At 34.3% G+C, this 261,763-nt stretch overlaps 1 protein-coding gene and 2 pseudogenes across 1 annotated transcript; 1 reads left to right on the plus strand and 2 right to left on the minus strand.

The window, feature by feature from the left end:
- Window positions 1-480: 480 nt before the first annotated feature.
- Window positions 481-1,368, minus strand: LOC149559588 (short-chain dehydrogenase/reductase 2 pseudogene; annotated as a pseudogene).
- Window positions 1,369-6,008: 4,640 nt separating this feature from the next.
- LOC149559589 (beta-galactosidase-like) lies at window positions 6,009-33,972 on the minus strand (annotated as a pseudogene).
- Window positions 33,973-36,209: 2,237 nt separating this feature from the next.
- Window positions 36,210-183,525, plus strand: LOC149559590 (putative 12-oxophytodienoate reductase 11). The gene is made up of 4 exons (XM_089831522.1): window positions 36,210-36,219; window positions 36,932-37,111; window positions 37,194-37,647; window positions 183,444-183,525. Exons 1-4 carry the CDS (start codon window positions 36,210-36,212, stop codon window positions 183,523-183,525), a joined length of 726 nt encoding a protein of 241 aa, XP_089687648.1.
- The last annotated feature ends 78,238 nt before the right edge of the window (window positions 183,526-261,763 follow it).

The raw sequence follows: 261,763 nt of genomic DNA on the forward strand, positions 1-261,763 counted from the left end.
AGATAATCCAAATATCAAAATAATAACAAAGTAATCATAAAACATATGATGCTAACTTGTAAGACATCACATTATCCAACAGTTGCATAAATTTGATGTGACTTCCTAACAACAAAGGGAAAATGAAACTAAATATATTTATTGTAGAAATGTGCATGTATTTTGTCAAACTAATGCTTTAATTCAACTGCCCATAGCCTACATCAACTCCATAAACAAAAGATGCACCATGCTGAAGCAAGAAATTTGTGAAGCCACCTATGGAAACACCAGAGTCTAATGCAACTTTTCTAGCAACATCAATATTTAATTGCTCGAGTGCTCCCTCCAACTTGTATCCTGCACTGCCAATGGTTTTCTTGTTACAAGGGTGTTTGATGTGAAGAGAAAATCCCATGGCATATACAATGAAAATATGTTGTCAGCTACTACTAAAGTCAAGAGTATTAAGGATAATCACCTACATACATATTTTGGAACTTAAATAGTGATATCAATGGAAGCCTTCTCTGAAACAGACATCCCAGCCTTGCCTGCCACTTGCCCGTCAACTAAAACCTTTCCTACAAAAGACATAATATTACAAAGTTTAAGAAGACAATATATTAGGTTACCAGTTCATGTTAATGGAGGCTACTATAATATATCAAATCTATTAAGTATTAATTCCAGCATGGAGAGTTATTCATATTAATAGAACTAAAGAGGAGATAATATTAAGTTGTAGATATTGATTTCATCAAATCCTAATAGATATTTGATTTCAAGGTGGAAGAAAACTTATGCAAAAGAAAATTACATATTATAACTTTACCTCTCCTTACCCACTAAGTATAGATTTCAGATAAAAGAAAATGTATTCTTACAAAGTTAAAAATTACCATCAAATCATGTTGCATTTGTGAAACTGATCCATCTTGAATTGCAACTTCCTTATCAATAGTGGTACCGAAGATGCCAACATTGTTCACCTACAATAAATCATTTTAGAAGGTCAACTAAAAGTCCTATATTCCTAAATGAAGTGGGCATATTGTCTGCTGAAAAGTAGAAACACAAGTTTGGTGTAATTTGAGGTTCTAAATGACTAAATAGAGAAGATAATGAGAGTTATTTAAGGCAGAATAATACCAAGATGTCTAGACCACCATAATTATCCTTGAGCCATATTGAAAATTCTGAAATACTTTGCAAGCTCTCTATATCCAGCTCATGGAATACAACGTTGTTGAGACCCTCATCATGAAGGGTTTTGGTGGCTCTCAATCCTCTGCTAAGATCTCTTGAAGTGAGAACAACCGTCAAACCATTTTTTGCCAACTGACGTATAATTTCAAAACCTATTCCTTTGTTTTCCCTTGTGACCATAGCTATAGTATCCTTAGTCCACTATCTGCATTCAACATTTATCATCCCAAATAATTCTTTCAGCTTCCAAAACAATGTTTGTAGAACATAATGAAATGTGACTACTTTTTCAAAACCATTTTGTAACATCTAAAAAATTTTAGAGAATGTAATGAAACATTATTTCCCATATCATTCTTTTGACATCTAAAAATGTTTGCAGAGTATAATGTTTCTTTTAACATTACCATTACATTTCATATCATTCTTTTAACACATTAGAAAAAATAATGAAGTGCAAGTTTTCTATCCATATCATTGTGCCAACATTCTAAAAGTTTTAAGAACATAATAAAACAACTTTTATTATTTTCATATCATTCTTTTGACAATTAAAAACGTACTGCATAAACATAACTATTTTTTTCAATATCAATTTTTTGAACTCAACTATTCTTTTCCAAATCAATTTTCTAAAACACCTAGAAAGTTTTCAGAAGATAATGAAACACAAATAGTTTTTTACATCACATTTCCTTAACACCCTACAAAAAAATTAGGGAACATAATGAAACTTAAATATTCTATTCCCTGTGAACACCCACAACATCCAGAGCATCTGGCCTATGGTATCATGATCATCAGTAACTGCATCAAGATATGTTGCGAAGGAATTCAAGTGTAGAGATTCTAAATATTTTAGGAAAAATCAAGGAAACCCTTACACCATGTTTAGGAATACAAAAAGCCATGTTTTAATTTTTGTTAACTTCATCAAAAGTTTATTGTCCCTATCTATTGTTTTGTTGCTAAGTTATGTTGTGTGTGGCCTGTGGTCAAATGAGTTCTTTCTACCATTTCCTTTTGTAATTGTTCTATATTGAAACATCTTTGGAAGTATTTTCTTCCATCTCTGATGGCATGCTTCAACAAGACTACTATGTAATGGTGGGATATTGTGTTTGGATCTATTAATTCTGATGATAAACTTGTTTTTGCCCAAACTACAGTTAATTCTCTCCACTGAAATCTTATTGTTTATTTGAATGGAAAGGATTAAATATGTGTTATAGGACAAAAAATATTACTGGGTGACTTCTCCAAAGAAGTTATCATCTCCATTATGTATTTTTAGGTAAAAAGATGCCATGAAGATGCGAAGAAGTTTGTTAAAGTGGGAGCCTTCCATTCCAAATCTCATTCCTAAAGTGTGGGGCAATGTTGAGGAGTTGATTCTTAGAACATAAGCCATGAATCAGATGGATGGCCAATGCATGAAGTAGATTTTGAAGATAAAAGCACTTCCAATAGTTTTACTCTAGCATATGTGGATGCAGTTTGTTTAAGAGAAAAACAAGAAGGCTCCTGGTGACATGGGTATTCTGGATGCAGCTAAGTTTCAGCAGACTTTAGTAGACAGCTCCTCCGACAATGGAAACATGGATGATGCATCTACTCTATTTCCAGATGTTATTGTTAGCAGTTAGTACCTATCCTAAGAGGTTTTTTAGGAAGTGTAGAGAGTTCAGAACCAAATTTCTAGAGAAATGCTAAAGTTACTCAAACCTATTAATAAGAAGGCAATGAAAAATAGAAGGGGGAATAATTCTTGTAGTTACTACTTTTGTTGTTCTTCTGTGTTGTATCTTGGTTCATAGTTTCTTACCGTTTTGTGTAAATCTACTAGATATGTGTACTCAATATTTTTTAAGCTCTCTAGGACCTGGTCTTACTGGTCTCTCTACTATTATTTGAACTTATGCTTCGTGGGAGATAATTTTGGTTATATTTTTTATGAGTTGCTTGCAATAGCTATATTTGTGCACTTCACTCCAATATTTTGAAAAATATATAAGTTCTATTTGATACCAAAATGCCAAAAAAATTGATTTAGAAAGAGAAGATACCATGAACTTTTTTGTTTGGACTTTGACACAGTATTTTGTCTGCAAAATATTCTGAACTCCAGATTTACCTTTTTGAATTCCATTTTATAAAACACCTTTTATATAAGTGCACAAATGAATGTATTTTTGCATCCATGCATGTGTCTTTAGAAATTAATATAGATGTAAATGATCATAGGTAAAGGAAGGCATGTTCTTTTACCTTAATGCCTTTCTTGGCCTTTGGCTCCTTGTCGCTTTCTTCTGAGCTCTCATCCTCCTTAGAGTTGCTCCCCTCAACTTTTTTTGTCGGTTGCTACATTTTGATAAGAAAGGCCCTCAGTAAACTAACATGCATCCTTGGAGGGATAAATCAGGCCCTAATTCAATTAAATTTCAAGAAATTCAGATCTTAGTTGAATGAGTGCTTTAATCGGGACCCATGGCCCTAAATCTGAGTTTGCATTAAACTTATAGCTGCTTCTATCAACCATATGGACCTAAATCAGGCCTTAATTTAGATGAGGCATGACATAAATCTGCCCTCTAATTGAACACACAGTTCCAATTTCAAATGCAAGGGCCTGATAACCAAATGTGTGGCCCATTGTTCAATGATTGGCCCCAATATCCAAACGTGTGGGCCTCTAATTGGGCCTAGATCTAAATGCATTAGGCCTTACCATGAAATGTGTGAGCTAGAGTTTGTAAATTGGACTAGAAAGAAATGCATTAGGCCCCAAATTGTCTAACGTGTAGACCCGAGGCCTTAGATTTGGCCCCTTGCTCAAGAAAATAGGCCTAATGAGGCCCAAAACTCAAAAAAATAGACCTTAAGAGAGAAAGAAAGAAATGAGCAAGCAACTATAGGAAAGGGAGTTAGAAATGATGAAATTGCTGAGGCATGAAGGTTGGCACAGTTGAAAGCTGATACACAAGAAATGACACATCAATCCAACTTCACCTCTACATGGGAGAAAATTGGAGACACCAATCTTGGGCCATTTGACATGAAATTTTATAAGGGATAGAATGTATGGAGTTAACCAATCCAAGGTGATCAAGATGATCATTATGAGTGGCATCGCACAAGCAACGATCTTCCCTCCTATACATTGGTGGATAAAGTTAGTTTTAGAGATGGCAAAAAACTACGCTCTAACCACAAAACAAGTCCTCACACCGAAGGTAAATGTTGCAACTCCACTCACAGTGGATACCATAAGAGATTGATTTTAGTAAAGATGAAGGAGATCTCATTTTGATGCATGGTCACCTGGGCATGTCCAGGGGCTGTTCGGAGGAAGAAGAGATTCTTGACATATGTTCTCAATGGACTCCAAAAACCACCATGCATGGTGTAGGGCACCCTGGCAAGAGCATGAGAGGAGAGTCATTTAGAATCATGAAGATCAAAGTGATCTTGAAAGATTAAGAGTTAAATGTAATCAGATCTATGATCCATCTTTGTATTTTATGTTTTGATGTTATGAAGCCTGAAACTATAAAGGCAATGTAATAGAGGTAAATGATATTGAAATATTAAAATGCACCTAAGGGGTTATTAAGGGTCATTTTGTGGATCCTAGCCTAGTTATGGGATTTAAAGACCTATATGGTATAGGACCAATGTAATATGGTCTCTAAAAGCCATTAAATATTGTAAAAGCACTAAAAGTGCTCAAAAGTTGTACTTTTAGATGTTGGCAATTTAGGTCTAGTAAGGCTTGTAAGGGGTTTAGGTGTCTTTGGAAGGGTTAGTGAAGTTATAAAACCTTTTAAAAGGTTAGTGAAATTTATTAAAGGCATATATGATTGTAAGTTGTCAAAGTTGACACTTTGTGTCAACTTAGACAACAAATTTCAGTTTATAACTGACTGTTACTATTATGGTTAGATAGCAGTGGGTATTGGCTTTGTTTGGCTATTTAGTGGAAGGTGGCCAAGTTTTAAAGGAAATGGAGAGTTGGTGTTTGGAATAATAAGACATGTAATAGACTTTGAAAGTAATAAAAACAAGTTTTTTCTCTATTAACTAGCCACTATTTCGGTATAGTCATAACCAATACCTCTGAAATGATAGTTGAGTTTGGCTCTCGATTGATCATGATGTAGGAGTCTTAAGGAAGTTGTGTCCTATTCTTTTCACGCATTTTCTTCCTTATATCATAGTTTTTAGGTTTAAATAATCAGGCTGGTGTTTGTAAGGCAGTGATTGGCAAAGCACAGTTGGGTTTAGATTCGAAGTTTTCTACAATGTGGCAACTCTTACACCCTTTGTGATCTATGTGATTGGTGGAATATTTCCACAACATTGTACATACTTGTATATTATTATTTTTCTACATGAGAATAGAGAATCTTGGTGGAGAAGCAGTGTTGAGTGTTTATTTGTTGATTGTGAAAGAGCCTGTGTGAGCACCAGTCAACATGAATGAGCTTTCCTTCAAGGATAATGATATTTGGTGAAGGAATATGTATGGGGAGGACATTTATGAAGTGTTGGTGTAGTCCTTTTGTTTTGGTGATGTTGTTAGAGGTCTCATTGAATAGGCCCTAGTTTAGTGACCCTAGAACCAAGGGTTTGGTGACAAATGAATTGGATGGCTAATAGAACCTGAAAAACAAAATTTATTATCTATCAACTACATATTCCTCTTAGTAGCTCTCTATTTATTTTTAAAGCTCTTAAATTCAAATTTTACCACAAAATTTGTAGTATCATCCATAAATTGACATCAAGTAGAAAGTTGAACATAAAAAATATAAGAAATCTCACCAGCGTTGAGATAGCTGGCCACAATTTTTAGTACATTTCTTTGGATGAAAAGTTCCTTAATAGTTGTATCCATCTGAGAAGACACCATTGACATGATAAGAAGGCCAGTATCGTCCAATATTCTGACCATTTACCCATGCTTGGCCTTTACCCATTGTGCTCAAATCTAATCCTACTGGATCTTCACTAGCTAGTGCATCAAATGTTGCCTATACAGTAATAATTTAAATTTTAATGAAAAATGTTAAACAAAGTACACAAATTGTAACTGTGCAAACCTTTTCATGGTTCTCGTGGTTGTTGACACAATTGTAGATTTAACATTTAACATCAGGAGCATACCTTGTACCATGTTAGTGGCTGTCTCTGAAGGACAACTACTCCTTTCATCCATTCAACAAAGGAATGCCCATCTATTGTATGGAGATCCATTGATTCACCTTTCAAACCAACCTGCATGCACAAAAAATTAGATATGCATATACATAGAAAAATATTACAAAATGAGCTGGAGCTGTATTATCAATTATAATAAATCACAAGATTCCAAATAAGCATTTCTCCCAGAAATCTGTACCACACATTTGTAATCCATTCAATACCATTCACCCTTTTACATTTGAACTCCAAGAAACATCCTTTATGTCAAAAACTAATGCTCATATTCTTGAATATTAAGGAAGAAACTTAAGTTGTTCTAGAATCTAAAGAGAAAAAAATTAAAAGACACCTAGGTCCATTGGTCATAGGTAAAATGTGTAGAGTCATCATGTTATTATAATTTGCGAAGACATATATAGAAAAAATATGGTGTTGTCGGGATGTTTGGAAAGAAAAATAATTAATTTTAGTTCAAATTGTGATATATTAAGCAAAGTACAAATATCATCAACTTAGCAGGAAGACACAAAATGACATATTTAATCCAAAATTGATGACTTCAACTATGGTTTACTACTTATCCATTTGTGCTCTCAAAAACATGTATCATATCTAAATAATTTAATCAATAATTAAAAATTTAAATGTATATAAACTATTCTTTTCTACTCCAAATTATAGTATACTATTTAAGAAAACAAAATAACAAATTCGCATTAACATGGTTCATACCTAGTAAGACCACTTTTGTATCAACAAGTCTCATGTTCCCTCCTTAAAGCCACTAAGGGTAAGTGGACCAAGAATCCCTATATTCCAAGATTCAAAATGGGGTCCAATATTCTGTAACATAAACAGATAAATCAGGAATTAGTATCTAATGTGGAAAAGCATTATACTATTATAGTGACAACCAGTAATATTATATCTGATTTCATTTCACATAAACAACTAGTGACTAAATTCTTATACATGAAATTAGACATAAAACAAGATACTGGCATCGCTACACCTACTATTTTAACTTCTGCATCTGCCAAATAAGACAAAAATATAGAAGCAACTGCATATATGTGGTTTGAAGCAAACCTGTAAACCAATTGTCATACTCAAGAGTGCAATTATGTTTGTTCCAACCCTAAGCTTCACACCGGATGGATATCTCACTTTAGGGTTTTCCTTGCTTCCAAATTGAGAGCCTGTCAAAAGCATAAATCCAACATGAAAAGTCCTCCCAATTCTTAATTTCTATGTCTCAACATCCAAAAACCAAAAACAAAAACACAGACCAAACTAGCAATTATTAGTCCACTCTAATTGTCTAACTCAATAGCACTAAATTAGAAAACACACTCTGAATTCAGGGATGTTGGATGATCTTATACCTGCAAATTCTCCATTGATGAAAACATGCAATGCATCACATACTGAATCTATAGAAAGAACTAAAAGACCACCATTCTTTATAAAAGGCTCATCCTCACCAACTTCAACACTATACCATACATGATACAACAAACATATTAATATGTGAAACTGCTAATTTGTGCCCAACAAAAGAAAACTCTTAGGTTTGAATTAATTCAAGATTCTTGTTTAACAAACTAGATTCGTTTTCAACAAACAAAGTTACAAACTAACCATATGACTATTCATCAAGTAGTCTTCCTATCCACAATTCAACATTAAACATTTAGAATCTAGTGGAAGCATTAAATAATAGATCTACTTGGAAGAAAAAGGAAAATAATTGTTTATGATTTCCTTAAATATTCCTCTATTATCATAAGTAACATGTTAATATTTAATGGAGTCAAAAACTTAAATTGTTAAAATAGAAGAGCATTCAGAGCTTAGATACAATCAATATGGATACCATAAAACAAGTCAAATGTGAAGCGTAAATAAGAAGCAAGGAACAACAAGAAAAATATTTCCAAAAATGGAAAAGTTATGAATGCAAGAAACTGAATTAAGTTATTTCACAAAAAGCATAAGCATGCAAGAGATCAACTAAAGTTATCTTGTGATCTATGGATTAGAACGGAATTAATTTTCTAACATTTCTAAGATACAGTTACAAATCTCAACAATGTGAAAATCAGAACCAACAAAAAACAATCATTCTAATTGGTAAGAATGTTTGATAAAATATTCACCTCGATAACCATTTAGAAAACTATAACATTAAACAAAGATGTGGAAAAGGTATATCTCACCTCGTACTGTACCACAAGTAGTCGGTATTATCTCTTGTAGTGTTTATCTGCTCCAGCAAACCTATTGTAGTGAGAGAGCTATCCGCATTGGAGGTAACATATTCCTAGAATGATTCCCAAGAAAATCCCTTAACAAATGTCATTTTCATTTGAGTTGTTTGGACAACAACCTGTCATAGAGCATGTGAATTTATTAGTGCCATAAATTCTGCAACTCATGTGCAACTAAAGTAATTCAAATACATTCTATCCATGTATAGAAGAAATATAATGCACTCTAGAAGAGAGCATATTTTAATAAATAAATTTTCACTGTGAAGATGAAAAAATGCAGAAAATCCTTCCACATTGCTCCTTTCAGATAAGCATTGAGATTAAACAGTAACAAAAGTTTCATAGGCAAGTGTGAACATTTCTTTTAAACAAGATACTAGCACCCCTACACTTATTATATTATTGAGAGAGGTTCCAGTTTAACAAAGAAGCATGACATGAATCAATAAACAAAAAAGTACAGAGAAATCCTACACATTGCTCCTTTTAGATAAGTATCAAGATTAGCAAGGATAATTGCAATAAGAGTAGCAAGGATAATTGCAAAATATTCATACTTAACAATGAAACCCTCATCTTGTTAGGACTTGATCAAATAAGAACATGTAGATCGCAGTTCAAAAATGAAGGGCGTAGATAGTCTTAATTTGTAAGCATTTTGGCATTTTAAAGAAATTAACTATCACCTTGGCAATATTGAACACTAATTTTCTGCAGTTAGGGAGAATGCTAATAGACCAAGCAGGGATGTGATAGTGTCGATTGTTAAAAAAGACTATTGCATCAGAGTTTGCATCAAAATTTGCAAGGAAAGCAACACAACTTCCACGCCCTGTAGAATACACATAAGACTGAAATGATAATGTTGTCAGCTCATTGTGTTTATAATAGCATTATCAACTTCTTAATTTTTTTTCCCCTTTTTCGAATGAGACTTTAAAGTTTAATCTAAAAATAGTCTATAAAGTAGCAAACCAATCAACATGCTCAACTTACTTGCTAATAAGTGCCAAGAGAGTTAACTTGAGGATCACCACTAACTAAAGCAGCCTCACAAAGCTTTATAGCCTTGTGTAATTCCTTAAGATGTCCCCACTTTGGTTTCCTAAGAAGCCCTACAAAGAAAGGAAAATAAAAATAGTTCATGTTCTAATTCCTGAAGACTTTATAGTATTTTTGAGATACAATAAAAATACCAAGCTCAAAACAATTTACATGTTTAAAAATACTAAAGATCCAACTGATTTAATTTGACCCTAAGGTAGCAAGGAACTTAAAGCGAGATATAAACCAAACTGGAAAGCCCCTAAAAATTGATCAATAGCATTAATATCCACATTTAATAAACCATGTTGGGTGTTTGAAAGAAGAGAACCTCACATGTAATATAGATCAGTTACAAAAAATTATACCCAAAATTCCATTCGGCACAGACATAAGGACCAATTTGAAGGCTGACATATAATCCTTCTTGTTGCACTGTCTTCACAAACTTTACCAAATCAAATCTCCCCTCAAAATAGTACTGCAAAAGCAATAAAGCAATACAGAGTCAAAAATAACTTCAGTAGCTTTGGAACCTACAACATACTGTGAATCTAAATGCAACACTATACAACATGATGTCTTCCTCTCATCAATTGTAGTTTACCCCTACCATTTCATATATAAGAGCTCCACTTATCTTCATTATCTTTAGACCTACATGATGTCTTCAACTCGTTACTACAACATGTGAGTACCTAAGCCAAGTTATGCAAATCTAGTAACTACTACTTAAGGAAATAGTTATCGTTTATCCTCATAGGATGATTTAAATATCAAAAGAAGTAGGTATGTGGTTAACAAGTTTCCAATCACTTCTTGGCTATCCAATGAGAAAGCAACAGACTTTAAAATATACAAGCTCACAGCTATGATTTTAATAACCCATTCATGAGGCTTCCATGGACCTATACACTTAGCAGAAGTGTGCCAAATAACAAAGAGGTAGCATGCAACAAAAAATAGATTGTGCACAAACATAATGAAATATTTGTTGCCTTACGAATTCAAATTCAATTGTTGAATGACACTGAGAACTTTGTGCACATGTTATAGAAAAACTTGAATGGTGCATAGGCTTGTGCAATAGACAGAGGTTTGCACAAAGAATTGAACAATGATCAAAAACCATTCACCCTATGTAATAGTGCTAACAAATTGTACAGATCATGCAAAAGCTTTATCATTAACACACAAACTAAATTGTTTGTCTGAGCTAACACAAGGTACATAGAAAATTCTAATTGAAAGCAGAACAAAAGGGCAATAGATACAAGCCTTGAATTTGTTTGATGTGTATCTATTGAAAAATGTTCTAGAAATTTGCTAAAAGATAGATCAAGCCATACACAAAGGAGAAGCCTTTCCTTGCTCCATTTCTTCACAAGAAGAGCAATAGATACAAAAATCCTTGCCTTGCTCTATTTCTCCATTTCTAATCGAAAGTAGAATAGAAGGGCAATAGATACAAGCCTTGAATTTGTTTGATGTGTATCTATTGAAAAATGTTCTAGAAATTTGCTAAAAGATCAATCAAACCATACACAAAGGAGAAGCCTTGCCTTGCTCTATTTCTTCACAAGATGCCCTTGGAACTAGATAAATCTAATTTGGGCTCTTGAAAGTAGAGCCTTATTTTGAGCTACATCATGTAACATGCACATGGATATAATACTTGATATGTTAAAAAAATTCAAAGGATAAACTTTGTTGAGGTAAAATATATCAAATTGGAGATTAAATTTCGAGATAAAAAGGAATTCTAGAACTTTTTATTTTGGGTTCATGAATCTTAGAGCTCAAATGAAACCATATGGCTTTTACACTAATCTAGATTAATACAAAGATTAAATGGATATTCACATAGGTCTCCCACCCTAGCTCATAATATCTTGCAAGAGGAAACATGCCCATTAATAGCAAGCAAAATGGAGCACACCAAATTTCATGACTGTTCCAATCTCCAAAAATATATATGCCTACCAATTTACATTGGTTTTATGGTCACAATTTGCAACTTATAGCTGATGAATCCTCTAAGCATGTGACAAAATGACCCCTTGAACCTACCTAACACAAAGAGCTTATGTATGCGAAGGGAATACCTTAGCTAGGAGGGGGGTTTTCTACAAGCACAAAGGTTGCATCTAACCTTCAATGCAAGCAATAACTATCCAGTTGCCTATATAAGCTTTGATGGCCTCCTTGCCAATTAAGCAACTAAGGAAAACCATTTCATGAAGATCCACTTCATTGATGAACAACAATCCAAATATCCAACATCTCAGGAAAAATATGGAATTGAAATGAGAAATGGATATCCTGGTGGCCAACTGAAAGTAAGGTGAGTGAGAAATCATATACATTAGGTTAAAGTTTTGGTTATCTCTTGAAATGTTGAAATATGGTCAACTTCTAATCCATAAACATTGAAACTTGTTTTTGCTGTTTACATTTGAATTTGCTAGTTAAACTCATTTTATCATCATCATCAATATACTATGCTATTGTAGAAGCAAATTGAGATGTATCTGGGAATAATGATATTAAAATACAAGTTGGTTTATGGAGATGCCAACATGTAGCACATGTCCCTTATGTTAGTTTTATTGGTCACGTGTGAACTTGTACCTAACTGTTTGGGTGTATGCCAGCTTTGAAATTTTAATAGTTTGAAATTAAAAGCACTTTTCTCACACATAGTAGTTGGATGTTTACATCTTGTGGAGCTCAGGTAAGAAAAAGATATAGGAACTGATTGTATGCATTTGAGATCTCATGTTGCAAATATAAGTGGAATGCCCTCTTCCAATAAGGAGAGCATTATGTGGTATTTCCCTATCTCTAGGGCTTATCCTATTAATGAGTACATTTCCATTACAATTTGGAGTATTTCTATCATCCTTAGCTAGTTCTATGACATCTAATTTTAGAGTTCTGATTTGAGAAAATTGGAACATTTTTTTTTGTTGATTTTTTCCCAAACAGCTCATATTGTTGAAGAAGGCTACACACTCAGATAGGCCTTTAGTCAAAGAGATCTTAGATTCATTTGGAAGATAATTTCACAAGCTTCTTAAAAGATGGTTATGGTAAATATTTGTAGCAGCACAAAGGAAGTAATGGTCATCTAAAGTTGGCCTTGTGATCCTATTCTTCATTTACTATTTGAACACAAAATTAGTGCAAATTATATATATGTTTCTTCCTGCATCCGCATCCAAAAAAAAATCCCTGCTTTTGGAATCCGCATCTGAATCAATAACTTAGCAATAAAGGATGAAGTTGAGTTTGTTTCCCAAACCACAATGGTGGAATGGATACCCCTCCTATCCTTCACTCACAAAATCCCTCCAACGATCCATGCTTGCCAAGTGTGAAGTTCTAAACTACAATAAGGGATGAAGTTGAGTTGTGCTCCACATCACAATGGTGGAATGGATTCAATAAGAGATTCTATTGATTTTGTGTCCCACATCACAATGGTAGAATGGATAACCTTCCTGAGTAGATTGCATTACATCCCATTTTTCCATTATGGTCTTTTTTGGGGATTCAAGAACATGAATGTTGAATGATTAAGACATTGGTTAATCATTATATTAGGAGGATAAATTATGTCAAATGATAAAATTATACCTTTGATGATCTTGTTAATAACAAGCATTATATTTTACAAAAAATGTGTTGATATATGTATACACGTTATGTTATTCGACTACCATATACCGGGTTAATGCAGTGGATGTAGGAGAAGTGCTTTCCCTGAGTGAGAGAGAGAGAGAGAGAGAGAGAGAGAGAGAGAGAGAGAGAGAGAGAGAGAGAGAGAGAGAGAGAGAGAGAGAGAGAGAGAGAGAGAGAGAGAGAGAGAGAGAGAGTATCTCTAGGGAAAGGGAAGTAAATCCTACAGAAAATCCATGATCATCAAGAATATGAAATCACACATACTCACACACTGGCAATTGTTTTCAATGGAATTAATATGGTTAACTATTAATTTGCAAACTATAATCGGTTTTTTGACTTCTTATCAAGGTTTGAACTACTCTCCAAACTCTTGCAACAACATAGAATAAAATTTTGACTGTGTGATTTTCTTTGGTACTAAGTGATCCTCCCTGTATTACATCTATATCTTCTTAAGAAAAAATAATGTGTAGTTATAACATTTTTTAAATCTGAAAGGATGCTTTTATGTTTATTAATCCAAGAAACAAAATCATGCATACTTGTTTACGCATATATATTTGTCTTCAAGATTCGAGTAATATATAAATAATGGAAAATCAAATACAATGAACAATCCATTATCTAACATAAACAAAATCAGCCCTTTTAGAGTGAAACAAAGATATCTATAAAAGAATAGAAACTCACTGATTTTAGATCGCCTTTACGTGCTCCAATATGAAGAGGAGTCCAACTCCTGTCATCTATTTCATGGGGGTTGGGCATAGACCACCTGCAGGTCAACCTTCAAAATGAAAACTGCCTTTCTTGAGCCATAATACACCCAACTCAAATTCAATTCAGAAAAGTGTTCAATTAGATCTCTCATCTTATCGTCTGGAAATGGAAGATATCTACTAAAACTCCTGAAACTCTTATTTGTGACTTTTCATTTTTGCCTGATTTAAAAGATGAAGGAATGTTTCTAGTGATACGCACACCACTGCATCAAAAGCAAGAAAAAGGGAGAAGTTGGGGAGCACAAGTGACAAATGCAGAAGAAAACAATGTGAATCAAATGCCAAATTAAGAAAGCTCTCACACCATCCTCATGCTTCAGCTCCACCTCCTTCGTGCACGCTCTGTGAAACAATCAAATTGAAAATGATTTTTCATTTCAAAGTTAATCCTGTGTTGGTCAAAATTTTGACCAACACGGGTTTAGATTTTTTAAAAATGAAAATTTTCCTTTACAATCTAACCAATCTAAACCTTTTTTATTGATGGTCGAAATGGTTGGTCGAAAAATGAGGTCAAATGTAGTAGTGACTAAAACTACTGCTCCTTAAACAAAGTGGCTAAGAGGGGACACAAGGGACTGAGATAATAAGCCCATAACATATTGACTTGGATCTTCCACTTCCCACTTTGCTGCACTTGATGTTGATGATGACTATGGGAAAAATTTTGGGCATTGGAGTGCTAGTGCCAATGCCAATGCTAGTGGAGCCCTATTTGTGGTTCTTCTAATTTACCACTACCTATATCATCTAATATAGATGGTGATGATATTTTGTAAGTCCCATATTATTATTTTTTAAATGATGACTCACTATTGACAATTGACATTATTATTATTTAATTTTAATATATATTATAACATTTGAGTTTCACTAATATATCATTAGTATTTTGAACTGAAATACTGCTGCAAATATGCATATTTTATATTTTAAATGTTTTTGTATTGACGAACTCAACACTAGATTCTTTTTGATAAACTCCTCAAACTAGACTTATGAACCTGAACCCAAACCACTACGAAGGCCAGTAACTTAGATTTTAAGTAAACAATCTTTGAGAAATTATTTCTTTATGTTATGGCCCCATCTTGAGCATTGTTTTCTCTTGTAGGTTTATGCATACATTGTAGGAGTATCTTGCCTTTGTTTGACTTGTTATAGAAAATTATCTCCTACTCATTAATTGATGAGCTTAAGAAACTTTCTAATGAATGGTTCATAAGGTACAATATTTTGTGAAGATTTTGCAAATGGGGTTGCAAGCAAAGTGGGTTTAACTAGAGGAAACTTCGTAGTTAAGCGTGCTTGAGCTGCAGTAGTAGTGGGATAGGTGACCTCCTGAGAAGTCTTAGTGCTTCACCTCTATGAGCATCACCTAGATTTAATGAGTGCTAAGTGTTCCATTTATTCTCATGAGATATGGGTTTGGTGAACCACTACTCATCAAATATGGGTCAATGAGTTTGACTCAAAACTCACACAGTTAAATCCTGATAGTGATATCACAATTTGACTTCTTGTGGAAAAATATCTCCTACTTATCAATTGATGAGCTTAAGGGGCTTTCTAATGAATAGTTCATGAGGCGCAACACTTGGTGAAGGTTTTGCAAATGGGGTCGCAAGCAGAGTGGGTCTAACCATGGAGGAAACTCCATAGCTAAGTGCGCTAGAGCTGGAGTAATACTAGGATGGGTGACCTCCTAGGAAGTCTTAGTGCTTCAACTCTGTGAGCATCACCTAGATCTACTGAGTGCTAAGTGTTCCATTCATTCTCATGAGATATGGGTTCAGTGAACCACTACTCATGAAATATGGGTCAATGAGTTTGACTCAAAGACACAGTTAGATCCTGATAGCAATATCACAATTTGACTTGTGGAAAAATATCTCCTACTTATCAATTGATGAGCTTAAGGGGATTTCTAATGAATGGTTCATAAGTCACGACACTTGATGAAGGTTTTACAAATAGGGTTCCAAGTAGAGTGGGTTTAACCATAGAGTAAAGTCAGTAGTTAAGGTGCTCAAGCTAGAGTAGTACTGGGATGGGTGACTTTCGGGGAAGTCCCAGTGCTTCACCTCTATGAGCATCACCTAGATCCAATGAGTGTTAAGTGTTCCATTCATTCTCATGAGAGATGGGAACCACTACTCATGAAATATGGGTCAATGAGTTTGACTCAAAAATCACACAGTTAAATCCTGATAGCAATATCACAATTTGACTTGTGCAAAAATAACTCTTACTTATCAATTGATATGCTTAAGGGGCTTTCTAACGAATGGTTCATAAGGCATAACACTTGGTGAAGGTTTTGAAAATGGGGTTGCAATTAGAGTGGTTTTAACCATGGATGAAACTCCATAGTTAAGCGCACTCAAGCTGGAGTAGTACTGGGATGGGTAACCTCCCAAGAAGTCCCGGTGCTTCACCTTTGTGAGCACCACCTAGATCCAATGAGTGCTAAGTGTTCTGTTCATTCTCATGAGAGATGGTTTTGGTGAACCACTAGTCATGAAATATGGGTCAATGAGTTTGACTCAAAAATCACACAATTAAACCTTGATAGCAATATCACAATTTGACTTGCTGTGGAAAAATACCTCCTACTTATCGATTGTATCTTATCAATCATTGTTTTGAACATATATTATACATTTTATTAATGCTACCTGTTTATGCATAGGCAATTATGGATTGGAGTGGCAGTTGCAAGAAAGCAGTCTTGGTTCATTTCATTATAAAAATAGTTCTTCTTTGGTTGGGTCATAATATTCAACTAGCAACCTATGATCATTTTTTCCCATCGACATTCTCAACAATAGAAAATTGTGCAGAATCTTTTTGTAAGTCACTTGACTTGATTTGAATGAAGTTCTTATGTAGTTGATCAGATTATCATGTGTTGTTTTTCAATTGATTCTAAGTCTTTCTTATCTATTTTCAATAGTAGTAGTTACATAGAGGGGATGCAGGGATATGCTGATAAACTTAAAAACATTTGGAAAATGCTTCTGTATAGTGAGTAGCTACCTTTGCTCTTTGAAGAGCTATCCTTGAGTTTTCTTTTGTGTTTCTGATGTCATAGACACACCTACACAACCATTTGTGGAGCTTTCGCACAAGAAAATTTATCATATGCAAGGCTTCCTTAAATGTAGCACAACACAAGATAGAATGCAGATATGAAAATGCTTCTTATTCTAAAATGGCTGCACAGAGTGTTGGATTTGAGTAGCCCATCTACAATTTCATTTTTTTCACATGGGTTGTAGCAAATACGATTAAAAATTTGGGATAAAGTTCTAGATGCTTGTTGGAGACACAGTTCAATTTAGATAATAGGAAAAGAAGATAACGAGTTCCAATCTTAAAGTCAATATATCAGATCAAAAGATCAAAGCTTGTTGTATAGAGAATGATTCTTTTCCTATGTCTATGTATATACATGAGAAAAGATGGGCAAAATTTATAGGAAAGTACCGTGAATTTTTCAAATTCTTTTCAGTGGTATCTCCTTTGGGTACTTTGCTTTGAGGGGTCTGCTGCAGGTTTTGTATTTTTCCTCATGGTATTGATTCTATTTGTTGACACATAAGGCAGTAATCTACAGTATAGTAGATAAAAGTATTTACCAACTACACTTAATGCATTAAGAGAAGATTCATTGCAATTCAAGCGCATGCAATAATTTTTATGAGTTGTTTGATTTGAAGGGACATTTGACATTAGATATTTAGGTACTATCTTCCATCCTGCCATATATCTTTGGTCTTGGCCTAAAAATAAAAGAAGATCCAAACTACTTACCTGGATTCTGCTTCCAACGACCAGCCAGAGAAACCAAAGATTTGATGAAGATCCACACTTATCAAATGCGTAGCTTATTTCCTCCAAACAGAGCTTTGTTTCCTCATCTTGTGAGCAATTCTTTGTTGCTTCGTGACCACAATCTTTGAAGTGAAAAAGAACTTGTTTGACATAGAGAGGATGCTTACCATCATGACAAGTGCTTTCACACAGGTGACCACATTGGAGAAGAGCCCTACAAGGCCATATGTAGAACAAAGGATTGAAAGAAGATGCATATTTAATGCGTAGAACAAAAGGAGGGTCACAAGGATATCTTGGATAACAAAAATATATTTTCTCGCTCAAACAATGCCATTCTTTGAAATCTAACAACAAGTTGTGGTTGCCACAAAAATATAGTGCTCCTCTTGCTCGCAATATAGAAACACACAACCTATTTTGCTTTGCCAGATCAAGCTAATTGTTAAACCATATACATTTCATTTATGATAACAATCAATTTTGAAAAGACCATATTATGAATTATTTTATATATATATATATATATATATATATATATATAATTATAACTTTTTGTAAAATAGTTTTCAATATGGATGGAGGGAGAAGAAATCCAAGAAAGATGCAATTGAGAAGGAGGAGCAACAATGGATGAGAAGGAAAAAATAGATATACCCCATCAATCAACTTATTAATAATTTTTTTAAAACTTGTCAACATTGAACTCCTAGTTTTACATATTTTTGCTTCACATGTTTTTTAAGCTTTTGATTATGTTGTGAATCTTCTTCTTTTTTTTAAGGATGACTTTGTTTGCAAATATACCAAATCCTATTTCATGTTCTTGTACTTGCCATAGGCTAGTACTATTGCATTCACCTTGCATGTTTACTCAATTAGGTTAACGTCAACCTACCAATCACAAATAATGATTTTTGAATTATTAAAATATTTATAAAGTTTTGTTATTGATTTATAAGTTTTATATTTTATAAAATTATATGATTGGTTGATTTGGTTTTGCATTATAGGAGCCCTTTTTTCGAAGGTTCTCATATTGCAATATTTTCAGCTAAAATTTATGGCATAGAATATGATTAATACAAATTGTGAAGTTATTTTGAACAAAATCAATTAGGATATTGAATTAATATGACTATTAGTTTTACACCACATTTAGCCTTTACCAAATACTAAATCATATACATTTCATTTATGATAACAATCAATTTTCAAAAGACCATATTATGAATTATAATATGTATGTATGTGTATATATATATATATATATATATATATATATATATATATATATAATTATAACTTTCTATAAAATAGTTTTCAATATGGATGGAGGGAGAAGAAATCCAAGAAAGATGCAATTGAGAAGGAGGAGCAACAATGGATGAGAAGGAAAAAATAGATATACCCCATCAATCAACTTATTAATTTTTTTTTTTAAACTTGTCAACATTGAACTCCTAGTTTTACATATTTTTTCTTCACATGTTTTTTAAGCTTTTGATTATGTTGTGAATCTTTTTTTTTTTTTTAAAGGATGACTTTCTTTGCAAAAATACCAAATCCTATTTCATGTTATTGTACTTGCCACAGGCTAGTACTATTGCATTCATCTTGCATGTTTACTCAATTAGGTTAACATCAACCTACCAATCACAAATAATGATATTTGAATTATTAAAATATTTATAAAGTTTTTTTATTGATTTATAAGTTTTATATTTTATAAAATTATATGATTGGTTGATTTGGTTTTGCATTATAGGAGCCCTATCTCATATTGCAATATTTTCAACTAAAATTTATGACATAAAATATGATTAATACAAATTGTGAAGTTATTTTGAACAAAATCAATTAGGATATTGAATTAATATGACTATTAGTTTTACACCACATTTAGCCTTTACCAAATACTAAATTCTAAATGCTATATCATATTTCAAACAAAACTCAAATGCAAAACCTCATCAACCTTGTTTGCTAAACAATTTTCACTTCCAAAGTTGATAAAGGGCCACACCACCCTTACTCACTCACAATCAAGAAAGCAACAATATGGAGACCAATTAAAAAAAATGCTTCATAAGAAATTTTATTATACTTGAAGATCCTTACAATACCCACAAGATGATATCAAGTTTCTCCTTGAGCTTCCACTCCTCGAGCTTCTCCTTGAGCTTCTTCTCCTCAAGCTTCCCCCTTGAGCTTGATTACAAATGATAATAAGCCTTGCTTAAATAGGCACTTCTAACCCAAGACATTACAAACACAACCAATGTGGGATAAAAGGTAAATACAACTACCTTTAAATAAATATTAAATTCTCACCCAAATACAACTAAGCACCCAACAATTATTAAATACATGATTTATCCAAAACCTTCTAGAATTTCCACCTACACCTCGATTAATGGAATGACAACTATTTTTCTTATTTTTCTATTTTATGCCACCTATGCACCTCGAAAATAGAAATACTCTTTTCCTTTCTTTTCACTTTTTTATTTTTTATTATTCCTCCTCTAATTTTCGTCACTTTTCTCTCTCCTCCACAATTTTTTTTTTTTTTCCTTTTTCTATTTTTTTTTTTTTTTCAATAATTTTCCAATGCAAGATGCTCCTGCATCAAAAGTTAAGTATGTTATGGATTTGAAGTTTTTTAACTATTCAAATACTTTATATGACTAATTAGCTTAATATATTAAATTACCTAACATGATTGTAATTGGAGGGACTATATTATTTGTTTTTTACTAAGTTTCTGAATCATATCATAAAAGTTGATGCAAAATAATTCTTTTGAACTTTTCCAAAACTTAATATCAAAATCACAACCAAGATGAAGGTTGAGGAGGTTAAAAAATATTAAATAAAAAATCCTAAAAAGAGATATTGGAATGATGTCAATTGATCAAATGCTTTATTTTTCAGAGATGTTATTCACATATTGAAATACTCAGAAGAAAACTCCATTGAAGTGCTGGTTAAACAAAGTTAAATGCATTGTATGTATAAAGACTCGTTTATTCTATTTTAGGGTGGGAATGTTTTACTTACTTTTAATTCAATGCTTATTTATACAAACTATTATTATGTATGCTATGAATAAAAGAAATTGTGAACTATCTATACAAAAATTTAATATAATCAGTCAAGTTGATGTAACATATTTGATATCATGTTCAATTTCTAAAATATTTTTCAAAATAAAATGTATCCTAGACTATGTATCAAACTGGTTTTTGCAACAATCATCTCTATTGAAAGGGATTTTTAACAAAATACTCGATACATTTTTTCTCAAATACGCACACCCCAAATTAAGAAAACTTAATTTGTAAATTCAACTTGTGTGTTTTTATCTTGATTAAACTTACAATAATATCTCATGGCAAGTAAAAAAATGAACCCTATATATACGCAACATTGGCTACTCCCTCCCACACACCTACATACTTTCACTACAAGTTATATGTGAGAAATTTATTGTCCGTCATTTTCATGGCCTATTGAAACTCTATGATGGATTTCTTTTAGTTTTAGTTAAAAACAAAAAATCATTTCTCAATAATAGTTAGTGTTCATGATTATGATGCACAATAGTTTTGCTAATCTTCTAATATTGCACAGGATTATCAAAATGAGTATTAATGTATATATTTTTTCACATAAGATCAAAAATTGAGATGAAAAATGATTGTTAAATGTGTTGTTTTATTTATGTATTCCACTCACAAAAATTATTATAAAATCTATTACGGCAAGTTGATAAATGACTAAAGCCTAGATTAATTATTCTTATTTATTGTAATTAATTATTTTTATATGTTAAATGAATTCGAACCCTAGACCTCCCACATGAGAGGCTCACAAGTTACCATTGTGTTGTAGGCTCTTGCCTTCCTCAGTTCTATTTTCACCTCTTTTTTCTTTTATTCTTATTTCTACACTATTTATTTTTCTAATTAGTTCTTTATATATTTTTTAAGTGATTTTTTCATTTTCTATTAAAGAAATTTAAAAGTTTATTGTGTGACAATGAAAATATTTTAAACTTGGATGTTTTTAGCCAATCTTCAACTAAGATTAAACCATATAAATTTATTGTGATAAATTTTCTATTTAACTAAATACTGACAAAATTTTATATTTGTAGTATTGATAGTGATAATTGTCATATGCCAAAAAAACTATTAATACAACCAAATTCTTTACACTATCATATAACTTTATACTTTGAAATTTATTAAGAAATTTATATATTGTAGAAGTGAATAAATTAATATATTATATATTGGTAATTAGCTTAAAATTTATTATTTTTATATAAAATGAACACTATCAGTTATTAAAGTGGCCATTTTAAAATAATTCAAAATATAGTCTTATAGTAGATCTTAGTATCTAGAATATCATTTCATAATAAAATTATTATAATGTCAATTTAATCCTAGAAGAAGATTATGATTAAAAATAAAAAATGGTAGTTTTGATAGTATTGATACTGCAAACACTAAAAATTTAAAAAAATGGAAAATTTAAACTATAAGTCTTAAGTGGTTGATATTGTACTATAACATTTTATTTTTCTAATTGTAATTTAGAACTTCATGTGTTCATTTGATTAATGTGTAGGTGTATATCAATGGATTTATTTCATCTTTCACCTTTACATAAAATTCATTCCACACACACACACACACTTCATGTATTCATATGATTAATGTGTAAGTGTATATCAATGGATTTATTTCACCTTTAGATAAAATGCATTCCATTTATGAACATGCGCATTCCATTTATGCACATGCATGTGTGCATGCACACATGCACACAAACACACCCATATTCATACAATAGGGAAAACTTGTCATTCAAATTTTTGTTGGTTTTCTATGTTCTAAATATAAGATTCATTAAATCTTTATTCTTTAAATATAGTTTGTGTCTTATTGTATGTCCAATAATTAAATTCTAAAATATTTTAGTGTTGTATCACACTCTTGTTCTATAATATTGTTAGAAAATTTTATTAGTTCCTGCCACTAGCAGGAAACTATAGCATCCAGGAGATGCCCATTTGTTTTTGTAGAAGCACCTATTAGAGCAAAGAATTTATTTTGAGAGCTATAGACTTTTATTGTTTTCATGTTGAAAAATAATTTTACACTTTAAGACATTTATAATTTCCAAATTTTTCATTTGTGTGTACAATGAACAGGCATCATTTCATACAAATTGAAATTCTTTTATATAGTGTTATGAAATTGTGTAAGGTTAAAGGTGATTTCTTGAAATACTTATGCAATAAACACTATCATCCCATCTTATCAAAGTTGTGCAGAGTTTATAATCCCTTTTATTGCATACAAGACACTCCACCTTTTGTTTAACTTACTGATGAGTTAGACAATAATGTCAGAAGATGACATTTTTGTCTGAATTTAATGTTTAGAGAGAAATTTGCAGTAGTTACATGTTGTATATGTCAAACATTCATTTCATGGTTAACTAAGAATAGATAAAAAAATTAATAATGTTATCTTATTACACTAAAAAATCCAGAAATTAGCACTACAAGCATCTAGAACCATCTTTTCCCTTTGAATGCCAGTTTTGAGAGGAGTTTGAAATTCATAAAAAAACCCTACACCATTTGCTTATTCAACTTTATGGATTTTAGTTCCTCGGTGCTATTCCATTTTTACATTTTTGCAATGTTTATTGTTGATATCTAGGCAACTCTCTTTTACTTAGTTAAGCAAAGTTTTTTGGGAAGAATTTTTCTATGTTGTATTTTGTTTATTTTCTTATATGAATAATGTATTCCTTCATTTCATATTGATATTTGAAATTGAATCTTAGTAAAGAATTCCTACTCAATGAGGACCTTTTTATTATTATTTTTGTGATTTTTTTAAAGAAATGTTGTTTTCATTTAAGAATTGATGAACTCTAAGATTATTTTGTGTTGTTGACAAACATTTTTTCATAGTTTGGATTTTTTTAGGGAAATTAGGTTTCCTATTATCATATTCATATTTTGCATTCCTTGAGGGTTTTGGTCTTTAACTAATTTTATCTTGTGATAAGGTAAATGTTCTTTTCTGTGTCCTTTAATGGATCTCTAGGCATTTTCTTTAAATGTTCACATCTTTTAAAGGTTCTTTCTTATCATTTCTCTAGGGTTTACCTATCTTTCTATCACTAAGTTTTCTTTTCTAAAATCATGTTGAACAAGAATTTGATATTTTTAAATATATATCTTTGTGCATCTCTCATCCATTCAATGATGTTCTTGGGCTTTACACCACACATTTGGATCTTTTTCTTTCAACTTCATGGACAGTAATGCATTATTGATGTAGCCCAATAATAACTTAGAAAAAAATCACACAACACAGAAATTACAGAATGCCAGATTGTTCATTAATTTTTCCCAACTCTACTTTGCCTCTATAATGAATGAAAATGCCTACTTATTACAATTTTGAAAATTACCATATTTGGAATTTTTTTGGGAAAATAAGATTTTTCCATTTTTGGTAATTTTCAAAACCCATCCTACAAATTCTAATTTTTCCCAAGAAAAGCCCCCAACTAAGGCAAGATGAATTTCCAACTAATCTATGAAATCAAGAATATGATTTTAGATTTATTAAAAAAACAACTTTCTAAAAAATTGGAAAAAAACACAAAAAAATCCAAATTCAAATGTCAAGATGAAATTTTAGGCTCCCAGAAAAATGTTGTGATGCCCACCTATCGAGCTAAGCTCATCAACAATCCAAATAACTCCTCCTCATGCAACTGCCTATAAAATTTCAGCCAAATCCCACATTCGAGTCAAAATTTATGACCCCTGGATGCTCTTGCATCATTCTCCCCTGCTTGAAAAGAACATAGCTCTTGCAAGTTTTGGTTACCTCCATTTAGGCTCATCCAGCTTTTGCAAATCCTATTCTATAATCCAAGCACTATCTATCAATACCAACCCTTTCCATTGCACAAGAAATCTTTTGTACTTACCTTGGTGAGTTTGAATAGTCTTCATATTGAGAATCTGTGCAACCTTTTCCCTTTTCTTGATGGGGATGGTCTGTGCCTATTCGACCAAATCCTCCTTTTCAGTAGGGACATCATCACCATGGAAAGTATATAAACCAAAAATATTAAACACAGGGGATATGTCAAGACCATTGGGAGCTCTACCTCATAAGCATTATCATTTATCTTCTTCAGAATCTTGCAGGGACCAATTTTCTTATATTTTAATTTATGATATAGGTCCTGGTAGGAAACTTTTCCTTTCTGAGATAAACCATCACTAGATCACGTACAGTAAAAACCTGATACCTTCAAGTAGCATTTGTGGAAGCTTTGTACTAATCATTAATGTCTTGCCTTTTGTCTCACATCTTCCTACAACTAGTAGAGCTACTCTGCAAAGTCTTCTCCATCATCACTGACTCTGTCACCCAAGGGAAGTTGCACCAAATTGAGAACACCTTGAGGATTATGACCATAAATAACTTGAAATGGTGACTTACCTGCTGACCTATTCACTGAGTTGTTATACACAAATTCTTCTTGGGGCAATGCCAAATCCCATTGTTTGGGATTCTCTCCAACAATACATCACAACAAATTACCCAAACTGCTATGGAAAACTTTTATTTTTCCATTAGTTTGTGGATGATAAACACTATTGAACTATAACTTTTTCACCATCTTCTTCCATAAGGTCCTCTAGAAATGACTTAAGAACTTAGTAATTTGATTGGAGGTGATCATTTTTGGAACCCCGTGCAATCTGAATATTTCAAAAAAAAAAAACTCAACCACCCTAGTGGCATCACTAGTTTTCTTACAAGCAATGAAATGAGCCATTTTTGAGAATTTGTGCACAACTACAAAGATAGAGTCATTACCTCATTGTGTATGTGGTAGTCCCAATACAAAGTCCATACTAAAGTTTTTCCATGGTCTAACTGGTATTGGTAATGGCATGTACAATCTAGTGTTTTGGGAGTCCCCTTTGGCTACTTGATAAATTTGACACCTTTCCACAAACTTGGTGATATCTCGCTTCATCTTTGGCTAGTAGTACTTATCTGCTACCAACGCTATTATTTTATCCTTCCCAAAATGCCCAACCATACCACTACTATAAAATTCTCTAATAATATTTTCTAGCATTGAGCCTATAGGAACACACAACTACTTCCCCTTGAATAAATAAGCATCTTGCATAAGATACCTTGAATAGTGTTCATGTGCCTAAGTATTGGATTCTTCAAGTGATCAACAATTTCCCAGAAGTCACTATTAGATTCATACAAATTTTTTATTACATCAAATTCAACAACTTGTGTTTCCATGATGGTCAAAAGAATAACTCGCCTACTCAAAGCATCTGCAACTTGATTTTGGTTCCCTAATTTATGCTTTAAAACAAAAGTAAACCCCTGTAGGAAAGAGACCCATTTTACATGTGTAGTGTTCAATTTCTTTTGTGTGTTCAATTATTTTAGAGTAATATGGTCTATAAACAACACAAATTCTTTGGGTACTGGATAATTCTTTCAGTGTCTCAAAGCTTGCACAATTGCACAAAATTCTATATGATGCGTAGAATATTTCTTTCGCGCGTTATTCAATTTTTCACTAAAAAATGCAATGGGCCTACCTTCTTGACTGAGTATAGCACCAATTCCCACATTTGAGGTATCACAGTCCACTTCAAACACTTTATCAAAATCTAGTAGGGCTAGTATTGGAGCTTTAGTGACCTTCTTCTTTAGGTATTGGAAATTCTCTTCGGCCTATTTGGTCCATGAAAACTCCTAACCCTTAGCATAGTATGTCATAGGTGCTACAATGCTGCTAAAATTATGAATGAACTTTCTATAGAATGTAGCCAAGCAATGAAAATTTATCACCTAGGTGATACTATGTGGACTATGCCATTCAAGAATGGCTCGAACATTCTCTAGATCCATCTTGACACCATATGCAAAAATGATAAACCCCAAAAAAACTAAGCTTGCTTGAATGAACCTACACTTATTCAAATTAGCATAGAGTTTCTCTCTTCTCAATACCCCCAATATGATCCTTAGGTGTTGTAGATGTTCTTCCCTTCCCTTACTAAAAATTAATATATCATCAAAATAGACTACTACAAACTTACCAATGTAGGAACACAACATAATGTTCATGAGTCTCGTAAAATTACTAGGTGCATTGGATAAACCAAGAGGCATAACCTTCCATTCATACAAACCATCCCTAGTTTTGGAAGAAATTTTCCACTCATCCACCTTTTGGATGGGAATCTAGTGATACCCACTTCGTAGATCAATCCTAGAGAAATGTGTTGCTCTAGCAAGAACATCCATCATGTCATCAAAATGTGGGATAGGAAAATGATACCTGATGGTTATCCTATTGATGGCTTGACTATCTATGCACATCCTCCACATTCCATATTTCTTTGGGGTTAACAATGCTGGGGCGACACATGGGCTCATGCTTTCTTGTACTAAACCCTTTTGTATGAGATTGGTCACCTATTTGTCTAATTCTACATGTTGTGTTAGACTTATTTTATGTCCCTTGATTGGGAAGACTTGCTCTTGGAATAAGATCAATATGATGTTAGATATCTCATTTTGGGGGAAGTCCATCAGGTAGCTTCTCTAGAATAACATTTGAATATTCTTCCAACACCATAGCTGCTTCTAGTGGTATAGTCAAGTCTTCCTCTTTCCCCTTTTGTACTACCAATGCATAACAACACCCTATTACTTTCATCTCCTTGACAAGTTCTTTTTCAGATAGCATACTTTCAATTTTTCCATCACCCCTGAGAGGTAATAAGATTACCTTAGATCCATCCTTCCAGAAGGTTTAAGTATTATTTTCCCCATTATGAATAACCTTTTTTTCATACTACCAGGGGTGACCCAAGAGGACATGGCATGCACCGATTAGAATCACATCACACCACAGCTCATCCTTGTAGACCTTTCCTATGGAAAATTTAACAAGGCACCTCTTATCTACTGTGACTTCACTTCCCTTTTTAAAGCATGCAATCTAATAAGGATGAGGGTGCTTTTCTCATTGGAGATTTAGTTTCTCCACCATTTTTTTAGAAACCATATTCTCATAACTATCTCCATCAATAATTACTTGACATCCCTTCCTCCTAAGGTACACCTTGTCCAAAATACATTGGTTTTGAGCCATGAATTATCAATGCCCTTCTCCTCTACATCCTCCTTGGCTGAAATAATCATTTTCATTTTCATCATGAGACTTTCTCTGATATTAGGAGACACTTCTTTTTCGGATCCTCCATTGCCAGCTTGGGATAGGTTCACTCTCGATGGCCCTCCTTGATTTCTATCTTGCATGTTAATTTTGGAACACTTGAAGGCCTTGTGTCCTTTTTCTCCACACCTAAAACAAGTGAGAGGCCTTCTCTAGTTTTCCTAGCCTCTTTCGCTTCCATAGCCTCAACCTCTCTGAAATCCCCTTCCTCTTTCTTGATTTGGAGGATCTTACCTAGTGTCTATATATTTTTTTAGATCCTTGAAAAGACTATCCCTGACCATTATTAGAACCTCCCCTTAATGGAGTTGAGGTACCCCTTCAACCACCTATATTCCTCTGGATATATTTCCTAATCTACTTGTCTTCAGCCTTTAGAGCTAATTGGTAGGCTTCCTACATACTATCAACATGATGCATGCTCAGTTCATCTTGGATAGAGAATTTTAGCCATTCATATATCTAGTAGCCATCTGCTCATTATTTTCTTGATGCTCTATGTGCATGGATAGCTTGTAGAATTCATTTGTATTGTCTTGCACTAAAGACAAGTTTTGCTTCAAATTTTGGAATCTATGAAAGAGGGTCTGTGAATAATCCATGGGTAAGAATTTTTCTTTTAGCTTTTTCTCCATCTTGCTCCATGTCTTAATCTTTTCCTTTTCCTTTCAAGTTTGTTCCTTTTGGAGATGATCCCACCATATCATTGCATGCCCTTTTGATTTTGTGCATGCAAACTTCATCTTCTTTTCTTCTTTTATAGGCTTCCATTCAAAAAAATTCACCATCTCATTTAGCCAGTCTAATAGTTCTTATAGCTTAAGACTACTAGCATAGTCTAAAATATCAATCTTTATTGCTTCACTTCTTCCTTCTAAAGCCCTAAGAACACTATCTTCATAGCTCATTTCTTACAACCTTTCACCTATATTTCCTTCATTTTTATCAACATCTCTTCAGTTTTCATCTTCATCATATTCATTCCCTCTTGGTATTCCTTGATTATCTAGTGACTCATTGAGTTGTTCAATCTCACTCTACATATCCAACACTAATCTTTGCATCGGCATGACACCTCTCCTTCCTCTTCCTCTTCCTCTCCTAGCCATCTTCCCACTCTGATACCAAATGATGTAGCCCAACAATAACTTAGAGAAAAATCACACAACATGGAAATTACAGAATGCCAAATGGTTCATTAATTTTTCCCTACTCTACTATGCCTCTACAATGAAAGAAACCACCTACTTATTACAATTTCTAAAACTACCATATTTGGCAAATTTTTTGGAAAAATGGATTTTTCCATTTTTGGTCATTTTCAAAACCCATATTACGAATCCTGATTTTTCCAAGAAAAGCTCCCAACTAAGGCAAGATGAATTGCCAAATAATCTACAAAATCAAGAATTTGATTTTAGATTTATTTTAAAAATAACTCTAAAAAATTGGAAAAAAACACAAAAATCCAAATTTGGAGGTCAAGATGAAATCTCAAGCTCCTGAAAAAATGTCGAAATTGCCACCTATAGAGCTGAGCTTGCTAGACAATCCAAATAACTCCTCCTCATGTAGTTGCCTCTAAAATTTCAGTCAAAACCCACATCCAAGTCAAAAGTTATGACCCCAAGATGCTCCTACATCAATTATATTTATAGATTTTTTGAAAGTCAAATTCTTTTTAAAATAAAAAAATTTATTGTGTAAATGGTGTATGCTACTACTTTTGTGGGTTATTAAATTTGATTGTGTATGAAAGCAAGTTTTTTTTTCCTCTAAATCAACCAGTAATAAGTGTTGGTTGGCAAGCGTCAGATCTAATTTTTCAACCAATAATAAGCATTGGTTGGCTGGTATCAGGTCTATTTTTTCTAGTTCTAGAGGTTTTGCGCATTATGCACAAGAGAAGGATAAGTATATTTACATATCGCTCCTATTTTATTTTCGCAAACACATTATTATATCCCCAAAACAATTAAACCTTAACTATTTTTTATCATTTTTAAATTACCCATATATTGTAAAATTTGAAAAAACCAAAGCAGATCTATGTTAGGTGTATTTATAGAATGTGTTGGTAAACATGCTTGGATTTATTAAAAAATAATAATAAGTGTTACTAGTTAGTGTGAGATAAACATAATATCTTGCTTGATGTTTGGGGTTGTTTCGATCCCTTACTTCCAAAATTTACACTTGAATGTTTTATTTTGATCAAAATTTTGTGTCCTTCTTTGGTCTTGATAGATGTTTCTCTACTACTACATCTCAAATGTGAATGAAATGCTTTGGGTAATTCAATATTACTTGAAAAAATGGAGTTAAAATGTGTTTACTATTAGGCCTTTTTTTAAGCATGTATAAATCAATTTCTAAGGTTTTCTTTTCAGAAATGGTCAAACTTACAGAATTTGTCCTTTTCAATTTTTTGCAGTAGGATATATAGCAATAGAGCTGCACAACACTACACTGAGCATCTCATCTCATGGAATTACTATGGCACTTATGCTTTAGACCTAGCCACTAATGCTTTAAACAATATTAGTAACTTTCCAAATAGAGACATCAATGTGTTAATTATAGAAACATGTGTGTGTGTGTGTGTGTGTGTGTGTGTGTGTGTGTGTGTGTAGCATTACTTGTTAATCTGGATTTTACCATCCATTTCTACTGACTATATGTTGTGGTTCACTTTTTAAATTTAAAAATACTCTTTAGTTAGCTTATAATTTCTCATTAAGTGATTTCATTTTTTCAAAAGATACAATGTGGTTAGTTTGAACAGAAAGTCTGCAAATTTCAAAATTTGTGGCTTTATAAGACTTTCTATTTTTTAAGTGTTATTTTCTTTCACAAAATTCCTATTGTACATCTATATTAGAATTTTTTAATATCATGGTGCAATATGTTAACTATATGTTTGTCTCTATACAAAGCAATAAATTAAACTAATTTACATGTACATCAGTTGAAAACTTAATGATAATGCATATTCCATTTTTTCCATAATTTTTATAAATATTAAACTACCTTGTCCATCACAACTACATGTCCCCTTCCAAGTACTATGTATATTTTTTTCTCTTCCCCATATCATACTAGCTTTCCCATTTCATCAAATATTTCACCATAATCATTTTGATTTTTTTTGTCCTTCTAAACTTGGTGACTAAAGAGTAAGTTTCACAAGAAGACCATGTTGCCTCAATAATAATATTATCATATGTATTTGAAAAAAAAATTACCAATCAGGATAGCTAACACTTGAACAATCCAAAAAGTGTCTTTAGCACATTTGCATATTTCTAATAGTCATTCAGTTCTTGAAAGAAGTTTTATTCCTTTTAAAGAAAGACAAAGACACTTTGTATACCATTAATTGTCAATATAGATTTTCTTCCACGATTTAAAAAACTAGATAAAAAACAAAATTGAAAAGAATATGAAATGATGTTGAGATGCTAAAAGATTACTTGTGAATATCAATGTAAAAAGTATGCAATGGCTGTATTAAAATTAGAGTGACATAAATGTCATGGTAATGATAACATTTTAACATTTAAATTACAGTTAATTTTTTTACAACAAATTTGATCCAAGTAGCTTATGAATTATCATGACATTTGATTTTATTAGAAATATTTTACTGCCTATGTACCTTGTTTCAAATATGACAACTTCACTTGTTTCTTCCTAATTAAGTGTTGTCTATGGATTTATTTGTCATTTTAAAATAATTTATCAATGTTTTTGATAAGATAAACAGGCTTTGAAGGGACCCTAAAACCCTTTACAAATCAAGATTTTTCAATGAAGCCCAAACCAAACAAACTACAGTCCTAAGGAATAACGGGTCACAAAACAAAAGTGACTAGAGTGGCATCACAAATAAAATAGTACACCTTAGCCACACAACTAGGTTTTGAAGGGTGCCTGAAACCTTATATGAAGCAACAAAGGAGAAAAAATTCACCAAACAAAAGGTGACCAAAGTGGCAAAACATAAAACAAGACAATAATAGCCACAAAAATAGGTTTTTATTGAGCTCCTAAAACCCCAAAATGAAACACACTTCCAAGAGCAAAAGGCCACAAGAGCCAGGGAACAACTGGCCAAAAGCCAGGTGAGTCAGACTTTCCCTTTTGAGCCTTTCTTGGTGGACCTCAGTGCCATGTCAAAAGAGGGAGTGGGTAGCTTTTCCTTTTTTGCCTTTACTGTAGTTCATCCTTCCTCCACCAAACTAGTAGCCTTCTGCCACCAAAAATCAGCACCATCACAGCCAGAACCCAAAACCCCAGATGCCAAGGAAAAGGATGAAGAAGAGGAAGTGACAGCAGAAACCTGAGACAAAATAGTGGCACCTAGCAAAGGTATCACAAGAGGAACTGCCTTGGAAACACTAGAAGAAAGACCAGCTACCATGCCTAAGGGAACCAAAGGTGGATCCAATGACAAGAATTCATGAGAGGGCAGATCAATAGAGACAAGAGCAGAGTGCAATCTAGAAACTGGGTCTAGAGACGGACCTGTTGTCACCACTGAAGGAACCAGAGGAGGGGATAGAAAAGAAACATAAGCATAATCCACCCCAGAGATAGGGACAATAGCAGGAAAACTAGGAGTAGGAACATAAACCAAAGACTAGCTAGTAGTCACCATGAAAGGGGTAGAAGGAGGAACCTTCTTCAAGATGCCAGGAGAAGAAGGAATCTGAGAAGAGTTCTCAGTAGCCTTCTCATATGTGTAGTGGGCATCTGAGACCCCATTCCACCAAGAAGGGGATAATTTTTGTCTAGATTTACCTGAAGAGCACCTGTTAGCCAAGTGACTAGTCTAGAAGAATATTCCAAGAACCAAGAGGAGAATCCATTGAAATCATATCTGGAAGTCCCTTAGAAATGTCGATCTCAACAAGAATGCAAGCAAAAGTTGATCGATACAAGCCGACAGAATCTGAATCAAATTTCATGAAGTCTCCAAGCACATTCCCCACCTCCTCCCAAAAAGGATCCAACCAAAGAGGAAAGGGAAGGTTCAGCAGCCTTACCCACATAGGGATCTTATTAAAAGTTTCAATCGAAGGGTTGAAATCCTTGTGCCAATTTTTTTCCATCAAGGGAAACTTCCCATCCCAAGAGAAATTATTGCTGAGGATGGCATTTCTATCATCTACAGAATCAAATTTCACAACAAAAAAACCCCTTGCCACAGGGTAAATCTGGGCACTCTTCAAAATGAATGGTTCCCAAACACGGGATATCCATGCATGCAAATTTGAAAGATAGGGCCAAAAACCCTTAAAGTGAAAGATAGCAACAGAAGCCATGAAATCCTTCAAATTAATAAAAATCTTATCAACTATAGAAGAATTTAGATGAAGCCTTTTTGGGTTACATACCACAACTAGCATAACAGCACAGAACCTCGAAAGCATGGTATCACAAAACCCAAGCTACACCGTTTGACCACCAATACCAGCCTCACATGCAACCACATCAGCATAGGAAATGGCTGAACCACCCACAACTCTAGGTGCAACCCTTGCTCGATCAATAGAAGAAAAAGCGACTGTAGCAAAGCCAGACACAAGAGAAGAAGCCGAAGCAGCCATCAGAAAGAAACTAGATGCAGGAGATAGAATAGGATGGGCTGGGTGAAAAGCCAGACAGGAAGTCGAATCTAGACACAAGAGCAGAACTCAGGCCCAACCTGAGCCCAGGCGTAGAGGTTGAGTTTGAACCTAAAACCAGTGGTAGGATCTAGGTGCAGTAGACAAAAAGAAGCCAGGGGCCGAAGTCAAAACTGAAGCCAGATGCAGGGAGCCAGGCGGGGAAAAAAAACAAAAAAATAGCTTAAAACAAGTGAAAAGCTAAACGTAGAGACCAGAGTGAAGCCAGGGGTAGAAGCTGAAGATGAAGCTAGGTGCAGGAGCTTGATCGGAGCCAGGGGCCGAAGCCGAAGCTGAAGCCAGGCACAGGGAGCCAAGCGGGAAGAAAAATTAATTTCTTAAAAAAATAATTTATCAATGTTGTTTATGGGGTTTGTAAGTAATTACTTATGTTTGACTACAATCTTCAATACAAAAACACCACAACAGGAACTAGACGCTTTGCATCCCTGTTCAATTTAGACAAAAGAATCCAATCCAAATCCAAATTCATTTGAATCTTTTTTTTTCAATTGCAATATTCAAAAGACATACTTTCATCAATTATTTGATGTTTACATAGCTTTTATATTATTATAATAATGAATTTGTATTATTCATATAATAACTTGTTAAGAAAATTTCTTATTCAAATGTATATTTATGTATTATATTATGAATAATGCAAATATAAAACTATTAAATTTTATATAAATTACTATTTCAAATAAATATTTTAAAACTGATTAATTTTTGATTCATTAGAATTATTAGTTTTTAATCAAACTTTATATGTGTGTGTGTGTGTGTCAAATCATATTATTGTATTTGTCATAGGTTATACTATTGCAATCAGTTGTACTTAACTAGTTATTAATTTGTTCTATCTCAACCAATTAGATGTAAGTATTTTTCATTTTATTTTTAACTTTTAATTGTTGTAATGTTTATTTATGAGATGTTGAAGAAGCACTACCCAATATTTTAGAATGAAAATATAAATCATATTAACTTTAATAATATGAAAGAGGGCTATTAACTATATACATAAATATATGAAATTGTAAAAATATTGTTTTATGTAAAACTATTAAATGAATAATATATTATACAATTATTTTAATAATATATTTTTCTTTTATAATATCATGTGATTATATTTTATCAAAAATATTTTATATAATATATTTTTAGTTTAAATAAAATATTAATACTTTTAAGATGCAACTTATTTAATTATAATAGTACGATGGCATTTATATTTAATTAGATTTTTTAATTATAAATTTTTTTTCAAATATTTAACTATTCAAAGTAAAATAATAAATTTTTAATCATTCTAATTTTTTTTTTTAAAGTTTTTTAATGTAAAAGTATAGTTAATATTTTTAAAATATTAATAAAATTATATTAAATTTTATCAAAATTTTAACTTTAATACTCTATCTAATTAAGCTATTACAAAGTATGACAAATACATGCCACTATGTGGCACTTATTATTAGTATTTGTGGTAGACTATATACTATTGCAATCAAGTTTTGTTGACTAATTATTATTCTTGATAACGTTTTTGAAAAAAAAAATTAAAGATGTAAAAAATTTAAATCCTAAACTAGTCAAAATTATTTTTATGCATGGTGATTGGCTAATCAATCTGAGACTGCTTGTCTGAATTTTCAATTTGATATATTATAGTGTTTATCTATATATATATATAGATAAACACTATATATAGATATATATATATATATATATATATATATATATATATATATATATATATATATATATATATATATATGTATATATATATATATACATATATGTATATATATATATATACATATATGTATATATATATATATACATATATGTATATATATATATATACATATATATATATATATATATATATATATATATATATATATATATATATCGATTTTTTTCCTTAAAAAACATACCTCACAATAACTATATTCTTATCTATGTCTAATTTTCATTGACTTAGTAAAGTTTAAAAACTTAGTAATTATAACTATTTTATAATATTTACTTTTTCAATATAAAATTTTAGTTGATTTACATTAAATTTTTAGTCTAAATTATGTTTTTATATACAAATTATATAAACATATTGATCCTTTAATTTTTAAATATGCTTTTTTTTTAAAGAAAAGTTGTAAATAATGTGTACTATGAATATTTGTAAGTTATAAATATAAATAATATATGTAATTACGCCGAGAGGCGTTCTATACAATGGCAGCACAAATGCCCAGCACAGGAATATGCCAAGATTCCTTGTCAATAAAAAAGATTTGGGAGTAGTTACAAACTTTCAAATTAAATATTAAAAAAGAATTCCCGAAATAATAGCTGGCCAAAATAATAGGAAGCCAAATGGAGGCCGAAATAATAGGCCCGAAAAAGTAGGGCCCAAAAAAATAGGGGCGAAATAATTTCAATATGATTTTTTTTTTTGTTAAATATAATTTTGCATGCACATTCATGCTTATTTTTTGCAGGGAGTGGGGGAATTTGAAACAAATTCGTGGAATGTGAAGAGACGTCTGTTGGGGGATATGAGGAGCCTCTCAGAAGTTATAAAACCAAGGCTCCTCATTTCATTTTCATTTTATGTTTTTGCAGGAAGGAAGAGGTGGAGGTTATTGGAGGATTAGATTGGAGTTTTTGAATAGGATTAAATTGAAGTTTTGGAGTAAAAATTTTGCAGGTGAGATTTCTATTTTTTATTTACATTTTCATTTAGATTTAGATGTAGATGTAAATTGAAATTCAAAATTAGTTATAATATTCTACTTTGATTTAGATTTCAATTTTAATTAATTTCAATTTGGTTGGCTCTCCTCCACAACAAACAGTGTATTGTGTATTTAATGGGTGCATTGGAATGCAGATTATCAGCCTAATGGCCAATCTCTAGTTTCCTCCACAAGCAAACCAATCTCTAGAAAGATCCCTCTTCCGAACCGAAAGGATGTGGCAGATTTCTCTCCTCCCTGGCCTCTGAAAACAGAGGAAATTCCCAATATAGTTGCTGATTTTCGAAATGCTACCATGAATGCAATAGATGCAGGTATGTTTTTTTATTCTGATCTATCTTGGTTTGAAGAAGAGAATGTTCCTTTTGGTGACATAATCAGTCCTTTTACGAACAGGGTTTGACGGTGTTGAGATCCATGGGGCGCATGGGTACCTTGTGGACCAGTTCATGAAGGACATCGTGAATGATCGAACAGATGGCTATGGCAGAATATTGGAGAATCGTTGCAGATTTGCACTTGAAGTTGTGGAAGCAGTGGTGGAGGAAATCGGAGCAGAGCATGTGGGAATTTGGCTTTCTCCATTTTCGGATCATGCAAAAGCGTATGACTCAAATCCAGAGGCACTGGGACTTCACATGGCAGAGGCTCTGAATAAATATAAGATATTCTACGCTCATTTCTTTGAGCCTAGGATTGATAATTCGCAAACGACGATAGCGAGTGAAAAGAGCCTGATTCCCATAAGAACAGCATTCAAGGGAACATTTTTGGCTACAGGGGGTTATGATCGGGATGATGGTAACAAAGCTATTTCCAGTGGCAAGGCAGATTTGATTGCTTATGGCCGGCTGTTCTTGGTAACTGATATTTCTATTGTATATTCCCGTGCCCAGCACGGGAAGTTTTAATCTATACAGTTTATTTTGTGCATTTAGTCAACAAAATAAAGAATGCAAATGCAATCAATTTTTTTATCAATCTTTATGATAGCTTTTTTTTTTAAATAGAAAATAAAAAATAGAAACTAGAAATTATTCTTTTATGTATGTAGAAAAAAATTAGAAAGATTTTATGTATGTAAAAAATTAAAAGAATTCTATATACATCTAGATTTTTTGAAAAGAATTCTATTTACATCTAGATATTTTGATTGAAATAACCATAATGTAAAAACAAAATATAAAATAGAAATGTTAATATATGTATGTAGAAAAAATTAGAAAGATTGCATGCATCTAAAAAAATTCTATTTACATCTAGATTTTTTTAGAATGGAAAAAAATGGATAATAGAAATATCAGTTGCATGTTTGTAGAAATAAATTAGAAAAACATGTATATAGAAATTAAAAAGATTCTATATGTGTCTAATTTTTAGATTTTACTTTATTCTAAACTATTTATTGATGGATATATATTTTAAAAATATTTATGTAGTTTAAAGTTTAGATTTTAATTAATTTGTATGCAAATAGGAAAATGAATAAATATTTTATATATATGTAGATTAATTTCTATTTTTAAAATTTACAAGTAAATGAGTACTTTATTCATTTAAAGTAAACAAGTTTTTAAGTAATATATTTTTATAATATTAAAATATAAATATAAATATGATCATTAACAATTAAGCTAAATTCAATTCAAAACAATAATATTATTTAAATTTAAATAAAATAAGCCATGTTTACTTTGAAACATCAAACAACTAATTAACTAATACAATAATTAAAATAAATGAATCTATTATGACATAGAAAAATATTTTCGAAGTATAATTTCTTTGTTTTTGAATCAATATGAGTTTTTTTTTCTACTTGAAAAGATAAACCATCCTAATTGTCATCCTTAGTTAACCCTAACAACAACACCTACCTTAGCCCTAGCCCCAACAATGATGTGCAATATAACTATAATCCAACATTAAACTATAATTATAGCACTAAAACATATCCCTATTGATATAACAAAAATCTCAGTCCAAACCATAATCTAAACCAAAAACCTACACACTAATATTGGTTATAGTCCTAACCCTAAAATCTAACCCTTAACCATAATGTAAAAAAAAACTCCAAAATATTGATCAAAATCCTAAACCTACCTATATGGATAACCATGATATTAAACTCTAAATCCAGTCCCAAGGTCCTAACCATGGTGTAAACCTACAACCGAACTCTTAAAAAATTTACTAATCCCTGATCCTAATCACATTCCCAACTTTAAACTTGAACCATAAACCATAGTTGTAACCATAATTATAAACTTAAACAAAACCCTAACCCTAAAGGTACAATCATAAAATTAATCATAGCTTAGACCCTAATCCTAGCACAAACCACAATCATGACCAAATATAAATCTTCACCTTACCCCTAATCATAATTCCAATGTTAACCCTAACATTAGTTTCAATCCTTCCATGATATGAACCCTAATATAGACTTCACCTTGATCCTCACCCTAATCTTAAGTCTAATTAAACCCTGACTAAAACCTAATCTAAATGATATATCTAACTATAATCCTAACTGTAATTATCATACAACCCAATGCTAACCCTCATGTATATTTAATCCCTAATCTTAACTCTAAATATTCTATAAACTCTAGAATTGACCTTGATTCTAACCATAACCCTAAAATCTAAATTGTAACCATAGCACAAAAGGTGGGGACCCCTGCTACATGGCACAATTCTAGGTCTTGGAGCCTCGCGAAAGCACTACAAAGTGAGGAAATGTCAGAAAGGTGACATGTAGTAGCATGACGCAATTTTGGGCTTTAGAGCATTACAGAAACAATGCAGCGTAAGGAGGAGCTAGAATGGAGACTCATGGAAAGAAGAGGAAAGACATTCATGTCGCTGGCAAAAAACTATGAAAAGAGATAACATGATGTCTTAACCTCCCACAAAAAATGCAAGGTTGATCCCAAGGGGGAATTTGGTTTCCCCAAAAATGAATGATGGTCATCGATGAAGGTCTTCCTCTCGAAATAGACGGCATAGATGCATCGTGAATCCTCACCAATGAAGGATTAAGTCACAACCGTCAATGTAGATTCTCCCCTCAAAAAGGATGATTGAGATGCAATGATGAAACTCCTCCCAATGAAGGATTAAGTCACATTCGTCGATCAAGATTGGCTTTATTTCCAATGGATGACTAAGATGTAGTGAAGAGATTCCTCCCAACAAACGAAGCAGATAGCACAAAAGGTGTGAACCCCCTCCATGTGGCACAATTTTGGGTCTCAAAGACTCATGAAAGCATTGTGGAGTGAGGAAATGTTGGAAAGGAAATGCGTGGTAGCATGATGCAATTTTGGGCTTCAGAGAATTGAAGAAACAATGTAGCATGACGATGCATCAAAATGGAGATGCATGGCAGCATCTTGTGCAATTCTAGGCTTTAGAGTGTTTCGAAGACACTAGCATATAAAGAAATGTTAGAATGGGAATGCATGGCAACATCTTGCACTTTTGGGAAGATGGTAAGATAGCTCGCGAAGAAATAAGAATGAATCTCGCAGCATGAATCAACCCGACCAAGAAAAAATGATCCAGTGTGGTCAATGAAGAAACTGAGCCAACACAAAATGTTAGCCGCCAACTTTAGCGATGTTAACCCTCTGCAAAGAACCTATCCCATTTAAGGTCTCTCAGATCAGACATCAGTGATGGGTTGAATAGGGGGGAAAAATAGCAAACAATGCCCTCCTAAATGAAATTCTAAATGTAACACTAATAACCATGGTCCTACTTCTTTCCCTAACCTTATCCATGAGCATGGGAATATACATATTATTATATAGGGCACCTTATATAATAATAAATATAATCTAAAATCCCAACCCTTACTCCCCTCCTAACTATAACTGTGACCATAAGAAAACTTCTAAATATAACCCTTCCTCTAACTCTAACCCTAACCCTAACCCTAACTATAATTGTAACCCTATCCCTACCACTAACTGTAACCCTGAATCTAACTCTACCATAATTGGATTAACCCTAACTATAACTGTAACCCTAAACCTAACTCTAACCTTAACCGTAACCATAACCGTAACCCAAAACCTAACCCTAATCGTAGATAGGATTCTAATACTCTGTCTACCCCTAACTCAAACTATAGCCCTAACTATAACTCTAACTTTAACCCTAACTCATATTCTAACCCTAAACCTAACCCTAACCTTGACCCTAACCCTAAGCCTAAGCCTAACCCTTTGTCCACCCCTATCTCTAACCCTAACCCTAACCCTAACCCTAACCCTACCCCTAACTCTAACCCTAAATCTAACTCTAACCCTAAATCTAACTCTTTCTGTAAATCTAACTCTACCATAATTAGACTCTAACCCTAACCCTAACTTTAATCCTGACTGAAACCCTAACCCTAACCCTAACTCTAACCTTAACCCTGACTCAATCCCCTTACCCTAACCTTAACATTGATATAACTCTCTCTATATATAACCCTAACTCTAAATATAAACCTAACCCTAACCCTAAATCTAACTCTAACCCTAACTGTAAGCGTAACCCTACCCCTACCCATAACTCTAACTGTAAATCTAACTCTACCATAATTGGATTTTAATTTTAACCCTAACCCTAACTCTAACCCTAACCTTGACTCAAAACTCTAACCCTAACCCTAACTCTAGCATTAACCCAACTGTAAAATTAACTCTATTGGTAACTCAAACCCTAAACCTAACCCTAATTCTAACCCTAACTCTAACTCTAGCTCTAGCTCTAACCCTAACTCTAACCATAACTCAAACTCAAACCCTAAACCTAACCCTAATCCTAACCCAAATTATAATGTTCTGTCTACCCCTAACTCAAACTATAACCCTAACCCTAACTGAAACTCTAACCCTAACTCATACTCTAACCCTAAACCTGACCCTAGCCCTAACCCTAACCGAGAACCTTACCCTAACCCTAACCCTAACCCTATCTATAACCCTAATCCTAACCCTAACTCTAATCCTAATCTTAACCCTAATTCTAATCCTAACACTAACCTTAACCCTACCCCTAACTCTAACCATAAATCTAACTCTACCATAATTAGAATCTAACCCTAACCCTAACCTTAACCCTAGCTCAAACCCTTACCCTAACTTTGTCCCTAACCATATATCTACGTATGACTATAACATTTTACATTACAATATCCCAAAAATAAAATATATATTTTTATCTAAATTAAACTCCTTATATTAAATTTAAAATAATATTTGACTCAAACCTTAACCGTAACCCTAACCTTAATCATGAGCATTACTCTAACCCTAACCTTAACCATAAACATAACTCTACACCTAACTCTAACCCTAATTCTAACTCTACCATAATTGGACTCTAATCCTATCCCTAACCCTAACTATAAGCATAACTCTAACCCTAGCCTTAACCATGAGCATAACTCTAACTCTAGATCTGACTCTACCATAATTGGACACTAACCCTAACCCTAACCTTAATTTTGATCCTAACTCAAACCCTAACCCTAACTCTAACCTTAACCTTGATTCAAACCTTAACCCTAACCCTAACCCTAGCCTTACTATAACCCTAACCCTAATCATAACCATAACCATAACTCTAACCCTAACCTTAACCATGACCATAACTCTAATCCTAACCTTAACCATAAACATAACTCTAATCTAAACCTTAACCATAACTCTAATGATAACCATAACCATAATTCTATCCTTGACCTTAACCATAGCTCAAACCCTAACCCTAACTCCAACCCTAACCCTAATGCTAACCCTAACCGTAATTCTATCCCTAAGGTTAACATTAACTGTAATGTTAACTTTGTCCCTAACCATATATCTACGTATGACTATAACATTTTACATTACAATATCCCAAAAAAAAAAAAATTTATCTAAATTAAATTCCTTATATTAAATTAAAAGATATATTTGACTCAAACCCTAACCCTAACCCTATTCCCACTATAACCCTAACCATAACCATAATGATGACTCTAACCCTAACCTTAACCATGAGCATTACTCTAAACCTAACATTAACCATAAGCATAACTCTACCCCTAACTCTAACCCTAATTCTAACTCTACCATAATCGGATTCTAACCCTATCCCTAACCCTAACTATAAGCATAAGTCTAACCCTAGCCTTAACCATGAGCATAACTCTAACTTTGGATTTGACTCTACCATAATTGGACTCTAACCTTAACCCTAACCTTAATTTTGATCCTAACTCAAACCCTAACCCTTTAAACTCTAACCTTAACCTTGACTCAAACCTTAACCCTAACCCTAACGTTAGCCTTACTATAACCCTAACACTAACCCTAATCATAACCATAACCATAACTCTAACCCTAACCTTAACCATGACCATAACATTAACCCTAACTTTAACCATAAACATAACTCTAATCTAAACCATAAGCATAACTCTAACAATAACCATAACCATAACTCTATCCCTAACCTTAACCATAGCTCAAACCCTAACCCTAACTCCAACCCTAACTCTAATGCTAACCCTAACCCTAATTCTATCCCTAAGGTTAACATTAACTATAATGGTAACTTTGTCCCTAACCATATATCTATGTATGACTATAACATTTTACATTACAATATCCCAAAAATAAAAAATATATTTTTAATCTATATTACACTCCTTATATTAAATTTTTAAAAATATTTTGAAGCATAATTTTATACTAACTTCATACAACTCTAATTAAAAATTAATTAACAATTTTATAGTAACCTTATCAAAATAAAAAATAAAAAGTAAATATTTTTCCTATTGCGCCGCGACTGCCACTAGCTATATATACCTCTATATATATTACGCCGAGAGTAATCGTTCTCGAGGCGCCTATTTTTATTTTCATTAATCCCAACTTCGATTAAAATAACTTTGGGATTAAATAAAAATAGGCGCCTCGAGAACGATTACTCTCAGTGTAATATATATAGAGGTATATATAGCTAGTTACGCCGAGAGGCGTTCTATACAATGGCAGCACAAATGCCCAGCACGGGAATATGCCAAGATTCCTTGTCAATAAAAAAGAATTGGGAGCAGTTACAAACTTCCAAATTAAATATTAAAAAAGAATTCTTGAAATAATAGCTGGCCGAAATAATAGGAAGCCAAATGGAGGCTAAAATAATAGGCCCAAAAAAGTAGGGCCCGAAAAAGTAGGACCCAAAAAAATTGGGGCAAAAAAATTTCAATATGATTTTTTTTTTGTTAAATATAATTTTGTATGCACATTCATGCTTTTTTTTTTTGTGGGGAATGGGGGAATTTGAAACAAATTCGTGGAATGTGAAGAGACGTATGTTGGGGGATATGAGGAGCCTCTCAAAAGTTATAAAACCAAGGCTCCTCATTTCATTTTCATTTTATGTTTTTGCAGGAAGGAAGAGGTGGAGGTTATTAGAAGATTAGATTGGAGTTTTTGAATAGGAGTAAATTAAAGTTTTGGAGTAATATTTTTGCAGGTGAGATTTCTATTTTTTATTTATATTTTCATTTAGATTTAGATTTAGATGTAAATTGAAATTCAAAATTAGTTATAACATTCTACTTTGATTTAGATTTCAATTTTATTAATGTAAAAGTATAGTTAATATTTTTAAAATATTAATAAAATTATATTAAATTTTATCAAAATTTTAACTTTAATACTCTATCTAATTAAGCTATTACAAAGTACGACAAATACATGCCACTATGTGGCACTTATTATTAGTATTTGTGGTAGACTATATACTATTGCAATCAAGTTTTGTTGACTAATTATTATTCTTGATAACGTTTTTGAAAAAAAAAATTAAAGATGTAAAAAATTTAAATTCTAAACTAGTCAAAATTATTTTTATGCATGGTGATTGGCTAATCAATCTGAGACTGCTTGTCTGAATTTTCAATTTGATATATTATAGTGTTTATATATATATATATATATCGATTTTTTTCCTTAAAAAACATACCTCACAATAACTATATTCTTATCTATTTCTAATTTTCATTAACTTAGTAAAGTTTAAAAACTTAGTAATTATAACTATTTTATAATATTTACTTTTTCAATATAAAATTTTAGTTGATTTACATTAAATTTTTAGTCTAAATTATGTTTTTATATACAAATTATATAAACATATTGATCCTTTAATTTTTAAATATGCTTTTTTTTTAAAGAAAAGTTGTAAATAATATGTGTACTATGAATATTTGTAAGTTATAAATATAAATAATATATGTAATTATGCCGAGAGGCGTTCTATACAATGGCAACACAAATGCCCAGCACGGGAATATGCCAAGATTCCTTGTCAATAAAAAATAATTGGGAGCAGTTACAAACTTCCAAATTAAATATTAAAAAAGAATTCCTGAAATAATATCTGGCCGAAATAATAGGAAGCCAAATGGAGGCTAAAATAATAGGCCCAAAAAAGTAGGGCCCAAAAAAGTAGGACCCGAAAAAATAGGGGCAAAATAATTTCAATATGATTTTTTTTTTGTTAAATATAATTTTGTATGCACATTCATGCTTTTTCTTTGTGGGGAGTGGGGGAATTTGAAACAAATTCGTGGAATGTGAAGAGACGTCTGTTGGGGGATATGAGGAGCCTCTCAAAAGTTATAAAACTAAGGCTCCTCATTTCATTTTCATTTTATGTTTTTGCAGGAAGGAAGAGGTGGAGGTTATTAGAAGATTAGATTGGAGTTTTTGAATAGGAGTAAATTGAAGTTTTGGAGTAATATTTTTGCAGGTGAGATTTCTATTTTTTATTTACATTTTCATTTAGATTTAGATTTAGATGTAAATTGAAATTCAAAATTAGTTATAATATTCTACTTTGATTTAGATTTCAATTTTAATTAATTTTTAATTCTTCTAAAGATTATCTCTGAAGAACAAACGGGTTTTGTTCTAGAAAAATCTATTTTGGATGGAATTCTAATCATTCAAGAGATGATTCACTCGGCCCAAAAGAACAAAGAAACAAAGAGGCTTGTATGTTATTTTAATCACAGTTGGGATTTATGAAAATGAAAATAGGCGCCTCGAGAATGATTACTCTCGGCGTAATATATATAGAGGTATATATAAGCTAGTTATATATGTTATAGTATAAAATATTTTAATATTGACAAATCATAATTAATTTTTGTAATAATTAAAATTATATAGAAGTGTTTATTAAAATCATATGATTACTCTTTGCATTACGAATAAACTTTTAAAAGAATAATTTTTAAAAATTATATACTAAAACTACATGATTATTCTTTGCATTAAATAACTTTTTCAAATAATAAACATCTCTTAACTACACATACCAAGCATGAAAGACTTAAGAATTTGATTTTGGTTGACAAATTTTTACAAGAGCAAAATTTAAAATCTATATAAATAATCTTCTACCAAATGGGTTTTATAAAATGATTGTTCAAAAATTGCTTCATTACAAAAGAAATCTAATATAAATAAGCTTCAATAAAAATGAGTTTTGTAAAATGATTGTTTATAAAATTCTTCATTCCCAATAGAAATCTCGGCTAATAATGTACATAACTACTATTTTTAAAAGAAAAAGTATAAAAATTTGATACATTTTGGATTTCATTCTCTCAATACTATTTATTATATTAAATACACCCTTTTAAAATTTATCAAAATTTCCTTAAATGTGTTGAAGTTTTGGCTAGACAAACTAGGTTCTTCATCCTATAATTTGTCCTCTAATTTATCATCTAACTCTAATAGGTAAAAACATATTGAGAATCAAAGATATTTCATTAAAAAAAAGTAAGAATGCAATTATTGTTGATCTATCATGAGATTAATGATTGAGACATAATAAATTGTAAAGTCTATTTTTTCTTTTGTATTTTAATTGTATCAATTTTTAGAATAATTAAATTTAATGATTATTATAGAAAAATAATATTAAGTATTATATTGTTGTTTATTTAATTTATTATAATAATAATTAATTAATAATCATTTTGATTCATATTTTCAAATTATATGTTATTTTTTTCTATTAACTATAATATAAAGTCATTGACATGTCAAATACCACATAATAGAGGACTATATGAGGAAAGCACTATTCAATTGATTTGTGGTCTATACAAATCTACAATTAAACAGACCATTTCAACAAAAAACAATGGTCAATGTAGAAAAAAAGAACTTAAAATCATCCTCAATCATATGAGGTTAGATCTCCATCCAGGTTGTCCAAGGTAGAGGCCCATCAAACCACCTAAGCCTCATGTCTTCATCTCTAATCACAGTGTTTGAATCCTTAATAAGTTTTTTCCATGGAAGTGTAGGTGCATGGAGGATAGCATTGATCATAATGCATGGTGTTCTCCCTTCATTGAACTCCTCCTTGTTTTCAGTAATCATAATTACACTTTTAGCATCACATGTCTTAGCCAATATGTTAACCATTTTGCCCAACTTGGTGTTGTTTGTCCTGGGACTACTCACAGTGGCACTAGTGCTTGCTTCACCTCCTTCATCCACTTGTCTGTTAAGGTCCTCAATCTCTTTCCTCAGCTTGATTTTCTCTAGCATATCCTTAAGAGTACCCTCAAATGAACCCAATTCAATGATCCCAACCCTCACCTCAAACTAGACACCTTCATCCTTTAACACCTTTGAGCATGTAGTGGTTATCCTTATTGCTTGTTTCTCTTTTATTTTGTGATTGATGGTAACCTTCATATAGATTTTATGCATAATCAGTCTCCTTAGAGACTCTGTAAGGATTCTACTCCTATCTTTAAATACATCATCATTCATAATTAACCAAATAGACCAAAGCAAATAAGAAGAAAAAACAGCCCAAAATTTATTAAGATGCTTGGGGAGGCCAGGGATGTAACCAGTGATAGAAAAGAATGTAAGAAGTTTAGATTCAATCTTGACACCAAACTAGTTCCTGACCCCTTTGGAAAATTCACATTCAGAGAACAAGTGGGACATGGTTTTAGGCATGTAGCAAAAAGAACAAGTGAAGAGGTAACCATAAACATTGTTTAGTTGGAGTCTATGCAGTAAGACTTGCCATATAAAGAATTGAACCTTAGGTTCTACTTTCTGATGCCAAAAAACTTATAGATGCTTGGTCCAGTCTTTGGGTTCTAAAATGCAAGCCCACTTAGTGTTAAGGTACTCAAGTACTTCATTATTGTTAGAGAGAAAATTGTATAAGTATTTAGCTTTAGTGGAGTAGATCTTGGAGCCATATGGCTAGCTAAGGAGGGGAAGTCTATCAATATCATTACCATAACTCTGGGGAAGCTTGAATTTTGGCCAAGCATCTTTAACCATATCAAAGGTTCTCTTTGACACTAGGTAAGCTTGAACTTTGAGGCCATGTTCTGCCAATTGGAAAGGTTACCATCTATAATGAGGTCACTGAAAGAATGAATTCCAATTTTGCCCCAAGCTTTAGTTGAGAAACCTTGTAGAAGAGCAAGAGGTTTTCCTTTTCTATCTAGGTTCCACCAAGGGGATTTCTCCCTACACATTTTGGCTTGGCTATCAATAATTTCAGCGTCTTCCACCCAGTGTCTCACTTTTTCTCATGCTTTCTAAATGACTTTAAAGGCCACCAATCCTTCCATCTTGATATTCCATCTACCTAAGAGTAAGTCATGAATGTGCATTGCTTTCCATGGTTTTTCTATACATGGAACTCCTCTTGCAATGTTATGTCTAATCAACACCTTTCAAGGTTCACTTCCTTTTGTGGATATGGCAATCCATTTGGCTACAAGAGCAATTCTTTACAACCTTAAATCTTTAAGACCCATTCCACCTACTTCCTTCCTCATAGTGCACTAACTCCATTTTACTACATGTCTATACTAGTTACCTTTTCCATTAGACCACAAGAAATTCCTAATAATTTTTTGAATGTAGTTGCTCTGACTTTGATTAAAGAGCTATATAGAGGAGTAGTATATAGTATATGCTAATAGTATTTTCTGGCAGACTTGAACTCTACTAGCAAGAGACAAGTAATTATTGTTCCATCTATTGAGCTTGTTTATAATATTCTCCTTAACCCATTCCCACATTGAGTTCAAGTTGGGTAAGACTAAGAAGGGTATCCCTAGATACCTAAGTATATGAGAAGGTCCCCCCTAGGAGAATCCAAATTTACAATACCATGAGGGAGATTGTTCTTCCCATCCCAGCATAATGGATTTGACAATAGACACTTTGCTTCTTGGGGCTCTACAAAATATATTCAATTTAGTTGTGAGATTGTTTATATTGGCCTCTAACAGTTCAATGAGTAGAGAGGTGTCATCTAAAAATTGTACATTGCTGATTTCTTCCTTGTTAAGCAACACAATTCCTCTAACTTTTGATGAAAGAGAGTTTCTTTGATAATGTAGTGCAGACTATCAGTCGCAATGACAAACAATTAGGGAGCAAGTGGGCATCCTTGTCTTATAGATCTTGAGAGATGGAATGAGTCAGATCTTAGACCATTAACTTCTACAGTAGCATGAGATTTTTCCATTAGGGTAATTATTTTGGGAATCTCGTACATTCTAGCATCAAATCTATGAATTTCCATTCTATTCTATCATATGCCTTCTCATAGTCAATTAGGAACATTCTTGCTTGTTGCCCAGATTCCTTAGCCCACTCCATAGTTTCCTAGTAGGTAATTAGATTCTCCAAAATATACATTCCTTTGACAAATCTAGTTTCTATATGATTAATAACATTATGCTAGGACCTCTTTGAGATGAAGAGCCAATATTTTTTCTAGTATTTTGTAGTAGACAATAAGGAGTGCAATGGGCCTCCAATTTTTATCAACGTCTTATCTCCTTCCTTGGGTATGGATGCTAGGATTAAACCATAGACATAAATAATAATTACATGCAAATATAAACAATATCAGAAAATAATAGATCACACAAAAAAGATCACAAAACACTAAGATTTAACATGGTTCACCCAATCCCTGGGCTATGTCCACCAAACAACAAGTCTGATATTATTATTATCTAGTGACTACAACTTGATTACAATCTGTAATCCCTTATAGCTCAATACCACTACAAGAACCAATTTTCACATCACAACAATGAAATAATCCCAACAAAAAAACAATTTTCACATCTCAAATATCTAAGAATCTATTTGACTACATCCCAATGCTCAATTCCTAGATGACTCATATACCTGCTAACGAATCCCACTACATGTGCAATATCTGGTCTTATACATACCATAGCATACATCAAGCTTCCTATGGCTGAATCATAGGGTACCTCGGACATCTTATCTTCTTCTTGTGTCTTGGGACACATCTCCTTAGTCAATTTCAAATGACCAAGTAAAGGTGTTCTGATAGTTTTAGCATTCTCCATAAACAAATGTTGCAACACCTTCTCAACATAATCAGCTTGAGTTAGTGTCAATTTCCTATTCTTCCTATCTCTACAAATCTTCATACCAAGAATTTATTTTTCTGCCCCCAAATCCTTCATATCAAATACATGTGCTAATTGTTGTTTTAGCCCCTTAATCTGATCCATGTTAGATCCAACTACAAGCATATCATCAACATATAAACATAAAATAATATAGCTATCATCATCTAACCTCTTAAATTAAACATAATGATTTGAATGACACCATGATATCCATGCTCATGCATAAAACTATCAATTTCAAATACCATTACCAAGGTGCTTACTTCAAGCCATATAAACTTTTTCTTCAATTTGCACACTGAGTTATCCTTACCTTTGACCTAAAATCCCTGTGGCTAAGCCATATATGTCTCTTTATCCAAATCACCATTGAGGAAGGCTATTTTAACATCAAGATACTCTAAATGCAAATCTTCAGTAGCAACAATACTTAAAACAATACAAATAGAAGTCATCTTAACAACAGAGAAAATATCTCATCAAAATCAATGCCCTTTTTTTGTGCAAATCATTTTACCACTAACCTAGCTTTAAATATTTTCTTACCTCCATCCTCTTCTTTCAACCTGTAAACCCACTTATTCTGTAAAGCCCTTTTACTTGTAGACAACTTGCATAAAGCTCATGTCTTATTTTTTAGCAACGAGTCCATTTTATCTTTCACTGTAGACTCCCACTAAATCTTAGTATCCACCTACATAGCTTCATCATAACATTCAAGTTCACCAACATTTGTAAGTAAAATAGAATATAAAGAGGGAGAAAATCTTTTTGGAGGTCTAATTAACCTTGTTCACCACCTAACATTTGTTGGTGTGTGTGATATTTGTTGTTGCAGTTGTTGCACATCATGAGGAATTTCTAAAACATCATCTTTTGGAATATTATCTTGCACTACATAATCATCTTCTTTTTTCTCATGTTGTTGCAAAAGATCTTTGTACAACACTTTCTCATTAACTATGACATCTCTGCTTCTTACAATTTTATGATTTTCAAAGTCCCAAAGCCTATAACCAAATTCATTAATTCCATGTCCAAAAAATACACATTTCTTTGAGTTAGCTTCCAGCTTGGTTCTATTTTCATAATCAATATGAGAAAATGCTTCACAACTAAAGTTTTTGAGAAAAGAATAACTCACTTTCTTATCAGTCCATGCTTCATCTGGAATACCACAACTCAAAGGAGTAGAGGGGCCTCTATTAATTAAATATATAGCAGTATTGATGGCCTCCACCTACATGTGCAAGGGAAACCTAGCATACAATCCCATGCTCCTTGCACACTTATAGTCCTATTCATGTGTTCAACCACTCCATTTTTTTGTGGAGTCCTTGGAATAGTTTTTTGTCTATGAATTCCATTAGTGGAGCAATAATCTTCAAATTCATGACTATAATACTCACCGGCATTATTAGATCTGAGACATTTTAGTTTCTTACTAGTCTCATTTTTAACCAAGCATTTCCATTTTTTAAAAGTTTGAAATACATAATATTTTTGTCTAAGGAAATGAACCCATACTTTTCTAGTTGCATCATTAACGAATGTAACATAATAATGAGAGCCACCAAGTGAAGATACCTAAGTTGGTCCCCATACATCTATACGCACAAGCTCTAATTTCTCCTTTTTATTTTCCTTTCCAGTCTTCACAAAACTCACTCTCTCTTTTTTTCCATACACACAAATTTCACAAAAATCCATATTAACACATTTTAGACCTAGTAAAACTTTCTTTGAATGAAATACTTTCATACCTTTCTCACTCATGTGCCCAAGTCTATTATGTCACAATGCTATATTAGAATCTATTTGTTCTCCCTACTCAATTGTAGCAACTATTCTCGAACATTCATTTTTCTCTGAAATAATTAAAGTAGAAGGAACAATAAGACCTATACAAAGATATAAGGTGCCTACTTTTACACCTTTTGCTACAAACTAAAAAAAATTCATAAACTTCAAGATAGACTAAGATGAACTCTCAATTGAGAATATGAGCCATTAATGGACTCTCTCAATGAGAAGCTCTCTTGTTGAGTGGCTTTGTCTAAATAGATAGGATGTATGCTCAAGCTTATGCTTCAAAAAGGGCTTCAAATGGAGTTAGAATTTGGGTGTGAGTGTATGGTAAAACCAAGAATCAGGGATCTATGTCAAATGATGACTAGGATCTTTTAGATAGAAAAGCACTTGGAAGTATTCAATTATGGCTAGCACCATCAATGGCATTTAATATTACAAAAGTGAAGATGACAAAATAATTTATGCAAACCCTAGAAAAACTATATGAAAATCATACACACTTATTTTTAGTGCTTAAAATGAACCCCTAAATCATATTTAAATCCATTAAAAACTAAAAATTTGCAAAAAAAAAAAAAAAGCCTTTTAACAAGTGAAACTAAACCAATTCAATCATTTGCATCCTTGCAACATCAAGGTTTTAGATTCATTCATGCAAAGTTAGGAACACTTCATTTTTGGAAATTTAAAAAGAACTTCAAGTTTCCATTTCAAAAGGTTCAAAATCAACACTAAGTGCACACTAAAATCTAAATCAAACTCAAAGCATCAATCAAGGATAAAATGAACCTCATTTGCAAATATTTTAAAGTTCTTTTAAAAATCTCATGAAAACTAAGAGTCCTAAATGGTTGCCAAAAATTTTCCTAAAAGCTTTGTTATTTGTTCCAAACAAATGTCTTGTTGCAAAATCTTGAATGTTTATTAGGTTTTTCATGCATCAAAACAATCTAGGAATATCATTTTTGGGCTTAAAATATGCAAACTAGAACACAAAATCTTGAATGAAAACCAAAGTCCAAAGAGTCATTTTCACTTTTGAGTCCAAAACAATCTTGAATGATCTAAGGTTAAAACAAAGCACTTCAAAGTTCTTAAAACAACACACAATATCTCAATCTTGAATGCTCAAAGGAAAAAAATTGAATATTTAATCACTTGTCTTTGAATGCATGTTGCTAAACACACTCTTGAATGCCATGGATTAAAATCAAATTTTCCTTGAATGCATGACTAAAACAACAAATCCAATCTTGGATGCCAAGGATCAATTAACCATTGCAATATCAAACACTTCATTTGGAGCTTCTAAAATTGAACAAAACAAATTTCTTTTCCACATGCAATTTAGGTAAAGTTTGATTTTTGGACATTTAAGAAACTTTGTTAAGTTAAATACAAATTTTCAAAAATCAATTTGAGTAGTTCCTTGGACTCACCTCTTTTCTAATCACCCATCACTTCAACCATTGGTTGCAATCTCAGCACCATTTATGGGGATGGGTCTACTTGAAAAAGGTGTTAAATGTTCCAAAATCTAACTCTCTCACTTGGTCTTTGAACGTTTTCTTTAACTTTATCAAAAAATTTAAATGACCAAAACTCTAGATTAAATCAATCACACTTCAAGTTTGGGCACTAAAATTGAACAACTATTGACATGGAGGGCCTCCGGGCGTGTGCTTGACAAATCGAGTCTCACACATCTTTGCTTTGGGCTTAAAACAAAATCACACCAACTCTTGAATGCTTTAAAGGAAATTAATCGATACTTGACGTGGAGGGCCTCCGGGCGCGCGAGTTTGCTTTTTTTGACCCTAACTCTTCTTCTTGTTTGCATTCTTCGATCGATTTAGTTTTATTGGTGCTTCAAGTTGGAATTGAACATTGTCTCTTAAACATGAGTGCTTGCAAATTCTAGATTAGCACACATAAGAGTCAGTTGGTAAAAGAACAAGCGTATTTTTTTTTTAGCCCAAGGTCATCCAAGTCTTCTCTCCCCTTGTCGTCTTTCGAGGCCATCTTGGGTGCATAAGATTAGGATCCAAAGCCTTGTTTATTTTTAGGAGGCCTGCTTGGGGATTTCATCACCCTTTGGATGACCTCAACTCCAGCATTCTAGCAAAGTATAAGAATCGGGAGGTGAATCGAAAGACACCTCTCTTGGAATCAATATTTTTGTCACTCAAGCTAAGCCTCAAGGAACTTTATACCCTTGAGAAGTGAAAGAGGAGAAGTGGGTTACCACTCCTCTCAGCTATGTGACATCTTGTTGGTTTCATCTACGAATTTGGGGCTCACGTACCTTTGGGTATATCAAGGACTCCCTAGCTAAACCAACTGTTAGCCTTGTAGACAACCATCTAGAGTGTTAATGTGTTTGAAGTGATTGATTGAAATGTTTGTAAAACATACACACTACTCAGCACAAGTATCACATTCTGACAATCAAAAACTTCTATCTGGTTGTTCCTATCTATTGCTTGCTTTTTAATTTGTTGAATGAATGTTTGCCAAACTTGGTCAATCCTAGCTTAGGGTACACTTAGTGTAGTCACTGCCTATTCCAGAAGTTGAACAAGTTGAAGCAAAATAACCAAGGTCTCTCAAAGCCAAGCAGATTCAAGAATTGATGTAAGAGCAACCCAAACCCAAACAAAAGTTCCACAAAGTTAAACTCAAACCATCTCAGGCATACCAAGAACTTTCAGCCAAGAGAAAGGAACTAACACCAAGTCCTCGAATTGCCAAACTCTACAAAGTAGAGGATAAAACTGCCAACGAAGCACTTCAAGAGGCCTGGTTAGAGCGCACCATCAAATTTAGCCAACATTCAGGAGTTAATCCTGCTTATGCCTCGGCATGATTTCTATGATTAGACACCCTTGTTTCTCCACACCTTCTTGGATAAGCTTCACCTTAGAGTCATCTTTGTAGAAAAGTCAGCCATCTTAGGTTATCCCCTTAAGCATTATTAGCTCATCCATCTCATTTAGGACCAAACCATCTAGCCAGCAATCCAAAATCTTCACATCCAAGCCTTCAAAAATTATTGTCACCTTGCTAAAAGTTTGTCATTCCTAAAATCTTTCAAAACCACCAATCTCACCAAGGTTATCCCTTTGACAAAGCTTTGTCTAGGGTAATCTAGCTTTTCCACTTGTTATCCCTCATCACCTTGAGCTAAAGGTTGGGATCCACAAGTGGTCAATCTCGTGTTCTTCCTAAAGGATCATCAGTCTATCCTTAAGTTGACACAATCACCACAAAGCTTGCACATAGGAAAGCAGACCTTTTGTGCTTTGGCAACATATCTTTGAAGTTAGAATCCCCAAACCAATCCTCCTTAGGTTTTTTCATATAGCTTTGCCTCAACCTAGGAAATCATTTGCATAGAAAAGCCTTCCTCCCTTTTGCATCTACTAGCATTTGTTGCATCTCATCCCTAGGAGCATTTTTCATGCCACCCGTCACTCGCTTAGCCAAGAAGAAAGAAACAATGGAGCCCTATCATTTGGATCGAACAGCCTCACCCCCCTTGACCACTCAGCCATCCTTCAACCCAGAGAAAGCTATGCCATCATCTACTGACATTGAAGCTTTCATGAACCAACCAGGAAATGCAGTATTGGTAAACACCATTATAGACAAGAACAAAGAGACAATCATGGCTAATTTTTGTAGGGACAATGTAGGAACCTTTGACTTTGGAAGACCCCCTCCATTATCAAATCCATCTCACCCAATGTTTGGGCAGCTGCCACCACCCATATTCTCTTATGATCCAAATTATCCTCAATATATGCCAAAAGAAGAGCCTCTAGCCAATCCATATGATCCAATAGACCCAAACATACCATCATCCACCCAAGTTGAAATCTCCATGCTACAAGCCAACCCAGCCACCACCACTTCATCCTTGGTTCATACCTCTCTGCTCCAAACCCCCTTTACCCAAAACACCTCACCATTCATGCCCTTCACTATTGCTGTTGCTGCTCCTCAACCCAGCCTTCTAAATCCACCCATCTCCCAAATTAGTGCTAGCATCTTTGGCCAACCTCAACAATATACAATAGGGATGTCGCCCATGGGACCAAGTAATCAACCTTTCATCACCCCCAGCTTGTTCACCATAGCCCAAAGCACAATCCCATAATTTCCATTAGGTCTTGGGAGCTCAGTGCCATCAGCCACAAATCCACAAGCTACTACCCTCACTCCAAAAAGCTATCAAACCCCACAAGCTACTACCAATGTTCTGCCCAACTCTCAAGTGACCCAAGCTCCCGCCACCACTCTACCAAGCTTTCAAATCCAACCACAAAGCTATCAAACCCCATCAATTCCATTTCCTAGCTTTCAATTCCCACCACCTCCACCACCAACTAATCCATTACCTCCTATTACCAACTACTTTTAAATGCCACTTCTAGGAGGTAACTCACCAATTCAGCCAACCACCAATTATTTGCAGGTACCATCCCAAATGGGGATGCAACCCACATACCTTGGTCAAACCCCACAAGCCCCCAGATCCTTTCCCCAAGCTTCACAACCATCTTATACCTTACCTCCACAAAGCAATTCATTTATCCCACAGCCAGCTTATGTTCATTAATCCCAACCTCAAATCCCATATCAACAACAAGCGTCGCAACACATGCAGCACTATGTGCCACCTCCCCCTCAGCAAACCGTCATCCACCATGCAGCTGCCCAAACAATGTACAATCCCTATTAGCAAATCCCTTACAGCCATCCATATTCAGTGGCCCCATCTAGTGCATACCTACCTCAAGGCACTCCTACATTGGGGGCACCCCATCCATCACCCATTAATTCAGAATGGGAAGCCATGAAAATAGCTTTGAAGAACATCCAAGAGGGAAATGATCCAAAAACTTTCAAGTTTGAGAATGTGTTCCCTTACCCATTTGATAGAGTTATTACCATGACACCATTCCCCAAGCATTTTGAGACACCCAAATTTGACAAATTTAGAGGAAAAGGAGACCCTGTCACACATATCAAAGAATTTTACATGCACTGCCAAGAAGTGGCATATGATGACGTCTTCCTCTTGCGTCTCTTTCCCAAAAGCTTGGCCGGACTAGCTCTTGAATGGTTTTATAGAATCCCCTATGGCACAATTAAAAATTTTGCTGAATTATCTGAGGCATTTGTAGCTCAATATGCCCATCTTGTTGAAACAGAGCTATCAATAGTTGATCTTGTCCACACCAAGCAAAAAGGTGGAGAAAGCCTTCCTGAATATCTGCAAAGATGGCAAACCCTTACCACCTGCATATCTTGCACCTTGCCAGAGTACCATTTGGTGAAAATGTTTATTGATAATGCCCATCCTAGCTTGGCTCACCACATGACCATGAACTGTTTGCAGAACTACAAAGATATCAAAGAGAAAGGAATGATCCTTGAGCAAGGACTCATTAAATATGGTGTGGTCAAGATTTACAAGAAAGCCAACCAAAATCAATCACATTCCAATGACAAGTCTAGGTATTGGAACAAAAACAAGCATGTTGCAACAGATGGCGTCACTGACACCAGACATGTGAATATTGTTGGTCCTTCTCACAACCATTCCAACCCACCCTATCAACCAAACAATCAGCAAGCTATCAATTACCAATAGCAAAATAACCATAGCTATGAAAACCACAATCCAAGACCAAACTTTCAAGGTCTAGCAATCAAGCTAATGCCATCAATGTAGCTGTAGGACAAAAGCCGAGATTCCAACCTACACCTAGAAAATATACACCCCTTGGTGAGCCATTGGATGTCATTTTTGAGAAATTAGTCAAGGAAAACCTCATCAAATTTCCTCCTACCTAGCAAATTGACCCAAGCCCATCCAAATCTACATGGTACAAAGACAATGAGTACTGCAAATTTCATAGGGTAAAAGGTCACACTACCCTCAGATGCATGAAACTGAAAGACTATGTGCAGGACCTCATTGATCAGAAGAAAATCACTGTTGGTGCCCAAATCTCTCCCAATGCAGGCTTACAGATCTATCAAAATGCTTTTCCTCCTCACAACAATCAAAATCCTGGAAAAGCACCTATCCAAACCAACAACAACAACACCAACAACCGTCATCCAAACCAACAGCATGGGAAGAATAATGACCACACTTCATCCTATATAGACTATGGTAGCCTTATAGGTTGTATATCCAAGAAAGAGCCTTTTGTCAATGTTATCAATATCCAAGGACCAAACAATGAGTGTGCAGTCACCACTCGAAGAGCCCGATTTAACATCATAGGCCCAGCCGTTTCACTAGCACCATCAGCTCCATCAAAAAGCCAGTACAATATCTTGGAACACCTTGGGAACATGCCAACCCAAATCTCCATTTTAGACCTTCTTCGCACTAGTCCTATGTACAAGAACATCCTTGAAAGTTCTCTCATAGAATCCTGTGTCCCTTTTGATATCAATGCTACTGATTTTCATAATCTTGTTGGACACCTTTCATCCTCATGTGCCCTATCGTTCAAACCCACCGACATACTTGTGGTCGAGCCAGATCACACCCTTCTGCGTTGCATAGCCATCATGGTATCCAATTTTGCTGTGAAAAGAGTAATGATAGATAATGGATCAGCCTTGAATATTTGCACCCTAAAATTCATAAAACAAGTTGGGTAGACTGAGGCGGATATCATCAGTGAGCTTATCACCATCAAAGCTTATGACAACTTGGAAAGAACCACAGAAGGAACTATTTTGCTACCAATCAAGGTTGGGTCAGTTATCCAAGAAACACTCTGCCATGTTATTGATCTAAACCTACCATTCAAAATCTTCCTCGGTCGCCCATGGATTCATGCCATGAAAGCCGTTCCATCCACTTACCATCAATGCATCAAATTTCCACATCAAGGCACTGAGGTAACCATCCATGCCGATCCAGAACCCTTTGCTTACTGCAATGCGGTTGAAGCTTCATATACAAACCATTTCCCTAGAATTGACATCGCCACATCCATCGCCAGCTCATCCCACACTTGTAATGACCCAAAAACCATCCTCGCCTCTACCCTGTCTATCGTGAAGATCAATAATAAGGGCTATGGAGAGTATAGTCTGTCGGATGCATTTGTTGTTGGGGCACTCCCACTTGATCCACATGCCCATGGATGACCGACATATCAAAAAGCTAAGGAGATTCCACCTCCTCGATACAAACAGTTTGGCCCAACAACCTTTGTATCCTCGAAAATCCCTCTTCATGAGGAGCTCACTCGAGATATCAACAATTGGTTACATAAGGATGCACCTCAAAGGAATCAGGCACGCCTTGATCACTTTAGCTAGAAGTATCCCCAAGAACATAAGCTCATCACTGACAAATGGAACTATCAAGGTGGTGGTCTAGGATCAGAAGAAAGAGGCATGTAGTGCCCCATCGATGCACACAAGTGGGAATCAAAGTCAGGTGTTGGCTTTGGCATACCCATAATTGAGGGCACCAATACGAACGGTAACACTTTTTTGAACATTCACCATGACCTTGTCAAAATTGAAGACATTCCTGAGGAAGTTGAAAAGAGAGCCTACGACGATATCCTAGACCAAACCTCCCTTGGAGACTCTGTTCTCCAAGAACTATCCATCCACCTCATTGACCTACCACTTGCCCATCCACAACTCATAGATTGGGACCAACCAAGCATCATACACATTGATGAGTTCACATCAGAGGAAGTGCTTCTAAGATTCATGGGGGCTGAAACACCTCACAAGAAAACAAAGCTAGATTTTTCCTATATCTACAAGCTAGATCCCAAGGGGTATTTTGGAGAAAATTCCTAACCTAGTTCTGATACACCCAAAATTGGAACTAAGGTGAATCTGAGACTAGCTAAGGCAGTGAAGAGAACCCCTCAGCAAGAACATCCAGAGCCACAAGCAGAACATGAGGATTTAGCATTACCTCCTCAAGATAATCAACCAGAGATATCTTCTATTCTAATTGAGGATACTAGGGAAGTCAACATCGGTTCTTCAGAGATCCCTAGGCTTGTTCACATTGATGCATCCCTATCACAAGACCAAGCTAATATCCTCTTTGAGGTCTTAAGAGAGAACATTGGATGATTTGCATGGTCATATCAGGACATGCCAGGGCTTGATCCAAAGCTTGTAATCCATCATCTTGCAGTCAATCCACAGATCAAGCCCGTCAGACAAAAGCTTAGAAAAATGCACCCCAAGGTGGCATTACTGGTCAAAGCTAAGTTAGAAAGAATGTTAGCTACTAAGGTTATCTGACCTATCAACTATTCAGAGTGGATCTCCAACATGGTCCTCATCACTAAGCCTTCTGGTGACATCAAAATCTGCACTGATTTCAAAGATCTTAACAAAGCTTGTCCAAAAGATGATTTTCCCTTGCCCAACATAGATATGATTGTAGCTCTTACAGCTGGACATTAAATTTTTTCCTTCATGGATGGATTTTCTAGGTATAATCAAATCAAGATTGCAGAAGAGGATCAGCATAAGATAGCATTCACTACCCCTTGGGGAACCTTTTGCTACAACATGATGCGTTTTGGCCTAAAGAATGCTGGGGCTACCTATCAAAGAGCTATGACAGCCATCTTTCATGATCTCATCCATAGCATTTTGGAGGATTATGTGGATGATATCTTGGTCAAATCTCATACCTTCATGGATCATCTTGCTGACCTGGAGAAATTCTTTGATAGGTTAGCCAAATATCATCTCATGTTGAATCCCAAGAAGTGTGTCTTTGGGGTCACATCTGGCAAGCTTCTAGGCTTTATAGTGTCTAAACGAGGTATAGAGATCGACCCCAAGAAGGTCAAGGCTATCTTAGACATACCTCCTCCCCAGACACTGCGACAGCTTTTCTCTCTTCAGGGAAAGCTTCAATTGGTCTGGCGCTTCATCTCCCATCTTGCAGATAAGTGTACACCATTTTCACATTTACTAAAGAAGGATGAGAACTTCAAGTGGGATCCTTTATGTCAACGCAACTTCAATTAGCTCAAGCAATATCTCACCAATCCCCCTATCTTGGTTCCACCAGTTCCTGGTCGTCCCCTAATTTTGTACATATCAGCAACACCTACTGCTCTAGGGGCACTTCTAGCACAGCTCAATGACTACAGCAGAGAAAGAGCCATCTACTACATTAGTAGAACCCTAGTTGGTTATGAACTCAATTACACTCCTATGGAAAAAGCTTGTTTGGAAGTTGTTTTCTCAACTCAAAAGCTTCGCCATTACATGCTAAGTCATACCATCCAACTAGTCTCCAAGATTGACCCTCTCAAGTATATGCGCTCTAGAACAGCACTTACAGGCTATTTGGCGAAATGGGTTATGCTCCTTAGAAAATTTGACATCCAGTATGTGGACAGAAAGGCAATCAAAGGGCAAGCTATAGCAAATCACCTTGCTGATGCACCTCTAATAGATGCTTATCTGTTGATCACAAAATTTCCAGATGAGCATATCTGTCTAATTGAAGAACAACCCCCATGGAAACTTTATTTTGATGGCTCATACACATCTCATGGATCAGGGGCAAGAATATTGTTGGTCACACCTCAAGGAGATTACATTCCAAAAGCCTTCAAGCTACAATTCCCTAGCACCAACAATATAGCTGAATATGAGGCCCTCATAGCAGGATTAAAGATAGCTGCAGAATGGAACATTGCTGAGCTACAAATCTTTGGCAATTCTCAGTTCATCATCAAGCAAGCCCTAAATGAATATCAAACCAAAGATGAAAAGCTATTACCCTACAAAGAGCTAGTTGATCAGCTAACCCAGCATTTTACAAGGCTTCAATTTACACAAGTGCCTCGAATATAGAACAAAGAAGCAGATGTTATGGCTACTATAGGCTTGCTCTTGGAAATTCCCCAAGCAGCTACACAGTATGGGTTTTTAGTGGAGCAGCTCCTCACACCCGCCTATGCGAATGAGGATTCAAACCATGTTTGTATCTTGGTTGGTCCCCAATCCCCTTGGTACCATGAGATTCATGCTTACCTTAACGATGGTATCATATCCCCTCACCTCACACATACCCAATGCCAGAACCTCATCCAAAAATCATCTCGCTATGTTATCATAGCCAATACCCTATATCATTGGGGTTATCACGATACTCTCTCTCGATGTTTAGACCAAAACGAGGCCGCGATGGTGTTAAAGGAAGTACACTCTGGACTTTGCGGTGCCCACACGAGTGGTATTGTCCTAGTGCCACAAATCCTTAGAGAAGGCTACTATTGGCCTACCATTGAAGAAGACTCCTGACTTTGTCAAAAAGTGTCTCCCATGTCAGCAGCATGCAAATCTTGTGCATGCTCTAGCATAGGATCTACAGCCTATTGCACCACCTTGGCCTTTTGCTTGTTGGGGCCTTGATCTAGTTGGAACTATCACACCCCTCTCATCTAATGGAAATAAATGGATAATAAAAGCTACGGACTATTTCACTAAATGGGTGGAAGCAATTCCCCTAGTCTCAGCTACAGGAGTTCAGGTCTCCAAGTTCATCTTGTACCACATTGTGTGCCGCTTCAGCATCCCATCCACCATCTTCACCGACCACGGAGGTAACTTTGAAAATCTCAACATGGAAGAATTATGCACTTCCCTCTCCATCCATCACTTCTTTTCTAGCCCATATTTCCCACAAGGTAACGGCCAGGCAGAGGCAACTAGCAAAACCCTCCTCAAAATCCTAAAGAAAGTTGTCAATGATTCTGACCATGATTGGCACCTACAAATAAATCCAGCCCTATGGGCCTATTGAACTTCCTTCCATACATCCACAGGCAGAACTCCATACTCCCTAGTCTATGGTGCCGAAGTGGTACTACCTATAGAGGTTGAACTTCCCTCCTTGCGCATATCTTTGCAAGGGAAAATATCAGATGAAGAATACAGAGTAGCTCATCTCACCCAGCTAGATCTCTTAGACGAGAAGTGACAACAAGCCTATGATCATCTCACAGTCTATCAAACTCGTCTCAAAAGAAATTTCAACAAGAAGGTGCTTCCACGACACTATCAGCTAGGTGACATGGTCCTCAAAGAAAACATGAAACTCCAAGTGGATCGAGAAAAGAAAGGCAAGTTTGAACCTACATGGCTTGGTCCTTATGTTGTCACTGCTTCCTTTGGCTCCAGAGCCTATTAGCTATCTACACTGGAAGGAGAACTCTTGAATGATCCTACTAACATCATTCATCTCAAGAAGTTCTATGCTTGAAGATCCTTGGTATACCAAGCTTTTGAAAAATACAAAAAAAAATAGTAAAGAGAAATAAGCGTCCAATGGTGAAAACTTGGCAATTCAAGCGCCTTGGATAGGTACCTTGGTGAAAACTTGGTAATTCAGGCGCCTTGTGTACTAAGACTAATCCATTATCTATCACTATCCTATACCTCATCCATTCACCCACCATCCCATAAAACACCTGCTTGTTCCCTTGGTGTTCCAACCAAATATCCAAAATCTAATGGAGCTTGTAAATACCTCCTATACAGCTTGTAAAATCTTGTACCTCAGCTTGTAAAATCTTGTACCAAAGCTTGTATTATACCTTGTAAATCTTGTACCATACCTTGTATATCCAAATCTTGTCCAAAGTTTGTACCATATTTCAGCCTGTAAATAATCTTGTATCCTAGCTTGTATACTATCACGTGCACACACAAAACCCCATTTTCACTTAAGCTTTTCGCAAACCATCTACCTATCCACCTATCACCTATTATAGACATCCCATCCTTCACAAATATTTCCATCTCACAAAAAAAAAAACATGAACAAACTTGTACATTTGTAACATATCTTGGTCCATCAGCTTGTACATCCTCTTTAGCTTAGTACCATTGTATCTATCCAGTGTTTGTGTCAGTTCGTCCTTGATCAGCATCTTGCACCCATCACACATCTTGGTTAGCTATTCCAATGCATCCTTTAGCTAGATTTCCTATCACCAAAGTGTTATCTTTCTTAGTTTAGCTTGCTAGACGCATCACTCATCCAAATCCACCAGCTTAGGTGCTCTCCGATAGGTCCTTGCAGGATATAGCTTTCCTCATGTCTGATCTTGGTCCGTTAGTACCTCGTCCTACCCATCTCGTTGGCAAATAGTTCTCTTTTGGATTTTTTCTTTCTTTTGATTTTGACTCTTCCCTGTTGGGTCTTGAAATACTTTTTCCAAGCAATCTCCTTGTTCCCTCCTCAAGGTTGCCACGATCTTCCATATCATGGTATACTACGGAATGGGGCAATCAGAGCTTAAGGTCTTGATCATGTCTTTTTCTTGTTTTCTTTTCTGCTTGTGGGTTACCCAGTGTCATTTCCACACTGCTTCCTCTAGGATTCATGTGTGATACTGGGGCAATCCTTGCGTGTTTGTTTTGAGTCAGTTTGTTAGTCCTCTAGACAGTTGGTGAAAAGGCCTTGATGTTCTTGGTAACCTTGGCAATTAACCAACAATCCTATAGCAAATCTAGTGCTCAACTACATGGTGGTACTTCTCTTTGAAGTATCCCCCCGCTCAAAAAGCTTCAATGGTTTTCCTTCATCTCCATTATCCCCCATCCATATCATCCATCTCTCCTACCCTAGCTTATGCATCAGTATCTCTTTGAATCACTCCTCACCTTTAGCTTTAGGGATCCACAATCCTAGTCTTAGGGATCCACCAATCCAAATCAATCCACCAAGCCTCATCTTTCGAGATCCACAATCCTAGTCCTAGGGATCTTCAAAACCCATCTTCCACCAATCTGACTCTTTGAAATTCTATTGCATCAGCTTTTATAATCCCCTCATCCATCTCCCTATCCTGGATTCCTTTTTATAGCGCTCTGCTCCTTCATCCTCCACCTTCCCTAAAGTCTTAAGCTTGCTTCCTCTTGTGCATCTGATTCTCCTTTATCATTCTCCCATAGTGAGAGTTTGAGCTAATTCAGCCCCTTCTCTTTGCCAATCCGAGTTTCCTTTCTCATCTGAGATTCTTGTACTTTTCAAGAAGCCATCAAGCCTCGCTTTCTCTCCCCGCCACCTTCTTGAGGGGGCATCTCACAGTCCATTCTCTCCTCTTCTGCTCTAGCCTTGGGCATCTTATTTTCTTATCTTTGATGCCATGCCACTTGCGGCATCACATCAAAGAGGGGCAAAATGTAGACACCTAAAAACTTTTAGAAAATAAAGTATTTTTATTTTCTGAAAAATTCTTGATGACATCATCATTTATTAATTTATTTATTTATTTATTTTTATGCCATTAAATCCCTTTATCTTAATTAAAAATATTTGATTAAGGAATCCCTCATAAAAATGTTTAAATCTTATTTAAACATTATTTCCTTATTTATTAATTATTTAATTAATAAATTGACCAAAAAACTCAAAATAAATAAAAAATTTATTTTTTGCCCAAAACTTGGCCAATTTTTTTAAGACCACTAACCTCTTCCAAAATCTTCTAATCCTTCTTTAATTTTGATTAAAGGCTAATCCCATCATTTCCTACCCCTAATCCCAACTCAAAATATTTAATTAAGATTAAATATTAATCCTCATGTTTATTAAAAAAAATTTAATAAATATCTCCTCAACCCAAACCCTTGAAATAAATAAAACTTTATTTATTTCCTAAAAATCTAATTTATCCTCATCCTAAGAAGTTCTAGACTCTTCTAGAAAGTCTTCATCCTCATCCTAGGAAGTTCTAGACTATTCTAGAAATTCTTTATCCTCATCCAAAGTCTAGACTCTTCTAGAATATGTCTTTAAACATAATCTTAATCCCCTCCTAACCTTGTCACATTCCCTAAAAATGGGTTAAGACTTACTAACCCAAGCCAAAGTTAACAAATATCGCCTCCTTCACCCACCCTCATTAAATGCCATCCACTTGCCTATCCCTAAGCTAATCCTAATCCATCCTCTAATCATTTGAACAATCCTAAGCAAGCTTAAAACCCTCCTAATCAAGCCCAAGTCGAAATTGCTCTCATCTCCCTCAAAATATCTCAACCATAAAACTTTATGAAGCCCACAAGGTCATAAATGACTCTTCCAAGCCCTTTTATTGCTCTTACAAGCCATTATGAGGGTCTTTATGAATATTTTATCCCTTGAGCCTCCTTTGTTGACTCATCCTTCCCCTTTCCTCCATCCTCTCACCCTGTGACATGTGTCACTCCCTGATTGGCTGTAAGGAAGCACAATCCATGTGCTCTCTTCTCATGCAATCTGAGCCCTCCATGAGCTTTTTCCCATCCTTGCATCTTAACCCTCAATCCCTCAAGCCTCTTGCCTATAAATTGGATCCTTCCCCTTTGCAAAATAACACAATCCATGAAGTAAAGTCATAATGCCATTTTAAAAAGCCATTTTACATCAAAACCATACACTCACACCCAAATTCCAACTCCATTTGAAGCCCTTTTTGAAGCATAAGCTTGAGAATACATCCTATCTATTTAGACAAAGCCACTCAACGAGAGAGCTTCTCATTGAGAGAGTCCATTAATGGCTCATATTCTCAATTGAGAGTTCATCTTAGTCTATCTTGAAGTTTATGAATTTTGTTTAGTTTGTAGAAGCTTTATTTAAATTTGGTTTCTATTAGCATACTAACATTGCTCATATACAATACTTACTTAAAAATTATATCAATCTTATTCATGAGTTTCTCATAAAAGATTATAACAATATAATTAGAAAATCATGAATAAATTCTAAATAATATATATGCATACCTTCATTAAAAAAATTTCTAACACTTAATTTACCTCAAGGTTGGTGGTGGTTTATTATTTTGACCTACTCATTATTACACATACTTAGCACTTAGGACATAGTTGCCTCTTGTGCTCCACCTAATGATGTGATGTCATGATTCGTGGCTTGTACATTGACATCTTTTAATTAACTTGTGCTCGACTTTCCACACTAGCAGCAAGCTGAATGGGCAAGGAATCTTGCAACTACAAGTTGACAATAGTGGTGCCATGATATATATAGTCAATCATATATAGTAGGCAGTCAAAAATCTCCATTCACTACTCAAAGTGTCAAATGTGGTATTCACATAGAGATCCATGATATTAATTGGTTCTGATTTTTTTTTTTGCTAGGTAATACAATGATAATCTTATATCCTAGATGATCAAATAATATCTTGATTTATGTATTAAGGGTGAACCATGTATTCATCATTTGCATCCTAATTTAAATACTACTTGTTCAATGGGGTCAACATGCATTATATATTTAGAAAAAATTTATCTTTGTCACCTCTAATATAGTGCCAAATATATAAGGTTCTATGTCTTCACAGGTTTTGTTTGTTCCTTGCTGGTGCAGTCTTGTTGAGAATGTCTAAACCACTGTTCATGACTATCTTGTCCACTTTGTTTATTTTCCATGCCAATGGCTTTTACATTCGGTAGGGAAGACTTGTACATCTGCAGGGGGAGACTTTGTTGTTTTGCTCGATGCTTAGTGTGCATTCCTTTTATGATATTCAACTCTTCCATTGATGTCTGCCCTAATCAAATCGCTTCACTCCTATTTCAATGTTAGCTTCAATTTGCACTACACACAACTGCGCAAAACTAATGAGAGCTTACGATTTTGATAGAAAATGCACAGGTGTTGAGAGAAACACACATCACAACCCTTCTTTATTTTCACAATTAAATCTCTCTAAAAGATCCCTAAGACCAATCTACTCTAATACCATGTTGATGTTTCTCGAATCTACTGCAAATGTAATGGCATTGCCTGTAATAAAGTATATATTTTCCATATGCAACATCCTCTCATATTTATATTGTGCATAGGTTATTGAATAGAAATTTCTATTCAATTATTAAATAATTAGTTAATATAAACTTTATTATTGTTAGTTTTATATATATATATATATATATATATATATATATATATATATATATTCACATAGAATTATGTCTCATATATAATTACATGTATATCCATAGATTTATCCGATAGAAGCTACCAAACATCAACACTTCCAAATACATTAATTTTAGGGCTATGTCTAGCTGAAAACTAGTTGCCTTGATTTCTTGAAGCATTAGAATTAGTGTCCTTTTGTGATCTAAGTAGCCTCTTTATAAAATATTTCCTTTCTATAGTTTCTAATCCCTACACACTCCAATAAATGTATTTGGCCATTATAATTGGGGTGGAAGGGCCAGTTTACCTTTGGAAGACCTAAATTTCTTAAAACACTTAAGCAAATCATCCTTTTGTATCTTAGAAGGCTTGGCATGGGAATTAGACATTGAGGGTCTACCCCTCTTTTTATTTACAACTTGTTCCCCTTATTTTTGTATCCCAACCACTTCCTCTAGTTTGGCCTCTACTTTCTTCTTAGGCTTCCATCCTTTCTTTTTGGCATTAAATATAAAGCTTTCAATTTTCATTCCCATGTCCATCTCAAGGGTTTCAACTTTGTCTCCATTAAACTCTTCCATATATTAGTCCTCATTCTCATCCTCAATTAGAATTATAATCTCAGGCCAATTTTCTCCTATTATCTCCAAGGGTCGAGGTTGTAACAAGGTTTGAACCAGTTGGGATTACTACCAAGTCAAAACCATTGAATTTCTCATCTGCTTCATAAGAATCTATAATAGCAACAAGTTCATCACTCCTAAGAATCTCTTAGGACTACATTTTTTGATGACTTCATTTGGGGTTGGAGTTTTTCTTTTAGGTTCATGGACTTTAAGTGGAACTTCTACTTCATCTAGAGGAGGTAATACTAGGAAATAATTAGATTCTTTTCTAAATTTTTGTCTTGAATGCTTCTTGATTTTATCCAAGACAATCTGTTGAGCATTCATAGTCCTATGTTTAGGTCTCTCTTGGACCAACCCTATGGACTCTAGGGATGGAGTGGGTTTTTATAGGTTGAAAGGTTATTGGGAAAATACTAAAGGGACTTTCTTTGTCAAGGATCTGAAGGTAGCTTAAAGGGCATCCAGTTTCATATAGAGGTCCTCTAAAACCTTTTTGGTTCCAAAATTTAATGCAAGAAATTCCTTGGGGGGTTCCTTCCTATTTTTGACAAAATAGATATTCTTTCCTTTCATTTTCTTAATGTCGAACTAGTTACCAGAATTAGTAGAGGGCTTGGAATTATGTATAAGAGGATAATTCTTCCTGACATGTCCATATTTTCTTCAAAGTAAACAAGAGTTGATGCCTCCTTGGGAAGTAAAATAGACAAAAATATCTACCATCCTAGATAAGAAAGGAAATATATTTGGGAAGGTCCTTACTTGAGTCAATGGCTATCAAGACCCTAGCATCCATGTGTGCAAGAAGCATGGAGGACTTGTCAATCTTGATGACTTTTACAATGGGGTTTAGTGCCTGAGGAATTAGGTTCCAAATAAACAATGGGACATTTCCAACTGTAACCAAACATGTGATTTCTTCATTTACTATGTTAGGAGACCAAGGTATGGCCTAAAATGTGGAGTTTCCAATTCTCCATAACTACCTTTCAACAATATTTCTTTGGGATTTAGGGTCTTCAAAGTAGATAAGAAAATGGCCACTTTGAATCATCCTACAGAATGAAAACTTGAACCCTAGTTCTTTTGACCAATGGTTGTGTAACCAATCATTTAAGTATGATCTAGCAGGCAGTTTCTTAATGTCTTTGATTTCTAGGAAAATAGCGGTGTCTTTGAGCCTAACAATTTAATTCTATATTGCTTTGTTCATCTGAGAATTAGGAAGAAGTATATAAGAAAGAGAGGAGGAATCCTTACCTGAATCTCCTCAACTAATTTCACCATCTCCTTGCCCCACTCATTCAAATTTTTCTCCATTTGGAAACTCTAGTTCATTCCTCAACACCTGGGCAAATGATTTTGACAGAGCTGAGAGTTGGGAGAAGTTTTATTGTTTTGTGAGTGGTATTAATTATATTTAATTACTGCAAATATTCATCATTATGTGGCACTTGTTTAAAAATGAAATCTTTATACTTCAATTCCAATTAATATTACTACACATAAGTAAGTATTCATATGCCACTTAAACAATTGAATTTTTTACTAGAAGAAAAAAAAATGTCAAATGTCTCAACAAATGTTAAATATTGCCATCAAATATGGGCATATGACATAGGCATGGCAATGGCAATGGCATTTTAGTTCGGTGCTATTTTGAATTACATATAGCCAAAGGTATATTTTATTTAATGCACATACCTCATCAATATGAAAGCTTTCATTATTTAATTAATATTATAAAATTTATTTTATTTATTAAACTATTATTGTTAAGTTTTAAATTAAAAGCTTAATATATTTTAAATTTAAATTATATAATATAGAATGTTTTTATTTTTGGAAAATACTTTTTTCTTTACATAAGGATTTTCTTATAAAAAATTATTAATTAATGAATTTATATTAATCATATGAAATTCTAAATATTTATTGGTAATGGCTATGTTTTTTATATTATGGTAATGCTTACGTTGTGATCAACATGTCAATTTTTTAAGGTAGAATAAATATTTAAAAATGACATTTATTTTAACTTATCAAATTAATTGTTTAATAACTTAATTGACACTTCATTATTTTTTTCTAATTTTTCAAATGTCTCATTTCAATATGTCAAGAAGTAATTTATTTAAGCATAAAATTTGTAATTTATAAATATTCGTTCATACATCTTTATATTTATATATTTTATAAGGTTTTATATTTTAAGTTTATGTAGATCACCAAACTACATAGAAGTATTTTATTTTTTTATCTATAGAAACTTATAACAAATTTTTATATACACATCTCACTCTTCTTTACATAATTTTTTTTTTTTTTTGGCGAAAGTAGACGAGCCACTGAATATATATATATATATATATATATATATATATATATATATATATATATATATATATATATATATATATATATATATATATATATATATATATATATATATATATATATATATATATATATATATATACTGGTTCAAGAGCTCAACTGGAAAAGAACTAGAAAGAAAACCTAGCATCGTCACAATATGTACAAGTGAAAATTATTGATATTTACAATTGTATTGATGAGCAATCCAAAATTACAAAAAGTAGGAGTATTCCCACCAAAAATCAAAATTCATCGAGTTTTTACATTTTCAGAGCCAAGTCGAATAGCAAGCATGGAGGACTCAAAGATCAACCAAAAATACCAACATTTTCAAAACATGCCTGATGTTGGAAAAATTATTACACAGAAAGTAAGGTAGCCTTTATACTAACTTTCTTCCATATCCTCACAAGAAGCACCCTCAGTGGAAATAGAAGGCATACTAGGATGTAGAGGATAACCCCAACCAAAATTTGAACATGGTAAAGGAGCAACCTCCTAGCTTGAACCTGAACCTTCAGCGATGACAATAGATTTACCAATGGAAGAAGGCACACTTTAAATTGTAGCAACTAGGGTAGACCAAACACCTGCTTCATAGACAAACTGGTTTGTGGAGGCCAAAGGCTTCATCATGTGAGAAAAAAATATATGCGTGTCAGATATTGGTAAGCCCAAAATATCGAGCAATGTAAATCTAGTTTTCTTCACACCCTCAACCAGCTGATGACCCAACACTCATGTCATGACTTGCAAAGTCTGTGTCAAGAACTGTGGGTTATGGTTTTCAAAGGACTTTTGCAATGCCTTGAATTTCACCATAATTTCATGTTTCTACATGAGTAGGGTTCTTTGAAATAATCCACCCACCAAGGCATTTCTAGCCCACAAATCATAGCTCTACATGACCATTTCAACTTATTCTCAACCCAAAATTCTGATCAAACCACCTTGATTGCACAATAATATTAGTTATAATTTTTTCAGTTATATTTTTAAGTACACAATTTTTTTTATTCAAATTATGCTTAATTATTTTTATGAGAATCCTAACAATATAATAGATACTCAATTAAATCATAATTTAATATATTCTAGTGTATCAATGTCAATAGTTACTTCATGCATGTAGAATCATCTACTTCAGGTCTATGGATATGCTTATTTTGTCATTGGTGCGGGTTTGTGCTTCTATAAGTAGTGCTCCAACAAGTTCAAGGTGTTGGTATTTTAAAACTACCAAGTTGCAAAATACCCAATACTAGGATGTAGAAAACAAAACTTAGTCTAAGGATTAGCTAATTCCTATATTCAATTGAATTCATCTCAAATCTGGATCAACTGAAATAGAGCACAAGGACTCTCTACACTTTAGACTCTGTAGGGCCAAGGAGGGTGCACCTTAAGGATGGAAATGACTAGTTATTTGATATTCTTCTTCAAAACTCCTTTACTCATACTCTTCTTTTTAGATCTATCCTCTATAGAAAAAAAGGCCAACAATCTTCTAGATTTTTAATATACTCCTTCATTATAGTGGCCAACTATAACTCTTAGGAAAGCTATTACAAACAAGTAATGACTAGCAATTTGATTCTTTATTACAGAAAGTAAATATTGATTTGATTTAAATGTGCTTTGTGCAACCATATGAACATTTTGATTTGCATTAGAATTGATGATCAGTTTTTTATCCATTGTTATGCAGAGTCAAACTAGTAAAAAAGTGGCCTATTTAATTGACTTGCAATTAAAATTATTAGTTGTTACCCTAATCCCCATTCTTATAATATCCCTCTCAAATGCCTAGAAACCCTATCAATTTATGGAAGCATTTACTTAATTGCTTGATTTAAAAGCAACAATAAATTGACATACAACCTATCCAAGGTGCATTAAATTGTATGATTTTTTCTCATTCAATCCCAAAATAACAAGCATATGAAAATGGAAACAAAATTTAGAGACACAAATATTCAGAACTCCCTTTTTGTATTAATATTTTTTGAAAATAATACATCACTAGAGTAAAATTAAGAATAATTCAAGAGATGACAAAAACTATCATTCAAGATTCATTAATACAACACATAATGGACACAAAAATTGGATTGACTACTAAAAGCATAAACATTAAAAATTACACAGACTTTGGACCCTCACTCCACATCTTGCAAATCCTTTTATAGGAAGGATTGCAACAAGCTTCAGATGGGAGAACAGATTTTAAAGAACTATTGGAAAGAAAATACAAGGATATTTCATATATAGTTATATTACAAATATTCTTTGTACGTTGATCAAAATTTAGGATGCATATGCAAAATTGGCAAGTGGCACTTTTTGCATATTTTAATTGGTCTTTAACTTCCCATCACTTTCCTTTCCCTATCTTTATCATTTGTCTCTTTTGCCTTTAACTGTATCTTTGAGCTATCCTAATCACTTGCATAGATAGAAATATCAAAGTCTACATCAGGCCAAGTGGCCTCCCTAACTACATTCAACTCTTCAAGGTGTTTGCTCCATTTGTTGGGGTCATAAATTCTGGCTGGGGCCACTGGCAATTTGTATTCTCTAAGGAAACTATCAGTTTCCTTAGTTGCACTCTTTCCTATATCAAAGTCTCCTAATTTGATAAACCTACATAGGAAAGTGCCCTTCTTGACATCGAAAGACCCCAATAATAGTATAATCTTCAAAAAGGAAAACACTACCCCAATTATGCCCTATCTATTTTTCCGCATCAAAACATAAATTTGGCTTAACTATATTCTTCGCACTATGAGGTATTCTTTCACTAACAGTTCCTATCATCTTTAACACAGGGTGCAAAAAGTCATTATAGAAAGAAATAGCATTAGAATAAAGGTAGAACCTTTGCCATACCCTTGTCCATCTTTTCACTAGTAGTATTTCTCCCCATTCTTCTATACACTCAAAGAAACTTTGATCAAAGTTATCCACATTCTTGAACAGGATCAGATGCATGAACATAGAGTAGTGAAAGAATCTTAAATTCTCCACATTTCCATCTTGGGCAGCAAAAAAATTTTCAAGAATTTTGGTGATGATATATTCTACAAAATCATATCCCACATTTTTTTTGGGATCCTAAATTTTTAATGCCATGATGTAGTGTGCACTAATAGCATACTAGGTTCCATATGAACCTAGGATTTTTTTTAATGCAAAAATAGTGTTCTTCATATACCTTTGAAAGAAATCAAGAGGCATGATTCCATCCACTTCATTTTTCTTTGGTATTTCCCCCCTCTCTTTGTGTACTTGAAGGATATGCCTTGTCATAACCCTGCCCATGTAAAAATTCTTGCAGTTCTTGAAATTTTCATTGAATTTTTATATGTCAATTGGCAACAACATAGGGCCTCCCAAGTTGAATTCTTCAATGAATGTTTCCTTGTCTAGGGCCAGGAAGATACTTCTATCCTTCCTATGAAAAGACATTTTGATTGGGCTGTAAAATTTTATTAATGCATTCACCATCTCGGCATCCACAAAATCATCAGGCATAATTAACTTTCCTAGATTCTTGGTCTAGGGGTTGCAAATGGGGACTTTCTCTATCCTATTCTTGTAGAAATACCAAAATAGTTCACTATCATTTCTATTAGGTACCACTACATCTCTCTAGAATTTGTAAGGATCCTTGAAAACATGGTCATTTGTAGCTTGTGCATTTGAGGAACTAGGTAGAATATGCATCCATTAATCTATGAATAGGCTAGGGTTTTTCCCTTTCAAAGTGGATTCTTCAATCACAGCTTGTGCTATCATTTCTCCTTTTTTTTGCACCATTTCTACAAAATAATCTGAAGTATTATGAATGTTGTATGCTAAGAAATTGCTCAAATTCACTCTGTAACTCTATCTTTTCTCTAAAGACTCAAACAATCATGCAACTAGTAATGAAAATCTTTGTGCTTCTTAGAATTTGTTTGTTTCTATAACAGGACCGTGGCATTAATGACCACTAAATCAACACATTTTAAAACCTATCAATCTTTGAAAAGCTAGAAAAATCTTCACTTTTCATATTTTTTACTTCTTGCTCATATTCCTTGTTTCCAACTCAAACAAGACCATTTTAAATATGTTTTATGCCTTTACAATTTAGAATTGCAATGATATGATGACCTCTTTGTTTGTTACTTTGTTGTGGTTTTCTATCTTTCTTTATCCCTAGCTACAACCATGCAAAGAGGGATATCTTAGCTATTTTGTGGCTTTGCTACCCTTTTTCCTAATTGACAAGAAAATCTTGTGACACTATAATTCCTTTTAATCACCAATTTGCATCTTATTTCTTCATTGACTTCATGGGCTTGTGAAACTATGATCACTTCCTTTTATGCTTTATCACTCCTTCGTAGTTGATCAATATTTTAATTTACTAACCATTGTGACCAAGTTATTACCATCATTTTTACCATTTTGCATCTTTGTGGCAGTGTAGAACTTAACACTTCTTATACTTGTGACATTGTGAGGCTTCAAATATTGACCTTTTTGCCTCTTTGCAACCACTAGACACAAAGCTTTCTTTAACTATGCAATGTTGCACTGAACCTTTCTAATTAACTATTACTTCACTTTGCAACATTGCAACTCAAAATTTTAACTATCTTGAAACCTTGTGATGTTGTGGTAATTTCTTTATCCATCACATTTTCTTTGTTCACAGTATTGCAATGTTAAGTCTTAACTACAGCTTTAACCCCGTAAAGATGTGATCAAAGCATTTTTTCACTTTGTAGCTTTGATCTTAGGTTATCCTTAACCCCATGAAATGTTGCAACTACTTTAAACCTTAATTTCCATGATCACTTTCCACACCTTTGCAACTTAATATTTCATTGTAACTCAAACACTTGCGATGGTGTGATGACCATTTCCTTTAACTTTCAAATGCTCTTCACATTTTTACAAATCAAAATCATTGCTCTAAGCTTAACCATGTGATGTTATTATGACTATTATCTTGACTATTTTCTCATTTATCATTTCTTTGCAACTTAAAATATCTTCAATTCTTTTTTACCTGTGATGTTGTGATAACCTTTTAGAGTTAACTATTTCTTTAAATCACAACCTCACAACTTGAAATCCTAACTCAACGCTTAACCCTATGAAGATGTGATCAAAGTATTTTGTTGATTTTCCACCTTAACTTCAAGTTACCATTAACTACTTGTGATCATGTGATGGTTGAAAACTTGACCACATGGGTTTAATCACTTCTTCACAACTCTAAATGCCTTAAGCTTGATATTGCTTGTGGCCTTGCAATTAATAGCTTATTGCCTCTTTGCAACTTAAACTTGGCATTTAAAATTAATAGTCTTGAGCCCACACCAATCATGTTGATGAATATTTTAAATCCATAGCAAATTAATGTTGATCTTAGTTTGGTTTTGACACTTGAGTGTCAGCACACTTAAGATATTTACTAAGTTCATGACGAGCTAGTAACACATGCCGAGTATAAAATGTATAGATGTCAAGTTGCAATGAGTGTCAAGTCACTCATGTGTCGAGTAATTCAAGTGTTGAGGATACAATGGATGTTGAGAAATTTTAGATGCCAAGTTAGATAGAATTACAATAAGTGTCGAGCATCAGTATTATCAAGTGTCGAGTAACAGATAATGAACCTAGTTGTTTGTAATGACACAAACAACTTTGTAAACCATTTTTAAGTCGACTTATGGATAGATCTCAAACCTTTAAAGATAAGATCAAATCTATTTGGTTTTCCTATGCAATCAACATGCAACCAATAAAAAAATTAGAAGGGATTAAGCAAGAAAATGAATGAATCTTAGTCATAGATTCATACCTAACCCTAAGCCACCAAAAGTATTTTTAAGCAATATGAAGCCCCATAATTCAGAATGAATGAGGAAGTGATGGGAGCAAATAATTGAAGGGAGAAAAGGGGTGAATTGATTTGAAAGTGTTCAAGGTGACTTAGAAGTGTAAAAGAATTGTAGAATCACTTTGTAGAATAGAGGAAAAGTGATAGAACATTGTTATGACAGATCAAGAGGATCAAGATGTATAGAACTATGATCTAAAATCAGCAAGGAAAATTTGTAAGTTATCAAATCAAATATTCTACTGTTACTTTCTAAAAACTATATCAACAAGTTGAAACCCTTTGGACTAAGGTTGATTTAACAGTCATTGTGAAATCCTTTAATAGGGTGACATTCCAAGTGAATGTTTTAAAAGTCCTTTAACCAAGCACACTTCTAATAAGGTGTTTCAAAATCCTTTAATAGGGTAGGATCCAACAATCCTTTGTAAGCCTTTAATAGGGCAAGCCTTTCACAGGGTAGATCATGAAAATGGTCAAACTATGTAACCTTAACAGGTGACACTTTATTGTTGCAGTAGTGGAGAATTGTGGGTTTCATCCCCATCCCAATTTTACCTTCTCATTTGGACAATTTCTAGGTAATAATATCTGGTGTCAAGTGTTTATGTGGATGCATTTACTTTACATGTTATTTTAATATGTTAATGCATGCATTGTTTTAAATTAAAAAATTTATTGGTTAAAGATTAATACTTCTGATTCACACACCCCCCCCCTCAAAAGTATATGTTTCCCATTTTTAATTCCAACAATTGGTATTAGAGCTGAGTTCTCAAGAGAAGAAGCTTCATAGCTTGGAGAAAAGATCTTGAAATGGAAATTTACAAGTTGGGAAAGACCATTGAAAATCAAGAGATTGAGATACATCTCATACCACAATAGTTGAATGAAGCCAAAGATGTTTTGAAGAGTTCGCTGAAGAGAAAGAAAGAGATTGCTATAGTAGAAAGTGACACACAATACAAAGAGATTGACACTACAAAATTACTTGTAGATGGTAACTCTATTGAATTTGATGCAGCAATTGTAGATCTAATGGAAAATAATAGAGCACAAGCTAAGAGATCAGAAATCTCAAGTTGGAACAAGAATCACAAGCTATACTACTATGTGAGGTGACTGAACAAAAGAAGAAATCTATATAAGACAAGGCCATGATTGAGGAAGACAAAAGAATTTTGCCAAATAGATTTGAGGAAAAGTTAGCAGAGATATCTAGGATCTCAAACATGCAATTGGGCACCTTAAGCCAAATGATGAATGCTCATCATGAGTTGAATGTCAAGGACATTGAGATAACTACATTGAATTTGCAAAATGAGCAGTTGTAGAATGACTTGAAAAGAGAAAAGGAGTTTGCTAAAAGTTTCAACAAGCCAAATGAAGCCATCAAGTTCTTTGAGCCATTACTAGAATCCCCTAGATCCAATAAAGATACATCAGGATTGGGCTACATAAGCACTGAAGAAGGAGAACCATCCAAAGCTACTAAGGAAAGAAACAATAAAGGTAAGAATTTTAAACCTACTTGTCATCATTTTGGTAAGAAAGAACATACAACTAATATTTGCAAGAGTAAGAATACTAAGCCATAGAACATGACTCATTATCACAAGTGCAACAAACAAGGTCATTAGGTACATGAATGCAGAACTAGAGCCATGCATGCACCAAAATTTGAAGAACACTACCACAATTGTCAAAAGTTTGGACACAGAGCCTTTGAATGCAGATCCAAGTCCACATGGTCATCAAGTAATCCAAAAAAGGTAAGAAATTGTGAAAACTCCTATAACTAGGATTACAATACAAGACACAACTGTCATTATTGTCAAGAGTATGGACACGTCCCTAAGAATTAGACAAGAACACACTTCAGTGGTAACTAAAATAGGCAGTTGAGTCAAACTACATGCTTTAGTTGTTTAAAGACTGGTCATATGAGCAAGTATTTCTTAACAAGGTCAAAGGCACCTAATTTAGAGTTCAACAAAGGAAAAGGAAAGGTAGATATTGAACACACTAGAGGAGAGATGAAAGATGGATGCAGTACATCAAATGAAGGGATCACTTCACCTAATAGGTCAAGTGGTGACACCTCATCAAATTAAGCTAAAAGGACGTATAAAGGATTGATATTTAAAATGTTTCATCATAGATCAGTTCCAAAAGAAGTTAGTACTAAAAAAGATATATTAGCATGAAGAAAGATACAAGATGATAAGAAAAATCCAAGGTCAAATCTTTAAGTTTTCACATTACTGTTGAGTGAGAGAAGTCCTCTTCAGTTGTCGAGTAAAATATTAGTATGTGCTAAGCTACCAACCAAAGTCAATTGGAGCCGAAACAGTAGTAGCTGTCGATTGATGGTAAAAATTAATGAATGTCGAGTGAAACAAGAATCATATTAAACTTGAGTTTACAACTGTACATGCACCATGCAATAAATGTTATATTTTGAAAAGGTATATGGTTAAATTTCACATATTTTTCATCATTACAAATCTATAGCAAGAGAAATTAGAGTGAAGAAGTGATTTACAAATGAGATCAAAGCATTTGCATGGATCATAGTGAAGATCAAGCATCAATCCATCAATTTTAAAGGTATTCTTCATCTTCCAAGCTATGCAGTTTCATATTTGTTAAAACCCTAGATTGTCAAAATGGTGTCAAGTTGAAGAACTATGAAAGAGAAAGAGGCATTTGATGTTCAATTAGTCAGCAACGAGGTTAAACAACCAAATTTCAAGGCCATACTAGAAGTCACTTATAAAAATGACCCAACATGAGTGTTGACTATGATTTCACTTAAGGTTGTAATGGTACAAGATGTAAGAAAGTTCTATAATTTCAAGGTAGGAGGCATTGGAGACATGGAAATCAAACAAGCATATGACAAATTGTGTTAAAATAGTGTAGTGAAGGAGGAATTCAAGATTGTAGAGACCAAGGGCTTAACTTGTGCCCTAGATTTTCCAACAGTTTTCAAAACTGAGTGGATCAAAATAGTTCTAAGCATAATACATGATGGATTTCTATGGTTAGAGGGTGCACCTATCAAAATTTTGAAGAGAATTGTGCATAGGGTTACTAGATACCCAACCCTAGATCGGCCCAAGACAATGAGGAGTGACTCCAAAGTGGTAATGAGAGAAACATAGGGACTAAGTGGAACAAGTGTGGAATGACTATTGACACTGTTACAGATCCACTTCTTGACTTTTCCATTAGGGTCATTTCACATAAATTCTATTAATCAAGTAGACTAAATAGTGTTCCCTACATAGCATTTAATGTAGGCTATAGGATTGTCAAGAAAGTTCATACTTATGATCTTGCAAAACTCCAAATATGGTAGATAATGGAAAATCTAAGAGCAATAAGAAAGTCAAAGAGTGCTTAATGTAATTTTGGTTCAATACTACTATGTATATTTTTCTATGTACTAAATGAGTTCCCATCGTTTGGAAAAATAGGGTGGAAGACCATTAGGTCAGTTGCAATTCAAATTAATGAATATATTGAGCAAATGGGAGAAAATTTTGAATCATTAATGACAATTTATTTTAAAGACTTTAAGAAGTCTATGAAATAGAGGTTGAGGATTCTTGTTTCCTTAGTTGAGCAACACTACAATGATGTTTGTTTCCTTGTAGACATTGACTACACTTTCATTCAGGTTGTTGTACCTAGAGTTAGATGGCAAGGCCTCTAGGATATAAAACTAATGCTGATGAAGCCTCAGCTACCATCACTACACTCCTTGTAGAATAAATTGACAAAAGTGCCAAAAAAATTGGTAATTATGATGTTGTGAAGTCAAAAATTGAAATAGAATTGAAGATAGCCTCAACTTTGAAAAAGAAGAACAAAATGGCGAGGAAATTGAAGGCTAAGTTTAGAGAAGGTGCATGAGATAATGATGAAGAAGATGATGAAGATGATGAAGAGGAAGAAGAGGTGCAAGGATAAGGACCTCTTGCTTTAAACCAAGGCATGGGTGAAGATTAGGAAGAATAAGGTATAGAGGAAGAAGAAACTAAGGAAGCACAAGAAAAGCCTAAACTAAAGAAGAGGAAAGCTAAGGCACAACTTGCAACTAAACCAAAGGCAAAGAAGGCTGCCAAACCAAGTGCAACAAAGCCTATAGCTCCAACAACAAGAGCAACTACAAAAGCAACTACTCAAAAAGCCAAGGAGTAAGAAAAAGAGAAAACTAAGGCTACTGATTAGACTGGTCTAGTGTAGAAGAAACCAAGAAGAAAGTACATAACACAACCAAAGATAGGTGATGAGAAGATAGAGTATGAGGACACAATTCAGTTTAGAGTGGTAAGTCATACACCTAAATCTGATCTTGAAAATTTTTGTGATAATATTAGAGATAATGTAGACTTAACAGGATTAAAAGGTATTAACTTTGAAAAACTTGGTAGAGAAGACCAAAATATGATAGAAGAGGCAGTATATGCCATGATGGAAAAATTCAAGAACACTCCTCTTGAATTGGATAATACAATGCCAAAGGAATTGTATACAATTATTGAGAATAAGTGGCATTATTGCCTAAACATGGAGAAAGAAATAAGGGAATCAACATTAGCACAAGTGATGCTAGAGTTGTCAAAGGGACAAATTACCAAGGCTAATAAGAAATATGGTAGAAAATTTGCACCAAAATACAGGGTGTTCAACATTTTGCAGAACAAAATTGAGGATGTTTTCAAGAAATCCACACAAATGTGGAAATTGATATATGGTCTGACTATAATTAAAGTAGGAGAAATAGATCCCTTTGAGGGTATAAATAATGAGTAGGATGAGAACAAGGAAGAAGAGATAGAAAAAGAAAAGGAAAACACCACTGTGGAGAAGACACCAAAGAAGTCAAATGAAATGGCAATAGCTGAAGAGTAGCAAACAAAATAGAGTGTGCAAGACACACAAATACCAGCTATGAGCCCTCCACATGACACAAACACACCTACAAAAACTATAAAAGTAAAGGATGTTCCTAATAGTTCACCTCAGAACATCAACTCATTAACTAGAAAGAATCTAAAGAAGATCCTTGACCAAACCACACTACAAGCTAGATTATGTGAGAACCCAATGTTGGTTAGTGTGGATGAGCTTCAAAAGGTAGTAGCTAATATAACAAGGGACAAGGTGAATATACAAGAACCACCTTTTTTCATCCCTTTAGCTACTAGTGGTCAACCTTTAGTGAAAATACCAGATGATACATCTACAAAGGTTTATACTACTGCAAAACTTGTCATGATTGAACAACAAACATAGACTGCTCAAGAGGAGAAAACTTCAAAAGAACAAACAAGACAGATAGAGATATATGTACCTAATAAAAAAACACAAGGAGCAATTCAAATATTAACAATTGATCAAGACAAGAATGAAGAAAAGGACACACCCAAGGAGAAGGAGCAAGAAGCTATACAAAAACTAGTAAATTTACCAACATCTAGCTCTCAAAAAAGAGTCCTTTAATGGTTGAGCACTAATGCAATACCACTACAAATTTCTATGCTAGGCTCTAGCTCATCCAAGGTTTCCAAGGTATTTCACTATGGTGATGCAATTTTAGATGAAGAGATAGTGATACCTAAATATGACTATGCAACCATGACATTAGAATAGATAAGCATAATACAAGAAGCCTTGGAGAGAAAGAAAAATCAAGAAATACTTTGAAAAGAGTATAAAAAAATGCAAGCATTACAATAAATTAAGTACATCTTTTTGGATGCCTTTAGCTTGCAAAAACCTAAAGAATCCAAGCCCATATTAGAACAACTATCAAAAATTGTGCAACAGGTGACTAATGAAGACCAGGATACTAATACTAAACTTATGGAATGGTCTAACAAGAAATTTCAAGGGAAAGTTAGTGAGAAAATATCTAGTGAAATAGCACTATCACAAGTTGAATTGGCTACCAAAATTGAGAAAGTGGAGAAAGTACTTGAGAATATATTCTCATTGTACACAAAATTGTGTGATCCCACACTCTTCACACAAGAAACAAGCCATAGGATTCTAAGCCTAGAGACTAATTTAAAACTCTCAAGTATGTAATTACCTAAGAACCCAATGCAAAGTGAGAAGAATTTTCATTTAGTGCTTCAAACACAAAATCAACTAGTTGTGTTAACAATAGAAGAGGCTAATATAAGAGCCAAGTTGATTAATATAAAACCCTCCCTTGCCCCTCATATGGGAATACTCCAAAAGGAACTAGCTTATGTAGAAATAGTGTTAAATAAAAATCCTAGTCTTTCAACTTTGGATAGACTAGTTCACCTTGTAGCAAAGATAGTTATCCAAATAAAGTCCTTAGATGTTGCATTAGACAACTAGGATGCTACTCTACAGATTATAATGGAAGTTCAGAAGAACTTTTTGGACAAATACACAATCAGTGTATAGACCCTTTGACATTAGTGTCAAAAGGGGGGGGATAATAACAAATAAAGAGGGAGATAAGTATGCAAGGGGAGAGATAAAGATTATTAGTATATAGACGGAGATAACCTGAATCGGGGAGAGCAAACAAAGGGGGAACAAACAAAAAAAGAGTAGAAATAGAGTATATCAGACAGAAACAATGTCAGTATTTTTGAAGACAAAGAATATCAGCATGAAGCAAATCCACTTAGAGAAGAGAAGAGATTTTAGACATAGAATAGGCACACTAACTCAGGGGGAGTTGCAAAATTTTGAGCAAAATTTTGAGGTATATGAGTCTATTATAGAGTTTTGAAAATTTTGAAGTTTTGTATATATGCCAAACTATGTATATATATTATACTCAAGGAGATTAGATCTCTTATATATAGTTAAGTGATTTTGACACTCATGTCAAAGGGAGAGATTGTTGATCTTAGTTTGGTTTTGACAATTGAGTGTTAGCACACTTAAGATATTTACTAAGTTCATGTTGAGCTAGTAACACATGCCAAGTATAATATGTATAGATGTCGAGTTGCAATGAGTGTTGAGTCACACATGTATCGAGTAATTCAAGTGTCAAGCATACAGTTGATTCCAAGCAAGTTCAAGTGTTGAGTCAGATAGAATTACAATAAGTGTCAAGCATCAGTGTTATCAAGTGCCCAGTAACAAAAAGTGGACCTAGTTGTTTGTGATGGCACAAACAACTTTGTAAACCTTTTTTATGCAAATTTATGGATAGATCTCAAAGCTTTGAAGATAAGATCGAATCTATTTGGTTTTCTCATGAAATCAACATGCAACCAATCAAAAAATTAGAAGGGATTAAGCAAGAAAATGAATGAATCTCAGTCATTGATTCATACCTAACCCTAAGCCACCAAAAGGATTTTTAAGGAATACAAAGCCCCATAATTTAGAATGAATGAGGAAGTGATGTGAGAAAAGAATTGAAGGAAGAAAAGAGTTGAATTAATTTGAAAGTGTTTAAGGTGACTTAGAAGTGTGAAACAATTGTAGAATAAGTTTGCAGAATAGAGGAAAAGTGATACAGCATTGTTATAATAGATCAAGATCAAGATGGACAGAACTGTGATTTGAAATCAACAAGGCAACATTGTAAGTTATTAGATCAAACATTCTACTGTTACTTTCTAACAACTGTATCAGTAGGGTGAAATCCTTTGGACTAAGGTTGATTTAACAATCATGTAAAAACCCTTTAATAGGGTGACATTCCAAGTGAATGTTATAAAAGTCCTTTAATCAGGCACACTTCTAACAGGGTGTTTCAAAATTCGTTAACATGGTAGGATCCAACAATCCTTTGTAAGCCTTTAATAGGATAGGCCTTTCAAAGGGTAGATCATGAAAATGGTCAAACTATGTAACCTTAATAAGTGACACTTTATTGCGGCAGTAGTGGAGAATTGTGGGTCCATTTTACCTTCTCATATGGAGGGTTTCTAGGTAATTATATCTGGTGTCAAGTGTTTATGTGGATGCATTTACTTTACATGTTATTTCAATATGTTAAATGCATGCATTATTTTAAATTAAAAGTTTTATTGGTTAAAGATTAATACTTCTAATTCACCCCCTGTTAGGAACCTGTGTGTTCCTTCTGTTTATTTTGTTAGAGTAGAGTTGTTGGACGCATATGCTTTGTAAGTCGTCCCGTGAGTTTATTTTATTATCCCACATGCATAGGTAGTATTACTATTCTAGATCGTACCCAGTATATAAGAATAGGTTGAGGCCCTTGATGGGCACGGACGAATTTATTGTATTGAGCTTGCTCAAAGGAGGTTACCCCCTCGAAGTGGCCTGCGATCAGTAGATTTATTCTGAGTTCTGCTATCACTTTTGTATTCTGTTATTTCGAGCATTCTCACGATATTGCTATAAGGAGGTTCTTCTCATCTGGTATCAGAGCACTCTCTTGGGCTCGCTGGGTGGACCCAACCCCAAATTTTACATATCAAAGCCCTAAATCCCTCATTTATCTAATTTTAGGGTTTGCCCTATCTTTTTCACCTCTCATCCAATCGCCACCAAACTGAGCCACAAGATTCAATTCCTCATTTTGCTCCCTTATCCCTCTTGGACTGTTCGCCTCATTTCGCCTCCCTACCCTTGCAACCCTCATTTTTCTTTTTCCCTTGTCCCCAGATAGTCTCCCACCACCCGTCGAACACCCATTTCCTATATGAGTTTTACCCAAATCCAAGTTTGCTGTAACTAAAAAAGTTTTTGTTTCTCATCTTCTACCCATTTCAAAAAAAAAAAAAAAAAAAAAAAAAAAAAAACCTTGTTTTATGGTTGTTACGCGTACAGGAGCAAAAATCATGGAAGAGGAAATTGCATCCCTCAAAACCAGACTTCAAGATCTGGATGACAAAATTTTGGGTCTTAACTTTCAGCAGTCAGCCATGAGCCGAAACCATTCAGGAGATACTGGGTCCTCTTCTGGCAATTTCCGTGGACCAAAGCTTGATTTTCCACGCTTCGATGGTTCTGATCCGACTGGATGGATCTATAGGGCAGAGCAGTATTTCAGCTTGCATAATACTTTGGATAACCACAAAGTCTCCCTTGCATCTTTTCATTTGGAACATGAAGCTCTTCAATGGTTCCGTTGGTACATCAAGGCTAATGTAGGCCCAACGTGGAGCGAATTGTGCACCCTCATTTTGGAGCGCTTTGGCCCTAGTTCCTTTGATGATTTCACAGGAGCACTCACTAAACTGCGTCAAACAGGCACTGTAAGAGAATACCAGACAGAGTTTGAAAAATTAGCTAATCACACAGAGGGCTTGTCTGATGAATTCTTCCGTAGTTGTTTTGTCAGTGGTCTGAAGGATGCACTTCGCTCAGAAGTCAAAATGTTTCGACCTACTACAATGATGGAAGCCCTTGGGTTGGCTAAGTTAGCGGAAGACAAGATTAGTGCTCTACAACGCTCCAGATCTAATTTTGTTCCATCCAGAAATACAGGTTCTCACAACCCTCCAGTCATACCAGCTCCCAGAACTACTCCGATCAAGCACTTGTCTGAAACAGAGATGCGAGTTAGGCGAGACAAAGGGCTTTGTTATAATTGTGATGAGAAATGGTCTCGGGGCCATAGATGTGTTCAGCAAAAGCTCTATCTCTTGGATGTGGATTCTCCACCGGAACTGGAAGAATATGTAGATGCTCAGGACACAGTGGATGCTGAGGTTGAGCCTCACCAGCCTGAACCTCCTTCCCCAGAAGCTCCACCAGAGATATCTGTCCATGCTTTGGCAGGAGTCACTACTCCACAAACCATGCGGGTCCAGGGTTTCTTCAAGAAGATCCCTCTTACTATACTCATTGATTCTGGTAGCACTCATAACTTCATTGATCCACGACTAGCCAAATAGGCTGATTGCTTTATCCATCCCTGCTCTAGCTTTGAAGTCATGATTGCCAATGGGGGCACTTTACCTTGTAAAGGGAAATGTCGCAATGTGCGTCTCTCTATTGGAGATTATAACATGCGCTCTGACATGTTTGCCTTACCCTTAGGTGGCTGTGATGTGGTTTTGGGTGCCCAATGGTTACGCACTCTTGGCCCCATTCTCTGGGATTTTGCTGAACTTTGGATGCAGTTTTCAGCCGAGGGGCACCAACACACTTTGAAAGGCTTACAACCAGGGTCTCTCAGCATCATCAGTTCACACCGTATGGAAAAACTTCTTAAGAAGAATTCACATGGTGTCATCGCTCAGCTCCATTCCATTCAGATGCAGCCATCAGCAGTCTCTAGCACTCCTGCCGATCTCCAACACATTTTGGACAAGTATTCTGGTATATTTGCTGAACCTGTGGGATTACCTCCTTCTCGTCCAGAGGACCACCGTATTCAGCTCCTTCCTGGCAGTGTTCCGCCCAACATCAGGCCCTACCGCTACCCATTTCATCAGAAGACCGAAATCGAGATACTTGTCCGTGACTTACTGAAGCAAGGTATTATTCGCCCTAGTACCAGTTCCTTTTCTTCTCCAGTTCTGCTTGTTCGCAAAAAAGATGGGTCATGGCGACTCTGCATTGATTTTCGAGCACTTAATCATCTCACTATAAAGGACAAGTTTCCCATTCCAATTGTTGATGAACTTCTTGATGAACTTCATGGGGCTCATTTTTTGTCCAAGTTAGATCTTCGTTCTGGGTATCATCAAATTCGGGTTAATGAGGAGGATATACCTAAAACTGCCTTCCGCACACATGATGGTCACTATGAATTTTTAGTCATGCCCTTTGGCCTCACGAATGCTCCTTCAACATTTCAGGCAGTGATGAATAACATATTTCGACCATACCTCCAGAAATTCATTCTAGTCTTCTTTGATGATATCCTCATATATAGCAAAACTTGGGCTGAGCATCTCCATCATCTGGAGCTTGTCTTACAACTTCTCTCTGATCATCAACTCTGTGCAAAACTATCTAAATGTGTGTTTGGCCAGGAGGAAGTGGAGTATCTCGGGCATATTGTTGCACACCATGGAGTGCGGGTGGATCCTACAAAAATAGATGCCATGAAAACTTGGCCGCATCCTAAAACTCTCAAGAGCCTTCGGGGTTTTTTGGGGTTGACTGGCTACTACCGCAAGTTTGTCAAAGATTATGGGAAAATTGCAGCACCATTGACAGCTCTGTTAAAAAAGGATGCCTTCTCCTGGACCCCTGTTGCTGAGACTGCATTTGAACAACTGAAACAGGCTATGTGCAGTACACCTGTTCTCGCGATGCCAGATTTTTCCAAACCCTTCACTATTGAGAGTGATGCTTGCGGCAATGGATTGGGTGCTGTTCTCCTGCAAGATGACCATCCTATTGCGTTCACTAGCAAAGCCCTCTCTGGTAAGAATCTAGCCCTCTCTACTTATGAAAAAGAAATGATGGCTATTTTGCATGCTGTACAGAAGTGGCGGCCATACCTCTTAGGGAGTCATTTTTGCATCAGAACCGATCACCAAAGTCTGAAATACTTCCTGGAACAACGGGTATCCTCTCCTACACAACAGAAATGGGTCAGCAAACTCATGGGGTATGATTATGAGATCACCTACAAGAAGGGTAAGGAGAATATTGTGGCCGATGCTCTTTCTCGCACATTTGATAATCAAGCTTCCCTTTCCGCTATTTCTAAGCCCATTCCCAATTGGTTAGCGTCTGTTCAGCAGGGCTATGACAGTGACTCTTCTTTATCTCAAATCATTCACCAGCTAGCCAATAATCCTTCTGCTATACCACATTACTCTTGGGATGGTGCTTCTCTTCGATACAAGGGTCGGCTAGTGCTTCCTCAGAACCCAGCTCTACATCAGGCTATTTTTTATGAACTCCATGCTTCTCCTTCAGCAGGGCACTTAGGCTTCCTCAAAACTTATGAGCGAGCAAGGAGAAACTTCTTTTGGAAAGGAATGAAACAGACGATTCAACAGATGGTGGCTGAATGTGATACTTGCCAACGCCACAAGGGTGAAACGACCCTCCTTCCTGGCTTGCTTGAACCATTGCCCATCCCTACACGGATTTGGACTGATATTTCTATGGATTTCATTGAAGGGCTTCCTAAATCCGGTGGCAAGATAGTGATCTTGGTTGTGGTTGATCGTCTCTCGAAATATAGTCATTTTTGTGCCCTCAGCCACCCCTGTACTGCCTCCTCTGTTGCACAAATCTTCATGGACCAGATATTTCGTCTTCATGGACTCCCTTCTTCCATTGTCTCTGATCGTGATGCAACTTTTACCAGTCATTTTTGGACTGAACTGTTTCAGAAAACTGGCACCAAACTGAAGATGAGTTCGGGCTATCACCCACAAACTGATGGTCAAACGGAAATTGTCAATAAATGCTTGGAAACTTATCTTCGTTTCTTCACTTCCGAACAGCAACATCAGTGGGCCAAGTGGCTCCCTTTAGCTGAATGGTGGTACAATACCTCTTACCACACTGCCTCTAAAATGACTCCATATGAAGCAGTCTATGGTCAGGCACCTCCAGTGCTCCTTCCCTACACTCCCAACAGCTCACCAATCCAGGCAGTTGACATAGTTCTCCGCAGCAGGGATCAGATTCTTCGTACCTTACAGGATAATCTTCACATGGCCCGTAATCGGATGAAACAACAAGCAGATCAACACCGTTCTGAGCGCTCATTTCAAGTTGGGGATATGGTTTTTCTTCGTCTACAGCCATACAAACAATCCTCCCTAAAGCTGAAAGGGCGTCATAAGCTGGCCCCAAAATTTTATGGGCCTTATCAGGTTCTGCAGAAGATTGGTTCAGTTGCTTATAAACTGGAACTTCCTCCTTCTTCCCGCATTCATCCAGTCTTTCATGTTTCTTGTCTAAAGAAAGTTCTGGGTACCACTGTCAGAGCACAAACTACTCTCCCTGAAATGGATACGGAAGGATCCATTATCCTGGAGCCGGTGGCAATCATTGACCAGCGCACTCGCCAGCTTCACTCTCGCTCCATCTCTGAGGTCTTGATTCAGTGGCATGGCATGCAACCAGAGGATGCTACCTGGGAACCCCTTCTTCAGATTCAACAACAATTTCCACACCTTAAGCTTTGAGGACAAAGCTTTTTTCTAAGGGAGAGGGGATGTTAGGAACCTGTGTGTTCCTTCTGTTTATTTTGTTAGAGTAGAGTTGTTGGACGCATATGCTTTGTAAGTCGTCTCGTGAGTTTATTTTATTATCCCACATGCATAGGTAGTATTACTTTTCTAGATCGTACCCAGTATATAAGAATAGGTTGAGGCCCTTGATGGGCACGGACGAATTTATTGTATTGAGCTTGCTCAAAGGAGGTTACCCCCTCGAAGTGGCCTGCGATCAGTAGATTTATTCTGAGTTCTGCTATCACTTTTGTATTCTGTTATTTCGAGCATTCTCACGATATTGCTATAAGGAGGTTCTTCTCATCCCCCCACCCCCCCCAGAAGTATATGTTTCCCATTTGTAAATCCAACAATTAAAACTTGCCATCTGGAGCTTGTATTGATAGAAAAGTTTGGAAACTCATAGTAGGGGTAAACCCTACCATTTCCATGTGTCATGATGTCACTTTCTCACTTTGACTAATCTTTGAGCATCTTTATAAAGTGAGAAAGTGACAACCACTGATCTATATCTTATCAATAGTTTCTATAAAATTGAATTTCTATTGTCATAATCATCACCTTTGACCAATCAGAAATTTCCATTTAGACAACTCATTCTAACATTTTTTCTAGCCCACACTAAGGTTGATCCCACTATGTCCATGTGGCACAATTCTAAACTTTAGAACCTCACGAAGACATTGCGATATGAATGGAATTTTAGAATGGCAACATGTGGCACCTTCTTGTGTGTTCTCTATGAGGAGTTTCTAGAATTGAGATATAACATGAGTCATTAGATCTTTTAATCTTGAACATATAATAGGGCCCAACAAAAATATTAAGACTTAGGAATAAGAGTGGGAAACTGTGATTAATTAAATACATAGAGAGACAAGGTCAAAACTTGAAGTGATTAAACCTAACCAATGGGGCACAACTTAAAATAGAAAAGGGACTCACACAACCAAGTAAAAGGTAATGATGAAAAAGAGAAGACTTGGGGTAAAATACGATTAAGGTTTTTTCTATGGAAAACTCTACACATAAAACATAGAAGTGCTAAGTGCACAATTTTAAAAAATGGATTTTCATAACAATTCTTAGCACATTTTATCATAGTGAAAATATAGGCCAACTGTGGCTCTATCTGGGGATGCATGTCCCTTGCAAGCATCGCAAGGATTCAGATCTTTAGAAGATGCAGACCACATAAATGATATTAACTTTGACAAATTTGAGAGAGCAACACACACATAACTAAAACAAAAAATATATACAGAGGGGCACACATATGTACAAGAATTTACAGAATATACAAACCTAACTATCGTTCATGGAGATAAAGTACCTTCAACAGAAGTATTTCTTCAAGAATTGTCCATGAACTAGTGATTCAAGAATATTTCTTGATAATTCCTTTATGAAATAGGAATCTTCTCCCCAATTTTCATGGATAAGATATGGTCCTAACTAGACGAGGCCAAATTTTCCATGTTTACCTTTTTCTTCCAATTTGGCATTCCATAATAGTACCATATCTTCAGGAAAAAGCTTTCTTGATACTATTTTTTTGTCATACAAATGTCTAACCTGAACTTGCAACTTTGCATTTCTGGAAAAAGCTTCTCTTCAAGTATCATTTAACTGCATAATATCATCCATTCTAGCATGCATCTCATCAATGAGATCATTATCATAATTTTGAATAAATTTGTACATACTCCTGAAGTTTTTATGTGGTAATCTAGCTTTTATTCCATTAAACCAAATCAAAAGGTACTCAACCTATAGCTTTCTTTACTATTACTCTATCAGCCAGAGTGTCAATTCAAAATTGGAATCCCAAGCTTTCATGTTTTCTTCTAAAATTATTTTGATGATCTTTAGAAAACTTTTGTTGCTTAACTCAGCTTTTCATTTCCTTGTGGATGGTATGGGTAAGAGGTGGATCTAGTTATACCATTATTTTCACAAAAAGCCTTGTATTCTTTACATCTGAAGCACATTACATTTTCTATAAATATTTTCTCTAGACATCCAAATCTAATAATGATATTATGCAAAATAAAATCCATCACCAATTTACTAGTAGATTTCCTAGTAGGGATTGCCTCTACCCACTTTGTAAAATAATTAGTAGCTACTAGTATCTAGGAATGTCCTCCACTTGACTTGTTTGTGAATTCACCTATAAAATCTATTCCCCGCTACTGAAAATGTGCTTGCACCTCTACTAGTTTTAATGGTAGATTCCCAAAGAGTTTCAATTTTCTACTGAACCTTTGACATACATCACACTTCTCCACAAGCTTATATGTATTCCTAAACAGAGTAGGCCACCAAAATCTTGCTTTGATCACCTTATGGGCCATTGTATTAGCCATATAATGGCCTCCACATACTCAATGATGCATCTCATCAAGAATTGTTGATGAATGTTTCTCATCAACACATTTCTGTAATATACCTTCAAAACTTCTCCAACATAATTGACCACTTACAATGACATATTTAGTATCTTCTAACTTTAAATTTCTTCTTTGATTATCATTCAAACCTAGTGGAGCTTTCATGTATTGTAGGTAGAATGTCCTTATACCAATCACAAACATCCATATCACATATCCCATATATACCATCAACTTCAAGTTGATTTATCTTATTTTCTTCAAGGTTGGCTTCTACAATCAGCTTGGCAAGTCCTTGACCTCTCACTAGCTTAGTAATCTTAATATCTATATTAAACTCCTAGATCCTCTTGATCCATCTACATATTCTTCCTAAAACATCTTTTTGTGAGAATATTTCTTTTATTGCAACACTTAGAACAAATTTAATTACAATAGCTCCCATCAAGTGGCACCTAAATGCTTTCATAGCTTTAGTCAATGCATAAGATTTCTTCTCATGTATATCATATTTTAATTCTATAGCTTGCAAAGATTTACTAAAAAATGTTATGGGTTGCTCATAACCATCCTCATTCTTCTACAATAACATTGTTGCAATAGTATGGAATGATGCAAAGGAGAATATGTGCATGGGCTTGGAATAATTAGGGGCTCTCAAATAGGAGCATCTTTGATTGCTTTCTTTATCTTATAAAAATCCATACTTGGTTCTTCATTCCATTTTATCTCTTAACCTTTCTTTAGCATCTTATAAATGGGTCTACTTATCTCAGCAAAATTTGTAACAAATATTCTAAGAAAATTTATTTTCCCAAAGAAATACTGAATCCCCTTTACATTTTTAGGCTTTTGAATTTTATCTATAGCTTCAACTCTCTCAGGATCTATTTCGACTCCTTCCTTTCCAACCAAGTGGCCTAATAGTTTACCCTTAGTAACAACAAATGTACACTTCCTAGGATTCAAAGAGATTGTAAACTTTAGAGCTCTGATGAATACTTTTTCATGATGCATACAATGATCATTCTCATCTGTTGAGTAGGCTATCAAGTCATCCTAATATACCACTAAGAATTTATCAATAATATCAGCAAAGACCACATACCTGGCTCTCTAAAAAGTGGCACTAACATTGGTTAAACCAAAAGGCATTCTATTATAAACATAAGTTCTCGAAGGTGTTGTAAATTTTATTTTATACTATTCTAATTCCTTTGCAACTACCTAGTTATAGCCAAAGAAGCCATCCATCCTTGACATTAGTTCTGATCCAGTAACTCTCTACAAAATGGCTTCCATGTTTGGCAACCCATAATTATCCGTCAATGATGATATGTTCAAATTTTTTAAGTCAACACATAGTTTGATATCACCATTCTTCTTTCAAACAAGAACTAGATTTGACACCCAAGAAGAATGCCTAATTGGCTTAATAATTTCAGCATCTCTTATCTTTACCAATTCTTCTTGCATCTTTAGAGCATAGTGTTGGATTAATAGGTCTTTGATTTTTTCTAAAAGGTTTAGCTCCTTCCTTCAATGGAACTTCGTGCTAAAAGAGATCCTCTCTATAAGCCCCAAAATCATCATAGGAACAAGAAAATATATGTCTATATTTTCTCAATAATTCAATCAAGGTTTACTTGATTTTAGGAGATAGTTTCTTCCCTATATACACCTTATTAGGTATTTATATGGTTCCAAGGTTTATCTCCTCTAAGTCCTTTACATCATGCTCCTTTTCACTTGACTTGAGACTATCGTGATTATCAAAAATAGTCTCCAACATAACCAAACTCCTAGGAATTTTATTTGTTTTCAACTGAACAACTTCTCCACCAAAAATAGTATCCTTACCATATGCGGTTTATAAAAGTGTTGCACAATCAATCTCATGCCCCCAAAATTGGTCTTCACAATTTAAAAATCTTATTATATCTCTGTCTTCTTCAAAGACTTGCCAATTTTGGATATTGTCAAGGACTAATGGTCTAGTTTGCACCTCCACTTTTGACAAACAAGCAAAGGTTATATCACCTCCACTTTTGACAAACTAGCAAAGGTTATATCATCAGGCTTACTATCAATATTTTCCAATAGATCTGCCATATTATGATTATTCCTATCCTTCCATGTGATTCCAAAGGCATCAAAAATATCTATCTTGTCCCAAACAACATTTCTTTATTTCTTGAGCCTTTTATTCTTAGAAACATACACTTCCCTTACTTGGGAAACAATTAGTTCTGAATCTCCTATAACATGCAAACATCTTATACCATGCTTATGAGCTATCCTCAATCCTAATAGTAAGGCCTCATATTCTGTTATATTATTTGTAAATGGAAAGTTCAAAGTAAATGAGAACTTATAAGTATGACCATTAGGAGAAAACAAAAGAATACCTACTCATGATCCTTATTTGTAGTAGGCTCCATCAAAATACATCACCCATAAATCATCCTTGTCTAATTTTGACTCAACTTCTTTTGCAATGGGTGATTTGATTTTATCTTTATTTAATACCAACACTTCATCCCTAAAAGCATTCACATCAATATCTACAAAACATTTCATATCATTTTCAACTTCTTCTTCAATCATGTATATACTCTTGGGCTCTCTATTCACTTTTACCAACTTGTCATCAGTCTAAAAAGTGGCATATGATAGATCACATTGCAGACTTCCCCCCATTGTTGCACTCTCTTTTCTAGATAGTAACATGACATATTTTTGTGGGATGTCTACAACTATTACACTCATGGTTTGTTCCTTTTGCGGATAAGAAAGTAGTTTTTAAGGCATTGCATTTATTGTCCCTATGATAGTAACTTTCCTTTTTTCCATTGCACAACACCTACCCTAAGGAGTATCCACTTTTAGTCCTAATTCCTTCATTTCCTCAAATGGCATTACTTTATTAGATGCTCCAAAGTCAATAGTACAATTCTTCAAAGTTTTTCTATTCACAATAATACTTAGGAAGAAAGGATCCACACTTCCTAGACACTGATTCACTAAATCATCTACATACATAGGTGCAATTTGAGACATACCAACTTCACTTTCTAATTTCTTCTTAGGTTCATTAGGAGTTTGATCTATATTACAATCATGATTAACCTTAATAGATGCACCATTGGCCCATGCTATGGCTTTGCTCTTATGCTCAAGGATTCTTAACAACTGTGATAAAGGAACTTTTACTATGAGTTATGACAATAACCCCAACATATCAATAGGAGGAGCAGTAGAATTATCAATTGACATACCTTTTATCTCTTTTTGCTTGTCGTATGAACTTGGATTATTTTGATTTTTCTATTTATCACTCATAGTAGTAATCACTAATGATCCCTTTTCCTTCTTACTATCATTAGTCTAAACTTCAAGACTTTTTATTAATAGTTTTAACCTTGATATTTCTTTTTTTTCCTTTGGCTCACTGATCTCTATTTTCTTTGGATCAGTCTTCTTCATAAAAACACCAGACACGTTGTTTGCTTTAGTATTTTGTAACATATCTCTGGTCTAAAATTAAGCAACCATGTTTTTAGTGATCTGATCAATTTCGTCTTTAGTAGGCATTCTTAGGGTCACTTCAATTTTTGATGACACCATATTACAATTTGTGTCATCTTCTTCATCTTTATCTAAGAAGACTTGTTGATGTGTTGTACTATTGAACTGTCTTTTGTGATGGAAATCTTTATCATTATCATCACATTTGGAAGCATCATCATAATATGATCCAACCATATTGTATCCAACACCTTTGACATCACCATCATAACCAAGTTGTTCTCTATTTTTATCTTGATTAGTAGCAAAGGACAATGCAACAACACAATACTCTGGTGCATGAGGTAATTGACAAATCATACACCATTGAGGTTCATCAACCATGTTGATAGATGTTTTTTTTGTAGCAGATTAGGTGTATTCTTTTTACCGATATTTTTAGCAGGAGGAACAATAGGCTTTCCATCTTTCCATTGAGTGGTATAGGGAAAGTTTTGCATTCTATTCTACCTATTATAATTATTGTTGAATGGAGACTTCTCACCATTATTTGTTTTATTTACATCATATGCTAGTGGATTCATATTCTTGAGAAGATTCAAAACTTGACCCACTGTATCATCTTCAGGCTTCTTACCTAAAAAAAAATTTCACCCTCTTTCTTATTTGCCCTTGGATTAGACAATTTTGGGTCATCCCTTCTTCCCAACTTACTAGAGGCTTTTCTATTATTCTCAATATTTACAGCCATCTTATAAGCATCTCTCAATGTCCTAGGATCCTTATCTCTCAATATATATGTCATCTTGTTGTCAAAGGCATTGAAGTAGGTAGTAAGACATACATCTTCACCAAGCCTCATCACTTGGAACAATTTACACATCCCTTTCTAAAATCTCACATTGAAGTCAAAAGTGGATTCATTTGGGTTCGTTTTTATGTTTTTGAATTCATTCAACATAAAATTGGCATTGGTGTTGTCACCATACTACTCTTTGAAGAGCTTCTTCAAATCATTCCATGAGCCAACATTGTCATCAGGCAACCTCTTTAACCAATCTCTGGCATCCTCTATCAATGAGTGAACAAATAACTTCATTACTACATCCTCATTCTCTAACTCATAATCATGAAGCATGTCAATGAAATTTCTAATGTGCTCTTCATCAATTTTGGCATTATTGCCTAAGAATTTTATAAAATTATCTCTCAAATGATTTGAAATAGGATGGGAGAAACAAGGAATGCCTACAAATGACATTTTCTTGTATTTTTCCATATGAATGGGTCTTCTCTGAAAACCAACAATATTTGATTTGCCATGTCCAGTCCCTTGATTTTGTATAGGGATTTGAGGCTACTAAACTTGCTAAGTAATAGGTATTTGACTACTTGTAGTAGAAGTTATGGTTGGGGCTGATTGAGATATGTTTTGGCTAGAAACTACTAGTCCACAAGTAGGGATAGAGGGCATGGCTTGTGAAGATAGGTGTGGCCAGGATGCTAAGGTAGAATTTGATTTGGTAAACTATATTTTCCTTGTAGTTTTAGCTACCTAGGCTTCATTTTCTACTTTCTCAAGTTCTTTGGCTAACTCTTCTCTTTCCTTCCTAGCTTTCTCTATATCTAAATCTAGCTTAGACATGAAAAGACTTGCAAATTTCCTTGGAAGAACTTGGGGCTCATTTATCTGTATCCCTACAACCTTTTTCTTTCCTTTGTCAGGGTGTTCTATAGTTAATTCTATGATTTCAAGTTCAATAGGCTTATAAAATTGTAGTGATAGAAGATATAAAAGCCATACCTTATCCATTGTTATGCAAAGTCAAACCAATAAAAACTTGACCTATTTAATTGACTTGCAAATAAAATTATCATCTATTAACCCTAAACCCCATTCTTATAATATCCCTCTCAAATGCCTAGAAACCTTATCAATTTATGGAAGCATTTACTTAATTTCTTTAATTAAAAGTAACAATAAATTGACATACAACCTATCCAAGCTACATTAAATTGTATGAACTTTGCTCATTCAATCCCAAAATAACAAGCATATGAAAATGGAGATAGAATTTAGAGACACAGATATTCAAAACTCCCTCTTTGTATTAATATTCTCTGAAAATAATACATCGCTGGTGTAAACTCAAGAATAACCCAAGACATGACAAACACTATCATTCAAGATTCATTTTTATTCTTAGATTTGCAAAATTGAATGCAACACATAATGGACACAAAAATTGGATTGACTGCTAATAGCATAAACACTAAAAATTACACAAACTTCGGACCCTCACTCCACATCTTGGAAATCCTTTTATAGGAAGGATTTTGATAAGCTTCAGATGGGAGGATAGATGTCAAAAAACTATTGGAAAGAAAATACAAAGACATTTCATATATAGTTACATTACAAACATTCTTTGTACTTTGATCAAAATTTAGGATGTAGTTGTAAAATTGATAAGTGGCACTTTCTGTAGGTGTCTTGAGTATTTTTTTGTTGGTCTTTAACTTCCTATTGCTCTCCTTGCATTTTCTTTATCTTTCATCTCTTCCACCTTTAATTGTATCTTTGAGCTGTCTTAATCACTTTCACTAGATGGTATGGCTTTTATGTCAGCTATCACCTCCTAGATAGCAATATTGGTTTCTACATCAGGTTAGGTGGCATCCCTAATTGCAATCAACTTTTCAAAGTGTTTTCTCCATTTGTTGGGGTCATAAATTCTGGTAGGAGCCACTGGCGATTTGTATTCTCTAAGGAAAATATCATTTGCCTCAATTGGATTCTTTCCTATCTCAAAGTCTCCTACTTTGGTACACCTACATAGGAAGTGACCTTCTTGATAATTTTTCCTAAGTACTCTTTTTTTAATGAAATCAATTGTCAGAATATTTCTACAGTTCCTAACTAATCTGGAACAAATTTTGGAAGAAGATGGGAGGCTAAGAACATTCAAAAACCCTACTAATAGTATTATCTTAAAAAAGGAAAAAACTACCCAAATTATGCCCTATCTATTTTCTCACATCAAAATATAAATTTGGCTTAAATTTCACTAACACTTCCTATCATCTTTAACACAGGGTGTAAAAAGTCATTATAGAAAGAAATAGTATTAGAATAAGGATAGAACCTTTTCCATCTCTACGTTGGCAATCTTTATCCCCATTCTTCTATACACTCAAAGAAACTTTGATCAAAGATATCCACATTCCTGAATAGGATCAAATACATGATCATAGAGTAGTGAAAGAATCTTAAATTCTCCAAATTTCCTTCCTAGGCAGAAAAAATTTCATCATGAATTTTTACGATGATGTATTCTACAAAATCACATCCCACATTTGTGTTGGGATCCTAAATATTTAATGCCATGATGTAGTGTGCACCAGTAGCATACATGGTTCCATATGAACTTAGGATTTTGTTAATGCAAAAATAGTATTCTTCATATACTTCTGAAAGAACTCAAGAGGCATGATTCCATTCACTTCCTTTTTCTTTGGTATTTCCCCCTTCTCTTTCTGTACTTGAGGGATATGCCTTGTCATAACCCCATCCATGTAAAAATTATTGTGGTTTTTGAAATTTTCATTGAAATTTTCTATGTCAATTGGCAATGATATAGGGCCTCCCAAGTTGAATGTTTTAATGAATGTTTCCTTGTCTAGGGCCAAGAAGATACTTCTATCCTTCCTATAAAAGACTTTTTGACTAGGTTGTAACATTTTATTAATGCCTTCACCAGCTCGACACCCACAAAATCCTCTGGCATAATTAACTTTCCCAAATTCCTAGTCCAGTGGTTGTAATTAGGGACTTTCTTTGTCCTATTCTTGTAGAAATACCAAAATATTTCACTACCATTTCTATCAAGTGTCACTTTATCTCTCCAGAATAACTAAGGATCCTTGAAAGCATGGTCATTTGTAGCTTGTGCATTTGAGGAACTAGGTAGAATATGCATCCATTAATCTATAAATAGGCTAGGGTTTTTCCCTTTCAAAGTATATTCTTCAATCATGGCTTGTGCTATCATTTCTCCTTCTTTTTGAGACATTTCTGAAAATAATCTCAAGTATTCTAAATGTTGCATGCTAAGAAATTGCTCAAATTCACTCTACAACTCTATCTCTGCTCTGAAAAGACTAAAAAAATCATGCAACTGGTAATGAAAATTTTTGTGCTTCGTAGAATTTATATGTTTCTACAATAGGAGTGTGGCATTAATGAAATTTAAATCAGCATGCTTTAAAACCTATCAATCTTTGAAAAGTAGTTGAAATCTTTGTTTTTTCATATTTCATTCTTCTAACACATCCCTTTTTTTCCAGCTCGCACAAAATTGTTTTAAATCTATTTTTTACTTTTACAACTGAGAGTTGTGACAATGTGATGACCTCTTTGTTCGCTACTTCACTATGGTTTTCTATCTTTCCTTATCCTTGGCTTTGACCATGTAAAGAGGGCTATCTTAGCTATTTTATAGCTTCGCTACACTTTTTCACAACTGTCAAGCAAATCTTTTGACACTGTGATTCCTTTTAATCACCACTTTGCAACCTTATGTCTTCATGTGCTTGTGAAATTGGGATCACTTATTTTTATTCTTTATCATTGCTTCATAGCTATTCAACATTTTAATTTACTAACCACTATGACTAATTGATTACCATCAGTTTTACCATTTTGCATCTTCGTGACAGTTTAGAGCTTAACACTTCTTATACCTGTGAAGCTGTGATGCCTAAGATATTAACCTTATCACCTCTTTGCAACCGCTAGACAAAAAATGCTTTCTTTAACTATGAAATATTGCATTGAACTTTTCTAATTAACTGTTACTTATTTTGCAATCTCACAACTCAAAATATTAACTATCTTTGAAACCTTGTGATGTTTCAATAATGACTTTATCCTTCACAATTTCTTTATTCATAGCATCACGACCTTAAGTCTAACCTTGCCTTTAACCCCACGAAGATGTGATCAAAGTATTTTTCCACTTTGCAACTTTGATCTTAGGTTAGCCTTATCCCCATGCAATATTGCTACTAGTTTAAACCTTAACTACCATGATCACTTTCCACACCTTTGCAACTTAAGATTTCACTCTAACTTAGACACTTTTGATGATGTGATGACTATTTCCTTTAACTATAAAATTCTCTTCATAGTTTTGTAACTCAAAATCATTTCTCTCAACTTAATCATCCAATGACTATTTTCTCATTTATCACGTCTTTGCAACTTGAAATATCTTCAATTATTTTTACTCATGACATTGCAAAAACCTTTTAAAGTAACCATTTCTTTCAATCACAACCTTGCAACTTGAAATCCTAACTCAATACTTAACCTTTTGAAGATGCAAACAAATCATTTCGCTACTTCTCCACCTTAACTTTGGGTTACCTTTAACCACTTACGATCATGCGATGGTTTGAAACTTGACTGCATGGCTTTTAATCACTTCTTCACAACTTTAAATGCCTTAAGCTTGATACTACCTATGATCTTGAGATTTATATCTTATCGCCTCTTTGCAACTTAAACTTGACATTTAACCTTAATAGTCGTGACATCATGCTAATTGTGTTGATGACTATTTCTCATCCATAGTAGATTAAAACTCACCATCTAGAGCCTTGTACTGATAACAACTTTTGGAAACTCATAGAAAGGGTTGTCCCTACCATTTCCATGTGTTGTTACATCACTTTTTCACTTTCGCTAATCTTCAAGCATATTTATAAAGCAAGAAAGTGACAACCATTGATCTACATCTGATCAACAATTTCTATAAAATTGAATTTTTGTTGTCACAGTCATCACCTTAAACCAACTAGAACTTTCCATTTAGAAAACTCATTCTAACATTTTTTTTGCAGCTCATAGCTGAGGGTGATCCCACTATGTCACGTGGCACTATTCCAAACTATGGAGCCTCACAGAGACACTGTGGTATGAAGAGAATACCCAAATGGCAAAGTGTGGCACCATCTCACCTATTCTCTATGAGGGCTTGTCAAAATTGAGATATAATGTGAGTCATTGGATCTTTTAATCTTAAACATATAATAGGGCCCAGCAAAAATATTAAGACTTGGGAATAAGTGAGGAAAACTATGATTAATTAAATACACAGAGAGAGACAAGGTCAAAACTTGAAGTGATTAAACCTAACCAGTAGGGCGCAACTTAAAAAGGAAAAGGGACTCACACAGCTAGGTAAATGGTAATGAAAAAAAAGAGAAGACCTAGGGTAAAATGCGATTAGGGTTTTTTCTAGGAAAAACTCTGCACATAAAACATAGAAACCCTAAGTGCACAATTTTAAAAATTGAATTTTCATAATAAGTTCTTAGCATATTTTATCATGGTGAAAATCTAGGCCAACACAAGGTCCCTACTATTCAAAGGGAGTTGTTTTGGTACTTGATATACTACCATTGGTGGTTCTTGCTATGAATTTGTGGTTGTTACTACTGCTCTAATTTAGTTATCTTTGTGTGCATTAAATATTAGTAATATTCACTTTACGGGATTAGATATTACATAATCTAAAACTATATTTAAGAAAATGCGAAAACATTCAGCAAAAAATTTTGCAACATGAATATTTTCAAGGATAATAGAGACATTTTTAAAGATATTTCCCTTGATCACTGTAAAAACTATAAACCTGTTATAATTATACCATTACCAAGATAGCAGAGGACATCTTGATATCTTGGTACTAGTGCTTCCATTAAACTCATATAAACTCTGTAGCACCAAAATGAATTAAAATATAATAATCAACATTAGCCTTTCGTAAGACAAGGAAAATGGGCTAGCATATCATAATGTTGAAACGAAAGTACATGAATGAGGGAACCTTCTTGGAACACCATTAAATTCTCTACTTCAACTGGTTTTCCAAGGACTAGAGTGAAGATGGTTTTAAATAGCACATTCATCAATACTTCAACAAGATTAAATTTTTAGGAAAAATTTTATATATGTTTACAAATAAGTATTGGAAAAAAAAACCCCTTCTCACCAGTTGACTTGGTTTCAACTAGAATCAAATTGCTAAATGTAGTGATTAATTCACCCCACTTAATGAGATTGTCTATTTTTTTAATTAGTGAGTTCCCCTTTTTTTTGTTTCACATCCTATGTATTGAAGTATTTCTCTTCCTTTAAAGTTATGAGGGTTTTGTACCAGCTCCCATTAGTTATGGTGAGCTACATATAGCACATTGAAAGAATTTCAAACCCATTTGGAAACCCATTTTCTTTTGTTTGTTAGCTCATCCCTTTTATCTTTGTCTATGAATTGTGATGAATAGAACTTTCTTGCATTTACAATCCATCATACAAGAAATTATATCAATGAGAAGGCTTGGAACATACCAATTGTAAGCATGCATTTTTGTAGTGAAGCATAGTGCTTAAATTATAACACAATCTTATGCAGTAATTCAATTTTAGTTGTGTAGAAAGTATTGTATTCTCTTTGGAGATAGTGAACATAGGTACTCCTAGTTGGTATCAACACAATACTTTCTACACAACATCACCCATCATACCTTCATACCCATCATCACATACACACGCCTTGTAGTTGGGCATGTTGATAACATCTTGGCAATGGGCATGTTCAAAGTAGGAGATATTATTGATTGATTTGGAAGCATTAAAAATATCATTTTTAGTAACATTAAAAATTGTAAGTTAATTAAGAATGCAAAAGAAAAGTAAAGAATGACAAGATCCATAAACACAGATGTTTATCGTGGTTCACCACAAATCCTGGCTACATCCACACTGAGAGAAAAGGAATTATATTGATGAAATAGAATGAATTTACAAATAGGTGCCATTAGCATTTATAGATCACAAATGATCAGCTAAATAGATAGAATACAAGTGGAGGGAAAACACTTATGTGAGTGTTGGCCTTTATTATTCAACAACCTCCCACCTAAAGATAATAGATACAGTAGCTAATCATCCATTCCCCTACTCTACATGCTGACCTACTTCTTTTTAAAAAGGCCAAGAGAAGTCATGGCACATTTGAACTTCTCCTTGGCAACAACCTTTGTCAACATGTCCATTAGATTGATATTTGTATCAATTTTGGCAACCTTTGGTTTCCCTTCTTCTACCACATAGTGAACATAGTGAGCATGTTTGTCAATATGTTTGGAGTTTTATTGAGAGGAATGATTGTGAGCCATAAAAATTGCACTCTGACTATTAGAAAATAAAACATAATCATCTTGTTGCCAATGTAGATTTTTGAACAAGCATTGCAACCAAATCATCTCTCTAACTCCTTCAAAAAGAGTCAAGTATTCAGCTTTAGGAGAAGAAAGTGAAACATAACATTGCAGCCTTAAGGCCCAACTAATTGATGCAGGAACATCCTGGGTTGCCTTGTTATCCTGCTCAATTTTTGTTCATTTTTCAAGTTGGTGCCAAGTTACTGTAGCACTCTTCATGTGTCGAGTTACTATAGAACTCTTCATGTGCCAAGTTATTGTAGCACTTGGTGCTAAGTTATTATAGCACTCTTCATGTGTCGAGTTACTATAGCACTCTTCATGTGTTGAGTTACTGTAGCACTCTTCATGTGCTGAGTTACTGTAGAATTCCTTCATGTGCCAAGTTACTGTAGCACTCTTAATGTGCCAAGTTACTGTAGCACTCTTAATGTGCTAAGTTACTATAGTATTCCTTCAAGTGCTAAGTTACTATAGCATTCTTTCATGTGTTGAGTTATCTAGTGTATGTTGAGTGCCAGTGATTGGATGTGATTTATGCAAGCCGACTTGCCAGATTTTTTTTATTCGCGACATTTATGTTAAGATCTTTTCTTGGGATGAGTCCAGACCATTGTTGGGTCAGCCTCCCTCTTATGTAATGTTCTAGAATGATATATAAGCCATTTTGGTAAGTATAAATAGAGTGTTTAGGCTTAGAGTTAGGCAAGTTTTTGGGAGAGTAGATGGGAGAGCAGAACTAAAAGTGCAAATTCACAATTGGATCTTCGAATCTAAATATATTTGTATTTGGTCGTAACCTAGAAGGCCTTATAGTTGGGCATGTATGAAGATATTTTGATGAATCAATAAAAGTATTTCACTCTTCTTCCTCCTTTATTCATTGTTTCTTGTGTTTGCTTCTGTTGTGTTAATTCTTGCAGGGTGGTTTGGATAGTTGGGTGAGCCTTTGGCCCTAGTTATTGATCTCCTTACCTATGTTAGTTGGTATTAGAGCTTGAGGTTCATCCTTATGGATATTGTATCATGGAGAACCCTAATTCAAATTTGGTTGTAGGGTGGCAGATCTGCAGATTTGACCTATAACTTGCAGAGGGTTATGATCTTGCAAGAACCTAATTTTTAAAGATGGTTTATGGTAGAAGAAATGATGTTGATGCTATATTGGATCAGTTGAGACAAATTGTAACCAGATTAGATGTTGTGGAGATAGCCTAGAGGAGAGGAGCACATCTTGATGATGTAAGTGATGATGAAGCAGTAGCACCAAACCATAATCTAGAACCTGAAGAAGATCAAGATGAGGAAAGATTGTTGTGAGTGTTGTCTAGGGAAAATTCAAGGCCTGCTATAGAAGTTGTTCCTTATGATGGAAAATTGGATATGAATGCTATGTTGGATTGGATCTTTGATATGGAGAAGCTCTTAATTTGAGTATGAAAACAATCTTGATAATAGAAAGGTGAAGATTGCAGTCACTAGGTTGAAAGGTCATGCATCACTATGGTGGGAGCACTTGCAAACTGATAGACAAAGGAGAGGAAAGGAGAAAATCAGAACTTGGCCAAAGATGGTGAACAAGGTAAAGAACAAATTCCTTCCTGCTGATTACCAAGTTAGCTTATTAAGAAAGATGCAAAATTTGAAGCAAAAAGACATGACTATGAAAGAGTATACTGAGGAATTCTATAGATTGGACATTAGATCTGGACATGTGGATGATGATGTTGAGAAAATTACAAGATACATAAATGGATTGAGATCTAGAATACAAGATGAAATAATTTTTGTGAAGTTGGAGAGTGTGGAAGAAGCATACCAATATGCCTTCAAGGCTGAGGAGATCTTGACAAAGAAGCATGAATAAATAAAATGAGGTAGAGGTGGCAGATTCCAAAGAGGCAAAGGTACATCTTATGGTGAAGGTGGTAGATTTGAAAGTTCTATGTAGGATAAAGGAAAATTTGAATGGAAGAATGATGACAAAGGAAAGACTAAATGGAAAAGTGGTAATTCTTACCGAGAGGTGGATTTCATGGTAATTTTTTAGATGTGGCAAAGAAGGGCATAGATATTTTGAATGTAGATCTTCTGAAAGTGGGCAGAATAATAGAAATGTTGTGATTCAAGAAGACATTGAGAGTTCACCAAGTGGACCTGAGGCTGGAGAAAATCTAATGGTGAGAAGAACCTTATGTAATAAAGGAAGTGATGAGAAACCTATTTTAAGGAGAAGTCTTTTCAAGACAAGATGTAAGATGGTTGGAAAATGCTACAAAGTGATCATTGACAGTGGAAGTTCTACAAATCTGGCATCAGAGGAGCTAGTTACAAAGTTGTAGTTCCAGAGGCTGAAACATCCCAAACCCTATCATGTTTCATGGATCAAAGATGAGCATAAGATATTGGTAAGTGAGCAATGCCTTGTGAATTTCAAAATTGGACATTACGTTGATGAAGTTTTGTGTGATATTATGCCCATGGATTGTTGTCATATTTTTTTGGGTAGACCTTAGCAATATGATAGATATGTTGTACATGATGGAAGATTGAATCAATATACTCTTTGGGTAAATGGAAAGAAAAAAACATTGTTGCCTTTGATTGAAAGTTCAGATGAAGTTAATTATACTACTATAAAAATTTGCATGGTTAATGGGAAACATTTTGAAAAGGAAATGAAAAAGAATCAAATTTGTTTTTCCATAGTTCCTAGAGGACTGAGTGTTGGTAGTAATGTCCGAGTAGCAAAAGCTAGTAATGATTGAGTGACCGTAGATAGTGATAGCTGAGTACCAGTAAAAATTAAAGAATTGTTGAATGAGTATAAAGACATTATTGCTGATGATATTCTTGATGGTTTACCTCTAGTAAGAAGTATAAGTCATTGTATGGATCTGATTCCTAGAGCTAGTTTTCCAAACAAAGCACCATATAGATTGACACCTATAGCGAATGAAGAACTTAATAGATAAGTGCATGAGTTGTTGCAAAAAGGTTTGATCAAAGAAAGATTGAGTCCATGTGTTGTACCTACTATGTTAGCACCCAAAAAGAATGGATAATGGAGAATATGTATTGATTCCAGAGCCATTAACAAGATAATAGTGAAATATAGGTTTCCTATGCCGAGGATGGATGACATAATCGATTGTTTGAGTGGAGCAAAGTATTTTACCAAGATTGATTTAAAGAGTCGCTATCATCATATCAGAATTAGAGAAGGTGATGAATGGAAGACTGCTTTCAAGACAAAAGATGGTTTGTATGAATGGTTGGTTATGCCTTTTGGTTTGACTAATGCACCTAGTACTTTCATGAGGTTGATGAATGAAGTTTTGAAAAGATTCTTGGGTAAGTTTGTGATTGTTTATTTGGATGATATTATGATATTTAGTAAAAATAAGGAAGAACATCTTGAGCATATTAGACAAGTATTACAGAGTTGAAAGAGGAAAAGTTGCTAATTAATCTAAAAAAGTGTATCTGGGAGATTGTGTATCTGGGATTTGTGATTTTAGCTAATGGTTTGAAGATGGATCCTGAGAAGGTTAAAGCAATTTTGGAATGGCCTACACCTGAGAATGTGAGTGAGGTAAGATCATTTCATTGTTTGGCTAGTTATTATAGAAAGTTTATAAAGAATTTCAATGTTGTTTGTAATGCTATGACTGAAACAATGAGGGGAGATAAAAAGAAATTCAAGTGGACACATGGAGCTGATAAGAGTTTTGAGACTTTGAAACAAAAGGTTGCTAAATTACATGTATTGGCTTTTCTTGATTTCAACAAAGTATTTCAAGTTGAATGTGATGCAAGTAGTAATAATAGGAGTTGTATTAAGTCAAGAAGGTAAGCCTATTGCTTTCTCTAGTGAAAATTTGAATGATGCTAAAAAAAAATATTCTGTGTATGATCAAGATTTTTATGCCATTGTTCAAACACTAAAGAAGTGGAGACATTATTTGATTCCTAAGGAGTTTGTGTTGTATATTGATCTTAAAGCTTTACAATACTTCGGAAGTCAACATAAATTGAATCAGAGACATATGAAGTGGGTTGAGTACTTGCAAAGTTTTACATTTGTGATCAAGCATAAGAGTAGAGCTACAAATAGAGTTGCTGATGCATTTAGTAGAAGACATTCTTTGTTGACTAAAATGAAGGTTGAAATTCTTGATTTTGATGAGATGAAAGAGTTATATGATGTTGACCCTGATTGTTCTGAGGCATAGAGAGAGTGTAGAGCACCAAATCTGACAGATCACATAAGTAAGTATGATGACTATTTCATTCAAGAAGGTATGTTGTTCAAAGGTATTCAGTTGTGTATTCCTAGAAGTCCTATGATGTTGAATCTGATTAAGGAAAAGCATAGTGGTGGATTAGCTGGACATTTTGGAATTGATAAGACATTGAGTTTGCTGAAAAAGAAGTATTATTGGCCACAAATGTATCAGGATATTCAAAAATTTGTAAAGAGTTGTGGAGTTTGTCAAGTTGCAAAAGGGGTGAGTCAAAATACTGGTTTGTATACACCTATTACTATTCCTTAGAAACCTTGGACTGATATTATTATGGATTTTGTTCTTGGATTGCCTAAGACAATGAAGGGGTATGATTCCATATTTGTTGTAGGGGACAGATTTTCTAAGATGGCTCATTTCATACCATGTAAGAAGACATTAGATGTTGAGCATGTTACTGAACTTTTCTTTAAAGAGATTGTAACATTGCATGGATTACCAAAAAGTATTATTTCTGAAAAAGATAGTAAGTTTGTTGGATACTTTTGGACAACTTTGTGGAAGAAGATGGGTACTGAATTGAAGTTTAGTTCTACATTCCATCTACAAAAAAATGGATAGACAGAGGTCATGAATAGAAGCTTAGGAAATTTGCTAAGATGTTTGGTTGGGAATAAGCTGAGTAGTTGGGAGATGGTATTGACACAAGCTGAATTTTCATATAATAATTTTGTGAATAGGAGTACAAGGAAGACACCTTTTGAGATTGTTACTAGAATGCATCCTAGAGGTATATCAGATTTGAGAGATGTTGCTGGTGAAAAAAAGAAAAGTGTTGCAAGAGAAGAATTTTCTGATTTTATGGAGTCTTTGCATAGGAAAGTGAAGTTGAGGTTGGAACAAAGTAATTAAAAGTATAAGGAGAATGTCGATTAGTCTAGAAGACACCATGATTTTCAAGTTGGTGATGAGGTGATGGTTCATCTAAAGAAAGGAAGATTCCCTGTTGGAACATACAGTAAGTTGAAGATGAAGAAATTTGGACCTTGTAAGATATTGAAAAAGTTTGACAGTGGTAATGCTTATGAAGTTGAGTTACCTGATGACATGGATATATCTCCTATATTCAATATTTCTGATTTGTATAAGTATCATGAGTCAGAGGATGAAGTTGTTGTATCAAATAATTATCCTAAGAAGTAGAATGAAGAAGTTGTACAGATATTGGATCAGAGAGTTGGCAAGAGCACAAGACGAAAAGATTATTGTGAATATTTGGTAAAGTGGAAGAACAGACCTATTGAAGATGCTTCATGGATTTCTCAATTTGAGTTGGACTCAACTCAGGTTGGGACATTTCAATGATTTAGGAGAGTCATTTCTTTCAACCCTAGTTGTCTGATGTAGGAGCATACTAGGTTGCCTTATTATCTTGCTCAATTTTCATTCATTTTGCAAGTTGGTACCGAGTTACTATAGCACTCTTCATGTGTCAAGTTACTGTAGTACTCTTCATGTGTTGAGTTGCTATAGCACTCTTCATGTGCTGAGTTACTGTAGCACTCTTCATGTGCTGAGTTACTGTAGCACTTAGTTGGGGTTGAGTTACTGTAGCACTCTTCATGTGTCAAGTTACTGTAGCACCCTTCATGTTTCAAGTTATTGTATGATCTGGGGGATACTTTCGTCAAAATTGAAGTATCTCCAAAACTCCAATAATCAGTATCAAGTTAAAGTTCTCAAAATTCTAAATCCAATGCAATTTGAATGGACAGAAATGGAGTCCATATGCAAAAGTTACAGTTAGTCAAAGGTTGGTCAAATCGAGTACGGAGGTCATAAAAAAAGGTAAAAAAAATAATCATCTTCAAAGTGCACAACAATGGATTTCAAATTGAAGATCTCGTCAAGAGATTTCTAGCGGCGTTCATTTCATCAAATTTGGAGCCCGTATGTAAAAGATATGGCAGTTTGAAATTAACAAAGAAGTATAAATGGGGATGATGTCAGCATGACCTCATTCTTCATCCAAGTTGGCAGGTGGCAAAAGTTTTATGGGATTCGAAACCTTGACCACTAGTCTCCAAAGCTTAGCCAATAACCAACTGAACGCAAGTCACATTCAAAAATTATTAATGCACGATATTGTATTTGAGTCTGTTTAGCCGCTAATTTCGGATAACAAAGGCCGCCGGTGGTGAGGTTTGAACCGCCCACCAGCGGCCATTCAAAATTGTTACCCACCGCTGCGCTATTTTAGCGCTTAAAGATAAAAAGGCGCATTGTTTTATTTATTTCTTATTTCAATCCCGCCTAACCTTAGTAAAATGAGGTTATTGTTTATTTTTTACCCCAAAAATGACATGGGGCCAAATCCTCTAAATTGGCTAACAGGTTATTCCGAGAGGGGGATTAATTGAAGGGGTTATTTTTGTAAATTTGGTTATAGCCTTATTTTGGCTAATTTCATGTAAAAAAAGGGGATTTAGGAGACTCTTGGGGACATTCAGAAAAAGGAGAGAACGTCGAAGTGCTAAGAGTAAGGGAGATTTTTGAAGTGTTTATTCCTGTACTTTGAAATAGCGTGATGTTGTTGTACTTCAAAGGAATGACTTTGTAAACATTTGTACCTAATTTTTGGAGATAATCAGATCGGTCCCCCTATTGGAGCCGGACCCGGAGACGTAGTCCATATGGATGAACTCTGAGATCAAATTGTTTGCGTCTTCTTTCTCTCATTATCTCTTTTATCAGCTTAATCTTGTTGTTCTCTTATTTCATTTACGTTAATTTGATTCGTTAAAAGTTTTAAATTAATTCTATGTAATAAATTAGCATTCCTCTATAATAGTCCTAGATCCTAATCAGATCATTGTAGCACTCTTCATGTGCCAAGTTATTGTAGCATTCCTTCATGTGATGAGTTACTGTAGCACTCTTCATATGCCAAGTTACTACAACACTCTTAATGTGCTGAGTTACTGTAGCATTCCTTCATGTGCCAAGTTATTGTAGCATTCCTTCATGTGCTGAGTTATCCAATGTATGTTGAGTGCCAGTAATTGGATGTGATTTTTGTGGGTCGATTTGCAGGATTTATTTCATTCACGACATTTATGTAAAGATCTTTTCTTGGGATGAGTCTAGATCATTGTTGGATTAGCCTTCCTCTTATGTAATGTTCTAGAATGATCTGTAAGCCATTTTGGAAAGTATAAATAGAGTGTATAGGCTTAGAGTTAGGAAATTTTTTGGGAGAGTAGATTGGAGAGCATAACTAAAAATGTGAATTTGTAGTTGGATCTTTGAATCTAAATATATTTGTATTTGGTCATAACCCATAAGGCCTTACAGTTGGGCATGTATGAAGATATTTTGATGAATCAATAAAATTATTTCACTCTTCTTCCTCTTTTGGTTGTTTTTCCTTGTGTTTGCTTCCATTGTGTTAACTCTTGCAGGGTGGTTTGGATAGCTGGGTGAGCCTTTGGCCCTAGTTATTCATCTCCTTACCTGTGTCACTAATGGTAGCCCCAACAAATATGAAAGCATAACCAATAGTAGACTTACATTTTTCTTAATCTTTGGCAAGATCTAAATTGCTAAATCCTTGAAGCTAAGCATGATTTCTACCAAAACACAATGCATAATCAGAAGTTCCCTTGAGATATCATAATATCCACTTTACTACTTCCCAATGAGGCTCATAGGATTGCTCATGAACCTACTAACTAATCCCACCACATGAGAAATATCGGGACATGTAGAAACCATAACATACATTATACTACCAACCATTGATTTACAAGGAACATCATGCATGAAATCCTTCTCTTCTTGTGTTTTGGGACACAAATTAGAACTTAGGTGGAAGTGAGGAGAAAGAGGAATAGGAACATGTTTAGCTTTAGCCATACCAAACCACTCTACAACTTTGTCAATGTATGATTTTTGTGACAAAGTAAACACCTTTTTCTATCTATCTCTAGTGATAGTCATTCCAAGAATCTTTTTGGCTACCATCTTTCATGGCAAACAGTGAAGCTAACTCTTTCTTTAGCTTGTTGACTACTTGAAAAGAAGTAACAACAACTAACATGTCATCAATATAGAGTAGAAGAATGAAAAACTCACCACTAGGAAGTCTTTTATAGTAGACACATGGATCTAATTTGCACCAGGTAAAGTTGTGTTCAGCCATGAACCAATCAAACTTAATGTACCATTGCCTTGGAGCTTGCTTAAGCCCACACAAACTTCACTTTAGTTGGCAACAGAGATGTTCTTTCCCCTTTTGAACAAAGCCTTTAGGTTGTTCCATGTACAATTCCTCATTGATGTCAACATGTAGAAAAGTCATCTTGATATCAATTTGTTCAAGCTCAAGATCCCAAATGGTTACCAATCCCAAAACTGCTTCAATTGTAGTCATTCACATAACTAGTGAGAAAATATCTACAAAGTCTAGCCCCTTTTTTTTAGCATACCCTTTAACAACCAACCAAGCACAATATCTCTTTCTGCCACCATCTTCCTCTTTGACCTTGTATACCCAACAATTTTTCAAAGCTTCACGGTTGGGTGGAAGCAGAACTAGATCACAAATTTTATTGGTTTTAAGAGAATTCATCTCTTCTTCCATCACAATCATCCACTAATTTTTATCAGTACTTCTGCAAGCATCTCTGAAATTAACTAGTTCCACTTGATCAGAGATTAAAATCTCAGGCTCTGCCTCCTCTGAATAAAGTAATTCATAATCTGAATACTTTGTAGGAAGTCATCTTTCCTAGGTAGACCTCCTTAATCCCTGAATATTAATCTCTTGTTCTCATGATTTCTTAATATCAGTCCCCTTTGAAGTTGCATCTAGTTGTGTCTAACTAGATACATTCATGGCCTTAGTCACATTATATAGTTCATGTGCACTTCCTTTGGAGACAATGCATTGATTCTTCTATGAATTGACTTTCTTCACATTTTGATTTGTTGGAGTGACTACAAGCACATTGGTATTTGACCAAGCTGAATGATCTGTATCTATCATATGTTGAATTTGAATCCTATTGTCTTGTGAGGCCCGATTATCATTGGCATTTGGAGTGATGGATACCATGTCATAGTTTAGAATGTGCTCTGTTGGACATGAAACATTTTCAATGGCAATCATATGTTGGATCTCATGAGTTAGCCTTTGACTAGGTGCAGATATTCTAATGTTATGAGGATTCTCAACACGTTTGTTATAACATTCACGTTGTTTGCTACCCTCAAAATTGCAAATGTTATGTTTGACAGTGTCAATAATCTACTCTATCAGTGTTTGATGAAGAGGACTTGGATGCCAATTGCCACTATTTTCTTGTTGCATCTATGTCCTGGTTCAGGGTCATGGAGTCTAGTGTGAGTCCCAGACTTTTGTGCAGCCTAAATGCCATGTTCTGTGCAACCCAAATGTCATGTTCTTTACTAGAAAAATTGCCACTAGAATATTTTTGACTACATTATGGAGGACATGGATATGTTGTGTCAATCCCTTACAAAGTATGGTGCTCAAAACAAGGGTCCTTGACCCTTTGAGCAAAGCACACACCTTGATCATCACTATGTGTGTGACAAGAGAAATTTGTAGGGGCATTTGGAAGTAATCTACCTTCATCCTTCAATGCATGATGACCACCATGAGTCAAAGCATCATTTCTCCTATGTGGGAGAGTGGACTGCAATCTAGCATGAGTTGTCCTATATGTGCCATTACCATCAATCTCTTCCTGTCTTCTTACAGTAGCAACATCACTAAAAATTTGTCCCAAATTCCCAACATGGTCATAGACTCCCCTTCTTTCATGCTCTGTCTATTGTGGTGATGGAAGAGTATGAGAAGAAGCTTTGAATCACTGCTAATACCAGGAAATTGAGCTAAAATAGAGGTAGAAGTGGAAAGAATAGGTTGAGATTATGGGTTTAATGAAAGAATTATCCTCATTAAACAAAGAAATAGGAATAAAATACTTAATAACTCTTTCCTACAATGTTCATTGAAGAGCTAGAAACTTTGTCTCATTAAAGATCACATCTCTACTCCACACAATCTTCTTTGCAATAGTATTCCATAATCAAAATCCAAATTGATCTTTACTATAGCCCATTAAGATACACTATTGTGATTTTGAATCCAACTTTTTCCTTTTTTCTTTAGGAACATGAACAAATGCTTCACACTCAAAGATGTGAGTAGGAAATCCTTCTACCTAACCATTCCTCTTCTAGAATTCCAAAGTCCAAACAAGATGAAGGACTTTAATTAATTAAGTACACTATTGTATTGCAGGCCTCCACCTAGAATTCTTTGCCTAAATTGGCATTAGATTGCATGCATCAAACTTTCTCAAGTATAGTTTGATTCAATCTTTCTGCTACCCTATTTTCTTGAGGGGTGAATGTTTTCACCTGTTGAATACCTTGATCTACACAAAAGTTATCAAACTCCAACAAATAGAATTCACCTCCATTATCTGATTTTAAACATTTGATTTTGTGCCCACTTTGATTTTCAACAAGAGCTTTAAAAAAAATTAATTTTGAGAAAACTTCAAACTTTCTAGCCATCATATAGAGCCAAACCTTTCTAGTATAACCATCAAGAAAGGAAACAAAGAAATTTGCACCTCCATGAGAGGTTACCTTTGTTGGACCAAAGATATCTGAGTGCACTAACTCCAACAATGTTGTCTTCTTGTCATTACCACTCTTTAGAAAGTTGACATGTTTTTGTTTCCCATGAAGAAAATTCTCACAGAATTCTAAATCTGTTGATTGGAGACCCAAAAGTTGATCTCAATTAAGCATAACTTCTAGCCTCTTTTTTCTCTTATGGCCTAATATTTGATGCCAAAGTATAGCATCATTGTCTACAATAGTTATTACAACTCCCACCTCATCATTAATTTCTACAACATATAGGTTGCCAACTTTATCCCCTTTGGCAATAATCATGGAACCCTTGCCAATTTTCCATCTGTCTATGAGGTGTGTAAGAAAACCTTGAGCTAATTGACTAAAAAAAATCAAATTTCTTTTCAATTTGGGAACATGGCTAACATCCTAAAGCTATAATTGAGTGCCTCATATTGATATCAAAATATCACCCTTTCCTATAATTTCAAAATCTTTGTTATCACCCAAATAAACATTCCCAAATTTACCTTCCTTGTAGTTTGTGAAGGCTTCGCTACAAGAAGATGCATGAAATGAAGCCCCAAAATCAATTACCTATGAATTTGAAGTTGTGTCACTTGTTGCAAGAACCAAAACACCATCACCATGATCATAAATGATGTTTGCTCCGTTATCCAAAACCTTTTCTTGAGCTCTTTTATATTTTTTTTAGTCCTTTTTAATGTGACCAACATTTCCACAAAACCAACAACTGCTTTGTTTACCCTAGGATTGTGATATTCTCGCTAATTCTGACCTTTGATTGTTGTTATTTTTGCCTCTATGTTGATTTCTTCCTCTATTTTATATACTAACCATCATTAGTGCATCATCGAATGAAGACTCTTTATTAGTTCTCCTCATGTCTTCACTAAGAAATATAGAAGCCACCTCATCATAGACCAGCTTGTTTTTGTCAGTAATAGAAGTGCTGACCATTGTTACCACACCATCCTAGTTGTTTGGTAAGGAATGTAATAAGATGATCACCTTATTTTCATCATCTTGAGGCATACCAATGGAGTGTGCTTGACATAAAAGAGTATTTAACTCATTTATGTGATTCAACATCATTGTTCTATCTTTCATCTTCAACTTGTAAAGCTTATTCATGATAAAAAAATTGTTTGCAGCAGATGTCATTTGGTACATACCTTGAAGCTTGTCCCATACCTCCTTTGTTGTCTTTTCATTGTTCACATTGAATAACACATTCTCAAATAGTGAGAGAAAAATCTCTGTCATTGCCTTCTCATTAGTTTTATTCCAAGTCTCATCTATCATAGTGGTAGGCTTCTTGGCTTTACCTTTGATTACTATTGCAAGATCATGATTGACCAGTAATGATCGCATCTATACCTTCCACAAACTAAAATTCTTCCCTGAGAATTTTTGCACTCTTGATTCCTCCATGACCTCAGAATTCGATCACCAAAATTGATCACAAGCTCTAATACCAGTTATAAGTTAATTAAGAATGCAAAAGAAAATTAAAGAACATCAAGATGCATAAACAAAGATATTTATCGTGGTTCACCACAAATCGTGGCTACATCCACATTGAGAGTAGAGGAACTATATTGATGAAATAGAATGAATTTACAAATAGATGTCATCAGCATTTATAGATCACAAATGATCACTTGAAGAGACACAATTCAAGTGGAGGGAAAACACTCATTTGACTGTTGGCCTTCAATATTCAACAAAAAGCCCCAATCAATATTAAGGTCATAAGTATTAGCCCCAAATATTCCTTTATTAGAATCCTCTATCTTGAAGGTTGTGAGATTGGGTATGGTGGACAACATACAATCATTTGAAAGCTTTTTCGCATAAATTTTGACCTCAAGACTTACTTTTCTCTAATTCTTCATGAAGGTATATTGGTAGCAACCAAAGCTGGTACATATTTTAGGGTTCCTGATGTTCAAGAATGAAGGCACACAAATTCCTCCAACTTTTTCAAGGTCCATCAAAGAAGAACGAGTCACAATTTTCCTGCAGACACAAAAAAATTAATCACATATTAGCTAGAGACTTTTTGTGACCAGATTTTTTATTTGAATTTGATTTCATCACCTATTCTGATGATCCCTCAGAAATATTTCCTATGACTCTCATGCTCATTATCACCGTATTTGTATAGGCATGTATGGTGGTGTTATTGCAAGCAGACTAGTGTCTTGACAACTCTATTGCAAGTAGCCCTATGTATCTTGCCCATCTGCTTGTGATCTACAAATCCCCTGAATTCTTCAAACAATTAGTTTTCTACTAACCTAAATAATCACAAGGTGAACCTTTGCAGGCCTGAACATGACACTTCCCCACGAATATGTTTGGAATTTGATGGTGACCCCACTGACGGCTAAATATTTTTCATGTCTTTCACTTTACATTTTAAGAAAAAAATTATCAATTTTTGTATTCTTTTTTATGTTTTCCAGAGTAAATTGTGTTCTAATTTTTGTATCAACATTTTCGATCATACTCTGTGATCCATCATCAAAATGAGAGAGGTAAAGGAAAAATATTTTCTAGGTAGATTGTGTTCTAAATTTTTCTGTTCTTTACTATATTTTTCGAAGTAGATTGTGTTCTAATTTTTGTATCGATGTTTTGGATCATATTCATTAGAATAAAGAGAGGTAAAGGAAAAATATTTTCTAGGTAGATTGTGTTCTAATTCTTACATCAATGCTTCAGATCACACTCTATGATCCATCATCATGATGAGAGAGCTAAAGGAAAAAAAAATTTGGGTAGATTGTGTTCTAATTTTTGCATCGACATTTTGGATCACACTCTGTGATCCATTATCAGGATGAGAGAGCTAAAGAAAAAAATATTTTTTGGGTAGATTGTGTTCTAATTTTTGCATCAACATTTCGGATCACACTCTCTGATCATCAGAATGAGAGAGCTAAAGGAAAAATATTTTTTAGGTAGATTATGTTTCAATTTTTGTGTCAATGTTTTGGATCACACTCTATGATCCATCATCAGGATGAGAGAGCTAATAAGGTTTTCGGTAGCTCTCTCATCTTGATGATGGATCATAGAGTGTGATCCAAAACGTTGATGCAAAAATTATAACACAATCTACCCATAAAATCAACAAAGAGTTTTAATGGATTATGGAAAACTACTATCAATAATTTTATTTTATTTTTAAAATAATTTAAAATATCATTTTAAATTTAATTTTTTTATAAGTTAGAAAATAATAAGTATTAATTAGTAACATATGTAAAAGTCTCTTAGTAATTTATATATACAAAAATTTCAAATAAAAAATAAGTTTCTAAAATCATTGTTACTTTAAGAAATTTTTAGATTAATATAATTATATAATAAATACTATAAAAATACATATGTAATATTGTAAATTACTAAAAATAAGTTTTAGAAATTCATTAAATCATATTTTAGATTTTAAATTAATCTAAATATACAATCATCAAAAAAGAAACATATATAATATAAAATGATATTTATTAATCATGTAGGAATATTCTACATATTATAAAATCACATTTACATATGTTATTATATAAAATACAAAATTTCCTATAAAAAAATATTGATGGATTATTAATAAATTTATTTTTCATATTGACAGTTCTCTAAGAATTTGGCCTATCAATTCATATGGTCTTGCAATTTTTCAGCATTTCATATATGGTTCAAAAGTGCAAGAATGACCAATACGACCATCAAATTCTAGGGTTGCCTGCGAAGGATCCCATGGGAAGGCTAAATACATGACATCGCATTGGTGTCATGGAATGGAAGATATAAATCATTCTAACTATTCATCATATTTCCTACCTTATCACATCATATTGGTGTGATGGAATGGAAGACATAAACCATTCTAACTACTCATATTAATGGTCTGAGAAACTTTTTTTTTAAATTGTTTGACCCCTTATATTTCTCTTTTTAGTTTAGCAATATATTTGTAAAGTTTTGGACTATACATTTTTAAATTTATTTATCAAAATAAAAATCATTTTTTCTACCAAAGATTATTTTCCTAGACATAAATATTAATTTTTTTAATTGGAAAACAAAACAAAAAATCCAAAGGAAAAAGATGTAATTAATATTCTTGTCAAATTTTTTAACTGTTGTTAGTCATAAATATCCTCCCTAGCCAATAGGCTTATTCCTAAGAAGACTGCCACCGGATTGTTATGATGTTTCGGTGTTGTCGGACGCCTTAAAAGCATTTAACTATCAGTGGATATATGCCTTGCACTGTGAAAAGAGGAGGTTGTGTAGTCCTTTTTATAATGTTGGTAATGAAAACTTACATCAATGACCACCAGCCATCGATTTCATCCATCAATCACTTCCTTCAAGAAAATTTCTCTGACTTGGAATTTTGATAGAGTTGGTTTGTACTATTACAAATATTATTATGTTCTTGTTAGTCCCGCCTATATAGGTGGAGACTTATGTTTTCACCTCAATTTGTACTATTAGTTTGCTTCTATTGTAAATTAGATTTGTAATGTTTTACATTTCGTATTTTTATATTTTATTTTTTAAAGGTTGTTCCTTTTTTCTCATTGGTTCCACCTATTTTTTCTAGTGGTTCTTTTAATTTTTCTTTTCAAAAATTCAAAAGATTTCTTTCTACTATTGATTTGCTTCTATTTTATGTTAATTACATTTAAAATGTTTCACAGTTATCTTATTTTTATTTTTATTTTTTAAGATCTATTTCTTTTTTCTAATTGGTTCCTCATTTTTTTGGTAAGTATTTTTTTTTCTTTTTAAAAATTCAAAATGTTTCTTATGCCACCAATAAAAAATAAAATGAAATATTTTTTACATTTCCTTAAAAATTTCTAAAATAAATATTTCTACAATTCTGAAAAAAGTCTTATACATATTTTAGTTTTTTAAAATTAATATAACTCCATAAACCTAGAAACACTAGTACATTATTTGTATCTAAATTCAATAATAAAGAGCTAAGTCTAAGAAAATGAAAAAAAATCTTATATACTTTAGATTATTTTACATTATATGGCTGCCCTAAAAAAACCATTGATAAACCAAGTTATATGACTATTGTATATCTATTAAATTATTGATAAAATTTGTATACACTACATATTTTCTTAAAGTTATACCACAATTTCTCAAAGTTATAAAGGACATTTCATTTTTCTCTTTTTACATTAGGCGGGACTCAATTTGTATCGCAACTCTTGTTTTCCTTAAAGAGAATAGGTAAGAGTGCACACCTAATCTTTTCCATCTGATAATTTTGTTGAAATTATTTGTCTCTTATGATGTCTTATAATAAAATGGGCTATAGTTTTGCTGAAATTATTTCTCTCTTACAACGTCTTATAATAAAATGGGCTATGTTTTTATGCACAAATACTATTTAGTTTTAGTTTTAGCTTTACGATATTAATTTATATTTATCCTTACATTTTTCAAATTTGGAGAAGATAGTCCATTAGGAATCACTGAAAATAAATGAAATATTTTTTAATAAATAGAGTTATCTAGCTTCAAATTAAGGGCATTTTGTAATTAATTATACAATTGTATGAATATTATATAAATATATTATATATGTTTCAATTTTAACTTTTATTATAACATTTATAAATTTTAATTTCAATTTTTTGATAAATAAATCATGTCTTATTTTGATTTAATTTTAATTTTTCATATTTAATCTATTTACATATAATTTTGACTTAAAAAAAAAAAACTATTAGCTCAATGTTTGTGGTATTGAAATTTACACTATTGATCTTTTGAAATCTATTTGCCTTTTCTATAATTGTATTTATGTGCTATTATAAATGTTGTTCTACTCCCTTCTAAGTGAATGCATGGTAATCAAATAAGATATTGCATGGTAATCAAATGAGATATTGATGGATTGATTGATTATATATTGATTTAGTAATAAATATATCTCTTACGATATAATGCAATTTTATTTTTCTATGAATCAAAATATAAGATTTACTTATAAGTAAGATTAACTAAGGTCATTTTTAACATTTGAAAAAGTGGTTCAAAAATACATTTACATTTTCTAAACCAAATTTATAGTTTCAAAAATGGGTGAACTATGACACAAGGAACAATAAATATGAAGGTTGATTTTTGGATCATTATAGGTAGAATTTCAAAATTAAAGAAAACACAAGTTAAATACAAAATCTTGCATAACAATATATATTCATTGAAAACTAGATATTTAATTTTAAATAAAGAATCAACTTAAGTATAATAAATGATAAGATACTATACTACACTTTTCACCAGTAAAGAAATGAGAGTTCCATGATAAATTATACACATTACATGATCAAGACAAGTGCCACATCGTGGCTTGTATTTTAGTTCACATTAACTAGATAGAATAGTATATTAAACTTAAAATATTTTAATAATTGTATTAGATAGACTAGTATATTAAATTTAATAATTATAAAAGAATCTATTCATTTTATTGTAATGATAATATTCAATGTAATTTGAATTTGAATTTAAATATTTTCTATAAAATCATAGATATAAGAATACTAATATTTAATTTCTAATTTAAAAAAATTATCATTGTATTTTTAAAAATAATTTCATACTTAATAATTTTAAAATAAAATATTTTTTAATATAAAAAATTCATCATGAATATATTGATCTATAATTTATAATATAAATATAATGATATCTTAGCTATTGATGTTCTATTTTATTTGGTTTAAATTCAAAACATATAATACTAGCACTTGCACCTTTGAAGGGTGCAAGGGTTAAGCCGATAGTCATGTATATCTTTTATAATGTTATTAAATAGTTATTATTTTGTTTCTACTTATAATTAAGTTTGGTAGTTCAAGTAAAATGCTCGATTTAACATTTCCATCTTTATTAAGGGGTGCATTTTAGTGAAATAGATATAAAATATTGATACTATGTTATATTTATGGATCTCTATCTCTCTCTATTTCTACATCAATATGTTTCTTTCTAATTCAAAGACTATGCATTTAACTCCCTACCCCAACCTTTATATCTTGTTTACTCACATACGTAGACACTCATTTCTCTCCCACTATCTCCATATTATCCCCCCTCTTTGTATTAAACCTCTGTATATATTCTAATTTCTATGATTATATTTGATATGTTCTATATAGATATATATCTACCTATATTTTTATTCGTCTATCACTTCATATATCATTATCATTCTACCTCTTCATCTTTGCCCACTCATCTCTCCTTTTAATTTTTTCTTCGTCTTCCACTCTCTTTACATCTATCTCACTCAAACACATAGACACGCACCTTCTCTAGCTCTCTCTCCCTCTCCCTCTCTCTTATTTTTATCTCTATCAATATTTACACCTTTCTATTTCTCATTATCCCTCTTTTTCTTATAAATATTACTTGTCTTCCCCCCTTTCCCATATCTCTTTATCCAACTATAATTTTCTATATAAAATGGGCAAACAAGCTTTTTGAAATTAAACATTAAAAATTGGTTGAATCTTATCATATATATTGCTTCCTCTCCATCTCATCCAATATATCTATATCTCCATTTCTCCTTTTTTATTGTTATATCTCTCTATCTTAACCTATCCCTCCACCTCTCTTCATATATATATATCTTAGCTTACCCTTATATTTATCATTTACCTCTCTTTATCTATATGTCATTTCCTTTATCTATATGTCTATCTATCTATCAATAAATTGCCTCACATATCTTTCTTGTTTTATCTCTTCATCTTCCCCTCCTCTCCTTTCTTCCTAGTTATCTCACTCTCAATTCTCCTCTCCTCTCATTTTCCTCTCCCTCCCACCCATTACTTCCTCTTTGTCTATCTTTCATAACTATTCCTCACATTTTTATTGGATTATAGTCCATCTATCTACACATTCTCTCACTTAATGAGTCTTTTCTCATATAGGGTCCTTATTTGACCACCCTAAATGAATCACGCATACTTTTTCAAGCTAGGGCCCAAGAGATTCCAAAGAAAATAGTTTCAGAAGAGAACAATTAGAGATAATACATAGAAAAAACATGAAAATAAATTCAAGAATTTATCTAAAGTCATACAACTATTCATGTTTTATTTTTAGAGTATGGTGGAACTCCTTATATACGCATCCTCATATATTTTTGCTTGTATGATTCAAGCATCTTTTGTCAATCTAGGGCCTAGTGGGTTATAAAGCTAATAGTTCCTAATGCAATGAATAGTTAGAGGAAATATTCATTTAACTAATGTCTAAGAGTATAATTAACTTCATCTATAGTACATAAAAAATATTAGTGTTAAACCTAGCCTTAAGTAATTTCACAAAATTATTAACAAAAAAATTGAGTAAGAGATACAAAGAAGAAAAAGTTGGAATAAATGGATTTGTTTCATTTAAATAAATGATTTCAATTATAAGTTCCCTAATTGATATATTCTAACCTTATACTTAGATTTTAAACATTACATTTAGTATTACATTTAGGATTATGATTAAAGTTCTTAATTATACATCATCATTAAGAGTATGGTTAGCGAAGGGATCATTAAAGCTTTTTTTTTTTTTATGATTAATGTTTAAGTTAGAGTTGGTACTATGGTTAGGAATGAGGTTTAAGATAATAGTTAATATTTTGGTTAGGGGTATGGTTTACATCATGGTTAGAGTAGAGGTTAGGGTTAGTTTACTATGGTGGAGATTATATTTAGGTTTAGTTATTTATATTATTTTAGATTATGGTTAGCCTTATATTTCCATCTTGTTTAGGATTAGTGTTTGGTTTATAAATAAGGTTAGAGATAGAATTATAGTTAGTGCTAAGGTTTGGGCAAGGATTATGGTTAAAATTAAGGTTTACATCATGGTTATGAATAGAGTGAGTATTTAGGTTAGGCATAAGATTAAGACTTTGGTTTATGTTTTTCTCTATGATTAGGGTTTAATTATTTTATTTATTTTATATTTTGAATAATATTTCATGACCATTTTATTTTTATAGAGATATAACTAAAAATCTATTAATGGTATCTACATAATTAGAACACATTTCCTATGATGAATTTATTTAATATCTCATATATTTTTTAGAGTCCTTTTATTATCTCACTTAGTCATATCCCTTTTATATTTATTTTTTCATATATTTTGTTATCAATTAGAACCTTTTCTCATTTTGCTAAAAACCTAATAATATTTTTCCTTGAAAAAAGCCCTCAATTACCCTACTCCTTTTACCTTTATAGTTATGATTTTGATAAACTTTTTGATGTTTGAAATATGCTATTCATTAGTTTTTTTAAATGTGCAAGCTCTCCAAATAGAAACTCATTATTTAGAGATAGCACATGATTTGTAATGTTTATTATATTTTGATATTTTATTTTGGACAAAAATAAAATGGTCATAATTGCATATACATGCCCCCCTTTTTATATTCCTTGGATCCACATACTAAGTTGCCTTTGTAAATTGAATACTACTCTAGAAAATATTTTTTGGGATTTCATTAACTCATAATATTAATATATATATCTTATTCTCACCCTCCATAGTTCAAAAAGTTAATTTTTCCTTCTAAGTCTGTAATTGACCATCTTGGTTTAGGTCTACAAGTAGAAGATCAAATTAATTTACTTTCATGAATTGAATTGGAAAATTGAACTTTTAGATAAGAAGAGGAAACAAGAGAAAGAACAATAAATATATATGACAAGATAGATGGATAGTGGATGGATAGACAGATAGAGAGAATCAAAGAGAAATAGAGGAATTGGGATATAAATAAAGAGGAGAAAAAGGTAAAGATGGGTAAGATAATCTAGAGTCAGGGAGGAATAAAGGAGTGTATACGCACAAATAATAAATATATAAAGATGGAGGTAGGGAAGTAAACATGGAGAGTTTATGAATAACTATTGGAGAACATCATCAAAATAATACAATACTATTGGCTTAATCCTTGCACCATTCAAAGGTGCAAGTGATTGTCGACTAAACAAGGGACTTCACATTGGTAGGGATCTTCTTGGTAGCGTTCATAGACTCCCAGTGGCACAACTTAATTACTGATCCTTTCTAACTATTTCCACGCATGTTGGTTTAATGTTCATAATTGAATTAAGTAGAATTTTATTTTTTATTCATTTAATGCTTTATATTTTTTAACATTCAAATTTTAATTCTAAAAGGTTACATGTTAAGATGTTATAATTGTTAAAATGTGGTTTACAATATGATTTAAAATTGAATAAGTTCATTAATAAAATAATATATTTTAAACAAATTAAAAATGAATATAAATATAATACAACTCAAAATTGTATAAATTTTATAATGAAATAGAATTATAATATAACTTAAAAATATATAAATTTATGATCTAGCTAATTCTTTACTCTATATTTTTTTTAAAAATTAATATGAAAAAATGTAGTTATGCTCAGATCTATGAAATATCTACAAAATAGCAAAATTTGAGAAAAGCGGCAAAGGAATGATCAACGTCAACATGCTGGTGGTTGATGTTGGCATCATCTCGAGTATTGTTGGCAATTGTAAGGTGATGATCACTAGAGGCAATGATCTGGCAAATAGCGATGACTCTAGGTGTAGTCCTTCCTCTCCCCTTAACCCTAACTTCAATGCTCCATTTAATTTTCAAGCAAGCTCAATACCTTAGCCTTTAATTCTTCTATGAATTCATCTTTGCCTATATCAAATGGTGATATTAGTAAGTTACCAGCTACGAGCAAACATAATATTGGTTCTGCTAAGTCAAGGTCATTTCTGGAAGCATTCGCAAGCTTGACTCATGTGGTTTCTTCTAGTGCTCGCTTCACCACTCCAGCCCAAAATGAAAATCAAACAATTGGTAAGAAATTTGGGAGCCTATCATTTGATGTATCTCCAAACCCTAAAATGCTAGATGAGATAGTTAAAGAAAAGGAAAGATTAAGGAACTCTACTATATTCTTCTCTATGGTTGAATTAGATAAGGTTCCTACTAGGAAATTCTTAGATGACTGGTTTCATAATTACTAGAATTTAAAACTAGGATACCATATCTCCTTTTGTTTCTAGACAAAGAAGGTTTTATTTGTTATCTTCTTTAATGATAATAAATCTTAGGTTGCAATGCTTAAAAAGGAATTTTGGATGGTTAGCAATACCACATTTCTGGCTCTGGCATAGTCTTTTGATGCTAGCCTAGATGAGGTTGTTTCCCTTTTGGCCCCCAGATGGATCCTTATAAAGAGTATCCCCCCTTTTTTGTATCATTTCTTACTTCATCTTGTAGAACCCCTTGGCAAGTTTGTTCATATGGACGACTTTGTCTGACTGGTTCCCCATCTAGATGCTAGGGTTTTAATCTCGCTTAAGCATGGCCATGACTTTCCTAAGGAACTCAACATTGTTATCACCAATGAGAGATTTTCTTGTCTAGTTGAAACATAAAGGGGGTTAAATGCTTGTTTTATGTGTAGGATAGAAGGGCATCTTAGAAAAGACTGCCCTATTATCAAGAATAAAGTTCCCAAACCTGCTAACCCTCCAACTCACCCCGTTTCTACTCTAATGATCCCATCCTCCGATGTTAAAACCACTCTGTTTCCCTCATAATAGACCCCTTCCTCTAATCCTTTATCTCAATCATAGCATGTTTCTATTACTAGCATTGTGGATGCAGATGGATTTCAAGTAGTCACAAAAAAAGGAATAATTGTGCAAACAAATATAATCATGCCCCAAATTACCTGTGTTTCCCTCCTCCTCCTATCATCACTTCATCATCTTCCCCTACTTTTGCCTCCACATTCAAAACCCCTTCTCATGGTCTGCCTATAGGTTTGAAACTTTTAGTTAAAAAGTTCAAAGAAATTATAGATGACTATATTGTGCAAGTCATTCCAACTTCTACTAACACCCTAAATCTAGATGTTGATTACAATGAATTGTCTGATAGTGAGGACATCCTCACATAAAAAAGTAGATGGAGACCTTGATGCAGGAGCATCTAGAGGTATAAGGGCAATCCTGTGTCAACCAAAAAAAAAAATGTACTTAGACTTAGTTTCTGTTTCATGTGTTTTCATTTTTGGATACCCATTTGGGTCAAATAAAGGTTCCAACTCTCATAGTTCCACTATCAGTGTTCTAGGATAGAGTATTTGAACACCTTGGGATACATGTAAATGCTAAAAAATAGGAGTATGTAATTGAGCCATCATTTTGGTGAACTAGAAGGTGTAAATTGGTCAGATGATTGTAATTGTAATTTAGAGCATTCCAAAAAAAGAATCAGGTCAAAAGGCCCCACAGTTTGAAAGTTATCGTAGTTTTTCAATTTTTGGAGACCTCCTAAGAATACTTCAAAGTTAGGTTAGGGGCATTAAATGACCTCAAACAGGGCCAAAAAATGGGAGAGGATCGAAGCTGGTCCATAGGGCTATAGAGCACTTTGAGAGCTTTCCAAAAATGTAAACGGTTTGTCAATCAGAGCTACGGTTCAAAAGTTATGCCTCTCGAAGTTCGGTTACCATTTCTGGATTCTTCTAATTTTGCGCCAACTTCTAATGCGACTTCTAGAGCCTTCTATTTGGTTAGTGGATGCCAACTAGCACTTTCTAAAATGTATTCCTAATCCTTAACCCTTCAGGGTCTATTTAAGAACATTTCTGGCATTGTAAAAGGCAGTTCGAAGTGGAGTTTGAGAGAAGGTACTGGGAGAAAAAATTATCTCTAGACTTATACTATTGTAAGCCCTTAGGGCATGTTTTGAGGTCTATTTTCTCTGTATTGAATGTAATAGCATATTTACACAGTTAATACAATTTTCCCTTTCCTGTTGTGTCCATTCTGTGCTTGGGTCGTGTCCCCATCAGACCTCTTGGTTCCAAAAATAAAACTACGAGCAACAAAAAATAGAATCTCATAGACCCTAGGAAAATCACTCCTATGGAGGACATTGTGGGTTTGAAGGTATCTAAATCTAAAATTTCTTCCCAATGAATTGTCTATCTTGGAATATTAGAGGGATTGAATGCCTTGATAGAAAATTTGTGATTAAAATTTTTCTTAGCTCTATTAATAATTTTGATATGGTTATGTGGCAAGAAGTTAAATCTATCAGATTCACTCTTGAATCCAATCTTAACTTTTTTTGGAAGGATTCCATCAAATTTTCCACCAATCATCCCTAAGGAAGAGAGGAAGTTGCTATTCTGGTCAGCCTAAATTGGGGTACCAAGATTAAGAGTGTTGGTTTTTCCCCTTGTAACAGGGCTATTTGGATAATATTCAATTTCAATAATTGTGATTTTGGTATGTGTTCCATTTATGTTGCTAATGATTATAATGAAAGAATTAATTTTTGGGCATGGCTTAATTCTCTTCCAGACATCCCCTAGATGTTTGGAGGTGACTTCAACATGATTGAAGACCAAGAAGATAAAATGGGAGGTCTTCCTTTTTCTTGGAGAGAACAAGAAAAACTTTCCTAGAACAAATTTAAACATAATAAATTCCATTTTGATCCCTTAAGTGGGAATAAGAACAGAAATCCTGGGTTCTAGCACACATGGTGCAACTTTTAGAAAGGGCAATCTAGAATTTATTCTAGATTAGATCATTTCTGCCTCAACAAGAATTTCTCTCAGTGATTCTAGATAATCATAACAATCTGGTTCTTGTCTCTCCTACCACTCTTTCAAATCACCACCCTATCTCTATCTCTGTTAGCTTTAGCTACTCCCCTGTCCTCAGCAGACATATTAATCCTAAATTTATTCTTAATATTAGTCTCCTTAATGATGAAGATATCCTGAATGTTATCTCTATTATCAGACTTATTAATGAGTCTGATTATCCTTCCATGTCTTTTATTAATAAATGGAACTTAAACATTTCTACTTGGCAAAATTTGCTAAGAACCATTGGCCAAAAGAAGGCCAAAGATTATAGACATAAAGAATCTTGGCTCAACACCTATTTTTGTAATGTTGAATCTACTATTTAGAATAATGTTGTTGATCCTTATCTTAACCAACAACTTGTTTGTGCTAAAAATGCTCTTAGGAATCATCAACATCAGAAAGCTCTTAGAGCTAGAATTTGTTCAAGAGCTCACTGGTTACAATTTGGAGACAGAGGAAGTAAATTTGTCTTCAATCTCATCAAACAAAAGCAGGCTAGTGAGTCTATTTATAAACTGTATATTAATAATCAAAAGATTACTGATATTGAGTGTATAAAGAGGAAATTTTCTAGTTTTTATAAGGATCTTTTCACCACAAAAGACTCTCATGAGGCTAGTTCCCTTAGAGATAAATGTAGGAACCTCATCCCCAAGAGGATTTTGGATAATGATGCCTATCTCTTGAAGAGATTGAGAAGGCTATCAACTCCCTCAATAACGATAAAGCTCCTAGGCTTGATGGGTTGCCTGTGGAGTTTTACAAGGCTAACATCAAGTGGATTTGCAAAGATTTACTTAACATATACAATGAAGCTATTGATATTGGATCTCTAGGTAGATATATTAATTCTAGTATTATCAAACTCATACCTAAGGATGTTAATGGTTTGCTTTCAGACCCCTTCCCCCTGGGAAGATCGATCAGACAAGGTTGTCTGCTTGCCTCAGCCCTTTTTGTCATTGCTTTTGATGCTCTTTTCTATATTATTAGGGATAACTCTCTATCCCCTGTGGTCAAAGGTATCATCCTTCCTGATGATAAGGAACTCATCAACTATTAATTTTCTGATGATACTTCTTTATTTCATGAGGCGTCAAAAGATAATTTTGAAGCCATGGTCAATAAAATTGATATTTTCTGAAAATTTTCCAAAGCTTGGCTTTCTTAGTCTAAGTCTATCTGTCTTGGATGGAAAGATCAACCTCCATATTGGTTTGATAAGTTTGGTTTTCAATAAGGTGGCTCCTATAAAATTGTCAAATATCTAGGTATTCCCTTCTCCATAGAACCCTCATTGAAAGATATGTGGACCTAGGACAAGGATAAGATTCATAATAAACTTAACAAATGGCACAATAGATCTCTATCCCTTGCTGGAAGAATCCAGGTGTGCTAGAAAATTCTATCCTCTTATAATATCTACTATGCCTCATCTTGGATGACCAATGACTATCAAGTGTTGGAAAATTAGAAAGCCATTCGTAAGTACCTCTGGTCAAATGGGAAAGGTAATAATAAGATCCATTCCATCAAGTGGGATAGGTTCCATGTTGACAAGCTCCTTGGGGGTTTAGGGCTTAAAGACCTAAAACTAAGTGTTCTTGCTTTGGCCTCTAAATGGATCTTTCATGTTTTCAAGGGAGATGATCCCTGGAAAACTATGATTCGTAATAATATTGAAAGGGGATACCCCAAGGATGCTAAATTTTGGAAAAATCTTCCTCTCACAGTTCTGATTTGTGGTGATTTTCATATTATTTTTCAAGGCTTGGTTGTCTTCAAATTTGTCTAGAAAGCCTATAACCATGTTAGTAAATTCATAAGGAATAAATATTTTCATGATAACAAGACCCTCCATGGTGAAAGATCCATTTGGTGGAATCTTAAGTTGGGTAATAAACCCCTTACTCTTACCCAAGGGTGCTCTACCAAATATTGGGCGAACTATGGGATCAAGCAATTAATTGATAGTTTTGAGGATGATAAGCTTATCCAATGGGATGAGTTAAAAAGAATTTATAACCTTCCTAACTCTCATAAGAAGACTTATAATATGATATTCAAAGCTAGCAAGGATATTCCTACTTTGTGTCATGTTAACTCTAGTATTTTCCTGAAAATCAATTGGCTTGATGGCACTATCATCATCAAGCTTAAAGCTAAGAATATTTACTCTATTATCAATCATAATAAAGATATTATCAGGAATATTAATAATATTTGGTACATTGATCTTGATGTTTCCTCCTAGAAGAATTTGTTTGACAAACTTTGGGAAAGTTCTATTGATCCCAAAATCAAATGTTTTAAATGGCTCCTTATTCTCAACAAGCTTCCTATTAGAAATAATTTTTCTAATGTTAATTATTGTAGTATATATAGAACCCTGGAAGTAGGAAGACATATTTTCTTTGATTGTAGCTTTGCTAAAGAGGTTTGGTTGATGTTTGGTATCTCTATCCCTTCTACTTTCAGTATATTTGAAATTATTATTGGCTTTATTATTAATGCTAAAAAAGATACTAACATGTTTTGGAACACTCTCTCATCCAGTATTTTGTGGCAAATTTGGAAATGCAAAAATGAGGAAAGGTTTCAAAACACTCCCAGATTTCTTACTGAGTCTTTCTATAGTCTCACACACTTTAAAACTTTCTTGTAGATTCAAATCACCATGAAAGTTGACAAGGCTAAGTTCAAAAGACTCCTAAAAGATGGTCACGCTACTTTCTTTTCCAATGAGGTGAATAATGATTACTTCTAGAGGATGCATTTGGATAACATTCATATGTCCAATCACACTGTTGAACTCCTTAGCAAGGAAATCAAAAGGAATCAACAAGACACTATTGGAGACATGATATACATGTTTAAGCAGATTCAAGAGCTGAAAACCATTGTCTGGATGGAAGGCCCCATGGATTGGACAACTTGGATTGATACCTATGAAGATGTGCTTCATTAGTTGTTGGTTTACCTTCTTTTTTTGATAGCTTGAGCTTACGTAGCCTCTTCTTATTAGTGTGAGGCTTGGCCTATTGTATCTGATTCTTTGCTTCTTTGTGGCTCTTCTTGTAATTTGTACTCCTTATCTTTAATATAAAAAATTAATATTATATTCTATAAATTTCTATGTATTATTAATCTAGTGTACTATATATTAACTAATATTTTATTCTAAATAAATTCTTAGTTAATGATGTAGAAGAGCCTTAAAAAAAAGTCTTTTTGCGGTGAGAAGAATTGTGATGATGTTGAGGGTGGAAAATTTGGTTCAAAATGGTGTGCATTGAAGATAAAATCTTTTGGTGTGGGCTCGCATGCTTTTAGCAAACACATGTGATAGTGGTTTTTTTTTTTTTTCATTTCTTACAGTAGGATTTATTTTTGCAGGAGTCCTAAGTTCTACAAAACTTTGTTTCTTTTTTTAATTAATTTATTTATTTGGTTCATAATTTACAAATTTGTGCAACATTATTGATACATATGTTTGATTTCTATCGACTCCATTACTTCTATAGAGACGAATGTTGAATGCATTTATTCATTATTTGAGATCCTTAGTGGACATTAGGGCGATTTATGACAAATTAGCTTGAGAGAACATGTTGATAAAGAAGCTAAACCTTAGGTTAGATTTTTTTGTTTAAATCTTCCCTATTTTTTAAACCTCATAACTGAAATTCATTTCTTTGTTATTCATTTGATTTTCCAGAAAAAATCTAGAAAGTTATTTTATATAGTCTATAGTCTTGTATAGTTTGAGTTTTTTACAAAGATATATATTATATCAATTTCTATTATATTTTAAACTAATAATGATCAATTTAAAGTTTGATTTGTTTTCTAGTCAATCTTATCTTTAATATCTACCTTGTTCATATTTAGTTTGATTTATTCTATAAAGAATCTTTTAAAGAATTCGTATGAAGTAAAAAATTTACTTTGGGAAAACTTTATTATTTAGATAGGCAATTTTTTATTTAATCAAATCGTATTATTTAAATTTTTAAATTATAAATTACAAAAAACATGCAATTTAATTTCCAAATCTATCCACACAAGATCTTTGTAGAATTGTATGTTTGACTGGACAATTTTTTTATTATTATTTGAATTGTTAGAGTAATAAAGTATTTTCTTATTAATTAAATCATATTGATTTAATTATTAAGTCACTTATTATCTCTAGTTTACTTAAGCTAAACTTTAGGCATATAATAATTAATTCTTTTATTAATTATTATTATGCAACCTAGGTTTTACCTTTTAGGGTTTTGATCTTCTTCATAAGGATGATCTCTTTTTGTAAACTTTTTGATTCACTTTTGATAATAGCAATTTCTCTTTATGCTCATCAAGAATGTCTCATCTGTGGATCTTTAAATTCCAGCCTCCATAGCCTTTTTCTTCTCTATTTTTATGATAGGTGTTTGCATGCAATTAATTCTTGGGAGTTGTAGGGTTGATCTTTCATCAACTTCAAAATGGTATTAGAGCTCCAAATCTGCATGCCGCTATTCTATTTATGAGAGGTTTGGTTTGGTTTGGTTTTGAAATGTACATTTTTTTATTTTAAAGGTATTTTTTATTGATCTGAGGGGGTCATTTTTTCTATGCATTTTGAGCCCAAACTGACCTCACCGTTGGATTTGTAGCACACAAAACCCCTATTTTCATATAAAATTTATCCAATTTGTACATAATTGACTAGTAAGGGAAATAATTAGCTCTTAGATCTAGGCACACTTCTTGAGGTAGGGATTTATATTTTTATTTTTAAAAAAAATTTTAAAAAATGAAGAAAGCACATTATTAAAAAAAAATTGCACCTTTTTTTTTTAAGTTTCAAAAAAACACTTTGAAAAGTACACACTTTCTTTTATTTTAAAAAAACATCATGTGATGTCTACATCACTAAAGGATGCATATGTCAAAAAGGTATTGAATCATGTTAGTCCATGTACAGATGCATGTCTAGGTGTGATGTCAACAATTTTGGAGCCAAAATTTGACAGCCTTCAAATCGTCTCTTCTTTGATTTGTTTTGTCCTAAAAAACTAGCTATGGTTTTTTGACTATATCTTGGTCATACGAAAGTATTTTTTGACAAATTTTATATTACCAAAAAGGTATTTCCAAGCCCGTCATGATGGTGCAAGTTATTTGGACTTTTGATGCTATTTGGTTTTTTTTTATGCATTCAAATCTAGGGGTTCTATTTTGCACTCTTGGAAACATAGCTTGAGCATCTGATCTATGATTTGGGAATTATTTATATCATTAGAAATGTCTTTATGTACTCTTTCTAGTGATGTTAGCTATTTTTCCAGATTCTACTCTAGGCACATTCTATTCAATTTTTTTCATTTTTTGCACTCTGGTGGATATCTTGGTTGTTTTAGGCTAGGGGATCAATTTCATTGCCTCATATGATTCATCATGGGTTGTACTATCTATTGTACCAATGTTATGTCTTTTCTAGTCTATTTAGACATCATTTGTATGCTTTTTTGCAAATGCACTAAGATAAATTGCCACTATTGCATTTTAGGATCTTGCACATCTTTGTGTTTTGTTGTACTCGCACTACATTATAAAGTGCCTTAGGAGCTTTCATATTGATCATATTTGTCATCTTCCTTTGTCAAGTGAGTGTTCCTTATGTGATATTAGCCTCATGATGTGTTGATGATAGGTGCCATTATAGGTGTTTGTACTTCTTTTGCACTCTCGATGTTCCTGGTTCTTTTTCTACAAGAGATATTGCATTGAGTTTTGTTGTGGTTCCACAAAATATACCCCATTTTCAACTTTAGAAATAGGGACCCCCTTTTTTGGCTCACAGAGGCTCATTCATTAGAATAGGGTATCTTCCAATGTGCCTCAAGGAGTGGAATTTTTGTCACTTGGGTTTAGGAGTCTAGTCAGTTAGCGTCATTTTTTACCACTAACACTAGTATATTAATATTTATCTTTTGTTTAGGTCATCATGGCATCCTCATCATCCATAACAAAAAAAATTACCATGGTATTGTATGTGCATTTTCAAAACAAGTGCCTTAGGATTTTAGATAGAAGAAGCAAAAGGAGTTTAATTCTATGACAATATCAGGCTATAAAGTGAGCCTAAATCATCAAAAAGATCAAAATAATTACACAAGAGTGATCTAAAACCCCATTTGAGCAAAACCCACAAACCATTTTCAAAATTGAGAAATTTGATTTTTTGGTGACAATTTGAAGATTTGGTGAATGAATTATCTCTAAAGGTGTACATGTATGCATATCTAAAATATCTAGAGGCTCCCTGAGGTCTCAAACATTACTATGGTTTTCTTGTCTTCTGTAGTAGCTAAGATCATGCTCAAACCCATGACTTTCAAGTTCTAGGGAACGCCCAAGAAGTTGCACTTCATGATTTCCATAGGGAAGTGAAGGAAAAGTATGAAGCTTTAGACTTATTATCTCCTCAATAAATCACCACTGTCATCCAAAAATTCAAATGGAAACATCTACCCATCATTTTGGTATAAAGGGGAAGAAAACCCAAATGTTGGAAACCAAGTTTTGACACTTAGAAGATTATTTGGATTTTTGGGTCTTGTCACCAAGGTGCGAAGGTGCACAAGTGCACCGACAGTTTTGAAGAAGAAGTAGTGCACCGACAGTTAACTACCAGTTGTTATTTTAGAGAATTTCATGAACCATAAATGCATTTTGATGGTAGTTCAACTCCTAGAAATACCTAAAGAAGGTCGAGCTTCCATCTTTAGAACTCCTAGCAACTTCCAGATCATCACATAGCTTCTATCTTCTTACATTCTTATTCTTTCATTATTTTATGTCTTGTAAAGGCTCATGCACCCATTAATGGATATAAACAAAGGTGGAGACCTACTTAGCACCATTTAGAGAGTCAGTTTGTATGTAATTATCTTATTTTATTAGTTTTTAGCATAATGTTTGCATTAGAAGAACCCTCACTCCTAACACAAAAAGAGGAGAGGATTTCTTTTAAATACATGGATGTAATATGTTGATCTGATTTCTAGGATCTAGGACTATTACAGATAATGTTAACCAATTACATAAAGTTAATTTTAAAGCTTTAATAAAGCAAAATTAATGTAATTACACATAAGAAAACACAATATGAGATGATAGAAATAGAGATAGAGACACAACACATTTGATTTCGGAGTTCATCCGGGAAGGAATACGTCTTCGGGTCCAGCTCCAATAGGGGGACCGATCCGATTAACTCCAATAAATCAATACAAATGATTTGTGACAATTCCCTTCAAGCACATGCAGAAAAATTCCTCTATGTGCAAGAAAAAATCACTAAGTCTCCAAATACATAAAATCTCTCTCACCATTTGCATAATTTCTCCCTTAACTTTCATGCCTTCAAAAGGCCCCTAAACCCTCTTTTTATACAAAATATTTGCCTAATAATAGGGAAAAACAAGATTTTACATATTTAGACCCTTACAATAGTCTATCTTTGAAATAAGACTCATTCCTATTTTTGAAAATTGTCCTTATTTAATAATTGCCTTTATTTAGGCAAGAGGGAATCGAGCTTGATACACTTTAAATAAAATCTGCACTAAAAATATCACAAGCCACTCACGTGGTGCAATGGTAGTGAGCATTTTGAGGATGTGCATGCAAGAGGGAGGTCAGTGGTTCCAACCACCACACCGGCCTTTGGCTTTTAGCCCAATTTAGGAGCGTTCAAAATAATAAAACAAACATCGGTGGCATATGTTTCAAATAGTCGTCGGTGGTGTAACGACCACCAGTCAAATTTTAGGGGCTGGTGGTCATGGGTTCAAAACTCGGTGCTGCTACCAAATATTTTATTTTTTGTTTTTTTTTTTTTGTTTTTTTTTTTTGTATTATTATTTTTTATTATTTTTTTCCACCTCAAACTTCAATCGAACATATCTTTTGCATACAAGCTCCATTTTTTATTAAGCAAATGTCGCTGAAAAGCTCTTGATGAGATCTTCAATTTGAAATCCATTGTTGGCCATTTTTGAGATGATTTTATTTTCACCTTTTGATGACCTTTTTACCTAGTTTGACCAAACTTTGACTGGCTATAACTTTTGCGTATGAACTCCTTTTTCATCTGTTCAAATTGTGTTGGATCCAGGATTTTGAGAACTTTAAACTGGTATTGATTAGTGGAGTTTTGTAGATACTTCAATTTTTGATGAAAATATCCCCTAGATCAAGCCTCCCCACTGAGAAGCTTTCAGACCACCAAAAGTTTGATTACTCAAAAAATAGGTGAGGGTATTTCTCCCTCACTTTACCTATCTCCATCCATCTTGCTTTGCTTGGATGCATCCCCTTCAATCCCACTCGGAGGTATTCAACTGGTCCTCTTCGTGAAGTTCTGACATTCCTATCAAGGATGACACCTTCTGGCAATTCTGTCATATGCTCTGGTGAAAGATCATCAACTGATGGAACCTGAACACTGATGTCTTCATCCAAGATCATTGGAGGCTCATACAACTTCAGATTCTCAACATTGACAAATGAGTAAATTTGCATGTATGGAGGAAGATTAAAGCGGAAGGGATTAGTACCAATCTTTTCTAAGATTTCAAAAGGACCATACCTGATAGGCTTGAGCTTCCTTCCTTCACCTTGCATTCTTTCCTTACTGATATGTAACCAAACTCTATCACCAACTTGGAACTGATGATCAATGTGATGCTTATCATGGCGAGCCTTGTATTTTGCTTGGCTCTACTCCAACTGTGCTTCTACTACCTGATGGATTGCTTGGACCTTCTGGATGAACTTCGAAGCCCTTTCTACATCATGGCATCCATCAATGATATTGTCCTTTCCAAAAGCAAAATCCATTGGTGTTTTTGGAAAATATCTGAAGCAAGTCTCAAAAGGAGACCTCTTTGTAGAAGAGTGTGTTGCATGGTTGTAAGCATGTTGCACATAGTGAAGACTTTCATCCCACAACTTAGGATGCTTGTTGCAGTAACCTCTAAGTAGATGAACCATTGTCCTGTTGACTACCTCTGTCTGTCCGTCAGTCTGTGGATGGAAGGTTGTACTCTTCTTCAGCTTGGTATCCATGAGTCCCCACAAAGATGACCAAAATTCCCCTAAGAATCAAGAATCTCAATTCGATACAATGGAAGTGGATAACCCAAAATGAACCCATACATTTTGAAAGTACATATGAGCAGTCAATTTAGTAGTGACTTGCTTTTTACAAGGCATTAAAATACACATTTTACTGAACCGATCAACTACTACATACAAATAATCATGACCCTTCCTAGACATAGGTAAACCCCCCAAAAAGTCCATAGACACACTTTCCCATGGATGGGATGGTATAGGTAATGGTGTGTACAAACCAAATTTCCTATTACTTGGCTTACTGGTTGCACACATTACACATCCTTTTATATACTTGGTGACAGTTTCCTGCATATGAGACCAGTAACAATATTTTTGCAATTGAGCTAATGTCTTACTTACCTCAAAATGTCCTGCAATCAAAGAGGTGTGTGCTTCATGGATTACATGTGCTTGTTCATCTTTAGGAATGCATACTTTTCCCAAGTGGTACAACAAATTATCTTACACATGGTAATCTTTCTCTTCCACATGTTTACCCTGGATTAAAGTTGTATAGATATCCTTAAAGTCCTCATCATTAGAATATCCTAAAAACTTTCATGAACCATAGAACTATTCTGAAGGATTATCAAAGCATTCTTAACAGGAGGCCTAGAGAGCATATATGCTACTTTGTTATGGGAACCCTTTTTATACATAATTACCAAATGAAACTGTTGTAGAAAACCCATCCACCTAAAATGCCTATTCTGTTGCAACTTAGATTGTGAGTGCAAATATTGTAGGGGCTGGTGATCAGTGTGGATTATAGTTTCCTTTCCCATTAAGTAGTGCTTCCATTTTTTAACACTCTGAACTAAAGCATAAAGTTCCTTATCATAAGTAGGATAGTTACTTACTGCTCCTGAAAAAGTTTCAGAATGGTAGCAGACTGGTTTACCTCCTTGCATGAGTACAGCTCCCATGGCAAACCCGCTTGCATCTGTCTCAATCTCAAATGGTTGATGTAAATTTGGTAAAGCTAGAACTGGTGCGGTGCTCAACTTTTCCTTCAAAGTGTCAAAAGCCTTTTGTTGTGGACCTCCCCACTGAAAAGTTGCCTTAGTATTGGTCAATGCGTGCAACGGTGATGCAATATAAGAGAATTTTGCAATGAACTTTCTCCAGTACTGAACTGCACCTAAAAAGCTCCTGATTTCTGTAAGTGTACTTGGCTTAGGCCATTTTACAATACATTCAACCTTCGTAGGGTCTACTTTCAATTGACCATTTCCTACGACAAAGCCTAAGTACACTAAGGATGTCTTTGCAAATTCACATTTTGACATCTTTACATAGAGTTTTTCTTTTCTCAATACATCAAGAACTTTCTTTACATGAATTACATGATCATCCCAAGACTTACTAAATACAAGAATATCATCTAGATATACAATGACAAAATCATCAATAAAAGGATGAAAGACATCATTCATGACTCTCATGAATGTAGCTGGTGCATTACAAAGCCCAAATGGCATAACTAACCACTCATAAAGTCCCTGTTTTGTCTTAAAAGCAGTTTTCCAAATATCATTTTCTGCTATTCTTATCTGATGATATCTGCTACATAAGTCTAGCTTAGTGAAATAAATTGCATGTTTCAACTGATCAAGTAAATCATCAATTCTGGGAAGAGGGTACCTGTTCTTTATCGTTATCTTATTCAAAGCTCTGTAGCCAATGCACATTCTCCAAGTCCCATCTTTCTTTGGAACCAACACAATAGGAGAACCACAAGGAGAAGTACTAGGATGGATAACTCCTTTCTCCACGAGCTCTTGAACTTGCTTCTTGATTTCCTCATTCTGCAAGACTGATAAGCGATACATGTCGATATTAGGAAGTGGCACTTCTGGCTGCAACTAAATCTCATGTTGTATCTCTCTCTTAGGAGGCAATCCTTTCGGTTCCTGAAACAAGTCATCGTAGGCAGAAACAACTTTGACCATTTCATCTTTATGTTTTGGATCACATCCCTTAAATGCCTCAAATGTTTCATCTTCTTTGGTTTTTACAATCATCAACACAAAATTCTTACTAGAGTTGACTAACCTTTTCATCTGACCAACATTAGCTAGTGCCAGATTAGTCTTAGCCTTATGTGCCCGTACAATGTATTCAATTTTATCTTTAAATAGATGATACTTATTTTCCCCCCTATAGAAGATAGCTTGTCAATCATATAAATAGGGACTCCCAAGTACAAGACCACAAATATCTAGAGGGACTACATTAGCTTCTACCTCATCTACAAAGTTTGCAGTGATAGCAAATCTTAACTTGCATTGCTTGGTTACCTGTAATTGCGCATCATTGCAAACCCATCCAAGAGGATATGGCTTTGGATGAGGTGTTGTAGTCAGATTAAGCTTCTTAACAATTTCCTTAGATATCAAATTAACTTGAGAACCCATATCAAATAATGTATCAACCTTATTTTGCTTGATGACAACTCGAATGTGAAATAATTCATTCCTTTTCTTATCATTCTTAGGAGAAGAATCTTCATTTGTACTTGCACTTATGCTAGAAGAACTGGTAGCTGATGAAAGAGAAATACCTTTTCCTTTACCTTGGATCCCAACAGCAACGATCTTTGTTTCATCTCCGGAGTCAGATCCAAGATCCTATTGAGCTATAGCAGTAGTCTTTTGTTTGCCTTTATTTCCACCAAATCACTTCGGCCTCTTTTCAGGATGTAGCTTCTAGCACTTAGAATCATCATGCCCTTCTTTCTTGCAATGTGAGCATGTGGGTTTCTCACCCTCTTTCTTTACTATAGCTATCTTTTTATCCTTCCCTTTTCCTTTGGACTTTTCCTCAGACTTAGATGACTTTTTGTCAGACTTATCAATGAAGGTACCCTTACCTCTTGACTCTAAATGTGTTGCTTGGACACATACTTCATCCAAATTACAAGGATTTAGGATGAGAATAGAGTGCCTTAGGTAAGAATGAAGACCACCTAAATACTTGAGTAAAGTGACCTGGGTATACAATGGGACATTTAACAAAATAGCCCTTTTACGAAACTCATGGGGGTACTCTTGGACAGTTTGACCTTTCCCTTGCCTATAATGTTTCCAGCTCATCATTAATTGTTGCATATGGCCTAGGGGGTAGAATTGCTTCTTTAAAGCACTAACAAATTCTGACCAAGACATATTTAACTTACCATGTTTTGAAGTTTCATGTTGGGTCCTACTCTCCCACCAAGTTAGAGCTACACCGCCTAACCGAAGAGTGGCTAACTGAATTCTATCAACATCATCTACAAGGTTTTGGACTTTACAGTAGACTTCTACTTGTTGAATCCAGTCATCTAACTTCTCAGTATTTAACTCCCCACAATATTTTGGCAAGTCAAATTTTACATCCAACTTAATTCGAGGCTTATGTCCACCTTTAAAAATATTAGAAGACTCAAAATGTGTAGAAGAAGGAGAAGAAGGGGAAGAAGGAGAAGAGGGAGATGAGGGAGGAGATGGAGGCTCACGATCAAGATCATGATTAGCACCTTTCTTTTTCCCTTTTTCATCACGAACTACACGCCTTCGCATCTTCTCTTCTCTTTCTTGTAACAAAACTTCTACCATTGTTTGCAAACTCTAGAGAGTCTTCTGGACATTTTGATCTTCTGAACCTTGTCCACCACCTTTATCTTCCATCTGAAATGGTGGATTAGCTCTTCGTTTTCCAATCTCAGGATTATATTTTTCAAGATCACCTTTTCCTTGATTCAACCTGGATCTTGTTAACATTCAAATCTGCAATACTAGTCCAACAAAGCTCTGATACCAAATTTGATCTGATTTCTAGGATCTAGGACTATTACAGATAATGTTAACCAATTACATAAAGTTAATTTTAAAGCTTTGATAAAGAAAAATTAACATAATTGCACATAAGAAAACACAAGATGAGATGATAGAAAGAGAGATAGAGACACAACACATTTGATTTTGGAGTTCATCCGGGAAAGAATACGTCTTTGGGTCTAGCTCCAATAGGGGGACCGATCTGATTAACTCCAATAAATCAATACAAATGATTTGTGACAATTCCCTTCAAGCACACGCAGAAAAATTCCTCTATGTGTAGGAAAAAATCACTAAGTCTCCAAATACATAAAATCTCTCTCACCATTTGCATAATTTCTCCCTTAACTTTCATGCCTTCAAAAGGCCCCTAAACCCTTTTTTTATACAAAATATTTGCCTAATAATAGGGCAAAACAAGATTTTACATATTTAGACCCTTACAATAGTCTATCTTCGAAATAAGACTCATTCCTATTTTTGAAAATTGTCCTTACTTAATAATTGTCTTTATTTAGGCAAGAGGGAATCGGGTTTGATACACTTTAAATAAAATCTGCGCTAAAAATATCACAAGCCACTCACGTGGTACAATGGTAGTGAGCATTTTGAGGACGTGCATGCAAGAGGGAGGTCGATGGTTCCAACCACCACACCGGCCTTTGGCTTTTAGTCCAATTTAGTGGCGTTCAAAACAATAAAACAAACATCGGTGGCATATGTTTCAAACAGTCATTGGTGGTGTAATGACCACCGGTCGAATTTTAAGGGCCAGTGGTCATGGGTTCAAAACCCGACGCTGCTACCAAATATTTACTATTTTTTTTATTTTTTTTTTTATTTTTTTTTTTAAAATTATTTTTTATTATTTTTTTCCACCTGAAACTTCAATCGAACATATCTTTTGCATACGAGCTCCATTTTTGACGAAACGAATGTCGCTAGAAAGCTCTTGACGAGATCTTCAATTTGAAATCCATTGTTGACCACTTTTGAGATGATTTTATTTTCACCTTTTGACGACCTCTGTACCTAGTTTGACCAAACTTTGACTAGCTATAACTTTTGCATATGAACTCCTTTTCATCTGTTCGAATTGCATTCGATCCAGGATTTTGAGAACTTTAAACTAGTATTGATTATTGGAGTTTTGGAGATACTTCAATTTTTGATGAAAATATTCCCCGGATCATATGTACTCTAGGCTGTTATTTTGATGCAATAATAAATTTTATTGGTTCTCTCAATCTGAGTGTAGTTATTCTTGTTGGAGTGTGTTAGTTTTGTGAATGCATATTCATGAATAATAATGGAGCCAATGGTTTCATTGTGTTGTTATGATTGTGCGATCTTTTAGTTATGGTGTTTTCCTTGTGTTAACAAATTCCACTGTGTAATGAATTGAAGAAAGGTGTTGGAAATATATATATGATAGACTAAGTTACTGAGAGGGGAAGGGTGAATCAGTAACTAATAAAACTTAATCTTCATTTACCAATTAATCCTTTATGTGAATTATGATCTAGTTGCATGCATGAAAAACTAAAAGCATTAAAACATTCATAACACTTTGACACACAATATGATGACACAGAAACCTTCCAAATAGAAAGTAAAGATAGGGTGGGGATGATACCCACAAGTTTTAATACTGTAGTATAAAGCTATCCTGTTAAGGCTTACAATGATCACTTCTGATGATCTTCCCTGTTAGGAGCAATAAGGACTGCTAGGTCCACCTTACAAAAGGATTTACAAACATACAATAGAATATGCACTCTATAAAGAGATTTACAAAAGATTGTTAAGTCTACCTTGTGAAAGGATTTAATTGATCCTCCTATTAAGATGAAATAGTGGTTGATCTCTGATTTGCAACTTAGTTTGTTGAATGAGATTCCTTTGATTGTAATGATCACCTTGCTATGATAGATACATCTTTGTTGCTCCTTATATTGTTGTAGCCTTTTACTTACACTTTCTACTTTTCAAATTGACATTATACTTCTTGTCATATATTCATCTTCTTTTGGACTTGATAAAATGCATTACATATATACCAATCTAAATTATAATTCAACAAAGTCAACTACAATGCAAGTTTACACAAAATACAAAAAGTCAACCCAACTACAGGAACTCAAGTTCTAAAGACTAGCTTGGTGAGATTCTGATACTCAACATCCACTATTAATGCTCAACATCATCATGCATTCAGTAGACATGTAACACCCTACTCAAGAACCCAAAAGAAATAAACTTAATATGCTACAAAGTTTACTAAACGATTTTTTTAAAATTTTAAACAACATCAAAGTAACAATAATGTGAAAGCAATATATACATACACATCAAGAACACGTAATCAATTATGAATACAGTTTCAATTTCTCAAGGGTTCCTTCATGTTGACTCACATTTTAAGAAAGTTTTATTAATAAGTTTAAGTCTCAATTACAATGTCCATAATCATAAAATGAATAAACACATACATAGTCATATAAGAAAATGCATAAGTGCAACTAATAATATGAAAACACACCTCATGAATAACATCCACTACACATGTCACAAGATATGTGAAAATAGATACATGTACATCAATATACAATACAATATCCCATAGGATCTCAAAACACATGATACATAGATACATCAAATGAATAGAAGTCTTTAAGATAAGAGGAAGAATGATAATGGTATCACTGTATTAAGGAGCATCCAACATCTATCAATCTAAGGGGGACCCAAATGGTAAGAATACACTATATCCTGTCCACGTGGTCACCTAATTAGGCTCCCACTCCTACCGTGCAAGAGAGATAATGCATGATCCACACACAAATAATCAAATCATAAAAATAATCTTAGGCAAAGAATCCTAATAACCAAATCTACCTCAAAGGTAACATAAACTACTCAAGAAAAAGAGATAATCAAAATCAAAAGAACACTCATTCCAATACTAACATCTCATACCAAGTCAATATACAAATACCAAGACCAAAAATATACAACCACCTCAAAATCAATGTCAAGTGTCACAAGCACAATGATCAACAAATAACAACTATCATCAATAAAAGTAAAATACCAATCACTAACTCTAACAATAAAAACACCATCAATGAATAATTGATCATTTATTAATAAAAGTCAATTGTCAACAATAAATAACATCCAATCAATGAGTAACAACTCACAATAAATGCACCATAAAAAGTAATATCCATCAAGTACACCACTAGAGGCAAATATAAAAAGAACCATGAAGGAGACTTAGGCCAAATACTATGGAATTTCATCACATGAGCCAACTCTAGGGTTACCCTGGCAGTCTCTCAGGACCTCGGCCCCCTAGTGACTCTATGTGGAACCAAAATACCCTCTCATGATGACAAGAAAACTAGTCATACCTCTCAATGTATCATCTTCATCTCATCCATAGTCTATACAAGCACTCAAGGCATGAACAAGGAAAAATCTCTAACTTATCTTTTTAATGTATCTCAAGGAAAAGGGCTAGGCAAGATATTTTGATTACTATGTTATAACGTGTTACACAACTTACAATGAGTTACCCTGGTAGCCACTTTGGGCCCCAGCCCCCATGGCAAGCCACTCCTATAGACATGCACCTAGACTACCTTCCCAAAAAATCACAAACCACAATAGTGTCCCATATTACAAGAGTAATATTGATCGAATTCGGTTCCTTAATAGGCAACCCAAAAAAATAACATTGGTTCTCGAAACTCAAGTTCTCATAAATGCTCAATAGCATAAAGCTCATAAAAAATAAATCTCAATTCAAATCATAAAGTTCATCATGACATCCAGTCAAATAATTATAAAAGAAATCTCAAAAATGCCTCTAGTGCACATCCTAACTTGGCCAACTAAACAACCCACAAAGAAAAAATATCAAGAAAATATACATCACAAGACTATAAATAGAATATTAGAAAACAAATAGTTTTCAGCCACATGATTTAATTCCACTAATTTCTCTTGTTTAGCTTGGGTCATAAGGATGTGTTACGAAATAAAGTAAGAATATACATGTTAATATAAATTGTTATGCTAATATACTTATTCAAATAAGTATTTAAATATTCAATCTTTTTGTGTATATAAAATATCATGTTATTAATTTAAATAATCTTAAATCATAAATGATTTTTTTTTGCAAAAAGAGGGGTAAAATTTTATTAAGACAGAAAGGAATACAACAAGGAGATCTCAACAAGGAGCTCGATCTTGAGCAACAAGATCATCAAATTCTTGCACCATCTCAAAGGACAGTTGCCCCCTATCCCTAATATTCCAACCTGGATCATGACTAGAAGCCCATTTGGCTAAACAATCAGCAGTTCTATTCCATTCACGAGGAATATACATGAACCTAATGAACTGAAAAGAGGAAGAGAAGAAAAGAATCTGCTTAACAATAGTGGAAAGCTGCCAACTAACATCCTCAAGCTCTTGCGAAGAAAGCATGTTCACCACCACCTGGGAATCAGACTCACAAATAATCTTACTCCATCCCCGCAAGCAACATTGTTCCACAGCATATAAAATAGCCTGAGCTTCCATGAGATTGTTAGTATAATCACCCTTATGAACTGAGAAGAAAAATTTAACATCCCCAGAACTACAACGAGCCACTCCACCAATACCAGCCAGACCAGGATTCCCACGGGAAGAACCATCAGTGTTAATTTTCAGAACTCCACAGGGAGGAGGAGTCCAGTGCCCATCCCAGTTAACCCGACCCTTCCTCTGATGGTGAAGCTACCTGGACATAGAAGGAAACCTATGAGCTGTAACCCCATCCTGCAGATGAAAATTGAGGCGATTACAAATAGCAAGATCAATCGGATCCATACCCCCATCAAGCTCACACTTCACAAGAATAGTTTCCTGAAGAGAATGTGATATTTTCCACCAAAGATGCAAAACACCAAGCCGAACATCTTGGAATATGCGACGATTCCTCTCCAACCAGATATGCCAAAGCATGAAAGATGGGCCAGCAATCCAAGCAACATGGAGAGAAGAAGACTTGGAGGGAGCACTACCCAAGCGGGCCCAGAACTCAGGCAAAGAGGAAGCATGCCGACAAGAGCAACCCCAAGCGCTCCACCAAAGGTGCCATATCTGAGTAGAATAGGAGCAATGGAAGAACAGATGGGAGACAGACTCCTCTCCATTACCACACAAAACACAATAAGAGGGGTCCTGAAATCCACGTTTACAAAGATTATCCCAGGTAAGACAACGGTTGTGAGCCACTAGCCACATGAAAAAATTGCACTTGGACCAAGAAACTTTATTCCAAACTTGCTTCCACTAAGGGACCTCAGCATCCCCAAATAATTGTCTAATTATCTCCTGATACCCTCATAAATGATTTAATTAATAACATAAATGTATATTATTAGATTAAATACTAATATCAATTTCATTTCTAAAATATTAATTTGACTTCTATTTAAGTCTAATATTAACATTTAATTTTTCTTTAATTCATAATGCAAATAGAGATAAAATTATAATATTAATTTAATTATTTATAATTTCTCTCATAAAGTCAAATAGTTATTAACTAAATGATTATAAAGTGAACTCTACCACAACTTCTCTTAAAATATAATAAAATTCTAAATATTTATTTATTAACCTCCCTCTTGCATTAATAAATATAAAATTATTTATATGCAACTAAGAGTTTAATTAGGCTTAAATAATCACCAATGCTAACATCCACTTTAACTAAATGAATAATATTTATTTAATTTTTAAAATTAATAAATAATTTTTTTAATTTTATGTTTAATTTATTTTTTATTTTTTATTAATTAATTAATTTTTTAAATAAATAAATCTAAAAATTATATTATATTTTTATAAAATAAAAATAAATATGTAATTAGTATTTTTAAATGCCTTTGATCTCTCAAATCATGCAAGCGTTTTATACTCTCTTTTTATTTTTAGCGTAGTTGTTTTCACATGCATGTAACCATACTATATTTAGCTTTCTATTTTTAGCATATTTGTTTTCTCATGAATGTAATCATATTATATTTAGTTTTCTATTTTTAGCATGTTTTTTTTCACATGCATGTATACATTTAGTTACAACATGCTTTCCTCTCAATTAATCTTTTACTTTCCAAATAAATATTGCAATTAAATTATTTTAGATGTAAGAAGAATATTCATCTATATTTAAAAAATTCATGATAATCGCATAGTTTTAATGACAAATTTAAAGTTGAAACCCTAATTGTTCAATTTATTGTTTTCTTCCAATTTTCAGTAGTCAAAATTTTCGTTATATTAGAAAGGGGTTTATAAGAATATAGTCACAATAATTTTCTATAATTTTCCTAAGTCAAGTTTACTTGATTAATAAGTTTTCATTTTCCAAAATCTACAACATAATTCTTTATTCAACAATCAATACAGTAAATTAATAAGCAATATACAAACACCCAAAAAGACATGAAGTAGACAGATCTTTCAATAAAATTATACAATGAGTTTTCAAACCTTACCTCAAAACCATAGCTAAAATCTGAGACAACCTGTGAATGCATGCAAATTCAAACCCTCTAAAACTTTCAACAACTCTTTTAATCCAATTCTGAATTTTGCTCCCCAAAACCTATGTAATTGCAAAAATAAATTATAGATCTCTAATAAAGAGTTCTCCCCTAAATTGGGGCTCTGATTGTGCAATCACAAGAGGGAACTCACTGATCAATTATTGTTTATTACTTGATTACCTTTTACCTTTTCATGCACAACTCTTTTGGATATTTAATTACAAAATATCTTAATTTAAATAATTAGCTTTCTCTCTTTATTTAATTTTTGAAGCGTTTTTAATAATATATTTATTAATTTAATTAATAACATTATTTAGAGTTTATTATTAAAATAAAACTCCTAAATAATTATCATTAAATTAAATAAATATTACTATGTCACAATTAGAACTATGACTTTATCTTTAAATTCCATTCTTTTATATTTTATTTTCGTCTAGTTTATTAATTAGTGCAAGCACTAATTAAAGCATAGTTTATTATTTTAATTAATAATAATAATAATCAAAGCTCATTGTTTAAATGCAACTCTAATTTAATTATTATTAAATAAATAATTATAATAAAGCAATATTAAATCTTTAATATTTTAATTCTCTTTTTTTTTGTCCAACTTTTCAAGTTAGACTTTTTAAATTAAATTTTTTAAACTAAAGTACATATTTAATTAATTTATAATGAATTAAATATCATCATATTCTAATTTCTCTTTAACTAGTTTTCTAAATTTAGACTTCTAAATTGCGACTTTTAAATTAAAGCACATATTTAATTAGTTTTATTTAATTAATTAAATATTCTCATTCTTTAACATTTTCTTTCTAATCAAATGATATTTAATTATATGATTAACCCAAATATTATAATTAAATCATTTACCAAATAAATCACATAGTGAAATTCACATAAAAGCAACATTACCAAAATAGACCGAAAGTCAAAATTAAACAACATAGACAAAAGATAAACTCATGGGTTTTTAAAAAAGTGGAGAGTCAGTTACGATTCCTCCTTGGAAGAAAGGTATTTAGGCTATGGCTAGGATTGGACCTCATTATCTTCCTATTCTTACCATTGAGTTATTGTGATAGGGCACTCTCATCCTAGTAATTCAGGGAAGTTGATGTTGGGTACCTACATTTTACATAAAAGACGAGCATGTACGTGTGTGTGTGTGTGTATATATATATATATATATATATATATCTAAACTAAACAAGCAATGGCAGGGAGTGGTACACTATGTAGATCTCGACTAACAGGTGACTACGACTACGTCTCTTAATCACATCAAACATGACAAATAGAAAAATAAAATAGACAAATGCAAGTATAGGGTAAGTACCATAATAATTATAAGTCAAACATCAAATGCTCAAATAAAATAATGCATCATTACAAATACAAAGTAATCATCATTAAAACATCATCTGACATTGCTATGAAAGGAATCACATTTATTAACTATGAATCATTAAAGAATCAGTAATGCACCAATAACCATAATCATTAAACAACACATGAAGTATAGTCAACTAAGTAATTATCATTGATATATCTCTAGTCCAAGTTATGAAATAACATCCTTGAAACTAACACATCCATGAAATAGGAATAAAAGTGTTTGGTAAATATAATGGAAAATAAACTATAGGTGGACACTACAAGATGTAGAAACTTAGTCCATACTAATCACTTTCAAGTAGTCTAAACTCGGTTTGCATTGGTGACTCGGTGAATACTTCAAAACTCAGCATACAAATTGAATCACTTAATTCATATTGCATAGCTTGGTCAATGCTATCACTACAAGCTCAATATAAACTGAATCACTTGGTTAACACTAAGTGGCTCGGTCAACACTGGATTCACATCATTGTAACTAAAAACTCGGTAAGAACTACACAACTCGGTATGCACTAAGGAACTTGGTAAACTTTATGAATCTTAGTTTACATTATTGATCAGCATCATGGTAGAAACTGCTCGACACAAACTAAATACTATTCCTTGAACTCTATAGCAACTGTAGAACTTGGTAAAGTCTAAAATGCTTAGTTAATACTATTAACTATACAAAAAGCTTGGTAGATACTTGCTATCTGAATAAGTGTGTATCACTAATAAAAAACTTGATTTTAATGTCAACAAAAGGATCATCTTTGTTCTTGCATAGTGTTTTGTCTCGTGTGAGCACACTTTCCATGGCCTCACGATTTGATGAAATATGAAACATCTTTTGATTATTATTTAAGCTCCCATCGATGATTGCATCAATGAGGAAGCGTTGCTCCTAATTTCATTGGTGTCCTACCAGATCCTTTTGATAATTTAATTCATAGACATGTTGTTACTTTGGCTTGTGTTAGTTAGGAATTTCCACTTTAGTTATTTGTTTTAATCTCTCGTTACTCTATATTTGTATTTGTTTTTCAAACACTTGGTTAAAATAGGAATTCATATGGTTGCATTGATAAACTCCATTCATCACAAAACAAATACAAAAATATATCTCTTTTTGTGGTTACATCTCAAATAGCAATAGGTTGTGCATATTCATTAGAACCAACAAAGGCCTCCTCCTGAACATACGCATTTATCTTCAATTGAGTTACCCAGAAGGTTGAAAAACAACCATATGGAACCTTGGAGTTGGTCATTAATCAACTTTTAAAGAGAAATATTTGAAAGGGTTTTTTCATTCAACATCGTGCAAAATGACACCTCAACAAGTTTCAATGTTCATGTCTTACCTCTTAGCATTATAAGGGGGTTATGTTGGTTCTATTGATTTTTCGGTTTGATGGAGTGAGCTATGTATTTAGTATTTGTTCCTATTTACTAGGAAATTATAGTGGCTAGATACCTATGCATTTTGATGAGATGGATCATTTAGCATATAGAAATTCTTTCAATAAGATACCTTCCATATTCAATTAATCAGCTCTTCAGAGTTAGCCTTCACTACCTAGTCATGTTCTATATAGTGGAGGTTCATTAGATTAATAGTTTGGTAGTGTTTGTAGCTTCATGCTTCAATGGTGTTCTTCATAATCATCTTTTGTTCCTATCTTCTGGGAAATTCCCTAGTTTGGAGGCTTCTTTAGTCCTTCACTAGATCTTTTTAGTATTATTTCCATCTCTTTTTGGAGTAGGGTTTTTTCCATGTGATTTTCTCTATTTCACCTCTTTTTAGAGATTTGGTTGTGCTTGGGTACCTCATCAAGCCTTGTTGTTAGGACCCAAATTTACTTTCAGTAGCAGTTGTTAGCTTTTTAGCTACTCCCTAAGTTTATCTTAAGGGGGCTGTTAGAGTAATAGCGTATTTTCTTATTAATTAAATCATATTGATTTAATTATTAAGTCACTTATTATCTCTAGTTTACTTAAGCTAAACTTTGAGCATATAATAATTAATTCTTTAATTAATTATTATAATGTAGCCTAGGTTTTACCTTTCAGGGTTTGATCTCCTTTATAAGGATGATCTCTCTTTTCAATCTTATTGATTCACTTTTGATAATAGAAATTTCTCCTTTTTCTCATTAAGAATGTCTCATCTATGGATCTCTGAATTTCAACCTATGTAACTTTTGCTTCTCTTTTTCTATGATAGGTGCTTACATTCAGGTGATTCTTGGGAGTTGTGGGGTTGATCTTTTACTAGCTTTAAGAGAAATTAATTATAAACATGGTTTAAATTGTACTTCAATCAATCAAAGTTTGAATTTCATGATTTGTGTGTTTAGATAGATTTTTTTTGTAAAACTTGCAAGCCACAAATATATTAATAAACAACATTAATTCAAGGTTTATGAGGGAAACAACCAACAAGAAAATCCCCAATCCTTACCAAATACAAGAGGTTACAAAGTTAGAGGCTCATAAATGAACTCATTATAATAGGTAGCAAGAGAGTGGAATCATAAATTAGATAAGTAACACTAAAATGCCCTTATAAATGGGTTACAATCCATGTTGTCAAATTCCAACTACCAACCTAGCCAAAAAAATAACCAGTAAGATCCTAAAACAAGTACTCCATAAAGGACCTATTTTAAAAAGTTATGGTATGGAGAAAGTGCAAGCCAACCCCTATTTGAACTAACAAATAGCAAAACAAATCATTATTTAGTTGAACTTTGAACTGGAGAAAGAGCACGGGCTAGTAACCAATTGTAAAAACATTAGACATCACAATCAATAACTCAATCTTAGACCAGTAGGTATAGTCAAAGTCCCAAAAAGGAGTGAAGGTGAAGACCAGAAGTATTAGAGTAGCACAATCCAAAGTCTATTGGATATGAATCAAAGATAATGTTTTAGCCTAACCCCATGTAGCCCAAAAGTTGAGTGAATAGCCTCATAGCACCCTTCAACCAGAAAGTGGAGATCATCCTAGTATGAAACAATGAGGGCTACAAGAGGCATGCAAGAAATCAATCATGTCAAAAAAATTGTCTCAAGGACTAGCTTATTCTTCCATGGGAGCCATAGTGCACTCATCCATATCCTCAACTAGTTTCAAGTTAGAAAAAGCCTCATACAAATCAATACAAACATTATGATGAAGAACCAACCCACCAACAAGGCCACTAGTCTGGTGGACAAACACAGGATGGGAAACTACAGCATGAATGTGAAAGTCATTGTTTGGAGCACAAGAATCACATGAGACAACACCTGACCAAGAAAATGTCCTTAGATGAAATTCATGACCGAGGATGTTCAGAATGGCCCAAAGCTTGGAGAAAGCAACAAGACACATTTTGAAAGAGAGGGGAGGTAAATCAGTATTTCACAAACTCTAGCCAAAAATTGGATATCTTTAAGAACTTTATAACAATAATAAGAAATTAAATTAACTATGTTGAATAGTAAACATAACCATGCAATAAGAGACCTCATAACAGCATATTTTGTTAACTAGGGAAACCCTAGCCAAGGGAAAACCTCAATGGGGATGGTACCCACAAAATGATCCACTAATCAAAAGTATCTTGTGAAAGATATTAACCTTGTTAGGAGTCTATTACATTTGTATAGTGCCTCGATCCTTGTTAGAGGACTATGACTTGTTAGAAGCCTCAACCCTATTAGAAGTTGTTATAAACAAATATAAAATGTATGCAAGATGAGCCCACTACCCAAACATGCAATATACAATATAGATCCTTCAATACAAAGAGATAGATATAAAAACTTGTTTACAATGTTGTTGATATCTTTAATATCAAATCTTGCCTTTTCTTCTCATTCAGAAAACTTTATCTCAGTTCACACTCCTCTAATCATATATTAGAATTTTCATATCATCAATATCATACACACTTCACAAAACTTTGCATATAATAATCTTTCATTATACCTTGCTAATTACAAATTATCTGCCTAGACAACCTTCATGTCTTTATAAATTATCAAAATACAAAATTAACTTCCACTTAGGACTAGTATCTAGGATGTCACCCCTAATTAGTTAAGTAATTATTTCATAAATAAAATAATTTCTTAACCCAAAATTGCCCATTTCCTTAGTATAATCTATTTTGTCTATATATTGTTGTAATTAGTAAATCTATCATAACTCTATCTATACTAACCGTACTATTTGGCAGTCTTGATTGTAGCATCCTCATACTTGGTATTATCTATGCTCAAGTGTGCAAGTGCTAATATGGCCTCTATAAACTGCACAGACCAAAACTTCATCTATTTTGATAGCTAAACTATGGTACACTTAGACAATTTTCTAAGTATACATGTCATAAATTTATCTTCCTATATTTCTCAATTTATATAGTTGATATGTTACCATAAATGATAACATCAAAATATCTAACCTAGAAAAATTTCTAACACTTCCACCCTAATAATGCACTTAATGGCATTGAAGTGAGATGGACATGATAGGTGTTGTGTTTGAGGTGGGATCCTCAAATGGCCTTTCCCACTCAGAAAATTAAAGCTCAATTTTGTAATTTCTTGGAAAGTATTCCATTTTTGGAAAAAGGAAAAAGATAGGTGACTGTGAATGTTACCTAGCAGAAATGAATTTATAGAAATTCACATGGAAAGGCAAAGAGATTTATAGTGTGACATGCTAGGAATGTTCATCAACAAAAGAAGTACCATGCTAAAGTGGAAATCCTTTACCAACATGCTAACCATCTTTTCTTTTATGGAGTTATATAGAATTAATGGCAAGAACTATACCTTGCATATAAGAGTAGTTATGTATTTATGGAATAATAATCAAGTTGGTATGATTGGAGTGATCGGCACCACAAAATCCCACTGTAGTTGTATCAAATTACATGGTAGATAAATCATATGCAAGAGAACTAATTAAGTTCAATAAATGCCCCAAAGTATGGAAAAAGGATCAATTAATCAATCATGAACTATTAGAAGGGGCGTAATTGGTTACAAGTCTTATAGAATGCATTGGTCACATTGGGTGTCAATAATATTTGGAGGTAGTTGGGTGTAGGCAAGCGATCATAAGCCTAGCAAGTAGAGAAAAATTGTAGTTGTATCAAATTATATGGTGGATAAATTATATGCAAGAGAACTAATTAAGTTCAATAAATACCCCAAAGTATGGAAAAAGGATCAATTAATCAATCATGAACTATTAGAAGGGGCGTAATTGGTTACAAGTCTTATAGAATGCATTGGTCATGTTGGGTGTCAATAATATTTGGAGGTAGTTGGGTGTAGGCAAGTGATCATAAGCCTAGCAAGTAAAGCAAAATTCAGCACACATCAAGATGACTAGTCCTAGCTCACACATATGCAATCAACTAGTTGCATGACTAACAAACAACCAATACATGATCAAACAAGAAAATGAGTAGTACTAGATCAACCAAGTAAACAACTGGTACCAGATAAACCAAGTAATCAAACCAAACCAGATCAAGCATGTCCAATTTTTCCAATTTGATAGCCGCTTGAAGGAAAGGATATTTAGAATAGGTCACTCTTGAAGTTGACGAGTCTAAGATAATGTTGTGACAACCAATGTTTGCAAGAGTATCTACTAGACCATTTCCTTCATGAATCGTATGAGAAAAGGATGCTAAGACAAATGAATCAATTAAGGCCCAAGCACAGTGGAGGATGTATGCATTCTTCCAACTCCCAGATGACTTGTTAGTGTAGGCTTTCAAAATAACCATTGAATCATGTTCAATATGGAGATTCTTAATCTTTAGCTTCTTTGGTAGGGATAGACCTTGGAGAAAGGCATGAGCTTCTTCCATGTTATTTGTATCGGGTAGAATTGGTAGGTTTGTGGCTATAATTATCTCCCCAATATGATCCCTCATGAAGACCCTGATTCTAGATGCACTAGGGTTACCATAGGAACATCCATCAAGGTTTTGTTTGATGAAATTTTCAACTAGAGGGACTGTTTCACACCCTTTCCATACTTGTCTGACTTGAAGATAGGCATGTTGAGAAGGTTTGAAGGAGAGAGAAGGTCATCTCACCTGTTAGCAAGATTAATGTCCCAAGAAAATATAACAAGGTTTTTTGTAGTATTTCTAGCATGGGAAGCAACAACCTCAATAATTGAAGATTCTATAGATTTCAAAATCACTTCAATTGAGGATGAGACTTTCATGAAGATGAGTTTATTACTTTCCCACCAAATAGCCCAAACTACTACAGGTGGAGTGCAAATCCAAATGTAAGAATAGAAAGAGTGAGGAAAAAGAATCAACCATCCTTGGAAAACCTCCCACAATGTTATAGGTAAATGCATACAGATGTTGAGTTTTTGCATTATATGAGAAAAACATTGTAGAGAAAACTCACACTGCAAGAGGAGATGGTCAATAGTTTCCAATGTTGAGTTACATAGAGCACATTGGAATAGTTGCACTATGTTAAATTTGGTGAGTTTATCACTTGTGATAATTATTTTCTTTAATTCTAACCATGCAAAAAATCCATCTTTTGGTAGGACAAACACATTCCAACAAAATTTAAATGGTCATGCAAGGGGGTCACCCAACCTCCCCACTCGAGCACTAGGGCCTATGTCTTTCCATTTCATGGTAGCCTTGTATCCCATTTTGATTGAGTATCTCCCATCTTTGGGAGGAGCCCAAATAACTGAATCCTACTAATTTGATAAGTAGAGTATCATATCTTTAACTAGGGGCTGGTAAGAAATTTTACTTTCTTTTGATATTGGGAGAGGACAAGGGTCTTTCCAAGTAGCTTTTCTAGTGTAGATGTCCACTTGTTCAATGTATTCTACTAAGAATTTCTCCCAATGGGATTAAAAGATCTTGATACACTCCTCTTCTCGGGGTGGGGTTAGGGAAATAAGAGGAAATTCATTCCAAAAGTCCTCATAGAATAATGTTTTTACACCATTATTAACTTTCCTTGTGATGTATTTTGTTATCGTTCCTCTTGAAGCAATCATAAAATTCCAAATTGTTTAACCCTTTGGGGGGTCTAGAGCACTAAATATCCTCGAGGGATCCTATGAATCAAGATACTTTTACTAGATAATTTGACATCATTTTCTATGAGGATGTTCATATAACTATCATACTAATTTCCATTTGAATATCGTGTTTCTTTTGGACCTTCATGCTTATTATATGCCATCTCCTATAAGGAGATAAAAGGAATCTTGAATTCGCCTTTCATATTGTTGGTTCATAAAAAGTCACATATAATTTTCTCAATTTGAGAATAATTAAACATTGCTAATCTAATGAAACAATGAAGTTAAGACTATTACAATAAACTAGAAAGAAAAAGTTACATATTACATCAAGTTTTGGATTTAAGGTTGAAATTTATATAGATTTGGACAAACTTTGTAATTGAAGTCAAACTTTACAACCTAAGTAAAACCTTTAAAGATAAAATTAAAAGAAGGTGAAGAAGTAAAGTCAAACTTTAAAAGTTAAAGAAGTGACAGTAAGAAAGACAAGGGAATGAGCTCGACATATATATATATATATATATATATATATATATATATATATATATATATATATATATATATATATATATATATATATATATATATACACACACACACACAGAGAAGCAATTTGAGATAACAAAATATGGGCTTCTTACAAATATGGAATTATAAAAATCATAATTACAATATGCAAACCCACATGGGCACCTTCCTTACAATAATCTACAAGACAAAGTTGTGACTATCAGGCAAAATTGTCCTAGACAACCTATGGGTCTTCCTTATATAGACATTTTCCACCTCCTAGAAGATTCTAGACACTAAGCCCTAACTCTTGAAGTCAACCGAACTTATATTACATTAATTTATTACACTCTATTATATAGAATCAACTCAAAACAATTTACAATTTACATTTGTATTGTTGGAAATATTCAAGACTATGCTAGGTTACTGAGAGGGGAGGGGTGAATTAGTAACCTTAAAAAAATTTAACAAATTTGGACCTTAATTGCAATAACCCAATAGTCATTTCATTCATTAACTCAAATCTAACTGCATGCATGAGAAATTGAAAACATAAACATTCATGACACATTAACACAATAATTTGGTGACCTGGAAACCTTCCAAATAAAAAGTAAAACTAGGGTGTGGATAATACCCACAAAACTTCAATAATGCAGCATAAAGTTGGCCTATTAAGGCTTATAATGATCACTTCTGATGATCTACCCTGTTAGGAGCAATTAGGACTGCTAGGTCCACCTTGTTAGAGGATTTACAAACATACAATGAAATATGCACTCGGTAAAGAGATTTGACAAAATACTATTAAGTATGCCTTGTTAGAGGATTTTGGAGCTGATTCACCTGTTACGATGAAATAGTAGATCTCTGACTTACAACTAATTTGCTGATAGAGGTTCTTTGAAGTACTGATCACCTTTATGTGATAGATATAACTTTGTTGCTCCTGATATGGCCTTACAATACACTTTGCTTTTCTACTGATTCACATTTGCATGCATACATTTCATTCACATTATCTCACATCATTACATTACACACTTGGATATGATACAATACATTACATATATATCAATCCAATTCACATAACTACAAAGTTAGCCAATATACAAGTTAACACCAATATTACAAACTCGACTCAAATGAAGACACTCAGGTTCTGAAGATTGACTCAGTGAAGTTTTGATACATGATGTTCATTGTCATTACTCAACATCATCATGCATTCAGTAGAAGTAGAAGCTCAATCCATACTAAACATCTCAAAGTAGTCTCAAACTCATTCTACATTGGCAACTTGATAGATACTATGCAACTTGGTAGAAACTAAATTCCACGTTTACCATAACTAAACTCGGTAAACACTAATCATCTCATCACTTAGTTAACACTAACTCTGTTTCACATGAACTGATGGCTTGGTAGAAACTATGAAGCTTGGTAACCACTAAATTGCTTGGTAGGAATTGTAGGACTTCACACTACCTAAATTTACTCGGTAACCACTAGAATGCTCAGTAGGAATTGTAAAGCTTGTTGTCTACTGAATTACATGGAAAACACTATAGACTATTCAATGAGCTTGGTAACCATATAGAATCTAAATAAGTGATGGGGACACAACCCAACAACAGAATGGACACAATAGAAAGGGGGAATTATATTAAATGAGAAAATAAGCTAGTACAAACAGTGCAGAGAAAACAAACTTCAAAACATGCCCTACGGGCTTACAATAGCATAAATCTGGAGAATATTTCTCCTTTTAGCACCTCCTCTCAAGCTCCAATCTGAACTGCCTTTTACAATGCCAAAAATCTCCTTAAATAGACCCCGAAGGGTTAAGGACTACGAGTACATTCTAGAAAGTGCTAGTAGGCATCCACCAACAAAATAGAAGGTTCCAGAAGCCGCGTTAGAAGTCGGTGAAAATCTAGAAGAATCCAGAAACGGTAGCCAAACTTCTGGGAGGCATAACTTTTGAACCATAGCTCCGATTGATGAATCGTTTACATTTTCGGAAAGCTCTCGAAGCGCTCTATAGCCCTATGGACAAGCTTTTCTTTTCCCCCATTTTTTGACCCTTTTTGAGGTCATTTAATGCCCCAAACTTGACTTTGAAGCATTCTTAGGAGGTCTCCAAAACCCGAAAAACTGCAATAACTTTCAAATCGTGGGGCCTTTTGACCTGATTCTTTTTCTGGAATGCTCTAAATCTCAATTACATTCATCTGGCCAAGTCGCACCTTCTAGGTCACCAAAATGATGGTCAAATTGCATGCTCCTATTTTTTTGGGATTTTCAAATGCACTAATAGTTGAACTATGAGAGTTGGAACCTTTATTTGAGCCAAATGGGTATCCAAAAATGTAAAGACATAAAATAGAAACTAAGTCTAAGTACATTTTTTGGGTGACACAGGATTGCCCTTATACCTCTGGATGCTCCTGCATCAGACACCCAAGGTAGATTGAAAAGTGACCCTGTCACTTTATGGATGGTAGAGAAAATCCCAAATGGGAAACCTCAGCTGCTGAAATCCAAGTTGAGTCTTCGATCGGTCATCCTTTCCATTTGACCAAATACTCTTCATACTGCCTATTTCTGGTACTCCTACCCACACGATGATCTAGAATGTCTTCTATCTCCTCCTTCTTAGAAGCAGGAATTGGGCATGGCTCTAAAACTAGCTCCTCATTTGCACCATCATCATGATACTCTGTTAAATCTGCAATGTTGAAAATGGGAGAAATGTGAATACCATCTGGCAGCTCCACCTCATATGCATTTCCTGAGTTATGTTTCTTCAAAACTTTGCAGGGGCCAAATTTCTTCATTTTCAGCTTGTTGTAAGTACCAACTGGAAATCTTTCTTTTCGTAAGTGCACCATGACTAGATCCCCTACTTGGAATTCCTTATGTCTTCTCCTTGCATCAGCCCTAGCTTTATACTCTTGATTCATCTTGATAATGTGTGCTTGAACCTCCTCATGTAGACGCTTGATGTGTTCAGCAAATTCCTCAGCTTCAACACTTGTTCTCTCCCCTTGTTCTATCTTCCTCAATTCTGGTGCAGTCCTTGGGCTATTTCCATATACAATTTGAAATGGTGATTTTCCAGTACTCCTATTTACAGAGTTATTATAAGCAAACTCTGCCTGTGGTAGAATCAAATCCCATCCCTTGGGCTTATCTCCAACTAAACATCTCAGCAAATTGCCTAGACTTCTATTTAACACTTCTGTTTGGCCATCAGTCTGTGGGTGATGCGTGGAACTAAATTTCAAGTCTGTTCTCAACTTCTTCCACAATGTCCTCCAGAAATACCCCACAAATTTAGTATCTCGGTCAGAAACTATACTCCTTGGAAGACCATGTAGTCTTACCACCTCTTTGAAAAACAAGTCTGCAATATGGACAGCATCATGAGTTTTGTGGCATGGAATGAAATGTGCCATTTTGGAGAACCTATCAACCACCACGAATACTAAGTCATTACCCCTTTGTGTCCTTGGCAATCCAAGAACAAAATCCATACTTATGTCCTCCCATGGCCTTGATGGAACAGGCAATGGCTGATATAGGCTAGTATTTTGACTAAACCCCTTGGCAACTTGACAAACCTGGCAACTCTGTACAAACTTCTTCACATCCTGTGTAATTTGAGGCCAAAAATAATGTTCTCTAAGAATGGCAATGGTCTTATCCCGACCAAAATGTCCTGCCATCCCTCCACTGTGTTTCTCCTTAATCAAATTTTCCCTCATGGAACTCCTTGGAATGCACAACTGACTACCTTTGAACAACATGCCATCCTGAATCAAATAGTCTAACCACTTGGTTCTATCTATAGCAACAGGTTCTTTACAAGCTTTCCATGCTTCAGCAAAATCAGGATCCTCGGGGTACAAATTCTTGAGTTCATCAAACCCAACTACTTCAACCTGCATTGTTGTAAGCAACAACTGTCTCCTACTTAATGCATCTGCAACCCTGTTAGATTTTCCACTTCTATGCTTCAACACAAATGTATAACTCTGCAAGAATTCTACCCACTTCATATGCCTCTGATTCAATTTACCTTGGCTATTTAGGTACTGTAATGCCTGATGATTAGTATACAAAACAAATTCCTTTGGCAATAAATAATGCCTCCATTTCTTTAAGGCCTGAACTATTGCATAGAACTCTTGATCATAAACAGAATACTTCTTCTTTGCATCATTCAATTTTTCACTAAAATATGCAATAGGCTTACCTTCTTGGCTTAATACAGCCCCAATAGCACTACCACTAGCATCACAATCCACCTGGAATACTTTTCTAAAATTTGGAAGTGCCAACACGGGCTGTTCAGTCACCTTCTTCTTCAGCAATTCAAAACTTCTCGCAGCTGCTGCAGTCCATTTGAACTCTTTTCTATCCACTCTTATTGTATCAGTTAGAGGTGCACATATGCCACTGAAATTCTTAATAAACTTCCTGTAAAAACTAACTAGACCATGAAATGATCTTACCTCAGTAGCAGACCTTGGAGTAGGCCATTCCAAGATGGCTTTTACCTTCTCTGGATCCATTTTGAGACCTTCAGGTGATATAACAAATCCCAAATAGACTAACTCCCTTTTTGCAAAGACACACTTCTTTAGATTAATTAACAGTTTCTCTTCCCTTAGCCTTTCAAGGACACTACGAATATGTAGTAAATGTTCTTCCAAGGTCTTGCTGAAAATTAAAATATCATCCAAATAGACAATAACAAATTTTCCCAAGAAATCTTAAGTACCTCATTCATGAGCCGCATGAAGGTTCTTGGGGCGTTCATCAATCCAAAGGGCATGACTAACCACTCATAAAGACCCTCCTCGGTCTTGAAGGCTGTTTTCCACTCATCTCCTTCTCGAATTCATATTTGATGATAGCCACTCTTTAGATCTATCTTTGTGAAGTACTGAGCTCCACTCAAGCAGTCCATAAGATCATCCATCCTTGGTAAAGGAAACCGGTACTTGATGGTTATCCTATTTATAGCTCGAGAATCTATACACATCCTCCACTCTCCATCTTTCTTTGATGCAAGTACTGCAGGTACTGCACATGGACTCAGGCTCTCTCGAATCAAGCCCTTCCTCAACAACTCCTGAACCTGTCTATTTAACTCCTCTATTTCAGTAGGAGTCATCTTGTGAGCAGCCTTGTTAGGCAAACTAGCTCCTGGAATCAGATCTATTTGATGACTGATTTGCCTTACTGGTGGCAATCCATTTGGAACATTATCAGAGATAATATCTCCAAATTCTCCTAGTAAATCTGAAACTTCAAATGGCATTTCACTACTACCTTCTTTATCTTTCCTAGGAATCAAAGCATAGCACATACGTTGATGTTTCATGCCATCTAAAAACTTCCTTCCATCAACAAGACAAATCCTAGCACTGCTACATACCTTTTCACCTTCCTTTTTCATGGGCTTCAATTTGTGGCGAACTCCATCCTTTGTCGGAGAGTATGTGTTTGCATGTCCATCATGTATTGCATGTCTATCAAACTGCCATGGTCTACCCAACAATAGATGGCAAACATCCATCGAAATAACATCACAAAGAACTTCATCATGGTAACTCCCAATTTTGAATTTTACTAAACATTGTTCACTTACCAGGACCTTATGATCATCTTTTACCCAAGAAATCCGATAGGGCTGAGGATGTTTCTCCCTCTTGAGCTTCAGCTTAGAGACCATCTCTTCTGATACCAGGTTATCAGTGCTACCACCATCAATGATCACATCACAACATTTATCCTCACACTTGCATCTGGTACGGAACAAACTCCTCCGTTGTCCTGGTTCATTCTCACCACTTAGTAGGACTCTTTCATTTACCAAGGTCTCTCCTCTTTTTGCATCCTCTGAATGTGATGATTGTGCATCCTCATCCACATGAGCAACCCTAGCTTGGCCCTCAGCTCTCCTATCTGTCCTTCCTTGTCATTGAGGGCATTCAAAGGCACGATGACCTTCTTCATTGCAATGGAAACAGGTACCACGGAATCCTCCTCTTCCTTGTCCATGTCCTCTACCTCTTCCTCTTTGATTTCCAAAGTCTTGATCACGGGAGCGGTTGAAACCCTCATTCCTCTGGTTCCTGCTAGTACCCTCATCTTCATTTTTCTTTTGAGTTTCATTGCGGCCTCCAGATGATCTACCGCTTCCCCTTCCTCCTTGACCGCGCCCTCTTTGTCTTCCTTCAAACCTTTTACTCAGCTTCTCTTCAACTCGTAGGGCAAACTGGTATGCTTCTTCAACGCTGGTCATCCTTACCAGACTTAATTCCTCCTGGATGCTAGGTCGTAACCCACTGATATAACGAGCAACCTTCTCCTTATTTGCTTCTGCATGCCCCGCTCTAATCAGGAGTCGGTAAAACTCCTCTGTATATTCTTGGACTGATCTTCCTGCTTGCTTTAACCCATGCATCTTCTTAAACAGATCAAGCTCGTAGTCCACAGGAATGAACTGCTTCTTCAATTTGTCCACCATGCGATCCCATCTTGTGATCTTCTCCTTTCCTCTTCTAAGTCTTTCCAATTGAACCTCTTGCCACCAGATTTTGGCATGGCCTTTTAGTTTGGCCTTTGCAAACTTAACCCAATCTGGGTCCCTTATATCCTCATACTCAAAGTATTCATCCAGTTCATTGATCCAGTCGATCAACTCATCTGGTTTCAAATTTCCCAAAAATATACCCACTTCAATTGTAGGTCTTTTCCCAAACCTAGTAATGGCCCTAAAAAGCCTTTCCTCTACAGGATTCAGAACTTCCCCGTCAACTTCCATTACTTCCTCTTCATTGTCATCCTCACTATTGTCATCTACGGCAATATTTGCTCCTCTACGAAGCTCCTCTTGTAATGCTTGTACCTATCTCTGGAGGGCTCTAACCTCCTCAGGATCAATAGATTTGGCCCTTCCGCCACACTCTCTTCGTGGAGGCATCTTCTAACTCGAACCCACAACCACACAGTCCTAGTGCAAACTGCCTCACGTTCGGCGATCTGTCCGCACGCTCAGGAACTCCTGCTCTGATACCACTTGATGGGGACACAACCCAACAACAGAATGGACACAATAGAAAGGGGGAATTATATTAAATGAGAAAATAAGCTAGTACAAATAGTGCAGAGAAAAAAAACTTCAAAACATGCCCTACGGGCTTACAATAGCATAAATCTAGAGAATATTTCTCCTTTTAGCACCTCCTCTTAAGCTCCAATCTGAACTGCCTTTTACAATGCCAAAAATCTCCTTAAATAGACCCCGGAGGGTTAAGGACTAGGAGTACATTCTAGAAAGTGCTAGTAGGCATCCACCTACAAAATAGAAGGTTCCAGAAGCCGCGTTAGAAGTCGGTGAAAATCTAGAAGAATCCAGAAACGGTAGCCGAACTTCTGGGAGGCATAACTTTTGAACCGTAGCTCCGATTGACGAACCGTTTACATTTTTGGAAAGCTCTCGAAGCGTTCTATAGCCCTATGGACAAGCTTTTCTCATCCCCCATTTTTTGACCCTTTTCAAGGTCATTTAATGCCCCAAACCTGACTTTGAAGCATTCTTAGGAGGTCTCCAAAACCTGAAAAACTGCAATAACTTTCAAACCGTGGGGCCTTTTGACCTGATTCTTTTTCTGGAATGCTCTAAATCTCAATTGCATTCATCTGGCCAAGTCGCACCTTCTAGGTCACCAAAATGATGGTCAAATTGCATGCTCCTATTTTTTTGAGATTTTCAAATGCACTGATAGTTGAACTATGAGAGTTGGAACCTTTATTTGAGCCAAATGGGTATCCAAAAATGTAAAGACATAAAATAGAAACTAAGTCTAAGTACATTTTTTTGGGTGACACAGGATTGCCCTTATACCTCTGGATGCTCCTGCATCAATAAGTGTTGTCACTGATAACAAACTTGACTTAATGTCAACATGTATATGGCCCAACTTTTGGAGACCATAACTAACAAACCATTCAATTGGCTATTATAACCTTATTTCAAAAATAACAACTCTTGTTTTACAATAACAAATTACACAAGAATCCATCAATTAAGGTTTGACCACTTTCCAGAGTTTGGATAACCAAAATTCATATTGGAAATCTACAATAACGTCACTTATACATATGATATTGCAATGAAAATCATCTGATAGGTTAAGATGAACCTCCACATATGAAATTAGAAAAATATGATCTTGCATAACCAAATTGCTAAAACAAGGATTTCCAGGCGGGGCATTACACAGGATGCTCCTACATTAAGAATGGGAACAAGAAGTTCTCTAGGATTTTATCTTTTCATGTAGAGTTTGTAATATGATCATTAGCAATCATCTTAGTATAATTGTAAATGTTGCTAGGCTTACCAGTGGAAATGTCCTTGTAGATTGAATGTCTTTTGTATGTCAAGATGCAAAGGTTGGTGGATGTTAAAAATTCTTTGATAACCTAAAAGAATGAAAAAATATTTCATAGAATACAATTATAAATTGAATGTTATATTACGAAGAGCATCAAATCTATTAGACTTCTTGAAGTAGTGAAACTTATGCATAAATGAAATAAAATCAAACAATATGATTCCCTAACAAAAAAATGTAAATGAAAAGGATTGACAAATATTGGAGCTAATGACATTGAACTTGATGAAATCAATCCAATAGAATAGAATAGCAGTCATTTAAATATCTATAAATATTTCACCTTACAAGTGAAACTAGTTTACTCATATTTATATCTTGGCTAATTATTTATGAAATGGTTCCCAAAGGCCACGAAAAGTACAAAATCACCCTTATTATTGTTAGAATATTTAGAATAACTAAGAGGGGGTGAATAAGTTATCCAAGGTCCAATTGTACCAATTGAACAAACAAACATTTAAACTACTTCAGATCTTTACATTTCAAAGCTTCACCTCTGTAGTCAATTTCAATAATACATTAAATAGCAATTCACTGTTCTAAATATAATAGCCTTACGGAATGTAAACATTAATAATAAATCACAAAAAATAACATCCACACAATTTTGACACTAGGATTTAACGTGGAAACCCAATTTGAAAAAAACCACCAGTAACATGTCACTAATCTTTCACTCTTCTGAAGTTAGCTACGTTAGGAGCCAACCCTATTAAAGGCTACAAAATACATTGTCAAATGCGACCTTGTTAAATGATTTAATCAACCTATTATGAGTGGCCTTGTTAGAGGAATTTAGAACATTCTATTAGAATGCCACCTCGATTAAAGGATTTACATATGACTGTTAGGTTAACCTTGATTAAAGGATTTCAAACTGATACCATTGTTAGAAAGTAATAAGAAGTTTTGATCTAACACATACAACTCACTTTGCAAATGTAGATCTTAGTTTGGCTCACAAGTTGATCCATTAACAGGCCTCCATTGTCATCTCAATCTCTAATTTGGTTGGTAACCCTTCAAGAAATCATACTTCTCTTCTTTTCAACTCTACTCAGCCTTCTTCTTAAGTTTGGCAATCAATAGCATCAACAACTGCTCCAACCCTTAATAAATCATTAAGGTTAGCCCTTATATCTCCTCAAATAGGTAATTTTATATTTTCCTACTTTAACACCATGGTAGATCTTAGGGTTAGGTTAGATTCATCAAATTCTTCCATCCTTGTCTTCAACATGCTTTCCATATTCCAAGAAATTAACTCTGTCGGTTGGAAATCATGATTTCTCATAAACTATCAAAATGTTATCCCTCGGCCAACACTATGTTCTGACACTCGGTCATCACTAAATTACTTGTTCGTTACTGAATTTCTATTTAGCATATATATTGATGCTTAGTCAATACCAATGCTTAGACAACATTATTTATGCTTAGCTTATACTATGGCTCGTTTGACACTAGCATCACTTGGCATATACTTCAAGTTCATTAAACTTATGATATATTGCTTGGTCAAACCTATGCATTTGGACTATCTTTGATCACTTCTTCAAGGCTTTAGTACAACTATCTTCTTCACTTGTAACATGATTTAAAAAATCACTTTATCTTGTCAAAGTCTAACTAATCAAGTGTCCATTTTTAGTTTCATCTTCATAACTCAACCTTTCCTCTAGGTTTTTTTGTGATGACCAACTTCTCAAATCCTCTTTATCAATCATATAGATATGACACTCAAATCAGATAGCAAACTATCTCACCAATAAGGTTTGACATCAATGAAAACATAACAATTGTTCCAATTGTATTTTTAGATAATTATTTCCTTTTTAAAACATTATTCTTCCTTCTGGGTAAAATAATCACCCATTTCCCCAACTACAATCTCCTTGTCAAATTTTACATAAAGATGCAATCATTTGCACAATTTTCTTCTCAAATCACTCACATGAATAATAACATTCTTTTAGATTCTTTATAGTTTAAAATAACCTCAACAAACCATATACCACAATTTTGAAAGAACTATTACCATGCAATACCACGTTCAAATCTATTTTCCACAAATCTATTATCATAAAATTGCTTGAATAGACATTTCTTGTAATCATATGACCATACAACAAAAAAGAAGATATTCCAACATGTTCCTTTAAAAGTTCCAATGTATTCAAAGTGAGATCCACTTGCTATTCAAAAATCCTCTTTGAAATACACTTATTACATCATATTTTGATGGGTGTCAAGACTCTATTTTATAAGATTCCATACTAGCTAAATACACAGGCTAAGATCTAATCTCATTTGAGGTGTTTTATCCAAACGATATTCCCTTCTATGTATTGACTAAATCTTCATTTGATTAACTAGAAAAATGAATGCTGAAAAAATGAATTCAATCATATTTTTGTCATGCCCAAAATCTTGGGCAAAAACTCACCTAGTATTTGTTTTCAGGTTTAACTTCATGCATAAGTCTTGCAAAGTTACAACTAGGTTGCCTACTAAGTTGGGTGGAATGTATGATCTAAGTATAAGCCATTTTTTTAGTGACTTGACTTGTTCTAACAATTGTGTTGAATGCTACATTGAAAATATGGTGGATGGTTAACTAGGGCGGATGGTTAACTAGGTTTTGTTGAAAGCCCTCCAAGGTTTAAATGTATGAACATCTAAGTTTTTCGCATTTTATGATTTTAATAAAAGAATAGTTGTATTAATTGGTTCACTTTACCAATGGTTGGTGTAGAAGATCAATTCTCACTTGCCAATGGATTAAGTTACTATTTGATGTTAATAACTTACCATGGGTTTAAGTCTTCATTAAAGTTTACTAGTATTGGTTATCTAATCTAGATTCAATGAGAAACCATAATTGAAAGGTAGTTTATTTAAGGTCAAGAGTATTAGGTGAGTTTAATTTTCATTCTCAACAAGTATATATATTATCTAAGGATTATTTCATTTAGTTTTAATAAAACAAGAAAAGAAAGGATGTCTAATTGGCACATGGATTAAATTCCCAATTTAGAATGTGCACTCACTCGTATGAATACAACTATTAATTAACACCACAAATTAGTAGATATTACCATTTAGTGACACTATTATTTAATTAATATTCACCAAAAAGATATCTCTTATAGATAATGTGATATAGATAAAAATAAGGAAAGCCAAAAAAAGTGTTTAATATATAATATATATTACATAATATACTATAGTATATTACATAGATTATAATAGTATATAATATATAATATATATTATAATAATATATCATTATATACTAAATTATTGATGGTTATTATATTATCTTTTATTTATTTTTCTTTATCAAAAAAATCTATGTTAACAAAACTAAATTTAATATCGAATAACCTACCTTAATCTAACTAGAATTCTAATTATAATAATTTGTTAAATATCATTTTTAAATAATGGATCAAAATCTAGGTTAATTATTATTATGTGTTGTGTTAAGTTCAAGTAGACTCGAACTCAAGACCTCCAACTTGAGAGACTCACAAGCTACTGTTGTGTTGTAGGCCCTTGCCTTATTTATTTATTTTTTAAAAATTAATAAATTTTGTTTAAATAATAAATTATATTTTAATTTAAAATATATTTTTTAAATATATATTTTTAAAAATTATGATTTTTTTTTTTTAAATTAATACCTTTTGGGGTGGCGGTTGTGATAGTGTTATAGTGGGTTTGCCTACTGAGTACGTGTCAGGGGGGTATGTATTATTTTCCAAACAAATGGTGTGGGGATTTTTAAAAGCCCCCCTAACGCCCCCCCCACCGTCCTTATTGTCTTAATATTAATTTTTTAGTAGGAGAATGATTCTAATTAGATGATAGGCTAGTTATGCAAAATGGTTATCTAGCCAACAAAATAGTTGTTTACTATAATTTATTAATAATTTAACAATTGTATTTTAATTTTAATTTGATATTAAATAATAAATAAATAGTCATTTTATCTACTGCCTAGACATTTCCCTAGTTATGGGGCAACATCATGATGTCTCCCGAAGATTGGAAATAGTGGTCACCAAACTTACATTTGTCAACTATACTACCAGCCTAACACTATGTGGCATGTAGTACTTTTATGTGTTTATGGTTGGAGTTGGCAACAAGCTTAAGATAGCACATTGATATTGTCGATCTAATCTAGTTTGTTCTCATAATTACTAACTAGGCATAATACCTATGTGTAATTAATATAGATATATTGCAACCACTTTGAAACAAATTATTTAATTATATTAATTCATTTATTTGTGAGAATTTTACAAGTTAGAACAATCAAGTATAAAAGGGAAACCTTTCTATTATATAATATGAATGTCCATGTAAGCATTTCAAAATTAAAAAGTGTTGACCTAGCAATTTTCCATTAGCACAAAATACTGATATAGTGGAAGAATAATATTATAGACACATTTCTGGTTTCCATTAATTTTTTGTGCAACTATCTAAATTTTAATATATATGTTTTTAAAAGATTGTCATATTTTTCTATTATCAAATTTCTTTTATCTTTTAAATTTTAAAAATTTATTAAGCATTAAAACTTATATTTAAAATATATTATTATTTAATTTTATGAAGATAACAATTACAAGTATCTAAATTAATGTGTTTGTTGCTCTTAGTTGTATGAAATCAAAAATATTATTTTTGAAATAAAAAGCGACCAAAACTAGGGGGTTAGCCCTTACAAGCAAAAAGTTGGTAACCAGCACATTACCAGCAATGTATATCAGCAAGCAAAAAACTATCTAACACATCAAAGCTAGAGAATCTTCAGCTAGAAACTTAATAGCAAAATACTAGGAATAGCTAAACTAAAAAGTCTAGAAGATCTAATACTATGAAATTTCAACCAGATAACTGTTGGCAAAATAGGCCAACACCAAGTCTTAATTATAGCTAGATACCAGCAAAACCCAAAATAACAGATAAACATAAAAGTCTTGGATCTGAGGATCCTATTAAACTAATAAACTTAAATTTCTTTTTTCTCCTTCCCCTTCACAGCCAGCAAAATCTGAGACCAGTCATCAGCAAGGAATTTGAAGAGCAATTTATGGTCCTCCATATCCATTCCAGTATCCTCCTTCTCCTGTGCCAGTAGCTGGAGGGTAGTGGGTGCGACGTGGGTGACTTTGAGGTTAAATTTAGAGAAGGTAAAGAACCCTTCCTCTAAAATTTTAACCCTCTTTTCCAGCGTGGCATACTACTCCTCCTGCTCCTCGGTCACTTCCTTGTTTCCTCCTTGGTGTTCTGGACCTGGATTTTATCTTGTAAAACCTTAGGGTTAGTAAAAACCTTAGAATTTTCCTTGGCTAGAGATGAAATGGATATGGGGGAGGTATCCATTTTACTACTTTCTTCACAGAAGGTTATGGGCTGGAGGGAAAAGCTAGCAGACACATGTGTAACCTCCATGGTATCAACATTACTAGTAGAAACTTGAGTTTGTGCATTATCAACAGAATTATCTTCTGAGTTTATACTTCTTTCCACCCCCTCCTTAGCTCCTTCTTCTTCCTCCTCCCTTTCTTCTTTATTATTTTCTGAGTTTTCCTCCTCAACCTCCTCCACCCTGAATATGTTGGATTTTTGTTTATGCCTTGTCTGGGATTGAGCAAGTCTTCCAGATCAAAAATATTGTTATCTTTTAACTAAAAATAAAAATAAAATATATAATGAATAGGTATGGGATTATACATAGTAGATTTTTAATGAAGAGGAGAAGACACTTTAGGAGTGGAACTCTAATTGTTTTGAATAATTTGAAATTGGTATAACTAATTTTTTCATTCTTTTAATGAAATCAAAGATGGTTTGGAAGTTCATATATCTAAATGAACAAGATAAGGGAGAGCAAAAAAAAATTTAAAATTAATAATATGGTAGCAGTAAATCAAATAAAAAGGATCCAAATCTTTTGTCTATGATTATACTTAACTATTTAAAAAAGTTTGTATAATGTCATAATAACTTTCTTTAGATAAATATAGTTTTAAAAAGTATATCAAATTGGATTTTTAGTTTTTTTTAAATGTTTTATATTAACATGAAAATGTCCACAATCTATATGAAAGTGCTCCAATTATGTTATATATGATAAAAATTTATTTTAATTAAGTGAAGTTTTACCAATTTTCTATCATTGCAATAATTTAAAACTCTATAACTAATTTTTCATCTTTTTTTTTATAAATATAAAAACAATTTATTTTTAAGTGCTTATTATAATTTAATTTTTTTTTTTAAATGTGTATTATATTTGAGTTGCTTTAGGAATCTAAATTTTCACCATTTTATATTGTTTAGAAAAACACATCTTACATAAATAAAAAAGTTCAAGAAACAAACTTTTGCTAATCCACCACTACCTTCAAAAATGTATCTATTATAATAATTTCAATTTGATGAATTGGGTTTTAGAGGACAGTAGTCACCTTAAAGACTATATATCAACATAAAGGTGAAAGTGCATAACAAGTACAATTTTGGTATTTGCTAAAGAATATTTGACATGACATGAGGGTTAAGAACTCTTAATGATGTGAGAGAGACACAAATGACATTAAATGAAAAAGAAGAATTCAACAAATCAATGCAGTTATTTGTTATTAATGATTTGGTCAAACGACATAAGAAGAAAATATTGAAATTTTTTAATTGTTTGATTGTCATATGTGTTACAACAAGGATCAGAAGCATGATATAAAATGGCATGAATGATGAATAGCTGGAGAAGCATACCCTACTTTGTGAAGGCTAGCACATCATGTTGGCAATGAATATATAGAAATGTTGGCAAATGGAGCTTTGGGAAATATAATTTATATTGTTTATAATCCTAGATCTAGCAACATAGAAAATGACTCCAAGAGTGTACCAATAATTCCTATGTCACTAGGAAGTTGAAGGAAAATACCTCTTACCATGACATAGGGCAATAATGTTCCACAAATCCCAAGGCTTAACACTATAGAAAGTGAGAAGCGCATTGGCAAAACAAAGAGGCAGGGCTTGACTTTTTTTGTACTAAAATAATATAATACTAATCTATTTTTCTATCAGCTAAAACATTGCAACCCTTTTCGGTGCAACTGCTAGTTTTATTTTATTTTTATACTATTATATTGAGTATGTATTTTTGATAGACTATGGGAATTAATTTTGGTTTCCCATACATTTTTGAGAGAGTTAAATGGGCTCTTTATTTTGTTCTTCTCTCTAGATTTTTTTGTTCTCACATTTCATTTGATTCATAGGTAAAAAAAATCATTGCAAGATGGGTATTTAACGATTAAATTTCTAAGTGATCTTATGATGCAGGAGCATCTTAGGGTGGTCAGCAATCATGTATGTAGAAGTATTGAGCTCAATTTTGTGGACTTATGGTTCACATAGTTAGGGATGTGTTGGAGACATATTGGGCATATTGGGCAACCTTGTCCTAAGTGCACATAATGATTGGAGTAATCATCTTGGAGTTAGATCCCTTTTGGTGGCTATTTGTAACATGTTTATGATTTACTAGTAGACTTTGGTGATTGTATTCATGAACTTCAATCTGAGGGAGTTGGTGTGTGGACTCTTGGATTTGGATCGTTGGATGACACATGGACCTATGTCTAAGTGCACATACTTTTATGTTGTCATATGAGTTAGTTATGCATTGGAAACTTGGGGCTTGTCCTAAGTATTTAGTAATTTCATGTATTTAATGTATGTTGCCAAGCATACTTGTGGCTTGAGGGTTTATTTAATGTAACTTGCTAGGCTAACTTCTTATTTGGTTTAGTATAAGTAGGGGATCTTGTGATGTCTTGAAGCATTAGGGAATTCATCCATCTAGCATGGAGTTTAGCATGAAGTAGTTGAGAGGAGAAAATTGTGGAGAGCTAGTGGCTAAGTGTGGGCTTGGGAAACATGAAGGTTGCTTAGTGGCTTGTGAGTACAAGTTTAGATTCTTCTTGGAGTTTTCTACTAGATTATGGGTCTCAACTGGCTAGATGTTTAGATCTTGTGAGGTCTTGCATAACTATTATTGTAGGTGCTTATGCATTTTTCCATAACCTAGAAGGCCTTACAACTAGGTATGTTGGATGTAAATCTTATAATTTTATTATGAAAATTGATGTTGTTTTGGATCTAAATCTCTATGTTATTGTGTACATTCCACCATGTGGTTAATTTTTGAGGAGTAGGACATCTCCCTCAGGGATTCTCCTTCCTTGCATTGCATCAATCGCTATCAGAGTTGGTTGATCTTGTGGATTTATTACTTTAGGTTTACAAAGATCTTGGAAGATGCCTCCAAGAAGATTAGACCCTAGGGAAATTGAAAATCTCTATGATGTTGTGGATACTAATATTTTAGAGGATGTTAGATCATATTTCAAATCTAAGATGGAGCTGGTGAAGAATGATATGGTCACTGAGGTCATGAGAGTTATAGTTGGTGTACCGAGGAATGTGGGTACTAAAGATGGTTATCAAGAAGTTGTTCAAGACTTTGAGGTTGTTGGATCTAGTGGAGAGAATAGAACCGAATGCATGGAGAGACCTATGGAAGACATAATTGTTCGGTTAGATAGATGTGGAGCTCACTTGAAGCTAAAGCATAAGACATATGTTTCTAATTTCTTGGGTACTTTGAATCTTGAAGAGCTGATTGATCAAATTAGTGAATTGAAAGATTACTTTGAGTTAGAGGATATTGGAGATCCACTTAGAGTGAGGTTTGCACAAACTAACTTGAAAGGACATGTTGCTCTATGGTTGAAATAATTTCAAAGAGATAGAGAATAAGAATGTGAAATGAAGATCACTACATGGAGATTGATGGTGACAAAATTGCAAGCTAAGTTCATTCCTGTTGATTATGAACTTAATTTATTTAAGAGATTGAAGAATCTAAAATAGAAAGATATGAATCTAAAGGATTATAATGAGGAGTTCTATAAGTCAACTATTCAATTCAAACATAGAGAAATTTCTAAGGAAAAGGTGGTTAGATATATTAATGGTTTGAGATTTAATATTTAGGATGAGATTGGTATGCTAAAGATTGATTCAGTTGACGATTCTTATCAGTATGCTCTGAGGGCTAAAGACAAATTGAAGAGAAGACATCAAGGTAATTCTCAAGGGAAGCATAAGTTGGATCACTTGGTGAAGAAAAAACTTATTGTTGAGGATGAACAAAAACCTATCAAGAAAAAGAAAAGAATGGGTAAGGTTGCATTTAAGGGTGATTATTTAAAATGTGGTGAAGAAGAATATAGAGATTTTGAATGTCCCCATACTAATAAGAAGGTTGGTGATAGAAGAGTTGTTTTGGTGAATGAGATTGGGCAAGAGGAAGGGAATTTTTTGATTCAGCAAGTGTTGCTTGGTAAGAAAATAATGTAACCTTGTTAAAGGAGGAATTAGTTCAAGACACATTGTAATTCTAGAGGTAAATGCTAAAATTTGATTGTGGAAGTGTTGATAACCTACTTACTAAGGAGATCATTTAAAAACTTGGTTTATAGAGAGTGAGACATCATTGTCCTTATATTATTAGTAGGTTACAAGATTAGCATGCTTTGGAAGTGAGGGAGAAATTTCTTGTTAATTTTCAAGTTGGACAATATGTTGATCAGGGGTTGTGTGATACTATGGACATGAGTAGTTATCATATATTACTTGGTAGAACTTAGCAGTATGATTGCATGGAAATACCTAATTGTGTGAAGAATATGTTTATAGTTGACAAAGGTGGTAGGAAGTTCTCACTGATTCCTTTGCATAATGCAGAACTTGGTAGGAGGAACCTAATTTTTGGTAGTTGAGTTGAGTTAAAGGATGTTCACAGTGTTGGAGATCAACATGGGAAACAAACCCATGGTATACTAAGGAAGGATGTGTTCAATCAGAGAAATTTTCCTCTTCAAGTGTTTATTTTTATTTTCCTCTTCATAACTCAACCTTTCCTCTAGGTGCTTTTGTTATGACCAACTTCTCAACTCCTCTTCATCAATCATATAGAAATGACACTAATATTAGATAGAAAACTATCACACCAATAGGGTTTGACATCAATGACAACATAACAATTTTTCCAATTGTAGTTTCCAATAATCTCCCTCTTTGGGTAACTACCTTTAATTTTCTCCCTCTTTGAAAACAATGTCAATGTCATCTTAACTCATGCATCTTTTCCATGTAGATATCTTCATGTCAATACTAAATTCTTCGTCTTTCATCTGTGTATGACTGATACAACATGATTATGTACTCCTTCCTCCATTTCTACTTTAGGAAATTCCTAAAGTAGGACTATCTACATCAACTTGTAAGATAGTATGATCAACACATTTGATGCAAAGTACCATCTTTGCTTAGGTAGCTTCGTTTAGGTGAATCACCCCTAGTTTATCTCTTAGATATTCATGAGTAGCTTTAGGTAAAGCTATAGTGAATATATCAATTATTTTCTCCTTAGTGTTCACATATTCCAATTTCACTTCTTTGTCTTGAACTAGCTCTCTCATGTGATGATACTTGATAGTGATATGCTTAGTCTTTGTGTGCATTATAGGATTTTTTGATATGTTAATAGCACTAGCGTTATCACAATAGATAACAACTAGGTTAGTGATTTTTTCCTTCATACCTTTCAAGAATTGCTTGATCTATATGATATTTGAATAATTTACTAGTGCTGCCACATATTCAGCTTCATTCATTGATTGAGAAATGTAGTTTCACTTATTGCTTGTCCATGAAACTAGTCTCTTTCCTAGAAAAAATGCACCTCCACTTGTGCTCTTTTTTTCATCAACATTTCCTATCCAATCTGAGTCAATGAAAACCTTCAATTCAAACTTATCATTCTTCTTGTAATATAGTTCATAGTCTTTTGTTCCTTTTAGATATCTTAGTATCCTTTTTACTGCCATCATGTAATTCTCCTTAGGAATTGTAGAAAGTCTTGCAACTATTTCAACTGCCAGTGCAATATCAAGTCTACTGTGAAAAACATATCGTAGTTTCCCAATCATTGATCTATACAATGTTTGGTTCACATTAGTAGAATCATCATTCTTAGATAACTTATGTCTAGTGGACATAGGTGTTGAATGACTATGAAGTTTAACATGAAGATGTAGTCATGAAGTTGTTTTTTCATTCCCTCATAGAAGATGCCAGAGATTGGTATAGAAGATTGCCTAATAATAATGTCAACTCTTGGGAAGATTTTGAAAAGTGTTTCAAAGAACAATATGGATATAACACTAATGCTGGCTTTATATTTAATGAGTTTGACAATATAAAGAAAAGTCAAAATGAGTCTACTTTTGACTTCAATGTCAGATTTCAAAAGGGGATATACAAGCTATTCCAAGTAATGAAGTCAAAGGAAAATGTCTACCTTACAACATATTTTAATGCCTTTGATAGTAATATGGCATACATTTTGAGGGATAAGGATCCTAGAACATTAAGGGATACCCTTAGAATGGTTGTAAACATTGAAAATAATAGGAAGGCATCTAGAAAACTAGGAAGAAGAGATAACCCTAAGCTTTTCAATCCTTGCAACAGTAAAAAAAAAAAAAGATGACAAGTCCCCTACTACAAACAAGAAGCCTAAGGAAGATAAATTATATTAGATTCTGATCATATTGAAGAACATGAATCCTCAAGTTGGAAGTGCTCAGAAAATAAATATTGTTGATAAATCATTGTTTAACAATTTTGGCAGACATAATAGAATGCAATTTTCCCTATACCACCCAATAGAAAGATGGGAAACCTATTGTTCATCATGCTAAAAATATAATTGAAAAGATTACACTTGATCCCTTATATAAAGCATGTGTCAATGTGGTTGATGATCCTCAATGGTACTTAGTTTGTCAGCTATCTCATGCACCAGAAAATTGTCTTGTTGCATTATCTTTTATTGTTGTTCAAGATAGAAATGAAGAACAATTTTATCATGAGAATAGTATTGAAGATGTTTGGTGTTATATGTTTGAGTCATATTATGATGGTGCTTCTAAATGTGATGATAATGACAATGATATTCATGAAAGAAGATAGTTCCATAGTGCAGTACAGCAGCAGATCTTCTCAGATGAGGATGAAGAGGAAACAACTTGTAATATGGTGTCATCAAAAAATGAGGTAACTCTAAGGATGCCTACTAAAGAAAAAATTGATTAGGTCACTGCCAGTATAGATTCCCAGGTACAAACCAGAGGTATGTGGCAAAAACATTGAAGGAACAAAGTGTCTAGTGTCTTTATCAAGAAGATTGATCCAAAGAAAGTAGAAGTCAACAAACCTAAGGATAAAAATAATATCAAGGTTAAGACTATGAATAAAAAGTGGGAAGCCTAGAAAGGTAATATTGTAAAAGTTCCTAAAGTTTAGACTAATTATTGTAAAAAAGAAGAAAAATCATTGGTAGTCACTATTGTGAATGATAAGGAAAAGAAGTAGAACATTGCAAGTTCATTTGATAAGCAGAAGGAGGTGAAAGGTATGTCTATTGATAATCTTACTATTTCACCAATTGATATGTTGTCAATATTGTCCCAAATCACAGTAAAGGTTCCTTTATTAGAATTGTTAAGAGTCCCTAAATATAAGAGTAAAGCCATAGCATGGGTTAAGGATGTAGGTGATAAGGTTAATCATGACTATAACTCAAATCAAATCTCTAATGAACATGAGAAAGAAATAGAAACTAAATTTGTTGTATCTCAAATGTCACCCATGTACTTAGATGATTCAATAAATCAGTGTTTGGGAAGTGTTGACCCCTTTTTATTAAGCATTATTAGCAATGGAAAGACATTGAAGAATTATATGATTGATTCTAGAGCATCAAACATAATTATGCCTTTTGAGATAATGAAAGAATTGGGATTAAAAGTGCACACTCCTCAGGGTAGATTTTGTGCTATGGATAAAAGAGAACTTATTGTCATAGTAACAATAAATGCAATGCCTTATAAGTTATCTGCTTATCTTGATAAAGAACAAACCATGATGTACTAGTTGTAGATATCCCACCCTAGTATGGCATGTTGTTGTCTAGTAAATAGAGTGTATCGATGGGGGGAAGTATTTAATGTGATCTATCATATGCAACTTTTTAGATTGATAATAAGTTGGTAAAAGTAAATAGAGAGCCTAAGATTGTCTACATGATTGATCAAGAAATTAAAGACGATATTACATGTTTTGTAGACACTGATGTTAATGCATTTTGGGCTAAAGTGTTGGTATTAAAGAAAGAAAAATTCAAGTCACCCATTGTAGTAGAAGTTGAGTCAAGATCAGAGAAGGGTGATCTATGGAAAATGTATTTTGATGGAGCCTGCTACAAGAAGATCAAAAGTAGGTATTCTTTTGATTTCTCCTAATGGTTATGCTTATAAGTTCTCATTTACTCTAAACTTTTCATGTACAAATAACATAGCAGAATATGAGGCCTTATTGTTAAGGTTAAGATTGCCTCATAATCATGGCATAAAATGCTTACATGTCATAGGTGACTTTGAGTTGATTATTTCCCAAGTAAGAGAAGTTTATGTATCTAAGAGTAAAAGGCTAAAAAAATATAGAAATATTGTTTGGGATATGATAGAAATTTTTTATGCCTTTGGGAATACATGGAAAGATAGGAGTAATAATAAGATGTCTAACCTTTTGGAAAATATTGCTATAAAGCCTGATGACACAACCTTTGTTGGCTTATCAAAAGTAGAAGTAAAAACCAGACCCTTAGTCCCTGATAATATCCAAAATTGGCAAGCCTTTGAAGAGGATAAAGATATTATAAGATTCTTGAATAGTGAAGATTAATTTTGGGGACAGAAGATTGATGGTGCAGCACTTGTGGAAATAATAGATGGTAAGGACATTGCTTTTGGCGAGGAATTTGTCTAATTAAAAACAAATTAGATTTGTAAAGGACTGGTTGTGTTAGAAACTATTTTTGATAGCCATGATAGATTCAAGACAACTAAAAATGAACATGGTGGAAAGGAATTATAGGAGATTAACCTTGGGACCAAAGAAGCACCTAAGAAACTGTGTATAGGGAAGAAATTGTCTCCTAAAATTAGGTAGAGTTTGATTAATTTACTGAGAAAATACAAATATGTATTTTCTTGGTCATATGATGAATTGAAGGCCTATAGAGAGAATATTTTCTAGCATGAAGCTCCATTGAAGGAAGGAGCTAAGTGTTTCAAACAAGAATAGAGACCTATTAATCCAACACTAGCACCAAAGATGCAAGAGGAACTGATAAAATTAAGAGATGTTGGTATCATTAAACCAATTAGTAAATCTTCTTGGGTATCAAATTTAGTCCTTGTTAGGAAGAAGAATGGTTTTCCTAACATGGAATCCATCCTACAAAGAGTCACTAGATCAAAGTTGATATCTATGATGGATGTATTCTCTGGATACAATCAGGTGGTTGTAAAGGAATCAAAGCAATATAAGACTACATTTACAACACCTTGGGGAACATATGTCTACAATAGAATGCATTTTAGCCTAAGTAATATCAGTGCCACCTTTTAGAGAGCCATGGATGTGGCCTTTGTAGACATAATTGATAAATTTTTAGTGGTATATCAAGATGATTTGACAACATACCCAAATAATGAAAATGACCATTATATGCACCTTGAAAAGGTATTTATCAAAGCCCTTAAATATGGTATTTCTTTGATTCCTAGGAAGTGTTCTTTTGTTGTTACTGAAGGTAAATTATTAGGCCACTTGGTTGGGAAAGAAGGAGTTAGAATAGACCTAGAGAGGGTGGAAGCTATAGATAATATTCAGAAGCCTAAAAATGTAAAAGGCATTCAATCATTCTTTAGGAAGATCAATTTCCCTAGAAAAATTTTTACAAATCTTGAATAGATAACTAGATCTATCTCTAATATGTTAAAGAAGGGCTCTGAAATTAGATGGGATGATGAACCAAGTATAGCTTTTCAAAACATAAAACAAGAAATAAAATATGCTCCTATTTTAAGTGCCCCTAACTATTCTAAGCCAATGCACATATTCTCTTTTGCATCATTCCATATCATTGTAGCAGTTTTATTGTAGAAGAATGAGGATGGGTACGAACAACCACTAACATTTTTTAGTACAAGAGAAACAAGTTGATGTAACCACAAGGTTTGCTCTTGCTACCTAGTCCTTTCCTAGGGCTTATATTTCATTCCTTTGACCTTGATGGTGATTACCCACTCACCAACCTTGGATCAATCCAAGATCCACTCCATTCACCTTGTGACACCAATTGAAACAAAGTACAACTTCATAGGTGACTGAAATTTTCATTCACCACATGGCTTGTCGGGTGCTTTCGAGGTAACTAGCCACAATATGCTCTCCAACCTTTCTTGAGGTTCTTGATGGTCTTCCCATGCTTCATCAAGCTTTTTTAATCATGTTAAAAACAAAATAAAACACTTTAGAAAGATTTTCCAACTTTACAAACAAGTTGGCAAAGTGCTACTATAATGTTGCCAAAACAAGGCTAGAACATAGACCTTGTGTTTTTCCAACTTCCTTCATCCTTGAAGACCTTTCTACTACCTTAACATGTTCATATTGATATTATCAAGCCAAGAAAAAACTTTCAATAGAAGATCTTACAAGTTCACACAAAGACCTTTACAAATGTTGCTGTCATACAACCAAGAAAAGAGGGTTTCAACACTTGAAATTGTGTGCTTCTCACAAAACCCACATAAAAATCCTTAAAAAAATTAGGGATATGAATACCCTTTTCAAAAACAGAGATTATTCCACCATGTTTAGGCCTCCACCATATGCCAAACACCCAAAACACAAAAATGCTAAAAACCAAAGCTAGAAGTGGTTTTTGAACCCGGTTTTGCAAAATCTTGCATAACTTTCTTTCTAGAGCACACCATCACCTCCAATTGCACCAAGAGTACTTTAGGAAAATTCCCTACCACTTTCCATACTCTTTTTCACATTTTCAATCACCCAACACGTGATATGTTTCTGGTTACAGCGATATTTCCACTAGCCAAGACACTTTTCTTGCCTAGGGCATCAACAAACAATTGTTTGCCTTCATATTTAAGAGCCCTTCTTTTTGTAACATAATATAAATTTTATCTTCCTCCAAATCCCACAGCATCATGAGGTTTCAAAGGTGGAAAATGGAGAAAGAGTCCATTTAATTCAAACTGCTGCTATAAACTAGAAAACTAGCAAAAACTTCAAAAAAACTTATGTACAGTATTAACAAAGCTTGTACTATCAACTTGAGCACATGAAAAAGATTAAAATTAATGCATATAACTATTCCAAACAAGAAAAACCAGACTTCCAACCATATTTAACACCAAAATGCTCATTTACCAAGTGGCTGCCATGAAAAAATGCACACAAAATCCGTACATGTATGGCCAATAAACTTGCCAACCCATGAAACTGATCAAGAATGGACTTATATAGGTGTTTCCAACCTATTTTGGTCCTGCTCAAACCCCTAACTAACTCTTTGCACTCATTTTCAACTTTGCAAGAAAAGTTGTAAAAAGTTGCAAAATTGCAATTTTGAGCAATTTTTGCCATAACTTAAAATTCTTAACAAATGAGTTCACCAAAATTGGTAAGGGTTCCTATTAGGTTTATTTAGACATTCCAAGATGGTTTTTGACCCTTGGTCAACTTTCCTACCACTTTGGTCAACCTAACCCTCGTTGAGCAACTTTTAGGCATAACAACAACTTAGGAGCAAAAACCCACTTAGCAACTAATGAAACCTTACCTAAGGACCTCTTAGGTCTTATTAAACCACTAGTGATGTGGCTACCATCACTAAAAGCCAAAATGACAAGAAAGAAGCACTAGGTAAAAACTAGCCTACCTAGGTGTTCCTGCACCATAAAAGATAATATTTTTATAGTGAGTGAGTGAAATCCATTTTCTAATCTGTAGATAGTTATATGTAGTGAAAATATGTGTTGTTTTTAATGGTGAATTAGTCTTCTTATCGATTCTTGTTAGGTTTCCTATGCTTTTGGTTTGATAGGGTATGTTTTATCGTCAAGTTTGTGATTGCTCCTCATTAGATTGGTATCAGAGCTCAGAAGATTTTGAGCATGTAGATGGAAGAAAATCTACACTAGGCAATGTTGGGTATATTGATTCTTGTTGGTAAGCTTCTTGGTTGCAGGTGCTTGTCCATCAAGCTGCAGGTTGGTGTTAGTTTTTGTGTGGGCAGACATGAGAGGTCTGTCATGACCATTATCCAATAGGGATGAGGCTGGGTAGAAGGTGCAAGGCACAAAGAGGGTGAGGCATCTTCCAAAATCCACTATTGGGTGAGATGGGTGGTTCGAGGTTTGCCAAAAGACCTAGGGTGAGAGGCAAGAAAGGACTCTTGGGTGAGGCACAAGGAAGCGGCATTGGAGGGTGGACTTGAGATGTTTGGTAAAGCACCATGGATGGAAACCACTGCAAACTCCATGAATAGGAGTTAAAGCTGAAAGAGGTAAGGAAAGAAGAATAGCAGAGGCATCGGTGCAGATGAAGAGACCAAGATGTTGTAGAATCTCACCAATACATTTCCATGGGACATGGATATTTTTGAAGTGCGGGAGTATGTGCAAAGGCACCTCGTCATTTGAATCTTTTGTTCAAAGTTTTATAAATATTTAAGGCCTTCAAAATTCCCTTATACAATGACAAAGTTTTATTGTTTAAAATTGCAATGTAATGTATCCAAAATAGAAGGATTTCAGCCACCAATGTTATCAATAAATTACCATAGGGAAGTTGATGAGTTTGTTTTGTAACTATCAAGAATCTAAACCATTCTATAAGACTTCATAACTACCTCAAATGTTATAAGAGGAAGAGATTGAAGGGACAGAGAGGAGAATCGATAAGGTGGAAAAAAAAATATTTTGATAGAGATTGAGTGAATAGAAGGAAATGTAAGTAGCTCTCTGGCGGCCATTTTGTAATCTGCAGATAGTTATATGTGGTGAAAATATGTGTTGTTTTTAATGGTGAATCAATCTTCTTATCGATTCTTGTTAGGTTCCCTATGCTTTTGGTTTGGTACGGTATGTTTTATCATCAAGTTTTTGATTGCTCCTCATCACAAGTGAGGCTTGAATATCTGAAATCTAAAGAGAAAATTGTAGGCATATTTACTAAGGCATTGCCTAAGGATTATTTTGAGTATCTAAGAGGTAAATTGAGGGTCTTTCTCCTATTCAAAATTCACTAGGTAAAGATGCATGCTACATAAATTCATAGATGAATAAAAATATCTATGTGGAGGTGATGCAAAGAGTTTGCACTTTAGTAACATTTCTGAAGTTGTAAAGAAAATCGTAATGAAAGTTATGTATATTGTACATGCAAGGTACAAGGATAACTATAAGGTTTTAGAAGTTCCATATTGAAATTTATAATGACCTTTGGTATTGATTTCAAAGGGGGAAAATATTATCAAAGAGGGAAAATATTAACAAAGGAATATGTATTCCAAAAGGGGAGATAATTGGTAAAAGGAGGAGATGAGATCTATCAAAGGAATGAAGATGAAGAATACCAGAGAATGATATGCAAAGGGGGAGCATTTCTGAAAGTATGTAAAGTAAATTTGACCAAAAAAAGATCATATCCTAAGGGGAAAAAATGGTGAAGAGAGATGTTGAAGATGAGTGTTTTTGTTGAAGATACAAATTGAATTATAGAGAACCTGCTAATGAAGTCAAAGAGCTGAAAATTTGTATTTTTTTCAATGCATACATTTGATTATCTTGCATAATGTTTTGTAATGTAAAATCATATGTTATGTGTTGTCATCAATGCCAAAGGGAGATATTGTTATCCCCAACTGATAATGTAATTGATGATGCTATGAATGTATGTAAAAGAGTTGTATTCATTATGTTATTATTGATGTCAAAGTCTTAGTTGGCAACACAGTATCCTAACTTAGTAAAGTTCTATTAAAAGAGGATTTGATTGATGAAGAGTATTTAAAAATATTTTGATGAAGATAAAGTTGATAAGTATGGTATTCAATAAGCACTTGAATGAGTTGGGCAATGATAACATAATGTTGGTTTGATTGCTTTATAATCATGTAATACTGATGTAATAAAAATCTTGCTCACCAACCCTATTTTCATTAGAGTCTACTCTAGGCCACTTCTATAGCCTATTAAGGTTCTTCACTACCCTAACTCAAGAGGGCTCCTAACTTGAACCTCTTCTCTTCAATTTTCCAACATCAACATTAGAACCAACTCAACCATAAGCTTTCCCCTTGGATGTCTCCCTGCATCCCCTATACCTAACAACCAAATTTGATAAAAATCATTCAAACATGGAGAGGAAGGCTTGTTATGATAGTTTTGGGTCCATTACAACACCAAAAAACCCTAATTGCATTGAAATCCCTATTAATTTCAAGATCTAGCACCAAACTATCCTAATTTTGGCTACAAGGAATTAGGCCTAATTTCTTACTGTTTGACCAATAACTCCAAATTTTGTCAACAAAGTGCCCAAAAAAGCTTCACTTCCTAATACCCTTTATGTATCCCTTCAATATTTTACTATTCTTCACTCCTCAAGTTGTTTTTACAATGGAATGCTATATTATAGCCTAAAAATAAGGGTTTCATGGACTTTGAATAGTCTACAAAAGGGTTTTTTTTCACCTCAAAAAACTCATCACCCAAACTTCTCCTTGGGCATGGGGCCTCCTCACACTTCTTTATTCCTCTCCAAATTCTCAAATTGCATCATCCAATGCATTCAATCCACTGAAAGACACTTGTAGTGCTCTATGTTCCCTAGCCATGTACTACTAGCTCGCCTAGGTCATCACTACAAAAGTAGAGAACTAACTTTGTAGGGTCCAACCTTCTCCACACATATGGTATAAGGAGTCATCTCACCTATTCCAAGAGCCCATACAAATGCCAGAGTGGAATGGTGAGTCGTGACCCCATTTACACATATTGCCTAGTTCAAACTAGCCACAATGCACAAAACTAAAGAATTTACAAAAGTAATGAAAATGAACAAAACAAACTAAATAAACACACACAAAATATAATAATTACATGGGCTTCCTCATTCTCAAGTCATGGTGTTGAGTTCAATCAATAGAAATGCCATTAATAAGGAAATACATCAAAATACTTAGAAATCTTGCTCATTCATAAGTTGCTCTTCCTTCAAAACTACATCCAATCCTTATGATAGGTCAAGGGAGGCCTTATAAATTTATATCACCTCTGATCCAACCACTTAGAGGTGGTTACACAGCCATCTAATTTAAGTTTCACTTTTTGCAAGAAAATTTGTCATGATAATTTTTGCAATTTTTGTCCTAGTTGGGCCAAACTTGGTCCAAATCTCATGAAACTCCACCAAGTGGCTAGATATTTCACTTATGACATGAAAACATCATTTCACCCTTTAGCTAAATAATCTAGCCCTCTAGATGCACAATTGTCATTCTCAATAACAATGACAATAATTTGACTTGACTAAGAAACTTTGGATGACTAGGTAGTAATGATGACGGAGGGAGGAAAGAGATAGCCAAGTCCAAAGGCACACCCAACTATTCCAAACTACTTACAAGAGTAAGAAAAGGAGAAAACAAACACCAAATAATAGGAAACATAGGAGATAGAGGAACAAATGCTTTCATATATTCATTCAGATAACAGGTACATGCCCAACTGTAAGGCCTTCTGGGCTATGGCCAATATTACAACTCAACTTCAATCCACAATGATAAAGCTTTGCATTTTAGGATTTTGATGATCTTTTTTATCTTCTACTATCTAACTTTGATACCCTAAGACTCTACCAAACACCCCCTTAAATACATGCATGGCCACAAGTCAGCATGTTGCAAATACCAATGATTAGGTCCTCGAATTAAATGCTAAAACAAGCCACAAGTTGGCTCACAAAAAATATCTATCACTAAATTTAATGTGATGGTCAGTTTCATCAAGAAATTTCACATAGACAACTCAACGAAAGAAGAATCCATCAAAAGTTTCAACTTGGTGAACTTAGCAACACTCGATGACTAAGGAAACTTGGTAGCAACTGTGAACTCCACATAAATCAGGAAGCTTGGTAATCACTAAAAACTTGGTAAAAACTAAGGAGCTTGACAATGCAAGACATTGTAACTTGGAAAACATGCAGGATAGTAGTGCAACCCAGGATGCTCCTGCATCAAATCAAGACATAATTAGAACTCTTAATGGCTAAGTCCTACTCTAGGACTCTCTATCCCTCTTTATTCAACTAGCAGCTTAGCTAAGGCCACTATAAGAAAAAATTCAACTAGGAACCCTAGATTTTTAGATATCCTTATCTAGGTGCTCCTGTACCAAATACTTGCATGTATTGAAATACTCAAGATAAACTGAGTGACAAGTTTAAAGAACAGAGATAGTATTCACTGAGGGACTACAACATTTGTCAAGAAATTGGTGCAAGATCACCTAAAGTACAAGAGCACAAGGAGGTTAAGAGTCCTTATATAATATATTAATTTTTTTTTAAGATATTTATAATGTGTTTGAGTCCATAAGTTGAAATGTAAAGGCTAGAGAAGCCATTTGTAATAAGTGTCAAAATTGTGCAAGGAGGTCTCAAATTGGTCAAGAAAGTAAAAATATGAAAGAATGCATTATAAATGATTAAGTTGATGTAAAATGTTAATTTAATTCCACTTTAGGGTTATTAAAGTGTCCATGCAAATATTTGTCAAATTTGGACTTACACTTGCAAAAGTTGTAATGTGAAAATGCATAAAGTGCATAAATATTGTCAAAGTTGCATGATGAGTTAAAAGAATGTAATAAGATGGTTTAAAAGGTCGTTTGAAAGTTATAACCAACCACAAAAACTATAAACATGGATTTATGGTCAAACCAAAGAATAATGGAAGGAAACATTCACATTTGAAACAAATTTGGTGAAATTTTGAGTTGTTATTTTGATTGACTTTTCAGTTTTAGTGTTGGTTCTAGATCTTATACTGCCATGAATGGTTTTAAAACTATTTATAATCTATATTTTTGGATATAGGGATAAATGAAATTCCTCATCTTTTTGGTTTGGACTAGTTTCATTTGGTTTTGAAGAAGTTATGGATATTTTAGTGAAAGTGGTTATTTACAGATTTCAGATTTCTTAACAGCAGTCATATTGCAGCACTTGGTACTTGTAGACACCTAAATTTGATTACACCACTTTTTTAATCCTATTTAGTTATCTCTAAATGAATTATTAATTAAATTCCTATTTAATTAATCATTTTCCATCCCCTAGCTTATTAATTTAATTAATCATCTATAGTCCTAATTGATAAATCAAATAACCTATTATTTATCAATTAATCCTATTCTTCTATCTAAATTTCAAAATCATCATTTATTAAATAAATCTATTTGATAAATAAATCCTTCAAATCTAATAACCCCTAAACTATCCTAAACCCCCCTTTTAGCCTAATCCACCCCATCCACCCATACTAACCAAGCTTAGCCACTAACTCACCCACCCTCATGAATGCGATCCACTTGCAAATCTCTAACAAGCTTAGTCTAATCCTAACTCACCTCTAATCCCCCCCCTAACCTTGTCACAATCCCTAAGTAAGATTAAGACTTTCCTAAGCCAAGGAAAGTCAACAATATGAACTCCCTCCAAAATATCCCAACCACTAAGCCTTCAATGCTCTTACAAAGCCATAAAGACTCTTACAAGCCCATTCATTGCTCTTACAAGCCATTATGAAGGGTCTTTATGAAGATATTATCCCTTGAGCCTCCTTTTTTGACTCATCCATCCCCTTGCCTTCATCCACTCACCTTGTGACATGTGTCACTCCTCGGTTGGTGCTAAACAAGCACAATCCATGTACTCCCCTTTGAGTGCATCCTAGCCCTCCTTAAGCTTTCATCTCTCCTTGCATCTTAACCCTCCATCCCTCAAGCCCTTAGCCTATAAATTGAATCCCCTCCCAAGCCATTTCATCACAACCTTTAAGCCAAAGTTATAATGCTAGTTTGAGAACTAAAAGCCATCAACCATACCCTTATAATGCCAAATTGAAAGCTCACAAAGCTACCAATTTTTCATTACCCATCCAACATCCATTGAAGCAACTTTTGAGCACTTGAGCATACATCTCAATCCTTGGACTCATCTACCAAGCAAAGAGCTAAATCCTATTGGGAGAGTCCATTCATTTGGCTCACATTTCCAATTAGGATTTCCTCTTTAGTCTCTCATTTATGTTATGGTATTTTAGTTTGTAAATGCTTTTGATTTCTTAATTTAGTGTTTCTAACATACTAATATAGCATATACATTTTGGCACGTCTGGTGGGACCCCACTATGGGTCATTCATTCATCCATTTCACCCTATATTTTGTTCTTATAAACTAACCATCTAATGTTTGTTGTTGTTTGAGTGGGTTGTAGGGTGGTTTGCTTGTTTTTGAAAGTTAAAGAACACACTTAGAAAGAAGACATACCCTCTAAAAATCTGAAAATAATGAAAAAATTAAAAAAAATTTGGAAAAATTTTTGCATTTCTTTTTTTTCGCACAATGTCGTCTCCGTAGATTGGTGTCTACGCCTGCAAACTGTCATCTCCGCCAACTACTTTGTCATCTCTGCAACCAAACTGACGTCTCTGCAGATTGGCGTCTAAGCCTGCAAACTATCATCTCCACCATCTACTCTATCATCTTCGCATCCTTAAACTATCATCTCTGCAAATCAGTTTCTCCGCCAGTTACTCTGTCATCTCCGTCGTCGCCAACCTGAACTGTCGTCTCTGTTGCCGCCAACCCAAACTGTCATCTTCGTAGATCAGTGTCTCTGCTTGTCTCTAGTTTTCTACGCCGCCAAACCGACCTGTCATCTCCACTTCTTTCTCTGTCATCTTCGTAGATTGGCATCTCCACAGATCAACATCTCCAAATTTTGGCATCTCCACCTGATGAATTGTCGTCTCTGCCTATTTTTGTTGCATTTTTGTTTTAGCATATCAGTTCCTGCACTTTTTATTTTATTTTTTTTTTAAAAAGAGTATAAATCAAATTTTAACTTTTGGTGGTTCCATAGAATAGAGATTTTTCTAAGCATTTTTACACCTAGGAAAAACAACAAAAAAAGTTTTTAAAAAAAATTTTATAGTTAAGCTTTCATTTTGGAAGATTTTGGGTGACAAATCAATTTGCTTTTTTTTTGTCTTATTGCAGGTTGGAGCAACAGATTTAATCATGTTTTTTTAAGTTTTTCATGGAAAGAACTTGAATGGTTAAACACATTTTTCTTTGAATGTATGTTGTTCAAAACACAGTCTTGAATGCCACGGATTAAAATCATTTTTTCTTGGAATGCATGCTTAAAAAAAACAACTCAATATTGAATGCAAAAGATCAATTAACCATTGCAATATCTCACACTTCAATTTTTGGTGCATTAAAAAGAACAAACAAATCTCTCTTTTGCATGCAACTTTGACAAAGTTAATTTTTGAACACTTAATAAATATGTTAAGTTAAAAACAAATCAACAAAAATCAAATTTAGTAGTTTCTTCATTGGACTCACCCTCTTTAATCACCCATCAATTTAACCATTGGTTGCAATCTCAGCACCATCTATGGGGATGGGTCCACCTAAGAGAGTGTTAAGTGTTCCATAATCAAATTCTACTTAATTCACTTTTTGAGGGTTTATCATAAACTTATAAGATTTCTTCAATGTCCAAAAATCTAGATTAAATCGATCACACTTCAAGCTTGGGCACTAAAATTGAACAACTATTGATGTGGAGGGCCTCCGAGAGTGCGCTTGACAATCGAGTTTCACACATATTTGTTTTGGGTTTAAAATAAATAAACACTCAATCTTGAATGCCTTAAAGAAAATTAATCGATACTTGACGTGGAGGGCCTCCGGGTGCGCGGATTTACTCTCTTGTTGACCCTAACTCTTCTTCTTGTTTGCATTCTTTGATCAATTTTTCTTTGTTGGCGCATTTCAAAGTTAGAATTGAATGTTTTCATCTTAAACATGAGTGCTTGCAAAGTCTAGATCAGCACACATAAGAGTCAGTTGGAAAAGGAACAAGCATTTTTTTTTTAGCTCAAGGTCATCCAAGTCTTCTCTCCCCTTGTCGTCTTTTGAGGCCATCTTGGGTGCATAAGATTAGGATCCAAAGCCTTGTTTCTCTTTTTAGGATGCCTGCTTGGGGATTTCATCACCCCTTGGGATGACCTCAACTCCAGCGTTCTGACGAAGTATAAAGATTGGGAGGTGAATCTAAAGACACCTCTCTTGGAATCAAGATTTTGTCACTCGGGCTAAGCCTCAAGGAACTTTATACCCTTGAGAAGTGAAAGAGGAGAAGTGGGTTACCGCTCCTCTCGACTATGTGACATCTTTTTGGTTTCATCTATGGATTTGGGCCTCACGTACCTTGGGTATATCGAGGACTCCCTAGCTAAACCAACTTTTAACCTTGCAGACAACCATCTAGGATGTTAATGTGTTTGAAGTGACTGATCAAAACATTTTTAGAACATACACACTCCTCGGTGCAAGTATCATATTCTGAGAATCAAAAACTTCTATTTGGTTGTTTCTATCTATTGCTTAATTTTTTATTTGTTGAATTAATATTTGCCAAACTTGGTCAATCCTAGCTTAAAGCATACTTAGCGTAGTCACTACCTATTCTAGAAGTTGAACAAGTTGAAAAAAAACAACTGAAATCTCCCAAAGCCAAGCAGATTTAGGAATTCATGTCAGAGCAACCCAAACCCAAACAGAAGTTTCACAAAGTTAAACTCAAGCCATCTCAGGCATACCAAGAACTTTCAGCCAAGAGAAAGGAACTAACACCAAGCCCTCAAATTGCCAAACTCCACAAAATAGAGGACAAAGCTACCAATGAAGCCCTTCAAGATGCCTAGTTAGATTGCACCATCCAACTTAACCAACATCCAAGAGTTAAAAATGCTTATGCCTTACCAACTAGGCATGACTTCTATGATTAGACCCCCTTGTTTCTCCACATCTTCTTGCATAAGCTTCACTTTAGAGTCATCTTTGTAAGAAATCCAGACATCTTTAATCTTCCCCTTAAGCATTTTAGCTCATCCATCTCATTTAGAACCAAACCATCTAGCCAGAAATCCAAAACTTCACATGCAAGCCTTCAAGATTGTTGTCACTTTGCCAAAAATTTTCCATTCCTAACATCTTCCAAATCCACCAGCCTCACCAAGGTTATCCCTTTGACAGAGCTTTGTCTAGGTTAATCTAGCTTTGTCACTTTTTATCCCTCATCACCTTAAGCTAAAGGTTGGGATCCACAAGTGGTCAATCTCGTGTTCTTCCTAAAGGATCATCAGTCTATCCTTAAGTTGACACAATCACCACCAAGCTTGCACATAGGAAAGCAGACCTTTCGTGCTTTGGCAACATATCTTTGAAGTTAGCATCCCCAACCCAATCCTCCTTAGGCTTTGTCATATAGCTTTCCCTCAACCTAGGAAATCATTTGCATAGAAAAGCCTTCCTCTTTTGCATCCATCAGCATTGTCGCATCTCATCCCTAGGAAACATTCTGCATTTTCATGCCACCTGTCACTCGCTTAGGCAAGAAGAAGAAGGAAACAATGGAGCCCTATCATTTGGATCCCACAGCATCGCTCCTCTTAAGCACTCAACCATCCTTCAGCCCAGAGAACGCTATACCATCACCTACTGACATTGAAGCCTTCATGAACCAACCAAGAAATGCAGTATTGGTGAACGCCATTATCGACAAAAAGAAGGAAACAATCATGGCTAACTTTCGAAGGGACAACATTGGAGCCTTTGACTTTGGAAGACCTCCCCCCTTATCAGAGCCATCTCACCCATTGTTTGGACAATTCTCACCACCCATAGGCTCTTCTGATTCAAATTATCCTCAATATGTGCCAAAAGAAGAGCCTCAAACCAGTCCATATGATCCAACAGACCCAAACATACCATCCTCCACTCAAGTTGAGATCTCCCTTCCACAAGCCAATCCAACCACCACCACTCCACCATTGGTCCATACCACTCCATCCCAAACCCCCTTCACCCAAAACACCTCATCATTCACTCCCTTCACTATTGTTGCTACTACTCTCCAACCTAGCCTTCCAAATCCACCCATCTCCCAAATCAATGCTAGTATCTTTGGTCAACCTCAGCAATACACAACCGGGATGCCACCCATGGGGCCGGGTAATAAACCCTTCATCACCCCCAGCTTATTTACCTCAGCTTAGAACACCATTCCATCATTTCCACTAGGTCCTTGGAGCTCAGTGTCATTAGCCACAAATCCAAAAGCTACTACCCTCACTCCACAAAGCTATCAAACCCCACAAGCTACTACCAATTTGTTGCCCAGCTCTCAAGTGACCCAAGCTCCTGCCACCACTCTACCAAGCTTTCAAATCCAGCCACCAAGCTATCAAACTAGATCAATTCCATTTCCAAGCTTTCAATTCCCACCACCTCCACCACCAACTAATCTATTACCTCCTATCACCAACTATTTTTCTATGCCACTTCTAGGAGGAAATCCACCACCACCAACCACCAACTACTTGGCCACCTTTTCCATGCAGATACCTTCCCAAATGGGGGCACAACCCACATATATTGGTCAAACTCCTCAAATCCAAAGCCAAGTTCCACAAGCTCCCCAATCCTTTCCCCAAGCTTCACAACCATCTTATACCTTACCTCCACAAAGCAATCCATTTATCCCACAGCCAGCTTATGTCCCTCAATCCCAACCTCAAATCCAATATCAACAGCAAGCCTCACAACACATGCAGCAATATGTGCCACCTCCATCACAACAACCCATCATCCACCATTCAATTTCCCAAGCCATGTACAATCCCTACTAGCCCATACCTCAAAGTCATCCATATTCCATTGCCCCATCTAGCACATACCTACCTCGGGGCACTCCTACATTGGGGGCACCCTAGCCATCACCCATTAATGCAGAATGGGAAGCCATGAAGATAGCTTTGAAGAACATCCAGGAAGGAAATGATCCAAAAACCTTCAAGTTTGAGAATGTGTGTCCTTACCCATTCGACAGAGCCATTACCATGACTCTATTTCCCAAGCATTTTGAGACACCCAAATTTGACAAATTTAGAGGAAAAGGAGACCCTGTCACACATATCAAAGAATTTTACATGCACTGCCAAGAAGTGGCATATGATGACGTCTTCCTCTTGCATCTCTTTTCCAAAAGCTTGGTCGGACCAGCTCTGGAATGGTTTTATAGAATCCCCTATGGCACAATTAAAATTTTTGCTAAATTATCTGAGGCATTTGTAGCCCAATATGCCCATCTTGTTGAAACAGAGCTATTAGTAGTTGATCTTGTCCACACTAAGAAAAAAGGTGGAGAAAGCCTTCTTGAATATCTGCAAAGATGGAAAACCCTTACCACCCACATATCTTGCACCTTGCCAGAGCACCATTTGGTGAAAATATTTATTGATAATGCCCATCCTAGCTTGGCTCACCACATGACCATGAACTGTTTGCAAACCTACAAAGACATCAAAGAGAAAGGAATGATCCTTGAGCAAGGACTCATTAAAGATGGTGTGGTAAAGATTTACAAGGAATCCAACCAAAATCAATCACATTCCAATGACAAGTCTAGGTATTGGAACAAAAACAAACATGTTGCAACAGATGGTGTCACTGACACCAGACATGTGAATATTGTTGGTCCTTCTCAAAACTAGTCCAACCCACCATATCAACCAAATAATCAGCAAGCTATCAACTAACAATAGCAGAATAACCAAAGCTATCAAAACCACAATCCAAGACCCAACTTTCAAGGGTCTAGCAATCAAGCTAATGCCATCAATGTAGCTACAAGACAAAAGCCCAGATTCCAACCTACACCTAGAAATTATACACCCCTTGGTGAGCCATTGGATGTCATTTTTGAGAAATTAGTCAAGGAAAACCTCATCAAATTTCTTCCTACCCAGCAAATTGACCCAAGCCAATCCAAAGTTGCATGGTACAAAGACAATGAGTACTGCAAATTTCATAGGATAAAAGGTCACACCACCCTCAGATGCATGAAACTGAAAGATTATATGTAGGACCTCATTGATCGGAAGGAAATCATTGTTGGTGCCCAAACTTCTCCCAATGCAGGCCTATAGATCTATCAAAATTCTTTTCCTCCTCACAACAATTAAAATCTTGGAAAAGCACCTATCCAAACCAACAACAAAAACACCAACAACCGCCAACCAAACCAACAGCATGGGAAGAACAATGACCACACTTCATCCTATATAGACTATGGTAGCCTCATAGGTTGTATATATGAGAAAGAGCCCTCTGTCAATGTTATTAATATCCAAGGACCAAACAATGAGTGTGCAGTCACGACTCGAAGAGCGCGATTTAACATCACAGGCCCACCAGTTTCACCAGCACCATCAGCTCCATCAAAAAGCTAGTACAATCTCTTGGAACACCTTGGGAACATGCCAGCCCAAATCTCCATTTTAGACCTTCTTCGCACTAGTCCTATGTACAAGAACATCCTTGATAGTGCTCTTATAGAATCTCATGTCCCTTCAGATATCAATGCTACTAATTTTTTTAATCTTGTTGGACACTTATCCTCCTCATGTGCCCTATCATTCAAACCCACTGACATGCCCGTGGTCGAGCCAGATCACACCCTTCCACTTCCTATAGCCATCATGGTATCCAATTTTGCCATGAAAAGAGTAATGATAGATAATGGATCAGCCTTGAATATTTGCACCCTAAAATTCATAAAACAAGCTAGGTATACTAAGGCAGATATCATCAGTGAGGTTATCACCATCAAAGCTTATGACAACTTGGAAAGAACCACAAAAGGAACTATTTTGCTACCAATCAAGGTTGGGCCAGTCATCCAAGAGACACTCTACCATGTTATTGATCTAAACCTACCATTTAACATCCTCCTTGATCACCCATGGATTCATGCCATGAAATTTGTTCCATCTACTTACCATCAATGCGTCAAATTTTTGCATCAAGGCACTGAGGTAACCATCCATGTTGATCCAGAACCCTTTGCTTACTGCAATGCAATTGAAGCTTCATATACAAACCTTTTCCCTAGAATTGATATCCGCACATCCATCACCAGCTCATCCCACACTTGTAATGACCCAAAAACCATCCTCGCCTCCACCCTGTTGACCGTGAAGATCAATAATAAAGGTTATGGAGAGTATAGTCGGTCGGATGCATTTGCTGTCGGGGCACTCCCACTTGATCCACATGCCTATGGATGATCGACATATCACAAAGCTAAGGAGATTCCACCTCCTTGATACAAATAGTTTGTCCCAACAACCTTTGTATCCTCGAAAATCCCTCTTCATGAGGAGCTCACTCCAAATATCAACAATTGGTTACATAAGGATGCACCTCAAAGAAATCAAGCATGCCTTGATCACTTCAGCCAGAAGTATCCCCAAGAACATAAGCTCATCACTGACAAATGGAACTATCAAGGTGGTGGTCTAGGACCAGAAGAAAGAGGCATGCAGTGCCCCATCGATGCACACAAGTGGGAATCGAAGTCAGGTCTTGGCTTTGGTATACCCACAACTGGGGGCACCAATATGAATGGTCACGCTTTTTTGAACATTCATCATGACCTTATCAAAATCGAAGATAGTTCTAAGGAAGTTGAAAAGAGAGCCTACAATGATATCCCAGACCAAATCTCCCTCGGAGACTCTGTTCTCCAAGAACTATCCATCCACCTCATTGACCTACCACTTGCCCATCCACAACTCATAGAAAGGGACCAACCAAGCATAATACACATTGATGAGTTCACATCAGAGGAAGCACTTCTGAGATTCATGGGAGTCGAAACTCCTCATAAGCAAACAAAGCCAGATTTTGCCTATATCTACAAGCTAGATTCCAAGGGGTATTTTGGAGAAAATCCCCAACCTAGTTTCGATACACCCAAAACTGGAACTAAGGTGAATTTAGGACTAGCTAAGGCAGTGAAGAGAACCCCTCAATAAGAAAATCTAGAGCCACAAGTAGAACATGAGGATTTAGCATTGCCTCCTCAAGATAATCGACCAGAGGTGTCTTCTATTCTAATTGAGGATACTCGAGAAGTCAACATCAGTTCTTTAGAGATCCCTAGACTTGTTCACATTGCTGCATCCCTATCACAAGACCAAGCTGACCTCCTCTTTGAGGTCTTAAGAGATAACACTGGCTGATTTGCATGGTCATATCAGGACATGCCAAGACTTGATCCAAAGCTTGTAGTTCATCATCTTGCAGTCGATCCAAAGATAAAGCACGTCAAAAAAAAGCTTAGAAAAATGCACCCCAAGGTGGCATTACTGGTTAAAGTTGAATTAGAAAGAATGTTAGCTGCTAAGGTCATCCAACCTATCGACTACTCAGAGTGGATCTCCAACATGGTCCCCATCACTACACCCTCTAGTGACATCAGAATTTGCATTGATTTTAGAGATCTTAACAAAGCTTGTCCAAAATATGATTTTCCCTTGCCCAACATAGATATTATTGTAGATCTTACAGCTGGACATGAAATTTTGTCCCTCATGGATGGATTTTTTGGGTATAATCAAATCAAGATTGCAGAAGAGAATCAGCATAAGACAACATTCACTACCCCTTGGGGAACCTTTTGCTACAACATGATGCCTTTTGGCCTAAAGAATGCTAGGGCTACCTATCAAAGAGCTATGACAACCATTTTTCATGATCTCATCCATAGAACTTTGGAGGATTATGTGGATGATATCTTAGTCAAGTCTCATACCTTCATGGATCATCTTGCTGACCTAGAGAAAGTCTTTGATAGGTTAGCCAAATATCATCTCATGCTGAATCCCAAGAAATGTGTCTTTGGGGTTACATCTGGCAAGCTTCTAGGCTTTATAGTTTCTAAACGAGGTATAGAGATCGACCCCAAGAAGGTCAAGGCTATCTTAGACATGCCTCCTCCCCAGACACTGCGATAGCTTTGCTCTTGTCAGGGAAAGCTTCAATCCGTCTGGCGCTTCATCTCCCAGCTTGTAGATAAGTGTACACCATTTTCACATTTACTGAAGAAGGATGAGAACTTCAAGTGGGATCCTTTATGTCAGCACAGCTTTGATCAGCTCAAGCAATATCTCACCAATCCCCCTATCTTGGTTCCACCAGTTCCTGGTCATCCCCTAATTTTGTACATATCAACAACGCCTATTGCTCTAGGGGCACTTCTAGCACATCTTGATGACTACGGCAAAGAAAGAGCTATCTACTACATCAGTAGAACCCTAGTTGGTTATTAACTCAATTACACTCCTATGGAAAAAGCTTGTTTGGAAGTTGTTTTCTCAAATCAAAAGCTTCGCCACTACATGCTAAGTCATACCATCCAACTAGTCTCCAAGATCGACCCTCTCAAGTATATGCTCTCCAGAACAACACTTACAGGCCGTTTGGCCAAATAGGTTATGCTCCTTAGTGAATTTGACATCCAGTATGTGGATAAAAAGGCAATCAAAGGGAAAGCTATAGCAGACCACCTAGCTGATGCACCTCTAATAGATGCATATCCTTTGATCATAGAATTTCCAGATGAGCATATCTGTCTAATTGAAGAACAGCCCCCATGGAAACTTTATTTTGATGGTTCATACACATCTCGTGGATCAGGGGCAGGAATATTGTTGGTCACACCTCAAGGAGATTACATTCCAAAAGCCTTAAAGCTACAATTCCCTAGCACCAACAATATAGCTGAATATGAGGCTCTCATAGCAGGATTAAAGATAGTTGCAGAATGGAACATCACCGAGTTACAAATCTTTGGTGATTCTTAGCTCATCATCAAGCAAGCCCTAAATGAATATCAAACCAAAGATGAAAAGCTATTACCCTACAAAGAGCTAGTTGATCAGCTAACCCAGCATTTTACAAAGTTTCAGTTTACATAAGTGCCTCGAATACAGAACAAAGTAGTAGACGTTATGGCTACTATCGGCTTACTCTTGGAAATTCCCCAAGCAGCTACACAGTATGAGTTTTTAGTCAAGCAGCTCCTCACACCCGCTTATGCGAATGAGGATTCAAACTGTGTTTGTATCTTGGTTGGTCCCCAATCCCGTTGGTACCATGAGATTCATGTTTACCTTAACAATGGTATCATATCCCCTCACCTCACACGTACCCAACGTAAGAACCTCATCCAAAAATCATCCTACTATGTTATCATAACCAATACCCTATATTGTCAGGGTTATCACGATACTCTCTTTTGATGTTTAGACCAAAATGAGGCCGTGCTGGTGTTAAAAGAAGTACACTCTAGACTTTGTGGTGCCCACATGAGTGGTATTTTCCTAGCGTGACAAATCCTTAGAGCAGGCTACTATTGTCCTACCATTGAAGAAGACTCCTGTGACTTTGTCAGAAAGTGTCTCCCATGTCAGCAGCACGCAAATCTTGTGCACACTCCAACACAAGATCTATGGCCTATTGCACTACCTTGGCCTTTTGCTTGTTGGGGCCTTGATCTAGTTGGAACTATCACACCCCTCTCATCTGACAGACATAAATGGATAATAACAACTACAAACTATTTCACTAAGTGGGTGGAAGCAGTCCCCCTAGTCTCAGCTATAGGAGTTCAGGTCTCCAAGTTCATCTTGTACCACATTGTTTGCTACTTCAGCATCCCATCCACCATCTTCATTGACCACGGAGGTAACTTTGATAATCTCAACATGGAAGAATTATGCACTTCCCTATGCATCCATCACCACTTTTCAATCCCATATTTCCCACAAGGTAACGGCCAGGTAGAGGCAACTAACAAAACCCTCCTCAAAATACTAAAGAAAGTTGTCAATGATTCCGACCGTGATTGGCACCTACAAATAAATACAGCCCTATGGGCCTATCGAACTTCCTTCCGTACATCCACAGGCACAACTCCATACTCCCTAGTTTATGGTGCTGAAGTGGTACTACCTATAGAAGTTGAACTTCCCTCCTTGCGCATATCTTTGCAAGGGAAAATATCAGATGAAGAATACATAATAGCTTGGCTCACCTAGCTACATCTCTTAGACGAGAAGCGACAACAAGCTTATGATCATCTCACAGTCTATCAAACTGATCTCAAAAGGAATTTCAACAAGAAGGTGCTTCCATGACACTTTCAGCCAGGTGACATGGTCCTCAAAGAAAACATGAAAATCCAAGCAGATTGAGAAAAGAAAGGCAAACCTACATGGCTTGGTCCTTATGTTGTCACTGCTTCCTTTGGCTCTGGATCCTATTAGCTATCTACACCAGAAGGAGAACTCTTGAATGATCCTACTAACATATTTCATCTCAAGAGATTCTATGCTTGAAGATCCTTGGTATACCCAGCTTTTGAAAAATACAAAAAAAAAAAAAGAAAAATAGTACAGAGAAACAAGCGTCCAATGGTGAAAACTTGGCAATTCAAGTGCATTGGATAGGTACCTTGGTGAAAACCTAGTAATTCAGGTACCTTGTGTACTAAGACTAATCCATTATCTATCACTATCCTATCCCTCATCCATTCACCCACCATCCCATAAAACACCTGCTTGTTCCCTTGGTGTTCCAACCGAATATCCAAAATCTAATGGAGCTTGTAAATACCTCCTGTACAGCTTGTAAATCTTGTACCTCAGCTTGTAAATCTTGCACCTCAACTTGTAAATCTTGTCCCCCAGCTTGTAAATCTTGTATCATCCCTTGTATCATAGCTTGTATATCCAAATCTTGTCCAAAACTTGTACCATATTCTAGCTTGTAAATAAGCTTGTATCATATCACATGCACACAAAGAATCCCATTTTATTTAAGCTTTTTGCAAACCATTTACCTATCCACCTATCAACTATTACACACACCCCACCCTTCACGAACATTTCCATCTCATAAAACCAAAACATGAACAAAACCTTGTACACGTGTAACATATTTTGGTCTATCAGCTTGTACATCCTCTTTAGCTTAGTACCATTGTCTCTATCCAGCTTTCATGTTAGTTCCTCCTTGATCAGCATCTTGCACACATCGCACAACCCTTGGTTAGCTATTCCAATGCATCCTTTAGCTAGATCTCCTATCACCAAAGTGTTATCCTTCTTAGTTCAGCTTGCCAGACACATCACTCATCCAGATCCATCAGCTTAGGTGCTCTCCGATAGATCCTTACAAGATATAGCTTTCCTCATGTCTGATCTTGGTCCGTTAGTACCTCATCCTACCCATCTCATTGGCAAATGGTTCTCTTTTGGATTTTTGCTTTCTTTTGATTTGGAAAATTCCCTTTTGGGTCTTGAAGTATCTTTTCCAAACAATCTTTTTGTTCCCTCCTCAAAGTTGCTACGATCTTCCATATCATGGTATACTGCAAATGGGGCAATCTAGGCATAAGGTCTTGATCAAGTCTTTTGTTTGTTTTTGTTTTCTGCTTGTGGGTTACCCAGTATCGGTTCCACTCTGATTCTTTCAAGATTCATGTGTGATGTTGGTGCAATCCTTGTGTGTTTGTTTTGAGTTAGTTCGTCAGTCCTTTGGACATTTGGTGAAAAGGCCTTGATGTTCTTGGTAACCTTGGCAATTAACCAACAGTCCTATAGCAAATATAGTGCTCAACTACATGGTGGTACTTCTCTTTGAAGTATCCCCCTGCTCGAAAGGCTTCAATGGATTCACTTCATCTCCATTATCCCCCATCCATATCCAGCACCTATCCCAGCTTATGCATCAGTATCTCTTTGAATCAATCTTCACTTTTAGCTTTAGGGATCCACAATCCTAGTCTTAGGGATCCACCAATCCAATCAATCCACCAAACATCACCTTTCGAGATCCACAATCCTAGTCCTAGGGATCTCTGAAACCCATCTTCCGCCAATCTAACTCTTTGAAATCCTATTGCATCAGCTTTATAATCCCCTCAGCCATCTCCCTATCCTGGATTCCTTTTTATAGCACTCCACTCCTTCATCCTCCCCCCAATCCTGAAATTCTTAAGTTTATTTACTCTTGTGCCTCTAATTTTCCCCTTTATCATTCTCCCATAGTGAGAGTTTGAGCTAATTTAGCCTCTTCTCTTAAGCCACTCTTCGTCCTCCCATCTTGAATTCTTGTATTTTTCAAGAAGCCATCGAGCCTCATTTTTTCTCCCCGTTGCCTTCTTGAGGGGGCATCTCTACGTCTAGTCTCTCCTCTTCTTATCTGATACTGGGGCAACCTTGTTGCTAAAACATCTTCCTCATGTCTTCTTCATTCAAACTTCATTGAAATAGTGTTGTCTCAACACTATGTCAAAGAGGGGAAAAATGTAGACACCTAAATTTGATTACACCACTTTGGTAATCCTATTTAGTTATCTTTAAAGGCATTATTAATTAAATTCCTATTTAATTAATCCTTTGTCATCCCCTAGCTGATTAATTTAATTAATAATCTATAGTCCTAATTGATAAATCAAATAACTTATTATTTATCAAATAATCCTATTCTTCTATCTAAATTCCAAAATCCTCATTTATTTAATAAATCTATTTGATAAATAAAGCCCTCAAATCTAATAACCCCTAAACTATCCTAAACCCCCCTTTTAGCCTAATCCACCCCATCCACCCATACTAACCAAGCTTAGCCACTAACTCACGCACCCTCATGAATGCCATCCACTTGAAAATCTCTAACAAGCTTAGTCTAATTCTAAATCACCTCTAATCCCCCCCCCTAACCTTGTCACAATCCCTAAGTAAGCTTAAGACTTTCCTAAGCTAAGGAAAGTCAACAATCTCAACTCCTTCCAAAATATCCCAACCACTAAGCCTTCAATGCTCTTACAAAGCCATAAAGATTCTTACAAGCCATTATGAAGGGTCTTTATAGAGATATTATCCCTTGAGCCTCCTTTGTTGACTCATCCATCCCCTTGCCTCCATCTACTCACCTTGTGACATGTGTCACTCCCTGGTTGGTGCTAAACAAGCACAATCCATGTGCTTCCCTTTGAGTGCATCTTAGCCCTCCTTAATCTTTCATCTCTCCTTGCATCTTAACCCTCCATCCCTCAAGCCCTTAGCCTATAAACTGAATCCCCTCCCAAGCCATTTCATCACAACCTTTAAGCCAAAGTTATAATGCTAGTTTGAGAACCAAAAGCCATCAACCATACCCTTATAATGCCAAATTGAGAGCTCACAAAGCTACCAATTTTCCATTACCCATCCAACATCCATTGAAGCAACTTTTGAGCACTTGAGCATACATCCCAATCCTTAGACTCATCTACCAAGCAAAGAGCTAAATCCTATTGGGAGAGTCCATTCATTTGGCTCACATTTTCAATTGGGGTTTCCTCTTTAGTCTCTCATTTATGTTATGGTATTTTAGTTTGTAAATGATTTAGTCTCTACGTCTAGTCTCTCCTCTTCTTATTCAAGACTGGGGCAACCTTGTTGCTAAAACATCTTTCTCGTGTCTTCTTCATTCAAAATTCTTTGAAATAGTGTTGTCTCAACACTATGTCAAAAAGGGGCAAAATGTAGACACCTAAATTTGAGTACACCACTTTGGTAATCCTATTTAGTTATCTCTAGAGGCATTATTAATTAAATTTCTATTTAATTAATCCTTTTCCATCCCCTTGTTGATTAATTTAATTAATCATCTATAGTCCTAATTGATAAATCAAATAACCTATTATTTATCAATTAATCCTATTCTTCTATCTAAATTCCAAAATCCTCATTTATTAAATAAATCTATTTGATAAATAAAGCCCTCAAATCTAATAACCCCTAAACTATCCTAAACCCCCCTTTTAGCCTAATCCACCCCATCCACCCATACTAACCAAGCTTAGCCACTAACTCACCCACCCTAATGAATGCCATCCACTTGCAAATCTCTAACAAGCTTAGTCTAATCTTAAATCACCTCTAATATCCCCCCTAACCTTGTCACAATCCCTAAGTAAGCTTAAGACTTTCCTAAGCCAAGGAAAGTAAACAATCTCAACTCCCTCCAAAATATCCCAACCACTAAGCCTTCAATGCTCTTATAAAGCCATAAAGATTCTTACAAGCCCATTCATTGCTCTTACAAGCCATTATGAAGGGTCTTTATGAATATATTATCCCTTGAGCCTCCTTTGTTGACTCATCCATCCCCTTGCCTCCATCCACTCACCTTGTGACATGTGTCACTCCCTGGTTGGTGCTAAACAAGCACAATCCATGTTCTCCCCTTTGAGTGCATCTTAGCCCTCCTTAAGCTTTCATCTCTCCTTGCATCTTAACCCTCCATCCCTCAAGCCCTTAGCCTATAAATTGAATCCCCTCCCAAGCCATTTCATCACAACCTTTAAGCCAAAGTTATAATGCTAGCTTGAGAACTAAAAGTCATCAACCATACCCTTATAATGCCAAATTGAGAGCTCACAAAGCTACCAATTCACTATTACCCATCCAACATCCATTGAAGCAACTTTTGAGCACTTGAGCATACATCCCAATCCTTAGACTCATCTACCAAGCAAAGAGCTAAATCCTATTGGGAGAGTCCATTCATTTGGCTCACATTTCCGATTGGGGTTTCCTCTTTAGTCTCTCATTTATGTTATGGTATTTTAGTTTGTAAATGCTTTTGATTTCTTAATTTAGTGTTTCTAACATACTAATATAGCATATACAGTACTGACACATATGGAATATTTATGACCTCTAAATAGATTCATTGGATATATATTTGTTGGTTTAAATATTTATTTACTATTTACACTTAAGTTTACTTAGGTTAATGCATTATTTTATTATTTTATTTTGTGAGACATTGAGGAGTTTGCGCACCTTTTTGAGTTGTCATGTTAACAACATAGAAGTATGCAACTCTATTTCAGCACATGGTGTCTATAACACTGGAGTTTGCATCATTCACTGAGTTGTCATGTAGACAACATAGTTATTCTCACTCCATTTTTAGCACATGTTGTCTACAACACTGATTTGTGTGTTACACCCTTGTAGGCTTATCCTCTCATCATTGCACTTACTTATGTGCTTAATGGAGGATAACCCATATCTAGTGGACATGTGCTTGGTTGTATGACTTATCATGTAGTTGATTCTGAGAAATTTTAGATGTATCTCAAAGGCCTATATATACAATCGCTCCTAGTGTACTCTGACAACACATATTGAATAAATATATTATCATTCTAATCATACTCTCTCTTTATGGTCTACAGTTGTGCTTGTGTTTGAGTTCTTAGTTCCTACGTGAATTTTTCCTTGAGGCAAATTCTTACATGGTATCAGATCTTGGAGATTTTCTCATCACATAGTCATTCGAGACCACTATTGCTTCAGCACCTAAGCTCGAATCTGGAGTACTATAGGAATTGGGAGTTTCTAGAGCTAGATCTAACCTCACCATTGCATCTAAAACATTGATTCGATGAAGATCGACTATAAACTCAGCTACCTTGGACCAAAGTCGACCATGAGGCAAAAAAATTTTGCAAATTGAAACCCAGAGGCCTTCATTTGTAGTTCTAGTATGGTCATTTTTTGCAAATTTGATTAATTTTTGGATCTATAATTTTATTGTATTTTCATCTATATTAGTTTGAAAAATATTTTTTCACGTTGGGCAACCAGCAAAGAAAATAAATTTTGCAGAATCGGGCTATTAGATCTCAACCCTACGCAAAGTATATTTTATTTGTTCATAGGCACATTGTCGCAGGCAAAATATTCTCATTATTTATTTCCACAGGCTTCACATTATAAATTTTCAGTGAGTAACACCAACATTCAAGTCCACAAGTCTGACTGAGCCTCAACCACAAGCGAGGATTCCTTTTCTTTAAGCATCTACGAACCTTTAGATTTAAACAATCTGCAAACCACACCCACCACCAATGTGGGATTATGTTTTAACAAATTTTGGCAATCTCAATATCCTTCATCACCCATAGTGATTTTCTGCCCAGTGATCAAGATATTCTAGTGCATATTCTCATTTGACAATGATTGCATCAAACATTTCTCCAGCGTGAAGGATTTCTAGCCCACAGGTGTATATTTTGATCACGTAGTGTATATTTAGCAATCAGTGGCAATTTTTGATGATGACAGGGATAAACTAGCACCCATGTAGCAAATTTCATTGACACTACTTCAAACACCTCCCAACACGATGAATTTTACAATGAATTTTTGGGCAGAGCCCTATTTTCTGGCCCACTCAATCTTCAATACTATAGACACATAGCAGTAACCTACCTACCTCGCCTCCACATGGACCCTCCTCACAGGGAGACGTGGTAGGTTTAGGCCATGACAATGAAGCAATTCGTAGACCCCAGCATGCCACATGTACTAGTTTATTTTCCATGTGGCTAGCTAAAAACCCTACCACATGGACATACTATCATGTCATTTTTTTGACAAACCTATCCATACAATTCGGTATGGTTTGTACGACCATACCCTGTGCCACATCAATAGGGGGCCCAATTTTTTGCTGATGTCAGCATTTTGTAGGAAAAAATTTGTTAGCCATCTGTCCATCATTCCCAAACAATTTACATCTACTACGATGGCCATTTGATCATCAAATTTAATCATTCAATTTTCTTGCCAAACCCCTCTCTAGATTGCTTTTTGATTTGGCAGCTTGACTTTGCAAGCCCATAACTTGGACATCCAGACACGGATTCAAGTGCAATTTTTTTTGAAATTGGGTATAATTTTTTGAATCTTCTAGTGGTGGTATACTTTTCTAGTTTTGCTGCAAGGATTTTTTTTAAATTGCATTTTTTGGTGACTGTACCTGCATTTTGCAACTTCAAATGCTCTGTACAGGCACATCTGGTCACTTTTTCAAGTTCTATTTTTTTTTAAGTATGTTATTTTTTGTCTGCTTTCTAGATCTATAGTTAGATTCTAGGGTTGTATGGAGAAAAATCTCACTTTTAGAACTAGGCCTTTTTCTGCATTGTAAAGCTTCAATTACTTTTTAGAATTGTTGTACATCTAATCTATAGTGCTTAGTGATAGATTTGGGCCTCAAAAGGTAGTTGTAAAAGAAAAATTAGAAATTACACTTTGCTCATTTTGACAAGTGGCCCATTGTAACGCACTACTTATAAAGTGTCAAAAGTATCTTTTTTGGGGGGGTCTTGTGATTGAGTGAAAAGGGGGGGTATGTATTGTGTTCTTGTGTCTCTCTTTTGTGCTCTTTTTATTTCTACATCATGGGTTCATTAATGTCCACCTCTAAATTTACGCAATTATTCTACATGGAAAGATATTACATGGAGTAGATTAATGGAAAAGGACATAGTCTTTATGTTGATGGTACAATTACCAAACCTATTGATCCTAAAGAACTCATTGCATGGAAAAAAGCAAGACCAATAGGCCTTAGGTGTTATCAAGAGTTGTATACATAGAGATCTCTTCTTTCACATTTCCAGTTGTACTAAATCCAAATTAGTTTGGGATAAACTTGAATCATTGTATGGTAAGGTGGATGAAGAAAAGGGATTTCAGATTGAGGACGATCTACTTCTCTTGGATCCAAAGAACTTTGACACAATTCAAGAACACATCAACAAAGCCAATGAGTATAGGGCACTTCTTAAAGATTGTGATAATCCCATGAAGGATGAAAAGTTGATTCATCATATCCTGAAGAGGCTACCTTCAGAGTATGCTTTGTTTGTTTTGAGTTTTAATACTCACAGGTTTACCATGGGAACTGCTTACCAAAAGCCTACATTTGATGCATTTATAGAGATGTTGATTGTTGAACAATCTCACTTGATGGATTTAGGACTTCTCAAGTCATCAAAGACCAAAGCTTTGGTGGCTAGTGATGAGCACCAATCAAGTCAAGGAGGGAAAAGTAACAACAACAACAAGCAGTGCAAGCAGAAATCACAATCTGAGACACAACACTACTCACAGAAAGGCAATTCTTCTGCCAAAGAAAAGAGAAGTAATGAAAAGGACAAACTTTTTTGTGCATATTGCAAAAAGCCAAATCATGATGAGCAACATTGCAAGACTAAAAGAATTGATGAGTTAGAAAATCTACTTAGGAAGAACAAGATTCAAGTGCCAGGTACTTCCAAGGATTCAACTCCAACCTCTTCAAAGAGTAAAGGGCAAACACTTATGGAAAATTCAAGTTCTTATTTGGAATGGATACTTGAATCGGGTGCCTCCTATCATTTGGGTTCTTCAAAGGGAGACTTTTCTTTATTGAAGTAGTCAAAGGTACCACACATCTTCATGGGAGATGATACTAAAATGGAAGTTGAAGGGAAATGACATGTGCAAATGGACAATGGAGAATTCAAAGATGTTATCTATGTCCCAAATCTTAGCTCCAATCTCCTATCAGTTTACCAAATCACTCACCTTGGAGATGGTCATAAAGTTGAGTTCCTTCCCAATTTAGTGATGATGCACAGTCTCAAAGATGATTCATTGGTTGTAGTGAGGAAATTAAATGATCACAAGAGGCTTTATTCCTTCTCACACTTTGTTCCTAAGTCTCCTTCTCAAGCCTTGTTGATTCACTCTACTTCACAATCTACACTATGGCATGAGCAGTTTGGTCATCTTGCCTTCTGCCATCTTTAGCAACTTTTCTCAAAACACATGGTCAAAGGTCTACCTAACATCAAATTTTCTAAGGGTGAGCGTTCATCATGTTCAGTGGATACACTTATCGAAGAGAAGTATGATAAACGCAAGTCTTCTAGAGCTCCAGTTGTTCTCTAGTTGGTTCACATGGTTTTAACAGGACTTTTTGTAGTGACTTTAGTCAGCCAAGGCTACTACATACTCACATTTGTTGATGACTTTTCAAGATTCACTTAGGTCTACTTTCTTCATCACAAGAATGAAGTGGTTCATAAACTTCAAGCCTTTAAGACTCATGTTGAACACAAATCAAGGAAAGCCATCAAGGTTCTACAGGTGGACAATGAGAACAAATATGTAGATAGAATACTTAGAGACTTTTGCAAACTTGATGGGATTGATCTTCAAAATTCACTAGCATTTAGTCTACACAAGATAGATGTTGCATCTATGAGGATTAGGACTCTCAAAACCATGGCAAGTCACATGATTAAAGCCAAGTCTCTTGATCCCACACTTGAAGCTAAAGTCATTAGCAGTGCTACTCACATACTTAACAGGTCTCCTCATAATGCCTTGGATGATAGGACTCCTTTTGAGGTATGGTTTTGTGAGTCACTTTAGAGTCTTCAATTGTCTAGCATGGGCAAACCTATCTTTCAGGGGATGCAAGGCACTAGCACCTAGGCCTTATACTTTTATAAGATATGAAGATAGTTCTAAAGCTTATAGACTTATGGATCTAGAGACACATTAGATTTTTGTGGAGAAGGATGTTCACTTTGAAGAAATTTCACCCAGCTTATCCTCTAATCCTCTCCACACTTCATACATAGTGGAAACTAATAGTGACATCAATGATAGTACTTTAGAAAATTCAAACACATGAGGTTCTATCAATAGTTGTAGTGAGAGATCACCTCATTAGTCTAGTCCACATGCTTGTATTGCCACAATGAAAGGTCCAAAAAAGCAGGGTACATGTTGTCTTCCAGCTCCAACTTTAGTTGATGACTACATGGCAGACATTGCAGGTTTGTTCATGGAGTCACACACTGCAAATTTGGGTGACAGACTTGAGGAATCACATCTTCTCTTTGATGATGATGGTCCTTCTACAGATGTTGCAAGGGCTTACTCTAACCCTCATGTTCATTATCTACATGATCAATATTTATAAGTTGGCATGATTGTGGATCCTTATGAATAGCAATTGGAGGAGGTTTCTTTGTCAGTTGAGGAGACAAATGGTTCATTGGAATAGGTTCAACAAACATCCTTGCTAGATCTGCATTCATTCTTTTCAACACAATTGGAAGGGGTGAACATCAATATCAACATAGGGATACTTGAGCAGGTTTCAGGACCACCATACATCTTCAGGATTATACCTTTTCCATTATTTCTTCCAAAGGGGAACACCATTCTACAATCTTGGACCAGCTTCTTCCTTGGAGCAGCTTTCACTGATAGGTGTTCTTCATTTTGGGGGGGGGGGGAGGAGGAGGGACTACCTTGTCTCTCTTCCTCTTCTTTCTTATGGGGGGTACTTTTTCCTCTTATGAGGTTTTTTCTCTCTCCTTCTTCTCCTCTTCTTTCTTATGGGGGGGACTTTTTCCTCTTATGAGGTTTTGTCTCTCTCCTTCTTCTCCTCTTCTTTCTTATGGGGGGGACTTTTTCCTCTTATGAGGTTTTTTCTCTCTCCTTCTTCACTATTGTATATAATAGATGTATGTCGTAATGGGGGGTTTTAATTACTCCATCCATCCATGCATCCCTATTCATCTCTCTTTCTAGGGGAGGATTTTTTCCCATGAGGTTTTCCCTCTTTTTCTGCTTTATGAGAGATTGCATTTCATTATGTACATGGGTACCTAATATGGCCTAGTAGCTGAGACCCATTATGCACTTCATCCTAGTTTTCATAAGATTAAGGGAATTTTCCTAAGTTGCACTTGTGGGGGGGGTGTTGGTGTAAATATGTATTTACTATTTACACTTACTTAAGTTTACTTAGGTTAATGCATTATTTTATTATTTTATTTTGTGAAACACTTAGGAGTTTGTGCACCTTTTTGAGTTGTCATGTTCACAACATAGAAGTAGACAACTCTATTTTGGCACATGGTGTCTACAACATTGGAGTTTGCATCATTCATTGATTTTTCATGTAGACAACACAGTTATTCACACTCTTTTTTTAGCACATGTTGTCTACAACATTGATTTGCATGTTACACCCTTGTAGGCTTATCCTCTCATCATAGCACTTACTTCTATGCTTTATGGAGGATAACCCATATCTAATGGACATGTGCCTAGTTGTATGACTTATCATGTAGTTGATTTTGAGGTATTCTAAAGGTATCTCAGAGGCCTTTATATACAGGCACTCCTGCTGTACTCTAACAACGCATATTGAATGAATATATCATCATTCTGATCATACTCTCTCTTTCTGGTCTATAGTTATGCTTGTTTTTGAGTTCTTAGTTGCTGGATGAATTTTTTCGTAAAGAAAATTCTTACAATATTTGAATATAATTTCATTTCCTTTTGGTTTAAGTCATTTTCAGTCATATTTATAGAAGTTATGAAGGTTTTAGTGGAAACTAGTGTTTTTATATCTTCAATGGAGTTGCAGACATAGATTTGCATGCATGTAATGATTTATAGATTGGAATAATTAATGGCTTACATATTTGAAAACTAGACTTATAAATTTTAATTTTTAAATTAGTATGGTATCATTTGGACTTTTTTTTAGAAAGATATCAGATTCCCAAGGTAGGGTTTTGAGTTTTACTTCTGCATTTTTACAATAAAATTGGGTCTTGATATAGAGGTCATAAATTATAATTGAGTTGTTGGATTGGACTTAGCTTTAGATATGATTTAGAAGGACTAATTTTAAATAATTTCTCCAAAGGGTTTGGCAAGAAAGTTTTTGGAACAAATGTTATGAATAATGGAACCTAAAATAGAAACTAGGCTATGGGAATGAGAGAATATTAAGCTTGATTGTGTTTAACCTCATAAAATGCCTCTATGTTGAATGTTTTATGTTAGTGATATGTAGATTTGGATTTTTTTGAAATCTTATTTTACATCAAATTGGTATCAGCGCTATAGTGCAAGATCACCTAAAGTACAAGAGCACAAGGAGGTTAAGAGTCCTTATATCATATATTAAAAAAAAAAATAGATATTTATATGTGTTTGAGTCCATAATTTGAAATGTAAAGGCTAGAGATGCCATTTATAGTAAGTGTCAAAATTGTGCAAGGAGGTCTCAAATTGGTCAAGAAGGTAAAAATATGAAAGAATGTCTTATAAATGATTAATTTGATGCAAAATGTTCATTTAAGTCCATTTTAGGGTTATTCAAGTGTCCATGCAAATATTTGTCAAATTTGAACTTACTCTTGCAAAAGTTGTAATGTGAAAATGAATAAAGGGCATAAATATTGTCAAAGTTTCATAATGAGTTAAAAGAATGTAAGGAGATGGTTTAAAAGGTGGTTTGGAAGTTATAACCAACCACAAAAATGATAAACATGGATGTATGGTCAAACCAAAGAAGAATGGAAGGAAATATTCACATTTGAAACAAATTTGGTAAAATTTTGAGTTGTTATTTTGATTGACTTTTCAGTTTTAGTATTGGATCCAAGTTTTGTGCTGCCATGTATGGCCTGGAAACCATGTATAATCTATATGTTTGGATATAGGGTTGAATAACATTCCTTCTCTTTTTGGTTTGGATAAATTTCATTTTGCTTTGAAGAAGTTATGCATATTTTAACAAAATTTTTTATTTACCGATTTCAGATTTCTTGACAACAGTCATATTGCAGCACTTGGTACTGACACATATGGAATAGTTATGACCTCTAAATAGATTCATTGGATAGATATTTGAATCTAATTTGATAATGTAGGATTAGATAAATTAAAAGAGCACAAGGAGTTTAAGAGTCCTTATATCATATATTAAATTTGTTTTAAGACATTTATAATGTGTTTGAGTCCATAAGTTAAAATGTAAAGGCTAGATAAGTCATTTGTAATAAGTGTCAAAATTGTGCAAGGAGGTCTCAAATTGGTCAAGAAGGTAAAAATATGAAATAATGCCTTATAAATAATTAATTTTATGTAAAATTTTAATTTAAGTCCATTTTAGGGTTATTCAAGTGTCCATGCAAATATTTGTCAAATTTGGACTTACACTTGCAAAAGTTGTAATGTGAAAATGCATAAAGTGAATAAATATTGTCAAAGTTGCATAATGAGTTAAAAGAGGATAAGGAGATGGTTTAAAAGGTGGTTTGGAAGTTATAACCAACCATAAAAACTATAAACATAGATGTATGGTCGAACCAAAGAGGAATGGAAGGAAACATTCACATTTGATACAAATTTGGTGAAATTTTGAGTTGTTATTTTGATTGACTTTTCAGTTTTAGTGTTGGTTCCAGGTCTTGTACAACTATGTAAGGCCTAAAAACCATGTATAATATGTATTTTTGGATATAGGGTTGAATAAAATTCCTTCTCTTTTTTTTTGGGATTAGTTTCATTTGGTGTTGAAGAAGTTATGCATATTTTAGCGAAAGTGGTTATTTACAGATTTCGGATTTCTTTACAGAAGTCATATTTCAGCACTTATACTAACACATATTGAATAGTTATGACCTATAAATAGATTTATTAGATTTATATTTTGATCTAATTTCATTTCCTTTTGGTTTGAATCATTTTCAATTATATTTATGGAAGTTATGAAGGTTTTAGTGGAAACTAGTTTTTTAATATCTTCAATGGAGTTGTAGGCATAGATTTGCATTCATGTAATGATTTATAGATTGGAATAATTAATGGATTAAATATTTGAAAAATAAACTTATAAATGGTCATTTTTAAATTGGTTTGGTTTCATTTGGATTTTTTTGGCGAAAGATATTGGATTCCCAAGATAGGGTTTTGAGTTTTACTTGTACATTTTTACAATAAAATTGGGTCTTAATACAGAGGTCATAAATTATAATTGGTATGTTGGATTGGTCTCAACTTTGGATATGATTTAGAAGTAATAATTATAAATAATTCTTTGAAAGGGTTTGGCAAGAAATTTTTGGAACAAATGTTATGAATAATGGAACCCGAAATAGAAACAAGGCTATGGGAATGAGAGAATATTAAGCTTGGTTGTGTTTAACCTAATAAAATGCCTTTGTTGAATGTTTTATGTTAGTGATATGTAGATTTGGCTCTATTTTAAATCTTGTTTACATCAGCAATTGATAGAGTAAAGTTGGAAGCTCAGTATTGACCGAGCAATTTCAGTATTAACAAAGTGTTATATTCCTTGAGTGAAATGTTATGTTCATTGAGTAATAGTAAGAATGAAAATTTTGAAAATATGAAATCAACAACTGACTTTTGATGAAATTTATGAATGTTCAAGAAGTTCAAAGGTGCGATTCAAAGTTTGTTACAAGATCAATGAATGGGAAAATTCAAGGAAGATATGATTATAGAGATTGAAGAAGGATAAGGATGGACACAAAGTTCTATGAAAGTTATATTTCTAAGTTTCTAGATTCATTGGATGAGTTATTGACAATTATGATTAAGCAACAATATTTGGAAGAATCTAGAAGCAAAAAGACAAATATTTAAGGAGATGTTCAAGAAAAAAATTATTGTTGGTTGATGTAAATTATTATTGTTAAGGTGGTGATTCTGCAAAGTTGTTGAAAGCTAAAAGAAGATAGTTGAGCACAGTGAACCAAACAGAGTTGAAGGAAGAAAGAGAGAAGGAGTGAATCAACCATTCAAGAGAACATTGTAAAAATATTAGAGGATAGCAATCAAGAAGAGAACAAGACGAAAGGAGATCTAAACAAGAAAGGTAATGCTATACCTAACACATCATTTGTACTTGTACTTTCTAATCATTGTAGAAGAAAAATATCTTAACTAATTAGACCTTATGATTCTATGAAATCCTATATGGTAACAACAATTAGTGGTGTTTATATGTCCTTTAAAGTAGACCACTCTTTAGAAAGATCAAGGAGTGATAATTTCTAGATGATATTTTGGTGTAAATCCTCTAGCAAGGTTAGATTAACAATGTGTATGTAATCCTTTAACAAGGTTGGCTTCTAGAAGAGCTCACTTTAGAAGAGTGAAATTTTTGGGTTGTCAGTCCCAGGTGGTTCTTCCCTTTATGAGGTTTTCACATTAAAAATATTGGTTTAAAATGTGTGATTTTTGTTATGTTTCAAGTTGATTTACATGTTATTTCATTTTATTGGAACTCAATAACAACTAAGTTAAAGGCCTGTAATAACTAAGTTATATTGTTATCTGTCGATTATAACAGAATAATGAATGAACAGTTTGGAGTTAAGTGATTGTATGAGTTAATTGATAAGTTCAATGAGTATACTAAGTGAATGCTTGTGATGAATAGGGAGTTTTTTTGGTATTGAAATTGTTTGAAGGGACTATAGAATAATTGAACATAACCGATTCACCCCATCTCTATCATATGTCTCTACCACTTACTTGTACTCTGTATTTATTCTATATACTAACATGATGCTTCCTTCTCATCCTATCATTGTTTATGGTAAGTGTATATAGTGAAAATAGATATTTTATTGATGCCAACTCAAGTCTCTCTATCTAGACTCTTTCCTTGATCTTGAATTCTCCCACATCTGCATTGTGCCTGAATCCTCTACTTCCTATAGTTTCCTAAAGTCTCATGTGTTTGTTTATTGTTATAACTTACATTTGATTTTATTGTTCATTTATTCATTTATATTATTATTATATTTTGATATTAATGTATATTTTAGAGAATAACATATCAATTCATCTATATAATATTTTTATTATTAAATGCATTCAATATATAAGTGACTATATAATTATAATCAACCGATAGGCTATTATAAGTGAGCATTTCACTTCAAACTTGTTTAATGTTGATAATACAAGTGGTAAGTTCATTAATGGTTAATCAATGATATGATCAAATCAAGTATAATCTCGATGATATTGGTTCTTTAAATCAAATGCAATAAAATTAAATCTTTCATAGATACAAATAGGGAAAAATACTATATGTATGCAATTAAATTGAATCTTTCAAGGATATGAATAGGGTGAAATATGAAACTTTCAGCAGAGGGGCTCATTCCTTTTTAATGCAATTTATAGAGGAGGGTGTTGATGGTTATGGAGAGGAATTTATTGATATTAGGGGCTCATTTCTTTTTAATGCAATTTATAGAGGAGGGCGTTGATGGTTATGGAGAGGAATTTATTGATATTCTTGGATTTTCTAAAGGCAAGATTTCTCATGGCAGTTGTGTTTCCATAGATAAAGTGGGGTCAAAGCCATTATTACTCATTGACATAGTTGGGGTAATGTGAGGGGCCATTATTTATCCCCAAAGGCACTTCCAACCCAAATAGTTTCAAATGCATAGTTCTTCATATATATTACCCTTTTCCAAAGATTTTTTGGGTTTTCTTCCTATCTACCTATAAGACGCCTTCTATGTTTTTAAAGTTCTTTTTCAAATCTTTGGATATTTTGTGCTCTGACTCTTATATCCACCTTTTTCATTTAAATATAAGGATTCCCATTTATCATATTGATCTGATTCTATACCCCCGTTTTCAATACTAATGGGCTTCCTCGAGGCATGCAAAACATGTGCATTCAATGATTGTGATCATCAACACATAGCTCTAATAGACCTTAATTGTGCTTCAAAAAACTAATTCTCGGAGGCTCCATTCTATTTCTATTATTCAAATCAATGTGAACTAAAAAAATTGAGTAATTAAGATCCCAAACAACCCATGCAGAAAAGAGAGGGCTTCCATCTACATTTTGTGATAGGAATCTTACAAAATAATCTACCCTGGTCCATTGTAGAAAAGTCATTCAATGGAGTGACAACTTCATCATTCTATGATAATCTGTCTCTAGTATTGACAATAAATGGAGAGGAAGATATTTTAGTCTTGGCTTCCCAACATTTGTCTAATAATATTACAGCAACCCCTATGGAGATGGTCATCAACATCTTCTTGTATGGCTCTACCCTACCAAAGTGACATAAGAGCATCTTGGATCTTTGAGCAATCTTACATCAACCAAAAATATTTCTTATTTTATGTACCAGTCTATTGTTCGTGAAGTATCCATTGCTACTTTTTGTTTCACGTTATGCGTAGTTGATATCATGTCAAGGTCCTATACTTGATCATTGTCCTAAGTGTGTGAGTTCTGACATTCCATATTGCTCACTTGTTCTATGACATTCTTTATAGTCCCTATTTCCTATTGTTTTCATCCAAAAAAGCATGCTAATCTAAGACGCATAGTTTCCTATGCTTACATGGCATCTTTCATAGTTGGGAGTCAACTCCTAACACCCATGTGGACCTAACTTTAAGTGTACATAATTTTATGTTGTCTTTTTCTTGGGTTTTGGCTTACTCTTCCAAGACTAGACCTATATTGTAATTAAATGTTGGACTAGTTGACTTGTGGCTTAGCTTGCTATAAAAGAAGCTTATTTAGATGTAGGAAAGTAATATTCTTGGAAGATGGAGAGTGAAGATGTGAGATTGGACTCTAAAATTTTAATTCTAAATCTAGTATAAGGTCGCATCTGAAAGGACTCATAGTCAGGCATGTTGTTTTGTATATGAAGTGTTTGAATTAACCACAGATAGAAATAACAGTTACATGCAAATATTACCAATATCAAAAAATAATAAATTGTATAGAAGAGAACACAAGACATAAATATTTAACGTGGTTCACTCAATCCCTGGGCTACGTCCACCAACAACAAGTCCAATATTATTATTATCTAGTGATTACAATCTATAATCCCTTACAACTCAATACTTCTGCAAGAAGCTACAAGATCATCACACATTATAAAATCCCTAAGCCTGAGTCATTTTATACAAGATTTTTGTCACTTACAAAATTAGGGCTAGAATAAGTCATCCAATAGAAAAATAACAACCAATGTCTTTTACAATAGTAATTCATTTTTGGCTTCCCCTTGACCCTGTCTTGGAGGCACTACCCCTAAATCCCTGTACTAATAATCTGGGGGGGAAATTGCATCAAAAAAATTAGGGAAAGATTAACCTCTGAGTCTAATTAGAATCGACATCACAACAATCTCCCACTTGGAGACTGACAAGACTCCATACCAATAACCTCCCACTTGGAGACTAATCATAGCACTGCTAAACCTATAGCTCCCACTAGAATATCAAATCAACCTGGACTCTATTGTTATTTTATCATGCTTAGTCTAGAAAACTAACTAAAGTTGAAGAGGAGTTCAGCTTCTCCCTTGTCACTGCCTTGGTAAACATATCTACTAGATTATCATATGTATGTATCTTCTCCAACTTTAATTTTCCATCATCCAAAACTGACTGAATGAAATGGTACTATAATTGTATGTGTTTTGTCTTTGAATGTAAAGTAGAATTCTTCACAAGATGAATAGCACTCTGGCTATCTATGAAAAAATATTTATCCCTCTATGGGTGTCCCAATTCTTCCATGAAGAATTGAAGCCATATCATCTCCTTGGTTGCTTTTGTAGAAATAATATACTCTGCATCTAAGTGGATAAAAAATTTAACCTTCTGCAATTGAGAAATTTGACTCGTTATTGTCCCACCAATCATAAATACATAACTTGTAGTACTCTGCCTAGTATCAATATCTCCTACCAAATCTGAGTCAACATAGCCCTGTACATTAGTAATAGAGCCCCCAAAATGTAAACACTTATTGGATGTTCCTCTTAAATATCTAAGAATCTAGTTGATTGCATTTTAGTGCTCTGTTCTAAGATGAATCATATACCTACTAACAACTCCCACTATATGTACGATATTTGGTATAGTACATACCATGGCATACATTAAACTCCCTACAACTAAAGCATAAGTTACCTTGGATATTTTATCCTCCTCTTCTTATGTCTTTGGACACATCTCCTTAGTCAAATTCAAATGACTAGGCAATGGTGTGTTGACAGCTTTGGCATTCTCCACAAAGAAATGTTGCAACACCTTCTCAATATAATCAACCTGAGATAATGTCAAATTTTCTATTCTTCCTATCTTTGAAAATTTTCATACCAAGGATTTGTTTTGCTACCCCCAAATCCTTCATAACAAATGAATATGTTAACTATTCTTATAACCCCTTAGTGTGATCCATGTTAGACCTAGCTACAAGCATATCATCAACATATAAACATAAAATAATAGAGTTGTCCTCATCTAACCTCTTCAAATAAACACAATGGTCAAAATGAAACTGAGTATAACCATGCTCATGCATAAAACTATCAAATTTAAGATATCATTACTGAGCTGTTTGCTTAAAGCCATATAAGTTTTTCTTCAATCTACAAACTAGATTCTCCTTACCTTTGACCTCAAACCCATATGGTTGTACCATATATATTTCTTCATTCAAAATCATGAAGAAAATTTATTTTAACATCAAGCTACTCCAAATACGAATCTTCAGTAGTCACAATACTTAAAACAGTGTGAATAGAAGTCATTTTAACAATAGGAGAAAATATCTCATCAAAATTAATGCCCATTTTGTGTGCAAATCCTTGTACAGCTAACCTAGCTTTAAATATTTTCTTAATTTCACCTTCTTCTTTCAACCTATAAACCCATTTAGTCTATAAACTCCTTTTACCTAGACGTAACTTGCATAAATCTCATGTCTAATTTTTCAACAAGGAGTTTGTTTCTTCTTCCATTGTAGACTCCCACTGGATCATTGTATCCACTAGCATGGCTTCATCATAACATTTAGGTTAACCAACATCTGTTAATAAAATAGAATACAAAGAGTGAGAGAGTCTTTCTAGAGGTCTACTTAGCCTTGTTGATAGTCTAACATTCAATGGGGTGTGTTGTATTTGTTGTTGTGGTTGTTGTGGAGCATGAGAAGTTGTTAGAACATCATCTTTTGGAGTAACATCTAGCACTACATTATCATTTTCTTTCTTCTCATGTTTCTACAAGAGATCTTTGTACAACACTTTCTCATTGAATATGACATCCCCTATTTCTTACAATTTTACAATTTCAAAATCCCAAAGCCTATGTGATATCCTAAAAATGGTATTATAACACATTAAAAAAGTATGATGTTACCAAGGAGGGGCTTATTTAAGTCCAAGAAAGTGGATCTTTGTCCCAAGATAGGGTAAGGGTCAGCAAACCCTGATCTTTCAAGAAATGGGCTTGGACCTATAAACTTTGTGGGAACCCATTGCACATTTGGAATCTAGGCAACTTGGATAATATCAACTTCTACCATCGTTTGAGGTTGACATGGAGTAATTTAGCAAGATTCACATTTCTTAAAACTGTTAGAATTCTTTAGAATAACTGAGAGGGGGGGTGAATCAATTATTCAAGGTCCAAATGCACTAATAATACCTTTAATAGTTTTTAATGAATCCATACCCTTTTCATCTATTCAAACTTAAAGCAAATTACTGTAAATCAACATGCAGAGATAAAACATTCAAGATCAACACATAACACAATGATTTACGTGGAAACCCAATTTGGGAAAAACCACCAATAACATGCTACTTGATTCTCACTCTTCTGAAGTGATGCCCTGTTAAAAGCCTGCCCTATTAAAGGCTTACAACACACTATTAAATGTGACCTTGTTAGAGGATTTCACCAAATTGTTAGGAATGGGCCTGGTTAAAGGTCTTTAGAGCATTCACTTGGAATGTCACCCTGTTAAAGAATTTATCTAATGGCTGTTAAACCAACCTAAGTCCATAGGATTTATCTTACTGTTACAATTGCTAGAAAGTAACAATAATGGTCTTTTGATCTGACATAACTTACAACATACTTTGCAGATTTCAGATCACTCTTTCAGTTCAATCCTTATGCTTGGCTTCAATCACTTCAGCTCTGACTGCTTGTTTCCCTCTCAAGCTTTGTCTCCTTGAGTCTTCTTACTCATTCTACCAATGCAATCATCCTTGTGGTCGTCAATCCAAATAGAGTTCCTTGTTATCTTCTCCTTAGCACATTCTTCAGCATTTCATGCTTCTATGCTTAACCACAGCTCTCTCTCTCACTAACTCCTCTATTCTGCTATATTTCTTCATTAACTTATGTCTTCTTATATAGAAGTTTGATTTGCCTTTACTGCTCAATTCTCCCTCTCCAATTTTAGGGTTTCAAAATGGATTAGGTAGGATACAATGTATCTACCCCATATCTTGTTCTCTTCTTGAAACTTCGCCAGTTGTATCTTTAAAATGTTCTACATGGTGTTCTGTGCCACCAACTCATCATTCTTATCTTCCTTTTAATTCACAAATTTCTAGATAATAACTTTGTCGGCTTAGATCTGACGAATCTTTGATTTCCTAAATAATGCATCAACTCGGCATTATTGAGTTACTGGTGCTTGGCACCTCTGTGTTACTCAGCACCTATACCTGCTCGGCACTTGGTTTTGCTCGGCACTTGATTCTGCTCGGCACTTGAACTTGCTCGGCACTTGAACTTACTCGGCACTTGAACTTGCTCGGCACTTGAACTTGGAATTTTCTCGTACTAGCTTGCTCTTTACAAAAGACTTACCTAAAACCTTAGATCTTTGATATGTTTCAGTGTGCTCATTCTTTGTATCTTTTGGTATGTCATCCAATACACTTTTTCATCAATGACTTAGTTGATCCTTGTACTTCATTACAACATCATAACTCCAACCTTTCTCTAGGTGTTCTAGTTACATCTTATTGATTGCCTCCACCTTGACAATCAACTAATTGATAGTATTTGGATCACTAAAGCAATTGTCATCCCCGCAAGTAGCAAGTTTGACATCAATGACAAAACAATGATTGAGGACATTTTTTACTAGCTCCATATATTTGTCATCCCTGCAATTGTTCTTATGATCATTTCAATCATTTCCAATAAAAATGTACGTGTACATGTATGTACTAATGATAACTTGTTATTGTAGGATTCAATCAAAGAAGAAAATCATCTTCTTGACTCTAGTAAGATATTAATCAAGAAACCACATATTATTTGTCTACACTGTGTATTCTTTTTGTTTCCATGCATTCATGTGTTTGCTTTGTGTTTGCATGTGTCTACTTTGTGTTTTCATGTGTCTTCTCATGTTTTCATGCATTCATGTTGTAATGCCTACCCCTACTTGACTTTTCTATTGTATTTTTTGATTCTTTTAGGCTAGTTTTCTAATTGTGTTTTATGATTATCAGTACTTGGTTATCAGATCAGATTAAATATATTTCATAATCAGTTTATATATGTGATGAGTTACTAAGCTATTTCAATCATTTCAGGATTATTTCGATGATGATATATGTTCATTTAGTGACTTTCAGTTATTTCACGATGTTAGTTAGAGGAATGATTTATATGTAGTTTCTATGGTTACTTACCCCATATTTGCATGTGTATGGTGTACATGTATTTTTTACTTTATGATTGACATTTCAGATGTAGTTGAGCGACCATTACCTGTTTAGATTAGAATATAGGAGTATGTACATGCATGGATTTTATGTAGATTGTAGGTACCAAGTATCAACTTCCCTGAATTTCTAAGATGAGCGTACCCTATCATAGTATCTCAATGGTATAAGTGGGAAGATAACTCTTGAGTATGAATCCTAAATCTAAGCCGATTATCTTAGAAAGTAGGACAAGTATCTGAGTTGTTTACCTGTCTAAATTTGTCAAGTGACATGAATTCATGATTTTGACCCTAGAGTTTGTTGTAATTTGTTATTAGGTTTTGTAGTTCACTTTGTGGATCTGTGATGATTTTCGGTTGTAATTAAATCAAATTAAAATATAATTTATTGATTTAATTTAATCAAAATTTTATTAAGAAAATTCAATATTTAATTATATTTAATTAATTGAGAAATTAATTAAATAAAGAATTAAATTTTAAAAATTATATTAAAGTTCTAATTTTGGTCTAATTATATTTATTTAATTTAATGATAATTATTTAGGAGTTTTATTTTAATAATAAACTCTAAATAATGTTATTAATTAAATTAATAAATATATTATTAAAAATGTCTCACAAATTAATTAAAGAGAGAAAGGAATTAATTTGATAAAGATATTTTAATTAAATGGCAAAAAGGTTGTGCATGAATATTAAAATGTAATAAAATAATAAAAAATAAAGATCAATGAGTCTTCTCGCGTGATTGCACAATCGAAGCCCTAAGTTTAGGGGAGAACACTTTATCAAAGATCTAGAGCTCATTTTGTAGCAATCAGAGGTTTAGAGGAGTCAATTTTTTAGAAGAGGGTTTTCAAAAGGAAGGAAATTCCAGTGTGTTTTGTGCATTTGTTGTTTTAGCATCAAATCCAAGTAAGATCTTGTGGGTTGTGCATTAGTTGCTCATTCTTGATTTCTCTGTCTTCTCCATGTTTGCGAATCTATTTTTAGAATTGAATTGAATTTGAAACCCTTGTACGTGATTTTATTGTTCTTCATTTGAAAAATCTTTGTATATGAATTGAATTTGAAACCTTTGTTCATGATATTATTGTTCTTCATTTTGAGATCATCTATATGTAAATTGGAAAATTGAAAGCCTTGTGTTGAAATTATTGCTCTTTGATTCCTGAAAACATCTGTGAACAATTTTAGTTTTGAATGTAGGATTTGAGCAAATATGTAAATCAAATCCACAATGCCCAAGAATACCTACATGTACAAAAACTGTCACAGAGAAGAAAAAGACAAGAAGGGGCAAGGGCTTGATCTGAAAAACATGCAAATTGTATTTAGATGAAGAAAAGATTTTTCAATGGATTAATAATCACAAAGAGATCAATCCTTATAAAAGGAGATCGAAACCCGAAAGAGGTAACCTAACCAATTACTAAAGGTAACCTAAAGGGGAAAGCTATTTGATAATTATTAAATAATTATTAAATAGAGAAAGCTGAAAAATGTATAAAGCGAAATCTTAAGAAGGAAGAAAAGGTAATTTAATAAATGAAATTAAATTATCCTTTTTCTCTAACACCCCCCAATAAGATGAGAAACAATGCAGAAAGAAAACTTGGGTCCCAACACCTAGGCCTGATGAGGTACCCAATCACAAAAAAATCTCTGTGAAATAGAGAAATAGAGAAAACCCAGTAGGAAAAACTCTACTCTAAAAAGAGATAGCAAAAAATCTAGTGAAGGACTACAAAAGCCTCTAACTAGAGGGATGTTCTAGAAAATATGAACAAAGAGTGATCATGAAGAAAACCCCTGAAGCATGAAGAAATCACAAACTCTATCAAAAAGAAACTATTGATCTAAAGAACCTCCATGGAAATAGAAGGCTACAAACCAAGAGTGTCTATATGGTAGATGATCCATCTCATCGAAATGCATAAGTAGCCAGCCACTACAATCGCCTAATATATAGGATCAAAAATTGAATACATAGCTTACTACAATGAACCATCAAACCAAGGAAGCATTAGAAACAATAGAAGAACCACCCCTTAATGTAGACAGGGTGAGGTGACAGGCAATTGAGAAAGTGGGCCAAAAATCTCCTGAAAAACATAAAGAACCATGCACATCAAGAGTGAGAAAGGGGTACAAACACCTATAAGGAATGTGTCACTGACACATCATGGGGATAATATCATGGAAGGGACACTCACTTGACAAAGGAAGAGGGCCTAAATGACAATCAACTATCCCCCATAGCACTTTCTAATATAGTGTGAGTACAATAAATCACAATGATGAAAAGTATCCTAAAAAGCAAGGAGCGGCACTTTATCTCAATGTGTTTGCATAAAGATGCATACAAATGATATCAACAATGATTAGAAAGGGAAAAAAAGATGATACAAAAGATAGTACAGCCCAAAAGAAGAGATTCCATGCCATGAAAATGATCCTCAGACCTAAAACAACCAAGATATCCACCATAGAGAAAAAAAGCCAAAAATATGATAGAAAGAGCATGGAGTAGAATCTGGAAGAAATCACATCATTTTTGAAAAGTAGATAGAATCGACTTTCCAAAAATATAATGCTCAAGATATGTCCCCCAGAGTGAAAAATTGACATCCAACTTTGACTACCAAAACAAGAAACCAAACTGCATCAAAACACAAAAACACCTATAGCAATGTCTTCATCTTAGAACCAACTTTTTAGTGCATTTTTTAGATCAAAAAAATACATTTGTATGCTCAAGTTACGGAGAAAAAACCAACAGGGCCCCTAGAAAAGCACCCAAAAAAAAATTTATAAAAAAAAAATTAAAAAATTAAAAAAACCACCACCCCCACACCACTGACGGAGTGGTGGCTAGGCGGAGGTCTTCTCATGGGAGGCAGAGCAAGGCCAGTGAGTGGAGCCATGAGCAAGTGGCCAGAGGATAGAGCCGTGGTGGCAGATGCCATCAGAGCCACTGGGTAGACCGCCAGCGATGACTGCAATGGCACTACTAGTGGTTAATAGACTGTTGCACCATTAAAATGCTGAAAATCCTTTTTTTTGTGATTTTTTTAAATTTTTCTATCAAAGTGCATAGAAAAATTAAAAAGAGAGAAAATGTAATTTAATAAATGAAATTAAATTATCCTTTTTGTCTAACATTGAAACCCCTATTTGATGAATTGGGGATTCATATATGGATTTGTTAAAATTAGGTTATGGGTTTTAAAAAGAAAATCTTTTTTTTTTTTAGTTTTTGGTTGTTTGATCTAGGTTTCTATACCAGGTTTATATTGAAAAATTTATCGTGTGTGTGTGTGTGTGTGTGTGTGTGTGTGTGTGTGTGTGTGTGTGTGTGTGTGTGTGTGTGTGTGTGTGTGTGTAATTACTATGTAATCACATTATTAAATATTATGATAAAGAGGAATGCAAATTTAATTTTGGGGGGTATTGTGTTTTTATGTTTTTATTAAAAAAATTAAAAATATAATATATTATAGTGGCGGGGGCCACCATGCCCCCCACCCACCTTTCCTCCTTTATTCTCATTGTCGGTGGCAATGTGGCCACTCACGATAGGCCTACTACCAACATAGCAGGTACTACTTATGTAGACCTTCTGCAATGACTGCCAGAGCACCCTTTGATAGCCGATGGGCTTAAAACGTAGATTGAAGGGTTGGTTTTTTAATTTTATTTTAGTTTTTTTATTTTTATTTTATATGTATATATAATAGTATTAAATATTAAATACTTTATTATTAATGTTATAATTATTATTATTATTATTAATCAATACTTTATTAATAGATAAAAATTTATTTTATTAATAATTTAATTGAAATTTATTTTAGCAATAATAATTACTCTTTAAATAATTATTATCATCAAGAGTTCATTGATTGTTATGTGAGTCTTAATAATATGCAAATTGAAGAATTTTATTATTAAGACATATTGGAAAATAAATTTGATAATTGAATTGGGGTTTTATTTTTAAATGACTTTTTTTGGATTGTGGAATCATCAAAGATTCTAGTGAATTCGAAAACCTTAGTAAGTTTGGCAACTAGAAAATGAAAACTGAAATCTTGATTGAAATCGAAAATATTATCAGCTATTATACTTGAAAAAAAAACTAAAACCTTGGTTGTTATCAAATCTTCACGTTTTGAAAACCTTAGTCGTTATCATATTTTGAAAAGATGAAAATTGAAAATTGTATGTTTATTGAACTCTTATGTTTTGATAATGAATTGAACTATTAAAACTAAAACCCTACTTGTATATTAAATCTTATATTTTTGATAATGAATTGAACTATGAAAACTATCTTTAAACAAGTTGTTATGTTTTGTTGAGTGTTGAGACTCGTGTGGATTTGAGAACTTTAGCAAATCTATAATACTTGAAAATGAAAATGGAAACTTGAAAACCTTTAGTGAAAATTAAACCTTTGTGTTTTCAAAACATAATATATTGAGAAATTTACATTGTGTGTATTGTATGCGATGTGTGGTTTACTAGTGTTGGGGTTTTGGGTGTTGACTTAGTATTTTGACCACTCATGATGTTTACCAAAGGCTTGGGGGTTTGTTCTGTGATGTCATGATAATGCTGTGTATACAATATTTTATACCCAACTATGGTAATGTGTCATGTGTGAGCTATCATGAGTTTGATTAGATATTTTGATGTGATTTCAAGTTCTTGTGTAGAACTGAGGTGGATGGTGTGACTTTCTTGATATAACTAGTCTTCAATCAATAATCCTTCATTTCTTCCTAGTTTCTTGTATAGGACCGAGGTGATTAAATGATTTTTTTTGGTGATGTCATGTTATGACATGTATTTGGTTTATGTGTATTTGATTTTGGATCAGTCCTATTAGGATGATCGTATTAGTGGAATCTATGATTATGATTGATAATATTTTAGTACTTTCCAGTTGCTTGTTTAAGAACTAATTTTTGGTTTATAGTCATTTGAGATCTTTTTCTTTTACTGAGCTTAGGGTAGGTTATATGTATATCATGTTGGGAAGTGGCTTGCAATGGAGGTCAAGGCCCTAAAGAGGCTGGCAAGTAACCCATTGTAGGTTATTTGAATAAGTGAAAACATTTTATTAAATGGGTTTAAAATGAATTAATAAGATATTGGTACCATATAAAGTCACTAAGAGGTTCAGAGTATTAAAAGACTACCAAGGTAATTGTAGAGCTAACTTGTTAGTATGTCTTGTTTGTACGAAAGGATATTGATGTCGCATGGAGACACTAGGGGATTTGGAGTCCATAGTGGCTACCAGGGTAACCTTAGAGTTGGCTCATGTTATGACACTTACCCACTTGCATAGTAGATTTCCTACATGTCTCTGTTGCCTCTGGAATTAGTTGATACTTGTCCCTTGGTACCCTTTGAGATAGTTTGCTTTCAGATGATTCCTTGAACTTAGATGTTGGTTTTGACTTTTAAGTTTGTTATATCATGTTTGGGACTTGAGATTATCTCCACATCATGGTGGGAGTGGACCCTTTTTGGGTTACCATGAGGTCGAGTGGTAGTGCATTTTCTTATATCATTGATGTTGGAATCTAATTGAAAAGATCACTATTGAAGAAGAGAGATTGTTTGCAAAAAGGGATATTGTTGATTGTAATAATTTGGCTTAGACCAAAATTCACCCAAGAACTAAAGAACTCAACACAAGCACACAGTAGACCAAAATAGAGAGAGTATGATTAGAATGATGATATTAATTCAATATGCTAGCTTGAGAGTACACTAGAAGTGTTTGTATATAAAGGCCTCAAGAGAGCTTCTAGAATGCATAGAATTCAGCATCATGATAAGTCATACAACAAGGCACATGTCCATGAGATATGGGTTATCTAAGTACAAAATTAAGTGTGATGATGTGAGGATAAGCCTACAATGGTGTAGCACACAAATTAGTGGTGTAGACAACATGTGCTAAATGAGATGTGTGGATAACTGTGTTGTCAACATGACAACTCAGTAAATGATGTGAACTCCTATGTTATAGACACCATGTGCATAATTAGAGTTGTGTACATCAATGAGAGTACACAAACTCCTAAGTGTCTCACCTAAAATAATAATAAAATAATGCAAAATAATTAAATAATGCATTAACCTAAGTAAACTTAAGTAAGTGTAATAAGTAAATACTTATTTACACCAACACCCCCCTTACGTGAAACTTAGGGTAATGCCTTTAAGCTTACAAAATCTAGGATGATATGCAGAATGGGTCCTGGCTACTAGGCCATGTTAGGTACCCATGTACACAATGATATGCAATCTCTCATAAGGAGGAGAAAGAGGAAAAACCTCATGGGAAAAACTCTCCCCCAAAAAGAGAGATAAATAGGGATGCATTGATGGATGGAGTAATCAAGACCCCCCCATTATGACATACATCCAATATATACATAAGAGAATGATGATAAGAGGAAGAGAGATAGGATAGGCTTCCCCCCCAAAAGAAGAATGCCAAACAGTGACTGCTCCGATGAAGAAGTTGATCCAAGACTGCAAAATGGTGTTCCTCCCCTTAGGAAGAAACAATGACAAAGGTACAAATGAGATGCTTCTGCTATGTGTGGAAAGAATTCCATGGATAAGTGATGTCTCTAAAACCTACTCAACTGGCTGAAGAACTTGTCCCAAAGAACTGTCTATCTCTGCAACTAATGAAGAACCCTGCTGCAACTGTTGATCATAAGTATCCACAATCACTTCAACTTGTGAGAATCAATCATGTAGAGAATGAACAAGAGAGTCTAAAGCCCTCATGAAAACTGAAGAAGGTGATTTTGCATCAAGAAGAAGAGGTAGATCATCAATATTGTCCCCCAAATCTATCACTAAACCTGTATCTGGAAGATTGGATGTACCCTACTATTCTGGACCTATCACTATGGCGATGTATGCATGTGGACTGAACTGATGAAGTGACCTCTCATTGCAACTGTCGATAGAACTCCATGTGTCTAAATCCATTGAAGCACTATTGCTGGTGTCACTATCAATTTCCACATTATATGATGTGTGAAGAGGAGTAGAGGACAAGCCGGGTGAACTTTCCTAAAAATGTACATCCTTCTCCACAAATATTTGATGTGTCTCAGGATGTAGAAGTTTGTATGCCTTCACACTATCTTCATAACCAATGAAAGTACAAGACTAAGATGACTATGCCTTGCATCCCCTAGAAGATCTATTTGCCCATGCAGGACAACCGAAGACTCTGAAGTGTGTCACAATAGGTTTTTTGCCACACCATGCCTCAAAAGGAGTTTTTCCATCTAAGGCTAGATGAGGAGAATGATTAAGAATGTGAGTGGCACTAGAGATTTCTTTGACTTCTAATGATGAATCTAGAGACTTGGCATGAATCATGCAACTTGCCATAGACTTAAGAGTGTAGATCCTCAATGCTACAGCATCTATCTTATGTGGACTGAATGCTAGCAAAGTCTGAAGATCAATTGCCTTGAGTCTGCAAAAGTCATTTAGTCTTCTGTTCACATACATGCTTCCATTGTCCATTCAAAGTACTTGATGGATTTCCTAAATTTCCATTCTACATGAGTCTTGAAGGCTAGAAACTTGTCCATCACTTCATTCTTGTTATGAAGAAAGTAGATCCAAGTGAATCTTGAAAAGTCATCAACAAAGGTAAGTATGTAGCAACCCTGGCTAAATGCAAAAGGACCTGCTAATACCATGTGAGCCCTCTATAGAACACCTATTGCTCTAGAAGACTTCCCTCTCTGTAACTTCCCCTCTGGATGAATATCCACTGAATTTGTTGAACATTCACCCTTAGAAAAGTTGATTTGAGGTAGACCTTTGACCATTTGGTTTGTGCAAAGTTGTTGAAGGTAGTAGAAGTCAAGATGACCATACTGCTGATGCCATAATTGCATGTTTGAATTTGATTGTGATAACAAGGCTTTTGAATACTTGGGCATAAAATGAGAGAAAGAGTACAACCTTTTGTTATGATTCACTTTTCCCACTACAACCAAGGAATTGTCTTTAAAATTTTGCACTTTTACTGAGTCTGGAAGGAACTCAACTCTATGTCCATCTCCATGTTTCTTTTTCCTTCAACTTACATTTTACTATCATTCCCCATGAAGATGTGCAGTACCTTGGACTGCTTCATGGAATAAAAATCCTCCTTTGAAGAACCCATGTGATAAGAGGCACCTGAGTCAAATATCCATTCCTTTGAGGAGTTTGAATTTTTCATGAGTGCTGGCCCTTTGCCCTTTGAATCTAAAGAAGACCCTTTCTCCTTGTAAGAATTAGGCCATGGAACATTATGTTACTTCATGATATTGGTCAATTCATCAATCTTCTTGAGATAACACTCATGCTCTTCATGACCCGATTTCTTGCAATAGGCACACTTCTTCTTCTCCTTATTGTTGTCCCCCTTCTTGTTGGAATTTGAGGACTTGCCTTTTTGATTGGATTGTGGTGTTATCTTTTCTCCATCCTCTAATTTGTTCTTCCATTTCTTCTTACCCTTTCCTTTATTTGAAAATTGTCTAGCTAAATTTTTAGAACCCTCATTGTTGGCCACCAATGCTTTGGACTGAGGTGATTTGAGAATCCCCATTGATTTCAACTTATTTTATTCATCATCCAACAGTTTAGCATATTCATCAAAAGTGACTTTCTTGTAGGCAAACCCTAAGATAGTCTTTGATGTGTTAAAAGAATATACAAATGTGGAATATTCTAATGGCAGCTTGTTATGTATGAGATAGATTAGTCTGTCATCTTTGATAGGACTCCTGCAATCAGTAAGCTTTGTCCTTAATTCATTCACCTTGATGATGAAATCCTGTATGGAGTCATATGACTTAGGATCTAAGTAGACAAGCTCATCTTCAATTTTAAACACATCCTCTTCAAACACTTTACCATATAGGCTTTCGAGGGTATCCCAAGCTTCCTTGGATGTAGAACACTTCTTGATTTGATACATGATCTTATCATCAACCCCCAAACATATATCACCTAGGGCTTTCCTATCCATGGCTACCCAATCTAAAATATCACTTGTTGATACATTATCAGCTATTGGCTTAGGAAGAGTACCATCTACATATTGTGAAACTCCATTATGCATTAAGTGATACCACATTTTGATGGACCATGTAGTATAGTTATGAGGAGTTAATTTAGGAAACTTAAAGTTGTTCATAATGTAGAAAATGAAAGAAAAGTCCAGAAAAGAGAGAACACAACACCAAGAACACCCCCCCTTTTCACTAAATCAAGAAACCCCCCCAAAATAGATGCTTTGGGCACTTTATCAATAGTGCAATTACAATGGGCCACTTGCCAATTTTGGCCTTTTTGGACTTCTAATTTTTCTTGTTACAACCTCTTAACTGATTACAAATCTAGAACTTTACAATGTGCTATAGTTCTAAAGCATTACAAAGCAAAGAAAGGCCCTATTGTTGAAAGTGACACTTTTGTCCACACAACCCTACAATTTGATAGCAAATTTGGAAAGTAGATAAAAAATAACACACTTTCAAAAAAACAAAACCTATTTTCAACTCTAGATGTGCCCGTATGGAGCATTTGAAGTTGCAAAATGTAGGATTATCCAGGTACAGTAACCAAAAAATGAAAATTTTGAACAATCCTTGAACAAAAACTAGAAAAGAGATACACCCCTAAAAAATTTAGAAAATTCTACCCAATTTTTAAAAAAATTGCACCTGATTTGGAATCTGGACGTCTGAGTTAAGGCCTCCTGAAGTCGAACTACAAAAGCAAAAATCAATCTGGAGAGGGGTTGCATTAGCGGATGATGAGGTTAAATTTGATGGTCATACGGCCATTAGAGTAGTTCTATTTGGCCCTAGCATGACATCCAGATAGCTATCAATTTTAATACAATGCCTATGATGATGTCAGCATGATGTCACTTGATGACATGGTTGTATGGAACTATACGAACTGTACGGACAAAGATGGTGTGGCAAGGTGATGTGTACTACTGACTGTGTCCACAGGTATGTTCCACGTGGCTGCTTAAGCATTGACATTGTTAGGATTTCTTGACATGGCTAACAACAAAGTAAAAAATAACATGGTGTCCTCCTATGGATGTGACTTGGTGGGGTGTCTGTATGGTAGTGGGCTTTGCGCAGGCTAATCGAAATCTATTGCATCTTTGTTGTCGTTGCTAGAATTCTAAGCCGAAATATACTCGTTCGCTGACCTAAATCTTGAGCAGCAACTTTCAGAGATGTGATTACGTTGCTATAGGTGACATTTCATGATGGGCAGGGGGTACCAGTGAATATGCCACCGTAAAAATTTTGCGTAGTTGTAAAATGTCGTGTCGAAGAACCCTATTGGGAAACTGCTCTGTGTTGCTGAAATTTATATAGTGTTCATCATATTTATAAAAGTGTTATCCCACATTTGATGGGAGAATGGTTGAAAGCGCTATTTAAATATCTGCTGCTGCACAAAAGTTAACAAAATAGGTTGCGGGGTATGGGCTAAGTTTTCTCACCAATCAGTAGGAACTCACCAGTTCGGGCTTGTATTGCTAAATTTGCAAGTACAAAATAATGCGAAAGTTCTTACAAAAATTTTATAGATCTCATAGAATTTAATAAAAGGCCCCCTGCAAAATTAATATAAAATCCACCACCAAAATATAGAGCTAAGTCAGGGTATCACTGCCTGGTTTGGCAAAAAAAAAATTCTCTGCCTGCCTAACTGGATTTATATTTTCTCTACCTGCCTAACTAAAATTATTCTAAAAATTATAGAGAATAAATTCAAATCTAAAAATCAAATTAATTAGATCCGAAAAAGATCATACCCAAACTACAAATTGAGGCCTCCAGGTTTTGATTTGCTAAAAAAATTTGCCTCACGATCAACTGTCACCCAACATAAGCAAATTTATAGTCAGTATTCATCGAATCGAGGCTCTAAACGCAATGGTGAGGTCAAATTTGGCTCTAGATGCTCTCAATTTTTGTGGATCCTCCAAATTTGTGTCGAGGTGCTAAAGCATGAATAGTCTCGAACGGCTATGTGTAGAGAATCTCCCTCAGAGCTCTGATACCATGTAAGAATTTGGCTTAGGCCAAAATTCACCCAAGAACTAAAGAACTCAACACAAGCACATAGTAGACCAAAATAGACAGAGTATGATTAGAATGACGATATTCATTCAATATGCCAACTTGAGAGTACACTAGGAGTGCATGTATATAAAGGCCTCAGGAGAGCTTCTAGAATGCATAGAAGTCAGCATCATGATAAGTCATACAACGAGGCACATGTCCACCAGATATGGATTATCCTCCATTAAGCATAGAATTAAGTGTGATGATGTGAGGATAAGCCTACAATGGTGTAGCATGCAAATTAGTGGTGTAGACAACATGTGCTAAGTGAAGAGTGTGGATAACTATGTTGTCAACATGAAAACTCAGTGAATGATGTGAACTCCTATGTTGTAGACACCATGTGCATAATTAGAGTTGCATACATCAATGAGAGTACACATACTCCTAAGTGTCTCACCTAAAATAATAATTAAATAATGCATTAACCTAAGTAAACTTAAGTAAGTGTAATAAGTAAACACTTATTTACACCAACATTGATAAAGAATGTTTTCAATCATTATTTTGTCACTAATGTCAAACTTGATATTTTCTAGAATGACAATGGCTTATAAGATCCAAGTACTATCACTTAGTTCATTGATGAAGAGGATTTAATCAATAAGATGTAACAAAAGCACTTAAGGGAAAGGTTGAGTTATGGTTTTGTAATGAAGTACAAGGATCAGTTAAGACAATGATAAAATGATGAATTGATAGTGTACTTGAAGATACAGATGTTGGCTACACTTAGAAACTCTAGAAGAATAAGTTGTAACAAAGTTGTTTGCAAAGCTTGACTAAGGTCATTAGTGGGTGTTAAGCAAGCTAGTTCATACCGAGCATATTATGAGTAAGTGCTGAGAAAATGTAAAAATCTAGTGTGTGCCAAGTGAAACAAAAGGAGTCGAGCAACTTCAAGTACCGAGCAAGTAATAGGTGTCAAGCATTAGAAAAACTTAGTTGATGCCAAGTGAATCCACAGTAGGTGTCAAGCATCAATAAAAACATAGTTGGTGTTGAGTAACACAGTATGTGTCGAGCATCAAAATTCCAATAATTTTGAACTATTGTATTATTTGAAAGTTAAAGAAACACCAAATCTAATCTAACAAGTTTGTTACGTTGAATTTTGTGAACCAGATGGAGGATAAGAATGATGAGCTGGTGACAAAAAAATTTAGGTAAACCATTTTTGGGAAAATACAAGAGGATTCTTCATGATGTTTCTGGAAGAAACAAGATTATGGGTAGATTCATTGAATCTTACCTAATCCATTCGAATTGAAATCAAGAGAGGAAAGATTAGAGTGAGAAAAGGATTACAGACTTCTATTTAAGGAGTTACAAGTCAAGAAGCAAGAGTTGTTGAGTTGCCAAGTTGCCAAGTGGTTGGTAGGATATCAAGGTGAAGGCATCGAGAGGATGGAAAAAAGCACAGAGATTCGACTTCGATAGGTGACCATAGAGGAGATTGCACTAGTATATCAAGCATGGAGACTCAAGGAGACAAAGCTTGAAAGGAGGACAAGATGTTAGGACTACAGAGATTGAAAACTAGGCAAATTTGAGAGTTGAACTGAGATCTAAAATCCGCAAGTTAAGTTGTGAGTTGTATCAAGTCAAAAGCTCTTGTTGTTACTCTCTAAAAATTGTATTAGTTAGGGTAAAAATCCTATGGACTTAGGTTGGTTTAACAGCCATTTGTAAATCCTTTAACAAGGTGGCATTCTAGGTGAATGTTCTAAAGTCCTCTAATCAAGCCCACTTCTAATAGGGTGGTTAAATCGTTTAACCAAGTCATATTTAATAGTGTGTTGTAGCCTTTAACAAGGCAAGCCTTCCATAGGGCATCACTTTAGAAGAGTGAGAATTGAGTAGCATGTTACAAGTGGTTTATCCAAATTGAATTTCCACATAAATCACTATGCTATGTGTTGATTCTTTGTGTGTTATTCTTGCATGTTGATTTTATAGTAACTTGCTAGGTAGGAAAGTTTAAGCTTTGATGCATGATTAGTTAAATGGGCTCACTATATTTAGTGAAAAAGTTTTATTAGGACATTTGGACCTTGAATAACCGATTCACCCCCCCCACCCCTCTCTTAGTTATTCTAAAGCATTTCTAACAATTGGTATTAGAGCCATCTGCTGATTTGGTTTAAAGGTACTAGAAGTAAGAAGATAAAGATGTCCAAGAGATAAGTTCCCAAGCTCAACAAAGATGTCTTCACTACATGGAAAAGGTTAATGAAGTCACACCTCGGATCAATAAGTGATCATGCACAAACCTCAATTGAAGTAGAACAGGTCGATCTAGTTGTACCCACTACAGAAGATATGAAGAAAAAGGAGCACAATTAGGCAATGCTAGAGATTGCCTCTGCCCTCAACTATGTTGAATTTGATGACATCAAGGGATGTGACTCTACATTCAAGATATGGAAAGCCTTGACTGATATTTATGGAGGAGATCAGAATGTTCAAAGAGGAAAAAGAGAAAGCCTCAAAGGAAAGTTTGATGACATAAGAATGTAGGAAGGTGAGAATAGTGCTCAATATGCCTCTAGAATGAAAGAAGTAGTAAGTGCAATAAGAATTTTGGGTGGTCATTTAGATGATGATACTATTAATAGAAAATTTGTAAGAACCTTGCTCCCCATCTGTGCTATTAGGGTTTCATCCATACAAGAATTAAGATGTGTACCAGGAAATGCACTAACTCTTGAAGGTATAGTGGGATCACTCACTGCATTTGAGTTGTCTAACCTTGATAACTACAGACCTCAGAATCTTGAATCTGCTTTTAAGGTCAAGCTATCAATGAAAGATACTAAGGAGGTGAGACCAAAGAAGAAGAATAAAAAGACAAAATATGCATCCAGTGATAGCAGCACAAATGAAGAAGATGTGGAACAATTGGAAGCATTGTTGGCTAGAAGATTTCATAGAGGCAAAGGAAAATTCAAAGGTAAGCTTCCTATCATTTTTTTTAATTGCAATGAAGTAGGACATATTTCTGCAAGATGCACACAAAAAAAGAACTACAGAGAAGGCAACATAAACAAGAACAAAAGAGAAAATGATAGCAGAGATTACAAAGACAAAGGCAAAAAGTGTTATATTGTTGAAGAAGAGGATTCTGATGAAAATGATGATGAGGTAGTCTATGTAGCCATGAAGGATGAGTCAGATGAAGATGAGGCAATAGCACTTGTAACCTGTGTGAACAAGAATGATAGATGGATTATAAACAGTGGATGCTCACATCACATGACAGGAGACAAAAGTAAGTTTATTACCTTTACTCAGTATGATGAAAATAGTGTTAGATTTGGAAATGATGCTCCATGTGTAATAAAAGGAAAAGATTCTATTAAACTTACTGAGAAAATTTCATGTGATAACACATACTATGTTGAAGGATTGAATTACAATCTATTGAGTGTGTCACAGTTAGGCAATGTAAGATGCAAAGTGGAATTTGGAAACAAAACTGTCAAGTCTATGATACCTATGGAAATTTGATAGGAAAAGAAGAACAAGCTAGAAGTAATTTTTTTTACCTAGATATGGAAGATGCATCCTACTTTGTTGTTAGATTTGATGATGTGTGGCTATGGCATAAAAGACTATGTCATGTCAACTTTGATAATCTGATTAGCATTAGTAAAATGAAAAAAGTCAGAGGTCTACCAAAACTGAGGAAGCTTGAAAACACAATGTGCAAATAGTGTCAACTAGGGAAGATGACCAAGTCAAGTTTCAAAAAAAAATCCTAGACTTCCAAAGAAGTATTAGAGTTAATCCATACAGATTTATGTGGCCCAATAGAAGTGCAAAGCTACAAAGGAGACAAATAATAATGTTGTTTATTGATGACTACTCTAGGATGATGACTGCCATGTTCTTAAAGAAAAAATTTGATGCATTTCAAATGTTTAAGTGGTATTTGGATAGGGTTGAGAAGGAAACAGGAAAGAGTTTGAAGTGCCCAAGATCAGACAGAGGAGGAGAGTTCACATCAAAAGAGTTTGAGACATTTTACAATGACAAAGGAATTAAGAGACAAACATCAACACCTAGAACTCACCCATAGAATGGCATTATAGAAAGAAGGAATAGATTAGTGATAGACTATGCCAGAATATTAATGATGGAGAAAAATGTTTCTCTAAAGTATTGGAGAGAAGCTGTGAGTACACCCATATACACCCTGAATTGAGTACAAGTCAAGAAAGGTACAAATGCAACACCTTTTAAATTATGGTATGGTCACTCACCCAATGTAAAATATTTCAAAGTATTTGGTTGTAGATGCTATATTCTTAAAGATTCTAGAAATGGAAAGTTTGATGCAAAGAGTGATGAAGGCATATTTCTTGGATACTCTACTAGAAGCAAAGCATATAAGTGTTTGAATACTAACACTAACAAGATTGTGGAGAGTGCAAATGTAAATTTTGATGAGCATGTAGAAGCTCAAGCTAATGAAACCAAGAAACCAGAAGAGTATAGATCATTTGTATACTTCTATGAAGGAATGCCTACTTAAGAAGAAGCTACGAATCAACAACAAGTTTCAATATCAGTCGAGTCACAACTAGTGAATGTCAAGCTACATTCAGAAGTTGAGTTTCAAAATGAAGGTAATGCACATTCTGATTCTAAAATCAGTACACATGAAAGAGATGATGAAACACCAGAAAGAGATGTGCATAGTGACTCTAAAGCTAAAAGACCAAACATGGAAATAAGGATAGAACCAAGGTTATCCAAGTATGTGAGAAGACATCACCCTGCAAAAAAAATCATTGGTGACAAGGAAGCTAGACCAATGACAAGGAATGGACTAAGAAATGAATCATGTTTGCTGAGAAAAATTAAGCCCAAAATAGTAAAAGATGCACTACAAGATGATAATTGGCATAAAGCTATAGAAGAAGAGATAGATTAGATAGAGAAAAATGAAACCTGGTCTTTAGTTCCAAGACCAGTTGATAAGAATATGATTGGTACCAAATGGGTATTTAGGAACTAGTTAGATGAGAATGGTAAGATTACAAGAAATAAGGCTAGAGTAGTCTGCAAAGGTTATGCAAAAGAAGAAGGATTGGACTATGGGGAAAAATTTTCCCCTATTGCAAGGATGGAAGGAGTAAGAACACTACTTGCATATGCTACTTACAAAGGTTTCAAAGTCTACCAAATGGATGTAAAGTCTACTTTTCTAAATGGTATACTAGAAGAGGAAGTCTACATAGGACAACCAAAGGGATTTGTTGATGACAACAACAAAGATAAGGTTTGCAAACTGCATAAAGCACTCTATGGTTTGAAACAAGCACCTAGAGGTATGAGAGACTACATAAATATCTTGTGAAGATAAGATTTGAGAGAACAGATGACAATAGAAACCTATACATCAAGGAAGAAAAAGGTAAAGATATTTTGATATCTAAAATCTTTGTTGATGATATAATATTTGGAGGAAAAGATGTCCTATGCAAAGATTTTTTTGATCAAATGAAACATGAGTTTGAGATGTCAATGTTTGGAGAAATCAAATTCTTTTTTGGATTGCAAATACATCAACTAAAACATGGCATATTTGTGACCCAATCAAAATTTATCAAGGAGATACTCAAGACATTTGGCTTAGAGGATTCAAAACCAGTCAATACACCTATGGTAATAGGACATAAGTTATCCAAGAATGATGAGTTAGCTAAAGTAAATAAGACAATGCACAAATCAATGATTGGAAAGTTACAGTATGTTGTGCATAGTAGACTAGACATTGCATTAGTTGTTGCAATAGTGGCAAGATTTTCTACAAACCCAAGAGAAAATCATCTTATGGTAGTAAAAAGAATAGTGAGGTACTTAAAAGGAACTAATGACTTTGGATTATACTACAAGAGGAGTAAAAAGTTTGAACGAAAAGTCTACACTGATGCAGATTGTGGAGGTAATAATGATGACAGAAAAAATATTAGTGCAGGAGCACTTTTCTTAGGTAAAATATTAGTCACTTCGACTAGCAAAAAGTAAAGTTATACCTCACAATCCATAGCAGAAGCTGAGTATGTTGCTGCTGCTATCAACTACACCAATATTGTATGGATCAAGAATCTATTGAAAGGTATGAAGGAAGAGGTAACTAAACCTGTGATACTCTATTGTGATAACACAAGTGTCATCAAAATATCAAAGAATCTTGTGATGCATTCCAAAACAAAGCACATTGCAATTAAGTATCACTGTATTAGAGAATTGGTGGAAGACAAACAAGTGAAGATGGAATATGTCAACTCAAAGGAACAAATTGCTGACATCTTCACAAAAGCATTACCTAAAGATGCATTTGAATATCTAAGAGGTAAGTTGGGCATGATACCCCTATCCAAGGTTGTTTAAGAAACAACAAGACTACCCTACATCAAATGAGTTAATTGTTGAAATGTTATAAATTGATGCAGAGGATACTTACTTTAGATTTTTGCCTGAAGTAATCAAAGTACTGAAAATCCAAACAAGTCACATGCAAGGTGACAGAGGGAGAAATTGGAGTTCTTTCAAATGCTACACTAGCATGATAAGATATTGAAATAGTATGTCTTTAGCATTTTTTTCAAAGAGGGAGAAATAGCATAAACTAATCAAGTCTACAGAATCGAATGGACAAAGGGAGAAGTAGCTAAACTGATCAAAAGAAAGAGATGATACTAGAATAGCATAAACTAATCAATGCATGTAGAGGGAGAAATAATATAAGAGGGAGAAATAGCAATTAAGAGGAAGTGTATAACTAATCAAATAGGTAAGCTACAGAAAAGAGGGAGAAACGAGGGAGACATACAAAACTTGATCAGATATATAGAGAGAGGAAGTAGCAGAACAACAGCAGAAAGGAAGGAGAAAGGAAATAGTAGCTAAGAGGGAGAAGTAAAAGAAAAAGAATTATTCAAAGAGAGGGAGCATAACAAAAAGGGGAAAAGACAGTTTATTAGAAAATTTTGAAAGAGAGAGTTACTTACAGAATTCAGAGGGAGTCACAAGCTAGTTTATGTTGTTGATAGAATGAACATCTTTGGATACAATTTTCTTTTTGGTATAAGATTTACTGTTCTAACCTAGTTAGCATTTTGATAACTTGGTTGATCAATTTGGTTTGCCATCAATGCCAAAGAGGGAGATTGTTGGAATTTGATTGAGAAGAACACTATTGAAGAAGAGAGATTGTTTGCAAAGAGGGAGATAGTTGATAAATAATGTTTTCAATCATTGTTTTGTCACTGATGTCAAACCTACTATTTTCTGGAATGAAAATTGCTTATAAGATCTGAGTACTATCACTTAGTTGATTGATGAAGAGGATTTACTCAATAAGATGTAACAAAAGCACCTAAGGGAAAGGTTGAGTTATGGTTTTGTAATGAAGTACAAGGATCAGTTAAGACAATGATAAAATGATGAATTGATAGTATACTTGAAGATACAGATGTTGGCTACACTTAAAAACTTTGGAAGAATAAGTTGTAACAAAGGTGTTTGCAAAGCTTGACTAAGTTCATTAGTAGGTGTTGAGAAAGCTAGTTCATACCGAGCAGATTATCAATAAGTGTCAAGTAAATGTAAAAATCTAGTGTATGCTGAGTGAAATAGAAGGAGTCAAGCAACTTAAAGTGTTGAGCAAGTAAAAGGTGTCGAGCATCAAAAAAACTTAGTTGATGTGGAGTGAATCCACAGTAGGTGTCGAGCATCAGTAAAAACACAGTTGGTACTAAGTAACACAGAGCATCAAAATTTCAATAGTGTTGAGCTGCTACATTATTTGAAAAGTCAAAGATTTTCCAAATCTGAGCTGACAAGTTTGTTACCTTGAATTTTGTGAACTAGATGGAGGATAAGAATGATGATCTGGTGGCACAAAATTTTAGGTAAACCATTTTTGGGTGAATACAAGAGGATTCTTCATGGTGTTTTTGGAAGAAACAATATTATGGGTAGATTCATTGAATCTTACCTAATCCATTCGAACTAAAATTAAGAGAGGAAAGATTAGAGTAGGAAAAGCATTCTAGACTTATATTTAAGGAGTTACAGGTCAAGAAGAAAGAGTTGCTAAGTTGCCAAGTTGTGAAGTTGTTGGTAGGATGTCAAGGTGAAGGCATCAAGAGGATGGAACAGAGCACAGAAACTCTACTTTGATAGGTGACCATAGAGGAGATTGCACTGGTATATCGATCATGGAAACTCAAGGAGATAAATCTTGAAAGGAGGACAAGTTGTCAGAGCTACAGAGATTGAAAACCAAGCAAATTTGAGAGCTGAACTAAGATCTAAAATCTATAAGTTAAGTTGTGAGTTGTATCAGGTCAAAAGCCCCTATTGTTACTCTCTAACAATTGTATCATTTAGGGTAAAAATCCTATGGACTAAGGTTGGTTTAACAGCCATTTCTAAATCCTTTAATAGGGTGGCATTCCAAGTGAATGTTCTAAAGTTCTCTAACCAGGCCCACTTCTAACAGGCTGGTTAAATCCTTTAACCAAGTCACATTTAACAGTGTGTTGTAGCCTTTAATAGGGCAGGCCTTTCATAGGGCATCACTTCAGAAGAGTGAGAATTGAGTAGCATGTTATTGGTGGTTTTTCCCAAATTGGGTTTTCATGTAAATCATTGTGTTATGTGTTGATTCTTCATGTGTTATTCTTGCATGTTGATTTCACAATAACTTGCTAAGTAGGAAAATTTAAGCTTGGATGCATGATTAGTTAAATGGGCTCACTATATTTAGTGAAAAAAATTTATTAGGACATTTGGAGCTTGAATAACTAATTCACCCCCTCTCCTAGTTATTCTAAAGCATTTCTAACAATTGAGATCCGATCGTCGGATGTTGTTGCTAGATGTCTTTGTGCAAATGCTCCTTTCTATCTAATCTTGTATTTTTGTGATGGATGGTTATATCTATTATATTGTATTTTATTTCATGGATCTTAAAAGATGATGTAATCTATTTTATGATGTATATTCTTTCAGCCTCTCATACGCTATGACTTGTATAGTGTATGATTGTGCATTCTATTTATTGCCAAATGGCATCCCGTAATTGTATATTATTTAAATGGATTCATACTTGTAGTTATCCCATGATGTGGAATTGTTATGTGTTAGATTTAATATTAATTAAACTTAAATTTGATTCAACGTCATAGGACCCTTAAGAATTGTAATTTGTTTTATGGTATGTGTTTATGTGTATGTTAATGCTTCTACTATATTATATCTATTGTTGTTAAGTTATTATCTTTGAAAAAAAAAATTGACAAATTTAGTGAAACTTTAGGTTCATTTCTTTTGGGTTCCCTAGCGGAGTGTTACAAATGTGTCTTCTCCATGTCTACTTCATGTTTTCATGCATTAATATGTATATGTTATAAATCATGTAGGTGTTATTGCATCCAAATATATGTTTTGTATGGTGAATCTTTGAGAAAGGTTATGCATGCATAATCTTTGCTTAAGGAGAAGCAAATTTGATAGGGGAGGCTTTTGGTATCTCCACCTTGAAATAGGATTTAATAGTAAACAACTTTTAGTTATAATATTTATAATATTAAAAGGATAAATAATATTATAATATTATAATTAAAATATAAATTATAATACATGTTATATATGATAATAATATTAATTTATCATATATATATATATATATATATATATATATATATATATATATATATATATACATATTAATTAGATATTGAAATGATAGTACTTCTAAAAATAAATAATAGAAATATACATACTAGCTATTAATACTAATATGTTATTAATAGAATAAATAAATAATAAATGATAACTTTATTGATTAATAATAATAAAATTCATAATAAATTGTCTCAATATACATATAAAATATTATTAGGCATATAAGTTATTACATATTATAAAATGGAATGTCACGACTATGAAGAGATGTGACACTTGAAAGGTCTCTTCTTTCATGAGATATAATATATGGTTATATATTCATCGGGAATATAAGAAAATATTTAATATTCAAGAAGAAGAAATTACAAATAAGAAAGATTTCATAAAGGGACATTATATCCTATAACCAAATTCATCAATGACATATTTAATAGATAAACATTTCTTTGAATTAGTTTCCAACTTGGTTCTACTTTCAAAATTTATATGTGCAAATGCTTCACAACTAAAGGTTTTGAGAAAAGAATAAATCACCTTCTTATCAGTCTCTACTTCCTATAGAATTCTAGATCCCAAACCAATAGAAGGACCTCTATTGATCAAATATACATCATTATCGATAGCCTCATCCCACATGTTTAAAGGCATCCTAGCATGTAACCGCATGCTCCTTGCACACTCCATTATTGTCCTATTCATGCATTCAGCCACTCCATTTTTCTATGGAGTCCTTGGAATAGTTTTATGTCTATGAATACCATTAGAGGAACAATAATCTTCAAATTTATTGTTGCAATACTCACCACCATTATCAGATTTGAGACATTGTAATCTTATACCAGTCTCATTTTCAACCAAGCATTTTTATTTCTTAAAAATTATAAATATATCATATTTGTGTCTAAGAAAATAAAATCATACTTTTCTAGTTGCATCATCAATGAATGTAACATAATAATGAGAGTCACCAAGGGAATATATTTGAGCTAGTCCCCATACATCTATATGCCCAAGCTCTAATTTCTCTTTTTTATTTTCCTTCCCACTTTTCACAAAAGTCACTCTCTTTTGTTTTCCATACACACAACTTTCACAAAAATCCATATTGACACATTTTAGACCTAGTTAATTATACTTTTAATGAAGTAATTTCATACTTTTCTTACTCCTATGCCCAAGCCTATTGTTTCATTTTGTTGTATCAAAATATACAATAATTGTTTGTTCTCCCTACTCAACTGCATCAATTGTTCTTGAACATTCATTTTACTCTGAAACAATTAAAGTAGAAGTAACAATACACCTATACAAAGATACAAGGTGCCTAATTTCACACCTTTTTCTACTAAAAGGGAACCTTTTGAAACCTTCCAATTGTTAACGTTAAAAATAATTATGCAACCCTCATCATTGAATTTCTCTTTTGAAATTAAATTCCTACTCATGCTTGGATCATGTCTTACCTCATGTAGTAGTCAATGATTCTAATTCTAAAACTTAATCTTAATGTTTCCCTTTCCAACAATCTAACAAGACCAAAATCCTCTTGGACATAATCAATAAAGTAACCTCTATAGGGTGCAGTATGAAATGAAATCCCAAAATCTAAAACCCAAGAATCATCAACAATTTATAAAGAAAGAAGCAAAGCATCCTCTTCAGATTTTTTAGTTACCACATTTGCCTCCATGTTCTCTTTTGGTTTATCTCCTTTATTGTTCTTTTGAGTCCATCAATCTTTCTTCTTATGCCTTGGTTTCCCATGGTATTGGAAATCTCTTGGTCCTCTAGATTGAGACCTCTTCCCCTTTGACTTTCCTCTTGATTTTTCACAATTTCTATAACTACTTCCTCTCTCAGTCATTGTACCTCTACTTTGTACGTTCAAAGCACTTCCTGATGTAGATCCACCAAAGGTTTTCCTGCAAGTTTCCTCACTCAGAATAACACCAATCACATCATCAAATTTTTAGGGTATTAGATCCGGAAACAGAATTACTCATATCCATTACCAAGTCGTTCCAACTTTCAGGCAAAGAACACAAAATCAAGAGATCCCTAATTTCATCATTGAAATTAACATTTATAGAAGATATCTTACTGGTAACCTTATTAAATTCACTTAAAAGATCTGCAATAGATCCACCTTCTTTCATCTTCATATTAAATAAATGCTTCATCAAAAATACCTTGTTTGACGTGGAGGGCTTGTCATACATTTTTGCTAGGGTTTGGATCAACTTTTCTATCATCTTATCTTTTTTAATATTAAATGTCATTAATTGCACAAAAAATAAACAAATACTTTCATCCTTATCTTCAAAATTCTTTACATATTCCAAGAAATCAACTGTATCGACTGGAAATCACGATTTTCTCATCTTTTACCAAATGTTGTCCCTTGACCAACACTATGTTTTGACACTTAGACATCACTAGATTACTCGGTCACTACTAACTTTTTTTTGACACATATACTAACACTCGATTAGTAGTGATTCTTGATCAACACTATATTTACTTGGCTTATACTAGCGCTCAATCGACACTAGCATCACTCGGCATAAAGTTCAAGTTTCATAATCTTGTGTTCTCTTGCTCGGTCAAGCCTATGCATTTGGTCATTCTTTGTCATTTCTTCTAGGCTTCAATACAACTATCTTCTTCACTTATGTTATGATTAAACAACCACTTTATCTTGTCAAAGTCTAACTAATCAAGTACCCATTGTTGTTCCTTTCATAACTCAACCTTTCATTTAGGTTCTTTTGTTATGTCCATCTTCTCAAATCCTCTTCATCAATCATCTTGATATGGCACTCAGATTAGATAGAAAATTGTCTTACCAATAAGATTTGATATCAATGATAACATAATAATTATCTCAATTGTAGTTTCCAACAATCTCCATCTTTGGCATTAATGGCATTACCTCTAGTTACCATACAATCCAAAACATGTACTACTTCAAGCATCTCCCTCTGTGTTTAGTATCAGATATTAAATAGTATCCTTAGTTTCATTTTGATTCTCATGTTTGTGTCTAACAATCTCTCTCTTTCAGTTTCCTTTTGATTCTCATTCATGCAGCTCTAATATGCAACACATAAACTGCCTCTATCATATTAGATCATAAATCAATCAGCTTCCTCTTTATTGTTGGCAATACCATATGCTCTTGTTGAATAATTCTTTCTTTCTCATTTATAGTTTCTCCTTCTTCCATGGTAACTTATATACTCTCCCTCTTTCTTATTACTCCATGGTGACTGAATATTATCTCCCTCTTTGACAACAATGACAAAGATGCTTCGACTATCTCATACATCTTCATCATGTAGATATCTTCATGTCAATACATTTGAGTCTCATTCACCATCTTTCATCTGGTCTAATGATTGATACAACATTTCTTCTTCTTCCTTAACTACTTTAGGAAGCTCCTAAAGTATGACTTTCTACATCAACTTGTAAGATATTGTGATCAACTCATTTGATGCAGAGATCCATCTTAGCTTCAGTAGCCTTGGCTATGGAAATTACCCCTAATTTATCTCTTAGATCTTCATGAGCATCCTTAGGTAAAGCCTTGGTGAAAATATCAACTATTTTTTCCTTAGTGTTTACATACTCCAATGTCACTTCTTTGTCTTGAACTAGCTCTCTCAAGTAATGATACTTGATAGCAATATGGTTGGTATTTGTGTGAATTATAGGGTTCTTTGATATATTTATAGCACTTTTATTGTTGCAATAGATAAAAACTGGATTAGTGGTCTCTTCCTTCATACCTTGCAATAATTGCTTGATCCATACAATATTTGAACAATTTATTGTTCTTGCCACATATTTAGCTTTAGTTGTAGCTTGAGAAATACAATATGTTTCTTGCTTTTCCACTATATTAGACTCTTTTCTAGAAAGAAAGCTCCACTTCTTGTACTCTTTTTTTCATCAACATTGTCTTCCCAATCAAAATTAGTGTACTTTTAGTTCAAACTTATCATTCTTTTTGTAATATAAGCCATAGTCTTCTATTTCTTTTAGATATCTCAATATCCTTTTCACTACCATCATGTGATTCTCCTTAGGGTTTGCAAAAAATCTTGCAACAATCCCAACTGCTAGGGCAATTTCAGGTATGTTGTGAACAACATATTGTAGATTCATAATCATTGATTTGTATAATGTCTGGTTCACCTTAGCTGAATCATCATTCTTAGATAGCTTATGTCCTATAGCCATCAGTGTGCTCACTAGTCTTGACTCTTCCATTCCAAAGGTTTTCAACATCTTCTTGATGTATTTTGATTGAGTAGTGTAGATACCTAGCTTCATCTGATATACTTGTAATCCAACAAAGAATTTGATTTCTCCAAACATAGACATTTCAAATTTCTACTTCATTTCATTTGCAAATGACTTTCATAAAGCATCATTTCCTCCAAATATAATATCATCAACAAATAATTTAGATAACATTATCTCATTGTTACCTCCAGTCTTCAAGTATAGATTGTTGTTATCATCAATTCTTGCAAATCCAATCTTTACCAAATAATTGTGCAGCCTTTCATACCATGTTATAGGGGCTTGTTTCAATCGATATAGAGATTTGTGCAGTTTACATACCATATTCTTGTTGGGATCTACAAATCCTTCTAGTTTTTCTATGAAGAATTACATTCATAAATGCAGATTTGTCATCCATTTGGTACAATTTAAATCCTTTGTAAGTAGAATAGGCAAGTAGTATTCTAACTCCTAATCTTGCAACTTGGATAAATGTTTTCCCGTAATCAATTCCTTCTTCTTTTGCATATCCTTTGCATGCTAGTCTGGCCTTGTTCCTTGTGACTTCTCCTTTTTCATTTAGCTTGTTCCTGAATACCCACTTGGCTCCAATAACATTCTTGTTCTTTGGTCTAGGTACCAATGTCTAGGCTTTGTTCTTCTCTATCTATTCAATTTCTTCATTCATTGTTTGAATCCAATCTTCATTCTCCAAAGCATCTTTTACTAATTTAGGTTCAACCTCATAAAGTAAACATGTATCACTTCTAAGTCTTTTCATTTTTATAACTCCAGAGTCTTTCTCTCCAATGATTTGTTCAAGTGCATGGTGTCATCTCACATATTTTGCTAGTATAGGTTATTTCCTTCTTTCTTCTTTCATAGGTTCATCTTGAAAATTGATTTCAAGTTCATTTTGTATATATGCTTCAAGTTCTAGTTCAGGTTTTTCTTGCTTGACGTTATCTTCCTGATATTTGGCATCCATTACATGTAACTCGACATCATTTTGCTGATGCTTGGTATTCATTGTTCATTGTTGCTCAGTAGTTTTATCCTCATACTCAGATAAAGTGTAGGGAATGCCTTCATCCACATAAGTGAATGTGTTGTAATCTTCAGGTTATGTCTTGCATCCAACTTCATTCTTTTGTACATATTCATCAACTTTCACATTTGCACTTTCCACAGCTTTGTTAGTGTTAGAGTTCAAACACTTATAAGCTTTTCTCTCAGTGAAATGTTCTAGGAATATTCCTTCATCACTTTTAGCATCAAGTTTTGCATTTATATTATCCTTCAGTGTATAACATTTTCTTCCAAAAACTTTAAAATACTTCACATTAGGTGCATACCCATACTACAATTCAAAGGGTGTAACATTTGTACCTTTCTTAACCTGTACTTGGTTCAAAGTATAAATTTTTGTACTTACAACTTCTCTCCAGTATTTATGTGATACATTCTTCTTCATCATCAGTGTTCTAGCATAGTCCATGATTGATCTATATCTCCTTTTAGCTATTTATTTTGGGGAGGGGTCGTGGGTGCTGACATCTACCTTTTGATTCCTCTATGATTGTAGAATATATTGAATTCGTTAGAGATAAATTCTTCTCCTCTATCAGATCTCAAGCACTCCATACTCTTACATGTTTTATTTTCAACTCTGGCCAAATACCACTTAAACAACTAAAAAGCATTAGATTTTTCTTTAAGAAATATTAAAGTCGTCATTCTAGAATAATCATCAACAAATAGAATAAAATATTTGTCTCCACAATGCCTTTGTACACCAATAGGTCCACAAAGGTCAGTATGAACCAATTCCAAAATGCCATTAGATGAATAGGTCCTTCTCTTGAAACTAGACTTTGTCATTTTTCCCAATTGGCATTGTTTACACATAGCATTATTAGGTTTCTTCAATCTTGGTAACCCTCTTACTCTTTTCATCTTACTAATGCTTACCAAATTATCAAAGTTCACATGACAAACCTTTAATGCCATAACCATATATCTTTGTTCTATATAACCAATCATGTCCCATCAGATAAATCTAGATAGAACAAGTTACTATTGGAAATATTCTTAACAAAGCTAAGGTACTGAGAGGGGAGGGGTGAATCAGTAACTTCTAAAACTTCTACAATTCCAACTCTTAATCCAACAATCCAATTAGCATTTAATCCTTCACATATAATCTAATCTAATTATATGCATAAGAAACTAAAAATATGAAAGATTTGGTGACCTAAAAACCTTCCAAATAGAAAGTAAAACTGGGGTGGGGATGATACCCACAAGCTTTAGTATTGTCGTATAAAGTTGGCCTACTAAGGCTTACATTGATCATTTCTAATGATCTACCTTCTTAGGAGCAATAAAGACTGCTAGGTCCACCTTGTGAAAGGATTTACAAATATACAATGAAGTATGCACTCGGTAAAGAGATTTACAAAAGACTATTGGGTCTACCTAGTTAAAGGATTTGATTGATCCACCTATTGGGATGAAATAGTAGCTGATCTTGTTGGTTAAATAAGTATTTACTTATTACACTTACTTAAGTTTTACTTAGGTTAATGCATTATTTAATTGTTTTGCATTATTTTATTATTATTTTAGGTGAGACACTTAGGATTTTTTGTACTCTTATTTGAGTTACACAACTCTAATTATGCACATGGTGTTTACAACATAGGAGTATGCATCATTCACTGAGTTGTCATGATGACAACACAGTTATCTGCACTCCTCATTTAGCACATGTTGTCTACACCACTGATTTGCGTACTATACCATTGTAGGCGTATCCTCACATCATCGCACTTAATCTTGTGCTTAATGGAGGATAACCCATATCTGGTGGACATGTGCCTAGTTGTATGACATATCATGATGCTAACTTCTATGCATTCTAGAAGCTCTCCTAAGGCCTTTATACTCAGGCACTCCTAGTGTACTCTAAATCCAATTATTAAAAGAATATCGTCATTCTGATCATACTCTGTCTATTTTGGTCTACTGTGTGCTTGTGTTGATTATTTAGTTCTTGGGTGAATTCTGGCCTAAGCAGATCTTTGATATGCAACTTGGTTTGTTGAATGAGATTCCTTTAAGTGTACAAATCACCTTGTTGTGATAGATGAATATTTGTTACTCCTTATAGTGTTATAGCCTTTGTAATTCGCACTTTCTGCTCTTCTCTTAAGATTACATTGCATATGCATGGTTACTACTCACATTGGATGTGATAGAATTCACTACATATATACCAATCCAATTATACAAATTACAAAGTTGGCCACTATACAAGTTTACACAAATATTACAAAGTTGGGTCAAGTGTAGACACTCAAGCTCTGAAGACTGACTTGGTGAAGTTATGATACTCGGCATCCACTGTCAATTCTTGGAATCATCATGCACTCGATAGACATAGAAGCTCGATCCATACTGATCACTTTCAAGTAGTCTTGAACTCGGTCTGCACTGGTGACTCGGTAGATACTGTGAAACTCTTCATATAGATTGAATCACTTGTTTACCTTTGCATAGCTCGATAAACACTATCACCTTGAGCTTGGTATAAATTGAGTCACTTGGTTAACACTGAGTAGCTCAATTAACACTAGACTTGCATCATATTAACTATGAACTTGATAAGCACTGCACAACTTGGTTTGCACTAGTAAACTCGACATACACTGAGATGTTTGGTTTACACCGCTAATATTTATGGTAACTATAACTACTTGATAAACACTAGAATTTTTCCAAAGGAATCAATAGCAACTGTAGAACTTGGCAACAACTAAAATGCTTGGCAAACACTTTTAATTGTACAATAAGCTCAGTAGATACTTACAATCCGAATAAGTGTATGTCACTAATAAAAAACTTGACTATTATATCAACAATCTTCCCCTTTGGCATTAGTGACAAAAACACTTATCATCCAAATCTAAATTCAAAAAGTTTCCTGAATACCTTTATCCATCACCTAGTGATTCTTAGCTCGGTAGAGTATACTATTTTTGAGATTTTTCAAAATTGGTTTTGTAAGATATATATCTGTACATAGTAAGGCTCTTATACAGTATATTGTACATCTAAATATATTTCCCTTCCATATACAATGTATATTTATGTACACATCTATCTCCACCATTTCTTTTATGTATCAATTCTACAATGCATTTTCTCCCCCATAACTTATTATTTCCATATATTCTTTATATCTTCTTATTCACAGTAGATACTCCCCCTTTTTGACATTAATGCCAAATATTTATTCTATATGTTTACATTTTAATGCCAAAATGAGACAAAAATTTTGAATGTACCTTGAGTATTATAGCCAACATTTTTCTTGCAAGATCTTACATGTGTGAAGTGCAATCTATACTTTTACTGATAACTCAATCATGTAGTCTATTATGGAGAAGTTTTTGTCATGGATGAGGGTTTTGGAATGTGCAATATGTTTCTAAAGTGTATCCATGTTGGGAAGAATCATGTTTTAAATATCTACTAAGGTAGATTTGATTCTAGCCTCTTCCTTAAGCAATTTTTCCTATAACTCAGTCAAAAATTTGATCTTATTGAAATGTACAAGCTTGAACTAGGGTCAAGTTGTAGCTGTTGGGCACTTGCCTTGAGATCTTTATCTATCTTGGACAATTTGTCCTTTATTTCCTTGGTAAAATTTGAAACATCGCATAGCTTACCAAAAAGTGATGACACATTAGTACAAGATGTTTCCAGAGAACCCAAAATGGTAGAGAGTTCTACTTGATAAATAGAAATTTGTTGAGCAATGTGCTTCAACACTTTATTCTCAAACTTCTTTTTTGCCTACTATAGTAACTTATCTTGTTCATCTATATCTTCATTGAACTTTTGAACTACCTTTGCCAATTGATACAAAATTGGATGTGAAGAATCAACCTCTATACCTGCCGCCTCTACCAAAATATTCTTAGCATCCTCAATGATTTTAAATTCCTTATCTCATTCTTCTCTAAGCCTCTATTGCTTGGCTTTCTTTTGCCCAAAAGCTCGGTTGAGCCTTGGTCTCAACTATTCTTACACTTATTGCTTGTGTACCCAAAATAGAAATAATAGTAGACATACTAGAACTAGCTATAAAACTTGATACTGCACTTATTGTAGAAATACCTGCAGTAGCCAAAATTGATGAATTCAAAACTGATGTGTCCAAAACTGATGTTGCCAACATGGTAGAAGAGGGAAGAGTCTGCAACTTAGTAGATGAAGTGGAGGTCACTTTAGTCAATGATGTACTTAGTTGAGTTAGTGCAAAGATTGATTGGCAGGTTGTGCTTTCAGTGCCGGTCACAATCAATCCTACAGAGGACATCTTTGTGCTTGATGTGGTCAATCCCTTGCTTGGATAATGAGGAAGTGAGGCTATAACTACTACAATAATCTTGATTGTGTCAATTTCCTCATCATCTTGCTTTTCTTCATCAGTACCCTCTTGCTCCTTTTCCTCTTCATCCTCAATGTTATCAAAATGAGTTGCTTCTTCAACATTTTCCTCTTCATGTTTCTACTCTTTATCATCATCATCACCATCTTTTACTTCAATAGCAAAAATCACTTAGTTTATGAAGAAGATATATATTCTTCCATGTATGTGTTGCATTCCTTACAACATGCTCAATATCTTTTATCAAAACCATACAAGTATTGAATTTGAAAATTAATTTCTCCTTGTAATTTCTCCTCTTTTTTCTTTAAAGATTCCTTAATCTCCTTGTATGTTAAGCTTAGAATAAGCTACTTCAAGGTTTTCTCATAGATGTTTTTTGCAATTTGCATGGAAAATTCTCATCTTGGCTTAATCTTATCCAACAGAATATTAGGGAGCTAAGAAGTAAGTTGGTCTAGTGAGTATTTCCATTTACCCATTTTATTCATCACCAGGTCTTCAATCTACTTCTTTTCTTCCTCAATCCTAGTTTCATACTTTAATGCTTTAAAATTTGTTATACCCGCTCCTTACTACAGTTCTTTCAATCTATCTTGGAAGGTGGGTTGAGGTTTCCTGAATATTATATCTCCTCCTTCCTTATCAACTTTATTTCTTGAAGATCTTCTTGTAAATACTACAGTGGATGTCTTGGCAGGCTTTGTGATAATTACCTTGCCCTTCTTCTTTAATGGTTCTTTTTCCTCAGATTCTTCCTCATCCTCTGCTTCCTCATCCTCACCTTTTCCTTCGGTCAACAAAAGGGTGGATTTGGTTTTCAATTTAGCAATTTCTTTCTTTCCTTTGTTTACTGCTTGAGGGAGCTTGATCTTTAGTTCTATCATGGCTTTTGCTTTATCATAGGTATCAAAATATGTAGCCTTGGGATCAATTGGTTCATTTACAAGTTCCTCAATGATATCCTTAGTTTCATCAATATTAACCTCATATCCAAGAGGTTTCACCCATGATATTCTAGGCCTGACTGTTTGAATGTATACCTTATCACTATCTACCATGAAACATACATCATCCTTGTAGTCTTCCACTAGTTTTCTTAGAATTCTGAATCTATTATTCATTTTCTCTTTAAATGCATCAAAATAGTTATCCATGATATTATTATAGTTCTCTCCCATCTCAGCAATATACTCATTAATTTGGTAGAGAACTGGCACATCTTTTCTCCATACAACTAATCCTTTTGAAGGAAAAAAATTTTGAACATAAAAGAATAAACAGGTCAACAGAGAACCAAACTTACATGGGTTGTTCTTTGCCGTCTGAATGCTTTCCATGTTATTGTTGAATTGCTTCAATAGTAGCTCAGTAAGGTCAAACAAAAGATTGTTCTTGACTACCTTGTAAGCAAGGTCAACTACTTCACAAGGCACACTATTCAACCAGCTAGAGCTATAGATCTTGTATGCTATGATATGAATGTCAAATTTTAATTCCATATCAATCATACTACTTATCTTCATGCCTCTATTGTCCCATTCTGCTAGGGTTTTCTTCTCAAGTTTAGCCTAACCTAGGGTTTTGGTCATTTTAGCTTTGGCCAACATTGGGAGACTAGTGATTCTATGAATCATCTTCTTCATGATTAAAATTGGATACTCCAACCATAACTGACCATTGTGCACCTGATTGAGAATATACCTAATCCATTTTACTTGAAATTCATGGAGTATATGAGTTATGTGTGTCAACCCTTTTGTCTTCGGGTGTTGATGCTTGGGTTTCAAGACACCATCAACACACAACTATCATAGGGCTTCATCCATTTCCAAAGTGTCAATATCTTGAATCATGTATTTAAAGTGAGAACAAATGTCATTTATCAATAGTACCTTTGGAGGGATTTGAGACTGCACTCCACTCGGGTCTAGGGTTTTGGCAATTGCAAGGGTGAGTTTGAAGTTTGGCGCTTTCCATTCACCACGAACTAGTATGTCAAAACCTCGCTTTTCTTTGCTGCTATTGGATGCCATCTTCACTTGGTAGGGTTTGAGAGAACTCAAATCTATTTTTTTTTTTGGTAACAATTCGCTCAAATCGCTTGGAAGCTCTAAAGATCGTACTATGCAATAGCTCTTGAAAATTCATGGTGAAAATGACTTCGATTTCATTCCTTTTATCAAATTTTTCCATAAGTGCTTGGTATGAATGGTAGATCAAGTTGACAGACTGTCATCCACTTCTTTGCATTGATTACTTGGCGAAGTCTTTCATCATTTGGCAGCCATATGAAATTTTAGTTAATCCCAACCTCTCTCGGTAGAGTCTGTGACCCAACCTCACTCGGTAAAGAAGGTACCACAGTAGTGACTCATACCCTCTTCACTTGATGATCCCTTTGTATCTTGAATACAGATATGGATCTTTTGTCTTTTCAATCTGGAACTATTTTGAATGTCTTCTTTGGTAGCCTAGTCCCATTTTCTCCTTTGAGAAATCAAGTAGAGATTGTCGAGTCACCCAATTCTTGAGTGACTTGTACATCATTACTTGGGCTTTCATTCTCAGTAGACTTTGGAACCCATTGTTGTCTCATCTATTTTTGGATGTTATCAGCTTTTGCCTTCTTCTCATCTTCAATTCTACCAGTATTCATGTAGTTTTTGGTAAGATGACCAAGTTCTGTACAAATGAAACATCTTTTAGTAGTATCTCTTTTCCTCAAATAATGCTTTACACAATTCATTCCAATGTGTCCAAATTCTCCACAATAATGACATCTACAAAAGGTGTTGTAGTCCCAACCAAATATAGCTTTTACAATTTGTTCTATTGGATATCTTGGTTTTGCATTCTGATGATTTGTGCCCATGCTTCTTGCATTTGTTATATTTGCCTTCAAATCTTAGTTTTTCTTTGCATTCATTAGCCTTATGACCATGCTGATTGCAATTGTAGCACTTTCCGTTAAATTTTTCTTTTCCATTGCTCCAACATTTGTTTGAAGTATGACCTATCTTACCAAAATGATTGCAAGTAGGTCTTTGATTCTTTTGAGCTCCTTGCTTGGATGATTTTCCTTCTTCTATATATCCAATTTCTTCTTTTCCTTTTTTTCTATAGAGATTTTTCTCATTCAATTCATTCATGTCTACTTGGGATTTCATCATTCTTTTATTGATTTACTTTTCAGAGTTTAGATTATTTCGCAATCTTTCATTTTTAGATCTTAGGCTCATGATTTCTTCATTTGCATTGGAGAGTTGATCAATGAGGTCTTCTTGCTGAAGGAATTAGTGTTAGATTTCATTGTTCTTTCCTTCTATCTCTTTTTTTATCTTGTTGTTCTCTTCCATGACTTCACATAGCCTTGCTGATTGAATTTTTTGTTCTCTTCTTAGTTTTCTTACTTGTTCTTGTAGGGAAGCATTCTTTTCTAGGAGTTCTTTGATTGCTTCATTGGCTTCATCTTGATCGCTTGAATGAAGATCTTCAATCTTTTCTTCAATGTAGAGATCATCATTCATTTGAATTGCAAGATCTTTTCTTCTTTTCAAGGATTGAGAGAGTTGCTCCTTTTCTTTCTTGAGTTGGGCAATAGCTATTTCCAAATCTAGCTTGTTATTGTCAATAGCTTTGTCAAGTCTGAATATCTCCATGACTTTGATCTTTTCTCAAGCTGTTAAACTTTCTTCTAAGAACCACAAAGCGTTGATACCCATTTTTGGGAATATTCTTAACAAAGCTAATTTACTGATAGGGGAGGGGTAAATCAGTAACTTCTAAAACTTCTACAATTCCAACTCTTAATCGAATAGTCCAATTAGAATTTAATCCTTCACATATAATCTGATCTAATTGTATGCATAAGAAATTGAAAACATGAAAGCATTCATAACACTTTGACACAAAGATTTGGTGACCCAGAAACCTTCCAAATAGAAAGTAAAATTGGGGTGGGGATGATACCTACAAGCTTTAGTACTACAATATAAAGCTGACCTATTTAGGCTTACATTGATCACTTTTGAAGATCTTCCCTATTAGGAGCAATAAGGACTACTAGGTCCACCTTGTGAAAGGATTTACAAAACATACAATGAAGTATGCACTCGGTAAAGAGATTTACAAAAGACTGTTAGGTCCACCTTGTTAAAGGATTTGATTGATCCACTTGTTAGGATGAAATAGTAGCTAATCTCTAATCTGCAGCTTGGTTTGTTGAATAAGATTCCTTTAAGTGTACAAATCACCTTATTGCGATAGATGAATCTTTGTTGCTCCTTATACTATTGTAGCCTTTATAATTTGCACTTTCTGCTCTTCTCTTAAGATTACATTACATATGCATGGTTACTACTCACATTGGATGTGATATAATACATTGCATATATACCAATCTAATTATACAAATTACAAAGGTGGCCACTATACAAGTTTACACAAATATTACAAAGTTGGCTCAAGTGTAGACACTCGGGCTCTGAAGACTGACTTGGTGAAGTTCTAATACTCGGCATCCACTGTCAGTGCTTGGCATCGTCATGCACTTGGTAGACGTAGAAGCTCGGTCCATACTGATCACTTTCAAGTAGTCTTGAACTTAGTCTACACTGGTGACTCGGTAGATACTATGAAACTTGTCATATAAACTGAATCACTTGTTACCTCTACATAGCTCAGTAAACACTATCACCTTGAGCTCGGTATAAACTGAGTCACTTGGTTAACACTGAGTAACTCAGTTAACACTAGACTTGCATCACATTAACTATGAACTCGGTAAGCATTGCACAGCTTGATTTGCACTAGTAAACTCGACATACACTGAGATGCTCAATTTACACTCTTGATCTTTACGGTAACTATAACTACTCGATAAACATTGGAATTTTTCCAAAGGACTCGATAGCAACTATAGAACTTGGCAACAACTAAAATGCTTGGAAAACATTGTTAACTGTACAATAAGCTCGGTAGATACTTACAATCTGAATAAGTGTATGTCACTAATAACAAACTTGATTGTTATGTCAATAGTTACCTCTTATCTTATCACCACTTCGAATTAGTTCACTAGAAGCATCAAATATCTTGGCCTTCCTATGATGGAATTCAACTCAGTATCCTGATTTTTTCAACTACGAAACACTCAACAAGTTATAATTAAATCATTCAAGTCAATAAACATTTTCACACTTGATCTTGTCAACCAATTGTGTTGATCATTTTCCTTTCACAAGACAAGGTGCATCATTACCAAACTTAATTTACAACTACCTTTATACAGTTCCATGATTTCAAAATTACTTTTATCACCAGTCATGTGATGTGAACAACCATTATCAATTATCCACCTATCACCTTTACTCACATATGAGATTAATGTAGTTTTCTCATCTTCATCATAGTCTTCTTTCATAACAACATAGACAACTTCTTCATCATTACTTTCAAAGTCATTATTAGTTTTTTCTTCAGTGATATAACAAGATTTCTTACCTTTATCTTTGTAGTCATTGTTTCTCCTATTATCTGAGTCATCTCTTTTTCCTTTGTACTTGCTTTCCCTTCTCTCATCCTTGTCTTCTTTATCACGACACTTTGCAGCAATATGACCAACTTTGATACATGAAAAACACATTATAGGAAGTTTACCTTTGTATTTTCCCTTTCCTCTTGAAAGTCTTATTGCCATCAGTGCTTCAAGCTTATCAAGTTCATCATTAGAAACATCACTATCACTAGTCACACATTTTCGTTTTCTTTTCTTACTAATAACAAATTGTGGTTTAAAAGAAGATTCAACATAAACAGGAGTGGAATTATCAAAATTTGACATCTCAAAAGTAGTAAGCCTATCAATTACACCTTCCAAGGTTAGGTTGTTACCAGGGGTACATCTCAATTCTTGTATTACAAAAAATCTAATGGCATAGATAGGAAGTAGAGTTCTCAATACCTTTTTTATCATAGTCTCATTGTCAATCTTTCCATTTGCTCCTCTTATAGAATTTGCTGCCTCTTTGATTCTTCCACAGTACTAAACAATATTCTCACCTTCCATCATTCTCATTTCATCAAATTTGCCTCTCAAGCTTTCTGATTTTTCTCTCAAAACATTTGTGTCTCCTTCATAGATGGTCTACAGTCTATCCCACATTTTCTTTGCAGTAGTGCAATCTTTTATGTCATCAAACTCAGTATAGCTAAGGGCTAATGCAATCTCCAACATAGCCTAGTTGTGTTCTTGCTGTTCTTTCATCTATTGAGCTGCCAGAGGAACTGTTGTTATTGCCACATACATTTTTTGTATAGTATATTGCACCATCTCCAATTCCTACTAGATGCAACTTCATCAAACTCTGCCATGCAGGGAAGTTCTCTTTGTTCAACTTTGGCACCTTCTTTTCGTACATCTTGATCTTTAGCTCCAAGTACCTTCAAACTTTTTTTCACAAGCACCAATGCTCTTATACCAATTGTTAGAATGATTTAGAATAACTGAGAGGGGGGTGAATTAGTTATCCAAAGTCCTAATGTACCAATTGAACTTTTAATCACTTTAAATACTTCAGATCTAAACATTCAATAGCTCGATCTCTATAGTAAATAATCAACAACATAAACTTGCAGTCCATTGTCCTAATATTTATCAAACTTGCAGAATGTAAAGCATTAAACATCTCAAATGACATCCACACGAGTATGACATCAGAATTTAACATGGAAACCCAATTTGGAAAACATCACCAATAACATGTAACCAATTTTTTTCTCTTCTAAACTGAGCTATGTTAGGAGTCAACTCTATTAAACGTTACAAAACACACTATTATGTGTGACCCTGTTAGAAGATTTAGTCACCTTGTTAGGAGTGACCTCGTTAGAGGATTTTAGAACATTTGTTTAGTATGCTACCTTGATTAAAGGATTTACATATGACTGTTAGGTCATCCTTGATTAAAAGATTTCAATTCTGATACAATGGTTAGAAAGTAACAATAGGTTTGATCTAACAAATACAACTCACTTTGCAAATATAGATCATAGTTTGATTCACATGTTGATCCACTAACTGGCCTCCATTGTCATCTATGTCTCTAATCTATTTGGAAACCCTTCAAGCAATCACACTTCAACTCTTCAAAACACTTCTCAGCCTCCAACTCAAGTTTTCCAATCAATAGCCCAACAACTACTCCAACCTCGTTAGGTTAGCCCTTGTACCTCAAATAAGTAATTCTAATCTTTTGCCACTTAAACACCACTATAGATATTAGGGTTAGGTCACATTCATCGAATCCTTCCATCATTTCGTCTCCTCTTTTCTTTTCTAGAAACTTCTCGAAACTTTTCTTTGAGTTCTTGAATAGGAATGCTCAAATACAATTTTCCTTGAATTAAATGCTTCAAGTCATCATCCTTATCTTCAACAAGCTTTACATATTCCAATAAATCAACTGTTTGCTGGAAATCATAATTTCCTCATCTTTTATCAGAGGGTGTCCATCTGCCAACACTATGTTCTGACACTCGGTCATCACATATATTGACACTCATCAATACTGATGCTCGATCGACACTATACATGCTTGGCTTATATTGGCACTCGGTCGACACTAGCATCACTCGGCATTAACTTTAAATTTTATAATCTTTTGCTCTCTTACTCGGTCAATCCTATGCATTTGTTCATCCTTTGATCACTTCTTCTAGGCTTTAGTATACCTGTCTTCCTCACTTATGATTTAACAATCACTTTATCTTGTCAAAATCTAACTAATCAAATACCCATTGTAGTTCCAATCATAACTCAACCTTTCCTCTAGGTTCTTTTGTTAAGTCCATCTTCTCAAATCCTCTTCATCGGTCATCTTGATATGGCACTCAAATTAGATAGAAAATTGTCTTACCAATAAGGTTTGACATCAACCACAACATAACAATTGTCTCAATTGTAGTTTCCAACATGAATATGTTGCATCTAGCCTTGTGTTCTCTTTGGTATCTAATTTATGTGTGTAGTTTTTGTCTATAACTCTGGGCAAGGAAGAGTTGGCAGGTTTAAGTTGAGTTTATTCCACATGTTTAATGCTTACCATACTATCCCTACATCACAAAGTGTATTGCCCACCTTGTATGACTTGAGAAGAACATTGTGAGCATGGAGCTCAAGTGAATTAGGTAGAGTCAAGCCAAGAACTTCCATCCGAGAGCAAGCCTCGTGCCTATGCCATATAGGTCTTGTGAGTTTTGCCTCTAAAGGCAAGCAATCCCAAAGTTTTACCACGAGATAAATACTTTAATAGCCTTGCTCACACTTTCTTTCATCCAAAATATTTCTCCAAAAGCAGCAACAAACGTAGTAGG

This window comes from Cupressus sempervirens, chromosome 5 (assembly GCF_028749045.1).
Source record: "Cupressus sempervirens isolate cs-2001-9-10 chromosome 5, ASM2874904v1, whole genome shotgun sequence".
NCBI classification, from domain to species: domain Eukaryota; kingdom Viridiplantae; phylum Streptophyta; class Pinopsida; order Cupressales; family Cupressaceae; genus Cupressus; species Cupressus sempervirens.

Coding starts and splice junctions, on each gene's coding strand:
- LOC149559590 (XM_089831522.1), top strand. Junction 37,112..37,193: donor CATGAATGCAATAGATGCAG/GTATGTTTTTTT, acceptor TTTTACGAACAG/GGTTTGACGGTGTTGAGATC. Junction 37,648..183,443: donor GATTTGATTGCTTATGGCCG/GCTGTTCTTGGT, acceptor TCTTGGTTGCAG/GTGCTTGTCCATCAAGCTGC.